At 37.0% G+C, this 288,358-nt stretch overlaps 1 protein-coding gene across 1 annotated transcript; it reads right to left on the minus strand.

Annotated features, from left to right (window-relative positions):
- Window positions 1–72,074: 72,074 nt before the first annotated feature.
- Cyyr1 (cysteine and tyrosine rich 1) lies at window positions 72,075–189,168 on the minus strand. The gene is made up of 4 exons (XM_026396169.2): window positions 188,756–189,168; window positions 183,657–183,759; window positions 88,091–88,248; window positions 72,075–76,279 (listed from the first exon to the last, which is right to left on the minus strand). Exons 1-4 carry the CDS (start codon window positions 188,826–188,828, stop codon window positions 76,146–76,148), a joined length of 468 nt encoding a protein of 155 aa, XP_026251954.1. The 5' UTR covers window positions 188,829–189,168; the 3' UTR covers window positions 72,075–76,145.
- Window positions 189,169–288,358: the final 99,190 nt, after the last annotated feature.

The following is a 288,358-nucleotide window of genomic DNA, read 5'->3' on the forward strand; positions in this document are numbered from 1 at the left end:
TATCTTATCTACAAAAGAGGGGGATTAATGAAATAGCATCCACTAATTTTGCCCAAGAGAGAGGATATTTGATGTTTTGTGGATAAAGAGAAACCTGATTTTTATCTGTTCTTAGACAAAATTATTATGCAGACTTGTTTCGTTTCACTTCATTATGGTCTCAGAATAACCTGTCTGATGCTGATATGTACTGTGAGATTGTTAATGTCCAACAGGGAATAGCACAAACCAGCTGTGTGTGCTAGGCTAGCTTCTGGATGTCAAGGGTATGCCCCGCTTTTCTGTAGTCTGCATAATTATTCTATCCACAATCCCAGTTGCTCATACGAGGACACTGCTGGGACCCTGATGTGTTGGGCTGAAACTTGTGCCCACTCCTAGGCAGTCTCTTTTACTGAGAGTAGGTGGTGGTGGCCTGTTTGCTACAGGCCAGCATGCTGCTGGGAAGGGATGGTGCCCTGTAACCCTGGGTGCTGGCCTCACAGCACAGCTGCCACCTCTATTCCATCTCACCAAGCTTCCTTGAAATAACAGCACAGGAGCCCTGGAATCATCTCTTGCTTCCCCTTGGGCCTGTTCTGACCACCATGGAACAGGCCTGTGCTTCTGCTACCCTGCCTGTGCAGCTGGGGTAAGTTGTCTGCAGCTCGCTGAATCCCCTCTTTTCAGCATGTGACCTTCTCCTCTGCCATTCTCTCAGTTCTGCATCCTAGCGAGTCTAAGTGGGAGGAAAAATGCCGAGGTTGAGTCAAAATTTCTCTCTTTGAGCCTCTTCCTAACTTTGTTCTGTTTCTGCATGACAGACCTTAAACTTTGTTATTAATTACATGCTTGCTGAATGAATAAATCATCTCAGATATACCAGAACTCAGTAACGTGTAGCTTTTTCCTTTTTTTAGAAACTTTAGAATATTAAAACAAGTGTGGTGTATACACACACACACACACACACACACACACATATTTAAAAAAAAGATTGAGGAGGGCTATGCAGCAGATATGATAGAAATAAATTAAGAAAATACAGTCCATGGTAGATAATCTTTCACTGGAGAATGAAACATGAAGGAGAATCAAGGCCTTTATGGTTGCCTAATTATTCTAACCTAATTTCCAACCCAAGGCAAAAATTTCCTCTGTCACTCTGACATAATTACACAGTTACCAGGACATGTTATAAAGCCTAATAAACAGTTAAATAATAAAAAGAATGCATGAAATAGGAAGAAATTGTGGCATTAGAATGATCCTTTGCAAAGGGAAAAAATATTTCCATCATTGTAAACAGGAACCCTGATATGCAAAAAGAATGAAAACCAAAAATAAATAAATAAATAAATACATAACACCAAATGAAGGACAAATGACTTGCTCAAGGTTGCCCGGGACCTCAGGGCAGGATGAGAGAGTAGATTACTTTCACGCTCTGTCTACCAGACCATGATGTCTCAGTAGCAGTCCACCTGCAGGCTATAGTCACCACATAGCACAGTTAGCACTGTGCTTACTGCAGAGACTTGAAGAGAGCAAAATCACCAGTTCAAAAGAGAGATTTATAGCCCTGCTTAATGAATCTGAGTACTTATTTTTGTAAGTACATCAATATCTTTAGTATAGAGAAACAGAATTAAATCTTGAAAGCCACCTCACTATTGTTCACTATAAATGTTTGGTTAGCGACAAGACAAGTCTAGCTCAAAAGGAAATGGAATATTTATGAACTTGTCATGGAAAAAAAAATCTGCAAGGTCGAGATTCACATTTGGACTACAGTGCAATAAAGGTGATCTTATGGATTATTTAAGGGAATGGTCTTGAGAACTGGTGACTGTGGTGATTCTGAGAATTACCTATATAAATAAAGTCAAGCAAAGGCCATTCTGTCTTTGCATAGAAAGAGTCATTTTAGTTTTTAGGAGGCTATCTAAGATGTACTAAAATGGAGATTATCACTTGCTTATTTTCTAAAGGCCATAATACAATACAACAAAACAGTCCAATTAAGAGTCGGGGATTCAAAGTGAGAAGAAACATTTAGAAACACACACACAGACTCCACAACATATATATTTTCTTACTTACAATATCATTTTGATAATAACATCCTTATTATTTTATAGAGGTTTAAGAAAGGTCAAAGCTAACTTCTATTATAATATAAAAGATTAGATCTATAAATGACAAGGTCATGCTAACTCTAGCATTCTACAGGGTTGAAGCAAAGTATATTTCAAGCACATCTTTTTTGCTTTATCAGAGCTTAATGATACACCTGATCCAATACAGGCCTTTGTTACACTTTCCAGCAAATTACATTCTGTCTGCCTTGAAATGATAACGCCATTCTCTATGAGGCCATTAGATTAATGGGAATCATGAGGTTTTGGTAACAATTGGATATCTGGGGCCAGGAGGAAATGAATAGTGGCAAGAATGACCTGTTCTTTAAGAAAACATGGCTTAGGTGGATATTTTCCTCCTGGTATGTCCTCCGAGTGCTTCTTCAGATAGGCCCTTACACTGCTGGCCAGAATCTGTTTATTTTGAGATGGGGTCTTGCTATGTTACCCAGGCTATTCTTGAACTAGTGATCCTCCTGCATCAGCCTCCTGAGTGGCTGGGATTATAGATCTGCTCTCACCATGGCTGGATGCTCTGGGTATTTTTAATTCAGTCTCTTAGCCCCATCACACCTGGTCCCCTTTTCTTGTTTTCTCATTCTTTTCTAGGAGATCTACAGAAAGAAGTGAAGAGAGTCAGATTTACGGATGCTCTGTAATATCTCCAGTCCAGGTGTGGACACGGAGCTCCACATGAGTCATTTGGCATTTCACTTCTGTGCATTCCCTATGCGTGATGAATGCATTCCCGAGACATGCCCAGGACAAACCAGCCTTCAACAGTGGTAAGATCTTCTCTTTGTTTGCAAACACATACCTTGTTGTGGCCTGCAGTACCCCACTGGCTCTTCCCCAGCTGTCAAACCCCTTCTAAACCAAGCTTCCCCTGCCTGTCAGGAGGGCCATCTTCTCTCACCCTGGTGCCTGCCACCCTGCCGAGTCTTTCCTCTCAACCAGCTGGTTTTGACTGTAGCAGAAATGTTGTTGACATAGCAGATGGTCTTGATATTTCTGAAAACCAGCAACATCTTTGCCATGTCCACCCCCACGCTCTTGGCTACTGTTTTTCTCCTTCAAGTGCTTTGGGTCATTTTTAACAAAATTGTATATTCTGATCATTTTTTCTTACATATCAGAACAGGAACAGTATTATACACAGATGCCCTTCTAGGATATAGACAAAGATGGGATATTAGGGCTCTTGCACAGAAAATTCAAAGGCGGAAATCAAGTTCACTTGGCATGATGGATGCCTTGATGAGTTAGAATGAGCAAGATTTGAGCAGATTTAGGGCATTGGAGGTATGAAGTTCTAGGCAGTAAGGTGCGGCTTCTGTATTGGGCTGGAAGAAAAAGTCTTATATTCATGGTGCTTGAATACCTTTAAAAAAACAGTATTCCATGGAGTAATGTTTACCCTTATTTAATACATGATGACTCCAGGGAAGGGTGGGTAGAACTGGGTTAGAGAATGTTCCTTAGCCGTGACTCCAAAGCAAAACCAGTGTGCAGTCACTCCTTGATGATCTGGGACCCAACCCAGCCATTCTGAAAAATTAACGCGGACTGATTTATTTCTTTTCTTGCTTACCCCATAAAGGCAGCAATATGAACAGTCTCTTAAAACTCATGAACAACTGTCCAAAAACCTCTGCTTCACTTGGGCTCTGTGAGTACAATATTGGGAAATGCTCATTCTTCCGGAAAGGACTACAGAGAGGGGAAGTCGCCACGAGTAAGAGATGGCCCACAAGGTTCAGCCAGCCTCTTGAGTCAGCATCCTTCCTCAGGCCTCCAGTGCTCCCAGCAGACAGTGTCCTTTGAGTTGGCTAATGAAGGACAGACGAGGACGCTGGCTCAGAATGTCACAGTTGAAACGGTTAACGAGATACACGTCCTTCCTTCCCTGGGTAGTAGTGATGATCACAATAACAGCTAACTGTTTAGCCAACTGAATCCTTTAAATGCCAGATACAAGGTCCTGAGGATGAGAACCCAGTGGAGCCTGGATAGAGGGGCTATGAGAAAAGGAGAGGAGGAAACTGGAGGTAGAAGCATGAGAGGTGCCAGGTAGGACAGCCGAATGAGGAACACCAGTTCAGGTGTTGGGCTCATGGTGAAATAGAATGAGAAGAAGACCCACATGGCACTTGAGAGAAGAGAGAGCTAACTCCATGGGTCATCATGAAACCAAACAGTGGAGGGGCACTGGGAACCCAGGCTAGTTCCAATTCCTGCCTGCTCTGTTGATAAGGTTAGTGGGCACTCTGAAGTAACACAGTGCTTGAATTAAAGGGTTCATTTCATGATGGAAAACAGCTTACTCACAAAGAATATTCTGCCAACCCTACCATCAATCTGGCTTATTATCTCCAAGCACAGAAGTGCAAGTATAATTAAGAGAACTGAGATAATGTGAAAAATATCTAACAACACAGTGGAATTGCTACCATGTCCATCAGAACAGGCACAGTAATAGAACTGGATTATTTGCTGGATCATCTGGAGGTCAGAAGGACACAGAACAGGGATGGTAGAGGAAGGGGTTGGGGATCATTCCCAGGGGATTAAAGGATTTCAGAATTTTCATAATCAGTCATTCCAAGCAAATACAACCCCTGAAGACATCCAGCATTCCTAAGTTATGTACGGAAATAGATTTTGTGTATAAGAGATTGAGACTATTTCAGATGCAGCTAATGAAGTTTATAGAGACAAGGAAAGACTCAACATCTTACTCCTTCTCACCTATGAAGCTCCCTCACTTCTATCAAACTACATCTCTTATCCAAATAAAATAAATCATAAAAAAGGATCCTCTCACATGTCTTCTCTTCCATAGAAGACAGTAACTTCAAGGAAAAAAATCACAAAGATTCGGCTGAGTTTGAATGCAGGTCACATTATATGCAGAAATGTGAAAGCATGGGTCCAGTTGACCTGGCCCTTCCAAATTAGCCTCTGAATGCTTACCATAAATACACATTCAGAACAGATGTTGAACCCAGCTGGGGATGCTGTAGTGATTTGTGATCCAGATTGTTGCAGGGAACTTTAGAGTCCTTGATGTGTTTGAGAGCAGAGCTAATTCTTCTAGAGTGCTTCAGGTTTCAAAGAACTATGGAAGCATTTGGTAAACAGGCACAGACTACATCTATGACTGTCCTTGAAAACAGCTCTCTGATTGGTTATCTAGTGACAGCATAACCTGACCCCCATTTCTGAAAAAACAGAAGGTGGTCACAATTTTATGAAAACATATCCCACACAGGCTCATGTAGCATAGCTCTGTGATATGCCTATGGATCTCAAAAAACCTACTTTTATTTCCTAATGTAAAATGTGTCTATTCATTCACTTATCACAAATAATCTTTTTAAAAAAAGTTTTAGGAACAAACTTTAGTGACCTTGTAAAAGAATAAAGAATTCCATATGAAAGTTTTAAAACTTGCTCTAGACCAGTATGTCAGCTGCAAAGAAAAAGAAAGAAAGAGAAAGAAAGAAAGAAAGAAAGAAAGAAAGAAAGAAAGAAAGAAAGAAAGTTTATGTATTTTCACAAAGAAATTCTCTTTGTATTGTGGGTGGTCCCTTTCCTACCTATCCTAAAGAATCATGGCTGACACCCTTTACTATACCATACATAAAAAGGAGTCATACAAAGTATAAAAAGTAAAGAAGGGGCCAAATGGTTGAAGTTTTAAATACCCTTTTTGTTAAAGGAGAAAGAATTGATGAGGTATTCACAGGGGAAGGAGAGGGGAGGAGCTTGACTACAAATGAAGGGTGTCTTACGATACAGGGAATATCTGAACTGCTTTCTGAAGAAGAGAGAAAAACCTGGTAGTAATGATGTTTTTCCTGGTTATTAGATGACATTTCTAGGAATAGAGTGTAAGACCATTTCATTTCTTTTTGGAAACAGCCCCTTTCCACCCTGGGAGTAGAAATACAGGAAGGTAGTGAGACCTTGACTTTGAGATTATTTCTTTAGCTCAACATGTCAAAGACCCACTCTTGGAGATGTCATTTTCTGGGCACCAATGGGATTAGAATAAAATGACATAACATGCCTTCTATAAAAAACTATATATGGACAGGTTGGATCAATCTCAAAATAACCTTGTGGTAAATCATACCTGTTAGGTAAAGGTAGATTCCAAAATTAGAAAAATAATGTTTTCCAGGCTTTCTGAGCTTTTATTTAATAATAGACAGCCCACCTGAGTTCTAAATTTATTTCTGAAAGCAATTAAGTTCCTGGAAGAGAAACGAGAGTACAAGGTGAGCATTTGCAAGGAAACATACACGGGTATTCCTTCATGGATCACAGTGAATGCCCTTCCACAACCTGAGTCCACTGTCATTTCAGATGGAATGAGTGTAAATGTAGGATTTCAGCCGGTCTTTAAAAACCATTGATTAATTAGGAAATAATTCCTAGAATGTGTTCTTAAAATTCATCTTTCGTGGACTAAATTTTTCGTGGACTTTGACATTAGATATCCACTTACAACCCTCCTTGGACTCCACCCAGAATACTTACATTGCATATTGCTGCAGAAGATCTAAGGAAATACATTGTGTCTGTTCTACCACTGCTTTTTCCCCTAGCTTTAGGTGGAATCCAGGCTTGGAAATTTCTGCTGCATGGATGTTAGCCTGGAAGAAAGCAGAAAGCATGAGCAATTTTAAATTCAAAGATTTTTTTTTTTTAGGTTTTATATAAAAAAAAATCAGCCCTCTAGAAGAGATGGAATTCCAGTGTTAGTGAAGAGTAGAGAGTGTGGCGGGTGGTGTCTAAAAGCAGAAAAAGAAGGGGAAGGGGGAGAAAGAACCTAACGTCTTACAGTATGGGAGAGTGAGAAATTCTTAGAAATAATGGCTCTGTGGTTTCCAGATACATCCCAATCACCAGGGGTTAGGTCAGTAGACACAAAGAGACATAATAATTGTACTCAGAAGTAGAATGAAAGATCAAAGACCTTAGAAACATCTTCTGAAGACAGTATCTTTGTTTTAGCCGTCTCTTCTCCTTACTTGTGCCTTATTCATACCTGGGTCTGCACAGATTACATATGTGCATGTGCCTGGTGGTAGAAGCTGGAGGGCCAGGCCAGGCATGGGGAAGAATTCCAATGAGAGGGGCCACAGAGTTGAACTAAGCAGTCTTAAAGCAATAAAGAGGTGATATTCCTTTATCCCAAAATGAATGATCTAAATTAATCTCAGCCACAGTTGATCATTAAAGATGATATATGAAGACTTAAACTTCCAAACTTGAATATAAAGTCTTCATATTTCAAATGGGAAATCCTTGATTTTCCAAGAAGATAAAGACATTAGGCTTATCATGTTTACCATCTAAAACATTACCTCATGTCAAATTGTGCACATAAAATATCTGTGACTTACCTTGCCAAATGAAGCCATTTATTGTTCAACACCTTCACCTCGACAAAGGTGAAGTGAAATGTTACTTTTTACTAAATCTCAAATGCACTGATTCACTTCACCAATATGTACAGCAAGTGATTACATGTCCAGCACTGACTCAGGGGTTGCAATATGATGATGAATGGCACACCTAGCTACCAACGCAGTTAGAGGCCTGTTACAAGGGACCCGCTTCACTCTTCAATTTTTCACTCTGTGGAACCACCCCTGTGCCTAACAGAGACCAGATAACCAGCAGTGTCTCATACTGGAATGTCAGAGTGGGATGGGGAGAAAAGATGACAGGTTTCTTGTGGACCTCAAACCCTGCCCCAGGGAACAAGTGAGCCCAGGAATGGTGTCCCTCCTGTCACTCCTGAAAATGCATTTCAACCTGGAGCAGATAATGTTTCCCTTTCCATATCACATCTTCAGATGCACATAATACATATAGTGAGTATGAGCACATGACAAAAATGACGACATTTCACAAAAGAAGTCTTTGTTTCAGTCAGTTTTTCCTGCTGTGACCAAAGACCCGACAAGAACAATTTTAGAGGAGGAAAAGTTTATTTAGGGGCTCACAATTTCAGAGGTCCATAGACAGCCAGCTTCATTCCTCAGGGCTTGAGCTGAAGCTGAACATTATGGCAGAAGATGGTGGTGGCTGGTGATGACCAGGAAGCAGAGAGAGACTCCACTCACCAGATACCAAATATATACCCCAAAGCCTAGCCCCCAATGACCCACCTCCTCCAGTCATACCTTCAGTTACCACTCAGTTAATCCTTATCAGGGGATTAATTCACTGATTGGGTTAAGGCTGTCACAACCCAACATTTCTCCTCTAAACATTTTTGCATTGTCTCACCCATGAGCTTTTGGGAGACACCTCACATCCAAATCATGACAGTCTTCATATTTCAAAAGGGGCCTGCAGATCTCTGCATATTATGACTTCAAGTAAATTTACATCCACTTGGCTTGCCATCTTCTAAATATGTTAGGCTGGTCTACATCCTTGTCAAACGTCTCTGTCCTCTTACACCTACATGGTTGTTTCCATTTACAAGGGCCTTCTACTCTTTTGTAGTCATTCAACAGTCTTTGTTGCACAGTCAGAAATGCCACGACCTGGGCCAGGTTGGGGAGTTGAGGATGAATGCTACCCTTCCTACTTTTGGTAAGCCCAGTACATTTTCTTGATTATATCAACACTTTTTTCAACTTCTTTCATTCAAGAGTTAAAGAAGGGGAGAAAGGACCTAAAGCCTTACAGTCTGGGAGAGTGAGAAATTTCTCAGAAATAATGGCTCTGTGGTTTCCAGATACATCCCAACCACCAGGGGTTAGGTCACTAGACACAAAGAGACATAATAATTGTAATCAGAAGTAGAATGTTCCCTGGTACAATCCCTAGAGATTTCTTGAAAAAAATATTTAGTAGTGATTCAGCAATATAGCATTAAGTGAGGTAAAGTTTATAGAGATCTTATAAGTAGTACCTTAAGCCAAGCTTTTGTCCTGAAGACTTGTTTACTGTGTAGCATTTATCTTCTGTTTCTAGATGTCTATAGCAGAAAAAATGACTCAGAGATTAAACATCAGTATTATTCTAAAAGCAATCATCTGCAAAATTTAGATTCTCTGTACAATGCCTGCCTCGAAAAATGAGAAATTCAGTCACACAATTGGTTTTTGAGTATTAAGAATATCAAAGAGCGTATTTGACTGACTTTCACAAAATTGACTATTTAGTCACTGGTGAATGATGTGCCCCTTAGGTAGGACAGCTTGGTAAATTGCTTCTGAAGCATTTTAGGACTCTTTCACCCTAATTTTCATCACAGTTTTATGACCGTCTAGGGAGCTACCAAATATTTTCCAGTATAGATAGTTCTATAGAAAAGGTTGATGATGTTCTTTGCTCTGCCCTCTCCAGAGTGGTATTTCAATTGCTTATTGAAGACAACTGGTCTTAAAAGTCCATTTCCATTTCTTTATAATCCATGGGTTTCTCACTTCTGTCCCAATCAGAGGTCAGAATATTTTCCTTCCATTCTTTGGCATTTTCATTCACCTATGGTCACCATTCAAAAGAACCCTAGAAACTGTCCACAGTAGGATAAAAACTTCTACAGGCGTTGTATCCCTGTGCCACACATGATGGATGCTCACACAGCATTCGTCTGGTTGTTGATCAATAAGTATTTGTGGAAGAAGTGAATGAAGAAAGATTCAATGACTGTGACCCAAGACCCAATCTACAATAATGAGGCTAGGCGTTCCTAAGTAATAAGACACCCGAGGAATCAACTTAAATTATTTTCACCAGATTTCAATTAAGAAAGAGTTTCAATTCCAATGTCAGGTCACTCGGGATATCCTATTGTTTCACCCAGAGTCCAGAAAGGAAGTAACATACTCAGAAGGACTGTAGAAGAGAGTTTAAGAAGGAAGTGTTTGCAAAGTAGATAGGGTTCAATGCAGGATTACATCAAAGAAAAGTGCGGTACCCATCAAAAGCAGCAATGCTGAGTGGGCGGGGGTAGGAGGCACTTGGTTCCACTTACTGGAACCTACAGGAGCTGGATGGAAAGGCTGCCCAACAGGAAATGCAGTAGCCTTGGATTATGATCAGAGCCAATTTGCAATGACCTGGCATGAGGGTGGCTATTGGATAAAAGACTTAGCTCAATTCTCCACTAATCTCTCAATTTCCTGGCAATTGTCTTTCATTGGCTGAACTTGAGACTAGAGGGCAAGGCCCCTGGTACAATCCCTAGAGGTTAAATTCCTGATCTCAGAGAAAGTTAGAGAAAGGTGGAGGGTGGGTATAGAGGGGCCAACAAAAATATCCAGATACCTTTTCTCTAAGGTGAGGTGGCTAATTGGTGGTCTCCACAGTATTGAAACTTTTCTTCTGATCTCTGTATCAGTAGAATGATCAGAGGGAATGAAAACATAGTGGAAAACATAAACTTCAACCATCAAAATCCAAGAGAAAGAAAAATAAGGCACTGCGATAGAAACGAAAGATAGAACTTCAGCGTTTTAGATTCCTAATGGTATACAGGAAGATAATCCAAACTAAACAGTATTGATCTCTCTCAAATTTGTTTGATTAAAGATCTAAAAATTGTCCATATGATATTTTGTCATGTATATTTAGAAAAAAAAATGTTTTCAACTTCTGTCTTTTGCAAAACATATTGGGCTCTTTAAAAGTGGAGTCTGGTTAGAGATTCTGAAAGTTAGTGCTTTCAGGAGAAATCTGTAAGAACATGAGGAAGGTAGGAGAGTGCAGGGGAGGAAACTGAACAAGATGTTGTTACAGCTGATGGGGATCCTCAGTTGAGTCCTGGGGCAGCTCAGGAGGATGAATGGTGCACAACATTGTCCTGCAAGAGGCCAGGCCCACGACTGGCACTCGGCTGCTACTTCCCCAGTGGTGGTAGGGGCTTGCCTCCCAGATAAGTCCAGCAAAGGAGCTTTCTGGAACTGAGGTCCATTATTCAGAAGAGGGTGCATCTGAAAACTACTCAAAACCAACACTTTAAACAACTGGGAGATCAGGACACCAGTCAAGTAGAGGGGGCAGGGGTCAGGCATAACGTCTACCAGATACCTCCAGGCAGGTAGGCAGAATCCTTGTGACACACAAATATGCTCAAGTTCTAATGGCAGACGCTGATGTCTTTGATCGCTTTAGAGAACACAGTAAATCATCTTGTCATTGAGAAAATCCTATAAAGCAATTAGGGAATTGGCAGAGACAAGGTTGATCTGAAAGAAAAATGTGAAGTAGAAGTTTGCTTGTGAGTTCGACAGCCTTTTCCAGCCTCCCATCAGAAGCCCTCTTCCTATCCTTCCCCTCTTTTTCTCCCTTGTAGCTCTTCCTTCTTATATATCCAGGGACTCTCCCAAGCCGCATTCTGCTATGGTTTAAATGTAATTTGAGTGTCCCCTGAAGGTCATATATAGAGGCTTATTCTCCAGGGTGGTGGAGCTGGGAGGTGCTGTAACCTTTAAAAGGTAGGGCCTGATGAGGGGTCATTAGATAATTGGGGGCACCTCTTCTAAGATGGTTGTGGGACCACCATCTCTTCTCCCCAGCCTGCTTCAGGTAGAGATGTGATGGTTGTTCATAGACATAGCTCTGCCATAATATGCTGGTCTCACAGGAGACCAAACCAAAAGGACCGTCCAGTTTTGGAATGTGTACCTCCAAAACTGAGCTAAATGAAACTTTTTTCTTTATAAAGTTAGCTGTTTGAAGTTTTTCATTGTCGTACCATGAAGCTAATTTGCATTCTTATTTGGCTTTACTATCACAAAGATAGTAAGATATTACCTGAAATGGAAACAGGTAAGATTTAATAAGGAATGACACAAAAATGCTTATGACATGCATACTTACCAACCAGTAGTAACAATCAGAATATACCATGGTTGGAGCTCCCCAGCTGGAGAGAACCTTTAAACTGCAGTCATTTAGGGATGGGGGTATTGCAGGAGGAAATGAGTCAGCCCAGGTGGAATAGTTGGGCACTGTGTTGGAGGATGCTCAGGGTATAGCTGATTTTCAACCTGTAGAAAATATTTCATTATGGCCCTGCCAGTTCCTATTGACAAAATATTAGCCTGAGAATGTTTCTTTTAATACATTTTTTTTGTTGTTATGGCTTTAAGTAAAACTCTAATAAACTGTGGCAGTTACTCAACTCACAAAAAAAAGTCAGAAACTCATAAAACTAGTCTCAGATACAATGATAATCAAAGCTGCAGTTGATTACCAAATCAAGATTCCCTTGAAACTTTGCTGGTACAAAACAAAAAAAAAAAAAGTAGAAGTTAAATAGGAACATGGAGACATGCTTATCATTACAAGTCATTTGTTTTTAATGCATCTTGACAGCAAGGTTGATAAGGACTCTCTAACAAGATATAACCTTGAAGCAAAGGAAGCGATAGGAAACCATCTTAGCTGGCATGTTAGTGGTCTATGCCTTTTCTATTCAAAACATTTTGTACCGTGGCACCTTACTGCACAGTACAGCTAATTTATTTTTTGGTATCATTTGTACAAGGTCTCCTAAAATCCGTCATAGTTGAGAACAGAGTCTAGACAGTTATTATGATACAATCAAAAAGGATGCTGGCAATAAATAAATAAATAAATAAATGGAAGGAGAGTGAATAGAAGTGCTGATTAAAATAACAGCACAGTTTATATGAAGGCTCTTTTAATTTGGCATTTTCCAAATTTCATTTTTTTTTTTGGAAGACATAAATCACACTAAAATCTTTTTGTCCTGCAGGTTGGCCTTATTTTATGGGTTTACAAAGAAGAAAAAGTTGCATTTATTTCTTCAAAGATATACTTCAGCAATCTAATTAAGTAAATATTGTGGCAGTGCATTTGAATAGTTTTCTTATCAGTGAGAAAAGAAAATGCTCTCTTTCCTTGAAGCCACACATTTGTGTCACTGTTGAGGAAGGGCAAGTCAACCATTGCTGAATGAATGGTTTTGTTAGGTCTATATCTGATTTGATGAAGTCAACTTTTTTTTTTTTTAAATAGGAACTAAAATTGTGAAAGGAACATTAATCCAGTCGCTGCACATCATCTTTCTTTTTAATTTTCTAGAAGAACTCTTATTTCAGCTGTACAGCCATCTGCTATTGCCTTTTGCCACCGAGGATGTAGATAGATAATTTCTCAGGGTGCAGTTAAAGGAATATGAAGAAACTAGTTCATGCTATAAAGGGATCTGAGAAAGCTAAACCGTAAATGATAACATCTGTGCAAGGTATGGAGCAAGGGAGGAGGGTGGAAGCATGAAAATTAGTCACACACTGTCAACACAGAAGTACAAGTTCCAGAAAGCAAGCTGAATGGGAAGATATTTTAAAAAACACACTGTCTCTGTCAAAGGATGCATAATTGGTCAGGTGCATTCATGTGGCATGAATAGGCTAAAGCAACTCACTCAATTCTGAAAAACACCCCAAACACAAAACAACAGAAAAATAACTCTCCCCCCGGGCAATCAAAAATCGAAACCAACCCAGGATGCAGGAAAAGACTAGTTAACATATTCTGATGGAGATTAGAAATGACTCAGTTTTTAACATGCAATCTCATTAAGTCCCAAGTGCCATGGAGGAACAAGTCATTGGCAGTGTGTGCTGCTGCTCATTTCCTGGAGGTGGGCTACCGTCCTTCATACCCGGAAAGTCACAAGTTTGGCTGAGTGTGAAGAGATTTAATTTCACTAAAAGCTTATAGTTGAGGTTTCATTCTCATATTCAACACAAAGGCTGCCTTCTAGAAGATTAATGTAACTTTTACATCCTCTTCAATTTGGCTCTAAAATGTCTCTTTCAATTACAATAATTCTCTGACTGATAACTTTTAACATTTCCGGATGGACTCTTTGAAGCTTTTATTCACACATCAGACTAATGTTAAGAAAGTTCTTCATTAGGTTTTTGCCTTGGTAGAAAATCTATGTGGTCTTTTTTTTTTTTCCTTCTCTTTTTCTTTGTGGTACTGAGGATTGGACCCAGAGCAAGGACTCACTGAGCTACATCCTCAGCCTTTCTTACTTTTAATTTTGAGACAGTCTGGAACTTGGAACCCTCCTGCCTCAGCCTCCAGAGTCATTGGTATTACAACTGTGTGTCACGGTTCTCTGCTATGCCATGAGTCTTAAGCATCTTATTTTCAGGGTTATTCCAACCTCAGTGCAGGACAATGTTTGGACCTCAAATACCAAGTTAAGGACATCCAGGACAGGAGTGTCCTCTCATGCTATTCTGTATTTCTGACTACCCCTCCTCTTCCTCATATCCTATCCCTCTTTCAGGGCTCAACTCTCATTTCTCCCTTTTAACAATCTCTGATCATTATTCCTTAACTCTACTGAACAATTGATAGCTACATTTTTGAAACTTCTTACCTACAGCAGGGCTGATGGGGGGATTCAAAGTCTGGCCTGCATCAGCATAACCTGGAGCCCTAAGGCAGATGACTGTCTGATTCAGTAGGTGTGGGTTGGAGACCAAGAATATGCCTTTTTAACATATTGCCCACCTGGGACCACATGTCCAGCATCTCTGCTGTAGAGAATACCATTTCCTCCTTTCCTGCTTTCCACATTCCCCTTCATCCATCAAGATTCCCCTTTACAGCCAGGTGCACTGGTGTGATTGTAATCCCAGCTGCAAGGGATGCTCAGGTAGGACGGGAATCACTTGAGCCCAGGAGTTGGAGCAACTTGAGCCTGGGCAATATAGTAAGACCCAGAAGAAGAGAAAATAAAAGGAAGGAAGGGAGGAAGAAGGAAGGAAGGAAGGAAGGATTGAATGAATGAATTAGATTAATTGATTCCCCTCTATGAAAGCTACCCTCCATGAAGGTTACCCCACTCAAAGTTAGGATTCCTTCAGTCTATATTATCACTTACAAATTAATGCAAGGTAACAAACTCAGACACCTAATAAGGCCAGACAACAAACACAGATGTGTTTGGTGAGATGAAAGACATATGAAATTATAAGTATGTCTCAGGGTCAGGCCATCCATGACCTACTCAATGGATCGCAAACCTATCCACAGAATATATTAACGGTTCAGAAAGTTCTACACTGTGAACAGGTTTGGCAAAGACAGGACAAGGCCACATGCAAACAAAATGGCTGAAGATCCCCCCTTTTGCCTTCTACTTTCCCTGTGACAACTCAAACCTCAACTGAACCTTCCTGCCTGCCTCACAGATAAAAGTTAATACGCTTGGCAGTCACAAAAAGTCCTTGACAGCCTCTATTCCAGACATGGCTCAGGTTCCCTCCACCCTCCTTGCACTCCTCCAGCCAGGTCCACATCCTGTAAGAAGCTCCGCCCAATTCCTCCTGACACCCTAAGAGGGCCTTTGTTCCTAGCTGTGTTTCTCCTGTGCCACAGCAAGTTCAGTAACATGAGCTGTTTGACTCCAGCTCTGTTCCTGGTGCTCTTTGGTGAGTGGGCTTTTCAAAGAGACAGTAGAATGAGGTGCCTGGCTCTAACAGGGGAGGGCATGCCCTTTAATGGCATTCAAAATAACCATGAAATTTATAATTGCAGAGGACAAATACCAGAGGCTGTGGGCACGTGGAGCCAGCAGCACGTCACCAGGTTGTGGTGTTACTCAAAGTTTAACACCAACTTTCTGGTTTTGAGTTCTCTAATTCTTGTCATATTTTTTCTCCCTTCTCTTGACTGTGTTAGTCAGCTTTCTGTTATCATAACAAAATACCTGAGATAATCCATTTATAGAAAGGAAAGGTTCATTTTGACTCATGGTCTCAGAGGTTTCCGTGGATGGTCAGTAATTCCCATTGCTTTGGGGCCTGTGGAGAGACAGCACATCATGGCAGGGAATGTGTGGTGGAACCAACTGCTCACTTCATCATAGGTGGGAAGCAAAAAGAAGGGAAAGTAAGGGGTCAGAGCCCCAATGTTCCCTTCTGTGGCACACCTCCAATGACATAACTTCCTCCCTACAGGCCTTGCCTCTTAAAAGTTCCCTCTTACCAAGAGCACATGGGCTTGGGAAAGACAGTCTTTTTAGACATGGGCTTTTGAGGGCCACTTATCCAAATCATAATATTTACACATTAATAGTTAGGTATATAAGTAGTGAAGTACATTAATAGGCATCAAATGTTTGCATTGTTCCTTGTGATTTACAAAACATATTTAATTTACATAACACATCTGGAAGATAGGTATAGAAGATACATTTGAAATATGAAGAAACTGATGCTCAGAGATGTAGCCAGGGTGACTAACCACACATCAAAAGTGTGACCAACCTCATACAGAAATTTAGTAAAAATATAAATTCTGGCTCTGAACTGAGTTTTTGGTGCTTTCTTGTTATGCCTTGCTATCTCAACCACCCAGGAGCATGCAGTGGAGCAAAAGATGTTCCCCTATGTTGTTGAAGGTTTTATGCTCCTTCCTATCTAGCCCACAATGTCCATGGTGTATATTTCTTTGGCATCTCCTATAACTATATCTAGTGTAATACTGACACAAAACAGACCCTGAATAAGGAGTTGCTGATTGACTGAAACGATAAACATTTCCCAGAAGACGACAAAGGGAAGACATTGTTTTAAAACAGAGGAACTTTTCTTGGTCTCACAATTGCAATGCCAGAGGCTATTGTTACTTTAATTCTTCAGGGTTCTTGGCATCAAAGCATTTTTCATGCTTAGCCTTTTTTTTTTTCTTTTCCTGCTTTGTTTTTTAAAAAGAATGAAAAGTTCGAACTTCAATTCCATACTAGTTTTCTGAAGCTTCCCGCATCTTTTGAAAATGTCAGTTGGGCATGTAGTAGTCCTTGTGATGACTGTCCAGATCATGGGGAAGGTGGTCAGCACCAGCTTCCACCTGCCAGTCCCTTCAGGGACTTCCAGAGCAACAGTGGGCTGCCCTGCTCACTCCTGGATTGGCCCACTCAGCAGTGAAGGTACAAAATCCCGGATATCTTGGCCCAACTGAGGTCACCTCTGACAGGGCAGCCTTAACTCAGAGCTGCCCAAGGAACTGTCAAGGCTTCCATTTTGTCACTGTTATGACTCAGCGTCTTCTGCCATGTCAAGCTTCCTTATCCTTCTTTTCTCAGCTGTTGAACCCAGGGGCTGTCCTAGTCAACATTCTTCACGTGGAACTCTGTCTTAGAGTCTGATTCCTGGGAACCCAGCCCAACAGACATGATCCATGAACAGTGAGGAGGAAGAAGTGTGCTATGTCGGTCCCCGTGAAGAAGATGTGCTCTGTGAACCATCCAGAGCGGCTGTTATGAGTAAGTACAAGGTGTTTGGCTGGAGCCTGTTAAAGCTGACTGCGTTACATGGAGAATGTGTGGATGTGTCTTGTGGCTGGCTTTCCTCGACCTCATACCTGCCTTCCTCAGGGTTCACTCATATCTGCGTCTTCTCCCCTCCAAGCTCAGTAGATGGTCCACAGGGTCGTGTAATGTTTTGGAAATCTCGCTGGTTCTTGCTCTACTCAATGGGGACATGTCCATCATGACAGCCTTCATATTTTTTCCTGACATTACTTCTGGTGGGTGTTCATGGCAAGACGTTTTTCATCCAAGCTCTAGTCTGGTTATAAGAATTTTAAGTGACCGCTGGTTAACACTGGAAATCTTCCCTTTTTCTCTGGAGTTAACAACACAGGTTTTCTTCTAATTAGCACTGTTTTGTCTAGGATGTGCACAGTGGCAAAGAAAGGGTTCTCTTTGCTGCTCTAAGTGTCCTGTCACTGAGATAAATTTCAGGGCACTCCTTGGCTCCAGGGTTTTCTCCGGAGTTTCCTCAACAGGACTAATTTGATATACTGCTTCAACAAATCCCATCAGCCTAGCCCGATGCGGAGCTGAGGGTGAAAATGGTTTATAGGGGCAATAACAACAGAAATGTCTTCTCTGCGACAGGCAAATAATTTCCTCTCTGCTCCAGTCCAATACTCTTTCCCTTAATCTTTTTAATGCTTCGGGAAGCTGCTGCTTTTGCCGTCCTTAAAGCCAGTTTTCTTCCTTGAAGGTTAATGTATTGAAAAGAGAGCAGACCCATTGTTTCTGCTCCTCAGGGCAGACACCCTGTATCTTTTAGTTTCATTTGTCACTATATTCAAATGGCTTAGTGTTGGCACTCAGGATTCACATTCCCTGGTGGTCCAGGTTAAGTTAAAGCCCCGGGTTTCCTCATGCAATGGTCCTTTGAGACGGACCTAGGTGGCTTCCTTGCTCTCTCCTTCCACCGAGGCAGGGCTGCTGATGACCCATGAGCCTCCTTACCTGATTCATCCCTGGATGCTTTCAGTCCTCCACATTCCCTTCCATTTTCCCAACATTCCTGCAGGCTTTGTCTCTTATCTGTCTTCCTACAGGGACTTTCCTTCTTTCCATCTTTCCTTGGACTTCCATGAAAGAGACCTCACCTGGGATTCTAGACCTCATTGTAGTCAGCTGACATCTTCCTCCCTCCTAAGAACCCCATGTGAAGGAAGGAGGTCCTGGAGCTCCAGGGGGTGAGCACTTCCCTGGATCTTCAGGGAAATCTATTTATATAGTTCCTCTGTTTACCTAATTTTTAGAAACTTCTTTTTCTTTTTAAAACAATTCCTGGATTTAATACAGAAAATGCGCCATGCTTGTTAAGCTTGCCTTACATTTTCTCAGCTGTCTTCTTGGAAGAAGATGAGTTGTGCAGTGGAAAAGGTCCAGGGCACCCTTAGATTGGATACCCTTTGCCTGCAACCAATTGCTCCCAAATTCCACAACTCTTTTTTTTTTTTCTGGTCATTTTGGTTGAACTTTTAATGAATGGGAATTTTTGGTAACTTCATGGTAATCACCCATGTGGTACATATAACATTAGAACATAAAAGTTTAGCTATAGAACACTATTATTACTATTTACAATTTTCCCTACTCTTTTAGCCTTCATCAAGCTGTTTGGTTTCATTCACAAATAGGGTATGTACTGTTGAGATTCTTGAATTAATCACCTTTCTAATGATCCTCTGTTTTAATTCCAATGCCCTCAAAGCCCAGAAGGAGTTTTCACAAGAAGATGGGGCTGGGAGTGGAATACCCCTGATCTCTTTCCAGGTTTACAATTGCAGCAGTGTGGCCCTGGTCTAGTCTCTGGCTTATCTGGGTCTTCGTTTATTTATGAACAAAGGAGGATTTTATACCTAATGACCCTTAGATTCCTTTCCAGCTCTCTCATTCTCTGGTCAACACTTCAAAGTTCTCCAATCGCATTGAACCTGATATTTTGAAAATCACGATGATTCCTTTTTTTTAGAACAGTTTTTCTACACTCTGGTTGGAGAAGTGCTTGAAGCAAGATCTCTCAACGGGTAATAAAAGAGAAATGGGGAGGACCTTGGGAGCCATCAGATAATTAAACGAATGAGCCTTTCATAGACTGTGAGTCTGCTATGCATGCTTGGAAAGGAAAAAATGAAAAACAAAGATTAAACTAAGTATTTGACAGGTTCCAACAGTGGAATAAGAATAAGAATTTACTATTGGTTCTATCCCTGTGATGTTCTCATTGTAAGTAATCCCTTCACTGCAAGTGACAACCTTGTCATCTGCACCCTGAGTCCTCCTCATATTCCTTTCTTAGTAACATGTCTATAGAACATACATGTACACACACAAGAATACATACATGTATACATACATGTACACACACAAGAATACATACATATATATATATATATATATATATACATGTACACACACAAGAATACATACATATATATATATACACACACACTGAATATATAATTTAGTTACAACATGAGAGATATTATATACACACATTCTATTATTTGTGTTACATATCTCTGTTTGGGCTGTTAAATTTTAAGAACAACATCCTGCTATTTTTTTTTTAGTTGGAAATAAAAGGTTTGTATGTATGGAATAGACAGTTAGGTCTTAAAGACATTAATTTTTCATATCACATTTTTCTTCCATTCTTGCTTCTAATCTGAATCTTGGCAATCCTTCTTTTTTTGAACCTCTGATAACTAATGGCATTTGTTCCTGTCTGTGTAATCTCTTTGAACCTCATAATCCAGTTGAGAATGCCTGTCTGACATATTGAGCAATAATTAATTCCCTTAATAGCTATTTCCGTGAGCGAGTCTTTCTTTCCCAGACATTCTCTATCAGTCTGGACATGATTCTTTCAGCAGCTGCCTGCCGCTTTCAGGTATTGCTCTTTGTACCTGATTTACTTCTGTTTGCTGTAGCACTCTGTGATTTCTACCTCACTCCTAGCCTTTAGTCCTCTATCCCCAATCCAATGCCTGTCTCTAGTTCAACTGTCCATATTCCTATGCCTTACAGATTTATTTATTTATTTAATTTTTTTTTAGTTGTTAATGGATCTTTTCATTTATTTATTTATTTATGTGGTGCCGAGGATCAAACCCAGGCCTCACACATGCCAGGCAAGTGCTCTGCCATTAAGCCTCACTCCAAACCCCACAGGTTTATTTTAATCAAAATTTTAATATTTCTAAATTTTTTATTTGTAGTAACATTATCTCTACCTAACACTGGAGCAAAGATATATACAGTAATATTTTGGACACAGATGTGTATATTCTGGGAAGAGATATTTCTTCCTATTCTCACTGTAAGGAAAAAATAAGCTTTTTGCCAGTGCCCAAGAACTATCTAAAAGAGAAAACATTTTAAAGACACATAGTTTAGGGCTAGAGAAGGTATAAATGGTGATCCCTTTCATATTCACTGGGAGTTTCATAAGCCACAGCTAGTGTGTGAAGCTAGATTTTGCACAGGAAAGTACTTTTTCCTGAATCCCTTACATGGTATCGTTGGTGTCTGTTTGCAAGGTCCTTGTCATGGTAGAGTATGAATTATTTGGAATCTTGCACCTGCACATGATGGAAACCAAGTCTGAGCTATGTTAAGAAGAGGTGGGCAGGAGAGGTTAAAAAGGAATCTCTTGCTATTAAAAGCCTAGGATTCAGGGACACCTGAAGTTAGGGTCAGCATACTCTCAGGACCTTCTCATTTTGTTAATTATATACATCTATTTTATTCCTCTTTCCCTAAAGACTTGCTTTCTCATTTCCTCATAAATGAAAAATTAATAAACAAGGATAGGTGTTTCCACAAATCAGGCCTTCCAAGAGAGGCTGAGACTCATTTCCAGATCCCAAAGTCCCACATGCAGAATGTTTTTTCCTCCTCTTATGTGAGGTCATCACCTGTAGACTTATCTCTGAGGTAGAGGTCATGGGAAAGGCACATTTGCACTTGAACCCTGGGACCTTTACTCTTTAGGTTTTCTTCCTCCCCTATCTGCACATCCTTTTTAGTCCCTGGTCTCCTCTGCCAAAGCCTCCTCATTTTCCTGGCTCTCCACACTGGAGGGTTTTGCATCTGGATCTCTTTTCTGTCTATACTCCCTTGCCACATAACGTCACCAGTCCTGTGGCTTCAAGTATCACTGAAATGCGGATGTGTGTCACTTTGATGCCTTAGGTCTTTTTCTGAATGACGTACTCGTATATTCAGCTGCACACCCAGGTGTATGACAGGAGGCAGGGAAGAAGAGCATAGACTCTGGAATCTTGCATGTCAACTTGACCAGCCAACTTGAATGATTGGTACAAATTCCTTACCTTCTCTGTGCTTCTTTATCCTCATCGGTACCATGGAGATAATAGAACCTACTCCAAAAGGTTATTGTATGAATTAAATAAATGAATGCATTCAGAACACTTAGCCTAGTGCCTTGCAGATAGGCATTACTATATAAATGTGTACTGTTATTATCTCTAGGCATCTCAAAGGTACCCAAACGTGAACTCAACATATATCTCTCATCTTCTTTATACCTTCAATCTACAGGGGTGATAGATTATTCAATACTTTCTAAGACAATTAGTTCTCCTCTCTTCTTAACCTTCAAATCTCTCCGTTATTTGTCTTGGATTTCCTGTTTCTTATTTCACTGAATAAAACTCCTCCTCCTGCAAGACTTTTTCAACTGAAGCCAGGTCAACTTTTTTTTTTTTCTCAGATAAAAAAATTAGTGGTGTCATAATTTTGCCCTTTAATCTGGTCCATTTTTCTCTGTAAAGGGTGGATCCAGTTGGCTCTACTGAAATCAGTACTTTCCGCCACCTTCAACATCCTGCTCCAAGATGTGTGCAGTCACCTCTGGCTTGGACATCAGTGAGTAGCTGATTTCCCTTGCTTTTCTCCATTCTTTGACCCATTGTGGCCCATTATTGTCTGTTTTCCTTAGTAAAGTGTCACCTCCATGAGAGCAGGGACACTGCCTGGTCTGAAGTAGGTTAAAAAAAAAAAAAGTCAGTTGAGAGACCCCCCTGATCTGTGAGTTTACTTCCAAGTCAGGCTCACGGCTTATCAACTTGAGTACTTCTTGTGAATAATGCACTGTCAGGAAAAGAGCAGGTACTCAAAATATGTTTATTTGCTGAATCCTGGAGTTACAAGGGAACAGTAAAAATAAAAGCGCAAATTCCTCTTCTAACTCATTGCACTGTAGTCATTCTGTTCCCCTCATGGTAGAGGCACCACAAAAAGCCAAAGGGCGCAAATCTCTCTAGAATTCATAAATGACCACTTGTGAAGATCTGTCGATCACAGTGGATAATAAAGGAGCAGGAAGCAGGGGTTCAACTGGGGGGTATGTTGTGCAGAAGCAGAGCTGCCCGGGAGAATGTGTGCAGGGAAATGAAGGCATGAACTCTACCTGGGAGGATATAACAATGTCTCCTGAGACAGGAGAATGGGTCTAGAAGCTTTCAGAGGAGAGGGAGAAATACCTGGGGATCTTCGTGGATGAGCAGCTTGTCTTCCCTCTCTTCGTCGATCTGATCTTACCTTCCTGCTCACTCCACTCTTTTTTTCTTCCTTTCCTTCCTCCTACTCACACTGAGTACTAAAGACTCAGTGTGTGCCAGGCATGGCGGGAAGTGAAGGCAGAAAAATCCTTGCTCCTGTGAAGTTTATGGTACTAGATTTGGGGAGAAGGGAATGCAGCCAACTAAGAAGCACTAATAGAACAGAGTGGTAGAAACTTTGATGTAGTGACACACCGAGGTAGGTAGCCCCAAGGTATTGTTTTCATACATGACGGAACCTCTAAATAAGACTCAGGGGAAAGAGGACAGTTTCCAGAAGATGGCAAGGTTTGATTTCAGTTTTACAAAATGAATAGTTAGCTCCTAACTGAAAGAGAGAGGAGAGAGAGAGAGAGAGAGAGAGAGAGAGAGAGAGAGAGAGAGAGATTTTACATAAAAGGTGATAGCAATGTGGGCTAGGCTGAGGGTGCACCAGGGTGTGTTTGGGGAGTCACAACTGTCCCATGTGTCTGGGGAAGAGATGGCTTGCAAGCGTGATGAAGGGATAGAGGTAAACCTAGATACACAAGTTATAATGTTCATGGAAGCTAAAATGAGAAGTCTGAACTTATTCTGGATGCCTGGGAAAGAAACGCTAAGATTTTAATCATAAAAGTAAAATAGCTAATCTGATTAATGCTGTAGTAAAATAACATTCATAAAGGAAGGGCTGCTCTATTTATTGAAGATTTATTGTGTGCTAGGCAGTGTTTCAAGAACTTCTGATATAGTATTTCATTTAATTCTTCTAAAAAGCCTCTGAAAAATGTACCATGATGTTCATCCCAGAGTTAAGGAAACTGAAACTTTGTAAATTTTCCTATGAGCATATGGTCAGAGTCCACAGACCTCTAACTGAAAATCCCCAGACTCTTCATTACCATTGTCCAAGTTAAGACTAGAATAAAGCTTGAAGAGGGAGAGAGGCACATTAGAGGTAGGGAGATAAGTTAACATGGTGTTTCACTAAAACTGGAGTGGAGTGATAAGAGCGTGAACTGAAATAAATGACGGCGAAGAGGATTTCCAGACAAATGAAGGGGGCAATTTATAAGGTGGCAGCTAAACTAGATACAGAAAAGAAGGTGAAGGAGTGTGCCTAGCATGGCTGAGAGGTGCATGGTCATGGTGACTGGGCTGGAGCTAGGAGGAGACAGAGGAGGATCAGTTGTGGGAGGGTCCAAGTGTGCTCTGTTTAGGGGCCTGAAGGACATGAGAAGTCAGATGCAGAGGACTGGAACCCAATACACAAGGTGTATGCTAACTGAGGTGACGGAGGGTGGCAGGATGGGGCCATGGGAAAAAATTTAGGGTGACACTGTGAAAGTGACTTTCTACAGGGTACTTTCCCACAGAAACAGTGGAAGGATTATGCTTATATAACAATGAAGTTGACAAACCTCAGAGACAGATTATTGACTTCTTGCTAATGATGCTAGCTACATCCTTTCAGCCTTATTCAGGCTTGCAGCCTGCACGAACCATTATCTCTGTAAACATAAAATAGGATTTTAGTTATTTCCATCCTCCCCTTTTCTGATTACCTTCTTTTCTTTCTACCAACTAAATCACAGGAACTTGGAAAGTAGAGGTTCTGATCTGAATTCTCCGCCAATGAACTATTTTTTTTTCTCCACTGAAGTATATTTCTCTTTTCAGTAAGTGAGTCTTAACTCCCCTCGCCACAAAGCTGCCAGAAGATTCTGAGCTGGGTTGGGGCCCGTTGGATGTAGTGCTGAGGAGTTATCAACAATGTCAACTGACTTTCTATTTCCATAATCCTTGATCCTTCCCTCAGAAGCAGGCTGGGTCTTTTATTTTGACTTTAGTTCTTTATGATTAAAAACTAAACAATGTGGTATTTTGAGTATTACAAGATAAGAACCAGAAAACAGCTTACTCCATTCTTACCTAGACTAAGTCAGGGTATAGGTATTTATCATCATGAAGAGGGACCATGGTGAACACTCTCTTTATCTTGTATTCAAAAGTGAAAACTTTAAGTTGGAGGTCCTTGGTTTCAGAAGCATTTGATTCCAGTGGGTGCAGGTAGGGAAGGAAGTGCTCACATTGGGGGAGATGGTTGAGAAGCTTCCTCAGATAATTGTTTTTATCTCAGGGAATAAGGATGCTGATGGATGTCCAGTCCCACATTGAATCTGTCCTTGGGTGACTGCATGTAGGCTCTAACATCTCCTGAGGGTATGTGAGGCACATCACAATGCCAGAGACTTCACTTGCAGGCAGTTAAAAAATGACTGACAACATTTGCTTGTTCTCTGGTGGATTATGCCAAGCCTTCTTGGAATTTATTGGGTAAGCAATACTTAGACCAGCTGGTCACCCCTGGCTGTGTAAAGTTTCAACAATTCTCTGATACCTGATGGTGGAAACTCCATAATAGTTCGAATTTGCCAAATATTGGACTGAAACTTGTAGCCAATCAATCAATAATAGTGCTTTGGAGCCTTAGCCCACTTTGAGACATGTGTGAGTGGCTGAGGTGAATTGTTTATTCTATGTTAGAATTGGTGCCATTGGCTCCTATTTTCCCAAGGCGCCAATGGCACCAACGTCTTTGGTTATTTGCATACATACTTGTACCACCCTTGCTAATTATGAAAAATGACAACTGAAATGTGTGTGATGCCTTCTGTTTATAATTTTCCCTCCACATTTTATCTTATTTGAACTCACAATGAGGTGAAGCAGAAAGTGATTATTACTGCTAATTTAGAGATGGGAGCAAACAATGCTCCGAATACTCTAGTGCTATAACTAAAATCATAAAACCAATAAATAAGAGGCCACAAGGGAATTTGATTTTTGGTCCCCCGTGGCTTTTCTCTGACTGCAGTTGCTCCTGTCCTGGGGTCAGGAATCTTTCAGAGTTTTAGCAGCCAGTGATATTAGTAGTCCTGCAGTTTGGAGTTCCAGGACAGAGAGAAATTGGAGGTTGGTGGAAAATGGGCTTCTTTACATTGGTCAGCCTCGAGGTCAAATGTAATAACTGAAGCCATAAATAGCTTTGCCATTCAGGGTATCTTGGGCCTCAAGGAATCAAAACTTCTTTACCCCTAACTGGGCTTGTATGAAATGTATTCTTAGTTTTCATGGAGCATCTTGTAAAGAGTCTAGAAAATTCTATTGTAATGTAAGACATAGAAAATTATTATTTTTTGCATGTATCACACAAAAGCATGTAAAGGAAGAATGAAAATAAAAATAACTGGAACGATAATCAATCCCAATAATTTTTTTTCTTCTGATTCAAACTTAACACTTTCGTAGGCCAGTCTTCTCAAGGTAAAGGGATTTTTAGAATGAACTAATCTTTTAACAGATGGTTATTAAAAGCAACATGTTGGTTGAGTCAATAATGGTACTACTTCCACATGATAAGTCACTATAGAACTTTTAAATTTGATGGTACTGAAACTATCTAATGAAAAAGAAACATATACAATATATTAGGTTAAAAAAGTATCCTATTAAGCATGTATGGGAATATGTGTGTGTATATACATGTGTAGCAAGAGAAGAAGAGAGAAAAGGGAAGGCAGGAACAGGACTGGGTGGATAGATGCAAAATTTTCATATCAGATGTGGGGTATGCTGGTTGGGTTATTTGGTGGTTTTAAGAATATGAAAAAAATATTGGGACCTCAACAAATGGTTTTGGTGAAACAATATCCACATACAAAGAAATGAAGTTGTACCCTTATCTTACATCATACACAGAAATTAACCCCAAATAGGTCAAAAAACCTATACAAAAGTCCAAGGAGTATAAAACTCTTAAAATAAAACACAGAGGAGACTGGGGGTATAGCTCCGTGGTACAAAACTGACCTAGTATGCTTGAGGCCCTGGAGGCATGATCTCCAGTACTGCAATAAACAAACCAAAGGACACAGAGAAAGAAAAGAAAACCAAGAGAAGAAGCTTGATGGCATTGTATTTTGGCTATGATCACAAAGCATAGGCAACAAAAATATAGATAGAAAAATTGGACTGCAGCAATAATGTTTAAAAAATCGTGTTTCAAAAAATACAATCAACATACTGAAAAGGCACCCTATAGGAAAATATTTGCAAATGTATCTAATAAGTGGTTAATGTTCAGAACCTAGAAGAACTACAACTCAGCAACAACATTCCAAATAGCTCAATTGAAAGAAAAGATATACAAATGACCAACCAGTATATGGAGATATATTTAACATTACTGATATTTAGGGAAGGGAAAATCAAAGGAGGTATCATCTCACACCTATTAGAATGGCTACTATCAAACAAAAACAAAAAACCCAAACGGGAAATAATATGTTAATAATGTTATGCACCATCAGTGGGACTGTAAAATGTTACAGTCACTATGGAAATCAGTATGTCAGTTCCTCAAAATATTAAAAGTAGAGACACCATATGATCCAATGATTTTACTGCTAGGCATATATCAAAATAATTGAAAGCAGAGTCTTAAGAAGATTTTTCACCCATCTTCATAGCTTCATCATGTACAATAGTCCTCAAATGGAAGCAACCCAAGTGTCCATTGACAGACAAATGGACAAAAACTTAGTATATACATACAAGAAAATGTTATTTAGCCTTGAAAAGGAAGGGAATTCTTGCACATGCTATGACATGCCTGAACCACGAGAACATTAGGCTGTGTGAAACATGCCAGTGAAGAAAGACAAAATACGTATGATCCACTTACATGTGGTAATAAAATTCATAAAGACAGAAAGTTGAATGGTGGCTTCTGGGAGTTGGAGGGGAATAAAATGGGAGTTGGTTAGTGGGTATGGAGTTTCTGTTTTTCAGGATGAAAAGGTTCTGGAAATTGGTTGTACAATGTAAAAATACTTAAAACTAATGTACTATATACTTAAACATGGCTAAGATGTTCACTTTTATGTTATGTACCTCATCCCAATAAAAATCTGAAAGAAGGGGCGGGAAGAAGAAAGTGGATTAGGCAGGGGAACTACCTGATGCGGAATGGACTATCTCAACTAAGCAATGGAGCTTCAGGGGCAGATTGCCCATTAGAGGCAGCTACATGGGGCAGAAATGGCTGGACCTCTGTGTACTTCAGCTTCTCATCACCTTCTTGAATTTGCTACCACGGCCTTACTCAGTCATCAGCTGGGATCCGTTCTGTATGAGCAGTACCTTGAAAGCTGAGACAGATGCCAAAGGAGTTAACAGCTGGAGCCTGTCAGGCACAGTTCTTGCAGCTGGGCAGCAAGTGCTTCTTCTTTCACAGCAAATCTGTGATAAATCTTCCTATCGGTTATATGAGAATAAGGGTGAGTCTTCCTTTCTTTTAGTTTACATTTGTGTGTATTTCATATTTTCAGGAATGAATCAGAAAAGAAGTTAAAAGTTGTTATTATACATGGCAACCAGTAATCTTAATTGCTGAGCAATTGGTCACTTATTAAATACCTATTTCAGATTTTTAAAAAGATTGCAGACTTCTGCCAAGGAAACACCTGACATTAAAATAAACCAAGGACTTATTAATCCTTCTGTGAAACTGAAAATAACAAAAGATATCAACTGCAGTCTCTGCTGCCATTGTGTTTGATACCCAGAAAAGCCCGGGACCAGACGGATTCACAGCGAAGTTCTACAAGACCTACAAAAAATAATTGATACCAATACTCCTCAAATTATTCCATAAAATAGAAAAGGAAGGAACCCTTCCAAATTCATTCTATGAAGCCAGTATCATCCTGATACCAAAACCAGGCAGAGACACATCAAGGGAAGAAAATTTCAGACTAATATCCCTGATGAACATTGATGCAAAAATTCTCAATAAAATTCTGTCAAATCACATACAAAAACATATTAAAAAACAGTCACCAAGATCAAGTGGGGTTCATTCCAGGGATGCAAGGCTGGCATATGAATTGGATTTCAACTTTAGATATTGCCTTCTCATTATTCTTTATCTCTGCCAGGGTATAAAAGACATGAATCATTGCAAAGATATTAAACACAAAACACCAACCTTGGAATCATTTGATCATCTGTTGAAACAATTTAATTTTCACTGTTTAAGACAGTGGTGAATATTTTCAAATCAGGCCAGAGTAGAAGCAGAAAGTTAGGTATCATTTTCCAACAATGATAATAAAAATTGTCAGATCCTCACATGAAAAAGACCATCTAAGAACCAGATACAAGTGAAATCATCAGAGTGATGGGTTTTTAACTTTAAATTATTTATGGGTTATGTACCTGGATCCTGGGTAGGTTCATGTCAAGAGGGCTTCATTCACAAAAGAATAAATAGTTTCCCAATTTCAATGAGGGAAAGATGAACTAAAGGAACAAGAAAATTATAGAGTGAATTACAGACCCAAAGTCTGAATGAGATGCAGGGCTATAGGCTTTTCTACAACACTCAGGAATAACTGCACTGAGATATTGGGAAATCATCCATGCAAAATTGCTTGAGTAAAAAATTACTTTCTCCTACAAATTCACAAAACAGAGGATCAATAAACTGCCAAGAGATAGAAAACACTGAGTAATCACATGTATCAAACTGAAGCTGATACTACTGAACACTTCTCAGACCTGGCTTTATGTCTAATTAAACAACTGAAATGATTTATGGACTATAACATGTACTTTAAAAGTAGAGTTTGAAGGGCATGTCTGTCTTTTTGAGACTTTGCCTGTTCAAATAGAAATCTTGAGTCTCCAATGGTGAGAGTCAATAAAATATCTAGATAAGACTTACCAGAGTTTGGACAAGAGTAAACTGATCAGACTCATTTACTAGAGCTTGCAAAATCCTCAAGCTTTCTTAATCTTGTAGGGGCTTGAGAGAGGTTATTGGTGTGTCTGGTTTTTTGTTTTTTTACGAATTCAAAAAATGTTTATTGCATGCTGACTACTTGCAACTAGGTACTATTTTAAGTATTTGTGGTGTAGCTGAGAATAAAACCAAGCAAAAATTCCTGTCCCTGGGAATTCTTTTTTCCAATAGGATAGACAGCCAATAAACCATACAAATTAATGAGTAAGTGGGTGAGTACTTACTCATTAATTTGTATGGTTTATTTGAAGCATAGTGAGTACCGTGAACTAGAATAGAGTAGGAAAGATATATGGGGAAAAGGGAGAGAGGAGAAGTGAAATTTCTAGTTGGTGAAAAGAAAGGGTCTCAATGAGAAGATGACATTGAAACAAAAACTTGTAAGAGGCAGAGAGTATGGGATGTACTAGAAAAGGAGTACATTACATGGGCAGAGGAAACAGCCAATGTGAAGACCCAGCATCACCAAGAGTGACATTTTCAAGTTAAATTTTTTGAAAAGTTGAAAAAAATGATTATTTATGAAGTTGTGGGTAGGTTGTAGGGAAAGACAGGGGCTTTGTGATATTCAGGAGACTGGGTCTATGAAGCACTATGTCATCACAAAATCTGAGTGAGTGACAGGTGGATGGTTTCGGGGACTTGGAGTCATAGACAGCTGTGTTGAGAGGAGCCATGACCTTGGGTGGAGGGGTGCAGCACCTGCACAAACACTTCAGGAAACAAGCACTGGAGTAAAGACCTCAACCTCCCTCCCATCCCTCCTCAGTCCTGCTGGGCTCCCCACTGTCTGAAATCACCTTGAAGGAGAAGGCCATGGAGACCATTGCAGTGCATCTTGGAGTTAACCTTTCCAGGACACAGCATTGCTGAGAAGGGTGGAGAGCTTACCTGGAGTGACGATCAGAAGATGTCTGGCACAAGCTTTGATGTGAAGAGCAGCATCAAGGATCTCACTGTGATTATGGAGGAGTCATGGAGTAGAGTCCCAGGAGATGAGGTCAGCTAAAAAGCAGACTACAAGCTCTATCAAGTCCTTGGCTCTTACCCTGAACATGAATCTATTGGAGAGTTGTGTGTGAGAAGGGGATATGAGCTGATGTACCTTACCAGTATCTCCCTGGCTGTCAAGTAAGAATAGACTGAAATGGGGCAAGCATGGGATTGTGAGGCCAGTGAGAGTGGTCTTGATTCCCTTGACTGGAATGAGGTACAAGGGAAAGAGAGAAATCAGAGAACTGAAGATGACCCCATGTGGGAAGGACAGAGCTGATTAGGAGTGACGATCAGAAGATGTCTGACACAAACTTTGATGTGAAGAGCAGCATCAAAGATCTCACTGTGATTATGGAGGAGTCATTGAGTAGAGTATCAGGAGATGCCATTGACTGATTTAGGAAGACTGGAGAAGGAGCACTTTTTTTTTTTTTTTTTTTTTTTTGGTGCCGGGGATAGAACCCAGGGGCATGTGCATGCAAGGCAAGCAAGCTACCAACTGAGCTATATGCCCAACCCAGGAGCATAAGTTTTGAGAAATGCGTAGCAATCAGTTTTGGATTTATTGAGTTTGAAGCCTATCTTAGGACCTGACAGCTGGCTTTATGAGTTTTGACTTTAGGAGGAAGATAATAGTAAATTATTATAATTATTTGTTGCCTCAGCATCCATTTTGAATGTGAGCTGGACTTTCTTATGCCAGAAGCAGGGCCTAGCCACCCTTCACAAATATTCCATTCTCCACTTCCTCTTCATTCCTCAACATGCAGATATCACTCTTATACAACTACCTCCTGATGACCATCTCTCTATGGGACATCTAGATACAACCTTTTTGACTTACTCCACCTACTCCACACCTATCTACTGGCTGCAGAAATAAGTGACCACCTCTCAGTGACAGCTTGATCCCAGGCAACTCATTCTGTTTGCTATGAAGCCCCACACTGGAACTCCCCATGGGAAGCCTAGTTGGGTAATTCCTTGGGCCACAATAATGGCTTTGGTCCAAAGGCCCTTCTGTCTCTCTTGTTCCCTACCCATTGATTGAATTTGCCTGTCCTAGATGGCTCACCACTTCCCACTGGCCCTGCCATCTAGGACAGGAACACTCAATCAATAGGTAGGGAGCAAGAGAGACAGAAGGGCCTTTGGACCAAAGCCTTTATTGTATCTAGATGTCCCATACAGAGATGTCCCAGAGTGTTTTATTCTAGAGTCTGGGGAGGATCTGATAATATACATTTTGTTTTTATTGGTGCATTATAATTAAACGTACAAGTTGGATCATTGAAAAATGCTCATAAATGCACATAACATAATTTGTTTGATTTCATTCCATAGTACCTCTTCTTTCTCTCCCATCTTTCCCTCCTACCAGCTACCCACATCCTCTTCCTCTACTCTCCTGGTCTCCCTAGCATTTTCATGAGATTTCATTTTTATTACTTTTTCCAGCTTGCACATAAGAGAGAAAACATATGACCCTTGACTGTCTGAGTCGGGATGATTTCAGTTAGCATGATGTTCTCCATTTCCATTCATTAACCCACAAATGACACAATTTTGTTCTTCTTTATGGTTGAATAAAACTCTATTGTGTTTATGTACCATATTTTTTTTTACCCATTCATCTGTAGATAGACACCTAGGTTGGTTATATTACTTAGCTATTTGTCATTTATGCTGCTATAAATATTGGTATGTATGAATCACTATAGTGTGCTGACTTTACTTCTTTTGGATTACAGACTGTTACAGCTGGGTCATAGGTGATTTCATTCTTAGTCTTTCAAGGAAGTTTTATACTGATTTTCCAGTGGTCGCACTAATTTGCAGCTCTACCAGCAATGTGTGACAACTTAAAGTGAATTAAACACCTAGGAAGTAGACTTAAAACCTTGCAATTGCTAGAAGAAAACAGTCAATACTCCAACATAAAAGTACAGGGGTTGACTTCCTTAGGAAGTCTTTTAAATTTCAGGAAATAAAATGATAATATAATGTGCATTTTATTATAGAAACATTTAGTTGCATAGATAAAAATTCAGACAGGAAGAGAGATGACTTTGTCCAGGGTTCAAGTTTTGCTAAAAGAGTGGAATGAAGTGAGGATAGAACAAGGGATTGGGGATGCTTTCAAGGAAAGATTTAAGACTGAAATGGAATTTAAATTTGATAAAGAGGAAAGCAGGAGGCTAGAAAACTGAGGGACAGTGAAAAAGGGGCAAGTTTGAGTGAAGGCTCAAGAAATGAGATAGCATCAGATTAAAGCGCTTCTGCACAGCAAACGATTCAGATCATGAAGGGAGAGCTTACAGAATCAGAGAAAATTCTGCCATCTACTCTTCTGACTGAATATACAAAGAACTCAAGAAACTTTATACCAAAGAACCAAAAAGCCTAATCAACAAAAGGGCAAATGAACTAGACAGATGTTTCTTAAAAGAAGGAATGCAAAGGATCAAAAATCTATGAAAAAATGATCAACATCTTTAGCAATCAGGGAAATGCAAATCAAAATGACAATAAGACTTTATCTCACTCAGTTTAGAGTGCAATCATCAGGAACAAATAATAAATGTTGGTGGGATGCAAGGAGAAAGAGAATTTGCATTCTTAATATCCTAGATGATGCTGATGCTGATGGTCTTGGGACTGTACTTTTAAGTATCATGGATGTTTAGTAATAGGAGGAAAGTTGTTGTATATGGGATCCATGGTGGTAGAGGAGTTAATGTAGTGGTGGTGGGAACTCAAGGAAGTTGCCTCCTGATTTGATTGTTTAAATATTTTCAGTGAAGGCAAAAGAAAGATCATAATTTGGGAATTAAGGGTGGGAAGCTGTTGAAGACTTGAGGAGAAAAGAGAAAGTGCCTTATAATCATTTAATAAATGAAAACATGTGTAATTGAGACTAAAAAATATAACGTACATTTTGGGTAGCAATAAGGACCCACTAGAGGTTAAAAGTCATGAATTTAAAATGAATGCAACCAGCATGTCTGTGCATTTTATCATAGCAACATTTCGTTGCATAGATGAAAGTTTAGACAGGTGGAGAGATGAATTTGTCCAGGTTCAAGTTTTGCTAAGAATGGTATGAAATGAGTTCAGAATGAGGGAAGGATTTAAGATCGAAGTGGAATTTAAATTTGATAAGGAGGAAAAGCAAGAGGCTAGAAGACTGAGGGGCAGTGGAAAGGGGAAAAGTTTGAGGGAAGGTTTTATTATGGCAGCAGCATTGTTGAATGTTAGAGAATAGAAATCCTAAAATTAAAATGAAGAAGGGTTTGCATTTAATTAGTATAACAAGGTATGGTTTATGACCATGGGAGCTTGTGGTTGATGGAGATGTTGAGATCAAGACTACAGGTAAGAGGAGTTAATGAGCCCAGAGTCCAGGATGTTGAAATCATCATTTATATGAGTAGTGAAATTACTAAAATTGAAGTTAAAAGTTGTTTTTGGAAAGAGAGTGACAATAAGTTGAGGGTTGAGGTTTTTGAAAATTGAGACATTAAAAACCTGGGTTTTTAGGCAGGATCTAGGGAGAATGGGCTGAGTGGCAACGAGTGAACTTTCCAACATCCCTTTAAAAGAACCACAGAGGAGTAGGAGCAGCATGCCCTTGGTGGGGGTGGGGTGGGGGGATACCCAGGCTTGAGTTAGACAGAGAGCCAATACAGTCCAGAGCAGAGGCTGATGTGCTTGACTGTTACTAACATGTGAGAGGGCACCATGGAAGAGCTGCCAGTTGGGGAGGGATTGGAATGGAGGCCAACCAGGGATACAGAATGTTATGAGGATTGGAATGCGAGACTGTTCAGCTGGGAATCTGAATTTCTTGGGGAAACTGATTTCAGTGGTGGCAGTGGCCATCATTCAATGACTCCTGGTGGCCTAAAGACAGCAAGTGATGTTGAGCCTGTGCATGTTGAGAACTGAAGAGGAGTAGGGGGCTTGGGACCACTGTCTACCTTCTGGGTAGGGCATAAAGGCTCAGGTGAGGTAGTCTTCTTCTGAGAGCTTGAGGCTCTCTCTGTTCTCCTATAGATATGATCTTAAATGTACAGAGAAATAATTTCTGACCCAGAGTGCACCAACAAAATTATTTTAATTCTAGGAAATGATTTTGGAAACGGAGACAGACTGTGAAAAGACTCAATCACAGAGGGAATGATGCAGCATTTTAGAAAGGACTCACTATTTCTGCTGTATGAAGCACAATGAGAGTCAATGGTGGGGCATTCCTGTTGATCTACCTAGCTCATAATTGGCTAATTTATTTTATTTATTTATTATTTTATTTATTTATTATTTAATTAATTTATTTATTTATGTATTCTATTTTTGAAGTGGCTTATTATCCAACTGCCCATATAGTTGCTTTGGCTTTGCACTAAACTGTGAATAGGGCCATCAAAATGTCTTTCAGACCCTCGATCTATAGGTAACCTCAGATATATACCTTTAAACCTTAACTTCTGTGGCACACAATGGAATCCAACAGTGTCTGTTGCCTGTTTCTGGTGGGCACAGTAATTGGTTAGGCTCTCTGGGAGATACAGGAAAACTCTTAGGATGCTTGGTAGCTTAAGCAAAATGAAATGTTGCTTTGCATTTCTCAGCATATATTTTTTCTTGCTGAACATTTCCAGATAGTATCAATAGTGCATTCTGAGCTTAAATTTATTTTATCATGGCCATTATTAAAATTTATAGTTTAAGAAAAGGCCTGTTCATTTAGAAATTTCCACCTATGAACATTGCATTGATTATAGGGCAGAACCAATTTTATAGTTGTGACTGAGAAAATCGAGAATATATAAACAAGCAGCACTTCCAGCTACTGCCGTATATCTCTGTTCTTTACAGCAAAACTCCTGGAAAATGATTTTATAGTTGATGTCTGCATTACCATTCATTTCGCTCTCACTGCACTTGCTCAGCTGTGCGTTTCCCTACGTGGAATATGAACCTGGGTAATGCTCTCTGGTTGTCCATTTTTAGCTTCCATCTTCATGTTCATATAATTAATATTTAGCCATTGTCTTGTTCTCTCAACACGCTAGACACAGTTGCTAATTTTTTCCGTCTTGAACTATTCCTTCTTTTGTCCTCTGGGATCCCACATCCTTCAGGTTTTCCTATTTCTCCACTGGCCATTTTTTTTTAAATCACACTCCTTTGCTGCCCCTCCTCCTTTTTTAGATCTGTGAAATATTGTTAAAAGACCAGGCTTCTATCTTAATTTTTAAGGGAAGGGCCATGTTGTTTTGCATAATGGCCATACTAATTTACAGTCCCACCAGAGTGCACCAGTGTTCTGTGCTGTCCACATCCTCGCCAGCTCTTGTTATATTCTATCTTTTTGATGGTGGTCATTATAACTGGGGCAAGGTGATATACCTCACTACGGTTTCGATTTGCATTTCCCTGATGACTAGTGATGCTGAGCACCTTTTCATATACCTGTCGGTCATTTGTATGTTTTTGGAGAAATGTCAATTCAGATCTTCTTCCCAGTAGTTAATTACACAGTAGAAAATAGCATGGTGGTTACTCGGGGAAGGGAGATGGGCAGATATTGGTCAAAGAATACCTAATTAAAATTTGATAGGAGGAATAAATTTCAGGAGCTCTCTTGTACAACAAGGTATCTGTAGTTAACGATGATGTATTGTGTTCTTGAAAAGTATAATGAAAGTGAATGTTGAGTACTCTCATCACAAAAATGATAACTCTATGAGGTAATGCATTTGTTAATTCGCTTGAGTTAACTATTGCACAAAACCACCGAATCATGGCAGTTCAAGGCATCATGCTGTACATGATAAAAAACATTAAATGTTGTCAGTTTAAAAAATATTTAATGAAAAAGAGACAAAAAAAGAGAAATTTAAAAGGCCAGGCCTTATTTTCTGGTCTTCTCTTCTAACCCACATTCATCCGATAGGTGCTCTCATCTAGTCCTGTGACTTTGAAATTATCCATACGGTGTGTGCTATGGTTTTTGTCTCCCCGGGGCCTACTGTGATTGAAGGCTTGGTCTACAGGGAGGTGACACTGGGAAGTGCTTTAAGAGGTGGGGACTTGTGGGAGGTTTTTAGGTTACTGGGGACATATTCTCAGAACGGATTGTGGGAGCCCTGTCTCTCTCTGAGTTATGGTGGTGCAATCTATTCTACACACAGACGCCTCCTCTGTCATGGGATGCAGAAAAGAGAGGAGGCCTTCACCAGAGCTGAGTGGATGAGGCACCATGTTATAGAACCTTCAAAACTGTGAGTTTAGTAAACCCATTACACCTCAGCTGCCTCACGCATTTCATTGTGGAAATACAAAGCGGAGAATACGTGATGTTTCCAGAATCTATTTCTATCTCAACCTCTCCCTGAACTCTAGACTCAAGTCCTCTTGGGCATCTCCCATTCACAGTGAGTGCCTCAGACTTAGCAGGCCCGTTCACTGGACACTGGTTTCTTCCTCTCATTCTCCCCATTTCAGTACCAGGTTGCTCAGCTCCAACCTTGAGAGTTCTGGTTCTTTTCCTTATCCTCAGGATTCACGAATAAATCTTTTGACTGTACTTCTGAAATATGTCCAAAGTCCAGGCACTTCTGAGCACCTCGTCATCACCACCCTTGTCAAAGCCATCACCCTGGACTACCACCAAGAACCTTATAACTTGTCTTCCACTCTTGTTCTCCTGGAGTCTAATTTACATACAGAAAACAAAGTGACCTTTTAGAAATGCCAATCAGATTATGTCCCTTCGTATCTCAGAAACTTCCAAAAGACTTTCTGTCCCATTTGCTCTAAAATATTAGAGAAAGCCCTTTATTTCTAATTCATTTTCTGTCATGCACTCCCTGTCTTAGGCATCCCATCACACGGTTCTCCTTCCTGCTCATCAAGCTTACTAAGTGTTATGTTCCTACCTGGATCTTTGCCCTCATTGTACCCTGCCGTTGCAATGCTTTCCCTCCACATGTACACAGGCTCATTTTTAAATTTTAACCAGGTCTTTGTGCAAATGTTTTCTACTTGAAGAAGACTTCCTAGAATATCTAATTTAAGTAGAAATTCTCCATTCCTCATTATTTATTCTCTTTCTATCACACTTCACTCTTCTTTATTGACTGACATTATATTACCTATTTATTTATTTTTGTTTCTTCCAATACAATGCAAGCTTCTGGGGGGTCAGTGATTTTATTTTGTTTCTCTGTTGTATATGGGGCATCTACAAAACCTGGAACTTAGGAAAATCACATGAAATTATTTCCAGGGAGGTGAGTCAAATTTGAATCACCTTGCAAGGAGAGTATTTACAATGGTAAATGTTTGATAGTTGGCTTCGAGTTGTTATTTTGTTTGAAGAATTATTACGATCTAAATGAATGTTTCTGATAAGGAAACAGAAAGAAAAATTAAAGCACTTTTATATTTTAAATCTTATGGTGGTGAGCCAGGCCTAGAATAAATACTTAAGAAAATTTTATTTAATAAATGAGTTAAATAAAGAACTGAGTACAAGTATGTGTGTGTGTGCACGCACATGTGTATACACACACACACACACACACACACACACACATGCCGCAGTCTGACTGGGCACAAAATCACGAGCCACTCACAGCCTTGTAGATTCAAACAGCAACTCTTTATTCCTGAACTCTCACCAGCACTCTACATGCACCTTCTGGGGAAAATCCACACCTTTACCGGGCTCTGCATCCCAAATACTCTCTGAATCCCGCCAGAACTCAAGGAGCAGGCGCCTGAGGCAGCAGGATATGCCCTATTCCCAGCAGTATCCACCTTAAACCTGGAACAGCCCTATTCCCAGCAGGATCCACACCCTAAACCTAGAACCACCCTGATCCGCCCTGGTCCTTGAGCAGGGTCACCTTTCTCAAACATTCATGCAATGTCACTGCAAATGACCTGGGTCCAAGGCAAGCCCATTTCCACAATGGAGAGTCCTCCCTCTAAGCAACATGGGGTAGGCTGACAAGGAAATTGCCATGCATCATTCCTACTTGGCTATGGCTCTCAGCACACACACACAAAGAAAAGACACTTCAAACAATATCTTTCTTGCAAGGATGATGCCTCTAATGTGATGTACTATTAAATGGGAAAAATAAAATTCATTGCACTTTGACTACTAGAAAGATGTGACATTCATTTACTAGGACTTCTCAAGTCTTTAAAGGCAAGGAACTTTTTGTAATTGAAAACAAAACTCAAGTGTATTTTAATTAACCAAAGATATGACCTCTTATAAATATATATAAAGTGTACTTTAAGAAACGTTTAAGACAAAAATTATCTGTATTTCAAATTTTCACATATCAACAGCACATAACAGAAATTTCTTGAAAAGTTACATATGCAAATGATTTCTAAACATAAGTGGTATGCTTAATTCAGTTGTGAAGTACTGTATTCTTCCACGTTTGCATTTTCATTCTATAAAGAAATTAGGGGAGGCATTGCGTAACATAAAATTCTGTTCTCCCTTTCTGTCGTGACAGGGTTCAACTCCCCTTTTTCCTCTGCATTTAATACACAACCTAACACCAGGAATTGAGAATGGACAGAAGAGGGGCTTGGAAGGGCTTGGTTCCAAGTTGTTGGGAATTGTCACATCTAGCTCACATTTTAATCCCTAAACATTTGTTCTTCAGCAAAGCACCCAATCTCTCTCTGGCTTCAAAAAGAGGATGTCATTTGACGTTTAAAATGGCCTTTTGCTCTGTAACTTGTTGGATTCCTGAGGTCCCAAGCCATTCATTCCAGAGAGATTTCCTCTCCAATATTGCACTTGACTGATAAGGTTGACGTGGCTTAAAATGATGTGGAATTCTAGATTTCAACTGGTATTTTCATTACCTCTTTGCATGACATTACCATAACTGTATTACTATGTGATTTTTGTTGTTGTTGTTGTTGTTATTGTAGTTGCTTTTTGTGGCGCTGGGAGTGGAAGTCAGTGATGTGTGTGCTAGGCAAGCCCTCTACCACTGAGTCACATTCCCAGCCCTATTTTCTTATGTTACCAAAAGAAAAAATAATGTCTATTTTTAACAGGAAATCACCCGGATTAGGTAAGATATAAGCAACACTCAAAAAGAGTTGATTACTTTCAAGTATAAGACTGTGTGGGACAATATTTTTTGTTATTGTTGAGTTTGAAATGAGTTTAATATAGTTAGGAAGAATTCAGTACAAAATAGAGTTTTAATATGCTCATAGAGGAACATATTAAGTTTTATCTTACACTAATATTCATTTTATAGATATCCAACTTTTCTAAAATTTACTTTATTAAAGCATGGTTTATATATAATATAATACACACATTTAAAATAGATGTTATATGGGTTCTGACAAGTGTATAATCGTATACTGTGGGTTCAATTACATGCCCCTCAAAAAGAGAGATTGGAATTCTAACTTCCAATATCTCAGAATGTGACCTCATTTGGAGAAAAGGCCTTTCTAGAGATAATCAAGTTAAAATGAGATCATTAGGGTGCTCCCTGACCCAATATAATTGGTAACCTTGTAAAAAGGGGAAGTTTGGGCCTAGAGACAGACATGGACAGGTGCCATGGAAGACTAGATTGATTTGCTTCCACGAGCTGAACAGCTACCAGCAGCTGGGAGGGCGGGGCATCAGATCTTTCTCTGAGGCCTTCGGAGGAAGAATGGGCAATGCCAACGAATTGGTCTTGGACTTCCATCCTCCAGAGCCATGACACAGTAAATTGCTGTTGTTTAGGCCCCTCCATTTGTGGCACTTTGTGATAGCAGCCTTAGGAAACTGGTATCTATGTAACTCTACTCTCTATGATATAGACTATTTCCATCACCTGGAAAATTCCCTTTTATCTCCTTATTCCAAGCAAATACAATCTGATTTCTATATCTACAGATTAGTTTTGACTATTCTCAAACTTTGCATAAATAGGAACCCATAGCATGTTCTCTTTTTTGGTCTGGTTTCTTTCACTCAATATACTAATTTTGAGATTCTTCCTTATTCTCGAGTAGGTCAGATAGTGTTTTTTGGCTTTCCTTTCCCCAAGTTGTTGCAGTGATTGATTGTACGTATGTTTGTCAACTTGTGCATTCTCTATTCCATTTTCCTGATTATTTTGAAGCACTATTTTAAATATTCTGGTAGTCCAAATATAACTTGAGAATAAATAATTAGTATGATATTCAAAATACATTATTACTGAAAATCAACTTCAGACTTAAAAGAAAGAAAATTTATCCAGTGAGCCAGTAAGCCATAACAAATTTGATATATCTCAATGCAGAGAGGGCAAATGATGTCTTCCAAGGGGTCATTCAATAGTGCCATTTTGCCTATTGTTCGAATTGAAATACTTGAAAAAATTGACATGTACTCCAATTCTGGAATAATGCCTTATTTTGCTTCATATTTCCCTATTCCTGTTATTTTTCCCAAATCACTCTACACAATGAGTTCTGTAATCCCTCCAGGCTGAAAGTGAGGCATCAAATATTTATGACAGGTTAAGCATGTAGCCCAGTGGGAGAGCACTTGTCTGGCATGCATAAGGCCCCAGGTTTGATACACACACACACACACACACACACACACACACACAATGTACGCTCACAGGACTTATCTTTAGCTCTCATCCTCCTTCCATGAAGATAATAATGGATCTTTTTTTTTAAAAAAAATAATTGATTTTTAAAAATTAAATGATAGTGGAATGCATTACAATTCATATTACACACTTAGAGCACAATTTTTCATATCTCTGTTTTTATATAAAGTGTGTTCACACCAATTCATGTCTTCATACATGTACTTTGAATAAAGATGCCCATCACATTCCACCATCATTGCTAACCTCCTGCCTACTCCCTTCCCCTCCCACCCCTCTGCTCTATCTAGAATTTGTCTATTCCTCCCATGCTCCCCCTCCCTACCCCACTATGAGTCAGTCACCTTATATCAGAGAAAACATTTGGCATTTGATTTTTTGGGATTGGCTAACTTCACTTAGCATTATCTTCTCCAACTCCATCCATTTACCTACAAATGCCATGATTTTATTCTCTTTTATTGCTGAGTAATATTCCATTATGTATAAAAACCACATTTTAAAAATCCATTCATCTTCTGAAGGGTATCTATGTTGGTTCCACAGTTTAGCTATTGTGAATTATGCTGCTATAACCACTGATGTGGCTATGTTCCTGTAGTATGCTGTTTTTAAGTCCTTTGGGTATAGACAGAGGAGAGGGATAGCTGGGTCAAATGGTCATTCCATTCCCAGATTTCCAAGGAATCTCCATACTGATTTCCATATTGGCTGCGTGAATTTGCAGTTCTACTAGCAGTGTGTGAGTGTACCTTTTCCCCACATCCTCCCCAACACTTATTGTTGTTCGTCTACCCCTCACACATCAGATAGAGCACTAATCTCTAGGGTATATAAAGAACTCAAAAAGCTAAGCACCAAAAAAAAAAAAAATAACCCAAACAATAAATGGGCCAGGGACCTGAACAGACACTTCTCAGAAGAGGATATACAATCAATCAACAAATATATGAAAAAATGTTCATAATCTCTAGCAATTAGAGAAATGCAAATCAAAACTACTCTAAGATATCATCTCACTCCAGTCAGAATGGCAGCTGTTATGAAGACAAATAATGACTCTTATATTCAAAAATTGCTATACAAATTCTTTAATAGGTGGCACCAGACCTTAGATATACTATGTGCTAATTTTTGTGTTTGGGAACACATTGTGCCCATTACAATTATGAAATTCTTCAACCTGTCCCTTAAACATACATACGCTAGTGATTTTTTCCTGTGCTATTTTAATTCATTTGGAATATTTTTTCCTCTGCTACCTATAGGTCTGTGCATGGATTTCCATTTCTTCTATAAAGCACTCCTTAGTAGTCCCCTCTGATAGTGACTATTCACATGGTCCACTGTACTAACCACTAGAAGCATAATGAGCACTCTAAATGTCTGTTGAGAGAGCATCATATTAGTATATTGTAATTTAGATTTGATATTTTTCTTCTGAACTTTAAGTTCCACAAGGACAATGCTAATTTCATATATAGTAGAAGAATTTTTTATGTGAATAGATGAACTTCAGAGTTCCAGCTACATGATCATTTTAAAATGATTTTCTAATGAGCTTTCATTTGAGAAAATCATGCACTGGTAAAATTTCCAAAGATCTATCCTGATTAGAGGGAAGAATGCTTATTATGTATAAGTGTGGATGTGATTTTCTTGGGATTGGAGGTAAGGCTGTACAGATTTTATGTCTATAAAACAGGGAGCCATTAGAGGGAGGTTTAATGCAGGACAGGGTGAATGAAAGCCTAAAAGAAGGAAGAAGTTGTAAAAATATTGTAAAAGTTTCGAGTATGAGGATTTAAATTAGAAAAGAAAAAAAAAAACAATAAGAAAGAGGAAGGCCAGAATGGAGACATTCAAGAGAGAGGTTTGGTGACCAGTTAGATAAAGGGATTTGGGAAGAAAGAGCTCCAAGACAACTTAGGGTTTAAAATTAGAATATTAATATTTCCAACTCGCCAGTTCTCCACCTCACTTTCCCCTCTCTCCTTTCCTTTCTGTAAGTGTAAAGAAGGTCATAGAACCAGAACAGTGGCTTCATGGTTTATCTTCATTTGTGGGAACTTAAAAAAAATGATACACACTGTCACTGCATTGGGTAGACATTTAAAATTAAGGTATATTTTAATAATGTTTCAATGTATAAGCAAGTGATTTTAATTCCTATACATAAGCACAAGAAGATACTTGGTGAAAAACCAGGTCTCTGAGACTATTATGGAGGAGGACAAAGTAAAATGTACCAGGTGGAAGGGGGATATGACAAGGGGGAGGGCCACTGGGAATGTTTTTGTGCAATCAAGCTGAACATACTCATATTCTGTTAACAAGTGCTGTGCAGACATTATCTAACCATTGCTCTTAATAAGTAGCATTTATGATGAGTCTGATGTTCCAAAATCCCTATTGGTTTCTCTATACTTCATTGCATTTTGGTAGGATTGCAAAGATGTTTAGTTTTGAAGAAACACATTTCCTGTTTGTTTACATAAAAAAATAAAGAGATTTGGAATTTTTTAAAATGTTCACAAAGAAGAGAGAATACACAGTATTTGTCTTTCTGTACCTGGCTTATTTCACACAATGTAATATCCGCCAGTTTCATCCATTTTGATGCAAATAACAGGTTTTAATTTTTATTGACAACTAAATAATATTCCATTATGTTCACCACATTTTCTAGTGCTCACTGTATGCATATGCTGAAATATCACTCAGAACCCTACTAACATGTAAAATTAATATATGTTAACAAAACCCAAAATAAATAGGGAAGAAATAAAATAAAATAGAAATACGATAGACATCAAAATATTACTCATACTATCTTTATATAATCATAATTATAATTTACCTTGTAGCACTGTATCATCTTTACATTTCACTTTTTTATTTGATGCTTATAATAAAAAGGCAACATTATTACATTAATTTTATAGATAAAAATTGAGCTTTCAACATTTAGGCAATGTCAAAGATTTTTATAATTTACGAACAGCACTTTTTCATCTTAATTCTTTGTTTAGAGTTCCTTATTCCGTGTGTGTGTGTGTGTGTGTGTGTGTGTGTGTGTTTGGCAGTTGATAGTGGGAATCATTAAGTGTTAATAGGAAGACACTTACTCTTTGCCACACCAGTTGCCCCTCTTGTGCTCCAACTCACACACTGTGAATTCCCTGGTAGTGGTGAGAGCTACTGAGCCAAGTATGTTCTGACCCATTTCTCCTCCCTCACACTCCGCAGGCTGCTGTGACCATCTCTTTTCTTTACTGTTCCTGATTGGGCTAGCTGTGGGGGTATCTGAGTTTGCTCTATGAATGGCTGTTTTGTCTCTGAGGTCGTTTCCCACACCTGATCCCTCTGGCATTTGGAAGGTGATGGTGGCAGTGAAAGACACACTAGGACAAGAAGTAGGCAGCATGTGACCTTGGTTAGAAGTCCCAGGAAGGGGAGGTTTTAGTGGAAAAGAAGAACAACGCATTCCCTCATGTCTTCAGGTTCTGCCTAGAACATTACTGTGTCACCTCCATGCCACATCTTTGGGTCCCAGTCTGATCTTGACTTGTGTGGACAGACCTCAGTTTTGCCCTGACTCAGCTGGATGCTGCTCTGTCATGGACTGTTCTCTCTGTCTCTCCCCTCTGTTCCAGAGTTCCCACCAACCATGTCTCTGCAGCAGTTCTAACTCCAACAGATGTTGGCCTCCTGCCCCATGACTACTCACCTCTGTCCCTCTATTTCTGTTCTAGCCCAGATTTCCCAATCTATGTGACATTTTTTTTATCCAACAGGTATCAAGTTCAGGGTATTTTTTCTCTTTTCAATGCAAGATTTCCTCCTGTTTGGGGGCAATTGGATTCCATCCTCTGAAGCTGTTCTTGGGGAAAGAGCCAGTGAATGACACTGGATATCATGCTTTTCCTCCTGTCTCCACATCTGATGGCAATTTTTTTAAAAATATTTTTTTAGTTGTAGACACAATACCTTTATTTTATTTATTTTTATGTGGTGCTCAGTATAGAACCCAGTGCCTCACATGTGTGAGATAAGCCCTACACCACTGAGCCACAACCCCAGACCATGACTGCTTTTTTTTAAATTGTTCTAATTAGTTGCACATGACAGTAGAATGCATTTTGACACATCACACATAAATGGTGTATAACTTCTCATTCTTCCAGTTGTATGTGATGTAGAATCACACTGCTTGTGTAATCATATATGCACACAGGGTAATAATGTCCGATTCATTTACAGTTCTTCCTACCCCCAAACCTCTCCCCTCCCTTCACTGCCCTCTGTCTAATTCAAAGTATCTCTATTTTGCCCTAGCCTCCCCCTTATTTTAAATTAATATCAGAGAAAACATTCAGTCTTTGGATTTCTGGGGTTGGCTTATTTTGGTTAGCATGATGTTCTCCAACTCTATCCATTTACTGGCAAATACCATAATTCATTCTTATTTAAAGCTGAGTGATATTCCGTTGTATATATACACCACATTTTCTTTATCCACTTCTATTGAAGGGCACCTAGGTTGGTTCCATAGCTTAGCTATTGTTAATTGAGCTGCTATAAACATTGAAGTGTCTGAGTCACTGTAGTAGGATGTTTTTAAGTCCTTTGGGTATGTATCAAGAAGTGGGATAACAGGATCAAACGGTGGTTCCATTACAGGTATTCTGAGGAATCTTCATATTGCTTTCCATAGTGGTTGCACAAATTTGCAGTCTCATCAGCAATGTATGAGTGTATCTTTCCCCCAGAATTCTCACCAATATTTATTGTTGTTTGTATTCTTAATAATTGTCATTCTGACTTGAGTGAGATCACATCTTAGAGTAGTTTTGCTTTACATTTCTTTAATTGCTAGAGATGTTGAACAAATTTTTTATATTTGTTGATCAATTGTATTTCTTCTTTTCTGAAGTATCTGTTCAGTTCCTTAACTCATTTATTGATTGGGTTATTTGCTTTTTTGTGTGTGTTAAGTTTTTGAGTTCTTTGTATATCTGGGAGATTAATTCTCTATCTGAGATGAGTGTGGCAAAGATTTTCTCCCATTCTGTAGGCTCTCTCTTCATGTTATTGATTGTTTCCTTTGCTGAGAAGAGGCTTTTTAGTTTGAATCCATCTTATTTATTGATTCCTGATTTTACTTCTTGTGCTTTAGGAGTCTTGTTAAGGGAGTCAGATCCTAAGCTGATATGGTGAAGATTTGGGCCTACTTTTTCTTCTATTAAGCATAGGATCTCTGTTCTAGTGCCTTAGTCTTTGATCTGCTTTGAGCTGAATTTCCTGTAGGGCGAGAGATAGGGGTTTAATTTCACTCTACTACATATGGATTTTTAGTTTTCCAGCTCCATTTGTTGAATAGGCAAAATGCTTTTGGTGCCTTTTTTTTTTTTTTTTTAGTATGAGATAACTGTATTTATGTGGGTTTGTCTTTGTGTTTTCTATTCAGTAAAATTGTTCTACATGTCTGTTTTGGTGCCAATACCATGCCTTTTTTGTTACTATGGCTCTGTAGGATAGAGTAAGTTCTTGTATTATGATATCTGCTGCTTCACTCTTGTGAAGGATTGCTTTGGCTATTCTGGGTCTCTTATTTTTCCAAATAGATTTCATGATTGCTTTTTTCTAGTTCTATGAAGAATGTCATAAGAGGAATTGCATTAAATCTGTATCACACTTTTGGTAGTATGGCCATTTTGACAATATTGATTATCTATCTAGGAGCATGGGAGATCTTTCTGTCTTATAAGATCTTCTTTAATTTCTTTCTTTAGGGTTCTGTAGTTTTCATCATAGAGGTCTTCAATCTCTTTTGTTAGGTTGATTCCCAAGTATTTTATTTTTTGAGGCTATTGTGAATGGTGTGTTTTTTTCTAATTTTTCTTTCAGTAGATTCATCACTGATGTATAGGAATGCATTTTACTTATGGCTGTTGATTTTATATCCTGCTACTTTGCTGAATTCATTTATTAGATCTAGAAGTTTTCTAGTGGAAATTTTTGGATCTCCTAAATATAGAATCATTTCATCAGCAAATAGTGATAGTTTGATTTTTTCTTTTCCTATTTGTATTCCTTTAATTTCCTTCGGTTAATTGCTTGGGTAGAGTTTCAACCACTATGTTAAATAGAAGTGGTGAGAGAGGGCACTAAGAATGGACAAGCTCCAAAAGGAAGTGTGAATTAGATTCAAACAATAATCTTGGATTATATACTCAGTGACAAGTGACAGCAGCTCTGATACCTACCCCAAATCCTCTAAAGATATCATTTGAGGCTGAAGCTTCTGGTTTCTCCTTAGTACATTAAAAATAATATAATCCATGGACATTAAAAATTGCATAAAATTGAATTGGCCATAAAACATTTTAAGAGGCTCAGGAGATTTAGCAATCTCATTCTCGTGCTGACTTCATCATTTCTGTGACTGCTCTAGTGACACTGAACACAGCTGATACCAGTGTGGGCGGGGTGCCAAGCCACCACCTCAGCACCATTTCCACCATAACAGGTTTCCGTAAAAAACTGAAGCCGAGAGAGTTGAAAATGAGAAGTGCTATGTTTAGGATGAGAGGTTCATATTCCAAAGAGTGGGAACTTGGCATTATTTGGGTGGGTGCCTCATGTCTGATGCCTCCAACAATGCCAGCTGGTGGGGAAATTCAGGAACAAAAGGAACCAGTGATGGTCGTAAAGGTGGCTGTTAGGAAAGTTATGATATTCAAAGGTTATGATATGCCCATCTCAGCTACCTATGAGCTCCCCTGGAGCCCCTTTTAGAAGTAGGTAGAGAATTGGTACAGTGAGTGGGGAGCCCAGTCTGGGAGATGTTTTACGGAAATTAAGGGAATAGGACCACTCATTCCCAGGTGGGAAGTTCAACTAATTGAAAAGGATTCTGGCCTTTATCAAGATATGCAAAGGACAGGTACATCCCCCATAGTGAGAATGGGGGAAGCTGTCAAGGCTGTAGGGAGTCATAGGAGGATTTCAGACCTAGTATAGGAATAAATTCTCTGTGGGCATGCAGCTGGCCAGGGGTCTCCAGGTCCATGAGATAGCAGCTGTTTTAGTTCCTTCTCTGAGACCTCTCTTGGTTGAGATGAAATCAGTAACTTGATGGAACTGAATTTCTTCATGAAAGGAGCTAATCACTGCAGGAGAAGAGAGATGCCTCAGGGAGTAACTGGGGTAATATTGTAATAAGACAGAGTGATAAACTGTCCCGGTTTGCCTGGACTAAAGGGCTTCCTGGGACATAGGACTTAGAGTTTTAAAACTGGAACAGTTCTGTGCAAATCAGGATGCACTGGTCATACTCTAAGGAAATATATTTGATGCTCTTGGTCAAATGTCTCTTTCCATTTTATTCAGCGTAAAATAGAAAAACCAACTAAACAAAAATAGCTCTGTTTATACAAAACATGAAAGGTAGAATTGATAGTAATCTGGATGAGAAGTAAATATTCACTGACTTCTTATTGATACATACACAATCACAGATTTTCAAGGTTTTGAATTGAGAAGGAAGTTAGGTGTCATTTAATCTCTCATTTATGTGAATGATAAAATTGAGAGTCAGGAAATTTTGATAAATAACTGAAATTTGAGTAGCTAACTAAGAGCATGGATTTTCTGAATTCAGATTCTTCTCCTGCATTTAATGATATTTTTGTTATCTCCAAATATTGTTTTCCTTTTTCTTCTGAAAAGAGATTTACCAAACATGGGTTGGTTCTTTTTTTCAGTTGGATTAAATTGGCCTTTTTCATAAGGTTATAGTAACATCTACTATCGAACTGTAAGGATGTCAAGGTATGATATCCTTACAGTTCTACTGCTAATGCATTATGGCATTAACACAGGAAAAGAGTATGGGATAGTGTTTGTTGTCACCCCATTCCTTAGGTAAGTTGAAATGAAGAACATCATGGATTCAAGGAGTCGAGCAGCTCTTCTTGACTGCTCGATGTCTCTTTGTGGTCCTTGCTGTAAATCTTTGGAATGGAAACTTGGCTCTGGAATCAGTCAATCTACTCTTTGCTCCCTGTTGTCATTTTGGTTACTGACTGGGCTGTAAGTCATGCTCAGGAGGAAAGGAAACAAGGCCCTGCACAGTGACCAAAGCTTCTGACCCTGAAAACTGTAACAAGAGAATTGCACACCTGCAGAGTCAGTGAAAATGACAAATAACTCTTTAAACTTCAAAGTTTAGGGGAGCAGATCGATTTCAACTGGAGGGTCAGCTTGTCATTTTTCATTCCATATATTGTCAGGTCCATGATGTCTAACATGCCCAGAGTAGCTCCTGGGGGATCATCTGCCACTGAGAGTCACAAATAGAAGGATGTTTTGAACAAGTCCATAGGTGAAATGTGCTCATAATTTAAAGGCGCTTTGGTTGAGTAATAGAGAAAAAAACATTTCAGATTTTACACTCCTTAAAATTTATGCTAGAAGACTATCCTTGAAAGAGTTCCTTGTTGTTTTCCTTGGAACCCTTTGAGATTAGATCAAGAATAAATTTGTTCTGGATTAAAAATTGAAAATACATATTCATCTTTTGGTACTTGAACATTACAAAATTACCAAATGACAGATTAAATAAATATATATTAACACAAATGACTTTGATTTTTTGTTTTTGTTGTTGTTGTTATTGTTTACATGACATCACAGATTTAATTTGGTTGAATTGACTGATTTCTTTGTCCAACACAATGCCCTGGCTATTTTGAAACTGAGAAGTTTTTTTTTTTTTTTTTAATGAAAATTCTTCCATCTGTTCCCAAGGGTGTATAAAGTATTTTGAATGGCAGGGAAATTAAAATAGTTGTTACCAGGGGCCAAAGACTACATATCTGGGATTAAAAATATGTTCTCACATACTAGAATCAAATTGTGGGAAGAGAAATTGATTTCAAAAAGTTAAATGGTCTGTCTCCAGAATTCCAAGTAATATGTACATTTTTTGTCTATCACCCCAAAGTTTACCTTATTTAGTATAGCAAATTTCTAGATAGTTCTAAAGGTCCCTTGGTGGTCAATAGATAATCTGTCATTTGAAGTTTTCTTTCTTTTTTTTTTTTTTAATTTGGATAATATCACCTCTATCATGGTCTTACATAAATGCCTAGCTCAGTGTTACGTAAGTGGTAATAACTAAGAGGTTCAGGCTTCAATAGATATAAGGCTTATTAAATACAAACTAAGTGAAATTCATTGCTTTGGCTATTTACTGTTTCACTTTAAATGGTCACCCTGGTTTTTCTCCACCCCTGGTATAAAAGACCTTGCACATACTTGTTGAAGACAATTAAAAATTAGCTTCATAAGATGATCAAATTTAGATAGTTAATATACTGGGAACTTAGAGATTGCTTTCTCAGACAGAGTGAAAGTTTATCTCTATAATATATCGTTTTCAATAAAGGTTCATTCCTTACATTAACAACACCAAGATTTATTACAAGGGAAAACCCAATACAGCACATCTTGTCAGATTAAGGAGCTCCTGAATCAACCTTCAGAAGATAAGTGGAGCTTCTGAGTGCACAGATGGCACTGCGTGGGGCACTGCCAGCAGGCAATCCTAATTATGCCTTCCTCTGGCATGTGACAATACTTCCCCTGAAATATTGTGGGCAGAAGCTCAGGACAGCAACCAATAGTGTGCTTTTCAGATAGGTATGTTGTATTGAGGCTCTTCTCTGCTATGTATAAAATTGCCTGGTTTTATAATTTTCTTTAATGTGATTCAAGTCAATTTTGTAATTTTATCAAGACTTAATCTTTATCTAATCAATAAAACATGAAAGGAAGTAAGAAAAACATATTCCATGATTTGGTGCAAATGAGCAGTATCTGTTTTCTGTGGGCAAAATAAGGATGAAATCTTCATATATTTTCCTATGCTACCCCACTGCATGAGAGGCAAGTGAAACCACCCTCTAGTTTCAGTTTTTTCTCTGTGTAAAAGTGGAAAAATTGTAGCCAATACTACTTTTTAGAAGGATATTGAAAAAAAAAAGCGAGAAAATTGCTTAACATAATATAAAACATTGTAACTACATTTTATACACAAAATGGTTCCCAGAAGTTTTTATTGTAAATCTAGATTATGTGAATAGAAAGCTAAATTCACTAAGTGAACTGGTTATTTGAAATTTCACTGATTGTTCTTCTTATAAAAACAGATTTGCATATCTCATGCTCGCTTAAAGCACAGCAGAGACTATCAATCAAGGAAACTTCTGTGTTTATAACCGACTTTATGAGGGTCTATCATTTCCACGTTTTGCCACGGGAGCCATTCTGCATCTTAGATGAACATAGTTCTCCAGTAAAACATGAAGCTGGAGATTGGGGGAACACTAGCTCCTTTGGCCAGGAAGTTGCCAGATCTGCAGTCCTAGTTGATCCTCCTGACTGGTGATCTAGCCGTAGCAGAGGTGAATCCTGTCATTCATTGCAGGATGGCTCAACCACTCTGACTACAGAGAACTTACTGGAATGTGTGTGTTTCTGTTATGTTCTGTAGAATTCCAGGATACTGCTGCATCTATAGTCCTGGTACGTTTTACTCAGTAGGATCTCAGGAAAAAATTTGGATTGTGACTAAATGAACATGCTCTCTCCAAACCAAACAAGGCAAAACAAACAAAAATCAACAAGGCTCATGGATGTGCACACTGTGGGGATGGGGAGTGAATCAAGTTTGTTTAGTACTGACTATTGGGCCTAAAACTATACCGGATTTCTTACACACAGTAATTCATGTGTGAAAAGAATATGGTCTGGGGGTCTTATAGAATTTACAAAGAGTTGATTTGATTCAAACCTCATGACAAGCAGAATTATTATAGTGAATATGGTAATAGACATAAATGTGAAGGCTTAAAGACCATGTTTACTGAAATTGCAGTTTTGAGCTGTATCCATTAATCTGACAACCTTACTCCAAAGAAGAAACATTCTATGCTCACCCATGTGGCAATTATACCACAGGACATTAATAATTGTGTTAGGAAAAAGGTTAAAAGCATCCCCATGGTTAGTGTCACCGCCATCATTGTGATCCCTTATATGGAAAAAATGGAAATGACCAGGGCAAACCTAATCCCTTGCAAGGTCTTCAAAAGCAGAGTTTTCTCTGACCGGAGCAGAAGGGGATGTCAGCAGGATGTGAAGCATAAGGTTTCATTATGCCATTGGCATCTCCGAGGACAGAGAAGGCCACATGGAAAGACCAGGTATCAACCCTTAGCAGCCAAGCGTGATCATCAGCTGACAGCCAGAAGGGAAAGGGGGATTCAGCCTCTGGTTGTCATGGAACTGTGTTCTTTAAACCACATGGATAAATGAATTCTTTCCCAAAGCCTTCAGATAAAGGCCAAGCCAAGTCAACATCTTGGTTTGAGCCTTATATGATACTAAGTGTAGGACCCAGTTGAGCCCACCTGTGAGCTCATACATGGGGATGTACTAAGCTGCTGAGCTTGTGATAATTATTTACACAGCATAGAAAACTGAAACAATGGGAAATAGATCTAGTTCTCATTTGGGGCAACATTATTGTTATGGTGTAAATTTGAGGTGCCTCCCAAAAGCTTATGTGTGGGACACTACATGCAAGAAAGTTTAGAGGTGAAATGATTGGATTATGAGAGCCTTAACCTAATAAGTACACTTGATTGAATTAACTGGGTGGTAACTCTAGACAGGTAGGGTGTGACTGGGGGAAGTGGGGCATTAGGTAAGTGCCTTTGGGGTTTATGTTTTGTCACTGGTGAGTGGAGCTGTCCCTGTGTTTCCTGATGCCATGTCCTGAGCAGCTTTCCTCCTCTATACCCTTTGGCCATGATATCCTACCACACCTCAGGCTAAGAGCAACAGAGTCAGCTGTGTATAGACCAAAACCTCTACAACCATGAACCAAATAAACCTCCTCTAAAATTGTTCTGGTCAGGTCTTTTGGTCAGAGCTGCAAAAAAGCTGACTAAAGCAATTATGTTGAACAAAACATCCAAGGGAAAATTAGGCCTTTAAGAAAATATTGGAAAGCCACCTTGTTTCAGGTTTGTGTCTCCTTGTAGAAATCATCTTTTGGTATTTCCTTCCTGAATAGAGACTACAGAAATTTTTGAGTCATCTTTTCAGTAACAGCTCAGCAGAACTGCCTTTCATGCTTGAATATGGAATGTTCTTGGGGAAGACTGAATAATCTGACTAGTCCTGTTGGTACAGGTCTTCAAATTTTCCTATTAGGTCATCTGTCGTAACTAGCAAATGATCTAGTCTCTCTCTTCACTTGTAGGAAATAATAGCAATGGCTCTGTTAAATTTCCTATCTGCAAATTACTGACATTCAAAAAAGGAAGAAAAAGGCAAACTCAAAAAAAAAAAATTCCAGACAATACATATATTCTCAGTAGCTGACTAATTGTGTTTTGTAGTCAAACTCTGATGTGGCACTAGAAGCAAATGGGGCCATTTTGAAAAGAAGTCTATCCAAATCAAAGAATTTTTCCTCTGAAATGATCACACAACTCCATCTGGATTCACTTGACTGTTCTTCTGGAACAAGACTTTTGAATAGAATAGCGTAGAAAACTGAAGTGGTGCTGTCAGTTAGTTTAGTAGTTTGATGTATGATATATACTTTCCCTCCACTTTTGATGTAGAAAGGATTTGAGGGTATCAGAAATAGGTTTCAACCAACAGTTTCCTATTCCAACATTTCCAACATGGGATGTTTTAAGTGTAGCCAAAATAATATAATAATTGCTTTCGAAAATACTAATGTTAAATCCTTTATAAATAGCATGCCTTATGGTAGATAATTGCTGACAAACTTGATTTTCTTAGGTAATTTCTCAAAGTGACAACTGTGCCATATGTAATGTAAGTTTCCTTTCTCTCCCCAATCTATATGACTGGAATCATCCTGAATACTAAGGCCTTCCTCATATTGTATAAGGTGTTCTAACATTAATACAGAATACTATTTTAAATTAAATTTCATTTATCTCTTAATAGTCATACATTCACAAAGTTCAAAATTCAAAAGTCATAAAAGAATATTCATTGAAAATTATCCTTCCTCCATGGCCTTTCATCACCCAGTTTTATTTCCTGGACATGACAGTGCCACTTGTTGCTTGGTTATCCTTCCAGGGATGTTATATGCTCCATATACAAAAATAGACATACATACATGTACACACACACACACACACACACACACACACACACACAAAGCCAGCCTGCCAAATCTGTGAGTTCTGCATTCATGGATTCAAACAACCACAGATCAAAAAATATTTGAGAAAAATATTTGTTTCTTTACTAAACCCGTACAGACTTTTTTTCTTATTGCGATTCCCTACATAATACAGTATAATAGCTATTGATGGGGCTGGAGTTGTAGCTCAGTGGTAGAGTGCTTGCCTAGCATGCGTGAGGCTCTGGTTTCGATTCTTAGCACTGCATATGAATCAATAAAATAAAGGTCTATGGACAACTAAAACATATTTAAAAATAACTATTTAATAGGTACACTGTATTGTGCATTATAAATAATCTAGAGATTGAAGTACACAGGAAGAAATGCATAGGTTATATGCAAATGCTGTGCCAATTTCCATAAGGGGATCTTCAGATCTTGGGATCTCTTAGGGGATTCTAGAACCAATCCCCTGAGGCTACTGAGGAATGACTCTGTAGGAATATCTGGGAAGACATGAAGTAAAAGTCTCAGAGTTGTCTGGTTTCCCACGTGGTATTAACTGCCCTGTGCTTCCAGGGGTAACACCTATTGAATGACTGAAAGGTTTCCACAGGTGCACCAGGTAGCAGCAGCAGTAGCAGGAACAGGGAAGCCTGAGAACATGAAATGGCAGGTGGGGAGTACACTAAAGGAAAGGTGCTGTGGGGCTACACCTGCTAAGAGGTGGTGGTGGAACAATGGCTGCAGTAACAAGGTTGAGCCAAGAGAACAGAAAACAAGCAACATCCATCAGGGAGACCATGTTGGTATGAGTCTGCACAGCTCATCAAGGTTGAATCGGGGAAGGTAACAGTTGTTACTGAAATCCTAGCATAGCATAGATCCAAATTTTAATGCATTTTTTTAAAATTCTAGAAGTAAACTCCTCTGGAAATTTTTACTTCTTGGACTGAATTTTCTTTTGGATAAAAATTGACCGTTTTAATAATTTTAAATGTTCATTCTGATGGCATTAAACACATTCACATTTTTGTGCAATTCAGTAGACTTTAGTAGAAGAAAAGAAAGACTGAAATGTTTACAGTTTTGCCAAGGTTAAAATTTGTTATTTTAAGCTTTTTTTCACTTAGATTCTATTGTATTAAAAGAGTATGACTGAAGGAGTTTGTGAATTTGTCTTCTGTGGATTCTATGCCATGGAAAATCACTGAAAGATGGTATTATGTCTGAATTCTAGAGCTGCATAAATGGCTGAAAAATTCCAGAAGCGAAACCAACTCAAAATGGCCATTACAAGCGGTTCTCAAGTTGCTATGTTTTTCCTTAACAATTGTTGACTTTGCAGTGGTGTGAAAATGACACACATCCATTAGAAATGATACTTAGAATTTTGAATTTGGGGGGTCTTTCAGGCTAATGATGGGCTATGGGATGCTTTGTAATGACAGTGGCAGTGAGTCATGGCTCCTAGTCAGCCATGCCATCACCAGTGTGAACACGTGGTACTCCTCCGTGGACTGCCTTGCTAAGCTCTGATGTTTGGCAGGTTAGGTATAAGACATTTTTAATATACAGTTATTTCAACTCAAAATGCATAACCCCATTGTAAGTAAGCTGAAGATCACTTGTGGTTTATTCTTTGTTTTGAAAAGCCCCATTTTTTAATATTATAATTATCAACAAATTAATTGTTCAAATTAATGTTTTTTTCTGTGACATTTCCATACATGCATGTATTGGGCTTTGATCATATCCCCCTTCCATTTTCCTACCTTTTCTACTTTCAAGCCATATTTTCTTTAAATTTCTACATATGAGAAAGAATATGCCTTATTTGTCTTCCTGTGTCTGACTTATTTCCCTTAACATTATGTCCTGGGAGAGACAAACACACAATGTTTGAACCACTGCCTATGGGAAAATACATTGGGAAACATTGATTTGGGGCATGTTTATGGATCCAGTCTCAATACAATTTACAAAAACATCCAAGCTATATGATGGGAATGAGGGCCCTATCATTGTTATAATATAGAAATAATTTTATACTGTTTTCTAGATATATGCTATTCTGAGTCCTCCAAATTCTTCTTTCACTCTGCCCTGGGTTATCTTCAGTTGCACCCATTTCTACCTCCAACGTATGCGGAGATTCAAGGATCAGGTTTGGATTAAGCCAAGTGCCTATAGGATTGCCTTATCTGTTAAATTTAATCTTTTATTTATTAATTTAATTATTTGTATTTCTTCTATTTTATTATCCCTCCTTTAAACAATTTGGAAGAAACTAGACCATTGCACCTGTATTCACAGTTGAGCCCTAAGCAGAAGTCATATTATTCTGTCTAGTTTGTTGTCCTGATGGACAAATACCGGTGTTTTCCTGCCCAGTACATAATCCATCTTCTAAAACAATAGCTCTCTTCACCACTGAACACATGATAAAGCATATCTGACTTGAGTTTAGTTTTTAGAAGGGTTTCTTTTGAAAATCAATGGGAAACTATCCAGAGAGGAATTGCAATGCAAACGTACAATATAAAAATAGCTCCAGCTGAGATGATAACAAAAGCTTTGTCAAATTGCACATAATGAAGTCAATGATAGACAGTGCTTGGAATCAGTTCTCATGATACTTAATTGATTCATTGACAAACTGCTCATGCTCTACCAAAGACTTAGAGATACTGGTAGCACTACCCTGTAGTACCATATATCTAAGTTTACAATCTTATTTGCAGGATTCTTGAGCATTTGAATTTTTTTTTTTTTTTTGCAGATTCCCTGGATTTCAAAGAAGTCTCTTGTTTTGTTTGAATTTGAAAAAGTGCACCCCTGTTTATGACTTTTTAAAAGACTTTTATTAAGAATTATTTACCAGCCAGGCATGGTGATGCACACCTGTAATCCCAGTGGTTAAGGAGGCTGAGGCAGGAGGATTGAGAGTTCAAAGCCAGCCTCAGCAATTTAGTAAGGGCTTAAGCAACTCAGTGAGATCTTATATCTAAATAAAATATTTAAAAAAGGGTTGAGGATGTGGCTCACTGTGTTCAATCCCTCATACAAAAAAAAAAGAATTTTTACCAATTTTCTAAAACTTCAAAAATTTAAATTTCCCCTTAAAATACATGAAAATTAATATTTTATTTGAATTTATCTAGCTTTAGAATTTTAAGTTAACTTCTGTTCATGATTTTAAAAAATCAAAGTACTATTTATCCAAAACATAATGCCAATTTTTTAACAGTTGTAGATGGCCACAATACCTTTATTTTTCTAAATTTATTTTTATGTGGTCCTAAGGATCGAACCCAGTGGCTCACACATACTAGGGAAGCACTCTACCACTAAGCTGCAACTCCAGCCCAACAATTTTTAAAAAAGAAATAATGAGCCCTTTTGTACAACAACCTAAAGATAAAAATATTTTAAAAACCTTTAAATCTATTTTCCTGGATAACAAAATTCTCAGATAAAATTTTTGTTAAACGTATATCACAATTCCTCTTGTTTTTCTGCTTTATGTAATGTGGACATAAAATTGTTTTTCATCTCTCAGTTGTGGTAGCTGACGAGAGTTTCATCAGGTGGATGAGCATTATGTGTAATTATGTTGATTTTATTTTATGTTATATTCAACGTTGCAATTATGATTAGCAGGCATACATCTCTGCTTATTTGTCCTATTATTTCTTGCAGATAATTTCCTCAGTGTGGAAACTTGGAGTTAAAGGATGATGCCCAGTTTGCATGTGGATGCCTGGTGCCAGGCTGCTCTCCAGGAAGAGCTGCCCATTGCCACTCTAATAGGTCCCCTGTGCACCCATCTCCCACTTCTTCACCAGACACGTACTTTTTAGAATAGTTTCCAATAGATTAAGAAGGCTGCCAAAATTCTGAAGTCTTGAATGGGATTAATTGGACTGTGATTATGTTTTCATAAGCAATGATTATATAATTCAGTGTTTTCCCAGATGAAAATTTTCCAGTTTAACCTGTAATATAAGGTTGTTAGAGAGTGTGGGAGAGATAACAGTGCATTAAATTCTGGTCACTGAAACATAATCCTGTCTTCACTTGTCTTGTGAGAACAGTGCCAACTCTGCAGCTGAACTAACTTTGGTTTAAGTTTCTCCTTTAGAAATTCTGATAAAGAGTATTGAAGGCATTGCATTATTTTTTATCAGCTTAGGTGATAAAGGAAAGCCTGAGCCTTGCTTTTTCAGATTTCTTCTGATGGAGTTATTTTTGAATCCTTTTTCTCCACTTTCTTTTTCGATGCCAGAGCCCAAGAGAAGCACAGTTTGGTTCTGATTTTGATGTTAGATGGTTTCCAGAAACTGGGCCAACAGCTCTCATTTAAAATATAATGACGGCAGCCAGACATATGGCCCTCTTCTCTGGTGGAGTGAGACCCTGCCTAGGACTGGATCTGAGCCAAATGACAGCTAATGACACACCGGACTTTAATTTTTTTCTGTTGTGGGCAGCTGCTGTGAATAAATTGCGGCAAAAGACAGATCAACACACACAGCTATTTCCCCATGGGAGAGTCTACCCCTTGTGACTTTCTCTCTTTCTACACTCTTTCTTTGCTTTCCTGAAAAGCCCAAAAGACAGAGATGATTTGCTTTTATTGCTAGCCTTTTGGGCATGATCTGACATTTTTCTTTAAGGGAGTGGGTAATGGAGTAAGATTGAACACTTAGGATATTCTGGCCTTGTATGAAATCTCTCCTTTTATTCATATAACTACATGAGATAGTATATTAGATTTCTCCAGCAAAGAACCAATAGGGTGGGCGCTTGTGTGTGTGTGTATGTGTGTGTGTGTTAATGAGTGTATAGTTTAAGGAATTGGCTTATGTGATTGTGGGGACTGGCAAGTCAAAAATCTGTAATGTGGTCCAGGAGGCTAAAAACTTGGGCAGGGTTTCTATATTTCAGTCTTGAGGTGAAATTGCTTCCTTCCTTAGGAATCCTCAGTCATTGCTTTTTAATATCTTCAACTGATTAGAAGAGGCCCACTTGTATTATGGAAGGTAATTTGTTTCACTTACAGTGAACTGGTTGTAAATGTCAATCATATCTACAAATACCTTCACATCAGCACATACATGAGTGTTTGACCAAATACCTGGACACCATAATTTAGCCAAAATGACACAAAATATTAAACATCATGGAGAAATCTAAGAAGTGCAGAAAAATTAATAATCTACACTAAGTGGCTTATGACTTACAGATGAGGAAACAGAGTCCTAGAGAAATTGTTTAACTTAAGCAAGATCCTGCAGCTTGTCAGGAGTGGAATCAAGATTCAAATCCATCTCTGACTGATGCCAAAGTCCACAATGAGCTCACTGCACAAACAGACACATTCTCACACGCACATGCTATGCAAGTTCTCCCCCTCACTCTCCTCTTGCCTTTTTTAGACAAATTCCTGGAAAATTCATGTCACACTAGAGGAAAAATGTCCCAGACCATCTTTTGTTATCACTGGCATTTGCCAGGGGAGGCTGTGCCATAGTGTGTGGGCAAATTGAGTCAGAAAGGAAAGGAAAGCAGTTGTCATGGGGAATAAATCAAAACCTTCCAATTTTGTTGGGGCCCCATTTTTAAAAAAGAATTCCACTGATTTTGGAAAAATAAAAATGTTCAGGGATTTGCATTTACGGCTGAGTCTAACATGTGCAGAGCATAAGGGAAAACTTATTAACCATGTCAATTTGTCATGATATTTCAAATTATTTGGGAGCAAGGATCAGCTTCCTTCTCAAGCACTTCAGCATTTTATAAAGAGCCTCCTTCCTCTCCCTTTTCCTTCCTTTCAGGAAAGTTAGAAGTTTCTGTTTTTCAATGGCTCTATGTTAAGAAATTGGGTGGTTCGGTAATTTCAATATGGGCTCAATTAGTTTTTATTGTGTATGTGTTGAAAAGATTCATGCCACTCAGAAATATCAAATGGGAAATTTAATAGGTCAGAAGTGATGAAATGGCACTGCTTCATTAAAATATAAATATTCAACCCATAACTTTCCTTGCTGTGGCTTAGTATTAGAAGGCAAACTTATTATTCCGGAGACAAAATGGTATTCCTTAAATTGTCTTTATATTTCATTTAAAATGTCCCCATTTCTTTGACTGATTTTATAGGGCTAAATTTTAGAGACAGCTGGAAAATACCACAAATTACTGACTCAAGGCAAAGGTAAATCTTATAATGAAAAACACTAGCTATTTTCAGATTCAAGGTTCTCTTTTACCTATTTTATGGAATTAAAAGCTTAAAATCTGGTAACTGTTATAGAAGACATTTGATTGTTTTGCAAATTTTATTTTATCATTGAATAATTGTAGGGTGAGCAGTGATTTATATTCATAAGCATATGTATTCTCTAGATTTGGTATCATATCGATCTATTACAGATTCTTAAATAATCACTGACCTCTATAGCAATTTACTAATTATTGATAGGACAGAGACTTAAAAATTCATGGTAGGCTATGTTACTAAGCATTTTGCTGCTGTGACCAAAGTGACCAGAACAACTTAGGAAAGGAAAATTATTTTTTTTTTCTTTTCTCACAGTTTCAGAGGTTTGGTCCATGGTTTTGGTCCTCTGTCACTCTGGCCCCACCTGAGGCAGAGCACCATGACAGAAGGACATGCAGAGGAAAGCTGGTCACCTTATGGCAGCCACCAAGCAGAGAGAGAACAAAGAGGAGCCTGGGGACAGGTTATAATTCCAGAGGGCAAACCTCCAGAAACCCACCTTCTAACCACACCCATTTGCTTACAGTTACCACCTAGGACAACAGTCCTTTCAAATTACTAATTCATCAAATGGATCAATCCACTATTTAGGTTATAGCTCTCATAATCCAATTATTTCACCTTTGAATATGCATGTAGTAATATAGCACATTTTGGTGGAACATCTCATATTCAAATCATAACATATACTAAAAATTCCTACTTTAAGAGTTGTAGACACTTCTCAAATTCATTTTAAGGGGAAAGGATAGTAGGAGGGACAATTGACCAAGCCAGTTTCCCCCTTTTCTGATTTGTAGTTCTTAACAATACCTGTAGAATGCGGTAGGAACGCAGCCTCCTGAGATAGAGACGTATGGTAGGAATAGCTCAGGTCTTGCTCTAGACCCTGCCTCAAACGGGAGGCTTTAGTGCAGTATATAACCTTGGGGTATAAAACTGAGGCACACCACTTTCCAGGGTCCTTCAGCCACAGTGCAAATGGGGCAGGTACAGCTCAGACTCCATCTACCCATAGCAACTTTTCTGAGCTTTGGGGGACTGTCAATAAATCCTAGGCTGCTGTCATCCCTTGGCCCCCATCTGTAAGTGATCAACCCACTTTCTGTAGCTTGTTGCATGTGATTGTGTTCTGCCTCATTGGACTCAGGGAAATTGGTTCCCAGTGCACAGTGGGCCTGCTGCACACAGTAAAATAATATTTTCCATTTTTAATTTTATATGAATACTAAATATCTCATGGATCACAAAAGCTTTAATAAATGAAAGTCCCGTATTACATTTCAGTTCTACAGAAAGCTGGTAAAAGTTCTGTAACAACATTCATACAAACCAGGGACTCATTCATCCACACTTTTATATTATCTGATGCAAACTGTTGTCCCTTTTTCCCCTTCCACAGAATGAATGGAATGAGCTGTGTGTCTTGGTGCAGTAGGATACAGATGGTTAACATCTGGAAGCATAGATAGATCCACACGAAGAACTGGTGCTCCAGTCCAGGGCACAACAAATAAGCTGGTAGAAAATTTCAGAGGTAAGACCTAAGGGATTTTGATTTCAGTGTTGGAGATCAAATTTGGGGCCTCCCATATGCTGGCCAAGTGTTTTCTCACAGAGCTACAACCTAGTCCTACCCAAGGACTTTTTTACAAATGGAGATGAAGTTTTGAGACCTGATCTTGTGCTGTGAAATTTTATTTCTGGTTGTTTCTTGTTGGCGGGCTAAGAAGAGCTGGCTAGAGCTTTGCCAGTATTCTCCAGGTACTGGAAGAAATGTTGAAGTAAAAAATATCTTTGGTAATATAACTCTCCATGCTGAAGCACTCTGCACTGTATTTCAGTACCACCTCTTTGCCAGCCAGTTCCAGCTGCTCCCTAACAACCCAGCTACTTATCCAGTCTCTTCGAGATCCATGGCACTGACCTCAAAATTCCAAAATGTCCTGTCTCTTCCATAGTCTAAAAATGCCCGTTAGGGATGTGTTGGATGAAGTCCTGTAAAGAAAAGCGGTGTATGTCATATTGGCCATCCATGTGCTGAAATCTCAGGTTACCTGTTTGCCTTAAATCAATATCTGTTTCACAGCTTCCTGGCAACCAGCAAGCTCCTCTGTGAGGATAAAGATACAGTTACATAAGCAGAAGCACTCTAGTACTTGAAGAGCAATATATTGTCATGTATACAAAGTGTCATACATTGTAACAAAGTGATATATATCAATGATTTTAGTTTTTGAAATAAACACATCATAGTAACATCATAAATCTATCCATACCTATATCTACCTGTTTACATATCTCTTCTGTCTCAACACCCTCTGGTGACTTTGCATTTCTTTCAGAATGAATTCCAAAATCCTCATTGTGACTTATAAGCCATTATATTTCCTGGGTATAGATTCTTGGGTGACCTGATCTCCATCCTCTCTTTGTTCATTCTGCTGGAGCTACAAAGGACTCCTTGCTCTTCCTTAAATAAGCGAAATCTCTTCCCACCCCAGGCTCTTGGCACTTGCTATTCCATTCTCCTGGCACACTCTTGCTCTCGGTATCTGTCTATTAGACTCACTCCTATGAGCATTGTGTTGAAAGTCTCCTGATCTTCCTATCAAGAACACAGCCTTTGGTTTTGCAAACCTATCATTCTTTCTCTTTTGACCTTCTTTATTTGTGTCAGAGCTTTTTCACAATTGATGTACTACTTGTTTACTTATTTTGATCCTTTTTCCACATTAGAATGAAACTCTAGGGAGTTTTTGTCATCTGGAGAATCCCCAGAACCTACGGCCATAATAACACATAGTAGGTGTTCAACTGATAGATGTTGATCGAATGAAGGAATATTAGCAAAAGTAGGCCTATGGGGTACTAGGAGACTTCTCTTTGTTTACTCAAGGATGATTTGTGTCTTGTACAAGTGTGAAATAGTTGAGCCATGTGACCAAACAACCAGCAAGTAAACTGTAGGTGCATAAACAATAGGTATGATAAAACCAAATGAAAACCATTAATACTGTCACATTAAAGTAATAAAAAATTCTCTGATTTCAAAGATAAATATTCTCAAAGAAAATTTTTTAGGTCGCATTAGCTATGAGCCTAACTTTAGTTAAAACAAAGAAAGACTGGGAATTTGTTAGTAGACCTGTCAACCTTATGTATATAGAAGATCTCATATCCTTCCTCCCTGTTGACTGGTGTGCGCACCAAGCCTGCTGCTTCCTTTGTCTATACCCAGCTGAGTCATTCATTCATAGGTCTGTTTTCTATTGCTATAACGAATGTCTGAGGCTGAGTACTATATAAGAGAAAGAGGCTTATTTGGCTTACAATTCTGGTGGCCAGAGGCAAATAGCATGGCACTGCTGGCCCCCTGGCTACCCCACAAGACAATGGAAGAGTGGAAAGGGGACTGGCTGCATGCAGAAGGGGATAAGCATGTGGAGGGGACACACATTGTAACTATCCACTCTTATGAGAACTAATGCTTTCTGTGAGATCATTCCAAGGGTGATGACTCCAATGACCTTATTACCTCCTAGTGGACCCCCAACTCTTAAAGGTTCCACCACCTTTTAACATTGCAATACTGAGGGCCAACCTTCCAGCATATGAACACTCCAAAGGTGCAGACAAACTGTATGCACACTTCAGCACTTTCCCTTCCACCATGTCACCTTTGAGATCATGGGTTCAAGCTTACTGACCTCTAAGTTTTCATGTGAATAGTTGTGTCTTCACAGCACTTCCTACAATTAAATTTGGTGAACAGATTTTGTATTGACCTTCATTTTTCATGTATAGTTATAAGGCTTAACTCACTTAAACTCGTGCTCAATGCATGTAAAAATCCAACGTTTTTATTCCCCGAGACATACTTCAAACCTGGTGACATGGGAACAGCTCTGCCTGATTGGATTTTGTCCTAATGAATGGAGACCATAAAAAGGACTTATGTCCAGTATCAATTATTCATACTCCAGCAACTTGTGCATCCACCAACTCACCTCTTCACCAACAATAAAATACAGCTTCTCTCTGAATAGACTGCAGGTGACTGTCAGATGAAAATATTTCCCGACTTGAACATTGGCTATTTGCATCTATCTCTGGAGGCAGTGGCATGTAGCCATTACCTGGGTAAAACATAGCTGTCAAAGCAGAACTGCAGCAAGAGGCCAAAACACTGCTGGAGATATCCTTGGTGCTTACCCACCATCTCACAAGTTTAAAGAAATGAAACGAGGTAGACTATTTCTTAATACTACTTTGTTCCCCAGATTGACACAGTCAGCTGGTGTATCTTAGGGTTATTAAGTATCAGAAACATTTCAAGAGTAAGGATGCCTCAGGTGATTTTTTATTTTTACCTTTCTGGTTGACTTTGAGATACCTTCAGGAAGCCAAATCTTGTGGGAAGGGTGGGCCTGGTGTATTGGGGCAGGACAGTTCCTTATTGTAGATGACCGTCTCCTACAGTGCACTGAGTACCAGTAGCATAACTTAGGTACCAACTGAAGTGCTACTGCAGTGTTTCAAACACCCCTGGTCTGGGTGCGAGGAGGAGTGGTACCAGCCTGTGTTGTGATTCTTGCCCGTTAGGAAAGGTAGCATGGAAAAGGGGGTGGGGAGATAGCTTCTTGTGATAATAGCTTTTTGTGATGATCACTTTGAACTAAAGAACTTTGGGGTTAAATCCACCTTTGCTCTCATAAGAGCACTTGTGCCACTACATTCTATACCCTAATTTGTAGATCTGTAAACACATTCAACAATTCATTCAACATATGCTTCTTTCTGAATGCTTGTACCAAGTGCTGGCTATAGAGTTATGCATTAAATAGACATATCTGGGCTATAAGGGATTTTAAAGTTAGTAGAGAAAAGGGACAGTACAGGAATAAGTAAAGAAATACATGTTTAATTTCAACTTGAGATAAGAGCTATGAAGACAATACTTGGGAAGTAGTGGTACAGAATAATGGACAGGATTGTTGGACTGCTACTTGAGTGGGAATATCAAGAAAGCCCCTTATTTAAGATTGAGCATAAGAATGAGAATGAGTCAGCTATGTTCCAGACAGGGATCAGCATCTACAAAAGCCCTGATCTTGGAAAGACTGGGACAGTAACAACCTGAATCAATAATTGTACAGAGAAGTTGCATTGTGTAGTGGATAACAGCAAAGATGCTAGGGTCCTACTGCTCAATGTCAACAATAGAACAATTACAATACACTGTAATAAAAGTTATGGGAATGTGGCCTCTCTCCTCTCAATGTTTCTTATTGTATTTTTAGCTTTTCCCTTAAAGGAAGCATTTTATGATTTCTCTTTGGCATGTCTCAAATGCCAGCATCACTACTTCTGTTCTTTGGTCCATTATTAAGTAAAAATAAGTGTCACTTGAACACAGGAACTGTGACACTGTTGCAGTCAACAGTCAATCTGAAAACTGAAATGGCTACTCAACAACTGACAGATGGGTGGCCTAGTGTAAGGCTGCTGGACAGAGGGATGACCGGTGGCCCCCTGGTGGGAGGAGGCAGCACAGTGAGTTTTCATCATGCTTCCCAGAGGAGTTTGATGTTATGAATTGTTTATTTATGGAATTTTTGATTAAATATTTTGACTGTATATAACTGAAACTATGCAAAGCAAAGCTACAGATAGACTATTGTGGTTGGACTAATGTCCCAATTTTTATTGCTCTCAGCCTAGCTTACCAGCACTCATGATTATCCTTGCAAAATTAGATAAAAGTTTACATCATTTTGAAGAGGTTCCCTTCTATTATCCCTTTTTGCCTAAATACTGATTCTTTCCGTCACAGAAAGGAAATATAAACCACTCACAGAAAATTCATAGTGATTTTTAACATGCAAATGAATGTCGATGCCGGATGTAATCTAAGGAAGTTATCTGCTGGGAACAGGTGCTGTTTCAGAGGTAAAAGAGCCCTTTCCCTCTCTGTCTTGTCCACTGTGTACCTAGGAACTGGAGCCTGTGGAGGCTAAAAGAAAAATGGCAACAGAAGGACAAGGTGGAAGATGTGAGCCTTAAGACTGTTCAAACCATCTGCTTGGAACTCAAACCAGGCAAAAGCATCCTCCATGACCAACCTGAAGGTTGTTACAGGTAGCACCTGCAAATAAAGGGCAGATCTGGGCTTTTTCTTTGCAGCATTAAAAGTTTATTCTTACTGATAGGAAAAAAAAAATGGACTACTGAGCATCACATTTACAACTTCTAATTCTGTAAAATGGGGACAATGATAGTACCTGCCACTATCATTGGGAGTTGGGAGAGAATCAAATGTAAATTAAACTCAGAGGGCCTCAAAACAGTGCTATGCACACAGACATGCAAAACTTGTTATTATTGCTGTTTAAGGTAATGCATGTCTAGGGATGATTCCACTGGGAATCAATCTTTTCACCGGGCTGTTGCTGCTCTTCAGAACTTGGATAAATGCACCACTGTGCTCCCTAGATATTTAACAACCACAGCTCAAAAGCTGGCTGCCATTTGGTACCCATTTTCAGCCAGTTTTGTTTTGTTTCATTTCAGAATATTCAGTAGTCGTTCAAGACACCCAGAAGAAATGGCACTAGAAAAGCTGTGGCATCTTATCATAGTAAAAACGCTTTTAGTGAATCTTTCGGACATTGCCCGTGACGTTAAAATTATATTAGAATCCATGGAAATGTGATTTGTAAGGCAAATCTTTTTATATAAAAAAGGAGCAGCTCCATTTTAATTTGGAGAATCGTGAAGTGCCTCTTCCATACGGGCTTTTTGGTTTGTTCCCACTGTATGAGTCAGTATGGATTAGCATGTGTATTTTAGAAATGGATGCAATTAAAACCGAGTTTAACACCCAAATTCACCAGTCTCTGGACTGACACAGATCATCAATGAAAAACTCCCAAATTCCAGCCCTTTGTCTAGTTCCTCCATCCACACCTTGGATTCTTGGATTTTAGCCCCCACTTAGAATGTTACTCACTATAATCTCATTTCCTCTCAACAATTTTTTTTTTTTCAGTGCAAGGGATTAAACCCAGGGTGGCATGCATGTTAGGCAAGCCCTCTCTCTACTGCAAAGCTATATCCCCAGTCTTCTGAACATTTCTAAATGTCAACTATTATTTGCTGACTACATAATCAGCCACTAGTTTCATGAGTCAAATATGTTAAGTACCCACCTGGACTACAAATATCGAAGAGACAGTCCCTGCTCTCAAAGAGCTTATAGTCTTAAGGGGGAGACAGTTGTTTAAACAAATCTGGGCCAAGGTTGTGAGGGGCGAAAAACAGGTGCAAAAAAATAAAAAAGGAAAGAGGTGGGAAACAATTCTCAAGGGAGAACTTAATAAAGTCCTCTCCCCAGAGTACAAGCCCTTTTGCTAGGTCTGTACAGATGAGGACAGCTTCTGTAGAATAAACTAGAGGCATATTTACCCCCAGAAAAGCTGGGAGGGGAATGAGCTTAACATGCCCTGCCCCATGGTGGGGAGTCTCACATGCTTTTTCACAAGCAAACTGGAAGCTGAATTCTGAATATCTAATCCTTCTAGACAAACCCAGAGAAAATGATCCACACCCTGTGTGATAAACAAGACATCAACTGTTAATAAGATACAAAAATGAGGAATCAGATCACTTGGTTGTCTTTGGATTTTAGTCAGTAAAAAAATAACTGATCTGTCTTTCAGGTCATGGAAACAGTGCTGGATCTCGTATTCATTTTATCATCCGCGGCCAAACGTGATTCAGAAAATGACGCCTCTGCCTCTTTCTCACACTTAGCAATGGCAGGTGGCACAAACTCCAAAATTACTCATGACTGGGTTAGAAGAGGAGAAGAGAAGCAGAAGAAAAGAGAGTCTGGGAACAATGTTTTGACCAATATTTCTTCATGAGTCCAGTGAAGCTGAACCTCTCTAACACATGTTTCTGCTGCTCCAAACATTTCCTTGGATATATTGTGTCTCCATTTTTAGCAAAGATATTCAGGATTAGGTTAGGTAGCAACTTGAGCCACTGAACACTCATCTGGAAACTTGTCTTGGAATTCTTTTCTCCGTGGAGATTAAATATCTTGGAACAAAGTTGAAACAAAGGTTAGAACCGGGACTGTGTGAACACTTGTCCATAAAGATATGTGGTATGTGGTGTATTTCCTTCTCTGCCAAATGTGATGTGCAGCTCATAAATGAAGTTTATGGGAAACACAAATCTGAGTGTCTCCTTTTGATATTCCTCGGGAATGCAGCCTTATCTAGTTAGTGTGGCCTTTGAATGCTGCCAGCACCAGTCCTCTTTCGTCAGTTCAATAAAAGCAATTTGATCACAGCCAGGCAGAGCCCTGGGACTCTTGCAGCTGCTGAGTTGGTTTGTTCTTGTTAGAGGGAAGGTATTATGTTTACACTGCTTAAACTCCAAACCATGGATTGAGGAGACTGTGATGAAATCGGGCTCTGGTATGCTGACTGGAAGATAGCTCCTGGAGCTCTTTGACTTTTAGTTTCTGCTCCCTTGTGTTATTAATCTCCCTTATGCCCTGATTCTAAGGAACCAATATGGCAAAAGTGGTGGGATGTCACTTCCAAGATTAGGTTTTTAAAGTCTGGGATGCCTGTCTTGCTAGCACTGTCTTTTATGAGGATTTTCTCACTGTATGTCTCTTCTTGTTGGCTCAATTGCTCTGGGGAAGCAAATTGCCATGTTTTGAGATGCCCCATGGAGAGGTCCATATGGCAGGAAATAGAAGGTGGCCTCAGGCTAATCGCCAATGAAGAGTTGAAAAGGGTCTTTAGTCCAAAAGCCTTCAAGGAACTGAATCTCATCAACAAGTCTGCATGGGACTGTAACCTGGGAGAGTCCCTGAGATCCTGAGAAGCTATTTCCAGGGTTCAGCTCTATAGAAACTGAGAAAGTAAATATTGTTTCAAGCCACAGAGTTTTGAGGGACTTTGTTTCATAGCCATGAGTAATAACAACTGATTACAGAAGTAATAAGGCTTCGGGTGGGGCACAAATATTGGAAAAAGAATACATATATACATTTGCATCTGAGTCACCAACTCAAATGGTCTTTGTGACAGATGTCTTACATATATTGTCTATAATAATTGCAACAACCTGGCAAGGGTAGTGTTGTTCACATATTTTGGAAGAAGTAGATATTCTGGAAATCCAGTTACTTGACTCAGAACATATGGTTAGAAGACTAGAATGATGAGAGAGACCAGTCTCCTGCTCTCAAGTCTGGCTCTTTCCTTTACATTTAGAGATAAGAGGAGGGGGCAGAGTTGGGGGGCAATCAGAATCACCTGCAGATCTTTTCAAAGTTACTGATGTCACTCTCCTTCTCTAGAGGTACTGACGTTGTGAAGTGAAATATATCATAGTGAGGTTTACAGGAAAAACACTGACCTTACACAAGTTCAGCCTTACCCTTTGCAGCTGGGATAAGTGAGTAGAAAGTAAATTTTGCTCATTCCTAGAAGTTTCTGATGGAGAATTTGGTAGCCTTTAGAAGCCTACTTAGAGAAGTGATCTCGTGACTTTGGTGTTCTGGTCTTAGGTTGTTTGATGAAGTTAAAAAACAACAGTGCCCAGAGTTGCTATTTGATGGTTTGTATATATCATCCAATGAGTGCTAAACCCTACCTCACCTACAGCCAGGAGTTAGCAAAATGAATTTGGCTAAACAAGCACAAGTTGGGAATGAAAGGGATATGTGGTGAGTTTTACTTCATTTAGTGTAAGAACAAGATTATTAACAAACAAACAAACAAAAAACCAGAAGGGAACATTGTAGGACTGCACCTCAGGAAGGTGAGTGTTGTCCTGTACTCTCCCATGATGGCTGTGAGAGCTGAAAAGAATGTCTGACTAGCTCCAGCAGCAACTCCAAGGTCTCTCTTCTATCATGAGTCCTTTAGCCCTTGCAATGGCTTTCCCAGTCTAGCCCTAGAGAGAGGAGAGATGGTCACTTCCAGCCAAATACAGCACATTTGAATTATTTATTAAGTGCTTTACATGGAGTGAAAGGGCTTCTGTGGGCAGGACTTGTAGAACATAAGAGGTCCTCATGCAGGTCATACCTTGCTTTCATGTCAATGACTTCTTATGTTACTAGAGGACATCACAAACAACTGACAAAGTCCATAGGTTCTGCTGGAGGAGATGATTGGAGAGGCTTCTTCTTCTTCTACACCTTCCTGCTACCTCATTGATTTTTTTTCCTCTTGGGATACTGGGGATGTCCAGGGTCTTGCATCTTCTAAGCCAGCTCTGCCACTGAGCCACACCACAGCACTACCTTGTTTCATTTTACATAGGCTTTTCTGGGCACCATTAACCAATATGGTAGTCACCAGCCACATGAGACTAGGCATCAATTGCAATGGGGTTAGTGGGACTAAAGAAGAGAATTTTTTTTTGGGGGGGGTATGTATATGTGTGCTAGGGATGGAACCCAGGAACTCAGGCATGCTAGGCAAGTGCTTTACCACTGAGCTACATCTGCAGCCCAGGAAATGAAATTTTCACCCAATTTACATTCAATTAATTTTAATTTATATGATTATATGTAGTTGGCAACTACTGTGTTGGATAGCACAGTTCTAGAGGCTGTTCTCATTATACTGATTTTTCACTAATTTATTTTTAGTTCATGTTTGTAGAACATTTTCCAAAAGTCAGGCACTATGCTTATAATTTTGCATATATTCATACAATTTTCACAAAACCTGATGAGGCCCATAATATTACTTACATTTTCCAGAGCAGAAAGTTGAATCTTAGAGAGATGAAGTCAACTGCTTCAAATCACAGAAGCAGGAGATAGGATTAAAATAGTCTGTCTGGCTCTAACCTTCATTTCCTATACAGAACAATGAGACTGAGTAGGAATGGGGCGGGTGTGAGTGTGTTAAAAAAAACGGACTCAAGACAACTAAAATATAATCTTTGTTATAGTGGGTTCTTTTATTTTATTGCTTATTGTAAACAGTTTGGCCACAGAAAATATGTTAGTTTGTAAATCACCATAATTTAAAGCTTTCACATCACTTTCTGTTTCCCCTTGAAGTTGCATCGTCTGTGAAAATAATCATTGAAGTTCAAAAGTCTATGATGTGCACAATTGTGATACTGTTACACTAAACACAAGTAGTAAAAATACTCATCTATTGTAGGAATATAGGTTTGTATCCCTTAAGGAGGGCATAAATACAGGAGAGATGGAATGGAATGAAAGGGCTTCTGTGGGCGGAACTTGTAGAACATAAGATGTAGCCAATCAACACCTGTTAATGGCAGAGATGATGAAAATCAATTTCCAATGGTCTTTCCTTTGCATGTTTTCTTCAGGAATGTACAGTGCATTTGCAATCAACATTCTCAAAATTGTGGAGACCCTGGCACATTCAGTTTCATAGCTGCAGTGTAATTGGATCTGATCACACTTGCAGAGGAAAAAATAAAATTAAATCATATGTGCTGTTAACATTGTGCTAAATACTATAGTGAGTCAGGGAATCTTTCAATAGAATAGACTGGAACTCTTGAATACTGTCATGTTCATGAGTAAGAAAATCAACTGTGCCTAAAAATCAGGCAAGTGATTTCAAACAAATCTAGTCTTTAGACCTCACAAGCAGGCTAATTAGGCCAGATCAATGTATTTCTAGTATAGATATTTGAATGTATATTATATAACCAGTTTCCTAACTATAAGTGCAGATACTATAATTTATACCTTAAGGAATTTCCTTTGATCATTTTATTTAGCAAAATTCTTAACAACATTTTAGGATTTCACCAAACGATGGTGATGATAGTGGATTAAGCATTTTAGGTTTAATTCTATAATGACACAAAAGTCCTATCATCTATCCCCAAAGTTCAGTATACAATTTTAAATATATGAAAGGATCCATATAAAATATAAATGTTAAGGTCACTTCCAGCCAAATATGGCACATTTGAATTATTTATTAAGTGCTTTTACATCTAAAGGTAGGCACTTCATAAAATTTACATTTTGGTAAAAGGCAACCATGTGATGTCAATATCTTATCCTTTTTCATTTGCTATATAACTTTTTCAAGAGAATAGATAACCATAGTTTTACAAAAGAGGAATATAAATTTGTCTCAGTTACATTTAAATGGACTCCCACAGAAGGCAAACCAAATTGTATTTTTCCCTTTTCTTTTTGTTAATCTATTGTATGTTTTCATGGTTAAGTTCTAAGATTTTACTGATATAAAATCTATAGGAATATTTGCCTTCTTATCTTTTACTTTAAAGTGAAGCTTTTATTGCCTGTAGAACTTGATACAATTTCTCCTTCATCAATGGAAAACCCTCATAAATCCACTGACCAGTCAGATGATTTTTTAGGAGGTGGCAGCTGACATTGAAGAGTGTTTGGCTTGTAGCAACTGTGTTTTAACTCTCAAAGTAAATAAGTAAGAATCAATTGTTGCTTTTATTTTTAGAACCATAGAAACTCACTTGCATTAAAAAAAATGAGCAGAACTTTTGGGTGTCCAATGGGCTTATTTACCATTTGATTTAGGTACCCTTTCTAGGTCATATATTAGGTTCGTTTTGAAGTCTTCATAACAGGAAGCTTTACAAAATAGTTTTGTCCATAAGAAAGCTCTAAATGCTGTTTTTAAATAGAGGGATACCTTGGAGATATTGTGGGTTCAGCTCTAGACTACCACAATAAAATGAATAGCATAATAAAGTGAGTCACAATTTTTTGGCTTCCCAGTGACTATTAAAGTTAGGTTCACATTATACTGAGTCTAAGTGTGCAATAACATTATGTCTGAAAAAAAACTTTATTGCTAAAAATGATAAGGATCATCTCAGTCAGCATTCGATCATAATATTTTTGCTGGTGGAGGGTCTTTAATTCAACTTTGGTGGCTGCTGACTGATCAAAGTGGTGTTTAATAAAGGATGGGGAGGAGGTTTCAATTTCTTAAAATCAGGCAAAAGTAGAGTCTGACACACAGATTGACTTTTTCATGAAAGATTTCTCTGTAGCATATAATGTTGTTTGATAGCATTTTATCTACATTAGAACTTTTTTCAAAATTACAGTATATCGTCTCAAACACTGATGCTAATTTGTCAACTAATTTTTTGTACTATTCTAAATCCCTTGTGTTTATTTCAACAATGGCACAGCATCTTTACCAGGAGTTGATTCTACCTCTGTAAACTATAATTTTTTAAAAAGTATTTCTTTTCTGAGTAATAGATCTCAATAGCAGGCTTAAAATATTCAGTAACCCATGTTGTAAATAGGCTTTCTTGTTCCATGAATAGAGCACAAGAACAGTATATTCAGTATAACTTGCAGGAATTCAGGATTTTTAGAATGGCAAATGAGCATTGGCTTCCATTTAGAGTTACCAGCCGTATTAGTCCCTTAAAAAAATTGAATCATCCTGTTCTTTGAAGCTCTGAGGTCAGACTTTGACTTCTCCATAGCTCTGAAAGTCCTGGATGGTATCTTCTTTCAATATAAGGCTGTTTCATTGACATTGAAAACATGTCGTTTAAAAAACTAAAAGTAAAATCTGTTTAGCCTTTTCATGAATTACCTGAGCTAGGTGTTCTAGAGAACTTGCTGCAGCTTCTTCTATATAGGCACTTGCTTCGCTTGTGCTGTCTTGTTATAGAGATGGTTTCTTTCCTTAAACCTCATGTACTGAGCTCTGCTAACTTCTAACTATTCTTCTGCAGCTCGCTCAACTCTCTTGGCCTTTATCAAATTGATGAGAGGATTAGGCTTTGGCTTAAAAAAATGTTGTGGCTGGTTTGATCTTCTATCCAGAAAGTTTTACCCACTAAAACGTCCTACATACCAGCAATCAGGCTACTTCTCTTTCTTGTCTTCACTGAAGTAACACTTTCAATTTCCTTCAAAATTTGTTTTTTTATATTCACAACTTGGTTTACTACTGCAAGAGGCTGAGTTTTCAGCTGTCTCTGCATTCTACATGCCTCTCATTGAGCTTGGTTATTTCTAGTGCATGATTTAAAAGGAGAGATCTATGACTCCTTTCAGTTAAACACATAGGGTTATTCATTGACAAAATTTCAACTTTTTTTTTATATCTTAGGGAATAGGAAGTCCCAATGGGGACAGTCAGTTGGTAGTGCAGTTGGAACATTCACAATATTTACCCTTTCTTAAGCTCCTTGCCCTACTTGGGCACAGTTTGTTTGTAGCATATCAAAACAACTGCTATATTAACATCAAAGATCACTGATCACAGATCACCATAACAGATACAATGATAAAGAAAAAGGTTTGGGATATTGTAATATCTCAAAATGTGAGACAGAGACAAGAAGTGACTGTATACTCCTGGAAAAATGGTGCTGATGAACTTACTCAATGCAGGCTTGCCATAAACCCCCATTCTGTAAAAAAATGCATTTTTTTGTGAAGCACAGTAAAGAAAAGTGCAATAAAATGAGGTATGCCTGTACTAAAAACCAAAGTCCCCTCTGGTAATTTCCATCCAGTGCCTCAAACAGTGCCAGGCACATACTAGGCCTCAGACACTCAATATACGTATATTAATAAAAGAAAGAAGGAGCAACTCTGGTTCTGACTTTAAAGCTACATAGAATAAAGCTGTTGGCTTATGTAGTCCGGGCCGTTCTCCTGTTCTACTGCAGTCTTCTCTTTTACAGGATCCATACTGAAACTGCCTTCATCTAGTCTTTAAACATCAGTTATGAGAAGTTCTCTCAATCTCATTCCTCTTCTTTGAATGTGCTTAAGTGGATCAGATCCCTTAAAACGTGATTCTGAAGAACCATGCATAATAATCCACATGGGGTCAGCTCTGATCAGGGTGGGAACCCTGTGCCTCTTAGCACAGACAGTCCACCAGAAATAGTATCTGACCCATAAAAGTATTCCTTAGAGCAACCCTTTCCTGTTTGTTTAGGTAATAGAGGCATTTCAATCTAGGCAAGATCATTGATTGACACATATTCTGTTCCAGGAGAAACATTATTTCCGTGAATGTCCAGGATAAGGAGGGGGTGGAGAATGCTGTGCTGAGGCCTGTGGAGTTGGGGAGTATGGAGGAGGCAAGTCTGCACAGTATTCCATCTCGTGGTCGTAACCATAGGGGGGTGGTGGCACTGAAAAAGAAAAGGAAGAGACCATCAGGCATTTGGAGAGTATTCAAGAGTTGTACTTGGACCACTGGACTGGATACTTTGAAAGGGAGCATAATTTTGGTCTGAAAAAGATTTTTTTATTTCAGGTCAAAAATACGTACTGTGAAAGGATAAGTGTTGTGAAATGTGGCAAATGGATGGAGGTGTTTAGAATTGGAGGCATAGGGAGAGATCCTGGGAAGTATGATGCTGAGGAGCAAAGAGAGAAAAAGATGAGGAACAATTCAAGTTTGACCCAAAGCAAAGAAGCAGGAGAGAGCACTGTTGTTTAAGCAAGATGTCTGTGGAGGGGAAATAGGGAAAGACATTGTGGAGTGTGGCTACATTATCATGGCAGGCTCTGAGTGTCTTTATGGTGTGCACTGCAGAGTTGTCAGAGATGATTTTTAATATATTAGTGAATATGCTTTGGGAAAAGGATTCCTTTTTGGGGGGGGATTAGGGGTACCAGGGATTGAACTCAGGGGCATTCAACCACTGAGCCACGTCTCCAGCCCTATTTCTTGTATTTTCTTTTAGAGACAGGGTCTCACTGATTTGCTTAGTGCCTTGCTTTTGCTGTGGCTGGCTTTGAACTTGTAATACTCTTGCCTCTGTCTCCGAAGCTGCTGGGATTATAGGCATGCACCACTGTGCCTGGCAGGAAGACAATGCTTTAAGCAACATGGACTCAGGAAAACTGAAGAAACGGTGAACTGATTTAGGAGCATAACTAAGAGATGTTTTAGTCAGCTTTTTCCACTGCTGTGACTAAAAGACCCATGCAAAACAACTGTAGAGGAGGAAAAGTTTATTTGAGGGCTCATAGTTTCAGAGGTCTCAGTCCATAGACATCAGACTGTGTTCTTCAGGGCTCAAGGTGATGTTCTTCAGAACATCATAGTGAAAGAGGGATGCAATTCACATCATGATCAGGAAGCTGAGAGAGACTCCACTTGACAGATACAAAAACATACCCCCAAAGCATGCTCCCAATGACCTACCTCCTCCAGCCGCACCCTACCCACCTTCAGCTACCACTCAGTTAATCTCTACAAGGGGATTAATTCATGGATTGGGTTAAGGCTCTCATAACCCAATCAGTTCTCTTCTAAACCTTCTTGCATTGTCCCACACATGAGATCTTGGGGGACCCCTCATAGTCAAACAATAATAAGGGATTCATGATGATGAGGAGAAAACATTCATATATGCCCTGATGAGCCAAGCATTTTGAGTACTTAGGTGATTAGGGGATGCCTGGGTATGTGGAAAAAGGGATGACAATGAGAAAGAAGATGCAAAGGTATGATTGCTCCATTGATCTATCAATCTATCTCCTCTATATGACAAGCAGGTTTCGGATTGATGAATTTAATTTTCTAAATATTTGAAAAAATTGTCTTGAATTTACTTTATTTATATGTCAGTGTGTTTTAAAGTCACACTTAAAACACTTTATGATGACTACGTATGGATGTCTATTTTGTAGTGATCTCAATCCTGTCTCCAAGATCAGAAGAGAGACTCCCCTTTAAGCTGAATTTCATCCAGCTCTTTGAGGAATTAATCACTCTGCAACAGCTGAGCAACCCCTCAGCAGCCATTCTGAAGGTATGGCAGAAGCTGAATCATCCTCAGGATCCTGGCTGTGTTTGGAAATCAACATGCCTTAATTGGTTACTGTGAATCCAGCCTCAATCTCAAGATCTGTGTCATGATAATGCAAATGAATGGCTAAGCCTTAAACATTAGAATGCAACTATCTATATAAATATATTTCTAAGTGTCTTCTAAATTGTGCTCCTTCTACTAAGAACTTAGCCATGTTCTGCTAAACAGGGATAGACAAACATGGGGCCTCAACTGCTAGGGTCCTGCCAAGTATGTTTCCTTTTGGATTGCTCTGGCTTGCCTCTTTGTCAAGTGCTTGATAATGGAACCATTTACAAACCTCCTGAGAGTCGAAGGATATGATGATGCGGAACTGAGTCACCTACAGAAAGGGAAAGAAGGAGCCAGAGAACTAAGTGAGATGTTCCTGAGGGCGGTCGCTAAGTCCCTGGTGGACACTGAGCAGGTTGAGGGCTTTCCGCAGAGGATGCAACTCTGTAAAAAAATCGATGAGGGCGTTTTCAGTCTCTAACACTCCTTCAGCCTGCACTACTCTAAGCTGTGTTTTCTACAACACTGTGGGATAACTGCACACTTTCCCTCTGGACTTTACGACTTGTTGGCTGCATGAAGTCTTAAGAGGACTTAGATAAAAAATGTTTATGAAAAACTTTATCCAAATCAAAGAAGGGAATACTATAGTCTTCATGTAAAGTCCAATTTGACCCCCATTCCACAGCTTCCTGTAACAGTAAAACTGTACATTGAGGATTTTCCCCTTCCTGCTTAAGGAACATACTGTGACTTATCCTGCCAATTGACTCTACACCAGTCCATGTCTTGGACTCCTGGTGTGTGTGGCTGTATCCATAACAAAGTGTCTGCACTGGGCCATCTGCATATAAACTGCTGGATGATGTTTTAGTGAGATATCCTTAGTGTTTCCACAGCTGCATGTTGAACATGAACATCTCAGGTATGAAACAGTGTTCTTTTATACATAACCTCAGAATTTTGATAAAGCAGTAACATAATATTGAATATTGCATTTTTATCATAACTGTTGCTAGAAAATATTTTCCAATGATACTTGTATACTGGTGGACTTTGTTATCTTTCTTACTGATAATAAGTTCTATTAGGAAGTAAACTTTTCAAGGTATCAATCAATTATAGACTTCTTGATTAACCCTCAGAGGTTTTGTTCTTTTTTATACCTGAAATAATCTTTGAAAAAAAATGTGTGGACGCAGTGGAGAGCCTTTTAAACTCTTTCAAAACCAATATATAATTCTTTGCTATATGTTGGGTAACTTATGCCATGTCAGATGTAGTTGTCTATAACATAAAAAAAAAATAATGGAGGAACACTATAAAATTCAGAGGAGGAATTTAGTATGTTCACCCACTCAGACCACTATTTTTAAAATAGATGCCTGGTGTCATCAAAACTATTCAACATTATTATATCTTATTTGTTTTCAAAATAAATCTAAAGTGAGTTATTCTGTAAAGCAACATTTTCTTTTTTGTGTTTTTATCACTGTATTATAATTACACATAATACTGAGGTTCACTGTGACATATTCATGTACACACATAATTTACTCTAATCTATTCCCAGTATGTCTTCTTTTCCCTCTCCACCTCTCTCCCCCAGTTCCCCTTTCTCTACTCTTCAGTCTCTGCTTTCTTTATTTACATGTATACATTTTTACATTGGTGAAAGTTATATATAAAAGTGGGATTAGTGTGGTATATTCATACATGGATATAGCATAGAGCCTTTCTTCCTCCTTCCTCCTTGGTCTCCTTCTCTCCTCTACTGAAGTCTCTTCTATTTTCATGAGATCCATCCCTGCCTTTTAATACCTTTTTACTTTCTAGCTTCTGCGTAGATGAGAGAACAAATATAAGATCCTTGCCTTTCTGAGTCTGGCTTATTTCACTTAGCACTGTGTTCTAAACCAGTTGCATCTGTTTACCCACAAAGGAGTTTAGAACATTTGTAAGTGGAAGAAAATCATCCATGATTTTGTCATCTCAATTTGACAATTAAATCTTTACATATTATCTTCCAGTTGCTTATGTATATTTATATCTTTGCAGTCACATACAATGCCAAATGTTTTTCCACTTTGCATCATATCTTTTTCATTCTGCTACATATTCTTCACAGACTTATTGCTATGGTTGCATAAGATTCTACTGATCATTCAGTTATTTTGAGGTTAAAATTCTTATTATTATAAATATGTGTGAGATGGCTATCTTCTTGCACAGAGACTTTTTCGAATGATTTCTTTAGAATAAAATTCCAGAAATTGACTAAATTGCCCAAAATAACATAAATTTTATTGTTCAAAACATACTATGATATTATTTTCAAAAGGAATTGTTTCAATTTAATGAAAGAAAAAATATAGCTCTTTATTTTACTTTGTCAGTTCTTTGATAATAGCTAGGGTTTACATTATTTTACATTAGGTTTTCTGTTTTCATACCATGTGAAATTTTTGTTCTGCACTGATAACTTACAAATTGAGCTCAATTAGAGTTAAGGTATAATTAAGGTAAAAAAAAAAACATACAAAACAACATACAAAATTACATGCTTTTTCTTTTAGGGATAATTTGTAAAAATAGTTTATTTCATTATGCAATTTGTACCACATTAGTATACTAAAATTTAAAGCTTGTATATAACAAAATGTGCCTTTTCATCTTCATTATTCTCTGTTTTTACAAGCATATCGTTAGTTTTCTTTTTCAGATATCTGATATATAATTATTTTGAGTTTATCCATTTGTGTTTATATGCTTAATGCTGCTTTACATTTGTTATTTTGCTATATGTTTTTGCATCAAAGTTTACTTTTTCTAAGTTTTTAAGTTTTGTGTAAACCAAATTATCTAAATGTGGCCTTATCAAATAACCCTCAACTTTCACATTGTTTTGCTGTGTACTTTAGAATATGTACAATTCTAATATAATGTTGTGTTCCAAGAGTTAGGCTTTCTTAATATCAAAAATACCTAATTTAAACTACTACTGATTTTAAATGGTTCTAATGTTTGGTGGACTGCAAATCTCATCTTATTTTTAAAGACAATTTTTACTTTTTTATTGCTAGGTGCAGATCTCTTCTTCCACTCTTCCAGAACCCCTATTCACAATTCACCTGAGCCCTGCCCAGAGCAGAGGACTTAAACAGAAGCCCACAAAGCTCCTGCCAGACGACTAGGGTCCCTGCTCAGCCACACAAATAGTACTACCTGTTTCTCTTCCACAATGACTAAGATACTAAGAGATATTAGAACCCATTGTTCCCCTTCCTCTCAGAGGACATCAAGACAAATCCTACCATATTTTACATCCCTCTGTTACCATGACAAGGACAATCTCCCAGAATAGGTTTCATTGTAAACTTAACCCAGGAAGCTTCTGCACATCTAATCTGATTGATTTTCCAAAGCTCCTCCACCCACTTGACTGTGCTCAGTGGAAAACAAAGCCTGTCACGACAAAAGTTCCGCGTGTCCCTGTCCCTTCCTTCACCACTCCAGCTCAGAACATGAGGAAGTTCTTTTATGATTGTGTCTGTTTCTCTGGGAAATAAGATGTGATGAAAAGACAACTGCTGAGAGTGAGAAAGGCCCTAAATAGATTTTTTTTTAGGTTTGAGAAGGGACAAGATTGCATGAGACAGTTCTCTCGGGGATGGAAGCGAACATCCAAAACACCTTTCTACTCTAACTGAAATCTGATTTTCCACAGCAGGGTGGTTTCCTTTGCAGCACTGTCAAATTGGAACTGTTATATTTCTCCCACATCCCACAATCTATAGGGTCAGAACTTGCTCAGAGTATCTGTGGTCTTCCTATCTATTGTCTATTTTCCCTCTTTAAAAATCCGAGCTCTTTTGTAACACATATGCCACCAGATTATACTACTTTCTGTTTCTTTTTATTGATGTCTCTGGCCCTTCTTGCCCCAAACCCCTATTCATTGGAGACTTAGAATCTGGTCCACCTATTTTTTCCTTCCTCTCATCTATTACCATTTTTCTGTCAGTTGAACATCCATGTAAGACCGCCTTTCAGTCCCCTGACATTTTTACCTTCCATTGTTTTCCTCATTCATGTCATCATCAATGATGGCGCTATTTTGTAAATCTCAGTTTACAGATCTGACCGGTACCCTTTATCTTCTTAGAATGTCCATTCCACCACATCTGGGATTTCATGTTTGTAGGTGGCAATTTAAAAAAAAATCAGTTTAAATATATGTCATCTCTTTGCCATCTTCATAAAGTTCTTCTTCATTCAGCTTAGATCTAGGCTTCATCACTAAGATGGTTCCTTTGCCTCTATGGTCAATGACCTTATCTCTTTTTCCCCCCTAGCCCTGATGAAACCCAACATTTTGGTTGCCCTTCATTTTTTATCCAGGAGCTTAATGTGCCTAGAAACAAAGTTCAATCATGCTAACTGATCTCACTTTAAATAAATGATCATTTTCTTAAGTGTGGCGACCCTTGGTATTGCTTGGAAATCATATATACCTTTAGGCATTTTTCACACCCCATTTTCTGAGATGAGTTTCATGTTTTCTTCTTTGTATTTTACCCTTTGGAGGGAAAATTCTTTCTCATTTTACTGAAAAAAATAGGCACCAGCAGAAGTGAAGATCCTCATACTCTGATCCCCCCATCTACAGCTGACCTCATCCATGCACTACCTGCCCCCTGTTAAGGCACTCTCTGATTCCATCCAAGGCTACCCAGTCCACTGTGTGTTAAATCCTATTCCACATACTCATGGACCCCGATTTTCAATAATCCCCTCTACCTTCAGTGTTTATCAGTTTCCTCCTTGACCTTTTCCATCAGTGTATTTGCTAGAGGAACCAGACACCAGGATCTGGATTAACTAATGGAAAGCAAAAAACCTCTGACTTCATGTCCATCCCACTTTTCTTGACCCATCATATGGCAGGACACTTGAACTTGTTATCTCTGCTTCATCCTACAATACCTTCAGGAATTTATCTGCAGTACTGATTCTATAAGTATAATTAATACAATTGAAGAGAAAGCTTTTTCACTTCATGTTTGGGTTCTCTGAAGCAGGTTACTGGAACAGCTTGCCTGGGTGAAGACAACCACATTCCTTCCATCTGTTTTGTTTTCCTCCAGTAGGAGTTGTGTCTTCAAGTTCACAGTCACAACTTTATTACAGAGAACCCCTCCAGTATGGATTTTCATGTATTAAAAAGGTCTCACAGGAGCTGAACTTTTTTTTTTTTCATATTAAGTACAAACACAGACATTTTCTTCAGTATAAATTTCTGGTCTTGAAAGAGGTTTGGTGAGTACTCAGAAGTCTTCCTGTGTTTAGTGCATGTACTAAGTAAGGTTGCTTTTGTTTCTGAATGCAGTGAGGCATTTGGAGCGTTGATCCCCAATGAAGTATTTTCAAGAGATATTAAAGATTACAGGCCAGTTGCTTTACAAAATGTAAAAGAAAACGAAATAACTAAAACGAATGCTTTCTAACAGGAGCTAGGAGAATGTGATACAATTGCACTAACACTGCTAAAGATCAAACCACAGAATGTTCCAGTAGACTGGATGAACAATTGAAGTCAGAGTCCCTAGTCCTCAGCTGGCAGTACCCCAGTTAACTAGTCAAACAGAACAGGTTTGTGATTTAGAATTCCTGCCTGGCCAATGAATTTACCCTGAAAACAGCTTTCTCTAGTAATCTCCTATGAAATCTCTCCTGCACTTGCCTTACAGGATACTCTTAAGGGCTGACCTGACTCTGTGTACCTGAATTGTGATTTTTGTTTTCAAATAAATGCTATTTATTTTAGTCTCTGGGTCAATGACAACTTGGGTTTGTCAGATATCTTTCATGCTAACGATCAGGCTGTGAATGCCCAGAAAGAACACTACAAACAGCTACTGTATAACATCCATCTGTCCCTCTATGGTGCTCTTAATTTTGATAATCTGGCCAAGATGTATCTGAATAGTTACTCTTTTTCCTCTTATTAACTGAGAAAAAACATCCACTAGACATTAAACTAGACATCCCCTAAACATTAAGCACTGCAAATATCTTGCTCCTTGGCAACATTCTCCTCTAGTGTTAGTGACTATTGATGAAGATTTTGGTCCAAATCTTATGTTGATTTTAAAGGGGTAATTTTCCCCCCAATTCTACAGTTTCCTTCTATGTTTATCCTTGTGTATTATTCTGTTAGGAAGAGACCCTGCCTACTTCTCCAATATCTATCCATCTACCATTTCTCTCTCCCAGGAGACTCAATACTGTACTTCAAACCTCCATTTTCTTGATGGGATTAAAATCGCTTGCTTTCTTTTCTGTTTGCATTTGATTTTTATATCTGCCAATTTTGTTACGGCTTCACTGTATTATTTTCTTTTATATGTGTATCAGCCCAACCTACTTTTCGAAAAAGGGTTAAGATGATCATTTTTCTTTGTTTACTCTCTAGTTTTCTTTGAAAAGAGTGAAAATGTACAACTCAACACTTATCTTCACACTAAATATTTTAAAAATAATTTCAACTAAAGAGGACTCCTGTTTATTCTACCCAATACAGCTGAAAAGTTTAATTTGGGAAGGTCATTCTCCAAGAAAGGGTTAGAAGTGACAGCAGAATGACATTCTCTTCTCCCTGTACAAAGCAGTAATATTTGCTGCAGGGTTCCCACTAAGTACTTTCACCATGGGACAAGACATCATTCTTTAAGTGATGTTCTTCTCATTTATCTGGTTTCTAGGCTGTGGGACTAGACAACACAATAAGTTGGGTTGTTATCTCAATTTTCACAGGGTTAATTAATTAATGTGGGTAAAAGTCTTGTATTTCCACACATGAAAGATTTTGAAAAGCAGTCAATACCATTATGTGTGGTTTCCTGATCCTTTAAGTAAAAGCTTAATTAGTGACTTTGAGAAGGAAATGAGAAGTAATCAAGCACATTAGGCTTTTGAAGATCTAGGCTATTTTTGCAAGAAAAACACTTCCAGCATGTTCTGTTTCCAGAACAATGCATTTATTGGAATTGCAACATACTGCTGTGACCTGCCACTATGTAAGGAGCCACTGTAGAGTTAAACAGGATTCTAGGTGCAAAACAGAAACTGCACACCTAAAAAAATATGACCTCACTTTAAAATAGTGATGTTTTCTGGTTCGATACAAGATTTGTATTGGAAGAAAGATAAAATAAAATATAAAATATTTTATAAAAGTATATTTATTTGATTTAAAATTGAATATAAACTTTTTCTTTTGGTCAAGCAAATGTGTATGTAGAGTAATACTTTTGGAGCACTTCTCCCTGCCTTCTCTCCAGTTAATGTCTCTACTTGATTTTCCTGTGTTCTGTTCTTGGGTTATGATTTGATTCAGGGGGAAAAATGGGGAGATGTGAAGAATAACAAACGGTTTCATCTCTTCTTCTCCTTTTATCCTAGTCCCAACATCTTTACCTTCTTGACAAGTTGGGAATATTTTAAATCACAAATTGTTCTCGGTTATGGTTTGGATATGAAGTTCCCCAAAGACTCATGCGTCGAAGGCTTACCCAATGTAGTAATGTTCAGATGTAGAGCCTTGGAAGAATGATTGAATCCTGAGGACTCTGACCTTATTAGTGGATCAATACATTGATAACTGACTGAAATACTTAGAAGTAGTGGAAACCACAGGCAGGTGGAGCATGGTAGGAGGAGGTAGGTCACTGGGAGCATGTCCTTGGGGACTTGCCCCTGGCCCTTTCCTTCCTCTGCATCTTGGCTGCCATGAGCTGAGTAACTTTCCTCCACCATGGCCTTCCTCCCTGTTTCTGCCTTGAAGGCAGCTGACCATGGATTGAAATATCTGGAACCATGAGCCAAAAGAAATCTTTCTTCCTCCAGTTTTTTTTTTTTTTTCCTCAAGTATCTGTCACATTGACAAGAGCTGACTAGCATACTTCTGAAGGGAGTAAAAGCTACATGGACCAGGGTGAAACTTAAGGTCAATTCCATAGGTATTGATCTAAGATTAAATCAGGTCTTGTCATGCGGTGGGTTTTTCATCTTCAAGCTGTTTGCTGGATACCCACTATGTGCTAAGCCCAGAATTAGATCATTGAAATAGAGAGGTGAATGACATGCTGACAATAAATATCATATCCATTATTAGATAAACTATATGCATCTTAGAATATCAAAAGAACCCTGAAAACAAGAGTAACATAAAGGAGGACTAGGATGCTGTGGGGGTGGGACACATTAGGATCTTAGGAGGGGGATTAAGTCAGGCTCCATTAGGACATGATCTTTGACCAAAAAGTTGAAGGAAGTGAGGGAGGCAGTGACCTTGGTAAAACTCTGAGATGGGAGTATGCCCTGTGTTCAGGGAACAGCAAGAAACAAAGTGCACTAGAGCCAGAGTGGGAAGGGAGAAAGGAGAAATAAATGAGCCTTAAGAAATAGTGGGAAAACAAAGAAAGAAAGAAAGGAAGAACAAAAAGGAGAAAGGGCCAATTAATAAGGTATCTTGAAGGCCCCAATAAAGAAATGGCTTTTTACATTGGGATAAATTCCTCTAGGGGACGTGGGGAGACACTGGAAGATTGTGAGCACAGGAGTGTGTGACATCTAAGTAAAAAGTCTTGCGTTGGTTACTTTGTTGAAAATAGATCCCAGGGGGCCCAGGGAGGATGCTGGGAGACCTGCCAGAACTTTAAGGCAGTGACAGAGGTGAGGGCTGACAGTGCTGTTCCCACTAGGGAAGTAACAGTTTCTGCTTCTCGCTGCAGGAAGGAGTCAGATACTGAATATATTTTGAAACTACAGCTGCAACATTTTCCTGGTAGACTTCATGTAAGGAAAGAGAGGAATCAAGGGTGACTTCAAGGTTTTCAGTCTTAAATAAAGGGCTAGAGTTGCCATCCGCTGAAATGGAGGAAGTTGTGGCTAGAAGGGATTTGGGGAGAAGATCAGAAAAATTGCTTTAAATATGTCACAGTTGGCATGCTTATTAGGCACACAAGTGGGGATGTCCAATACGCCCTGGGATAAAATGAATCTGAAATTCAGAGCAGAGGTTTGGATTGGAGATATTATATAACTTTGGGGAAACATTAGCATATAAGCTGTACTTTCATTGCAAAGTCAAATGGTACAGTTAAAGTACGCGTGGAAGAAGATGCAGAGCCCCAAGACACTGCAACACAAAGATAGGAGGGAAGAGGAAGAACTGGCAAAGAGGAACTGGAGAAGTCATCATTCCCACATTCATCTGAAACTTGCTCCCTCAAATGAATAGAGAAAAGATTAAAAAAGGAAGAAAGAATTATAGGATTGATGCATAGGGTAGACTATATTTTAAAGGCACCCTGTTTCTTTATTATAGGGACTTAGAGAGGACTTAAGGGTGGAGGGGACATTATTTTCTAAGAGTGTGTCAAAGTAAGAATTCACTTGCCTTTTATATGCCAAGTAGTATATATGCAGATTGACAATGAAAGCACTATTGGAATCTCTAGTGCAAAACGCAGGATTTTGTTTATGGAATCACACGTACTCGATAAATTTATATGTGGAGTTTCTAGCAGATTTTCAACAAATACTTGTCAAATTATTAATATATTACCTTTGCTCTTTGTTGAGAATTTTTGTGAAAGCTCTTCTTTTAGTATAATGAGGACACATGAAAACTTTTAAAAATAATTTTTCTCAAGATGTATATGCTATTGAATCAGATACCAGTTTACCAAGACATGCTTTCTCTGTAATTATCTGTCAGGCTCAGTGGTAGGTAGATGGTGTGTGTGAATTGTCTATTTATCTTCATTCTGGCTGACTGGCAATTGTAGTCAATGAGAGATCCATTGAAAATATGAACACCCTCAAATACAAAATGGATTTTCTTACTTGGGTCTAAATAATCTCTATTCAAAGCTAGAGCTTCAAACTACATTTACTTAGAAATACCCTAGAAATCTGAGATTATTTCAGATAGAGTCTTTAATGTTTTTGTTTTTGTTTTTTTTTTTGTTTGTTTGTTTTTTTTTTTTTTACTTTCCAAGGATTTGAGCCTAACAAAGAAAATTGGACTCCTCTCCTTCAGGAGAAGGCAGTTTTTCTCACCAGGGTAGGAGGAGATGGCGTTGATGTGGGTGGTTCTGATGACACCCACCCGGGTGCCCCGGTTGTTTTTCATGCACATGCAGACGCATATGGCAATTCCAGCAATGACCCCCATGATGAACACGATTCCAAAGACGATGCCAGCAATTGCAGTGCCCCTAAAAGGACAAACAAAAGCACCTTCATTAAAAAGGACTTCAAGGATTCTTTAGTCGTTCAAATACGGCTCCATGGCTATAGGACAAGTGCTTCTTTACAGATATTCTGATGGACAACTTTTTAAAAGAGAATTCCTTGAGCCAGTCAAGCAAACAATCTGTATTTCAAAAGGTAAGGATAAGTTATAAACTTTTAGGGAATCCGCTTCTAGCACAGTTGACCAATCCGTCATTCTGGTGCTGGTTTTAAGAGTGGATGTATTTAGACAACACACAATTCTCTGTGTATGCAATCTGAAAAGATCATTAAAAACCCATCCTGCTGTGTACCTAAGCAGCAAAGAATCTGGTCTATTGAGAACAGTAGGTATGTGTTTAATGAAGACAATCTGATAAATGACATGATACCAAACATGATTTAATATTTATTCTTAATTCAAATTCTTCAGAGGATTTTTTTAACTACAGAATGAAAAATAAGCCAAACACCATATTGGTTAATATTCAAAAGTATAACAAACAAGCATTCCCATTAAAATCAGGAACAACTTAAGCATAACTTCTATTCCTACTCATGCTAATAGTTTTCTCCAAAAAGTTTTAGCTCATGCAGCGAAACCATAAATATAAAAAAAATGCATGAGATAAAACATTATCATTCTTTGTGGATAATTTGGAGGCAACTATATTCATCTACTAATTTGAAAAGTAATGAAAAAATCTATCAAAATGAAAATTTTGACTAGTCAGTATCATTTCGAACAATGTTCCCTAAGGAAAAACAGCACATGTGTGTACAAATAATAACAAGGATACTCATCAACATGATTGTGGTGAAATGTTCACAGAACATGGTTAATTTAGTAATAATATGATGAACGAAAAAGCAAGTTTTAACAGTATTTACAGAATAACTGCAAAGAGGTAAAACTATATTTCTAAATATCAATCATTTAAATAGAGATATAGCAGTTACTTTATAAATAGGGGGAAATAAAGGAATTGTCCACACTGACCTGCATTAGTGGTCTTCAGATCAAGCTTCTGGACCCCATTCCTGCTATTTCTTGCTGAACTGCTCTGTAGAACCACTTTCTTTTATTTATTTATTTAATCTGTTCTAATTAGTTATACACAACAGCAGAATGCATTTCAACTCACTTGTACACAAACGGAGCACAACTTCTCATTTCCCTGGTTGTACATGATGTAGAGTCACACAATTCGTACAATCATACATGTACATAGGATAATAATGTCCGTCTCATTCCACCATCCTTCCCAGTCTGACAGCCCCTCCCCTGCCTTCCCTGCCCTCTGCCCAATCCAAAGTTGTGGAACAACATTCTTAAAGACAGATTCAAACAGAGGCAGTCCTTCAGGTCTTTGCATGCTGGTAAGCTCTTCTCATTAAAAAAAAAAAAAAAAGCATCCTATTTTGGGTTTGTGAATGCAGTCTTGTTTGTCATTCTCTGAGGTACTTATATTCACTGAAACTTGCCTTAATTTTTCTGTTTCCTCTAGCCTGTGTTCCTTTTCATTGATTGTTCATTTTGACCCCTTTGATGTTTGTTTTCCTCAAATGTCTGGGGATCTTTGAATCCCCTCTGCTGTGGTTTACTTCTGGTTTAAATGTGTACCCAGGGGCTCATGTGCTGGGAGCACGGTCACTAGTGTTGTGATGTTAGGAAGTGGTGACATCTTTAAGAGGTTGGGAGGTCACTGGACAGGTGTCCTTGTAAACAGTTAACATGATTCTCCAATTGCTCTCTCTCTTTCTGTCTTGTCATGTGATGGCTCCCTCTCAACATGCTCCATCACGATGCCATCTGCCATGATGTGACATAGTCACAGGAAACTTTGCCAGAGGTGTTTGGACTTTCAGACTCCAAAAGTACAAGCTAAACAAACCAATTTTTAAAAAAGTTACCCAGCTTTAGGTATTTCATTATAGTAATTGAAAACAGACAAATATAGAAATACACCTTCTTCTTCTTCTTTTTTTCCCCCAAGGCTGAGGACTGAACTCAGGGCCTTGTGTTGCTAGACAAGTTCTCTGCCGCTGAGCTAAATCCCCAACCCCTAAATACATTTTCTTATATATATAGGCTTTAAATAGGTGCTTGTTATTTCAGCGCTCATGACCAGATTTGATAGGTGACCTCCACAGATAAAGACCATCTGAGGTCAGTTTTCCTATACCTTTTCCTGTGGGATGTTCATTTTCCTCCATGAAAAGATTCTCTAATATCAAACTTGGATATCATGCATCTGACTTCCAGTATCCTAAACCTTGAACTTTTGCTGGAAAGAAAATAAACTTTCACAAAATCCTCATGCTTTTACCTCAGAGACCCTGTCTCTCACAATACCATGACTGCTGGCTTTTGGATTTAAGAGTATAATCTCTGAACCCAGATAACCTGCATTCCAACTCGGGAAACCTGAGAAAGCTTCTCAGCTTCTCTATAACTCAGTTTCCTCATTTATAGAATGATAATTTGGATCCAATCTGTAGAATTTCTTGTCACGATCTTTGTGCTTGTGGATTTCTGTGCTTGGTAAGAAAGATTTTTTTCTATTCTCAGTGCTCCCTAGACATCTATTTTATACTTCTTTTTAAAAATATTTTTTATTTGTCAATGGACCTTTATTGTATCTATTTCTATGTGGTGCTGAGAATTAAATCCAGTGCCTTACACAGGCTAGGCAAGCACTCTTTGACTGAGCTACAACCCCAGCCCTATTTTATACTTTTTAAAGATACCCATAATCTCCCACTGCAAATTATTGGAGCCAATCACATTTCACATGTTGAGGACTTTCAGATTTTGAAATACAATATGCTGTGTCTTCTATGATACTCGCACAAGCAGCTGGGTAGCATCCTGAGCATATTTATGTTTCTATAATGAAGGTAGGAATATTAACACTCATGGATTAAAGATGGATTCAAAGAGAAGTAGTCTTTCGTGTCTTTGCATGCCTGTAATCTGTTTAAAAAAATAGTGTCACAGATTACAAAGAGATGGCCAAAAAGTCCAACGATTGTTCTAGTCTGATGTTGCCACCAATAGACCCTGACCTGCAATTCTGAGATCTTCAAAAGCTCGTGACAAGTGAAAGTACAGATAAGGGACTGTGAACCTGTATTTGTACTTTCCACAAGGTATTTTCTGAGATTTTTCCCTACTCACTTAAAAAAAAATAGAATACCATTGAAGATTTCAATAAACTCCTTTAAGATAATTCTACAGGCGTTTTCACTTTGCTAGTAAATTATGAAAGCAGAATATAAGACATATTTGGAGGTGTTGCTATTGGTAATTAAAGAATGTCAGAATCTAGTAATTTATTACATAAATCTTCTAAGAAAATGAGATTTATCAAAGGAGATAATTTAAAATAAGAAGATGAAACATTATCAGGAAACCTTTTTTATTGTAATTTCATATCTAAATAAGATTAAATTGGAGGGCTGAATTTATGTTCCAGAAATAATCAATGGCCCAATTATTCAGGCATAGAGTTTTCAAAGTATGTGTTCCAGAAGCTTTTAAGATATCCAGTTGGGGAATATTTATATTAATTAATTTCTTTTTTAAATAGAAGAAAGTAGAATATTAGTCACATTTGTTTCCCTGTTGACAGCTGCTGCAAAAGTGTCTGCTCTTAAGGTCAATAATGAAGTCACAACTCATATGTTAAAGCAGTTTTTTGATTAAATCATGATATTGGTGTCCTTGATCCTTTGATACCCATTAGCAATTGTAAATTAGAGTTTAACACATGGCAAGTATAGAATTTATAGCATTATTTACTCTGTTATCAATTGAAAGAAACAATGGGAAAAAACCCAGGAATCTTCTGTATATAAACAACTTGATTTAGCTAACTGTTGGAAAGAGAAACTATTAACTTGAGAAATTTAGCATCCTGAAAACACTTTAGGGAATGTATTTTTTTTTTTAAGAATGCTTTGCAGGATTTGCATGTTTCCTGCCTTTGAAAGCTTACTTTGGAATAATTTTAAATTCACAGGAAGTCATAAGAATAGAACAGAGAGGTCTGCTGTATCCTTCACCCAATTTCCCCCAAAGGTTACATCTTAACTATAGTACAGCATGAATGGGAAAACCCACATTGGTGTAAAGAGTAAGTCCAATTCTATGTCATTTGAACATATGCTTATGTTCTTATGATCATTACAGCTAGCAAGGTACCAAACTATTCCATCATAAAATACCTCCCTTGGGCACCTACTTCATGGTCACGTCCACTCCTCCTTTCCATTCTCAGTACCCCTTGGTAGCACTGATTTGCTTTCCACCTGTCATTTCAAGAATGTTATATATATGGAATCACATGATACGTGACCCCTAAGGCAGCTAGTTTTCACTTAGCACAATGCTCTGGGAATCCACTCTAGGTTTTAGGTGTGAATTACAGTTGGCTCCTGGATAAGTAGGATTCCATGGTATGGATATCACACCATTTGTTTAATTATTACTTATTGTAGCACCATTTGGTTATTTCAAGTTTTAAGTTTGGCAAATAAATCTGGTGTATACAATCATGTACAGGTCTCTCTCTGGCTATAAATATTCATTTCTCAACAATAAATGTTCAGGAGTATGATTGTTAGGAGGTATATTATTTATGTTTGATTTCCAGAGAAAATGCCAAACTGTTTTCCTCAGAGTACCTGTACCATTTCATGTTTATACCAGCAATGAATGAGATCCATGTTTTCTTCATCTGTGGTAATTTCCCTGCATCCTTGGTATTGCCATTATAAGTGCCATTAATTTTTAATTTTAACTGTTTTGATGGTGATATATCTCAATATACAATCTCCTCCTCCTCCTCCTCCTCCTTCTAAAAGTAGTACTGGGGATTAAACCCAGAGGGGCTCTTCCATTGAGCTACATTCCAAGAACTTTGAAAAAATTTTGGATATAGGGTCTTGCTTAAATTTCTGATCCTTCTGTCTCAGTGCTTTACTTAGCTTTTGAGTTGTTCTTGTCAGCAAGAACAATTAGAGGAGGAAAAGTTTATTTTGGCTCATGGCTTCAGAGCTGCATTCTATGGTTGGCCCAATCTGTAGCTCTAGGCCTGAGGGGAGACAGAACATGATGACAGAAGGGCGTGGCAGAGGAAAACAGCACAGGACGTGGCAGAAAGAGTGCCCTCCGAGACCTACTTCTTCTAGCCACACTCCACCTGTTTACAGTTGTTGTCTAGTTAATCCCTACCAGTGGATTAATCCATTGATTAGGTCATCTCTCTCATAATCTAATGATTTCATCTCTGAACATTATTACATTGTTTCACAAATGAGCTTTTGGGGGACACCTCATATCTAAACCATAACACTCAGTGCCTGCTCTTAAACTCAATAAATGAAGTTGCAACTCATACATTAAAGGAGGTTTATTGATTAAATCATGATTTTGGTGTCCTTGATCCTTTGACACCTATTTGAAATTGTAAATTAGAGTTTTAACACTTGGCAAGTATAGAACTTATAACATTATTTACTGCGTTATCAATTAAAAGAAATAATGAAAAAACAGTAATCTTCCTGTATATAAACAATTTTATTTAACTGTTGGAAAGAGAAACTATTAACTTGAGAAATTTGGCACCTTTAAAACATTTTAGGGAATGCATCTGAACATATCTAAACCCTAACAACTCAGCCTCTCAAGTTGCTGGGTTTACAGGTGTGCACCATCACACTTGGCTTCATCGTCGTCTTAATTTGCATTTCCTTAATGGCTAGTGAAGTTGAACATCTTTCCATGAGCTTATTTGACATTTCTATATCTTCCTCAATGAAATGGCTCTTCTTTTTTTCCCCCCTTTATGTGGGTTGGTTATTTCACTGTTGAAATTTTGTAAAGACTTATTAAATTATAGATAAAAGTCCTTTATCAGATAGGTGGTTTGCAAATATTTCCCCCACTCCATAGCATTTTGTTGTTGTTGATCTCTCAACAGGGAGAGAATAAAATAACTTTAATGAAGCCTTCCCATTGTTTCTTTCATGGAATGTGCTTTTGGTGTCATGTCTAAAAACTCTTTGCAGAGTCAAAGAGTTTTTAGACTCTTTGCAGGTCTTCTTACGTTTCCTCTAAAGGATTTATGTATAGCTTTACATTTGATATTGAAGCTTTTTATCCATTTGGTTTAATTTTTGAATAAGGTGTCAGGTTTAGGATTTTATTTATTATTTATTGCCATGGATTGCCAATGGACTGAAAACACTGACCTTCCTCCATTGGCGTGCTTTCGTCCCTTTGTCCAAATCAGTTGGCCATGCCTGTCTGGGACTATTTCTAGGTTCAGCGCAGTTCTGCTGTTGCATAGGTGTTTTGACAGTGTTGAGATTCCGTTGGTTGGTGAAGTTGTTCAGTTCTTCTGTATCCTTTGCTGATTCTTCTTTGAGATGTTCTATCAATTATCGAGGTGGATGTTGAAGTCCTTAGATATGATTGTGGGTTTGCATTTTTCTCCATTCAGTCCTGATTTTGTTTTCTTGCGTAGCTGCTGGTGGTCTTGGAGTGGGGCTATATTGAGTTCTGCCTGTAGTGTTTGACCACAGTCAAACGGTTATGTCTAAAAGTTTTCTTTCTAGGTTGCCTCTTTCTGAATTTGGCTGGAGAAAGCAATCTTTTTATTGGGGCTTTTATGATCTGAACCCACTGGCGTTTTGTATTTCCAGGTGAAAACTCAGGGAACTCACAGTTGTGTTCTGTGGTCCACCAGGTTCCTAATTGTTCTGTCTTTTTACTCTTTACTCTTCAGAATCTTCTGATTAGGGCTTATTGAAAAATAAAATATTATAATAAAAAAGGTATTGTCTAAAATTGCAAAGTGATTTTTTTAAAAACCCAAGTAATATATAAATACCTTTATAGAAAAGATAAATACATGATAAATGTCTTTAAATGTCAGCTTTTAATACTGCTTAGGTTTTTAGTGTGAAAGCAATTGCCTACATATATTTAGTGATTCTGGACCTTTTTCTATGCATACAAATAAACTATTCAACCACATTTATTTAAGCCAAAATGGAACTATCACCTGCAGAACTCTGTAATAGAAATGTCACCCTTTCTTAAAACCATATCAACTGTAAACATGGATCAAACCTGAAGTTACATTTCCTCTCTCTTGGGAGAATAAATAAATATAACTTATTTTTAGTTTTGTTAATTATTTTTATTTGAACTGTTGATTTTCTGTCCCATAAAGCATAATTTAGTTAAAAACACAGAATGAGAACATTCTATTTTCAGGATAACTGCCATAACACCTTTCATGAAATTACAAATTTCAAAAGTAATTATATCTCATTATTTTAGTAATTTTGAGTGAGTTTAGTACTAAATAAAAACATTTAGCTTTCTTATTTGTATGACAATCAATAGATAAAACCCCAAGGTATTTATTATGTTTCAGATGTGAGGTGTCCCCCAAAAGTTCATAGGTAAGAAAGCTCAGAGGTGAAATGATGGGTGCATGAGAGCCTTAACCTAATCAGTGAACCCACTTGAATGGATTAACTGGGTGGTAAGATAGGTGAGTAGTGTGTGGCTGGAGGAGGTGGTGTCACTAGTTTGTGGGTATAGGTATATATTTTGTCCCTGGTGAATGAAGTTTCTCTTTCTGCTTCCTGGTGCTTTCCTTAGCCACACACTTCCTCCATGATGTTCTGACTCACCTGAGACCCCAAGGAATGAGATAAGCCATCTAAAAATAAAGACCTCGGAAACCAGGAGCCCCAATTAAAAACGTTTCCTCTTTGACTTGTTCTTGTCCGGTATTTTGGTCACAACAGCATGACCGAAACCATGCTACGATCAGGTTATTCTTTGTAATCATTCATTGTAATTATTCTAAATGAATGCATTCTTGGTTGATTTAGTGAAAGAGCAGACAGACAAAGGCCATGGGTGAAATGAGACCCACTAGTTGTTTTCATAAATAGTGTTTTGTTAGGACAAAGCCACACCCTTTCCTTATGTGTTGTCTGGCTGCTTAGGTGCTACAAAGTGAAAGTTGGATAGTTGTGACGGAGACCACATGCCTACAAGCTTCAATATTTACTGATTCCTGACTTAATTCTCCCAAATATCTTAATGTTGATTTTCCCTAGGTGAAGTTTTTGAAAAAGTTATGCCACTAAAGATATTGTAAGAAAGCAAAGTTGTGGCATAAGTGGGGCAATTTGTACTGACAATTGAACACCCTATGGTATTGGGATGCTCTTTTCATTCTTTTATTTAGAAACTCAGAGGAGTTGCAAAAGTTTGAATATTCTTTTTGATTAACCCTATTAATATTAGTTACTCTACTACATTTCTGATGCTATCTTAACACAAAAATCATTTATGTTTCATGGAACAAATGAATAAATAAATAAAAAGTATTTGAAACCTTCAAGCTCCCCTCCCCTCTGTACATCTCTTCTGTTTATAATAAATCAGTGATAAAAAAAATAAGTGTGAATAATAAACGACAATAAAAAATAAGGATCTTGTGTTTCCTGTTTCTGGCACACAGCTCCTAAAACCGTTGGAATCTCTGGAGTGCTGAGTGTTTTTTCTCAAGCTGATGAAAAGCCTGATTGCTGGGAGCTCCTACAAGGGACTTGTCACCAGCAAGACTGAGGTATGATTCAATAGTTGGAATTTTCGGCTCTACCAACTGAGCTTCAGGAAGGGAAGGAGGATTTGGGGTTAAATTTATCACCAATGACTGGTGATTTTAATCACACATGCTGTTTTACTCAGCTTTTTCACTGTGGAGACTAAAAGACCTGACCAGAAAAATTTTAGGGGAGGAGAAGTTTATTTAGGGGTTCACAGTTGTGGAGGTTCCAGTCCATAAGAGGCTGGTTCCATTCTTTAGGGCTCAAAGTGAGGTGGGACATAATGGTGGAAGAGTGTGGCAGAGAGAAGCAGCTCACATGATCGGGAATCAGAGGTAGGGAGAGGGGAGGAGAGAGAGAGAGAGAGAGAGAGAGAGAGAGAGAGAGAGAGAGAGAGAGAGAGAGGAGAGAGAGATCCACTTACCAGATACAAATGTAAACCCCAAATCCATGCCCCTGATGCCCACCTCCTCAAGCCACACCTACTTGCCTTCAGTTACCACTCAGTTAGTCCCTAACCAGATATTAATTCCAGAGATTAACTCACTGGTTGAGTTAGGACTCTCGCAACCCAATCATTTCTCTGTTAACCTTCTTGCATTGTCTCACACATGAGCTTTAGGGGCACCTCACATCCAAACCATAACATATGCCTACTTAACGAAGTCTATACAACAACGATACACATACCGATGGCTTTCAGCGTGTGGAACACCTTGAGGTGTGGGGCAGTGGTGTGCTGGACAGGGCATGGAAGCCTGAAAGCGTCAAGCTCTCCTCCCTCAACACCTTGATCGGTGCATCTTTTTTGCTTCTAATAGAACAATAACAGCAAAGTGCTTTCCTGAGTCCTATGAGTAGTTCTTGCAAGTGACCACCCTTGAGGGATCTCTTTGGCTCTCTAACCAAGTTGCATACATAGAAATGAGGGTATCTGATATTCAGAGACCTGCAAGTTATGTCTGGTGTTTGCAGTGAGCACCTGTGGGAATGAGCTCTCAAACTTGTGAAGTCTGAAGCTAATTCCACATAATTAATGTCAGAATTAAATTAAATGATAAAGGACAGATATTGTTATCAAAATTGGCTCATGTTAAGGGAAAAAAAATCTTTAAAGATGCATGTAAGTATCAAGTTCCTATTGTTCAGCTTCATAGGTCGATGTTGACTAATGGATGATAATGAAAGAAATTGGAACAAAATTATGGTCTAAAAATTTGCAACAGTGAGATTTTGCAATCTAGACATTAAATGTATTTGTAGTGGCTCTAACAATAATATAAAACTGTCTTTTATATCAAGGCTCAATGATAATTTAATTCATTCCATTAATAGCTTTTATGTGTAGAAAAGATTCTAATAATGTTGCATTGTTAGAATGATACTGACAACACAATTCTAGGTTCATCATTATTATATAGCAACCTCACACAGACATCTTGACATGATTTTACTATTAAATAATATTTAAGAAAAATAGTAAATGTGAGAAAAATTCTAGGGAAATATTTCTGTTCTCTGACATGATTCAATTTACAAATGCATTTTAGCAATAAGCATAATAAAAGAATTTATGAACATTTTACATAATTATTTAGTAACATCACTCACAAAATATAGAAAAATAAAAAAGGCCATAGAAATATTTGATGCCCACATAAAAAGTATGCAAACTGTAGAACATTTTTGCTTATAGAAACTTTTTATATGGACATAAAAGGTTTTTAAGAAGTACATAGCAAAAGGTAAATTTTTAAAAGGGAGAGCTTTCTGGAAAAATGACCACAATTTTGAAAGAATAAATTTGAAATGAGTTAATTTCCTATTATAATGTACAAATAAATTAAACATGAAAAAAATTAAATTTATTTATTAAAGAAGGAAATGTAAAATCATTCTATTTCTTTATCAAAATCCGTATGTGATGAATTAGAGCAATGACAAAAATCCTATTTCAACAATATACAAAAGAAGAATAAAACTTAGAAAAAATTGCCCATTGGACTACTACAGTAGTATTTGCTTAATAATCTGTGTCTGTTGTGTCAATGTATTACAATATTGTCATACCCTTCAAAACCAATACTTTATAATATTTTGGGGAATTTGTAAGAAATATAGTTCAGTAAAATTTTGACTTACTTAAGTTTAAAATAATGCATTTTCTTGCCACGTGCTTTAACAAATCATTACAGATTAGTCAGAATGGAAAAACAAACTTAATGGAGTATAGTTTTCAATATTATTTACCTCTACAACTTCCACTAATAATCATAGGTCCTCAGAATTCCAACTTGCTCACTATATCTAGTAACATGCACATCTCCATATATTAAATAAAACTATAATTCCAAACGGTTAAATTGTTATAAAATATTTTTACTAATCCATGTGCATAATATTTATGGAGAGTAGGAGAACCAACCTATTTGATTTTCCCAATAAGCTTATATTAATTGCAAAAAGAATCCCTGTGACACACACATTTCCAAAGATACTAGTAGAGTAAGAAAATAATGACTCTGAATGGATAAATTTATCTGGTTTACTGAATCAAGCCCTGTGGAAGAGAGAGTTGTCTACTTCAATTTCTGTCTTCTGCAATTTCCTTGATAAAAGAAATCTTGAATATCAGCTGAACACACGGCTACCTGAAATAAATGTTTTGATCTAGGCATCCTTCAAGATATATTTTTTTAATGTGATGAAATTCGGAAAATAAGTTGTAGGTAAAACATTTTGTGTCCATTAATTAAGAAACCCACTTAAGAGATGGCTTGAATTGGATTTTTTTGTTCCAACTTCTTCATTTTACCCTCTATTCTGCTTTCTGAAATAAAAAATGCAGTGACCATGTCTCCATGTTGGCCCAAGAGACAAAGGCCATATCCTAGGGACAGAGAAAGTATGAATTTGATAGAATCTGCTTCTCCAGTAGCTACTTAGAAATGCTATAGCAGTTGCTTATCTCTGAATTTCTTTTACCTGAGAGAATTAGTTTTAATTTTAATCCATTAAAATCACCATTACTTTGAGTGTGTGTGTGGCTCTGTATGTGTGTATGATATGCTGCCTGACCTAATCTGATTAAATACAACTCCCTTTTCAAGGTTATTATACAATCTCAGCTACTGGAAACAAAATGAAATATTTAATGTGTAAACAGAATTTTTATGGAATATACAGATACTCGGAAACCTGTATAAAGATTCCACACCACCACCATCACCCCGCATATCAGTAGCAAGAGGACAAGAGATTACATTCAAATTCTGTTAAATTGTAATCTTTCATCTTACATTTTATGTAGAACTAGATTTTATGACTCAGTGAGGACCTTCAAGAAATAATCTACATTGCTTAGACATCAAAGAAGACATCAAAATGAAAATAAAAATGGTCTTGAATGTGTTGTGAAATGTAGGGTGATCTATACAATAATACTTTTATCACTAGATCTCAATGTAAATGCTTTGATTGATGAAGAGAGCAAGAATAATTCAGGACAAAAAGGATCCTTTGAGAGTTAGTTGTTTTGCCCTTATCTTCACTGATCATATTTTCTGAAAAAGTGCTCAGCTCCAATCTGATTTTGTGCCAATATAGATTCAATGGAGATTAAGTGTGTGTGGTTAAACAACAGTAATACTGAAAATGCCAATTAAACATTCTTTTCCAGCTTACTACATAGAGATATAAATACATATACATATGTGTATATTCGTGTGTGTGTATATATATATGCACATATCTATCATCTAATCTATCTATATGTACAGGGATAGAGAGGGAGGAGGGGAGGAGGAGGAGGAGGAGGAGGAGGAGGAGGAGGAGGAGGAGAGAGAGACAGAGAGAGACAGAGGGAGAGAGAGAGAGAGAGAGAAACAACACATATATTATATATTTCAGGGAATCCTCACTCAGAAGCATATTTTCTAAAACAAAAAGCCATTTATGAAATATATTCTATCAAATGCATTACTCTGATATGTGTATGCACACACATTTATCCTCTATCATATTTTCCTTTAAAGGACTAAGGATATAGCTCAGTGGTAAAGTTCCTCTGGGTTCAATCCCCATACGAAGGGAAAAAAAAATTCTTTTTAAGACAGGGTCTAACTATGTTACTGAGGATCTTGTTAAGTTGCTGAGAAGGCTAGTGTCAAAATTGTGATCTTTCTGCATCGGCCTCACAAGCTGAGTGTGTGATACTGCACCTGGCGCCTTATTATATATCCTTGATGTGTTATAAATACTGTGTGCAAACTGTTTTAGCCAGTTTTTTCATTGCTGTGACCAATAGACCAACAAGAACAAATTTAGAGGAGAAAAAGTTTATTTTGAGGTTCAAGGTTTCAAAGATCTCAGTCCATAGACAGGCTGTTAGCTTCCTTGGAGTGCCTGTGAGGCTGAACCTCATGGCGAAAGAGTGTCGTAAAGGATAGCATCTGGGAATAGCACTCAGGAAGCAGAAAGAGAGATTTGCTTTCCAAGGGTGAAATATAAACTCAATGGCATGTCCCTAATGACCCGCCTCATCCAGCCACAACCTTCCTACCTATAGTTACCATCCAGTTAATCTCTATCAGTGAACTAACACTGATTAAGTTAATATTTTCATAACCCAATAATTTCACCTCTAAATTTTCTTGAATTATCTCACACATGAGCCTTTGGGGGACACTACACATCTAAACCAAAACAGAAACCAAATGTCATTTGATTAGCTGTCAGTGTAGCTCCAAAATGATACAACAAAACATACTATATATCAAAATCTAAATGCAATGGTTCATAGCTATGGAAGTTTCTAGAAACTTTTCAAGTTATATTTTTCATTTTCTACATGAAAGTGTTTCATTTAACTATTTAACAGCAATATTTAAAAAGGTGGTACTGACCCACAACTGAGTATATTTAATTTTCCAGTCATGATTCTCAGGGGGTTTGATTTATTCCTCAGCCATTATGTCTACAATTATTCCAAATGGCTGTTACTAGATAGCAACATCTGTCACATACTGGCACTGTTCTGGGTCCTGGGGTATGAAGTTGAGAAATATATAATATATGAAAAAAATTTTAAAGTCATATGTCATATAGCAAACAAGGACAGAGATTATGAGGGTCAACTATCTCTAGGCCTAGAAGACGAAGACTGGAGAACAATGAAAGAGTTGGTCACACTCAGCAAAAGAGAAATTTTTTTTCTAACAATAAAACCTAATGAAGATAGCAAACTAAAGGGAGTAGTTGTGATTTCTCAATCTTATTAATTATATCTAACAGTTTTTGACCTGGAAGGTGTTTTGTGAAATTGAATCCAACCCACATGTTTTGCAGGTATAAAAACCAAATATGCGAGAGGATTAAAAAAAGTACTTGTGAAAGATCTTGTGTCTAGTTTTGTGGTAGGTTTAAGGACAGAACTTGGCAGTCCTAAATTGTTACCACAGAGCTGTCTAGGTGGCAGTGGACTGTCTTGCTTTTACTCTTTACAATATTCATGGTATTATGGTTTGGATGTGTGGTGTCCTCCCCTCAAAAAGCTCATTTGTGAAACAATGCAAGTTTTAGAGAAGAAAATAGTTAATTAATTCAGTGAATCAGTCCCCTGATAGGGAGCAACTGATGGTGCATAGGGAATGGCTAGAAGAGATGGGGCATATCTTTGGGGTATATATTTAATGAGCTGAGCTTAGTATCTCTTTGCTTTCTCATCACCATGTGGGCTGCATCCCTCCACCACACTCTTCCGCCATGTTGTTTTGCCTCACCTCAAGCCCTGAGGAATGGAGCTAGCTGTCTATGAACTGAGACCTCTGAAATCATGAGCCATGAAATAAACTCTTCCTCCTCTACAATTGTTCTGTTCAGGTCTTTTGGTCACAGTGGTGAAAAAAGCTGACTAAAACACATAGAATCTCATCATTGAGCCCAGTTCTCTACAAAGCACTAGGCATGTAAAGATGAAAGGAAGTCTAGTTGGGAATTGGAGAGACTAGAGTAAAAGTGATTTTTGATATGCTTGGAAATTGATGCTCAGAGATCTGGTGACTAATTGAATGGGGAAGTGAGAAGCAGTCATGCAGAATGCCCTACATGGCAAACAATATAATCTGTAAACTGTGTTGACATGAAAAGACAAGATTTAAATAAGTGGAGTCACTGCATATGAGTTCTTCTGCCTTCCACTTTTGAACCCTAAAACATTCTTCTGGATATAACCCTGTCATTCCTATTATATCAGCATAGGGTATCCTTCTGAAGTAAGGTTTGCTGAAACTTCCCACTGAGCTAATCACTTTAACTTGCTTATGATGATTACTTTAGACCAGACTTTCTATGCCTTTTTATCAAACAAATAAAAAAAAATCACAAACCAATTTTTGACAGAGACTACAAAGATTTCTATTGAAAGTTCACTTCTTTCTGAGATGAAGTCCTGAAAGCATATTAGACGCAAGAAATTGGATCTTATTATAAAAATTCAGACCTAATCTGCTTTTCTTCCCACTTATTCAAGGATGCAGTTTCAAATACATAGAGAGGCTCACAGTATTTGACCTGGCAGAGCAGCTACCTTTCAGGTCCAAAAATTTAAAGGTTGATGTTGGAGTTTGTAAACCTTTCCAGATTAGCTGCTAAAGCAGGCAACAGATCCTGATGGTATAAAAAGAACCCTGGCAGTGAGCTCCTGTGCCAGCCCAGTATTTTTTTTCTGTGGTTCTGCTGACTGCCTGACTATACATTACAAGCTGGCTTGCTCTCCTCTTCCTGGTCCCTGGTGAGTCCCATCCTCTGCCAAGACAAGCACATGATTGATAACTGTCAGTTGGGGACATCTTGTGTTCTAGACCTGCCAGCCATTTGCCTGGTTTTGACATTAGTTATCCATACCTAACTCTCATGAGCCCGAGGCTGTCTAGACCTGGCAGCTGCTGCCTGGTCACACCTCTCAGAAGGTCTTACTTGCAACTTCACCTGTGCCAGACTGATGTGATTGATTAGAGCTGTCACATTTGATCTTTCTCTTAGGATCTCACCTCTTGCTCAGTAAAGTCATTCACAAGCAATTCATTTTCATCAGAGCAGCAATATCATTCTCTCTTGGTTTAAATGACTGCTGCTAAGAGCTCCAAATAGTTACTACATTTGTGCCTTACCATTATCTATCAGAGAAAAAATAATTTCAATCTCCTCTCATTCCAGCAAATATAATCCCAGAGAAGGAATGTGATTGGCCCAGATGGGAATGGTAACAAACCAATGGTTTTGGTACTATGAGTAGTACAGCTTAGGTTACATGCCTGTCCCTAAATCTTCCAGGTGTAACCAATGGGGGACATAAAGGTAGCTGGTTCAAGAGAGGAAGTAGGAGTTGGCAAACAAAGAAATAGATGTTCGAACACCTGTAAACTTATATAGTTGGCATTGATATAATTCTAGGTCCACGTCTTCATCTATAGGTATAATCTGGAATTATAAGGAAAGAAGGACAGATAGGGACAAATGCCCCAAATCTAAGATCTATTTGCCCTTCACGCAAACATATAAGTGACACTAAAATGTCAGAAAGATAACCTTGGGCAAGTTTGCAGGTTTGATACCATGAGGATTTCTATGACCATACATTTTGGCAGACCCTTACTTAAAAAAAAATAGTTTAATCTAGAGATTGGTGAGAATAGTAAATTATGCAACACCAAGCATTTAAAAATATCTCCTCTGTCCTAAATATAGTGTTGAAGGTTTAAGAAAACAGAGACTGGGAATGACAGGTGTATATATACATGCCATTCATAGTAGAGTAAGGCATTAAGAGCAAATGGGGAAGCACAGACTAGTTCTATGAGACCAAAGAGGACGGTACCTAATCCAGACATGTTAGTGTGTGAGGGCATGTTTTAGTGTGTGGTGAGTAGAGGTTGGTGTGTTAAGGAAAGAGATTGTATTGCATATGTTATGCCTGAGCATGGATTACTGAAGGAGGTAACTTGTCTGACTCTTAAAAACTACAGAACCCTAAAGAGAGAAATAGAAGAAGATCTCAGAAGATGGAAAAATGTACCCTGTTCATGGATAGGCAGAACTAACATCATCAAAATGACGATATTACCCAAAGTTCTCTACAGGTTTAATGCGATGCCAATCAAAATCCCAACGGCATTTCTTGAAGAAACAGATAAAGCAATCATGAAATTCATATGGAAAAACAAAAGACCCAGAATAGCAAAAGCAATTCTAAGCAGGAAGTGTGAATCTGGAGGTATAGCGATACCAGAGTTCAAACTGTATTACAAAGCAATAGTAACAAAAACAGCATGGTACTGGTACCAAAACAGGCGGGTGGACCAATGGTACAGAATAGAGGATACAGAGACTAATCCACAAAGTTACAACTATCTTATATTTGATAAAGGGGCTAAAAACATGCAATGGAGGAAGGATAGCATCTTCAACAAATGGTGCTGGGAAAATTGGAAATCCATATGCAACAAAATGAAATTGAATCCCTTTCTCTCACCAGCCACAAAAGTTAACTCAAAATGGATCAAGGAGCTAGATATCAAACCAGAGACACTGCGTCTGATAGAAGAAAAAGTTGGCTACGATCTACATACTGTGGGGTCGGGCTCCAAATTCCTTAATAGGACTCCCATAGCCCAAGAGTTAACAACAAGAATAAACAAATGGGACTTACTTAAACTAAAAAGTTTTTTCTCAGCAAGAGAAACAATAAAAGAGGAAAATAGAGAGCCTACATCCTGGGAACAAATTTTTACCCCCCACACATCAGATAGAGCCCTAATTTCCAGAATGTACAAAGAACTCAAAAAATTAAATAATAAGATAACAAATAATCCAATCAACAAATGGGCCAAGGACCTGAACAGACATTTCTCAGAGGAGGACATACAATCAATCAACAAGTACATGAAAAAGTGCTCACCATCATTAGCAATCAGAGAAATGCAAATCAAAACCACCCTAAGATACCATCTCACTCCAGTAAGATTGGCAGCCATTATGAAGTCAAACAACAATAAGTGTTGGCGAGGATGTGGGGAAAAGGGTACACTTGTACACTGCTGGTGGGACTGCAAAATGGTGAGGCCAATTTGGAAAGCAGTATGGAGATTCCTGGGAAAGCTGGGAATGGATGCACCATTTCACCCAGCTATCGCCCTTCTCGGACTATTCCCTGAGGACCTTAAAAGAGCGCACTATAGGGATACGGCCACATCAATGATTATAGCGGCACAATTCACAATAGCTAGACTGTGGAACCAACCTAGATGCCCTTCAATAGATGAATGGATAAAAAAATGTGGCATCTATATACAATGGAGTATTATGCAGCAATAAGAAATGACAAAATCATAGAATTTGCAGGGAAATGGATGGCATTAGAACAGATTATGCTAAGAGAAGCTAGCCAAGCCCTAAAAAACAAATGCCAAATGTCTCCTTTGATATAAAGAGAGCAACTAAGAACAAAACAGGAAGGAAGAGCATGAGGAAAAGACTAACTGTAAACAAAGATGAATGGGGGGAGAGAAAGGGAGAGAGAAGGGAAAGGATTTGCAAATGGTAGGAGACCTTCAATGATACACAAAAGTATAAGAGGTTATGATGGGCAAGGGGGAGGGGGGAAAAAAAGGGAGAGAATTGAACAACAGCTGAGGAGGCAGAGAGGGAAGGTGGGAGGGGAGGGGAGGGGGGATAGTAGGGGTTAGGAAAGGTAGCAGATTAAGACAGTCACTAATATGCCATTATGTAAAAATGTGAGTATGTAACAGATGTGATTCTGCTATCTGTATTTGGGGTAGAAATGGGAGTTCAAAACCCAATAGAGTCAAATGTATGAAAGATGATTTATCAAGAGCTCTGTAATGTTTGGAACAATCAATAAAAAAAAGAAGATACAGAATTAAAGAGAATTGATAGCAGGAGTACATTTTGTACTAAAAGAACAATTTATAAGTGTCATAGGAATTTAATATGTCATGATGTGTTTAAGAAGCCATGAAAAGTCGAGAGTTGCTGGAATAAAAAGAAGGGAGGTAAGGTTGCAGAATAAGCAGGGGTGTGGGCAGATTGGGAAGGTCTTCAATGACACTCTAAAGAGCTTGGAGTTTTTACTGGAGTTCATGGGAAGTGGGAAGCAAGTGAAAAGCTGTCAGCATGGATCAGTCTAAGAGTAATGTGGAGAGTGGATTTGATGGTTTCAGACTATATGCAGGAAGCCCTATTAAAAGATCACTGTAATTATCTGAGTAAAAGATGGCACAAGACTCAAAGTGACAGTGGAAGTGTGTCAGGGAAGAAGGTGGGAAGAAGGGAATTCAGGAATAACATAGAAAACCAATTTTCATCAGTGTCTTGAAGTCACCAAGTTTCAACTCCTCAAGGACTATTAGAACTATGCCATCAACAGTCACCTGAAGTTTTTGAATAACTCCAGTATTTAAAAGTCACTAAGTCTGGAGGCCATGCATGTGTGTGACTTTGAGGATGAATTTAAACTATCAGACCTCCATCTCTCTTCCAAAAAAGAGAAGTCTCAGAGGGGACACTCTGACTCTTTATAAGAAAGAAGGTAAGGATCAGATCCAGCCAGGTAGAGAGGGCAGGACATAAACTGTGCTTACGATGCCTTTGTTAGTGATGCCTCCTGGCCCGCCTGGAACCCAGTGTGTTTTCCAACATGAACATTTTTATGAAAAGCTTGTCTAGTTTTTAATACTGCATTCCATAAACTTTGGGGATAATGAACACACAGAGATAGGAGGTTGGCTTTATTCATATAAGCAACAAACTTTTAATTGTCCTCCAAAACTCTTATACTTAAGCCTCTCTAAAACATAAGTTAAAAAATAATAGTTTTTGAGTTATTCTTAGATTGATTCATGCAGTCTGATCTTCTCACCGAGGTCTTTGTACAGTTAGAATCTAATTAGATTAGATAATGCTTGAGCTTCCCTTCAGCTTCCTAGCACCACAACTAATTAGCAGGAATTCTACCTTGGTAATACAGTTGCTGCTGGTCAATAAAGGAAAGCTAAGCAAAGGTGGAACTCTTAGCCTAATGAACTTAGAAAAAAGACTGGAAGTAAGTTAAATTTTAGTGTGATTATTAATTACAGTCCAATGAGAATAAAAATTCTATATGAATATTGACTAGTTGTAACTGAAGCTGAATTTATTCACACAATTGTCTTTTCCAGTATCACCTTCAATTCTGAAAGGAAGAGAAAATATCTCTTTCCAATAATTCTTATCTCATTTATTGTCAATACAAGCAGCAATCTTGTCTGTGGAGAGACAATAATCACCAAGGCAATAATGAATATTTTATATAAGTAATTATAACTGCATATACCTATTCATATTATCTAGTCCACTCTAAACTAATGACTTGGAAATATATAGTTTTATCTTAAAAGTCCTGGCAAAATAGACTAAATAATTACAAAATAACTGATGTAGAAAATACATCATTTTACATGACTTTGTAAAATAAAGTAGTCAGGATATGTTAAGCAGCCTTCACTAGTTTGCTGATTCCACAACATGTACATGTATTAAGAGATTGCATTTATTCCATAAGTATATACAGTTTTTCAATTAAAAAAGAAATAAAATTTTTAAAATGGGGATTCTGTACCTTTTTTTGGAGCAGAACACTTTATAGCATTCTTTGAAATTCTCACAGACCAGGGAGCATCTTACTTTTACAGCCACACAACTGAAAGGGAAGGGATTTATTCCTGATTTGAACCATCAGAGAGATGGTTCTTATATCACAGTTTGGTCTAGATGTATGTCTCAGAAATCAGGCAAAGTTCATCTTGCTCCTTGTATTGGGACATGAAGCAGGGAGGAGTAGCCTGAGAAATAATAGCTTTCCTACTAGGGGGCAAGAAAATTAGTCAATATAAACTCTGCAGACTGACTGTCAATAGAGAACACTATAAACTACAGTTATTCAAGTACCTTATACTGCTGGTGTAGACAGGCAGAGTGAAGCACATTAGTCTGAGCTGTTCTTACCAACTGATGATTCTTGTGTTGAAATTAATGCAGATTAGGCAGAAAGATGTGGATCTAATAAGGAGAAACTCAGCAACAGGGAATAAGGAATAATCTTTGGTTTCAGAGATCCACCTTAATAAGGGGAGCAGTAGACTTCAGGCAGAAATGGGTAAGGATCACCAAGCATCCACATGCCTCTTTACATTTCCCACTTTCTCATATCTCTTAGAATGACCTTGCAACTAATGCTCCCCTATGGATACTAATGGAAGGTATATGTCACTTCCTGTCAACATCAGTTAGCATCAATGCCTCTTCTTCAACTACCTGTACTCTCCTGTCTGCCCACATGACTGGAAGTAAACGGTTCTTTAGAGATGAGAGAGCCTACCATACGGAAGTAGAGTGAGTTACCATGTCATGAATTGAGGGAGAGTCGCACCGCTGAGATGGTGCTGTAATCAAGAAATGAAAGTGTATTGGGTTAAGCCACTGAGATGCTAGGGTTTGTTTGTTTCTGCAGCTTCGGCTTTATCATTAAGAGAATAGATGTGAATTCAGCAATCCACATCCCGTGTTTAAATCTAGTTTCCACTAATAATAAGCTCTGTGGCTTGACCTCTTTGAGATTCAGATTTTGATGTAAGAATCTTGTTATCGGGACAGACTGCTGGAAGGGGTCAACTCAAGAAACAAAATAGAAATGCAGTGGTAAACTCTTCCAAGGATTCTGGGGTGGCCACTAAGATTCCCCAGATATATAGCCGCATGGGCCTGCACAGGCACCTGACATTGTTCAAAATATAAGAGCTAATCCCATTTTCTCTGAGTGAAGGCTGTGGTCCTCAAGTCTGGCTCCACATTGGATTTAAAAAAAATCATAAAAGAAGGATTATGCCTGGGTCCCAACCCAAATCAATTAAATCAGAGTCTCTGGTGGTGACAGACAGGCATTGTGATATTTTACAGTTACCCTGGTCTTGTTACTATACAACCAGTGTTGGGAATTACTGAATTGGTGCAACTAGAGGCTAAGATTTCCACAATGATATCTAAAGCTGCTTAAGAGTTGTCTCAGTAGGGCTGGGGATGTGGCTCAAGTGGTAGTGCACTCGCCTGGCATGCGTGCGGCCCGGGTTTGATCCTCAGCACCACATACAGACAAAGATGCTGTGTCCGCCAAATACTGAAAAATAAATATTAAAGTTCTCTCTCTCTCTCCCTCTTTCTCACTCTCTCTCACTCTTTCTTTAAAAAAAAAAAAAAAAGAGTTGTCTCAGTAGAAATAGGTTCAGAGTCCAAGGCAAAGAAACATCAAATGGACTCAAATGTATGAAACTGGAAAATGAAGTGATTTTAGTAGCAATTTCTCAACAACAAAAAAGAGTGATTTAATTTAAAACACTTTTTTTACAGAGATTACAAAGAAGAAAAATGGTTATGAATATTATTATTATTATTATTATTATTATTATTATTTTCTCTTCAGTCCTCATTTTATTTCATTTTCTCTTGTTTTTTTTTTTTGGGGGGGGCCTCAGGAATTGAACCCAGGGGTGCTTTACCACTGAGCCACATCTCCAGTCCTTTTGTGTTTTTTTTTTTTTTAATTTTGAGATAAGATCTCAAAATTTAAGTTGCTTATAGGGCCTCTAAATTGTGGAGGCTGGCTTTGAGCTTGCTAGCCTCCTGCCTTAGCTTTCTGAACCACTGGGATTAATTCATATTCTTACTCTACTGGATACATGTAAATTATAGGAAGAAATGACTGATGTTAAGTGAATATTCAACATGGAAAACCATTTTTGTGGAGAGGAGTTGCTAGGAATTCAACCAGGGCCTCAAGCAAGGTAAGCACACACTTTACACACTGAGCAACAACCCTAAACCCTAAAACATAGGAAACTTTTAATTAAGCCTGGTAAATATACAAAGCTACTAAAACATTAACACAATGTTACAGAAATAAAGACATTGAATAATTGCCGGCAATCTTTTCTGTTCATAGATTGTCATTAAAATATATGTTTGATTGTAGAAAAATTGACTGATCAGTGTTTCCTAGAAAAGGAAAACATCTAGCCCACCAACCTAGACATTTCCCAAAAATTTGTTCAGACTCATCTTGTATCCAATTCCATATTCCACTGTTGACTAATCCACAATCAGCAAGGAAGGATCAATTTCCTCCTACATGTGAATGAACCATAATGAAAAGATATATACTGATTTTCTTTAGTCATTTATGGTTGTCACTCATAAATTATCCCTGTTTCTTAAATCACTAAGTGGTAGTGGGAAGAAAAATTTAAAAATATCTTTTGGTAATGAAAGATATTTATTGGACAGTAATGTATCAATTATTTGGTAACCAAGGAGCACATGACTGAGTTACTCAAAGTTGTAACAGTGCCAAAGATTTTATTTATTTATTTTTACTTGAAATCAAAGTAAAAATTCTTAATAGTTTTCACTAGTCCCCCCAAATACTCTCATATTTGGTCATATTTAATCTGCAAAGGGGCCCTTTCATACTAATGTACCCTTTAGCAGAAAATCCATTTCATAAAAATTCCAGGGAACAACACCAATAACTTACTTGATAGAGTTGGTTTTGGATTATGCCAATCAATTCACCAGTTCGTGATTTCAAAGATTGTTTCATCAATCTTGTATCTCTCAAGTCAAAGAACATAAAATAAATCCTTTAACAAGAATCTGGATTTGATTCTATAAGAAAGACGAGGTCATTTTTTAAAAGCAAATCAACTCGCAAGAGTGCCAGAAGTGTGGCTCCAAAGAAAAATGGTCACAGGAGACTTCAGTCCAGAAATCTGTAACTGCTTTTCCCTTCTGCTACTAGCAGATAGTGTGTGTCTTATGTATTCCCTGAGGGAGGTTCTAAAACTCTATCGAGCTAGAAAAAAAAATGCAGTTTGGTTTTTTACCATTTTAAGTTATTAAAATGCCATGAACTCTAGTGAGGTGTGGGTCATGTCCACCTGGTCTACCTGAGAAGGACATACTGCCTCCTACTATAATATCATAATAATATAAAATGAATAATTTCTTTTTGGGGAACCAATCAAATTAGAATCTAAGCCCCAGTCATGTGGTAAAATGCCTGAAGAATACACATTGTTTTCTGCATTGTAAGACAAGTAAATAATTCCTCCCTTCAGCAGAGCCAGGTGCAAATATTGATTTTTATGCTTTCCATTGAATTAAAGACCCTAAGTGGAGTCTCAAACCAAATCCATGTATTTCACTTGTATCATATATTTTTATTTGCTTTGAAATTTCAAGCTGCTAACTTTGTTGTCAACGCTACGTAATATCCATCCTTTATATTTGGCAAGTTCTTGAAGACAACGTTTACCTACTATGGATGTTTTTTAGGGACTGGGGTTAAAATAGTGACCAACTTCATACATTTACCTACTATGGATGTTTTTTTAGGTACTGGGGACAAAATAGTGACCTAGAACATATGCCATTTAACCTCTGCCAGGGAAAAATAGTTGGACCACAGATATCTGATGTTCAAAATAATATTTTCAGGAAGTGGTCATGAAAATGGGCTTTGAAAGGTGAGTCAGTCAAGGAAGAAAAGAAAAACTATTTGGGAAGAGGAAATTTGTAGAAAGGTGAGAGAGCACAGGCCTTTTTTAAGAGGGAAAAGTTCAATAAAGAAAGTACTATGTGAAGTTTTGATGGTAGAAAGGTGTTTGACTCATGGTCACACAGAAACTAACTCATGAAAGGCCGCAGGTCAGTGAAGCCTGTAATGTAAGGGGCAGGTGGTAGGAAGGAAGCCGTCTTGCAGGAGGACACAAGTAGAAGGGAAAATTGATTAGAAGAGGAAAGAATGGAGACAGGGATACCAGTATAGAGGCTTCTATATAACAGAAGAGAAAAAGCACTGTGGTGCCTAGTGGCTGAATGGTGGTCAACAGAAGACATGTCCATGTCCTGATTCCCAGAACTTATGAACTATATTGTTTTTGGAAAGGGTCTTTACAGATGTAGTTAAATTAAGGATTTTGAAATATAGACTTCATTCTAGATTATCTAGGTAGGCACTGAATCCTGTGACAAGTGTCCTTAAAAGAGACATCAGGGGGATGTTGCAGACGAAAATTGGAGAAGGCAAAGCGACTGTGGAGGCAGAGTCTCAGCATGAGCCAAGGAGTAGCAACTGTACCAGAAAGTGCAAAAGGCTAGGAGGGCTTCATGCTTAGGGACTCCAGAGGGAATATTGCTCTGCCTGACACCTTGCTCCCAGATTTCTGGTCCCGGGAATTTCAAGAGACGTTTGTTTTAAGCTAGTATTTTAAACATTTCTTGCTTTAAGCTAGTGTTTTTGGTAATTTGTCATGCTAGCTGTGTGTAAATAAAACAAGCAAGGTAGCAGAAAGACCTAGAAGGAGGGAGAGAATCTGGTGCACTCTGAACAGGTCCAGAAGAGCAAGATCTAACAGAATCTATGAGTGAGAAGCTGGAAATGAGGCTAAATAGGCAAGCAGGTTATGTTTGTGAAAAGCTCTGGGTCTGAATGCACACGCCAGAAGACCAGTGAGTAGATTAAACTGGTTGGAGGAGGATCATGTTTTGGACAATGGGAAGAAAAATTGGAAGGGGGAAAAATGAATAGAATGCAATATTTTCTACAGTAGAATACAAGGAGAGGGACAACAAGCCTGGGTAGGGGAGGGATTTATCCCCTGCTCCAAATCGAGCAAGGCCTTAGTCACCTTGGGCTGCTATAATACCAAGGTGAGTTGGTTAAACAGTAGACATTTATTTCCTATGGTTTTGGAGGCTAGAAAGCCCCAGGTCAAGATGCTGGCAGATTTGCTTCTTGGTGAGGATCTGCTTCCTGTGTGCAGACGGCTGCCTTTTTATCGCATCCTCACATGTCAGAGAGAGGAAGCTCTGGTTTCTCTTGTAGATGGGCATTGATCACATTATGGGGTTCAACTCCCATGATCTCACTTAAACCTTATTCCCTCTCAAAGCCTCCACCATCCTGATAACATCATCTTGTGAAGAAGAGCTCCAACATGTGCATTTTGTGGGGACCCAAACCTTCAGTTCCTAGAAGGCAAGGGATTTGACTCTCTGTAGCAGGTGTGGGACATGTGGTTCAGAGCCAGCCTAGAGCTGTTCTGGGTCCTGAGAGATCCACCTGGAAGGGCAGTAGGGCTATACCAGAAGAGTTGTCCATGTGGAGTGAATAATGGAAGGACAGTAGGGGAAAGAGGAAGGAAGAGATAGTGGCCCCTTGCAGTAGGTGTCAACAAGGCCAGCGGAGGAGATTCTGTAAGTTTTGGAGGCTGCTATCCAGGCATTCTAATAGCTTGGAAAACTACCTAACGGGAGTTGAACAAGAACTTTTGTTTGCCACCGACTTCTCTTTTCCCTCGGATAGGTCAGGTAGTGGAGGACCAGCACTGGTAGTGGACGAAGAGAACTGCTGGGTAGAAGTGGGTGGGAATAGAGGGCAAGTGCCCATAGCCCTGTCCCCAAAGTCAGGTGGTCCACCAACTGCTGGCTTCTGCTGGTAGATGGGGAGAAGTCTTGCATAAAATCTGGAATGTTTACTGATGCCTTAGGAGAGATATTGAAAATTTCTGAAATACATTGATTTGGGGCTTAAGAGACTTACGGACTGTGAGAAAAAAAAGTCATAGATTTACCACATTTTCAGCCATCAGAAGGTGAAAAGTTTCTGTAAACAATGGGATAGAGCTGAGCTTTGCTTATCAATCAAGCATCTTGGTTGTTCAATATGTGTTCAGACATTGAAAGAAAAGGATGTACATTTCCTTTAAGCAATACCAGTGAGGGACATCTTTCTTTGGAACAAAATCGAGAAGATTCCAAAGACTTCTTCTACCTGGATGCTTTCTTTATTCCCTGGTGCTAAAATTAGGATGCACAAATGAAGGTATGAGATGCATTGGTTGATTTTGTCATTCCTAATTCTTAGAGAAGATTTTATACAGAACTTTCTGAGTATCACATATAGATTCCACTTGTTCTCCCTAGCCAAGGGAGGTCTGCAACAAGGTAAATACAAAAGACCCAGGATTGAGAGGTGGAATTGAAAAGGCTTTTCCACTCTGCTCACGTGGGCTCTCTGCCCTTGGTTCACCACTTAATCTTTTGGTCTCATTTTCTTCATCTGTGCAGTGGAGATAATGGGTCCCAATTTCATCTTATGTTATCTCGATGGAAGGATCCCTACTGTCAGACTGAATGAAAATCTGACCAGTAATACCCACTTATCTACCTCTCTGAAGTATTGTAAGAATTAATGACAGTCTGAAAAGTGTATTGAAGATGCAGAATGAGAGAGGGAGGGAAGGGAGGGGGAGTGAGAGAAGTGATGAGTATTATTTAAAGTGTCAAAGGATAAGTATATTTTAATGAATGTGGAAAAACATACAGCAAAGGATCTTGCCTTGTGCCTCAAAGCTGCAGAGTAGTAAAGAATATGTAAGACACTTGAGGAGAAAAACAAAAGCAATAATGAAACCTGTCTGAGACATTAATAGTGAATTATCCTTTGCCTACTGAAAATTTCATCCTCCAATTTTAAGATAAAGCACTGATTGGTACACCCAGACTTTAGTGAATAAAATAATGTGTCTTGAAAATTTAGAATCATCAATATAGAAAGGCAAAGGATTAAAGACAGAGACATTCAGAAATAGAATCAAGACAAAGGGTTCTCTGTTCACTTGCTGTGTATGTGCTTGATAAGTTGGTAAGTGCTTTTCTTTCTTTTTGACTTGAAAGGAGGATATAAAAGCTGCTTGCTTAGGAGGATAGTCAAGGGACACAGGAAATGAACAGTATATTTGACAAAAAGAGTAACTAATAATTACTTAGGCTAGTTACATTTTTACATTTATAGAGCAACAAAAGAATACATTATTTATAAATTTAAATAATTGTAAAGGTAAAGTCACTGTGTCCTTCCTATGAACTAATTATTTCAAGCTACGAACTCTCCAGAATAAAATTACTTTGGCCCTTACAATCTCTTTTGGTCTCGGAGATGGACAGTCTCCCTTTCTTCCTTTAAAGTATTCCAATTCCCTGTAAATCTAAAACAATTGTCCATGTCTTGCTATATATTGAATTTCAAATATGTTTTATATTTCTTATTGTTTGCCTCTATGTTGTAGTACAGTGAGCTATAGACAATGTCAAAGAAAATTTATTTTTCTTAAGTCATTTTAAAAAACGTGTGATAGAGATGGTTTTCTGTTTGTCTAGATTAATATGTTTGATGATGATTTATTTTTCTTCTTAATCCTTATTCTTCTTACTCCTTATTTTTGCCAAGATGTTTATATTCCACCTTGCAGATGTAGTTGAACATTGTTTTTGGCAGATTTTATTTTTTTAAATTTGTTTATTTATTTATTTATTTATTTATTTATTTATTTATTTATCTCCTGTGACCAAAAGACCTGACAAGAACAAGTTCAGAGGAAGAGAAGTTTATTTTGGGCCTCACGGTTTCAGAGGGATCAGTCCATAGATGGACAACTCCATTCCTTGGGGCTTGAGGTGAGGCAATGTATCAGAGTGGAAGAGGGTGGTGGAAGGAAGTAGCTGAGAACATGGCACTGGGAAGCAGAACAAGAGACTCCCCTCACTAGAGACAAAATATATGCCCCCAAGGCACACCCTCAGTGACCCACCTCCTCCAGGCACACCCCACCTGCCTGCAGTTGTCACCCAGGTAACTCCTATCAGGAGATTAAGGCATTGATTAGGTTAAGGCTCTCATAACCCAATCATTTTACCTCTAAGCTTTCTTGAATTGTATCCCTTGTGAGTTTTTTGGGGACACCTAATATCTAACCCATAAAAAAATTGTATTTCTTGTTGTTAAAGTTAACCTGTTTTATACTTGATTTTGAAGAATGTGAGAGGAAAAAAAAAGAAAGTGGATGGAACGTACAGTAGGCTTCATGCTATTTTTTTTTCTGGTTTTCAGAAGGCTCACTTTTAGAGAATCCATGCAAAAATATCAGTCTGTAGGGGCTGGGGTTGTGGCTTGGTGGTAGAACACTTGTCTGGCATGTATGAGGCCCTGGGTTTCTCAGCACCACGTATAAATAAATAAATAAATAAATAAATAAATAATCCATCAATGACTAAAAAATTTTTTTAAAAAATCAGATTCTATTAAAACAATGTCAATTTCAGTAGAGGAATTTCATCAACATTAAAAGTACTTGAAGGGGGCTGAAGTTGTGGCTCATTGGTAAAGTGCTTGCCTAGCATGTGTGAGGAACTGGGGTCGAATCTCATCACCACTTATAAATAAACAAATACAAGTCCATCAACATTTAAAACAAATTTTTTAAAGTATTTGAAGGTATTGTTTTAAAGAAGCAAATATGTGGGAACTTCATTTATCTCATTAAAGTGAGGTTGTTGGTGAGGGGATTTGGAATCTGTTCTTGAGTGGGGGACTGATTTTCATTTTAAATCCTGCATTCTTTGATCATTCATTTCATTCTTGAAAAAGAAAGCAGTAATTTAGATATATGATCAAAGAAGATAAATGAAATTTCTACCTGAACATTTCATTTCTCTATGCCATTGAGTATTGTATTTTATTGGTAAAAGTTAAAATAGTATTAAGCAGATAACTAAAAATCCCTACTTCAGTTTAAGAAACAATTATGGGTTGAAAAATTCCCCTTCAACTCTTCTAAGTTCATAGAACACACGTGCATGCATGCACACTCACACACTCATACACACATGCCATGTATGAAATTCTTCCATTTTTTTTTCTAAATTGACTGCCTCATCTTATTTCTGTTCACTTTTGTGTCCTTAGCAGTATCTTCCTGGAAACCTGGTTGCCAGGAGACCATTCTTGAAGAACATCCACTGCTGTGGCCTCTTGGAAAATTAGGACGTCTAATGAGGAGCTGACAGACATCATCAATTTGCTCCTGAGAAAGTAATAGCTTTTTTTAAAAGTCACAATAAAATACTTTTCTGGATAATACCTATTTTGGTAACCATAACAATAAAGAACGGGATGCAAAGGAGAAAACAATCTAAATTGTACAATTGTATAAATCTAAATTGTCTAAATCCATGCAAGAGGAAGCTGGGATAAAAATAAATCTATAAAACCTGCACTTTCACTTATAGAATTTTTCTGATTATTTATTTATTCTGATTTTTAAAAAATTTCTCTAAAAGTCTCTATCACTTATAATTTTAGTTCTGTTATTGGTCTATTATTGTTCTCTTTAGCTCATGATGATTTTGAATCAGCAAATTCCATGAAATAGCATTAAGGACAACTGTAAAAAAAAAAAAAAAGTGAGTGAGCAGGGAGACAATATGAGTTGCATATTGACTTTGGGCATTCTGAGTAGGGTCCAAGAGTCCAGCCCATTTTAATGGTAACTACATAACTCACTGTATTATGACAAAACAGTGATCAGCAAAAGACCTCAAGAACAGGTGAGTGTGTTGCAGAATGTGTATTATAGATAAGAAGTGAGGAATATAAACAGATGTCTTTTTCAGTTTTGAAAAAATAGTTAAAATAGTTTAAAAATGTTTATGCTCAAAGAAAAAAAAATTGTTTAATCTGTAAAATTCATGTGAATTAAAATCCAGCACAGAGATGAAATTAGAAGGAAAACATGTTCTTGGCTAAATTTTTATAGTTTTGATTCTATTAATTATTACTGTGCTTTTCAATGTGATGGCTCATGGTCACCAAGGTATGACAAAGTATTTAGAATTAATATAATCTTCACATTTTTTTATTCCCAAACATGTAAAGAGCAATTAAAAGCCTAAGTTACAAATAAAGATACGCTTTTATGTGAGAGTTTGAGTGTTGCTAGGAGATGCTACAGTCTGGAGAGCTTAAGATTAAATTTTGATAACCAAAATTTCTGTCCTGTTTCAGGGTGACCACGCATTGGCTGCCCAACCTCACAAGATTTGGGCTTTTTTTTGTAAGAAAAATGCAAATACTTAATGAACTTTATTTATAAGATTGTTTTGAGAATTAAATGAGAGTATGTCTGTAACCAGAGTACCAGGAACATCGTTAAGCACTTAATACACATTAGCCATTATCATTATCATTATTATCAAGTTACATTAAACCAATATGATCATAAAGTTCTGAGACAGGGTTTATGAGAGCAGTCTCAGAGCCACACAGCTAATCATGAACTGCTGTTAAGAAAATGAAAGGGAGTTATTGTCTATTTAATACCATACAAAGAGGACTTTCTGAAGAAAGTAGGTTATCATAAAAAAAACAAACAAGAAAGGGTTTTTAGTAGTTGTCATAAGCACAGGAGAGAATTTTGATATAAAATTGTGTTGAGAAACTGTTTGTTCTTGAGAGATGTATAAAATCTAGGTCTTGCCCCAGTTCTACATTCTCTCTGTTTTGTTTAACCTTTAGTGAGACATATTTAATTTCAGCATATAAATATTAAATTTGTTGCTTGATAGGTTTATGGTTTTTTTTATATGCCCATGGAACCATGACCAATTCAACATATAGATCATAGTTCTTGAGAGGTCCCCTTGGGTCTGTTCACAGTCAACTCACTACCCCGTTTCCACTTTCTACCCATTTCTGTGGATTATACAAGGCTTCAGATTCTCTTCTTCATCTGGAAAAATGATCTTGAGAAATCTGAAGCCCTCATTTTCTTCTCTAGTGAGACATAAATCCTCACCCATGAATTCGACTTTACTTATATTCTAGGTCACCTTGGTTCTAGTTACCTTACAATAAGCATGTCCCTAATCCTAACTCATCTGCACTGTGACATTCTTCTGACATTTAGGGGCTTTCTCTCAACTGCAATGTTACTGAAGTTTCACTCTTTTTTATTCATAAGCCCTATAAATTTCACCATATTTTTAACCATCCTTGTGTTGTTTTCTCTAAAGCATCTTGGGCCAAAGATAGTAAATAAGAAGACAGAGAAAATATGCTTTAAGAAGACATAAAGGTGAATTGTAGGGGCAGCTACACTCTCAATCTCAACCTTTGGAAGAAGGTGTCTTGGTTCCAGTTTCAGTTAAGTCAGGATGTAAGAGCAGAAGCTACTCAGTGTCCCTGGATCCCTCTCCATGTCCTGCCACTATCCACGTCTTCTGTGCCCTTTGTTTTCTCCTGGATTCCTGACCTACATGCTCATGCTGTGAATCCTTCCACTCTAGAAAGAGAAACAGACTCAAAGGTGCATGGACCTCTGCAGGGTTTCTACCCAATCTAGGTGGGTATCCACTTGCTAAAATGACCCTGGACCCCTCATTTGACCATTTATTCACTGGTTGTTCTACAAGAAAGGAAAACCCCCAGTGACCCGAAAATACAGATTTATAACTGATAACAGAGAAATCAGAATCATTCCTAATATCTTTTTCATGACACTATCAGTAAGGTGTGGGTTCAGTTGTTTCCCATGCACTGCATGAAAATACAAGCAGTGTAATAAAATGCAACTTTGGAAAAAAAAAATCAAAGAGTAGCTATGAAAATCCTCAGCCCCCAGGTTGCTATGATTTCCTCTTGAAATGTTCAAGGGTTCATTTTACTTTCAGCTTTCAAATTCACACTCAAATTTGACACATGAGACATATGTCTCAATTCCTTATGGCACGAACCCTGTGAAAACAGGGTACTCAGCCACCAGTTAGAAGAGCATGTCATTGCAGTATTCAACTCAGCAGGCCTTATGTTGACTAGAGAGGGTTTCAAGTTGATGAGGCAGAACCAGCAATGTCCCGTCTCAGAACATATGCTACTCTGTAATAAGAAAAAAACAAAACAAAACAAAAAAAACAAATACAAATACTGAACAACATTATATAACTGAACTGTAATCTCTCAAGAAAACGGAGTATCCCTGTGTTTCTCATAATTTGACCATGAGTTTTAGAATGGCTGCTCTCTTAAATGAAATCTATCCTTATACAAATATCGAAAATTGGATCTCCACATGAAGCAAGAAACAGGAGCTGATTTTCTCCTTGATATAGATGACCAGGTGAGCCTTTACAGAAACAGCAATCAGTTCATAACAACTGCTGTGAGACAGAGAAGGATGACAAAGATAAAATCCTAGGGCAATAAAATGACCGTATAACAAACAAATAAAAACAAATACAGAACCCGTCCTGAGGAAGAACAAATTCCATGTGAAAAGTCTGTTTATTTTCAAGTTACCAAGCTAACTGCTGGAAGAAATGGCCATATTTTCCTTCATGAACACAGAATGGATATTGCCCTACAGTTGTGATATCTCCTTAATTACGTTAACACCAGGCTTTTAGCCAGAACAGTTTTTAGAGTTCCACAAAGATCGAATGCCATATATCCATCTTTATTTTAGGGGTTTGGAATACAAAGAGTTGTCCTAGGGGCCTGACAGACATAAGCTCAAAGTCACCCCTAAAGAAAAGTTATCTATGAGAAGCCCTGAAGGTAAGGTCAGGGAAAACTTCACAAATGATATGACATCTACACAGAGGCTGAAAGCAATAGGAATTTGCCAGTTAGACAAGGTGAGAAAATATTCCAGTGGAGGGCATGACATCTGGAAAGTCACAGATGGGTGAAGTAGCTGATAGTGAATGGAAAGCAGCAAACAGCTTTGTTTGGCTGAAGCAAATGTTGTGATCTTGAAGCAGCAGGAGATGTGGCTGAAAATGCAGGCAGAAACAGGATCATTAGGGAATCTTTAAGCCCACACAGAGAGAGGGAATCATATAACCTGACCTGTACTTTAAAATGACACTTTCTGGACCATTGTGCAATGCGAAGCCCCATAAGTGGCTGTGTGAGCTACACAAGAGAGAAAATGAGAGCTAAATTCGAGGTTGTGTGGGGTTGTAGGAAAGGTGGGTTTTAGAGAAAGAACTCTTACAAATTGCTAGGGTTTCTGACTTCATCCACTGTGGTAAGGGGTATTTTCTGAACTGAAGAAAGGAATATAATGGGCACAAATTCTGGAGTAAGTAAAGACAAGTAAGTGAAAATGATTTTATTCTTTGAAGATGCTGAACCAAAGCTATCTTTTGGATATTGAGGTGGAAATAACAAAGTAAACTATTTGTGAGATCAATGTATGCACTCTGTCATCACCTAGGATAGATACTGTTATTGCACAAAATAGTTTCATATGCTATGAAATTATAGCCAGCTATTTGTGATTTACACTGGAGGGTCTTGAGAATAAAGACTCTTGCAAAGATCTCTTTAAGAGCTTGATGGCAAGCATTTGAAGTCAGGGAATGGCAGTCTAGGGTACCAGGAACCTCAGATAGAACCCCGATTATTATCAATATAATGTAAACTCTGAGCTCATGCCACCATCACTGGTTTGCTGAGAATCACTCATAGATCAAAAGAACACCTGATCAAAGGCAGAATTATTATATTGCAACAATACTGTCCATTGTAAGTAATTGTTCAGTGCCATAAATATGCTTTTAGAAAACAATTCTTTAAAAATATAAATCCAATCATGTCACTACATTGCAGCATACTTTACAGGGGTTTCTGTTTTACTTAGACCAGGAACAAAGTTCCTAAAAGACTTACATGTCCTTCCATGATATGCCTCATTCTCCTTATCTCGCTGTCCTCAGTTCTCTTGGCTTTCCCCCTCTCAATCACAGAATTTCAGCTCCTCTGGCCTAGTTGCTGCTCCTAAAATAACAGATGCTTGACAATTCCCTTTTGCATAGAATATGCTTTCTGTAAATGTCTGCCTAACTTTAAGTGGTTGGTCGAATATTACCTTTTAAGTGAGTTCTTCATTGACCACCCAATTTAAAATCATGGCACCTAAACCATATCCACTCCCTGTCATTTTCTTCTGTTTTATTTTCACCATAGAACCAAAGAGCAGTTGCTAGTCTTCCTTTAAATATTATAACTGGAGATAATGGTATACTGGGGGATGGTAGTTGTATAGTGCTAAGAGTAGCTATAGAAAAAATCTAGATGAGTTGCACTAGAAAATACATATATGGTGGAATAGACTGAGTTTATGCTGCTGTCACAATGGCTTGATAAATTAACTGAAAAAGTTCATTTCTTCCTCAAAGTATGATTAACTCAAGTGATTCTCCAGGAAAGCTCTCCTCCATGCAGTGATTCAGGGATTCAGGATCATTCCATTTTATGAACCCACCATCTCATCATATAGCTTCGTGATTGCCACCAGAAGGAAAAAGAAAGTGTTGAAAGATCCTATAAAGGCTATTATCTAACTCAGGCCAGAAGTGGTGCATATCTTTTCTGCTCATGGTCTAATAGTCAGAACTATTTCCATGGAAAGGGAGGAAGTACAGCTATTGTTGAGCAGTTCTAGCTCTACCACAACAGCCACATTTGGAATGATCTTCTTGAAAGATAGCAATTTTACAAATCTATGGGGTATTGTGTGATACTTCAGTACATATATATATATATATATATCACATGTGATCTGATCATATGACATAGGACATCACTGTCATATCCATCACATCAGACATTCATTGTTTAATAATTTCTTTGTGTTAAGAACATTCAAAATCCTCTCAGCTAGCTATGTTGAAATATTTAATTTATTGTTGCTCAACCATTGTCATCTTACCATGCTGTATAGTATTAGAAATTCCCACTCCTACTCAACAGTATACTTGTGTACCTGTTACCTTTCTCTTGCCATCTCCCCTCCCCCAGGGTCTTCCCAAGTTCTGGTAAAGACTGTTCTACTCTACTTCTGAGTCAACATTTTAGTCTCCACATAAGTAAGAACATGCAGTATTTGTCTATGTCTATTTTATTTTACTTAATATATTGTCATTCAGTTCCTTCCATGTTCCTATAAGTGATAGAGTTTTATTCTTTTTCTAGATGAATAATATTTTCCTCTATTTTCTTTATCTTTTCTTTACCCATTTTTCCATTGATGGACTCATTGGTTGATTCTATATCTTGACTATTGTGAAAAATGTTTCATGGGAGTATGCATATCTCTTTGACATACTGATTTCATTTCCTTTGGATATTTACCCAGGAGTGGGATTGCTGGATCATTTGAGTTTTATTTTTAGTTTTTTGAGGAACCTCTATACTGTTTTCCATAGTAACTACAGTCATCTACATTTCCATTAAGAGTATATGAGAGCTTCCCTTTTTCCACATCCTTGCCACATTTGTTTGTTGTCATTGATAATGGTTGTGATTGGCATTGAAATAATCTTCTTAACCTTCAGCATGAGACAATGCAGAGAGCACTGAAGTAGAACTCAGCAGAGCTGTGCATAATATCTGGCTGAGCCAACCACTACCGTCATGGGCTGAGTCAGGTATCTGCTCTGTGATTCTGTTTTCAAATGCATGAGATGAGGGAAACAACACATACCCTGCTTATAACAGAAAGGCTTGCAAGTCACCAATACAAGTCTGCACACAGAATTTTCAAAGGTAGGCTACCATTCAAGTGCTAGTATACAAATAGTACAGTATGATCATAGAACACTGATCAGATAGGAGAAAACGAATCATGCTCTTTTGGGACGTAAATATTGGTAAAGTTATCCTATTATCAGAGCCATAGAGAATGTCCCATTTGTGGACCTGCTGGCTTAACAGTTGATGAGGTAAGGATCTGATAATGCACTAGCATTGGGCTTATTTTCTATGTATTGAGCAGGAAGAAAATGCCAAGGAAATTCAGATATACAGTAAATATTAAAGAGTACCAAAATCATGTGCTTACAGACTATGAAGACATTTTTCTCATCATTTCCTTCATTGAATTCAACATTGGCAGATTGCGTTGAATCTTAGGCTCTGTTGCTGGGAGACCCTTCCTGAATGGGTAATTTTGCAGTACTGTCAATCACTGTTCCAAGGATTTATGCATATTTAGCATTGACCAAATACCAGCTATTTAAAGTCCTAATAGGATCTATTTAAGGATATGTCAAAATCTTTTAAAAACATTAGTTTGTACAGATTTGGAAAATTGATCAGTACATTTCCCGTCAAACCTCAAAAAGATACTGAATTTATACATAATCATTTTGTTAGTCACCTTAAAGTTGCTGATGATAATAAAATGTTAATGTTAATAATGGCAATAATGCTGTTCTGACAGTTTTCTCAATGTGAAAGTCTTAAAAATAGCAACTTAATTTTTAAAATACCTTTAATGCAAAGTGCTCAATTTTGTGCCTCTATTAAAATTTGGTTTTGATCTTCTAGAAAATTCAGAGTTATTTTATGATATCAGGGTAGAGGGAGGACAAGCTTCCTGCTCCCATTACCTGCCAAATGAACCATTTGTCCCTATGAAGAACTTTTATGAAGAACTTTTCAGCAATTTCCTGTAGCATGCCATTGATTACCTGGGAGAAAGGTCATTCCATTCATTTGTGTCTATATCTGATGCAAAGTATCTCACCCTGGAACTCCACTTGTTACTAGATTAGAAGATGCTTCTTGTGCTAATGACTGTATTGTGCACACACATACCAAACATTGGAAACATCTTTATGATTATTTAAAGATCACAGATTGAGATTAAAGTATTAGCAATCATAATGGGGTCAGTATTAGACCAACCAGCATATAAAAAGTAATATGTGAATCTTCTAATTGAGGCTTGTGTAATTTTCCTGCCCACTCATTGGCCTACATAGCTCTACTGTGATGAACCAAAGAATAGGGACTGAGTCAGACCAGACAACAAATACATATCCAAAGCCATGTGCTGGAAGGCAGGCGGGTTATCAACAAGAAGACAAATCATTCTACAACAGAAGTTCCCTGAACCAACAATCTGAGACATGCCCAAATGCTGGCTTATCATGGAGGGTAAGGGAAAGCATAGTGGATTTTATATGCTGTTTTGTATGATGGTGTGATAAAACTGATCGGGTTACTGCAATGTGACTGCCTTTTTGTTTTATTTTGCAGACAACTTATACTACTGCTTTCACTCAAGGGTTTGAGTTACTCCTCCTCACTCCCAACACAATTATAACCTTGAGAAATTTTTTCTTCTCTTTGGACACTTCTGCTATTCTCTTTAATGAGAGATACTCGGTGAGCTGATCATAGTGCCAAGTTGAAAGCACAATGTGTAGAAAATCTAGAGTAAAAAGTATAGAATAATAGGTGTATAAAAATAGAACAATAAGTATTGGCGAGGATGTGGGGGGAAAGGCACACTCATACATTGCTGAAGGGACTGCAAAATGGTGCAGCCAATATGGAAAACATTATGGAGAATCCTTAGAAAATTGGGAATGGAACCACCATTTGACCCAGCTATCCCACTCCTTGGTTTATACCCAAAGGATTTAAAAACAACATACTACAGACACACAGTCACATCAATGTATATAGCAGCATAATTCACAATAGCTAAACTGTGGAACCATCATTGATGCCCTTCAGTAGATGAATAGATAAAGAAAATAGACATCATCAAACTGCAGTCTGTGTGTATGTTTATATATATATATATATATATATATATATATATATATATATATATAAACACACACACACAATGGAATATCATTCAGCAATAAAAGAGAATAAAATCATGGCATTTGCAGGTAAATGGATGAAGCTGGAGAATATAATGCTACGTGAAATTAGCCAATCCCCAAAAAACAAACTGTGAATGATTTCTCTGATTTAAGGATGCTGATCCATAATATGCTGCAGGGAGTGGGGGATGGGAGGATCAAATGAACTCTAGATAGGGCAAAGGGGAAAAAGAGAGGAAGGAGAAGGGAGGGGGCATATGAATAGAAAAGATGGTGGAATGCAATGGTCATCATTATCCTAAGTACATGGATGATGACAGAAGGATGTGACTCTACAGAAGGATGTGACATGTACACATGTATGTGTACAACCAGAGATATGAAAAATTGTGCTCTATATGTGTCATATGAATTGTAATGCATCCTGTTGTCATATATAACAAATTAAAATTTTAAAAAGTTAGAAAGCTCAGCTCAATTGCCACTTTCTACAAGACAGCTCAGAAATGTGTCAAAAATATCACACATACACAAGGGGATTCCTTTATTTTATTTTATTTTTTTTAGATCAGATCCCTTTCTCACACAGCTTTTTCTACTAGTCTATTTCTTATATGTCATTAGGTCACGTTTACTTTAATGAGCAGCACCAATAGCTTTCCACCAAGGTCCATGTGTCTAACAACTCCAGGGTGTCATCAATATTAAGTCTAGGAGTATCATTCATATTAGGGGTCATCAAACTACAGTCTGAAGGCTAAATCTGGTCTTTTGGTCTTTTGCATGATTTTGAATAGTCTATTACCTAAGAACATAATTTTTTTTCCTTTTACATTTTTAAGTGGTTAAAAAAAGTCACAATATTTTGTAAAGCTTAAACTTTAGTGTCCATAAATAAAACTTTATTGGAATGCATCCATAGTCATTTTTTTTCGCACATTGTCCACTATGACTTCTGAGCTACAAAGGCAGACTTGAGTGGCTACAACATAGACCACATGGCTTCCAAATCTGAAAATATTTGATATTTGGCCAGATAAAACACAAAAGCTTGCCAATTCCCAGTATGTATGAATGGACCTCCTGGAGTTGGCTGTACATAAACTGTGCAGCTGTATACCATGGTCCTGTTCTCAAATATCCACCATATTAAGTGCTTCTCCATTCCCAGCCTTTTAAGGTATTCTGTACTCAGGACCCAGACTACATTCTTTCTACCTTCCTACCCAGTGCTTACTTACTCTTCGCTTGGTGTGGCTTAACTACCCATGTCTGTTTACATAGCTTCTCTGTCCTAGCCATGTCTCTTTTATTTCTGTTAAAATCTGACACTGAGATCCAGAATCAAATGTCACTGTCAGCATGGCAGTTCAGAAGTGTGTCAAGCTCGTGTGATTTCTTGCTGCTGGGAATTCACCCAGTGCTGCGTATTTCTCTGACATACTTCCCATATCTGGCCTGTGCTGTCCTTAGTCATGCATTCATGTATTATATGATCCTTGAGTATAAGGACTGTCTCAGTCGTCTTTGTACCCTTAAGAATGCTGCAGATGGGGCAGGCCTGGTACAGATCCCTTAGTACACGCACAATCCCATATGTAGATGCAGAGTCCTAAGGAAATTCCAGTGGGGTAGCAAAAGACTCAAGTTGGTGTTCTAATAAAGCTGCTGTGGGAGGGCTCAGTTCCAGGCAAATCAATTGAGTTTTGAGTCAGCAGCTCAGGACCCAATCCAGAATTAAACCAGGCGGGCCCTGAACATCAAAATCTTAACCAGACCAGTTTGAATGTCAACAGACCAATAGAAAGAGGATAAAGTGGAGGCTGTGGCTAGATCCTGAGGATTGGGGCCCTATGGAGGTGACTGGGCATAAAGACTGGAGTGAGGATCAGCTCTTACCTTCACTGCTTAGGTATCACAGCTGTTATCTATCATATGCCAGTATCTGAATGGTAGCCTATATTTGGAAATTCTATTGACAAACTTTTATAATTGTGACTGCAAACCCCTCTGATATAAATGGGATTTGTTTTATTTCCCTCTTTTTTTGTTTTGTTTTGTTTTGTTTTTTTTTGGTTTTAAACACAAGCCAAAGATGATACCTTTCTTGATCTCATTAGGGAAGTGATTGGTTCAACCAGATCTTCTGCCCAATCCTGCCTATTCAGAGATGAGAAACCACACTCAAGCTCAGGAATAAACCACTGCAGTGCAGTGATCTGAACCGAGTCCCAAATATGGAGTAACTACTCTTAATTCAGTTGTGATGTAACCCAGGGTCTACAGAGTAGAGAAACCTACAAAGAAGTAGGACATATTGTGGACACATAAAGTGGACATATTGTGGGCAAAAACAAGGATCACAGAAGAAAGAACCAAGCCAAGAGAGGAGTGGGCCAGAGTGTGAGGGGCTAACTGAACTTGAGCACTGACCCTTTGTGAGGTCCTGTGATAAGGCTGTCCCATTGACATGCACAGTAGCTCTACAAGGAAACCACATTATCCCCACTTTCAGATGAGGAAATTGAGGCTTAGAGGGATGGTAAGTATGGAACTGAGATCCAAAGGCAGGCCTAAATGAATCCAAACCAATTTTCCCACATAACCCCTATGATTATATCACATTTCTTCAACAGATATTATTGAAAGAATAATGAAGATAGAAAGGTTATAAATGGACAAGCTTTTTACAATTCCATATGGTCTGCATGGTAGTATGAAACTTTATCTGTGCTGTGTGTGTGTGTGTACATTTTCAGTACTGGAGATTGAACTCAAGTGTGTTCTACCATTGAGCTAAATCCCTGACCCTATTTAAAAAAATTTATTTTGCAAGGGGGAGTCTAACTAATTCACCCAGGCTGGCCTACAGTAACTTGCCACTCTCCTGCCTCAGACTCCTGAGTAGCTGTGATTACAGGCGTGTGATAGCATACCCTGCCACTTTGCCCACGGTCTCTTTAGGTTTTCCTTTTAAGTTAGATGGCTTGTGTCTCTACTATTGCTGGCCACAGAACTAAAAGCTCACACATATTCTGTGACCCAAGTGCCAGAAGGCACATGATATGACTTAAGAACATACTGTTTGCTCTGGGAAGTTGCTTTAGATTTCTGACTGTCAAATCCTTCTACAAAGTAGTCCAAACTTCCTTTCCAGTATAGTTTTATTTTGTTCAGTTCTCCAGGGTTACTTTTGCCAATCAACCTTTGTACATCTTGTCCCTCCATGAGCAGTGCTACCTCCTCTGATCTCTGTTTTCAGAAACAATCTTTTTCTATTCTTACAGCATCTTTTTCTACACTATTTATGTGGTACTATAGTTGATTGGAAATAATACTTGTGCATGTACTGTAAACTTCAAGAAGTACATTACAAACAGTATATACTCATATTTTTTTCTTTCTTTTCTTTCTTTCTTTCTTTTTTTTTTTTTTTTTTTTGGTGTTGGGTATTGAACCCAAGGCCTTGCACATACTAGGCAAGTGCTCTACCACTGAGCCACAGCTCCAGCCTGGTACTCATATTTTTATCTTCCACAGTGCCTTATAGTGTCACCTATACACTAAAAGTGTTTAAGATATTTTATAAGTACTAAAAAATAATGTATACATAAAATTTAACTTTTTTAGCTTCCACTATATGGACAATTTCCCCCTCTAAAGTTTATTTACAAATTTACCTTCTTTTTTTTTCTGACTAGGTTCTTTTTAATTAATGCAAATCTTTCTGATTACCAGAATTCTTCAGAATGAAGCAATTGTAAGAAATAGTAGAAGCTGAAATAATTGAGGCAGACTGTGGTACCTTTCTTTATACCTCTTGGAAAGCTAATGTGAAGATCTGAGTCAAAAACCACTTTTCACTGTCAATAGCATATGTAGGGTTAGTGGCAGACAATCTGATTTTCAAAGTCTTCAATGAAATACTATGCTGATTTGCACTGGAGAACAAGCGTCCTTCCAAGAAGTTCTATTCAAATCCCTGCATAATTTCTTTTACTACATACAGTGTTTTGACAGAGAGTTTACAAGGCTCCATGAAAGCCAGTTTGAACTGGAGGGCAGAATGAATTTAGGACATTTTGAAGAATATTAAAAGAGGCTTACTTTCCCATCTTATAAATATTAACGTTCTTATTAGTAGATGACCAATGGATGCTAAATTATAAAAGAATAAATCTTGAGTTTTCAGTGACCACAAGAATATTTTCCTCCACTAAAGTTAAAAATATAAATACATTCTTCTGAAAATTGCAATTTAAAAATATTAATGGCACAATATCAAACTCCAGGATTCTGCTAGATAATAAATTCCCTAGTTTTGATAGATCTACAGAGGCCTCCCAAAATGTAATAAATTTTTAATTATCTACTTAACTAGGCAATAGTAGCTATGTATATTATGCATGATAATAGTCAAATTTATAGTCACACCCTCTACGATGTGTTCTATGTTTAAGGAAATATTTGCTTCAAAATTCTTTGCTTAATTTAATATTAAAATTTGTCTACAAGCTAGCCAGTAATGAAGGGATTCTAGGGAATAAGAAAAATAATGATTAGCCAGAATTTAAGAATTCACTGGGACAATCTACCCAATAACAATTTTGACTACAATCAAGGTTAAAAAAAAAAATAATGTGCCTACCAAGAAAGTGAATTATCACGGAGGAAACAGAACAGGCTTATATTAAGAATATCCAAGCCTGTTCCTTCTAGAATCTATTTTTTACTTTTCACATTATTATACATGGTTTTAATATGGTATTACTTCTAATCTTTTAAGTACCTTGTCAGATAAACCTAATTATTTCCCAGCAATGACTTGCAACTGAAAGAAAAATGCAGAAGAAAATGTTTTCATCCATCTAGAGATATTTTCTTTTTTGTCAAAAAAGAAAAGACTGATGAGGAATCAGACATACTAACTTTCTTGGATGGGGAGGAGAATCTCAATATTTGAGGTGCTGGGACAATTCTCCATTATATCTCTAGGAGACTCCAGATGATCTGCACACAGGCAGAGATAGGTGTTTTGGGGGAACCCAACACTTGCTTATGACCTGAAAATATGTTAGTGCTCATCTCATGCGGCCCTGAGGCCCACGCTTATTGACTGATGCACAGCCATAATGAAGACCTTGGATCTTTCTAAGGAAGGAACTGATTTCCAATGAGTGTGGGGCCACTCCCTAAGCCTTGGAGGAGGCAGTGTCTGTGTTATGGAAGAAGAAAGGAGAAACTACACATCTGCAAACACCTGAAATTCCAAACTTAGACTCTTGACATGGTTGTCCAGGACACTGACTTGAACCTGCTACTTTTACCTCTCCAGTGGTGAGATGCAGAAATTGTACTACTTTGTTCTTTATAACTCCATACTTTTTGGTGCTTCTAAGTTTGTGCTTCTAAGCTTTTTAAAACACCTGACAAAACCTTCAATTAATTTTGATCCGAGTTCCTCATCAATTGAGCGCCTTAAGAAAGAAACAGTGCCCAGGATCAGAATGTCACTCTGAGTTCACAAATTGGACAGTAATTTACATTTTCAAAGCGTCCCTGAAACCTTGGTGGCAGATGTCTTTTCTCCCAAGGTAGAATAGCTTTGGCAAATCAGCCCTGCTTCTTCATTCCAGTATGTTTGTTTCCAGAGTAAAATGTTTGTGACTTTTTAACACAGTTGCTAAGGTTAGAGGGTTGGCGGGTTTGTTTTTGGAAAACCAGAGCAAATTTTCTTTTTTACTTTTTGTATTCTCATAGTAAATTAATAAGAAAATCTTAGGATGTGAAGCCAATCCATCTATTCATTTGATTCGACAAGTATTTACCAGGAGCATACTGTGTGCCTAGTACTATTTTAGATGTTTGGAATTATGTCATTGAGTAAAATATTCATCCATGAACAAATTCCATTCTGGCGGGGTAGAGGAACAGGCATCATACATGAACAAACTCCACAGGGAATAACAAAATTAGCCATCAGAATAAGGAGGAACAGGGACAGGGATAGGAGTAAACTGAGGAACAGAAAACTTGAAGGTGGTGGTGGAGTTGGCCAAGCAGACATCTGGCCCAGAGCATTCTGTTCCAGGCAGATGGCCCTGGAAGAGCAGGAGTCTGGGGGAATGCTTGACATATTTAAGAAAGGAGGTCAATGTGGCTCAAGCAAAGTCCACACAGGAAACAAGGGCAGTTGAGGACACAGGTTAAAGGCAGGTCGCAAAGTGACTAGTAATCAGTTTAAGGACTTTGGCTTTTACTCTTCTGGAAAATGGGGAGCTACTGAAAGATTCTGATCCAAGAATGACATGTTCCAACCTCACGTTTTTGAAAGAATCACTGATTGCTGGATTGAGAAGAGACTGACCATAGTGAGGGTAAAGTTATGGAGATGAATTAGTAGGCAATGCAGTAATTTAGGTAAAACATATTTTAATTTTATTTTTTGGTACTGGGGATTGAACCCAAGGTCCCTTAACCAATGAGACATATCCCCACCTCCTTTTATATTTTATTTAAGAGACAGGGTCTCATTGAGTTGCTTGAGGCCTTGCTAAATTGCGAGGCTGTCTTTGGACTTGTGATTCTCCTGCTTCAGCCTCCTGAACTGCTGGGATTATAGGTATGCACCATCACACCCAGCAATAAAACATATTTTTAAAGCATGAAATCCACAACCTTGGTTTTCCCATGAGCTAAATTATCAAACTAACAGCCCAGAGTGAAACTGTTTCATATGTACACTAAAAACAAATCAAAACAAACAAACAAAAAAAACCTAGTTAAATAAATATAGCACTGCAAATAAGCTTTCACTGGAGATATGCTTAAGTATTTATTTACTTATTTTGTCTGGATGGACACTGAGCTCAATAACATATTCCAATAAAAACTGTCTGGATGGACGCTGAATTTTCTTCTTCTTCTCCTTCTCTTTCTTCTTCTTTATGAGATACTAGAGATTGAACTCAGGGTTGATCTTTCTTCCACTGAGCTATAAACAATGTATGTATACAGGGCATTTGTAATTCTTAGTTTTTAGCCATTTTATTTCTCAAAAAGTTCACTCTGATATTCAACACAATTCAGCATAATTAAAACTCTGAACTTGAATCCAGTAGATTATCCAAATTTGCTATTCCTGAGTTTAACCTCAAAATTTCAAATACCTTCCATTGATATTTTGGCCACTTCAGTGGCAGTTGATGTTGCAAAAAGCAGGAAAATATATTTGGCCTGTACATATAAAATCCTAATCTCCCCTTTCCTTAGCAGAAAAAGCTATAAGGCATTCTAAAATACAGTACATTGTCCTGGAGAAATAAAGACTTAATTAGTTTAGGCAGTTCTTTTGGCTTTTGAGGCCTGGAAGCAGAGGGTGCTTGGTTATCATCTCTCAGTTAACAACTGAGTAGTGCCCTTCTCTTTGTGTCTCCTCTCTTTCTTAAATAGCCACTCTATATTCTTTGTGTAATTTTAAAAATTTTGTCAATTTAACAGATTGCGTCATCAAACAAAGGGTCCCTTAACAAATAGCATGTACTCCTCACACAGAAGAAACTGCCATGAGCATTTTGTCTCTTTGCCTCAGATATTTTCTTTCTTTAGGAAAACAAAATCATTCCAGATAAAGAATATGATTGTCATAGTCCCCTCACGTTCTTATTTCCTTCTTTTTTCTCCATGATAACTGTTGGTATGAACATGGACTCTAGCTCAGCCATATTTTAGACTCTCTTAATGATACACAAATATATGGAAAATACACATATGTAAATTTTTATCTGATAATAAAGTGTTTTGTTATAAAAATCTTATATATGTATATTTTTCTACAAGTTTCTATTTTATTTAAACCTGTTTCTTCTTAATCACAGTATTGTATTCTATTTAATTATTGCCATGACATATCTTTTTTCTTCTTGATGAACACTTTTAATGAATGTTTTGTCTATTTACACTATTTTCCTCCTTAAAATAATAATGTCCTGAAGGGTATCTTTGAATGCCCTCTTCACCATGTGTCAGAAGTTCTGATATATGTTCCTATTAGTAAGAGGTGCAAAAAAAATGTTTTTATGATTTCCTTCCTTGTACTTTCTTTGGGATTCTATTTCTGTATTCAGGCCTCCTGAGATGAATGCTTAACTTGATTATTTTCAGTCTTTTAAGATTATGCATTTTCCTCTAAGTAATCTATTTGAATTTCATAAAATTTGATTCAGTACTTTTGATGCTATATAAGAGAGTTTAATTCAAATCATTTTGTCATTCCCATTAAGATTTTTTCCTTTATTCCACAAATTACTTAACAATAATTTTTTTCCTTTTCTTTTTTCCAGTTTCTAAATTCAGGTTGTTGTATTCTAACTGTATGTGTATGTATGAAATTTAATTGCATCTTGGATGATCTGTCTGACATCATTTCTTGGTATCTGCTTAATTTTCTTTGTAGTCATACTCTGTTAATGTCCCAGGAATTAATGAATGAAATGTGAATTTTCTAATTTTTGGTGCAGAGTTTTTGACTGACATTCTAATCTTCTAGATTCTTACTCATTGTTTGTTTAAAAGATCTTTCACTTTCTTAGAGAAGTGTGTTAAAAATCTCCCATTATCATTTTAAGGCATTATCAACTTTCATTTTGTATAATTCCAGAATATATTGTTAATTGTGCAGGGTTAGAATTGTGTATTTTTATTATAATCAATGGACTGACAGGTTGTTATTTTCTTACATAAGTAATAATCATCTTTATAAAATAGTGCTGATGGGAAAAGACCAAAATGAGTTTGGGGAGATGAGATTAGGGGATAATTCTATAAAATGGGCCTACTGTGCTGGCCCCCACATGCTTTATTTTCCAAAAAAGTAATTTACCTGCAGCCCTGCCTGGCTTAAGTAAACAGGATATGTCACATTCCTCAGCAAAACTGCTGAGGAATATGACATATTATATTATCTGCAGAAGAAATGTAGGCCCTGAGTGCCAATGATAAGAACACAAGCCACCCTGAAGGTGACGGACTTTTGTGATCTTTACACAGACCAGATCCCAGAACTCCAGGAGATAAGGATAATTTCTTCTAACCCTAAAATCTATAAGAACAGGTTCTAATTAGAATCAGTTAGCATGGTTCAGGATGACTGAGAGTTGTCATGTCTCGGGGACTTGAAAGTCTGATGTCATCCTGCTGTCAGTTAAAAGTCAAGAGGAATACCTGGGTGGGAATCTCTGGAATCTTCCCTGGGACCCCGGTAAAACTAGTGAGCAGGAGACGCTTAAGCCATGAATCTCCTCTCTGAGAGGAAACACTCTTTCCCTTGTGAATGTCCCTTTACCCCTTTCCTATTCCTTCTAAAGAACTCATGCCCATTACTCTGAATGGCGTGTCTGAAATCCGTCTGGCCTCATCGCAAGAATTGGGATAAAGGGGCATTTTTGTGCTGCTTCAGTTTCATGGAAGGCCCAGGCCCTGCAACAGACTTCTTGTTTTCAATTTTGCTTACTAGTGCTTTTTAATTTGAAGATTTTAAAAGAGGTAATAAATGGGTAACTGGCCTGAAAATTCTAGAACATTTCCTCTGTCATCTCCTTTCTAATGCCCTGTGTGATTTCCCAGTACCATGTTCCAATTCACTTAATCTCTTTAGAGATCTTATTGCATTGCAATTTTTAAAAATCTCAATGCCATATTTTTCACTTTCAGAATTTCAAATGCCTTATCCTCACCCTCCTCATTCTTAATAACCTGTTTTTTCATTTCTGCCTGTTTTCTGGGTTGTACTTTCATATCTTTTAGTGAATTTCTTCCTTTATGTCTTTGGGAATATTAAAATATTTATTTTGAGCTGATTATCACTGTCTATCACATCATTCCATTGCAGTCCTATTAAGCATCTCTGACAGCCAGGTGATCTGACCTCAGCCCCACAGCAGTTCACAAGTTAATTCTAGCCATGAGTCTGGCTCCATTCCAACCATGTGGGCCTCCCCATGAGCCCAGGACTTTAGAGCTGAACTCCAGCTATCCCTGCCTGCCTGTCTCCTAGGGCTTCAACACGGACAAACACCTATGTATTTCTGTTTTTTCTTTTTTTAATTTTGTTTATTTATTTTTGTCCCTGGAGTTATTTATGTTAAGTTTTTCATTAAAAAGATGTTATTCTTATGTGTATGTGGGATACTTAATAAGTGAATTTATTAGCACATGTTAAATTAAAGTTTATCTGTTTTCTGAAGAGATTCATTTGTTAATTAGAAGTATACTTGGCTTTCTGACCCTCCCAAACCACTACAATCATTGCTTACGGGCAAATCATTTTTACTGGGCTATCTCTGATGGTAGTTCCCATTAATTAAAAAGTTCTTACTTTTTTCTTTTTAACCTCCTTGTAAGCCATCCCCCATTTACTAATCAACTGTTTAGCAACACATTTTAAACCTGATATTTGTAAGGTAGAATTTACTTTCTTTCATGTTAAGATCACTACAAACATTTGAATTATTTGATAAATATGTGTCTTCCATACTAACAATAGTTTTTAAGTATTTCAATTGAAAATAATGAATTTTAAAAACACCTCAAGGATTCCAGGAACACATGTTTCCATGTTGGTATCCTGGTGTAAGATTCAGAAAACTTGCTACAATCTCAGATCCACTCTTCATTAGCTAAGTGTCTGAGAACAGCATATAAGCTTCTTCATTTACTTAATTCTTGGTTTTAATTTTTTTCCATCTTTAAAGTTGTATAATAATTCCTGTCCTTACTTCAGGGTCCTAGGTATCAAAGGAAGCAAGACAGTTAAAGGCATTTTGAAATTCAGGAATCCCCATAGAAATATATCACATGCCCTCCAGGCATTATGGCCTTGCTCCTTCTCACTCTGCCTGAGAGAAGATTTGCCTGTCCTTGCATAATAAAGGAAGCTGAGTTTATGTCAATCATTTGTAATGAATTAGAAAATAAAGTAAGTTGACCCTAAAGGTGAAGACACTCTGGCTTCATTTTTTTTCCCTCCAAATATATGAATACATTCATACCACGAGTGATCAGAGGTCAGGGAAGGGCTACCCTCACATACCTATTCTGCACAGGAAACATCTAAGAAAGGCATTTGAACATTTGGAGCAAATTAGAGAGCAAAGGCTGCCAGTTTCTCTCTTTTTTTTCCCCCTGCGCAGTGCAAAATGTTATAAAAATAAGTAGTCTTATCAATAAACTAGGACTTGGGGTTTAGAAATAAACAAGCATAATTTCTAAAATACTATCACCACTTCCTTCTCCAGTTTTTTTTTTTGGGGGGGGGCAGAGGGAACAGGGATGAAGTTGGGTAAACTTGATATATTTCACTTATGCAAAATAATCAACTTACATAACCAAAGTAAATCCAGATCACTTTTATTTTTACATAATGAATGTCCTAGAAACCTCCAGGGTTAGAACACTAACCAGGAAAGAATGTCTGATAGGTTAATTTTTATATTCCCTCTGAATATAATCTGAATATAATCTGTTATTATATGGATAATTACTGATGAACAGATCTGTTTTCATCATCAAGTAGAAATGGCCTATGTTGGCATGGATATAAGCCATTTTATAGCTGCTTTTGTATATTTCTTTTATTTTGCATGAATATGACCAGATGATTCACACATAAAGAAATCTCTGTTCCTCCTGAAAAGTGCTGTTTTACAAAAGTGCACTGCTGCCAGATTCAAAGCTAAATTCAGGTTTGAGGTATCCAAATTTTTTATAGGTCCCAGGAGAATATTTTGTTCAAATAATACCACAGCTCAGTGATCATCAGGTCTTTTCTCCTGTTGAGTATCTAGAAATATATACATTCCACCAAGTAAGAGAAATTGATGGTGAAGGCATCATTATTACATTATTGAAAGCTCAAAGAAGTAATCGCTTTATAAGAAAAAAAAACACATGGAAATTTCAAGAAACAAACCACTGTGTTCTATAGATAAAGAGCAAAGGAAAAATATAGCAAAACCTAAAGTGAGTAGAAATCCAGAGATTTTTCTGGTAGAAATCTGGTCAACTCTCAAACAAAACCAGCCAATACTAGGGAAAAATTATTTTTACAGAATAGAAATATAAATATTTGTTTTACATAAAAATATTATCAAAATTTTGTTAATAACTAAATTTCTGCTTTTCACTCAAAAGGTTTGCATCTAAAATATTTTTTCTTTCTGGGCTGGGGATGTGGCTCAAGCGCTGACCCGCACATCTGGCATGCGCAGGGCACTGGGTTCGATCCTCAACACCACATAAAAATAATAAAAAAAAAGATATTGTGTCCACCTAAAATAAAAAACTAAAAAATAAAATATTCAAAAAGTATTTTTTCTTTCTTTTAGAATTTCTGTGTAAAAATATTTTCTAGAACTTTATTAATGCAATTTTGGAAGGAAATTAAAAATAAGGGAAAAAATGAAAGTAAAAAATCTAAGATTCAGTCGCAACTATTGAGATGGCACCATTATTCCTACTCAGAAACCATTTCCTGATCTGAAATCAATTTGATTTAATTTTACCATAGAGCTTGGTTACTAATTATACATGGCCATTAGAGAGCTCAACCTATAAGGAACATGCAAGTGGATACCTTATAAATCTTTCAATAAAGTTTTTCTCAGGCAGGAGGGCAAACACCATAAAGTTTTGTTGGTTTAGTTTTATTTCATACAACCATAGTCCATCATTAGCAGCAAACAAAAGGTCATAGGTAAAATTAAAATAAATTTGAGTCATTCCCAATAATTATAAGTGCCTCACCATGGCTAGTACACAGATACTTTACATACAGCACTTATTTCTCACAACAATCCAAAGTTGTGCATTAATGCTATCTAGCATATAAAGAGAGTATGGCTCAGAGGCATTTTTCAACTCGCCTAAGGTTACTTAGTAAGTAGCAAAGGCTGAAATTTGAAAAGTACTCTGTTTAGTCCAAAGTCCATTGTATCAGATCAAATTTTCATACATATATTCCTTTTGCATATTTTTTTAGAAAATGAATGAGGATTTTCATGAAATAACTGAGCTACTGATAGACTGGATATAAATAACTTGTTATAAATTGAGTCCCATATTAACATATAATAGAGATATTCGCTGTTTAATGAATATTATGCATTACATCAGTAAATATTCAATTTCATGAAGAAAAGAGGTAGTCTCAATTTTTAGTTAACTTTGGATACAAATGTGTACAGCAAGATTTTTCAGGATCCAGTAGCAGTCATTAGCATGGTTTAGGAGAAAGTCCCTGTTGCAAATTTGGAGACTGGCTAAACGCAGTAGCATGTCTCAGAAAACAGGTCATGAAGGCACAGGTGAGTATGGTTTCTTACAGCCAAGGACAATATCATCAGTTCCTATTTCAGTTAATCTGAAATTAATGGCTGTAGGTGGTGTTGTTTTTGACAGAGGTCAGTGTGGTTCATTGCTATTAAATTTTATCTTATTAAGCACTTAGAAGTTTGTTAGAATGATTGACGGGCAGAGGTATATTCAGAAAGGTTAAGAAGTTAGCCCTTAGACCTTTGGTAATAGTAGTTGATCTTCAAAAGTTCTTTTCTTGACAAATTAATGTTATTGCTGCCTGTGTTAGTCAAGTTTTTGCTGCTGTGACCAAAATACATGAGAAGAACAACTTAGAGGAGGAAAAGATTATTTGGGGCTCATGGTTTCAGGTGTCAGTCCATGGTCAGTGGACTCCAATGGTCTGGGCCCAAGGTGAAGTAGAACATCAGGGCAGAAGAACATGGTAGAGGAAATCTGCTCAGTTCCAAACAGCCAGAAACCAGAGAGGGAGAGCAATGATCCAGGGACAACATAATCCAGGTGTATGTCCCCAGTGATCTACTTCCTCTATTGACACCCTACCTTCCTACAGTTTTAACTCAGTTCAGTGGTCTTTTCAAATTTATTAATCCATCAAATAAAAAAATGAATCGATTAGGTTACAGCTTTCAAAATCTAATCATTTCAGCTCTGAATATTCTTGCATTAACACAGGAGCTTTCTGGGAGGCATCTCATATATAGCCCATAATATTATCCATCCTACTTTCACTAGTGACAATGATGAACTATGATGAAACACATATATCAACAGTATATATGTGTTACTGACATATATTAAGTACTGGTAAGTAACAGTACAAATATGGTGATGCAATAAACCATTTTTCCATGGGACAGTAGAACCAACCCAAGCTACAAGACTCGGGATGTACTGTGAAGCCTGAATTTGTCAGTCTATTTGCTCATATTTGTGTATTATGAAAGACACTAGAGTTGAGAAGCTGCTTAGTGAAGTCAAGCTGCTCACAAGCTGCTTGAATAATTATTTTGCCCATAATGAAATTATTTTCAAATGGAGAAATTTGTTGATCTCTAAAATTCTGAGTATCCTGTTATTTTGGCCATAACACTGGCACACATTAATGAAAAAAAAATTAGCTAGTGTTTGAATCAGAGTTCTCTAGTACCATCATACATAACTCAGGATTATGGAGTTTGAGGTGTCCCACAGTCTGCCAGGCACAAACTGGAGAACAGGGAATTCCAGTGGTATGATTCAGTCTGACAGAAGGTCTGAGAGCCAGGATTGGAGCTGGGTGGTTAGGGGTGTGTGGCTGCTGATTGGTGTAAGTTCTGGAGCTCAAAGTTTAGAAAATTCAAAATATGAAAATACAAGAGCAGAAGATGATTTTGTTCAAACAGAAAGCGTGATTTTGCCTCTCGTCACCTTTTTTTATTCTAGCAGGGTCCTCAACATATTGGAGGATCCCCACCCACAGATGAGGCTGATCTTTAGTGTAAGGATTCAAATGTTAAACTCTCAGAAATATCCTCACAGACACTTCATAAAAAATGTCCTATCACTGAGTATTCCTTAGGACAGTCAAGTTGACACAAAATTAACCATGCAACCAGGCTGTTGCTGTTGCCATTGCTGTTGGTGGTGATGGTGCTTGTGTTCAATGCTTGGTGTTGGTCCTGAGAGTGAAAACACTTTCTTAAGAGTGAAGGTCAGAAAAATACTAGTTTACATACTAACCAACTAAAGCCATTTATTATTTCATGGCAATATGCCTAGAAGCTTTTGTTAAGAACTTAGAATTCACATATTTTTAAGATTGAGTCAAATGATATAAAATTTAGTATGAAAGTCTAATTGCACCACAGACAAGGAGCTCCAAGTACACACAGCATGTCACACACCACTATTTTTCTTACTATTTCATAGCACTTCTTTCAAATCAGTTTAAGTAATTTGTCTACTAGGATCTTAAAACCAAATTTGCAATATACTATGTCAATATTTACTAATGTGGCTGTAATATATATTCTTATTTGTCTGCTTACCTAATTTCTCCATTAGAACCCTTTGAGGACCTAAATGATGTCAAACTTTGTGGGAATCTGGTGGTTTCTTTACACATTAAGGGCTTAATACAGAACTAATGTTAAAGGAGTGGATTAAAGAATGAGTTGTTCCTTACTCGCATCCCCAGACTCAGTATCAGGAGGTAGTGGCCACGCACTGCATCTCTGTTCTGTGTTAATGTGATAGATATTTTCTTCTTGCCCCTCAGGATCTATGTACAGTTCTCCATCTTCATCAGTAATCAGTGACTGACTGTGTCAACAGATCAAGCTGCTCAATGACTTCTGTTTGGGTTTGGCCAGTGGAAGCCTGGTGTTGGAGAATGGAGGTGGAGGGGAAAATGGGAAGGAGACGTGTAGTCCGCCAGCTCCTCTTCAGTCCACTGCTGCTAGCTGGCTGCCTTGTTCTCTAGATAGTCATCATTTCTGTGGATGGCCCCTTTCATATAGCTGCTCTTAGAAACTGCTCATTCTCCTTTCTTCTCTGGCTCAGGCACCCTAATGGCTCTCCACTGTTGATATCCCAGAATGCGGCACCATGTTTTGTTGGTTTCTGTAATCCCTGCCTGCACCTTTTAAAAAAAGTCCTCTTACTAAACTCCTTTCAATTTCTAGACTAAATGTGCTATTTGTATGACAGACTGATAGGGCCAGGTACCATACCTGTGTCTCACAACGGTTTTACATAATTAATGTTACTCCTTGCATCTGCAAGGCAAATATGGCTCCTCATTTTACAGGGGAACTGTGATGCCCACCTGGAATGTCTATTTTTGTTTTACTTTGCTTTATTATTCTATTCTATTTATTTTAGTCATGAATTTTTGTTTTCCACAAGTTATTGGAAATTTGTCTTCTGACACCACAACTGCTAGAACAAGGTGAAATGGAGACAGTCTGGCCCAAAGTGAATGTATCCATTGGATCAAAGAATAAGTCAGTTTAAGAAGGCTCTGTTGAATTAGGGCAAAAAGGGAGGGAGGCTTATGAAAGGAAGGATGGAAGAACTTAGTGCAGAATAATTTTGCTATTATCAGGAACTGTACTACTGAAGTTCTGCTCTCTCTATTCATTTGGGTGGAGGGAAGAAAGTGTGTGAGATTTTTGCTAGTACCTAATCCATGGTTATGAAGTCAATGATTTCCAAATCAAGTTTTATTACAGTACCCTCAGAAAACCAGAGAGCTCTCTAACTTCATTTTTTCATACACAATGTCTGCATTCTTAGCTCTTCCCCTTGCCTGTGCTGCCAGAATGCAGTGGTGGTCACTGTCTGAGCCCCACCCTCCAAACGTTGCTTCAGTTTCTCCTCCAATCTCAAGAGTCAACTGAACTCTGAGACCTCTGCAGGAAGATGTTCATAACTTCCCTATCCACAGGGTTCAGTGAGTTTGTACGTCTCCTGTGTCACTTAAGCATTAAGTTGCCAGAGACACATGAAAAAGAGGGCAGATGCATCACATTGTTGAAAGCTGCATGCAGGTGGTGAGCCCTACTTCTCCATGAGATGCCTTATTGTGCTTTTAACAAATGGGTATATGTATAGTCTGTGCGAATGAACAAAGAGTGCACATTATCAAAGGAAGGCAATGTCAAATGACAACATTTCAAAATCAGGGATGGCAGCAACTTAAGACTTTTTTTTTTAGAAGGTATAAGTCAGTTGCTTTAGTCCATTTTAAACACCATTTCCTCCAAACTTCAGAGGTTTTCATGTCAGAAAAGCATGGCAGGAGTCACTCTAATGTGATTATAAAGGGCCTGAAGCTTAGCTTTTAAAATTCAATACTTAAGTAGAAAGAAAATGATAACTCTTTCCTTTTGATTTTTATTCACTATTTTTATAACACTGGCAGCCCTGAGACACCGGAATGAAAATGTATATGCTTTGTGATGTGTCTTGGGTACCACTGCATCACAGTCCTTTAACAGGGTCTGCTTTGATCTGTGCCTTGATCTTTATTTCTGCATTTCCCCAAACTACGTCATTTCTGTATTCTCTAGACGTATCCTCAGCTTTCTGGATGCTTCGTTTGCTTGTTCATTCATTCAATAAATATCCTTTGAGCATCTGCTGTGAGCCAGCCCAGATAGAGATTCTGCACTCACGGAGATTGCAGTCAAGCAAAAGAGCCAAGAATGTGTCACCATAAATACTGGGAAGCTGTGAAGCAAAAATATATTGTAGGAGCCTAAAACAAGGAGCCTTCCCCAAAAGGTAGATTCAGAGAAGTTTCCTAGGGAAACAATGAAGGAGGAGCATGTGACTGAGGTGTATAAGTCGATCAGTTATTTGAAGGGGTTAAGAGAAGGTCCAGGGAAGAGTTTATCAGAGAGAAAGGATGGCACCTTCAGGGGCTCAGAGATTCTGTGATTCTGAAATGAGGTATGGATACGTGCCATGTTTGACTGAAAACCACTGGATGCAAATTATTTTATTTATCAGGTTAGGGTCAGACATGAAGGGATTCCAGTTTGTTTTTTCTAGTCTATTCTTTTGTGTAGCAATTCCCTTTGGCTTATACTTAGTCTGTTTTCTGTTGGCATAACAAAATACCGGAGACCATGCAATTTATAAAGAATAGAAGTTTCTTTAGCTCATGGTTCTGGAGGCTGGGAAGTCCAAGATGACTCTGGCATCTGCTCAGCATCTGCAGAGGGTCTTCTTGCTACATCATAACGTGGCAAAAGGCGTCACAGAGTAAGACAGAACAGGCATGCTAATTCAGTTCTCTCCTTTTTATAAAGCCATTAATGCCATCATGGGAGTTCCACCCTCATGGCCTCATGTAATTTTTTTTTTAATTTGTTATGATTGTAGATGGACAGAATGCCTTTATTTTGTTTATTTTTATGTGGTGCTAAGGATCAAACCCAGTGCCTCACACATGCTAGGCAAGCACTCTACCACTAAGCTACAGCACTAGCCTCTGATCTAATCTTAATCACTTCTAAAAGGCCCATCTCCAAATACCATTGACATATGAATTTGGAGATTGACTTTCAAACACATGAACTTTTGTGGGACATATTCGAATCATAGCAGTTCATAGCTCAGGACACATAAACAAACACAGGGAAGTAGAAGAGAGAGATTCTGGTTCTCATTGTGACACAAATGACCTCAAGCTCTTAGTGAGTGATCCAAGCAAAGTTTACCTTCTGCTTGAACTTTATGTCCAACTTGGGTTGGACCAAGTTTACCTACTGCTTGATCTTTATGTCCAACTTGGGTTGGCAGAAAGGAGACTTTGTCCTTAATTAGCATTCTGCAATTTGGGCTGGCAGAGGCTTCACTGTGACAAAGAAGAGGATGTGCCAAACTGAACCATTGTAGGGGCTTCTCTCTAGAAGTGGTGCACAGTTCACTGGCCAAAGCAAGTGAAAGCTGATGCCTAACCTCAAGCTACAGCGAAGTGGAGGAATCCTGCATGAGACTAGTGAGTTGAAAGTTAGAAATGCTTGGTGAATGTCTGTGCTCCCCCAGATTCATCCACTGAAACCTGACCCCAGTGTGACAATATTATGAGGTGGGCATTTTGGGGAATGATTAGGTCATGAGAGATGAACTTTCAAGACTGTGATTAATGTGCTTCTAAAAGAGACCCCAGAGAGCTGCCCTGCCCTGTCCACCACATAAGAACATGTGGAGAAGTCCTTGTCTTTGAGAAAGCAGGCCATCCCCAGACACGGAGGCTGCCAGTACTTTGAATCTGGCCTTCCCAGCTTCCATAACTGTGAGGAATAGATTTCTGTTGAAATTTCTTATGAATTTATAAGTTATCTGGTTTATGGTATTTTTTTGTAGTAGCCAGAATGGACCAGGATGATGAGCAGCAGCAGTGACCAGCACAGAGACAAATCACTAGTGCCCTACCAGCAACTAATTCATTTTCAAACCATCCATTATTTTCAAGCATCTGTTCCCAACTACAGGTGAATGGGAGTGGCTAGTGGCATTGCAGTGGTGTTGTAATGTGCAAACATGGAAGTTAGAAGTTGTTTACTAAGATGCACAATGTTTTGTAAGTGGAAAATAATTATATTGGATAAAATACCATTTCCGTCTCTTTGAACTTTTCCTCTGCTTTCTAGAAATAATTACCTTGAAGAGTAACTTTGTCTTGAATATTGTTTTCCATTTGTCTCCTGTACATTTACTGAAGCTATCTTTTTAATTTCCAAGAGCTCCTTGTTACTCTTTTGCTTTGTATGTATCAGACTGGTCTCATTTCATGGAAGCAATATAGTCTGTTATTTCTGACAGGATATTAATCATGATGCTTCTTTGGTGTATTTATTTTTCCACCTTATTCTCCTCCCCTCTTGTTCATTGTTGCTTTGTTTTGTTCTGTCTCTACCTTTCATGGCAGAGGCTTTTCTCAAATGTCAGGTTTTCCTTTGATACCAAATTATATTTTAAAATGAGGCTCAAAAGAACCTGATTTGGTAAAATGACACTAAGATTCTATCTTATTCCAATCAGAATGGCAATTATCAAGAGTACAAGCAACAATAAATGTTGGTGAGCATGTGAGGGAAAAGGTACACTCATACATTGCTGGTGGGACTGCAAATTGGTGCAACCACCATGGAAAGCAGTAAGAAGATTTCTCAGAAAACATGGAATAGAACCATCATTTGATCCAGTTATCCCACTGCTCGATTTATATCCAAAGGACTTAAAATCAGCATACTACAGTGATGCAGCCACATCAATGCTTATAGTAGCTCAATTCACAATAGCTAAACTATGGAACCAACCTAGGTGCCCTTCAACAGATGAATGGATAAAAAAAATGCAGTATATAATCACAATGGAATGTGACTCAGCCTTAAAGAAGAATGAAATTATGGCGTTTGCTGGTAAATGGATAGAGGTGGAAAATATTATGCTAAACGAAATAAGCAATCCCAGTGAACCAAAGCTGAATGTTCTCCCTGATATGCAGATGCTAATTCAGAGTAAGGGCAGGGGGCTAGGAAAGAATAGAGATACTTTGTATTAGACAGACAGGAGTGAAGGGAGGAGAGAAATGATAGTCAAATGAATCAGACATTATTACCCTATGTACGTATATGATCACATGACCGGTATAACTCTACATCATATACAAACAGAAAAATGAGAAGTCATACTCCATGTATGTATGATGGGTCAAAATGCGTTCTACTGTCATGTCTAATAAATTAGAACAAATTTTAAAAACCCTGATTTGGAAGGCTGACTGTAACTTACCAACATTTGACTCTCACTGTAGGTTTGCTACTGTGTGATCATTATTGTGATTAAGACGAATCTAAATGCCCACAGTTCAGAGGCTCTTGGATATTTTAATGCCATGCAACCTGGTGATGTCTATGGTTATAGTTTGGATATGAGGTGACTCCCAAAGCTCTGATTAATGTAGAAATATTCACAGGTAAAATGATTATGAGAGCTGTAACCTAATAAGTACATTCGGGTTTGAAGGAGTAGATGGTAACCATAGGCCATTGGGATGTGGTTGGGGGAGGTGGGTCATTGAGGGTGTGTCCTGGACGGGCTGTTCTTCCTATGGCCTCTTTCCCTCTCTCAGCTTCCTACTTGCCATGAAGAGAGCAGTTTTCCACCCTCACACCCATTCTCCCATGATATTCTGCCTTACTTGGGTCCAGACCAATGGAGTTGGGCTTTTATGGACTGAGATCTCTGATACTGTGAGCCATAATAAACTTCTACTCTAAATTGTTCTTGTCAGGTATTTGGGTTACAACAACACAAAAACTGACTAAAACGTCTATGAACCTATTTCAGAATTATCTCTCCAGATCGCTATAATTTTGAAATAATGGTGAGTGTAAATGCTATTTTGAGATCCATGCAATGAGTCATCTTATCAGAAAATAACTTATTGCTATTGGTCACAAAGTCACAGGTATGATTAGAGTATGATGATTTGCTGTCTACATTCAGAAATGGAAGAAATGTTCACTTTCAGAAGTGAGTCAAAATGGAGATGAATCCTCATTCTCACTCAAGCTCAGACCCTCTGTTTAAACATTCTTGCTGTAGGTCTTTATTTCTGTGTAGATTGATTTTTTTTCCAGGAAGCAGTTCACCAATCTCTAACCTTAAACTTTAAACCCAGCTTCTAGCAATTCGCAAGACATGCAAAGAATAAATCTCTCTTCAGTGGAAAGATTGTCCCATAATCCTTGGATTTCAGCACAGTAACTCACCTTTCCATCTCAAACACATTTGTTTTCTCCAAATTCAGGGCCTGTCTGATGAATCCTCTCCAATGACTGACTTTTGGTTTTCTCTTCATGCAGCACAGTTGGAGGGGAACATGGGAAGTCTAACTTGTCTTTTAAATATGTTCCATCCACACTCAAGTTTTTTATCCCCATTTTTGGTACAACTGTCTTGAAAGCACTACTTGTTTCCAGGTCCAGCAGATTATAGTATTTTGCGTGGAAATGACTAGCTTTGGGGGGGTTTCTGCCTCATTCAGTTTTCTGCATTCTCTAGACTACAGCAGTTACCAGCGTTTAAATTATTTTCCAGAATTCAAACTATTACCTCTTTTTGTCCTTGTGAGTTTTAAAAAATGTCATTGCTTTGTGAAGATTCAGAAGGAATTACAGAGAGACATTTGCATTCAATCTATGATATTTAACCAGAAGCATTGGTGCATTCCTAAGTAGCATTTTATTATGTCTGGAATTCACATCCTCTCTCCCAGCTTCATAATAGCATATCACTTCTTTCTAATTCAATATGAAAGTAAGTGGGAAAACAAGGTTGATACGTAATGCCACTTTAGGAAGACATCTATTCTGCATTGTAAAGTAATCATTTATTTAAAGAACTTTCCTTGGACTCTTCCCAGATGCCTTTGGCATCTCTTTTCAGAACATAAGACTGAGTTCATGGATGGGGCAATATCTTCTGTGGGAATGGTAGAAGGGAGTATTTCCTATTGGTATAATCCCACTACAGATAACAACCATAGATTATTGACAAATGTAAAAGCAACTTCCTGAAGTCACCAGAAATAAAGCAAAAGCAGACATAAATAGGAAGTGAGTCAAAACTGGGAAGAAGGGAATGGAAAGAAATGAGTTTCCAATGGATGAAGCTTTTGTCCTAAGGGCATGCTCCAGTCAGAAGAAAGATAACCCTGGTTTACACAGAAGCCCGGGTAGCACAGTGGCTTTAAAAACCAGAGGAGAGAGTTCAGGAAGACAAAGCAGATGGTTAAAGAGGGAGAAATCAGAGAAAACCAAAAAAAGGTGGGCATCACATTTTGCCTATAAATCTTGGGAAAAATATCAGGAAAACTTTAGAATTGTGTTGGCCTGGAATAAACTCCCAGCAGCCCAACTTAGGTTCAAAGAACTAAACAGAGTTTTGAACTTCACAAGAAACACAAACTGAATTTGAGTCCTCTCAAATTAAATACCTGATAAATCATATGAAGAAAAAACATCAACAAGGAGAATGACAAAGTCCAATCTCTACAGGATATTTTTTAAGCAATGTCTAGTATATAATTCTAAGTTACTAGATACATGGTCAAGAGGAAAGTCAATTTAAAATAAAATCCTGAAATTACCATGATACTGCTAGAATTAGTAACAAGAATTTTGATGGAGATATTATAACTATGCTCAAGGAACCAAAGGAAATATGTTTGTGATGAGTGGATAAATAGGAAATCTCAGCAGAGAAATGGTACTCATAAAAGTGTACAAAATAGAATATGAATTAAATGACCAATAAAATATATAAAACAGAAGAAAAAAATTCATTGAATGGGCTTATTAGCTTATTGGAGATGGAAGGAGTACTTGTGCCTTGAAGATATTTCAATCAAAAATCACACAGAGTGGGAAAAAAAGAGAACAAAAAGAGAAAAAGATGGATCATAGTACTTTGTGGGATTTTATCAAAAGGTCAAATGCATGTGGAGTTTTAGAGAAAATGAGAGACAGGATGAGGAAGAACTCAACATTTGAAGAAAGAATATTTTAAAAATCCTATATTTTACAGACCCCTTTCCAATTTTAGGTATCCTATGTAATATAGAGCAAAAAAACAACAAAAACAAACAAAAATCACACTTTACTTGCCCTAAGTTCCAGAAACTTTGAAAATGATAAAAACAAAAGATAAGAAAATCTCAAAGGCATTCAGAGAACAAAGATTATTTATATGAGAGCAAAAGTATAAATTACCCCTACATTTTCAGCAGAAAAGTAGAGGCCAGAAAATAGTGGCATGATAGCTTTAAAAAATGTGAAATGAAAGCAAAAAAACCACCAACCCAGAATTCTATATGGATCAAGAATAACTTCTGGAAATAAATGTGAAATAGGGGCATTTTCAGATTAACAAAAACAATGATGACTTTTTATCAGTAGACCTTCCCTAAAAGTAAAGCTAACAGAAATCCTTGAAGCAGAAGGGAAACGATGTCGAGTGAAAATTCAGATCTTAACTTCTTTGAAATACTGAAGACTGTTTAAAATAAAAATGACAGCATGTGCAATAAATGCCAAAGCCACAGCATAAATTACAGGGGCTAAAAGACAAGATTGCAAATTTATTGCATTTCATGAGAAGCGTTACAATATTAGCTTTCAATATGCTGAAAAATTAAAGGTACATATTGTAATCTGTAGAACACCTCTGAAATAATAATACAAAGACGGAAGCTAAAAAGCCAATACATAAATGAAAATGGAATCCTGAAAGCAATTTCAATTAACACAAAGTGGTAGGAGAGGCGCAACAAGGGAACATAAAACAAACGAGGTGGACAAAAGAAATAGCAAACTGACAGAACTAAATCCAAGCACATCAGTAATTACACTGATTGGGAATGAAATACTTCAGTTAAGAGACAGGGATAGTCAGAATAACTTTATAAAGCACAAATTATCTGCTGTCTAGAGGAGTGGAGCTTTGAATACAAAACTTAAGGTAGATGCACTCTGAATGCAGACTTAGTTAAAGGCTGGGAAGACACTATTGCATTCCGCAGCACAAACAGTATGAGAAGGTGGGCATGACATGTGTGTGTGTGTGTGTGTGTGTGTGTGTGTGTGTGTGTGTGTGAGAGAGAGAGAGAGAGAGAGAGAGAGAGAGAGAGAGAGAGAGATTGATTTTCCCAGGAATGCAAGGCTGGTTTAAAAATTGAAAATCAACTCCTTGAATCACTTTTCAAGAGAACAAAACATGAGCATTTCCATAGCTGTAAAAAGAATTTAATGAAATTCAACCTCCATTCCTTAATAAACTCACAGCAAATCAGGAACAGAAGAGAATTTCCTCAATCTGATAAAAAGGATCCGCAGGAAGAAGTATGGTTAATGTCACACTTTACTTGCCCCTAAGTTCTAGCACAAGGCAAAGATGTTTTCTCTAACGATTCTATTCAATATTTTTCAGGGAATTAAGGTTAACAACAACAACAACAAAAATACATATCAAAAAGAAGAACTAAAACTCTATTGTCAGATTATGAGTTATATATATATATATATATATATATATATTTACATTTTTTAACATGGAAAATTCTAAACAATGTAAAAAATATTTACTAGAATTACTAAGTAAATTTAGCAAGGTTCTTGTATTGACAATAAATGACCAATAATTGCATTTTTATGCTCTTGCAGCAATCAGAAAATACTTAAAACAATCTTCTCTATTATAGTGCTCAGAAACATCTGTACCCCATTAATATGTATAATTTTTATGTATCACTTAAAATTTTAAAAATTAATTGATAAATAAACAAAAAATTTTAAAAAGAAAGAAATTGCTATTAGGAAAAATTTAACCAAATCTGATGTATCTTTATTTCCAAAATGAGCAGCAAAATGCCTAACAAATAACACACTGAACACATTTTATTGAATAATCAAAGAACATTTGTTTGGTATACAAGAGGTTTTAATTACTCTTTATAAAATGGAAACTGTTTTCTCCCTCACCTATTTTTCCAGGTTTATGTGCACTAGGGATCAAAACATGGCACCTCCTGTCAGGGATCTGTACTCCTTGGTTTCTGCACCTGGACCTGAGCTACTTTTGCATCCCCTGACAGAATATGTAATAATGTTGCAAACAATCACCTGCTCACACACCACTGGCTGAAAGTCAGTCACATAGTCACATTCACATGTGTGGTGGGCTGAGAGAGGCAGTCAGTCTTTATCATGGGAAGCCATGGTATTCTATTGAAGTTCAATTGCTACTGAATTACAGAGATTGGATATTAGGAGACAGCTAATCATCCCCGACACAAATGCTGTCTGTTATGTACAGTCAAGATGAATTTTAATTGCAATATTTTACTGTTCTTAAAGCTAAAACACTTTGAAATCATCCATGAGTTTAGAGCTTACTTCTACTATCCCACCTATCAGAACATAGAGAAAGCTCTACTCAGTTACTATTTTTATTTAACTGAATTATAGACAAATAATTACTTTCTTCTTCATCAAAATCCTCAAATATGGACTTAAAAACTCAGTGCTCAATGCAGAGTATTTAGAAAACCCCAAACTTAACACTGACCAGGATTTATGAATCATGTGTTAAAACAGAAATTGTAGAATAAGATTTATGCCTGATCAAACTATAGATTTTCACATACTGACTCATAAGTCAGTCACTGGAATTCCAAGGGCAATAAAATGATTTATAAATCAAAGCATGTTTAGGATTTATTAGATGAATGCCTACCATAAGAATGCCATGTTTATAAATCTATTTTCTGACTTATAAAACTAAATTTCATTAACCCTTGGCAGGCAGAATCCATCTCTAATGACACCCTGGATGGGCAGACATGCTGGTGAAACTTGGGATACACAGATCAATGAAAATGCCACAAGGAAAGATAATTTTATTCACATCATTTAATATTACCTAAATAAATTTTAAAGAATAAATTTATTATAAAATATCTATATTTTAATGTTCTAGAGATATAGGTTTAAATACTTAAAGAATAAGATAAATGACTATTTCATTATGAAATGACACATAAGAGAGCATTTGAATAAACATCAAAAATATCTTAAGAGTAGGTTAAATGTTTCAGAACATATTAAAAATCATTTCTCTATTATACGTTCAGGTCTGTGTCAAATTCTTGGGAAATATTTTTAATTTTACATTAAAAAGAAATTTAAGTATAAATATAAAATATTCAAGCCATTTTGAACTGTCTTATTTTTCAGGTTCACCTTTCTCTCGTGTCATGGTGTTCAGGTCTGGATTTGCCTCCCTCCTGGTGGCGCTGCACCCTTCGAAAGCTTCCAGGGCTGACTCCCTCACTTTGCTCTGTTATGTTCAAAAGTCACCTCCTCAGTACCTCCTATGGGGTCACCTCCTCAGCAACTTCTACGGGGTCCCAAATATGCAGTGTGAAGCACACCCCACCATTCTCTGTCCTTTAGTCTGCTTCCTTTTCTTTTTTTTTTCCTTTTTTTTCATAGAAAGGTAATAATGAACAAGTTGAAGGTTTGATTCCAAGATGGCTGAATTAATGAAGTGATGTGGCGAGCAAACAGGGCACACTGGTTGACATGACACGTATGACTATCGAAGACAGTTTACATTATTCACCTCTCAATAATGAAAGATTAAACAGATCATTTAAATGAGCAGAAAATTATATATTTTCTTGGGTAGGATGTAGGCTTCACTATTCAGTCTAGGTTTCAGAGATTTCTTTAAAAAAAAAAAAAAAGAAAAAGCCTGGAAGAAATGTCTTGCGCCTTTTTAAAATAAAATATAAGTTCAATAACTGCTTCAGGAAATCACCTATTTGCTTAGTTCTTAATTTCCAGAAATAGCTGGGGTAACATTTCTTTGAGCTTTAATACTCTTGAGATTTTCTTAAAATTCAGTTTTTAACAAATGAAAGAGAAATTGTGATAATACTTTAAATAAATCTTTCTATTATTTAACTGGCTTGGTTATTTATACACACACATGCACACACACATATCCCTCGTTGTCCATCCTAATATCCAACAACTGTAGTGATAATATTAATTATTGGATATCATATTATCTATTTGCTATAACAGGTGAATCTATTATTACATGGCATATCCCTTCCTGCAAAAACTAGAACACCTAACTTCTGCAAATACCATGAATAAAAAAAATAATAGAACTTATGGGAAAAACAGGTTCAAGGTAGAATAAGTAAAATCTGTGCAACTTCCTAATCAAAGCCAGCTGTGGATCTATTTTCTCAAGTTTAAACCTTATAAAATCTGGGGGCCTGTCTTTAAGGATATCAATACATTAGATTAACTGCTCAACACAGTCAGTGATATACATTCCTATGTGTTTTAGTACATTTTTTGGCTGCAAATTTTTTGATCCTCTGTTCATGTGACAACCACCTTGCAATATCTTTTTCCAAACTGGTAAGAGAAAACTAGTATAATATTCTACTAGCATGAGGGATTAAAACTTGCTTTTGGCTATTCCTGGTTTAAGTCTTTTTTTTTTTTTTTAGGTTCACAGAATGTTAGTGGCAGTGTGTAAAATTGAGGACTGTTATCAAATTTGATAAAACTTGTATTAGGTCTCTTTCATATACAAGAGGTAATACTGTATTTTAAAGAATTTTCCGCAGACTCTCTCCTGACTCCTATATTTCAAACTTTGTTTCTCCATCACTATCTATGAGTTCTACTCTGCATAGCTGTAGGACACACTTTACTCACCTGATCATGTTCTCCTTCCTTTCAAAATGCTGAGTAAGTTCTACAGTGGGTTGCTTGGTCATTCTTGGGAGCTTTCTTATCTAGGAATGGCCAGCAACAACTTAACTATACATACACATGATTTATCACCCACAAAAATACATCCTAAAGTAAAAGATGCATCCACAGTTCCAGCAGTATCCCCCAAAGTGGTGCAGCTATTCCATACCATTAGAGAGAGACGATATCAAAATGGAAAAAGATTATGATCTTGACAATTAAACTACCTTCTCAAGTGCTGTAAAAATTCATGACCATACAATTGCACCCTCTGAGATGCAAGAAAGGGGCCTGCTATACGTGGGACATTGCTTGTCCCACAAAGATTTAACTGCTAGAAGTTTGGTCACCAATGTGCCAGTGTTGGAGGGTTGGAGTCTTTAAAAGATGGTGATTAGGTCTTTAAGAGAGATTAATGTTTCCCTCCTTGGGAGTGAGGCAGGTCTCATGGATTTAATTAGTATCTTATTATAGCAGTACACATCATACTAAGACTGAGACCAGGCTGAGGTAGAGGGGACACCTGAAGAGAAAGCTTCCCCCATGCCACCAGAGATTTCACTCTGCTTAGAGTATTATAGCAACAACAATGGGTACCTTAGGAAACAGCTGGCCCAGCCCTGGCAGGAAGTTAATGCAGCCCAAGTCTGTCTCAGAGGACATGAAAAAGGTGAAGAAACTGTCCAGTAGAAAGGTCAACTTGCCAGCATTAAGACATGAAAGATTGAAGTGGCCCTGGGACATAGGGGAATGGCATGTCTAGAAGTAAAGAGCTGAATATGGATGATGGTGGAGTTTTCTGGTTTGAAAGCCCTAGAGCCACCACTCCTTTTAAAGTTTTCTTTAAAAAAATTAGAGTTTTGGTTTCATATTATTTTCTTTTCTCTTCCAAAATTCTCTTACACATTTCATGAAACAGTATTTTTCTTTTAATAAGTCTCCATTGAAATTAATTATTTTAGTATTTTCATCACCAAATTTAATTATCAACATCCTTAACTTTTTGTTCCTCATGTTCTTCACCAGTCTCTGGTGAACTTTGTCCTTTCTGCTCAAAGTTATAATTTTATTTGCATTTTATTTTTTGGTTCTTCTTGCCAAGGAAAGATCATGTTTAAATAAATATAAGTTATCAGTTATGGCAATATCCACTCCTGATTTATTCATCATGGATGTATTAATTGACATAATGGAAGCATACACTGGTAGCAATAATTACCGAGAAACAGTTCCAAGTGGTTCATAGGTTTTCACTCTTTTTGTCCATATAGCAACCAACGAGGCAGATTGTAATGTCATCTCTATTTCATAGCCCATTCATGGTAGAGGTAGAAACTTTGCAAATTTGACTATTTGGGGACTCACTGAGATAACACTTATCTCGCCTTCCTGTTTAATTACTTTGACCAAACGTAAGAGAATCTTTATAATATTTTATGTTTAATACTCCTGATACATATTTACAAGAGTAATTTTAAATAACCCTTAACATAGGTCTAGGTAAGGGTAAGGAAGTTAAAATTCACTAAATGACTTTAATTATGTAGGTTAATTTGATAACTAAAGAGGGTAATAAAAGTCTGAAAAAGAAAAGCTTTTTGGTATGTTTTATTCAGCCTAGTGTGGTCCAAGGACTATTTACTCAAGAATGGGGGTGGAAAAAAAGCTTTTCTTTCTCCATTTTGCACCTTTTCAACCTGAATTCCTAGGTCAGGTCCTGAGAAAATGTATTTTTAGCAAGCACTTCTCCGTGATTCCATGCATGCTAAAGTTTGAGAACCTCTAATTTAAATGCTATGAAATCTCTACTTCTGCTGAACAGACAATAATTAAGGTCTGATGTTTACAAATGCAAGACATTTAAAAGCTTGAATGTGATTTAAGAAATAAAGTATATTTTTTGTTTCTGGTATGCAAATGCAAGTTTAAAAGTGCTATTTGAAACAAATAGATGCAGTACAGGAAAAAAAAAACCTACAAGATTTTGCAGATTTTTAAATCAGACCATTGATTAATTGAAACACCTGGGGGTTGGACTTCCTAATAGCATAATCTGAAAAGTAAAACAGGTTTTACTGGCTTCAGATAAATCATTTCAGGATAAGCTCTTTTCCCTTATGAACCACCTTCTCCCTGCACCCAGAAAGGAATGAATCTCTGGGTCTCTGCAGTTGTGTGTGAGCTCTCCCTTCTCATAAATATTTATATTACAAGGCGAAAACCAGGATCATTCTTTTAAAAAGTTTAATGAATTTTTAAAAATGTATGAACATAGTTGGGGAAGGCTGCCAGTGATTAAAGAGTTTTGGTTTCATATTATTTTCTTTTCTCTTCCCAAATTCTCTTACACATTTCATGAAACAGTATTTTTCTCTTAATAACTCTCCATTGAAATTAATTATTTTAGTATTTTCATCACCAAATTTAATTATCAACATCCTTAACTTTTTGTTCCTCATGTCTTTGTCTTTATTCCATGTCATCTACGGAGTTTCTCACTATACAGCATGAGAAATTAGAATTTCTGCCATCACTGAATGGCTTTTTGGTGCATGAGGGAAAATACCACAGAGCGGGCCAACTCGTCAAAAATCTCAATTCCTAAGAGTGGTGTCCACACAGGTACAAACTATCAGGGATTGTCAAATTTTGAACCGTTTTAGAACAGACTGGCATAAATCTAACTTTTCATGGTATTATTTGCAATCTGCCAGCAGAACACTTAAGTAAAATTAAAGAAGAAAGAGAAATACAAACAATTTCACTCATATAAGTCGACATACTTGTATTGTTCTCTTTCTCCTGAAGGTGAGTTTCAATACAGTAGTTTTCTTGTTTACTCTTTATTATATCAAATATCAAAATTTTGATTTTTTTCTTCTGATTTATTCTTTGACTAAACAAGTTTGTCATGGTTTTATTAAACATTTGTTCCAAAATGCATAGAGGGCCATCCAGTATCCTCGTGAAGAGTGGTTAGTTCAGCCACTTGTTCTATATCTTATTTATAATATATTTAAGATATTTTAACATGTGCTACCGAAACAGGCGACATATTTTCTTTTTCTTTGTCTATCAATTGTTATAGTGCCACCTATTTTTCCCCTCATACCAATACAAGATGAAGTGTGCTTTATGTTTTAAGAGACCTTATAATAAGCATTTCACTGCCAACTGAGAGTGACATTTTGGTTAAGTGGGGAAAAAAAGTGTTATTAGATCTTCTTTAAAGTAGATTAAAATGTCTACAAATAATTTAAATGATTTGCTTCAAGGCCTCTAAATGGCAGAGCTAGTTTGAAGCTTGATCCTTTTCTAGCTCAGGGTTTCTCAGCCTTATCACTACTGACTTTGGAAGCTAGCTACTTCTTTGAGGTGAAAGATCAGCCCAAATTTTGTAGGATATTTAACAGCATCTCTGGCCTCTACTCTCTAGATGCCAGTACCTCTCTTCTTAGATATAAAAAGTCATCTCAAGACATTTCCAGATGCCCATAGTGGAGCAAAATCACCTCTGACTGAGAACCACTGGTCTAGATATTGAGGTTTTTAAGATTCTCTTTAGTTCATGGTGACCTAAATAATATTTTATCACTTTGATTAAAAGTCAACAGTTACATCTTGTCTTTCCCAAAGCATACTTAATGGGAAATTTTCTCCCTTACCTTAGTGTCTTTATATTTTTAAAATAGATTGTTTTAACCAGTAGTTGCCCTACTGTGATAAAGAACCTAAAGTAATTTCTTCAAAAAAATTTCTATTTCTATAATTTCTTGAAGACATCCCAGTGGATCATTTTGGGGTGGGGAGACTATTGGGGATTTAACCTAGGGGCACTTTACTTCTGGGCTACATCCCCATACCTTTCCATTTTTTATTTTGAGACAGGATCTCCCTATGTTGCTTATGGCTTCACTAAGTTGCTGAAGATGGACCTGAACTTGAGATCCTCCTCTCTCAGCCTCCCTAGCCACTGGGATTACAGACTTGTGCTACTGTGCATGGCTGAATCATTTTTACATTCCTGGTTGAACACAATTTGGACACCACTCTTCTATTATGTAGTTCCAGCTGTTCAGCATATACAAGCAGCACGTGTTAAGGCATCCAACTATTTTAAGCATCTGCTGTAACACAAGCATGAAATTAAGTGCTGTTTTCATTTAGACTTTACAAGAATTTTGCAAGTTGCTACTATGATCTCCTCTTAACTTAAATAGATAATCAAAGAAGTCAATAAATTTGTCTAAATTTACTAGCTAATATGGAGCAAGGAGACAAACCTGGTTTTCCTTGTCTCCATAGCTCTTTCTCTTTGGATTATATAACCAACAACTGTTTTATTTAATAGTTTGTATCTTCCATATGGCTGTTTGTCAAACTCTGAACTCTCATAGGACTGGGTATCATATTAGGAAGGAGAGACACTAAAGATGTGAGTATAATAGACATCTGCATTCAAGAATTTAGTCAAGGAGATATTCTAAAAATATTTTTTTTAAAAAAAGAGGTAAATACTGCTAGAATTGTGAGAATAAATTGCTATAAGGAATCAAAAAAAATAATTACATGATTATTTATTGGTTGGATGGGCAATTGATAAATGAGGAAGAATTTATATAAAATTCAAAAAATTGATATGCAATTTGTATTTTTCTGTATTTTATGACTATCAATATATCATATTTTAGAGATAATATATTATAAAGAATACCTCAGATATTTCAGTCATTTGTAACACTGGTAATTTGTGACTTTTCTTTCTTTCTTTTTTTTCTTTGTCAGTCCTGTTGGAGGTTTGTCAATTTCATTGATGTTTTCAAAGAATAAGCTTTGGTTTCATTATTTTTGTCTGTTGGATCTCCCTGCTTTGGGTTTATCTTGCCCTTCTTTTGTGGTTTCTAAAAATAGAAACCAAATGCTGATTTAAAACTTTTCATAATATAATTTAATGCTCTAAATTTTTCTTTGGACACTGCTGTTGCTTCATTGCTTATTTCTTATGTTGAATTTTCACTTTTGTTCAAAGTATTTTTAAATTTGCCTGAACACTTCCTCTTGAGAGTGGGTTATTTTTGTCTCCTGTTTTGTGTTCAGGTGTTTGTGAATTCCTCTCCTTTCTTTTTGTTTCTGGTTTCCAGCATGATTCCATTATTGTAAAGATAACATATTTCACTAATTTCCGTGTGGCTGTTCTGTGACCCTGGTTGTGGTCTGACTTAATGAATGTTCCATGAAAGCGCTTGAGAAGGTCACCTTTTGCTTGAGAGGAGCATTTCAGACATTTCAATCACAATCCACTGAATGACGGAATCTCTGGGGTCTTCTGAATCTTTGCTGATTTTCCCTTAACCACTTCTTTCAATCCTGTCTTTTGAGAGAGAAGTCTCCCATAATTATGGACTTATCTATTACCCCTTTCAGTTCTTCCTGTTGCTGCTTCAGGAACCTTCTCTCTCTTGTTAAGTGTATACACATCCAGGATTGTTACATCTCTATCATTAACGGACCCGTGTATCACTCTGTTGCGTCAGTCTTTATCTCCGGTAATATTCAGAACTTTATCTTACATCACTTGGGCCACTCCAGCTTTCTTTCAGTTCATGGTGGCATGGCACAGCATTCCCCATCCTTTTACTTTTAATTCACCTATATCAGTAGATTTGGGTCAGTGTCAAAAATGTCTATTCTCTGTCCTTTAACTGGTCCAGTTAGACTATTAATGTAATTATTGATATGTTTGAATTTAGATCTGTCATTTTTTTATTTGCTGTTTATCCCACCTGTTTTCACTCCTTTGATCCTCTTTTCCAGTTTTTGCTCTGGTTATATGAACATTTATATTTATTAATATTCCATTTTAATTTGTCTACTGTCAATTTGACTACACTGCTCTGTAGATTTTTATTGTTTTTTTTTTAAATTGGATTCTGTGGGGAATTGCAGAATATATACTTATCATTGCTTTGAACTGATTTTATATCACTTTAGTTACAATATAGAAACTTCACTATCTTCTAAATCTCTCAACACATCCCTTTGGTGCTAGAGAGGCATCAACGATTACATTGATGCCCTTTGAAAGCAGTATCATGCAGTATTTTTTACTTCAGCTGCCAAATGCATCTTAAAGAACCGAAGAGGAGAAAAATCATCTACATTATACTTACCCAGATGTATACCAATTCTCTTATTTCCTTTTTGATATTCCACGTTTCATTCTGGTATCATTTGCTTTCTTTCTTAAGAACTTTCTTTAGCAATCCTTTTAGATCAGGTCAGCTAGTTTCATATTTTCTTAATCTGAGAATGTCTATGTTTAATTCCTATTTCTGAAGGATATTTTCACTGAATATGTAGGTCGGGATTGATAGTTCTATTCTTCCAGCACTTAAAAAACAGGATTTCTAATGATAAATATGAAGTCATGCAAGTCCTACCTCCTCCATAGGTAATATGCTGTTTTTCTCCAGCTGCTTTGTTAGGGTCTGTAAACAAGTCAAGATGGCGCCTGGCATTTTGCCAGGGGGAGTGATTTGTGAAGTAACACCAGCGAGCCATTAAGTGTGGAGATTCCTTATTGGTTGACTGCTGTATCTAGTTTATGTTAATTAAGATAACCTGTGTGGAATGTATATATACCCCTCCTGTGCTACAATAAACGGCTCCCACTCCTGCTGTATCAATGTACACATGTTCCTCGTCACCCCCAGGTTAGTTTGCTGCAGCCGGACTGTGGCACTGCTTGAGGATTTCTTTTCTCTGGTTTTTACCAGTTTAACTATAATGTATTTAGACATAGATTTCTTGGTTCATCCTTGTGGAACTTGTGGGGCTTCTTGACTCTGTAGTTATCTATTTCACCAAATTCTGTGAGTGCCATACTTTTTTTTTTTTTACCTTTTGTTAGAGGGGAACATATCCAGGGCACTCTACCAATGAGAGACATCCTCAGTCCTTTGTTTATTTTATTTTCAAGACAGAGTCTCATATGTTCCTGAGGGTCTTGTTAAGTTGCTGAAGCCAGCTAGAACCTGCAATCCTCCTGCTTCAAGTTTCCCAAGTCTCTGGGATTACAGGTGTGTGCCCCATACCTGGATTTAGCACCATGTGCTTCCTCCTCTCCTCTGGGACTCTGATGACAATGAATTCCAGGCCTCATCTATGTTCATGTCAGTCATTGCTATAATGACATTTGGCTTTTGTTTTGTTTTGTTTTTTAGTTCTGGGGATCAAACCCAAGGGCACGATAGGGAAACATTCTACCAATCACCCACATCAACAACCATTATTATTTTTTTCAGTATTTTTTCCTTTTTTTTTGATAATTCACTGACCAGATAATTTCTAGTGATTTGTCTTAAAATTCACTTATTCTTTACTCTGACATCAACATTCTCCCTTGGAGCCCATATAGAGAATTTTTTTAAACCTTAGTTACTGTATATTTTTTGCTATTGTTCTAAAATTTCATATTGTCTTATCTTTTTTTGAAATATTGGCTTTTTCACTAACTTCCAGTAATATTTGCCATTACTCCATGGATCATTTTTACAATAACTTCTTTGAAGTCTCTACTAGGTAATTGCAACATCTGTCACCCGACTGTTGTCAGTGAGACTAACACCTTACTTGTGAGTTAAAATTTCCTTGATTCTTTTTATGCTGAGTATATTAAATTGCAATCTGGACTTTTTAATTCTTTAAGAGACTTAAGTTTTGTTGAAGCTTATGGAGAATTTTGATATTTTCATTTTAGAAGGCAATCAATTAGATTCAATTAAAGACAATAAGTCCCAACCAGACTTCTGTGGGTTGTGGTTTCAATGTAAATTCCATTTTCAAAACCTTTGTAGTCCTGTTCAGATGGGCCCCCTGTGTAACCACTCAATTGCTGCTGTGGGATCTTTGTGGCTGTCTCACCTGTATTTAGTTCTCAATCTGTGGTGGGCTTTTGAGGGTCAGATCCATGCATGTACAACTGGAGGTAAGCCCAGGAATTCACAAGCAACTATAGCAGCCCCTTTCCTGAGTTTTCCATCTCTACAATCTCTACAGCACCTGTTAGTTCCCTGGGGCAACCCTTTCTGGTTCTCTGGCCAGAAGGTTGGGCTTTATTTACCCTACTGTATACCTATGTCAACAAATGGGCTCCTATCCATGGTGGAGTGGTAGGAGGATAGAAAGAAAAGAAAAAGCAGTGGGATTCATCCCATCTGTTAGTACTACAAAAGTAAAATATCAGAGAATGCCTACCAGGGTCTTGAAGCATGAAGAAGAGCCTTTGCTTACTTTACTGAAATTAGAGAGCTCCTCCAGTAGCTCAACTCTGGCCTTAATGCCCTCCAATGTGTTTTGTGCTGCTTAGTCCATGGTGGGGTAAAGAAAGGAAAACACTTAAGCAAGTCAAGGCTGGTTAGGCAGTACTGTACAGATTCTGCTCTCCATCTTCCTACCATTCACTTTGCACAGCCCTGAGTAGCTGCTTCCTTCATCCTGCGCAGAAGGAAAACAACCCTTCCAGTTCACAAACACTAAGCAAAACATAGAGCTCCTCTGACGGTTGGCTGTGTAACACCAACAAGCTGAATGAAAGGAAAGTCCCTTTGGAACCCATAGACCTCTTTTGGTCCCTGCTTTGATCAATGACTTTTTATTTGGCGTCACCATCTGGCATTTATCTGCTACCCCTGAAAATATGTTCAGACTGGAGATGGTTGCCAATGTAGGTTATGTGCAATAACGTCAGAGGCAAGTCGTGGCCCCTTTTCTTGTAAATTTAAAAGCACTGACTTGCACTGAGAGAACTGCTGATAGAGTTTTTAAAGAGCCTAATCAGGGCAATTCTAACCGATCACATAAAAAAGGCATACGTCTATCTAGAGAGCACCGTGATCACTACTGAAATGACCAGCAGTTAGAACATTTGTTGTGAGCACAAATTATTCCCAGATGCGCCAGGCATATGCAAAATAAATATTTCCGAAAAGTTGTGCATAAAATAAATTTCTAAAAGGGATCTCATTGGAATTTTATAATGAAACTATAAAGCAAATCATTACCTCCAGATCGCTGGTATTACATATGTGGTTCTTCATAAATCAGGTTTATGTACTTTCATTTAGACTTGTCTCTGTTTCTCAGTTGTTTTCTCTAACTCACGGGTCGGCCTAGGGCAGCACGACAGATTTGTAGACTTAATGCACCTGACTTTTCAGGGTGTATTATGCTTTTGGCAATTGCCGGGCAGCAGGACACCAGACTTAATTAGCTGCTTTTGCAGTTATCAGACTGCAATCACATTTGATTAAGAGGGCCATTTGTTTCAGGAAAGGCTGAGAGTGCTCTCTAGGGGGGAGGGAAGGGGTGTTCAAGTTCAGCAGGTGGCATTCTCCTGTTGAGGAAGTCCAGAGGGCCAGGGACTGTGCCTCTCACCAGAAGTGGCAATCTTTCCAGACTTTTCAAATGACCTTGGAGAAGTTGCTTTCCTCCTGTGTTTCCACTTTTCCCCAATTCCAGATGTTTTCAAAGCCGAGTGTTTTTGTCAATGACAGAAAAATTTTGAAAAGCCAGGGCTAGGAGCTTTTATGCACGAATAAATCCATTGGCCCAATTATGAGAAGGAGGAAAGTTGTTTGTAATATTTTCTTTTGACACATTAGCAAACTGAGGTTCAGTGATATAAGAAAAATTAAGTTTACATAGCATAAAAGAGAAACCACAAACCTGATTTTTCTGAATCTCAACCTTTGTGGCTTTTCTTTTACAACTTCCTGTTGATAAAAGTACTATTAATTAAGAATAGAATCAAAGATTTGCTTCCTGTTTGATTCTACCTGGCAAAGGGTGAGGTCTATCTACTTAATGTAAAGATGGATATTATCTGAGATAACCTCAAAGTAGAGCCTTCAGCTTTTTTTTTTTTTGATAAATGTATATTCTAACTGTTCACAATTGCTAAAAGATGGAGTCAACACAGGTGTCCATCAATGGACGAATGGATAGAGAAAATGTGGCATATGTACAAAATGGAATATTATTCAGCCTTGGCAAAGAATAAAATCCTGTTATTCACAGCAGAATGGATGGAACTATGAACATCATATTAAGTGAAATAAACCAGATACAGAAAGAATAAGTACTGCATGTTCTCTTTCATACTTGAAAGTTAAATGAAATTAAATTTAGAATACTCATTTAACTAGAGATTGGGAAGTGGGATGGGGATATGAATAAAAGAAGGCTAGATTTGATAATTTACATTATATGCATGCAAAATGTCACAATGAATCCCAGTAACATGTACAATTAATGTTCATAAAAATCTAATTTAAAAAGACCCCTCAATTCAATTTCTATATGTGATATTTTGGAGGCTAATCTTGTGTGATATCAGGTGTTTGTAGAGGGAGAAATGCTGTGTTAACAGTATAGAGTTAGTTATTTGCAACCAACTCTATACTGTTAATACAGCATTTTTCTCCTTCTACAAATACCAGATATAACACAAGATCAGCCTTCAAAAAAGATAAGGTAGCACTTATCTTTTACAAAATGCAGCAGAGAGAAATAGTTCATCTTGCCTTTTGGCAGTGTGAATGCATACAGAAATACATTTGAAGTAATGTGCAGGGTTTTTCCTCTATTTCTTGTCTGGCTTATGCAAAAGTACAAAACAATTTTCTCTTTACCTGTAAGGTCTTTTTTTCTTCTTCCTCATTCCATAGCAATGATATAGAAACTAGAGATGGTGTTTGTCCTTGAGTCACAGAGAGTTGGTATGGGTTAAACAGCTAAGGCTTTTACCTGTGGCACTTTTGAGTGAAATCCTATTAGACTTTATGAGGTGATCATCGCCCTCTGCAATCTTCATTAGTTATGGGTGTGTTCAGCCTAACATTCTGCAGTTGGGAGATGGCTGGCAGACATGGTGCTCTGGGCTGCAGCTGCCTGCCAGAATCCTCCCAATATAAGGGAGGAAAAATCACTGAGTGTATGCAAATTTCCTTCCTCAATTTTTATCAATAATAAAATTTCCCTCCTCAATTTTGTCAGTAATACACATTATCTCTAAAAATTATAGAAGTGAATAGAGTTCCATGGGAGCCTGTTGCCTTAATGGTCATAGGCTGGCAGATCACACTGCCCTCATTGATAGAGATCAGTCACTGGGAAACATGACAAGAAGTTAAATCATGATCATCAAATTGGCATTTCAATTCTAGTCCCTCTCGTCTGGTTTTAAGTTATCATAAACAGTGTGATTAGAAAGTGACAACTGACTCCATCACACCTTTTCTTCTGCAATGACATCTAATCTGTATTCCATGAAGACAGTCTCTGAAACCAATAACATATTCATATTGTGATTTGACTTGTCTCAACAAATATTTATCCAGATGATGAATATTAATTAAGACCCTGCAAAATCTCAGGCTTTTCATGTTTAAATGCAGGATTGACCTGCCTGTAAATGATCTGCCGTTGGATCTTTCAGACCAATAGACCCTGTAGCTTGGATGGTGAGTTGGCAAAGGGGCTCCCTTGTCCTCTCAGGTGTGGAACATAAACAGGAGAGGACAGACCCACAACTTAGAACCTTGGATAAATGGATAACAATAACATGGCCTAGAAAGGATACTGTCTTAGCAGCATCTAGGAAGGAATTTAGTCCAGATACTAAAGGAAAGAAAAGACTATCCCCAATCATGGTATGGGTCTTCCTAACAATAGCAATCTTCTTTCAGCCCATCTTGAAACCTCCTTCAGATTATCAGGAGTCAGTGGGTAAAGCAGAAAGTACATCTACGTTTAAATGCTAGCCCACTCCATCACATCTGAGTGCAACTGCATGATCACTTAACTCTAAGCCCAAACCTCATCATTTTGACAGACAGAAATAATAATACCTAGGCCATAAGTGCTATTCCAAAGAATAAAAAAAAAACATATTCTAAGCATTTGGGATGGAGAAAAAATCATTAAGTAGATAGTAGTGCTCTACATTCTAAGAATCTCTACCATCACCAAACACACATTCTCTTATAAAATAATAACTGTGATTTGTATCTAATGAAAAGAACCCCTAAAACCTGGAATATGTGACCAGATATGAAGTGATCTGCTTCAGCCACAGATTAAATATAGATGGACCATCACCTAATCTGCTTTTTTAGGGTACCATATGCAATTCAGAATGAACTGAAATTCAATGAATCCTACCTATATTTTATGCAATATTAAGCACAAAAACAAATAAAACAAAATAGGGACATTTTTCCACACCACTATGGTAGGTGTATTCAGATCAGCTTTGATAGAGGTGAAGGAGGCTGAAATGGCCTCCAAATGTGAAAAAGGAAGACATCACTGCATGCTACTGAATGTCCCTGGAGCTCCATCATTGGCTTGCTGTTTTTTTTCTTTTGCCTGTCTTCAGAACAGCTTATTCATATCCCCATACCTTTTCTACCAGCAGCTTTAGGATCCTCACTTCCAAGTCTCTACGTGCTTCTCTGTGTTCTTTACTCAGCTTCAGACTAGTGCATTCCACCAGTGAAGGCTCACAGACATTGATGTATAGTCTACCAGCCTCCCCCCATATGCTCAAAACAGAATCCATTCCCGTCTCCGAACCTCCTGCATATCCTCCATTAGTTCTCAGCATGTGATCCACCCAATCATCCCAAACAGAAACTTCAGAAATTACTCGGACTTGTTCTTTTCACATCTCAGTACACATGTCCCAGTCTCTTCTATCATTTCATCCTGTAGCACAAGACACTGTCAAATGGCACCACGATGGTAAGCACCAGGATGATCTGGGAGTCATTAGAAGTGCAGCATTTCAGGCCCCACCTAAGCCTACCAAGTGAGAATCTGTATATGAACAAGGTGTCCAGGTGATCACATGACAGCCATCATCCAAATTTTTTCATTTCTTTATTCTCTTTTTAATTACAAGGATTATCAAATTATGCATTACAAACATAGAAGCTCCACAACAATGATGTTATGAAGTTTTATACACACACACACACACACACACACATATATATGTATATATCTCCAAATAAACCCATGGTAAATAAAAAAAAATCACAAGTTGAAGATTTTTCTAATACACCTCACCAACAGAACATTAAAGTCTAGCATAATCTACCTTAAATATACTCAGGACACTTATATTAGTCTGGAGTCAAGTGACGTCATTGAGTACAAATACTATTTTATAACAAAGTGGTGACCATCTCATGTATTCTCATAGATGAGCATTTTGTAGGCAATATGGGATGGAAAACCACACAACACAATATCCTCAAATGCTGGAAACGAAGTACACCGTGGAGTGTCAATAGGTTCCACTTGGGATGGCATGGCTGATCAGAGGGGGTACTTGTTGCCACAGTCCAGCATCATGAGAGTTTTGTATTACATATTACTGGCTTGGGAATGTTCAAAATTCAAAATTTGAAGTACTATTTCTTTTCATGTATTTTTTGATGGTATTGTGGATTAAATCCAGGTGTTCTCTACTCCCGAGCTACATCCCCTGACCTTTTTATTTTGAGACAATGTCTTGCTAAAGTGCTGAGGCTGAACTGGAACTTCTGATCCTCCTGCCTTAGCCTCCATAGGTGAATTAGAGAGATGAGTCAGGGTACTGGCCCAAAGTACTATTTCTAGTGACTGCATACTGCTTTCACATCATCATAAAGTAAAATCATAAGTGGAACCACCATTAAGTCAGAAACCATATAAATACCTACATACCTAACCAGATTTATTACATGTTAACAATTTGTAATATTTGATTCAGTTGTTCAATTTTTTAAGTAATGAAATATTACACAATTTAAGACTGTGTGGCCTTATGCTTCTCCCTGTGGTGACTAATTTGTCCCAGTTTGCCCAGGGCCATCTGTGCCTGATGAAGTCCTTCATCCCTGGACACCCCTCAAGTCCTGGGCAATCTAAAATTCACGTGCACCCCATCTCTCCTTCATACATTTGCACATTCACCATGTGCACATTTCCATAAATAATACACAGAATTATGTTACATGCTGTGCACATTCATCTTTAATTCACTCTTTTTTTACACAGCATTACAGTTTCAAGATTTACTATAATGATATGTTAATTTACACTGATTTATTTTAATCACCTACCTCTTCCATGGAACAAATATATCGTAATTTATTTATCCACACTCTTCTGGTAGATATTTACGTTGCTTCCAGTATTTTGTTATTCTAAATAATATGTCAACAAATGTTACAAATGTCTCCTCCTGCATGCCTGAAAATTTCTAGGAAAGATATAATGAAGAACTATTGCTAAGTTCTAAGGGTTGCCATCTTCAGCTTTACTAGATGGGGTCAAATTGCTCTCCAGGTATTTTTAAGGGTTTATGTTCTCCTTTTGGCAGTGTGGGGACCCTCTTAGCTTTGACCACCTTGCTTGGTGTTATCAGAATTATGGAATGTGGACAGCCCCCTGATGGGTGTGAGAAGGCATTTCATTGTTTTTAATGGCTTCCCATGCTTCAGGTAGCTATGCGGTACCTCTTCTGTATGTTTATGGCCTTAACTTCAGTATTCTGCCCTATGAGGTTTTTTTTTTTTTTTAATATATGAATTGCACATTTTCCTATTGAGTATTCTGGAAACCAATCTTATGTGAATCATAAGAATTACCAGTATCTTCTCTGAGTGGGGATTTTTTTCTCTTATTTCTATCTAGGAATTCAGTTGCCCTATATATTCAGCATTAAAAAAAAATAGATACAATTCACATACCAAGATCCAACATGGCGGCGGGCGGAGAGGCAGCGTTTTCAATACCCCCCCAGTGATGGGGTCATAAAGACGCATAGATAACGCTTAGATTCTACCAACGGAGAATCTCCTAGCAAAATTCCACTGAAGAGAGACCGGCCTGGAGCTACTAGGATTTATTGAAGCAACAGATTGCCCCAGATGAGCGAATCCCTGCCAGGAGACGGAGAGGTCCAGATCCGCCAGCCACAGTCTGCACGCCGCGGCGCGGCTGCCGGCCAGTCCGCTGAGCCAACGTGACTGGGTCCCGCTAGCCTCCGAGACGCAGCTTGGCAGGAAGAAGTCTTTAGCCAAGCCTTCATGAAATAGCGAGCTGGGAACTGAAGCCAACCAGGGACGGACCAGTCCCACCCCTCCCTTCGGACACTCTGGCAAGGAGCCTGGGGCCCGCCATAGCAGAGAGGTGACGTCATCGAAGTTCGGCCGACGGAATTCCTTCCCAGCGGAATCCACTTTAGCAGGTGTGTGACTCCCTCCCCATCCAGATACAAGCAGCCAGGAAACTTCATGGACCTCTCAGGGGTCGTGTCTGTAGGGAAGCAGAGGGGATCCCCGACCTCCAACCCCCATATCACCAGCAGTGACTCCCAAGGTCTTAGCCGTCAGTTTACCACAGCACTGGGGCTTAAATGGGACACGCGGTGGGGCTGCAAGTGTAACTAGATCTCTGGGGAACCACTTCTGGTGAACAGGACCTGGCTGGCTGGCTGACAGAAGGAAGCGGGGGAAGGGCTGGAGAAGTGAAACAGCTCTGGACTGACAAGTCTGAGAGACTCCCAGGAGATGCCTTACAGGGATTGCTAGGGGCAGGTAGAGAACAGAAGCTCCACTCGGAGGGCACAGCTCCGCCTACTGGAAGAGAAGAAAATGGATCTCTAAGACTTCAATATTTTTTTCCTTCTTTTCTGTTTCTTTCTCCCCTTTTCCTTCTCTCTTTCTTTCCCGTTTCAAGTTTTATTGTTCTTTTCATTCTCCTCTAATCTATCTATCTCTCCTTCTTTCTTTTTAAGAGTACCTTCATTCCCCTACCCCCCAACTTTCATCTCAAGCATTACGTCTTCCATTACATGTAATTGTCTAAATGCAAATAGGTGAATGTCTTGAGGCTGTCTATAGGGCTCCCAAGTACCTAGCTACTACCAACACCCTGATCCAATTGCCTGTTAGTATCTACCTTCAGTAGAGCAATCTTCTAAAGTAGCCAAGACATACTAACCCTCGTACCATCATAGCACCTAACCTAAACATATAGTCCTAAGAACAAACAACAAATCACTATATGCATACAGAACCTGGAAGCCTTTTATGAATTGAATGAATCAGCTTTAAAGTACAATAAAGCCCAACATTTCTAGAAATAATCTCCCACCACAAAGGAGAGACAACAGAGATATACAAAGCCAAAACAAATGTATAGGAGAAAGCAGTTACAAAGCAGTCAAACAGAACTGGAAAGTAACGAGAACAACATGAAAAAAACAAGGGAAAAAAGGTCTACAAACAATGCAGGACAACTTAAATCTACAGGAGGACCTAGAAGCATCAGAAACATAGACAGGGAAAGAAATCAAGGCATACCTAACTCAGATGGAATGGAATATTAGAGAAGACATGAGACAGCAAGTCCAAGCATTAAAAGTATATTTTGAAAACGAACTAATCAAATAAATTCAAACTGCAAAGAACGAGCTTTACCAGGAGATAGAGATTAAAAAAAAAAAAAAACAGTAATCCTAGAAATGCAAGAAACCATAAACCAGATTAAAAACTCTAACGAGAATATTACAAATAGACTAGATCAAGTAGAAATCAGAACATCAGATAATGAAAACAAAGTTTATCAACTTGAAAAGAATATAGTCAACACAGAAAAGATGCTTAAATCTCACGAGCAATCTATCCAAGAGATATGGGATCTCATTAAAAAAACAAATTTGAGAGTCATTGGGATAGAAGAAGGCACAGAGGTTCAAACCAAAGGAATGGACAACTTATTAAATGAAATAATCCTAGAAAACTTCCCAGAGATGAAAGATGGAATGGATTGCCAAATCCTGGAAGCCTACAGGACCCCAAACATCCAAAACAGTAATAGACCAACTCCAAGACATATAATTATGAAGATGGCCAACATACAGAACAAGGAGAGAATATTAAAAGCTACGAGAGAAAGGAGTCAGATTACATTCAGGGGTAAACCAATTAGGTTAACGACTGATTTTTCATCACAGACTTTGAAAGCGAGAAGATCCTGGAACAACGTATTTCAAATGCTGAAAAATAATGGATTCCAACCAAGAATACTGTATCCAGCAAAATTAAGCTTAAGATTTGATAATGAAATTAAAATCTTTCACGATAAACAAAAGCTAAAAGAATTTGAAGCCAAAAAACCAGCACTGCAAAGCATTTTGAGCAAAATACTACAAGAAGAGGAATTGAAAAATAGTGCCCAAAACTAACAGTGGGAGGTATCTCAGTAAAGGGGGAGAAAAATAACCAAAGAGGAAAAAACTAGCCAAACTAAAATAAATAAACATGACTGGAAGTACTAACCATATTTCAATTGTAACCTTAAATGTTAATGGCTTAAATTCACCAATCAAGAGACATAGGCTAGAAACCTGGATTAAAAAAACAAATCCAACAATATGCTGCCTTCAGGAGACTCATATGATAGGAAAAGACATACACAGCCTGAAGGTGAAAGGTTGGGAAAAATCATACCACTCACATGGCCCTCGGAAGCAAGCAGGAGTGGCCATAATCATATCAAATAAAATCAACTTCAAACCTAAGTTAATCAAAAGGGATAAAGAAGGGCACTATATACTGTTAAAAGGAACCATCCACCATCAAGACATAACAATTATCAATTTGTATGCACCAAACAATGGTGCTACAACATTCATAAAACAAACCCTCCTCAAGTTCAAGAGTCAAATAGACCACAACACAATAATTATGGAGGACTTCAACACACCACTCTTGCCATTGGACAGATCCTCTAGACAAAAGCTGAACAAAGAAACTATAAAACTCAATAATGCAATCAATAACCTAGACTTAACCGACATATATAGAATATATCAACCATCATCAAGTGGATACAGGTTCTTCTCAGCAGCACATGGATCCTACTCAAAGATAGACCATATATTATTCCATAGGGCGACTCTCAGTAAATATAAAGGTGTGGAGATAATACCATGCACCATATCTGATCATAATGGAATGAAACTGGAAATCAATGATAAAAGAAGGAAGGAAAAATCCTACATCACATGGAAAATGAACAATATGTTACTGAATGATCAATGGGTTACAGAAGACATAAAGGAGGAGATAAAAAAATTCTTAGAGACAAATGACAATACAGACACAACATACCTGAATCTATGGGACACAATGAAAGCAGTTTTAAGAGGGAAATTCATTTCTTGGAGTTCTTTCCTCAAAAAAAAAGAAAAAACCAACAAATAAATGAACTCACACTACACCTCAAAAACCTAGAAAAGGAAGAGCAAAACAACAGCAAATGTAGCAGAAGGCAAGAAATAATTAAAATTAGAGCAGAAATCAACAAAATTGAAACAAAAAAAACATTGAAAAACCTAAAAGTTGGTTCTTTGAAAAAATAAATAAGATTGACAGGCCCTTAGCCATGCTAACGAAGAGAAGAAGAGAGAGAACTCAAATTACTAACATACGGGATGAAAAAGGCAATATCACAACAGACACTACAGAAATACAGAAGATAATTAGAAAGTATTTTGAAACCCTATATTCCAATAAAATAGAAGATAATGAAGATATCGATAAATTTCTTAAGTCATACGATCTGCCCAGATTGAGTCAGGAAGACACACAATTTAAACAGACCAATAACAAAAGAAGAAATAGAAGAAGCCATCAAGAGACTACCAACCAAAAAAAGCCCTAGACCTGATGGGTATACAGCGGAGTTCTACAAAACCTTCAAAGAAGAATTAATACCAATACTTTTCAAGCTATTTCAAGAAATAGAAAAAGAAGGAGCTCTTCCAAATTCATTCTATGAGGCCAACATCACCCTGATTCCGAAACCAGACAAAGACACTTCAAAGAAAGAAAACTACAGACCAATATCTTTAATGAACTTGGATGCAAAAATTATCAATAAAATCCTGGCGAATCGAATACAAAAGCATATCAAATAAATTGTACATCATGATCAAGTAGGATTCATCCCTAGGATGCAAGGCTGGTTCAATATACGGAAATCAATAAATGTAATCCACCACATCAATAGACTTAAAGAGAAGAACCATATGATCATCTCGATAGATGCAGAAAAAGCATTCAACAAAGTACAGCATCTCTTTATGTTCAAAACACTAGAAAAACTATGGATAAAAGGAACTTACCTCAACATGGTAAAAGCTATATATGCTAAACCTCAGGCTAGCATCATCCTAAATGGAGAAAAACTGAAGGCATTCCCTCTAAAATCTGGAACAAGACAGGGATGCCCTCTATCACCACTTCTATTCAATTTAGTTCTTGAAATACTAGCCAGAGCAATTAGACAGACAAAATAAATTAAAGGCATAAAAATAGAAAAAGAAGAACTTAAATTATCGCTATTTGCGGATGACATGATAATATATTTAACAGACCCAAGAGGGTCTACAAAGAAACTGCTAGAGTTAATAAATGAATTCAGCAAAGTGGCAGGATATAAAATCAACATGCATAAATCAAAGGCATTCCTGTATATCAGCAACAAAACTTCTGAAATGGAAATGAGGAAAACCACTCCATTCACAATATCCTCAAAGAAAATAAGATACTTGGGAATCAACCTAACAAAAGAGGTGAAAGATTTATACAATGAAAACTACAGAACCCTAAGGAGAGAGATAGAAGAAGATCTTAGAAGATGGAAAAATGTACCCTTTTCATGGATAGGCAGAACTAACATCATCAAAATGGCGATATTACCCAAAGTTCTCTACAGGTTTAATGCGATGCCAATCAAAATCCCAAAGGCATTTCTTGTAGAAATAGATAAAGCAATCATGAAATTCATATGGAAAAACAAAAGACCCAGAATAGCAAAAGCAATTCTAAGCAGGAAGTGTGAATCTGGAGGTATAGCGATACCAGAGTTCAAACTGTACTACAAAGCAATAGTAACAAAAACAGCATGGTACTGGTACCAAAACAGGCGGGTGGACCAATGGTACAGAATAGAGGACACAGAAAACAATCCACAAAAGTACAACTTTCTTATATTTGATAAAGGGGCAAAAAGCATGCAATGGAGGAAGGATAGCATCTTCAACAAATGGTGTTGGGAAAACTGGAAATCCATATGCAACAAAATGAAACTGAATCCCTTTCTCTCGCCATGCACAAAAGTTAACTCAAAATGGATCAAGGACATAGATATCAAATCAGAGACACTGCATCTAATAGAAGAAAAAGTTGGCTACAATCTACATACTGTGGGGTTGGGCTCCAAATTCCTTAATAGGACACCCATAGCCCAAGAGTTAATAACAAGAATAAACAAATGGGACTTACTTAAACTAAAAAGTTTTTTCTCAGCAAGAGAAACAATAAGAGAGGTATATAGAGAACCTACATCCTGGGAACAAATTTTTACTCCTCACACTTCAGATAGAGCCCTAATATCCAGAATATACAAAGAACTCAAAAAATTAAACAATAAGATAACAAATAACCCAATCAACAAATGGGCCAAGGACCTGAACAGACACTTCACAGAGGAGGACATACAATCAATCAACAAGTACATGAAAAAATTCTCACCATCGCTAGCAGTCAGAGAAATGCAAATCAAAACCACCCTAAGATACCATCTCACTCCAGTAAGATTGGCAGCCATTATGAAGTCAAACAACAACAAGTGCTGGCGAGGATGTGGGGAAAAGGGTACACTTGTACACTGCTGGTGGGACTGCAAATTAGTGAGGCCAATTTGGAAAGCAGTATGGAGATTCCTGGGAAAGCTGGGAATGGATCCACCATTTCACCCAGCTATCGCCCTTCTCGGACTATTCCCTGAGGATCTTAAAAGAGCGTACTACAGGGATACTGCCACATCAATGATCATAGCGGCACAATTCACAATAGCTAGACTGTGGAACCAACCCAGATGCCCTTCATTAGATGAATGGATAAAAAAATGTGGCATCTATACACAGTATTACACAGCACTAAAAAATGACAAAATCATAGAATTTGCAGGGAAATGGATGGCATTAGAACAGATTATGCTAAGAGAAGCTAGCCAATCCTTAAAAAACAAATGCCAAATGTCTCCTTTGATATAAAGAGAGCAGCTAAGAACAGAACAGGGAGGAAGAGCATGAGGAAAAGATTAACATTAAACAGAGAGGAGTGGGGGGAGAGAAAGGGAGAGAGAAGGGAAAGCATATGGAAATGGTGGGAGACCCTCAATGTTACACAAAATTACATATAAGAGGTTGTGAGGGGAAAGGGGGGAAACAAGGGAGAGAATTGAACAACAGCAGATGAGGTAGAGAGGGAAGATGGGAGGGGAGGGGAGGGGGGATAGTAGGGGATAGGAAAGGTAGCAGAATACAGCAGTCACTATTATGGCATTATGTAAAAATTGTGAATGTGTAACTGATGTGATTCTGCAATTTGTATTTGGGGTAAAAATGGGAGTTCATAACCCACTTGAATCATATGTATGAAAGATGATATGTCATGAGCTTTGTAATGTTTTGAACGACCAATAAAAAAAAATAATTCACATACCATAAAACTCAACAGCTTAAAGTGTACAGCTCAATGATTTTTAGTATATCTCTACTTTTACTATTTGTGCTTTTTATTTATTCATTTTTTAGAAACCTTTCTATCCAGACACTATAATGCCATTCTTTCTTTTTTTGTTTGCTTTAAAAACTGTTTTTCTGATATTATACATAAAAACATAAAAATTACACATATTAATTGGGTATTGTGATGTTTCATACATGTATACATTTTATAGTACATATAGGTTAAACATCTCTACACAGATAATTATTATTTTCATAGGGTGAAAACACTCTAAATTCTCTGTTTCAACTTTTAAAAACATAAAGCACATATTATAATATTCCCCTTTTTAAATATTATAGATAGTTGATTTTTGAATTTATGTAATTAGTTCGATAGGAATGGATTTTGGATGCAGAGAAATGGACTAATCTAGTTTAATGTTTATTCAAAGGGTAGCTAATACTTTTAGCATCATTTATATAATAACCCATCCACCTCCATTGATTTCTAATGCTATTTGTGTTACCTATCAAGCTCCCCCATGTGTAAGTCATCTGTAAGCTCTGTATTATTTTTGGTTTTTCTGTGATCCTGTATGGCACAATTTATTTTCTATAACTTTATAATAAACCTTACTAAGAGGCATGTCTTCTTATCTTGCTCTTTTTCATAGCTATCCTCACTTTTCTGGGCCCTTTACTATCTCACATAAGTTTTAAGCCTAGTCTTTCAAAGTTGATAAAAAAATATCCTGTGGATTTTGATTGAATTACATGGAATTTGCAGATAGTTTAGGAGTAAGTGACATATCCCAGCACTGACATCATTACATCATTCCTATCCATAATTCATATGTACTTCTCAATGTCTTTAGATTTCTCTTCATACCTTGAAATTTTTATGTATTTGGATTATTACATAAATGACAAGCATATATTATCAGGTTTCTTATGTTGTATTTATGTATATATATATATGCATGTATATTATATACAGTGCACACACAGAGTACATTTTCTAATCAACATTGTTAGCATATGGCGATAAACAAATTTTTGTGCACTGGCCTTGTAACCTGTCATCACAGTGAACTCTATGATTAGTTTTATAAGCTGAAGAGTATTGACAATCATATCATTTGTAAGTAACAGCAATTTAGTCTCTTCCTTCCCAATTCCTTTTACCTGTCTTTACATGTGTCCTGTTGATTGCACCCGCCAGGGTTTTCAGTACTATGATGAACAGCAGTGGTGAGAGACACTAGCTGGTCCTACTGCTACCTTGAAAGAGAAGGGTTTCACTGTCCTACCACAGAGCATAGTGTTCAAGGTTAAGTGGGGTTTTATTTTTTGTTCTGTTTTTTAAAGATATCTCTTAGGTTAAAACATTTTATATATATATATTCTGAGTTTCCTAAGTGTTTTATTCTGACTGATGAATTTTATCAATTGTTTTTCTATCCAAGTTGGATCTTAAAATTACTCTCCTCCTAGAAGACTTTACAGGTCCTCATGGTGAAGTTAAAGATCCTCCTCATGGGTTCAGCTGCATACTGTGTTTTCCACAGGAGTTAGGCAATTAGGATACACTATAAATCTGATGGAGAGAAGCTTTAGATGCAACACATTGTTATTTGTTCTTACTGAAAATAACCTATAAGACTCGATTTTGTGTCTCCTTAGAACCACCAACCTTCTTCCTTTTGTTTGTGGTTGAGGTGTTGGTGATCAAACCCAGGGCCTTGCATATGCCAGACTAGTGCTTTACCACTGAGCTACATCCCCAGCCCCTGACCTTGTTCTTATATCAAACCTGTTATTGCACATTTTAAATCAAGTTTGTATTTTGTAAACATCATATTAGTTACTTATCTTTGTGCCATTATTAAAACAACAACCAAGAAAAAAAAATCCCACAAACTTTGATTCACTCAGTATGTACTCTTCAGAGTTTCTTCCCCATGTCTAAAACTAAAATTATTTTAATTTAAATGATGTCTTTAATGAATGCCTAAGCTCTGTTAAAATGCATTGTTTCTGTCAGTGTTTTAGTACCCTCCTGTGTTTAATTCAGAACACTCAGTTAATGATCATAGGACTCAAGTGTCATTTGAAAATATGAAACCTTTATCTTTTATTCCAGCTTTGCTTTCATGCACAGCCTGGCTCTAAAATCACAGTTGTGATATTTATTAGTTGTCTTTGCAAAACTGTGGGTAATACATCTTTCACATTTCATTGAAAAGAAAAGAAACTTAATCCCACCAGGATCTCCATTATTAGTTCTTCCTCTTGATTTTTTTCCCCCCATGGGGATTTTTATGATGACCAGATGGTGCTCTGAAGAATCTTTAGACAGATCAGCATTTCACAATGGCAAATTAGAAAAGCTAAAATCTATTTTTGAGTTAGTGAATTAAAACCTATATCTTTTCATCTGGCTCACTCTGTCCAAAACAGTCAAATTCTAGTTCATATTTAAAATTATTCAATTATTCTCTTATTCACATGGCAGAATACTTTAATTTATAGGACAGTCCTGTTTTATTTTGTCCCATTATATAACAGTAATTAGCCACTCAGATGCACCGTTTCTTCCCCTGACTTCTACCAATTTTAAAAAGTATTTCATACACTATGTCTTTACTGGGGATCCACACTCCAGGAAATATCAATTAAATTCCATCAGCAGCAAAAATGTAAATGTCCTTTTCATATTCATCACAGAGTATTTCATCTTTCATGGAGAAGAGTTGCTGAATGAATGTTTGAGGATCAATCTGGTGGTAAATTGTTTATTTCTCAACTTGGCCCAAATTCTAATTTTTAAGCATACCAAATTCTTCTAAATGTTCAAGTAATTGTCCTCCTGGTCAACAATCTCTTAAATTTAAGAAAAAATTACAAGGTTGCACATTTGTCATATAAAATCTTCCAAATAATCTAACACCTCAAAAGTTTACATTCTAAACTTTTCATCTATGGAGTAAATAAAAGCTTGGAGCCTGCTCACCTTTATGTAGGGTTCTAAGTGGTGTCTAGGGATGCATGCTTCCTGCATAAACCAGATGGCTAGTTTTATCAGAAAAAGACTGAATTATTTCTTTGGAATTTTGGTAGGAATGGCCAATAAAAGTATGTTGGTAAGAACCTACTTTATATAGAGTTAAGAAAAATTGTGCTGTAAATGGGTAATAATGAGTGTAATGCATTCCACTATTGTCATGTATGTAAAAATAAATTAATTAACTTTTAAAAAAGAATCTAACTTGTATCTGACCCAGTTATTCCCATGTTATAGTCAGATTTTAACCTCCCCCTTTAACTAAGCTGAATAACATGGGTTTTTCCCAACTTATCACTTCCTTCCTTCTATCTATGCCTTTGTATATAGGAGCCTCTCTGTCTGGAATACACTTCCCTTTTTTCACTGTGCATCTATACAAATTCCTACTCTTCCTTCAAAACTCTGATCAAATGCCTTTCCTGAGGCTTCTCTAAACATTTCATTCTAAATACACACACACACACACACACACACACACACATATACATACACACTCACACTCAGACACATACACACAAGCAGGCTGGGCTGTTTTCTCTCTGGTCCTTCAATAACACTTCATGGATTACCTCAAAAATTATTTGGCTACATTATCTTATTAGATTTCAAGGTCTTAGAAGTCAAGATGTATCATTTATTCATCTTTGGACCCCAGGACCTTGTCCAGCTCTGCCCCGGTAATAGGCACTCTATGTGCATTTATAAATAATTAACTGATTAAATAACATATGCCAATGAGTGTAAAAATTATTCTTAAATTCTGGAAGATAACATTATTCTCCTATATAGAAGTCAGTATCTGTGACTGGAAGGACCAAAAGTAGGTATTCTATTTTTTAAGTTTTGAAAGATTTTCAGGAGACAGAAGTAAATTTTGAAAGGTTTTCAGGAGACAGAAGTAAATTTAAAAATTCCTCAGGGAAATAAGAAACAAACTTGAGGTGTGGGTCCTGAATTTACTTGCCCAATGTAACTCATGTTTGGTATAGAAAATATCCTAAAAGAAGGGGGAAACTGAGTAAAAGAAAACTTTTCAACTAAAAAATAATGGAAGTCGGCTCCTATAATTTCTTTAAAAGTGAATCTTAATTATTAGTTTGCAAAAGAGTGAAATCAGATGAAGTAAACAAAATCAAGGGCTGAATATCTCTCAACTCTGATACTAGGTTGGCTTCCCGGTGGCCTCAGCAAGAAGAGTCATGTGAACCAAACTTTACCAACTTAGGAACAGTCCAAAATATGTCAAAGTATATTCTCTACTGTTTTTTAGCTCATTTTAAACTTATCCAATATTTTTACTTTGAAAATAAATGAAAAATAAAGTGAATTATAAAATTACTCATTTAAAATATCTAACATTTTATTGTACATTGCTTTTTTTCTTAATTACTTTTATGATAACCACAAAAATTTAACTTTCTGTTAAGATCATTAAACTGATTTTTTTTTTTTTTTTTTTTTTGGCCAGGAATTTGGTCTGGATGCTTGAAAGAGGAAGAGCATACTTTCTGAGTTCCAAAATGGCAATATTTGAAAATATTGTGCATGAAAGAGACTCTTGGAAGTATTCTTAGAATTGATTATTTTCTAACTACTGCACCTCTCCCACCCTCCCACAACTTAAAAAAATAAAATAAAGCTTTGGGTGGAGTTAAGAACTCTTTTCAAATGTTAAACAATAACTGGAAATCCTGAAAATGCATTCTTTTTTATCCAGTAGGGAAAAACACTTTAAAGTCTCTCTCTCTCTCTTTCTTTTTTTGGCTAGAAATTGTTTAGCAAGGGATACAGTCAATGGCTTCTATTTTGAACAGAAAGTTCAATTTTAACTGCCTGAAATATAATGCCATCTGTGTTTATTTTCCTTTCCAAAACACAATTATTTTTTTTCCCTAAACATAATGAGTACATGGTCCTAATAACCCAAATAAATACATGAATGCAACTAATGATTTACTGTAATCAAAAGGTGAAATTAGTTAGAGCCTGCATCATCAGAGTATGGATTTGATTGCAAATGTAAATCACACATAAAGCACATTTGTAAATTTAAATTTTAAAAATATTCTGATTAATAAGTAATTACATGTTCTATGCATATTTACCAGAGTGCAAGTAGCTATAAGGTGAGAAACAGGGGCACTATGCACACCACAGTGTAATTAGTGGACAGAGAGATGAGCCAGGAGACAAAACTAAACAATCCCAGAATCTCTGAACCTAAGTCCCCAAATCTGTATTATCTGCTGGCTTCACCTGAAACAGTACCATCTGGCATGTGGAGATTACTCAAAAATAAATTTCTAATTTATTAATAAGTTATTTTAAATTACTTTAAATTCTAAAAATATACAACTGTAAACAGCAACTGATAAATTCATGTGAAAATCATTCTGACAGTTTTCTAAGGTAGAAGATGTGCTTAACTCTCTTTTCCTACCAAATCTTCCATGAGGGAAAATTCAAATATTCATTTAGAGTTTATTTGCATTTCAAAGAATACTTAAATTGCATATATTATTTTTATTTCGATCTGACATTCGTGCATGGTCTTCAAAAGTATCTGAAAGTATGACTTTTTTTTAAAGCCATATTCAAAAGAATATGATCCCCAGTGTTGGTTCTAGAAAGTTTCTGTGGTGCCAGGTTTTCTATTTTCAGGAAATGGAGGATGTGTTATAAGCCTGCTCAATGACACATCCCTAAAATAGCTGGGCAAGGTGACTTAGCGCCTAATATTTCCCATTTCCACTTGGTCTTCAAAGGGCACGAGTTAAGCAGACTGGGAACATTATTCACTTGAAAAGCAAAACAAGAGGTCGGCAGCCAGACCACTGCTACCATCTGAAAGCCATGGGGATTTTGACTCAAGAAAATTTTTAACTTCTAATTCTCTACCTTCTTTATCTCAGTTAACGTGCAGAGGACTGACACACACTCTTCCAAAAGCTCAATCCTGAAGGCAGGTCCTGGTTTCTCATTTCCCTTTGTTTGGAAGCAGCTCTAAAATACATTCTTAACTTGTTATGGTGAAATACTTAACACATCCTGCAGGTACCTGTTTTCATAATGTGTGTGGATGTGTTTGTGTGTGTGCATATGTGTGTGGTTTGTTTTTACACTATTCACTCATATCTTATCTTGGCCTCTAAACTTTGTTCCTGAAACTGTTTTCTGAGTATTATGTAGAGAATTGATATTTTGTATCTCAACAGCTTTTTATTCATAATCTCTCTTTCCCCTGATATCTACTGGATGCATTAGACAAATTAATACCTGGATGGCAAAATAAACCTGCCATAATTAAATAACAAATGTTGATTTATAAATCCTTCATCACAGCAGATGAAAACATATCATGGACAACATTTAAACTACATAAGATCTACTTAAAACATTATTTAGTACACATAATTAAGAAACAAAGCAATCTTTTTTTTTTTTTTTTTTTTTTGGTGGTGCTGGGGATTGAACCCAGGGACTCCTGCATGTGAGGCAAGCACTACTACCAACTGAGCTTTATCTCCAACCCTAAAACTATCATTTTTAACTCTTTTCTAATTTCAATTTATACTAACTTGTCCATTTTGTCAAATAATACAAAATACTAGGTAATGATGAATGATTAATATCTCCAGTAAAGATTTTATGCTAATAACCAATTGTATTATGTTTCTCATCTACCATTTTGAGGCAGCTTTACAATAAAATGTACCAACTGTAAATGGATAGTTCCAAGCACTGACTTATGTATAGTCATTTAATATACCACAGCATGGTGTGAAACATCCCCATCACACCAAAAGTTCCCACATGGGCCAGGTGTGGTGTGCATACTTGGAATTCCAGCAATTTGGGAGGCTGAGGCAGGAGGTTGGCAAGTTAAAGACCAGCCTCAGCAACTTAGGTAGACCCTATCTCAAAATAAAAAATAAAGTAAAATAAAAAGGGCTGGGTAGAAAGCTCAGTGGTGGAGTGCACCTGTGTTTAATCACCAGTTCCACAAAAAAATTAATAAATTTAAAAGATTTTTTTTAAAGGGCTGGGATGTAACTCAGTGGTAAAATGCACCTGGGTTCAATCCCCAGTATCAAAATAAGCAACTGATCTTAACTTTTTTAAGCCGTATCTTTAATTTAGTACGCTTGAAAACATAACCCAACAACATCAATATTGCCAAATGTGAGCAGTACTCACGAGAGAATGTTCCCAATGTAGGCATAGTAGGAGCAGCAGTAGGGCGTGGTCCCATCGCAGCAATAGGATCTGCAGTCTTTGCCACACTGAGCAAGGCAATCCTCTAAACAACAGAAACCACAAAAGCAGTTAGGGTTGTGAAATCAAATTCATATCTTAGTAGGTCAACAATCACTTTTTCAGTACACTTGTATCTTCACGGTCATGCTGTGAATCCCATAACATGTGCAAGAGTCTAAACTAGCCTTTCTTAATAGTCACACTCCGGGCTATTAAAGGCCAAGACCATTCTTGAATCTCCTGCACTAAGCACAATCATTGGTAGGGGGTGTTGATTTACTGAGATAATGAAGGGAGAAATTAATGAATGAGCCAACTAATCAGCCATTCCATTTGTCAACAGAGTTCTTACGTTTTTAATTGATGGTTTTCTGATTTTAGGATGTTACATTCTCATCCTCAATTAATGGAAAGTGTTTCTGAAAGGGGTCACACCAAAAGAGTGACAATTTAAAACCAATGTATGACTGACATGACAATGCATTATATGTTTTTCCTTTAACACCTATTTTTACCCTCATAATTACAGTTTGCATACATACAGCAAAACACAAATGAGATGGAAGGTGATGAGTTAGTTAGACAAAGAGTTCACTCAGATAATTAATTTGTGAATAATTAATAGTTTAATATCACAGGGAAGAACTCATAAGTTTTGAAACATCAAGTATAAAGTGGAAAAGGGTGTTTGGGGATTAAAAGAATATGTGGGAGTCAACAAAACTAAATTGCTACTTTTTCAATGTATTCTTCAATAAGTAAAATTTATATCAGAAATATTGAGTACAAATCGCACTAGCTTTTGAAATTCTTTATTCTACCAAAGTGATTTATATCCAACAGTTTAAGATTATCACTGAGTTATAACCAGTAAAATATAATGGATGTGTGAATTTCAGGTATATGATTAGAAAAACATTAAATACTCTGATAATTTAAGTTATGTGTTCAAGAATCAAGAAATGAGTCATTTTCAACTCAATCCTTGAAGATAACATTATTATATAAATTATACAAAATTTTTGTGTTCCTAAGAGTTATAACATTTAAAGTATAAAGCATTATATTTTTGTCTACACATCCCTGTATTCATTTATCTAGAAAAGAAAGTTTAGACTGGTTTTAAACCCCTCTTTGCTAAAATAGTTCTTTACAAAGGGACGTGTTCAGGTCTCAAAGCTCATCTGCCTTCATTAATAATGCATGAATTTTGTAGAACAAGTAAGAAAGTTCATATTATCTTTCCCTCAATTTTATTTCTACATTACAGATTAATAATTATGAACCTTGAGGTTTTCAGTAACTCTACTGAAATCCACTCTTAAATTTCAAAGAAAGAAACACAGTATTATTTATATCCAAGGGAGAAGCTCATGTATTAACCATCACTATTTTTTGCAAAGGATGTCACACATTCTTAAGAATATTTTTTGTCATTGTAGATGGACATAATGCCTTTATTTTATTTGTTTATTTTTATGTGGTGCTAAAGATTGAACCCAGTGCCTCACACAAGCTAGGCAAGCACTCTGCCACTGAGCTACAGCTCCAGTCCCCATGGATACCACACTTTTCGAGACTACTTATTTTATAATTTTCTCCATGAGTTTTCTGTAGCTCTCATTTTTAGGCCTGTTCAATTTGTTGAAAATTTTAGACTTGTCAATTATCGCTGGACTTAGCAGGAATACATTGCTTCATGTTCTTTAAAACCACTAAAATCAAGAGACAGCCAAGTCCTCACTATTTTGTCAGAGGAAGATACCAATATGTAAGAAAATTCACAGGTGCCTTTTGAATAATGCCCAGAGCAGTGAAACCCTCTAAAATTCTCCATGAATATCAAAGATTCAATTACTAACATTGCACTCCAATTACTACTATCATAAGAACATGGTGTTATCAATATATTTTGATCCAACATTACAGGAAACCAAGCCCAAAATCTTGTAGCCAAGAAACTGGACTATACCTGCAGTAAACATCTAGATCATGTCACACATTGTCCATTATTTTTATGGCATTTTCCAGTACTCTTGTCTATTTCCCAGAATTAAGCTACTACTGAAAAGGGCAAATACAGTCACAATCATGACCTTGCGTAACTGAGTTTTCAATCATACCTTAAAGCTCATTTTGTGATGTTAATTGCTTTCTCTGGCTGATTGTGAGGATAATTTTATGAAGATCCGACTCTGGACTGTACAGGGTCATTTTCTCACTTGTGAGAGAATGGAATACTCCAATTGTCCTTGGAAGATAAATAATATCACTTCTAATATCCAAGTTAATATCCCTGAAAATTAGCCAGTTCAAACTTTCTTCAAAGGTTTTTTAATTAAAGGCATGATGTGGAAGAAGGTTCCCCTACTCACCCTGCACCCCTCCTTAAGGAATGTGCAGTACAGGAAAAGCCATATCTGGCTTGAAGCACTTGCTTGCAAATGGCATTTGCAAGCTATAGCTAAGGACAAGAGAGGAAGGAAAGGGAGGGGATAGAAGGCACTGGCTGTGGCCCAGAAGGTAAAACCTTGACCAAATCCTGTCTTTGTAGCCTGCTGTGGGAGTTGGACAATAATATAAACACTACAGTGGGTATCTTTCCAAAGGTGACCTGAGGGTAAACCATGATAATTCAGGTATAGAAACCTTGCTGTTATTTGCAAAACCACATGGAATATGGATTTTTTTTTTTTGGAGGAGGGGGGAGGAGACACCAAGGATAAAACTCAGGGGCACTTGACCACTGAGCCACATCCCCAGTCCTATTTTGTATTTTATTTAGAGATGGGGTCTCACTGAGTTGCTTAGTGTCTCTCCATTGGTGAGGCTGGCTTTGAACTCGAGACCTTCCTGCCTCAGCCTCCCGAGCCTCTGGGATTACAGGTGTGCGCCACCATGCCGGCCTTGGAAGGTGGAGTTCAATGCATTCATTTTGCAGAAAATAATTCAGAAGATAAGTGGTTTGTCTACTTTGGTTTTTGTCCCAAGAAACTGGTAATTTACCACACTGTTTGAATATTTTTCTTTCTGTGGTTTTCTGGCATCTAGCCCCAACAGACACTTCCAATTTTATATCTTAGTTCTAACCAAATGGAATTATCCATCATTGAACATATCCAGTTCATTGTTTATGCCTTTGTTCCCACTATATGCCCTAACCCATCTCCTTTTGTCTGGGGTTTCTCTATTCTTTGAAGATCTTGCCCAGAAAAAATTCAGAGCATGACCTGTGCTTATTTTCCAATAAATAGGGCAAGCTTAAAAAGGCATTGAAATAAGAATTTCAGGAATCATCACCAAAGAACTCATTAACTAAATATTTCTTATGAAAGACAACCTAGTACCAGCTTGCAATTACTTCGTAGTTTACTAGGTAGATTGAGAATCAGAGAAACAGAAGGAGTGACAGCTATCCATAGGAAGCGACCTTGCAGCCGGCCAGCCTTGCTGGTTTCCTGAGTCCTGGGGAACTGGAGACCTAGCATTGAGAAAAGTAGAGGAAGAGGACAGGGGTGCAAAGTAGAAACTTTCAGTCCACCAAGGGCATAAAATACACACAAGAATAAGAAAAACCTGGTTCAGTGAAGTGGCTGAGTAAGGGCAAGCAAGGATTAAGCAAATTTCATGTGTTTATTATTTTCGTATTTTTATTTTCTTTTGATAAGCAGAGGAGGAGAAAGAATCATCATTGCTTCCAATGAACTAATAAAGAGATTTTTAAATAAAACTAACATGAGTGCAATTGATACTCCATCAAATATGGAAAGCCTCATAGGATTTAAATAAAATGAATATTGCAATCAGATTAAAATGTTAGATTCATAGAAGTAGACTTTTCTACTTCTATGAATTTCTATATTAGAAAGTCAGCATTTCCCCTACAATAAAACAAGTTTTGCATTTTAATAAACAGATCAAAAATTTCTATTAAAGTTATTCTGACTCCTTTCTGTCAAAGTTGGATAAGGAATTCAATTCCCTTGGTTCTCAGGTAACAAAGTAGAAGAGCATCTTCATTCCAATGACAGAATTTTTTAAATCTTAAAAGGTAAATTGCAATGTTATTCATACACTTAGCATTTCAAGGTCATGGGTAAGACTGTGATTTTTGTCATAGGAACTTAGAGACATGAAAACATTTTACAAAGAACTTGCTTTTTGCTGGCACAGTTTTGTGAACCAAACAGATGCAAGGACCACATATGTAATTAACTTTCTACTTGAATAACCAATGAAAGGCCATTTAGGGCTCTGTATCAATCACAAAACAAGAAAACCCACTTTGCTTCATTAATTATTTGCAATTCTCACTAAGAGTAAATGGAAGGAGGAAAATGAGATGCTCTTCACGTACAAGTGCTTAACCACATCAAAGAAAACAGATTAGACTCTGGGTGAATTCGTGCCTCTCAAAAATTGTATGTTTAAGTCAGAGCATTCAATTGTCTAGCTTTCAATACTTGTGACTCTCCTAAAGAGCAAAAGCAAAAGTGTAAGGCTTTTTATTTCTAACAGAAAAAAAAAAAAAAACCGAAATATTTAGAAAGTGGGAGATAGAAGGGGCCATGAGTTACCCATAACAAAATGGGAAATTCACCAAATTCCACTATTTTTAAATTTAGCAGTACTTCTTTGCTTCAGATGCTTTTTTGAAAGTGATTTCCCATTACCCCTTAGTCCCCGCCATCGCCCCAGATTTCCCTTGAATCCTTGATACATTTTGTCCTGCTTAGAGTGAAATCCCCTAAGTACCGGCATGTGGATTCCAAGTTGCTTGGCAGAGAGAAAAAAAGAGGGGGAAAAAAGCAAACTAGAAAAGTTAAAGAAAAAAAAAAAAAATCAAAAATACAAAAACAAAAGGCCGAGCAGAGGGCTCAAGCGAGCTGGTTCCTGCTGTCGCCTGGCGGGGACTCCACCAGCTCTGCTGGCTACAAAGGTCCTTTTCTGTCCTGCCCAGCCGGCGTCTGCCCAGACGGCGACCTGACCACAGTCCCTAGACCCCTGACCTTCTCCCGCCGCCTGACCTTCTCACTGACCTGCGTACACAAAAAGCAGGACCAACTTCGGAAGCAAGACCCCTGGATGCCCGGGCAGCCTCAGGGCGTCCATCCAAGCCGGTGGCCCGAGACTGCGCGCCAGGACGGACAGACGGACGGACGGTGTGGACCGAGGCTGGAGTTCCAGGAGCGCGCGGTACCGGAGGGCGCGGGAGGATGGAGTGCGGTCAGACGGAGAGAGCAGTGCTCCTGAGAGCCCGGCCGAGCGGGGACCTGGCCATGGCCCGGCCAACCTCCGAGGAGAGCTTGTCCGCGCGTGGCACCACGTGAGAGGTGCTGGCTCCGGGCTGGGGCGCGGCGGCGAGGACCCGACGCGCTGGGGGCTGAGGACTCTTTGTCCCTCCCCACTGCACTTGAGGAAGGCGGCCGTTCTGGCGTCAGGGCCACCCAGGCTCACATTTCATCTCCGCGGGTGGCACTAACAGGGGGCAGAGGGCGGGGTGGCGCGACTCCTCCCCACGATGCTGTCTGTGCTTCCTTCTGTAGAGTGACTGACGACACGGCCTGGTCCTGAAGGAACTTTTTCTAACCCTCTGCCTGGGCTGTTGCTATGGTGTTTGACCAGCTCCTTTTCCTCTCTGCCCTCTAGCACTATTCTGTCCTTCATAAGCAATAGATAAAGAACATTACATTTTTTATCTCTAAACAAATGAAGAGAATTTTTCAGGGTTGAAGCTAATTGTACAAAGAATGAGAGTAAAGAAAATCCAGAATTGGAAAGTACAGAGACTGTCTGGTATCTTTGCTGAAAGCTGATAAAATGTTTTATTTATTAAATACACAATGAAAGCATGCCAGTCGAGCAAGGGAAAGCAAAACAAAACAAGAATGTACACACTCATCACAATTGTTGAACGATATTCTGGAGTTACTGGCCTATGCAATTAGAAAAGAGAAAGGAAAAAAAAATTTTTTTTTCCTGGATTGGAAGCAAAATTATTATCAAATGAGATGGATATGTGAAAATCAAAGGGAACCAACTCTAAAGCTCTCATCTAAAAAAATAAATTTTTCTTTCTTGCAAATAAAAATTATCAAAGGCTCAGTGTTATGAAGAAAGGAGGAAAAATGGGGGAACAAGTAGAGATACTTCTCTTAGCTAACAGATATTAAGGCTCCCTAAACTATTCTATAAATTTGAGAACAAAACTATCTCGATAAAAACAATACCAACATGTTTCTTTTTTTTTTCCCCAAGCCAATTTGATCTTAAAGTTTGTGTGGAAAGTAAACATGTAAAAAAATTATATATATGTATATATATATATATATATATATATATATGAAGAATGAATGGGACTAGCTTCAGCAGATATTGAATATCTATGTATTATAATATCACAATAATTAAAACAGTTTAGATTAGCCATTGAGATACATAGGCTCAATGGCAGAGAATAAAGAAACTAACCACATACAACAATTCAATTTATGATAAAACAGTGTAATAGCAGGGGAAATGACTTTACTTTGTTACTCAATAAATTAAGTTGGTACATGCATAGGCGTTTTGGAGCTTTATCTTCTTCCATTAAAGTCAATTCCACAATGAATTAAATATTTAAGCTTTTTACACATGCTGACAAGAAAATTTTAGATAAAATAAATAATAACATTCAAGGAATTATGAAACAGGAGAGTCTTTTCTAAAAATTCCCCAAATTCAGAAACCATAAAAGACAATATTGACCAATTTGACTAAATAAGAATTAAGAATTTCTTTTTTTTTTTTTTTAGAGAGAGAGAGAGAGAGAGAGAATTTTTAGTATTTATTTTTTAGTTCTCGGCGGACACAACATCTTTGTTGGTATGTGGTGCTGAGGATCAAACCCAGGCCGCACGCACGCCAGGCGAGCGCGCTACCGCTGAGCCACATCTCCAGCCCAGAATTAAGACTTTCTGTATGTGACTCCTTAAGCATTTGACTGGTAAAAATATTTGCAATGCATACAATGAACACATCTGATCTTTTACTACTTAAGGAGCTTAAAATCAATAAGAAAAAGTACAACAATCCATTGAAAACCAAGAAGCAAAAGAAAAATCAACAATAGAAACTTAAATTTAACAGACCTTCTATTAAAATGTGTTTGTGTGTGCGTGTGTGTGTGTGTGTGTGCGTGCACGCATGCACTTTTGTTAATTATGAGCAAAAGCTCACATGTGAGACAGTGAAAGAAGGTTTAGAGATGAAATGAGAACCTTAACCCAATCAGTGAATTAATTCCCTGTTAAGGATTAACTCAGTGGTAACTGGAAGCAGGTAGGGTGTGGCTGGAGGAGGTGGGGTTTACCTTTTGTCCTGGTGAGGAGAGCTCTCTTTCTGTGCTCCCTGGTCTTCGTGTTCTGAGCCACTTCCCTCTGCCACACTCTTCTGCCATGATATTCTGCCTCACCTTGAGCCCTGAGGAATGGAATCGACCATCTATGGAGTGAGACCTCTGAAACTGTGAGCCCCCAAATAAACTTTTTCTCTTCTAATTGTTCTTGTCAGGTCTTTTGGTCACAGTGGCAAAAAAAAGCTGACTCAAACAGAAATTGGTACGGAGAAATGGGGGCATTGCTTTGACTAACCTGATCATGTAGCTCAGAAGCTTTCTGAAGTTTGTGGGAGGAATTTTGAAAAGTTCAGACAAGCAAGCTTGAAAAGGTTTAGTTCTGGTAGGAGCTCAGAAGACCAGAATGCTGATGGGACTGTGGATACTCAATGGTGGGCTTGTGGGCTGTCAGAGGAAAAGGAAGACAACTATTGATAACTTGACCAGGGGGCATTCATGTTATGTTCTAACTAAGAAGCTGTCTACATTCTACCCAAGTCCTAAGACTTTGTTAGGCTGAATTTAAAGGTGAGGTGTTTCTTAATCAGGTGGAAGAAATGTCTAGGCAGCATAGCATTCAGAAAGCAGCATGGATATTACTGGCAGCTTTCAGCAAGTTTATTATGATAATCAGGAACAGAAAGATTTGAAAAATTTGCAGTTCCCACCAGAAAACTGTGAGTAAAACTAGGACGATGGAATATGTGGTTGTTATAGACATTATAACCACTAACAAATCTCCAAAAACTTTGCAGAGAGACAATTAGAAAGATTAGATCTTGGCAAGATCACACCAATCTCAGGCTCAAGGGAAAAAAAGTAAAAATTCCTTTGAGATAAGTAGGGCACCTGCTTGCACAGGGTGGCCTAGGAAGTTGCTTCCCCATCCTCAGTCACCCAGGTACTGAAAGACTACTGCAGCTGTGGTCAATGGAAGCTTGGCTCTTGCTCAAGATTGCATCAGGCCTTGGTGACAACCACGTGGTACTGGTTCTACAGTAAGACAGAATGATGGGATTAAAGGGTCATGGAGGCTTCCACCATGATTTCAAAGGAAGGCCTAGGAGGCCAGGCAGTGTTCCAGGGTCAGAGTCCCTGCAGGCTGCTCCTAGAGGGTGATGCATGGAGTTGTGAGGAGAAAACCAAAGCTGCAGTGGAGATCCCCAAGATTAAGAAATGCCAATAATGTGGAACACCTGCTGAGGAAAGTTTCAGAAATTGAGCAGAGATGTCTCCACAGAGAGGCCACGTGGGCTGCAACCAGCCAAGCTGTAGAGATGGAACTGCACAAGCCCTCTGGAAACATCATAATGCTTTGTGCCCAAGATGCTGGATGTGGAGCTGTAGGACTTATTTGCCCACTGGATTTTGGACTTGCTTTGGTCCCATTCCTTCTTTCAAAGCCCATATTTCTCCCTTGTGGAATAGAAATTTTTACTCTGTGCCTTTATATTAGGATGTATGTAACTTAATTTTGAGTTTTTACAAGAGTTCACACAGTGAGTTTGCCTTGAATCTCAGAGGAGACTTTGGACTTGGACTCTCCGACAATGCTAAAACTCCTAAGATTATGGCAACTCTTGGAAATGGACTATATGTACTTTGCATTGTGAGATGGACATGAACTTTTTTGGGATCAAGGGGTAGAACGTTATAGTTTATATATGAGGTGTCTAGCAAAAGCTCATGTGTGAAACAATGTAAGAAAGCTTAGAGATGAATGATAGGGTTATAAGAGTCTTAATCTAATCAGTACATTAATCACCTGATAGAGTTAACTTGCTGGTAACCATGGGCAAGTAGGGTGTGGCTGGAGGAGGTAGGTCCCTAGGAGCATGGGTTTGCAACTTACATTTTGTATGGGTGAGAAGAGATTTCTCTCACTCTGCTTATTAGTGGTCATGTCCTGAACTGCTTTTCTCCACCACAATTTTTGGCCATGATGTTCTGCCTCACCTTGAGCCCTGAGGAATGGAGTTGGCTGTCTATGGACCTCTGAAACCATACGCCCCCAAATAAATGTTTCCTCCTCTAATTGTTTTTGTCAGGTCTTTTAATCATAGCAGCAAAAAAGATAGCTAAAACAGTGTGTCATTCTTATTTCTAATAAATAAATAAAAGTAGAAAACAAATTGATACTGAGACTTCACTTTTCATATAAAAAAGCCAACCAAATAAAATAGAATATTAACTTTTAAGGAGATGAGTGTTGAAACACACATCCACATTGCTGATATATATATATATATATAATATATATATATATTATATATATATTATATATATATATATACACACACATATATAATTCAAATATGTATACATTTTAGTGAGTTCTTCTCTAATTTTTTCCCTATAAATCTATGACCACATTACTGTAAGAGGATGGGCCAGCATCACTATCAAGTAAATGAATCCTAAGCTCCCTACTGTGTATTATACCCTCATGAAGGCCCAATCTAGCACTTAGTCCAAAAGAAGCCCAATCCATTCCTTCTTTACTCTCAACCCCAACACCCAACCTGTCACCATGTTCCAGTGGTTGGACTCTTAAACATCATTCAAATGCATTCTAATTTTATCTTCTATTTCTCTCCTCTCTAGACTCTTTTTATAGTCTCCATTAAATCAGCCTCCGTGCTCCAGACATATTTGCCAGATTAAAGCTAGAATATTTCTTCTTAAACTACAAATTACATCCATTCTTCTGGTTAAACATCATGATTTCCTGTTGCTCTTAGATCAACTTTCAATCATCTAATTCATATTATCTTTTTTTTCAGTTGTAGATGGGCACAAAATCTTTATTTATTTACTTATTTGTTTTTATGTGGTGCTGAGGATTAAACCCAGGGTCTCACACCTGCGAGGCAAGTGCTTTACCACTTAGCTACAGCCCCAGCCCTAATTCATATTTTCCAAGAAACTTCATCACTAGGTCCTGCCACTCTTAGCCTAATGTTAACCTTCTACCACTATGGAGTATAATATCTAAATAACTGGAAAGATGTTTAGAACCTGGAGAAAAATTCAAATAAGCAAAGACTTAAAAAAAAGTATAAGATACAGGTGCATACCACTGTTGGTAGAGCTGAGGAATGGTGTCAAGTTCTTTGAAATGGAAAGATGACTTGCTTTTGGGGGTTGAGATTGGATACAGACTCCAAGGTGAGGACAGGCCACTGAAAATGACATGGAACTTTTCCTGCCTGCTTGTTGCACAGAGATTTAGAAGAGGCTGATTTCTGCCGCTGATGCCAGTAGGAAGTGGCAGTGTTTGTCAGTCACTTCTCTTAGCTTACTTTTGAGAGCAGAGGTCTCTCTCATATGACTCCACAGATGGGGCATGTGAACTTGGACTGGTTCAGTGCTGACTGAACAAGAAATTGCACCTTGAAGTACTCAGAGTCTCAGATAAGTCAACTCAACAGATTTACAAAGGTAAACAAAGATACCAAACCACTTAAGGATATGTGGCAGTTTAAAGAAAGGACTTGAAGGATAAATAAAAGGAAACACACACACACACACACACACACACACACACACACACACACACACACATACACACACGAAATGGGAAGCCTTACAGAGTCTAAGAAAGTTTCTGAAAATTAATATTTGGTTTGATATTTCTAAAATTCACAGAGAAAAATAATAAAATCATCACAAATATTTTTAAAAAGAGCTTAGATAATCATATTAAATAAAGAGTGCTTTCATAATAAGAAAAAATATAAAGAAATAGAAACCATGAGTAAAATATAAGAAATTGTAAAAACACATTGAGGAGATCAAATATGGAAATAAATGTAGGCTAGAAGCAACTTTAGGAGGAAAAAGAAAAGAATTCATCAAAGAAATAATTTTTTTTAAATTATGGGCTATAATGATATTTGAATGTTCATATTTAAAATGCTGAGTTCTAAAGAGAATTTTTGAAAAAAAGTCTGTATATAGAAATATACATATATACATATATTTTAGCAATTATAAATTTAAAAACTATAAATTTCCATATGTAATTAAATTTTTTGCTTCAAAAAGAAAGAACATCAGATAAATATAATAAGATATCTCATTTGCAACCCTGAAATGTAAAAGAGAGTGAAAATATTTTAAACATTTGAAAGATGAAGACTACAGTTTAGGAATCCCATTTCCTAATCAGTTTCCATGTTTATGTGAGTCCATGAAGATCAATGTTTATAACAGTATTTATTAGAATTTTAAAACACAGAAAAAGAACATGTCCAGCTGAGGTAGAATAGTTAAGTAAATTAGGATACATATATATTATGGATTAATATTCAATACTTTAAAATTAGGAGAAATCCTTATAACTTATATAGTTATAATATATAGTTTACAGAAAAATAAGATTCAAAAATATTTTAATAATGAGAAGATGCTTATCAATGAAAGGTGAGTGTGTTCTTTTATTAAACTTTATTTCTTGACCTTCCTCTTAGGTGTCTTGTTCTTTTTTTAAAAAAAAGCCTTAGTCTATGCTTACTTTTACTGTTTGATGTTTAAAATTAAATGCAGGATAATTAAGATCTAATCTGATAATTCCAATGATGATCTTCTATATAAAGTCTTGGGAGAAAATTAAGTAGGCAGAGTGGCTGCTTCACAGTGTTGATTAGATGTCACATCTTTGATGAGGTCTAGTCTGACCACACTTTCAAAGACCCCATCTAGCCTCTCCTGTTCCCTATGACTGACCTCTCACACTGTGCATGTTCTGTTTTTTTCTCTTTGACATGGCATATTTTATAGTCTGCCCTACCGTATAATTTATTATGTTTATTGTAGGATGTTTAACATGTGCATGTGGGTATATGTTTTCTGTCCCAAATAAGAACTTCTTTTCTTTCCCTAGTAATGGAGTCCTGCTCTACCACTGGCTGGGTTTCAGTCTACAGCTGGTGAGAATGAATATTGAGGACCTTCCTCCTTCTGATGGGTGTATGTATGTCTCCATGAGAGATTATACTGATGCTGAATTGATAGAACTGGGAACAAGTTTAGGCAGAAAGCCAGGGAAGATGGAGCAGAAGGGTTGCTGTGGCTTTGGGATACTAGTACTGGAGGCATAGTCCCATCAGAGAGGGAACTGAATAACATGTACTTTCAGCTGTTAATGAGGACCATGCCATCTTTTTTATCGTCCTGCTTTTTACTTCTTATAAAAATGCTTGCCCAATGTGAGGAAGTTAACCATGGCACCCCTCAGATGGAAGAACTCCAAGACCTCCTAGACGACTTAAAAATGAAGACCATTTATATAGCCAACCACACTGGTCCTGACAATGAACCATTCACAGCAGGAATGAAGGACAGTTCTCCAAATCCTTCAGAGCAATAGTATAGAGCTCTGGTCTCAGTCCTGAGCCCTTTAGGGGGTCTTCCTCTTCTGTGAGCAGCGTAGGCTGTAGCTGGTAAGGGAGAAACTAAAAAGATTAGGAAGCAAAGAATACAGTGTGGACCAAAGAAATGTAACAGAGAGGGCAAAGGAAACACAAGAGGTCTAATTAAAAAAAAAAAAAAAAAAAAAAAAAAGAAAAAGAAAAAGAAAAAGACAATAGCAAGATGCCTTCACAGGAGAAGGGCAACAATGGACTTTCAGTGTTCTTCCCTAAAGATATTTATGGAACCCAACTATATGTCATGGGACGATGGTGGCAAATCTAGCCTGGTGAGCAAAACCTGACACAGTATGAATGTTGCATTATATTGATGATATGATGTTAACTTCTGAGTATTTTCTTCACCTAGAGAGGTCAACTCAAACTGTGGTGGTGCATCTCTAAGAGAGAGGATGGACCATCTACTTCTCCACATTACAAGGACCTGGGCTGTCTGCCAAGTACTCAGGGCTATCTGGTTGGAAATTGCTATTAAAGAAAAAGTCCAAGTTTTCCCAACTCCCAAAGAATCACCGAGTTTCTTGGGAATTTTATGATATTTTTGTCCCTCCAAAGGAAAACCTGATGATACTTGGAACTAAAACATCTTGAGGCCTTTTCTCAAGAAAATAGAGCTGCAGAGCAATGATAAGAATCGGGCATGCCAGCCCAGGAACAGCTCCATGCATTCGATGCCTCTAGCTGCCATGATGGGTTTAAGGGGATCCTGCGGCAAGGGCAGGGCAATAAATAAATGCCCTTAGGTCCCTGATCACATTTATGAAAGGAGGCAAAGATATAGAAAGACATTTGGAAACAACAGCTTGGTTTGGAACTGTGCATGGTTTATATGGCAGCACAGAGCCATATTCTTCTGCCAGGCTCAGGAAACAGATGACCTAACTGAAGTTAAATGACTGAAAATACGCCAGCTGAGGATGTAACTGCCTGGCTATACAGAAAGACAGGTCATGAAGAAATAAAGCTCCATGGCCCATAGCAAAAAATGGGGACTCCCATGAAGATAACCCGATATTGTATGTGCATGTGTTTTTTACTGTGTCTGTTTCATGCAGCAGCCATGGCTAATGCTTCACGTGATGAGATGAATAGCCCGAGGGAGGCAACATCACCACAGTGGCAGGTGGACTTCTCTGGACCCTTGGCCCCATCAGAGGCTGCAAGTTTGCCCTCACATGTGCAGACACACACTGGACTGCTACTACGGGCACATGTTTGCAGAAGGGCCATGATTGCTATTTCCTAATTTTCCTAATTTACTGCTTAGTTCTTAAATAAATGTTACATTTTGCAATATTATTCCATCATCATATTGGAGAATATTTAATGATATAGGAAAATGGTCATAGAATCTTTAGGGAGGAAGCCAAGCTATGTTTACTATAGGATCCTAATTTAATGAATCAATACATCTTTACTTTTGATTGCTTCTTATGTTTTCAAATATTTGCAATAAACATGTGCTGTGCTATAATGATTAAAAACTAGATTTAAAGTAAGATCTTTTAGTCTGATTATGCCAATTAGAGTAGATGTTTCCTAATGACTAATGTTATGTGAAAGCTTTCAAACGCATTTGTAGATCAAATGATTTCACCTCTGATAAATTTTAATTCCAGCCATAGTAATGAAACTTTAAGACCAATATTCATTGATGAGCATTTATTAGCATATCATGTGTAACTGGGTGTTGTGTTTGTATTATGGTTATGTCTTTGGATGATGTATATATCTACACTATAAATGCTTGAAGATGATTGAAAAAGCTATGGATCACATAGGACAGATGAGCAGTTTTAACCATTGGTTTCATTTAGCATGGAAAAGTTAGGACATTTTTCACACAATGTTTGTGTCAGTTTCCTAATTTCATAGATGGGGAAATTAAGGCCAAAGTACCACATCAATTAGAGGGAGGCAGGATCCCATGCAGAGAAGTCACAGAGATTTTGCAATGATATGATAGATTGTTCCCTGAGTTTGATGACAATCCTCTTCTGATTTCTCCTGACTCTGAATCCTCTCTTCAAATAATTTATTTCTTCATGTAGTCATGCAGATCAGTGTAACTTCTTATGACTAGTTATCCATTAGTAAATACAACAAAACCTTTTTTTGTGTATGTAAGGCCTCTGCTTCATCTTCATTAAAAGATGTACAGATGCCAAGAAAAGAAAATGCCCATACAAAAGAAAAACAAAACAAAACAAAACAAAAATACATAAAACCAGAAGAAAGCAAGAAGAAAAAAAAAAGGATGGTTGAAGCATTGCATTCAGAATACAGAAAGAATACTGAATAGCCTATTATATACCAAGACCATTTCTACTTATTCTTTGAATGTTTGAATTAAGACTCTCAACATCCCAGTGAGATGGATACTGTTTCTACAGTCCCTATTGTGTGAGCAAGGTGTTGAGACTCAGAGCAGGGAGTAAATTTGCCCAAGGTCACATAGCAAAAGAGAATGCTTTGAGCATGTAACTCCTGAGCAGCAGAGATTCCACTCTTAACCATCAAATCTAAACCATCAAAAAAAAATATCTTTGGTTTAGATGAAGTTAAAAATTCTCACTTTGGCTATATCAAAAACAGAAAATAAAGCACTTGCTAATGAGCTTTCTCAACAGTAATTATATCAGCATCAAAAAAGCTCTAGTGAGGCACCTTGTCTTTGCAAGACCTAGGAATAAGCATGGGAAATAAAGTTTAGAGAAATAACATTCAAGGTTTTGTAAAAGATTAATTTGATAAAAGCTCAAAGTTCTATCGATTTCAGAATTTTTCTCATACAATTTTATGTCGCACAAAAATAATCTGCTATTAACAATGTGTTTTTAATTACATTTTGGAAAATGTCCACATAACATCTCATTTAATCATCCTAAAATTCTAAGATGTGCTATATTATTAATAGTAGGTTATAGTTTAGAAGTGTGGTGCTGAAAGTTTAGCATGCATCAAAGTCACTACATACCAAATATGCTAAACTAGAAACCACTATATCCTAATCCCCATTCAGAATGTCAAGGTGAGCACCTGACAATTTGCATTTGTCACAAGTTCCTAAAGGCAGATACCATTGCCTAAGCACCACAACAAAATGTTGGTTCTAAAAATTCTGATTTAGAGAATATTGCCCCTTATATAAACCTAGTTTTATGAAAAAGAACAAAGTTTTAATTTTTATTATAATTATATAATAATTATGCATATTTGTGGAGTATAGTGTTTTTGGTACATGTGTACATTGTGAAATAATCAAATCAGAGTAATAACATCATCACCTCAAAGATTTATTATTTATTCATGGTGAAAACATTCAAAATTCTCTCTCATAACTATTTTGAATACATAACATTAAGTGTACAATATTGTTGCCTATGGTCACTCCACCACAATAGAACATCTCTTCTGTCCAACTTTACCTTTGTACCTGCGTTTGTCAGCAAACAAACAAAAATATCCAACCAGAACAACTTAGAAGAGGGAAAATTTATTTTGGCTTCCAGTTTCAGAGTTTCAGTCCAGGTCAGCCAACTCCATTACTCTGGCCAGGGATGAGACAGACTATCATGGCAGAAAGGTGCTCAGTTCATGGTGGCAAGAAGCAGAGAGAGAGGAAGATAAGCTATAGTCCCCAAGGGAAGTCCCCAGGGACCCACCTCCTCCAGATCTTCCCTTTCTGCCTGCAGTTACCACCCAGTACAGGAGGACTTTCAGATTATTAACCCATCAAATGGATCCACCCACTGATTAGGTTACTGCTCTCATCATATAATCATTTCCCCTCTGAACACTTCTGTATGGCCTGTCACATGACCTTATTAGGGAACACCTCCTACACAAACCATAACAATACCCTCCTGATGGATGTTTCCTAATTCACCTTCCTAACCTCAGCTTCAGCCGCTGGTAACCACTCTCTACTTCTAGGGGATATACTTTTTTAGATTCCACATCTGAGTGAGATCCTGTGCTATTGGCCTTTCTGTGCCTGGCTTATTTCACTTAGTATAATGTCCTTTGGGTTCACCATGTTACCACAAATGACAAGATTTCATGCTTTTTAATGCATGGATAGGATCCCATTGTGTGTGTATATGTGTGTCTCAGTGTCTAATTTAGTGTACAATTCTCACCATGGTTTTACTATTAATAGCGCTCAAAGTCACACTCTAAATGTATTCTTTCTCTATTCCTGTGCATATGTTATTGTTGAACCATTAAAAAAAGCTGTGCATATTATAGCTCTTTCCTCTTAAATATTTCAGTGTGTATGTTTGTCTGTGAGAAATTTCCAACATACAGTTGCTAGTTTTTCTTTTCCTAATAATATAAAATCTATGGAGATATATCAATTCATGCAAGTACCCCGATCCTCATGAAATCTTCTTTTTCCATATTTAACGTGCATTAATGGTTTTTGCTTGAATGATTTTTATTGTGGTGGCTATAAGATGATTTTGTTTTGTACTTCATACTCTCTCTATGTATACTACTTGAAGCTTGACATTCAAAACAAGAATGCCTTCTTCCTTGTTTATTGATTGATTGATTATAGATGTGATCTTATGAAGTCCTATTTTTTCAAGGGTAGATATATATACTCCATATTCAGCCATTGGAGTCCCTTCGAGTTGATGTCTATTTTTTGTGACAACACCACAGTGGTTTCAGGCACTTCCTAACTATCTGGCATAAAAGTGTTCCAGGTTCATATCGATCTTCCATGCTCCAGCCCTGGACTCAGTTCTTTGAGGAGACCTGGCTTTCTTTAATAGATAATGTTATAGAAGATACTCTCAACACTAGCTGGGTTTGTTACTACTGGATTGCCTTTGCTTCCTGCCCCTTCACATGGACAGAGCTAGAAAATAAAAACATGTTTTCATAGATGTATATACATGCACACACACGTGCACATTTATACATACATGAACATCATAGAAATCTGAGTTCACACTGATACCTCTAATTCCAATCCATCACCATAGGGGCTCTTCCTTAATTTCTCTCAATCCATAACTGTGACTCTTAAATATTAATACATTCAAAATTGTTTCAGAATTGTTTTATTAACAACTCTCTAAATAAATATACTTGACCTAGTACTCTCCCTTCCCTAACTTTAGTACAGTTAAAATGCCCTTGGGTTCATTTATTTCAGCTTGCTTTCAGTTTTACTGCTTTGAGGTTCTTACTGTTTGTTTTTCTTTTCTTATCCTTGTTGATTTAATTTGTTTTATGAACATGTAGAATATTAGAAAGCTTCTAAAAGTAAAGAACATGCAGGGCACAGTGACACATGCCTGTAATCCCAGCCATTTGGGAGGCTGAGGCAGGAGAATGGTGAGCTCAAGACAGCCTCAGCAACTCAAGGAGGCTCTAAGCAACTTAAGGAGACCCTGCCTCTAAATAAATAAATAAATAAATAAATAAAAATAAAAAATAAAAAGGTGTGTGTGGGAGGGTACTGGGGATGTAGAGGCTCATTGGTTAAGTGCCCCTGGGCTTGATTCCTGGTACCCCTGGTACGAAAAGAAAAGAAAAGAAAAGAAAAGAAAGAAAGAAAGAAAGAAAGAAAGAAAGAAAGAAAGAAAGAAAGAAAGATAGACATAGAGAGAAAACATGCAGAAAGATATATTCAGAGAGTTGTCAATCTTGCCATATATACCACTACAGTCTCCCTACACCTTGAAAATAATCAGCTTCATCATGTGCTAGTTTATCTCTCATGTTTCTTTCTTTTTTAAAATATCTTTATTTTATTTATTTTTATGTGGTGCTGAGGATCAAACCCAGGGCCTTGCGCATGCTAGGTGAGTACTCTACCACTGAGCCACAACCCCAGCCCCTCTTTTTTTATAGGTCACTTTTTAGAAGTTTCTTTTTCTTTGAGGTGGTATAAGCAAAAAAAAAAAAAAATCTGAAACTGTCTTACACATTATAAGGGAATTGTGGAATTAAGAAGAACAAGGAAGAAATTTTCCCTTTCCATCATACAAAGAGGGAAGTATTGTTTATATTCTTTTGCATTTTTCACTGAAGCATTGTGTACATTTTTTTTTGCATTTTCATCTAGGCAATCTTCTCATATTAGTTCAGAATTATTGTATTCATCCATTTTTTTATTGCTTCAAAGCGTAAAATTGAATGGGTTCTTTCTTTTTGTTATTTGTTTGGATATTAAATTATTTTCCAATGTTTGCAATTCCAAATGATGCTGGAATTAATAACCTTTAAAATATGTTTATCTTTAAGATAAATTTACAAGAGTTGGATTCCTGGGTTGAAGGGTAAATGCATAGGCAATTTTGTGGAACATTGACACATTAATCTCTAGGAGACTGTGACATTTTGCATTCCCACTAGTATGTATCCACCATGACTTTGCCTACATAATATATTGCCAAAGTCTTTGATTTTCTTTCTTCCTCTCCCTCCCTCCTTTCCTTCCTTCCTTCCTTCCTTCCTTCCTTCCTTCCTTCCTTCCTTCCTTCCTCTTTCTTTTCTTGTTTGATATGAGAGGTAGTATTTCTTATGTTTCTCTTATTGTGGTGAAATTTAATATCTTTTCTCAGGGCTATTTTTTAAAAATCTTTTTTGAGTTATTTATTCATAACTTACCTATTTGTCCATAGGATTTGGGGGAGTTTCCTTAAATAATTCTTTCTATATTATGGATATCAAATCCTTTACAAGTGATATATATATTTCAGTATGTTCTCCCAGTTTGTCATTTTTCTTTGTTTGCTTATGGTGTTTTTGCCATACAAATAATTTTAATGTTTAAGAAGTAAAATTTATTGGTGTAGTTTTTTAAAATTTATTTTTGATATCTGAATTTTGGATTATTTTGCTTCTCCCAGGTTATAGAAGAATTTATTATCAATAATGATACTTGTACATATTCATTTTATACAATTAAATCTCTCTGATATTGGATGCAAATTTAGTATAGTAGCAGGATATAAAGTTTGCATGTAACAATCAATAGCATTTAGGCCTCCAAATCATAACTGATTAGAAGACAAGGTGTTGGTTTTGTCAGCAAGTAGCATATCAGATGCTTGCCTTGTTTCCTGGTTCAATGTCTGATGCCTTAGTATTAATAGAGACAGAAACACATCAAATGGATGGTATCTCATTTGTGCTTGTAGCACATAGAGTGCTATGGAAAGACTAGCAGAATACCTCTGTCTACTGAAAAAGTAAAGTGAAATTAAATATTCAGTGATAAATATAAATGCAAATACTGATCATATTATGAAAATTTTATCTTCTTGGCAATAAAATTCCACCTTACTAAAAGAAATAGTGAGAGAAATACTTCATTTAATTACAGCCAGGCTTTCTCAATCTATGTTGTTTTAAAATGATACATCAATTTACATTTTGAAAAAGGAAAAATATTACTCCCACTATGGTTTTCTTCTTTGGCGAGATGGGTTGTATTATCACTTGGCTTTTTGCATAATTCCACCTTGAAGCATACTATCTATATGATTTTATCTTCTTCTCTTCAGTTAACATTGCATCCCAAGCATTTTCCACATTTGTAGTCTTGATAATCATTATATCAGCAGCTGCTTAGGCTTCCATATGGTTGTTCTGGCATATTTTATTTGCCCTGTCTTTATTGTTGCAATATCCTCTAGTCTTTCAGTTTCCATTCTTGTTCATTTTTAAACAGGTTTTCAGATAGTAGCTGTGTAATCTCTTAAAAATAAAAATATGTCCCAATCCTCCACTGATTGAAACTTTGCATATTCTTTTTGGATTTTGAACACAATTCAAACTCTTTACCAAGACTGAATGTCTTGAACAATTTAGTTTCCATCTACCTTTCTGACTTTGTTCCCCAGTAGATCTGACCACAGAATCCTGGAAAATTCTTAGAATTTCTGGTCATTTCCTTGCTACCAGTTATCCCATTTCTCTCTAGGGGTCCTCTCCCCAAACCCTAAGATTACACCCAACTCACTTTCTCAGAGATGGCTTTCTCACTTGCTCTCCTTCATTCTCAATCAAAGCACTACTTTGATTTAAAATACCTTCCAGAAAATTCTGATGCATATTAAAATTGAGAACCACTGGTTTAGAAAATTGGTGTCCAGTAAAAATAGGTGCACTACATGTGTAATTTCAAATTTTTCATATCCATGCTAAAAATGTTAAACTGAATTGAAATTAATTTAATAATATATTTTATTTGCCTTGACCCATTCAAAATTTTATTTCAACATATAATATAAACAATCATCAATGATATATTTTAAATGCTTATTAACACAGTCTAAAATATCCTTTATTCATTATACAATTGCAACTGATTTAATTTGTGAGCTAAATTTTCATCAGATAGTCTATATTTAGATTTTATGTACAGTTAAGAAAGTAGATTTCCATACCAAATTGCTTTAAACATACTTAAGAGTATTTAAGAGAATTAAAGGAAGTATTTCAAGTTACATTTTAAAATTCAATGGACATTATTATTCAAAGTACATGTATAAAGACATGAATTGGTATGAATATACTTTGTATACAACAAGAGATATGAAAAATTGTGCTCTATATGTGTAATAAGAATAGTAATGCATTCTGCTGTCATATATAATTAAAAATATTTTTTAAAATAAATAAAAATGGAAATTTTTAATTCATAAATTGTGCTGGCTATATTTTCAGTATTCAATAGATGCACATATTTAGTAATGACCATGTTGAAGAATACAAATCTAGGAAATATCCAGAGTATGCTATGAAGTTGCTCAATTGAAGACTTTACATCTTTGTTACCAAATACCACTATAGGAATCCCTGCTACTGCTTCCAATCTAACTTTGCAATGCCACTCATGCTTATAAGACATAGACTCTGCATGTGTATCCATGTTTCCAGCATTATCTTCTGTATTCAGTGTCTTACTAGCACCATCAAAATACACATCAAGAATCAAATCATGAACTGGAGTTATAGTTGCAAGAAAGTCCATTGTTGTTTCTGACATCTTCCTTGGGAAGGCAATCCTCCTTAGATGGCAAACTTGCAAAGAAGGAACAAAACAACAAAACAAGAGAAAACAAAAGATACTAGGCAATAAGAAGTGTATGGCAAATATCCACTGAAAAAGCATACCACGAGCTCTCAAAGGCAGGGACTGGATCTACCCTGTTCACAGCTGTTTTATTAAGAACTTTAAACATGGCTTGGTTGATAGCTGTGTGCAATGATTTTTGGTTGAATAAGTGACTTTATGATTCACACCAGGGAAAGTGAACTAAGAAATCTAAAGCATATGTTCTTTTCACTGTCTAGGGAAAATCATTTTCAATCTCATGCTGTTGTGTGGAAGACATACAGTTATCTGTTTGCTTTTAACCTCTGCTACTGCCAGGACTAGTTTTCTGATTTCTTTCAGGGATTTCTCTGGAAAACAAATTAAAAATGGAACATGAACGATAACAGAGCTGAGGGGAGAGTGACCTTGAGTGCACAGCCAAGGTTGATTCAGTTGGTGATTTCATGGGATATGTCAGTCAGGTGGCTCACTTACCCATACTCTAGATGAAGCGGACTTGAATGCAGTCGTACAAGAGGAAGTACAAAGGGGAACTGCAGGTGTTTTGGTAGCAAATGACCTTTTCCTCTCACTGTCTTGTTGATTATATTAGGAAAAGGGCATCTGATACAAGACTAGCTAATCTCTAGTCCAGCAAGTGATTATTAGCATTACTTGGGGAAAAAAAGAGGTGGGAGTAAATGTGGCCAATCAGAGGATAACACTTGGAAATTCAAATTAGGAAACGGCAAAATAATAAATCAGGTAGCAATGGGACCTAAATAGACCTAAATATGCAGGAAAGAGCACAAAGTTTTAATGAGCCATTTTAAAGAGGAATGAGCAATAAACAGAACCAAGAAAGTAGAGAAAGAGTTAATTTGGATGCATATATATGGATGCATAAATATACAAAAACATATATGTACACACACACACGCACACCACTGACTTTTTTTTTCCTGGAGTCTATTTTCTAGATTTTCATATAGGAAACTCTTAATTACATCCTTGTATTGTATTTTGGGTTTTGAGTCAGATGTCACCTGTTTAATGATTTTTGTCTTGATTTCTAAGTCTAATCTTGCCCTCTTTCCCTGCCACACTTTTTTTCTAATACACTACAATCTAGTTTTCTACATAGCACTGATCACCAGTTAATTTAAATATTGATTGGCTTACTATTTAATACCAATTGCTCATGCATGAATATAAATGCCATGAATTTAAAGCCTAAATATCTCATATATTATTTGTACAATGCCCCCAATGGTATCAGATGGACAGTAAATGAGAAAAAAAATCATTAAAAGAATATGATAAAATCTCTGGGCAAGTTGGAGCAAAACTGTAAACCCAGTGGCTCAGGAAGCTGAGGCAGAAGTATCACAAGTTCAAAGCCAGTCTTAGCAACTGAATGAGGCACTTAGCAATTTAGTAAGACCCTGTCTCTAATAAAATGTTTTAAAAGGACTATGGATGTGGTTCATTGGTTCAACACCCCTAAAAAAATAAATAAAAAGTTAAATGGAAATTTACATAATTTAAGTATGACAGCTGTAATGAAAGATTAGTAGGTAAAAACACTGCAGGGTCAGAGAATACTGAAACTTTTAGTGAAAATGGTGTGAAGTCCAAGAATCTGACTTCTGAGTTCCCTAGATTTGTCTTGAATCCTTTCATCCCCCATATTTCTTGGTGTATAATTTCATTGACTGAGCAAAGACACCCCAAACAGCTGTGGCAGTATTTGTATTGCACTGGTCAGACATTAGAAGTACTAGTTAAAATCGAGGAGAGGAGCAGAGAAGTTTTGAAAAAAAAAAAGAATTGGTTAAAACTGTTTAGTAATTCAGGGCCTAAAGTATTAGGCTATGTGTTGATGCAAGGTTTTCCAAATTATATTATTGTTGATTGAATTAAAGGGCAAACAATCTCTGTAGTGTATACTACACCTCTAACTCTGTCAATAGTACTCCAATTTCTCTCTAAATCTGTGGTTCTCAATCATGAGACATTTGGGAATATCTGGAGATATTCCAATTGTCATAACTTGGACAGGGGAGGAGAGGTAGAGACCAGAGATGGTGCTAAATACCCTTTAATACACAGACAGCTCCCTATAACAATTTTGTTGTCCCAAATGTCAGTAGTACTGAGGTTGAGTGTATCAATATCTAATCTGTCTAAACTGTCATTTTTCTTATGAAGATTATGTAGCATAAGATACAGAATTTGACCACAACTCAAAGTTTTCCTGCAATGTATTATGGAGTTGGGAGATGTCATTAATCCTCGAATATACTATGAGGTGAATGTCCTTTCTGAAATTCATGATGAAAATTGATCCTCAATGCAATGGTATTAAAATGTGAGAACTTTAAGTTGTATGAATGTCCTATAAAATGTCTAGAGAGAACTAGCTACATAAAGACATAAAGTTTGTCCTTTTAGAGGAAGTGGCATTCAAGGTGCTCTCTTGGAGGTAGAAATGGCCCTGTCCAGACATTGAACCTTGTATTATCTTCACCTTAGGCTTCTTGGCATCTGGAACTCTGAGAAGTAAATGTATGTTCCTGATCAATTTCTTAGTCTCAGGTATTTCATTAACTAATACAGGATACTTTCCATTAACTGAGCTGGTTGACTACATGCATACTCACTCTCCCAAACTTCCCTTAGCAAGAATTAATAATTTGAAAGGTATTAGTCCATAAAGTCAAAGAGAAATGGAGAGAAAACATGTATTGACAAGAGATTTCTGCAAATTTTGAAAGACAGCAAGGCAGTCAAGGAAAAGCATCTAGTCTGGCAGACAAAATTATCTCAAACTACATTCCTACAAAAGGTATTACAATTGCAATGCTCAGAACTTGGAAGGAGCAGGCAAAATGGAAGGCAGCAGAGTAGTTAACAGGGCTGAAATTAGATGGGCTTTTTAAAGTGAATGTATTGAAGTGGGTGGATGCCAAACCTCTGCAACCATGAAATGCTCATTGCTGTGCTTCCTTTCTCCTTTCCTTTACCTCTATTCCTCACTCTTCCTACCTCCAGGAACAAACAGTTTGTGTTCACCTTCTGGACAGCTTGAACAAGAGAGTTTCTATAACCAGTGCTCCCATGCATGATGACACCCATATAAATTAGGAGGTAGTAGTATGAGATGCCGACATTAGAGTTTTATTAGCCCAGCTGAACCATGGTGAGTTCAAATTCATTCTAAACATGGTAGAAACTTTTTGAGGGTTTCCAGAAGAAGAATGTGAGGATTTGATTTACATCTTAAAAATATTTACTATGCTGTATGAAAAATGCATTATAGAGAGACAGTGGGATAAGCAAGAAGAAAATTTAGTAGACTATTTTTGTATTCCATAGCGATTCTGTGGTACCAGATTAAAGGAGAGAAACAGGTGATTCGGCTCTCATTGTGGACAGTGGAACAGCAGAAATAGTGGGATATTGGTAAGGTGTCAGGGTGAGAAAGCAACAAAGATGACTTTTAAGTTGTTAAATTGAAAAAAAAAGGCAAATGTGGGATGCCAAATTTTCTACTGAGATGAAGAAAGGCAGAGAAAGAAAAGTTTGGAAGTGAGGATAAGTTTTGTACATATTGAGATGTCTCTTCTGCTAATCAAGTGGAGATGCCAAGTAGACAATTGAGAAATATTTCAGGATTAACATCGGAGATATAAATTTGGGAGGCTTCAGTATATAGTTGGTCTTTTGGGTTGAATTTTTGTCCTTCCAAAAGAATATATTAAATGCCTAATCTCTGGTACTACAGAATGTGATCTTATTTGGAATTATGATGGTGCTGCTGATAGAGTTAGTTAAGATGAGCTCCTACTGGAGAAGGGTGGGCCTTAATCTGGTATGGCTAGTGTCATCATAAAGAGGAGAGAAACAAAGATACGAGTGGAGAACTCCATGTGATGGTCGAGACAGAGACTGAATTATTGCATCTTTAATCCAAGGAAAGCCAATTTCCAACAAACAACAAGGAACCAGGAAAAGTCAAGGAAAGCTCCTCCCCTATAAGTCTCAGAAGGAGCATGAGCCTGCCACCACCTTGATTTTTGAACTTCTATACTCCAGAACTGTGATGCCATGCATTTCTGTTGATGTAAGCTGCCTAATTTGTGGTATTAGGCTACGGTGGCCCTAGGAAACAAACACAGATGATATTTAAATATTTGAGGAGAAAATATATACCAAAAGTAAGGCCCAAAACTGAGCCACAGATGAGGTGTTCCAATTGGGAGATTTTGTGGAGTTGGCAAAGATACTAAGTGGTTGCTGATTCCAGTGATACCTATGTGCTCTCTACCAGGGACCAACTTGATATCTCGCCTAAGTCCTCTGGGCATTTTGATAATGGTTTCACCTGATGCTGTCTTTGTGCTTATGCCTTTTTTAGTACAGAGCTTCCTCATCAAGAGTAAAGACAGAGGGACAGGAAACTTATGAGATACTGCTTTTACTACCACCTTGTAAAGGAGTTTACAGATTTATCTAATTGTTGATAATAAATAATGGTGCCAGGATATTAAACATGATTAGAAGACTTCAGAATTTTTTCTGTTTCCATTGCCAACTCTTGTGCCCATTCTGAGGTAGGGGGCACCTTTACAAATTAACATGATGTTGTTCTACTCTGGTGAATTGTGACATCGGCTAGGATGTAGGTTTCATATCATAGATATGATGACGACCCTACCTTCAATAGGAGATTTTATCCAAGCTGACAAGGAGGAAATCTTGCTTTCCATCTACTGAAAATAATGCCTTTGGTCTATAATTATCAGGCAAATATATAAGCTTTCTCTAATTACATCCTCCCTTGATCGATCATTTATTTATTTATTTTGGTACCCAGGATTGAACTTAGGGGTGTGTAAGCCCTGGGCCACATTTCCAGTCTTCTTATTTTTTAACTTGAAATCGGGTTTCACTCAGTTTCTTAGGGCTTCACTAAATTGCTGAGACTGGTCTTGAACTTGTGATCCTTCTGTCTTAGTCTCCTGAGCCACTGGGATTACAGGCATGCGCTACCATACCTGGCCCTCTTGATTATTAATTATATATCATATACTTCAATGCAGGTTTACCATCTTCCCTTTGTGCTCACACTTTCTATATCCTAAATCAAGCTTGCAATCTTTGCTTCCATTTTTACAAGTTAATTCAGAGAGATAGAGAAGATTATTTACAAATCACTAAGGAGTTAATTGTGAAACTAAAATAAATATAATTTTTATCCTGCCAGTTTCCCCATCTTAGCAGAGATTTCAGTTTTAGTTTAGAATCTTTTTCCAGATCTCTACTCCTAAACCAAGATCAGTTTTTCCTTTTATTCAAGGTTAATCTGACTCCTTGCCTTTTTCTATCTCCTAATTGTTATGCACCTAAGAGATTTTTTCCCCGCACATATACCTATTATTCTGCATTTTGGCAGATCTTTCTCTCTGCTCTGGCTCTTTTCCTCAGTATGTAAACATGACTGCAGATGTTATAAACTGAGAAGCTATGTCGTCTCTTTGGTAATTTTAACTGTTGTGTATAAGTTTTTGGCAAAGCTATGTGTCTACAGATTTTGTTGCTTCTTTGAGAGATGTGTTTCTGTTTTATGAATATATTTGTAATACAGTCTGCTTATATACTGTAATGTATTCTTGGAGATTGTATGTGTTCTTGCTTGAGCAGCTGTTTTCTGGAATGAGGATCTCAAATGAATTGGACTTCAAGAAAGAGATATAGCCACAATCTAAAACTTGCATTGGAAGGAAATCAAAAAAGAAGGGCATTTCATTTCATGCAGTATGGGCTTTTAGGGGGACTCTTGATTTCTTATTCTTGTCTAAAACCAAATAACCTAGACACTGGGAAGTGGTCTTATTCAGGGATATTATGTTCAGATATAATTGTTCTGACTGGGTCGGGAAAAAAAAAAGCCACATCCCTGTAATGGTAAGATCTCTTAAGGGAGAAGTATTTCTTCAGTTCATCAATTTCCCTGTGGAAAGAGGGTGAAGCTCGTGGTAGGATGAAAGAAGGACTTTCCTTCAGCTGGAGTCTTGGGACAGTGGAGATTAGTCTCAGAGGTATGATGGTAGTCGGGACATTTTTGAGAGATTGGTAGGCACTTACTTCCATGTCCCATGATAAAGGTAGGGTAATCATCAGGTCTGTGATATATAACATGTGTTGTACTGAATGCTGTTAAGGAGTGTCCATATATTTTATGACTGGAAACACTCTATGAATCCTGAAAATGGGGACTCAGACCATCTACAGACAGCAGAGATGGACGTTTTCTCTCTGTGTTGTAACTTCACTGAATCTACATTAAGGCATTGAAAGATTCAGCCTGATCTTGGCTCTGCGGCTTGGGATACAGTCAAACCTGCTTAGTATGGTGGCAGCCATCATGGACATCAGTCCAGGAAGGGTCGCCGTGGCGAAGTGTCAATCTTATGAAGAAACAGCCAGGGCCAACTACGTAAGCCCACTGCACGAGAAAGGCTCATGGGAATCTCATGGATTGGAAGATTATCAAGTCTCTAGGTGGGTGGGGATGTACTCCGAGTCATGCCATTGGAGGGCATTCCCAGACACGTTGCAGACTGGTAAACATAGCACTGTCTCAGTAATTCTTCATCTCTCCTCCTCACAAGAAATCATGTCTCTTTCTTCTTCTATACCAGAGAATACACACATACACACACAAAACAAAGAAAAACAAAACAAAACAGAAGCAGGTGGTTTTTTTTTGTTTTTTGTTTTGTGTGTGTGTGTGTGACCCATTATAAATGAAGGATTTGCCAAAAGAACTGTAGGAAAAAGAATACCTAATTAAAAATTAAATCAAAGGAACTCTAAGTGGCAAGTTGGATGTTTGAGATAACAAGTTTCAGATAAGTTTTTTTTTTTTTAACCAGAAAATAAAGCAGAACAAATTATTTATCAGTACAGGGTAATGGGAAAGCCATGAGAGTAGACATTGAATATCAGGATTGTGGGTCAGCATAATATTCATTAACAGTGGGTTCCTTCAACAATCACTTTACCACTTTGAGCGTCTATTTCTTTGATATTGCAATGCATAGACTTATACGTCTATGTCATAATAAGAATAGAATGAGCCAGACATGGAGGCACATGCTTGTAAACCCAGCAGCCAGGGAGGCTGAGGCAGGAGGATTGAGAGTTCAAGGCCAGCCTCAGTAAAGGTGAAGCACTAAGCAGCTCAGTGAGACCCTGTCTCTAAATAAAATACAAAATAGTGCTGGGGATATGGCTCAGTGGTTGAGTGCTGAGTGCCCCTGAGTTCAATCCCATTGCCTCCCCCACCCCCCCAAAAACAATAGAATGAAAAAATGTGTACAAAATATATAGTTTACATACCTAAGGTATACTTTCTACTATTTAATGATCTCATATATATCTTTCAACCATGTTTCCCTGACTCCATGAAAATTTCATACATGACTGAATATCTACAATATTAATAATGATTGCAGGCCATTTGGAAGACTGGAGACTAGAACAATAATATTTTCAGTTATGCATTTATTGTTTTCAAATCCAAAGCTAAAAGTTTATGAGATCAGTATTATTATCCTGTAGAACATAAGTCAAGTAATAAGCATTGCCATGAACCAGAATAAGAATTTTCAGCTTGCCAATTTCTCTGGCTCCATATATCTTTATTTGATTTTCTTAAACACATTATAATAAAATGGTATGAAGTGATATGTCTTCCAAAATATAGAACTTTTCAGAGCCAAAAGTATTTGTATGGGCAGAGTTTACAAAGACAGAAAAATGGCTGTCTGCATTAGTCTACTGGAGCTAATCTCCACAAAACACCACCAGCTGATTGGATTAAACAATAGAAATTTATTGTCACACAGTTCTGGAAGCTGGAAGTCCAAGATCATGAGGTTGGCAGATCTGGAACATACTGAGGCTTCTCTCCACGGTTTGCAGATAATCCCCTTCTCACTTTGTCCTCCTGTGGTCTTTCCTCTGTGCACACACATCCCTAGTATCTCTCTCTCTCTCTCTCTTCTTAGAAGGACACAAGCCATACTGAATTCAGATCCCACCTGTATGACTCCATTTAATCTTAATTATCTCTTTAGAACACTGTGTAGACAATGAGACACAATAGAGATTAGGGATTCAACATGTGTTTTTTTTTGTTTTGCTTTTTTTGGGGGGTAGGGCACAGTTTATTCCCTAATAATATCAAAAGGTATTTCTTAAAATTGAAAAAAAAACAAGAAAAAAATAAAAAAATAGTAAAATCTGAAGTATATTAGCAATGCATAAAAAAAAGTCAGAACCTCAATGCTAGCTAATGGTAATGAAAAGAACAATTAGCCATTTCATTAAATTTCCTGTGGGGTACAGTTTAATTAAAGAAAATTATTAAAATAAAAATTACTTTATGTTTCAATAGCACATATGGTGCATTGATTATGATTGATCTCCCTAGTATGTAAGTGTAATTCATGACATTGAAATATGGGCTATAAAAAATATTGCTTCACAGTACAGTAGGGTTACTACAGCGTAGAATAATTGATTATATATTTTATATTATAAAGAAGTAGAAGAGAGGAATTCAAAGCTACCAATCCAAAGAAATGACAAGTGTTTAACAAGACAGAAATGCTAATTACCCTGATTTGATCATTATATGTTGACACAGTTATTAAATCATCATACTGAATTCCAAAATATATACAATTATGTATCAGTTAAAAAGCATTGTTTTTTTGTTATAACCAAGGTCCAAGATTTCATGTGAACCCACATAAAAAGAATCAATAAAAGTATATTAACTTAATTTTACTTGAAAAATTGTATAACATCTTTTTCCATAAGATACTTCATGCTTACTTTGATTTGTATAGCATGTAAAGAATTGGCTTCCAAAGGAAGATGTCTGAGAGAAGAAAATAGAATGCTTTCTCTATTTCTATTATGGTTATATTTTATTTCCATGGTAGTTTGAACATTTCACCTACTGATATAAAAATACCCCCAAAGAAAAAAGTGATAGAGATAGAGATGGGGAGGAGGATAGGGAGAGATTGGTTATTCTTCTCTGGACATAAGCTGATTTGGAATGAAACATTTTGGAAAGGGTACATTTTAGAATGTGATCCTGCAACCTGTACACTTGGAAAAATAATAAATTATACCCCATTTGATTCAAATGTATGATATGTCAAGATCATTGTATTGTCATGAGCAACTAACAAAAAAATGAAGAAATCCTTGTGAGAATAAGAGATTACAGCTCATATTCAGAGGCTGATTACTTCTGGCAACTCATAAGACCCCAGTGAAGACCTTCTTTGAACAAACGACCATTACTGTGAACTGTAAACATTTTGACCTCTTAGGTTTTTTGTTCATTTGTTTGTTTGTCAGTAATAAAGATTCACAAGAAACCCATGGTGCAATATTAATGTATGGGGATTCACATCTTTAATCCATCAACTAATAAGTCAAGAATAATGTATTTTACAGGCATTGCTGACTATACTCTTGATTTCTGCCAGCATTCTAGGAAACAAAGCTGGTTTACATGATACCATTAATCTAAACCACTGAAGTTTTCTGTGACTATGTCACTGTGACTTTTGTTCAATAATTGAAATTGGAATAAATATTCCCCGAATGATCATCATGATTCCTAAAACCATTAATTGTTAGTGATTCTTAAAATGGGTGGAATTTTATTATCTTATCTTGGGCTTCCATTAAAAATTAAACTGTTAACATTTTTGTGTAGGTTTGTGCTTGCCACATTTACCAGGTATTTGTCTTAGTGGCTACTACATTTTAAAGTACACTCCCTACTTTTAGATTGTTCTCCCACTCTCCATAGGCAAGTGAACAGGGAGTTAGAACTAATTTTAATATTACACAAAGAAAAACATAATTAATAATATGTGTAAAAATTTTAAAAGTTAAAATCCTCATAATGCAGTTCAAAACTAAATAGAAAATGATTTTTTAATAATATGCTCAATTGAGTCATGTGCCATGGCTTCCCAAGAGAGATGCCTGTTAAAATCCAAATACTAACCTTAGTACTTCATTATTACACCATGGGGTGGTATAAAAGGAGGAAAAGTTATTTGTCTCCCTCTTCCCCTCTTTCCTTCTTGTCTGAGTCTGAGAATGGAGTATGGGAAGAATAGAGCCCACCATACTAGTCCAACATTTGCTTCTCGTTTCAAGGATGTACTCAGTGCTGAGGCGCTGGCATAGAGAAGGATCTATTAAAAAAACTGTATTTTATAGGGAATGTCAATCATTCCTTCTGCTTTGAAGCCCAATCTTCCCACCACAGTTCCTCAGCTTTTTTTGTAGTTCTGCAGGGGCAATTGCTTTGCTTTATGAGCTACAGGTAGCTTTCCGCTTTCTCTGGCCAGCTAAATCCATGATCAATCATCCGTCTGTTTTCTAGCTTCTAAGTTTCTGCTGACCTGTCTTCTTGTCTCTTTTGCTCTCTTTATCCTTGGAGGATTATGGCTTTCCCTTTCTTATTCTTCACTGTCATTTTGGTTATATTCCTGCAGGCAGCATGGAAAAGGTACCTGAGTGATCTGCAACTCTTAAGAAGATGCCCCCGAACAGTGTTTTCAATGAAGGGGAAATTGGGTTTTGCTCTTTGCATTTCTCTCTACAGTTTTTGTCCTTTATTTCCATCTCACTTATGCCTTGAAAGGACGTATGAGGTTCTCAACTAGCTGTCAATTCTTACCCAAGAAGGCACTGGTTGATAGCGGATTAAAGAGGTAGCCTAAGTAGGAAAGTTGTGTGTATTTTTAAATACACCAGAAAGAATCCATTCTCTTTGAACAAAGCAAAATGACACAGAAGCAGATGAAGGAATAGTGGAATTTCTCTCAATGAAAACCTAAAAGACTGAAAATATTTCAAGACTACCAAGGAATGATAAATCTTGACTGAAATTTGAGGATGTGCCTAGTGCTTAAAGATACAAGATCACCTCCACGTGACCAGATTAATCTGGATCAATTCAGGCAAACAAGCAGCTTTTCTGGAGGTTCACACAGTTCATGTGATATTAACCCAAAGATTCCCACTGTAGATAAACAGTCAAGTGAATTTTTTAAAAAAAATCATATAAAGGAGCACACTCCCCCTTACCCCAAAGTCAATAATCTTATACAGGGTCTACTTTTTCATTAACTTAGGTGACATTTCTAAATAGCAATTATACTCTAAGGGTTTGGAGGGAAAACCCTTCTCAAAATTTCTAAGTGTCAGTTCACACTTATGAAAACATACATTTTTAAAAGCACTTCAGCTGAGAACATAAAGACAGGTTTAGTTAATAACCTCATAGCTAATAGTGTGAGATTTCTGAGAAAAATTACTAAAGCCACTTTCTTGAATTGCTATTTGAGTTAAACATATAGCTCTGGTAACTAGGGAGAACCTGAGCCAACATAAGAAGCAAGGTCTTTAATGTGTTCATAAATCCTTGGATGATAATTCTTGAGTGTATTATTTCTTCATAAAGTAGACAGAAAATGAAATGAACCCTCAAATCCCAAGAAAAAAATAAGCAGTAATTAAAAATCTATTATTAAACAGTGGGAATGCAGAATTTATTTTTATGGCTCTGTGGCAATAATGTGTTTTTTAAAGCTATATATGTTACAATATTTACAATATTGAAGATTTACAATATTACAATATTATATGCTGAACTAGTCAGTTCAGCATACAGAACATCTCCAAATGAAAATTTTAGACATTTTATCTGATATTAAATCTTTAGCAAAAAGCTGACATAGTAATATCCTTAAGATCTCCCTGGGAAAATCATACTGTTAGGTTTTCTTTCTTTTTTTCTTTGAAAGGAAACTACTTGGTTTAAATCCTCTTTCTTTTAGGTAAGAGCAATGGTCAAAGATAAAGCTTGTAGAGAGGTCTTGTTCTCCACCTTTGTTGTGATTTTGCTTGTTTATTGTTTCATTGGCACACTGTAGTTATACATAATGGCGGTATTCGTTGTGATATATTTGTATATGCACAAAGCATAAGGTGGTCAATTTCATTCCCTAGTTCTTTGTCTTTGTGCTGACTCTGCCCTGTTCTTGTCAGCCTCCACCTGCCCTCCCTTTGAGTCCTAGCACCATAACTTCAATCAAGTTGTAGAGTTTCCATGGAGAGATTTTTGAAGTTGGTGTAGAATTGCCAAATAATCTGTTATGATCAAGACCCTGTGAGATGGTTTGAGAATTAATGGTGAAGATATGATAACCAGGTTCTTGGACCAGATGTTAATGCAGCAATTGGGGGAATGACACAACTTCTCCTGAGGATTATCAGAACAGACCAAAAAAAAAAAATAGCAAACAGACAATATCCCTATTTGGGACCAAAGAAGAGGAGGAAGGCCAGGTATACAAGGAGACCCAGTGGCTGTAGAGAAGCAAAATGCTGTGCTGACGCTGTAACCCTATAAGAATGGCTCCAATGCTAGCTGCACTGCGCTGTGTATTATGGTTAATTTTGGACCAACAAAGGACAAATGCAGCAGCAAATCAATTGTATTAGCAGAATAGTGTCCTGCATGTATAGTTTGAGTACCGATTTCAAACCCATGGCTGCATTTTTTTCCCACAATGCTGAAGGATTTTTATTCTTTGCTCTGAGTAAAACTGAGTTGTATTTTCTCTGAAAGCGGCATTTGGGGCTTTTCCTCTTTTTGTAAAGTGATTTCTGTGTAGTTTATTGTCCAGTTGCCTGTAGTGAGCTTTCTGAAGTTGACATTAAATAAAACAACTTGCAAAAAGTTTTCTGAAATGGAATTAACACCATACTATCTGCATGCTTAGAAAAAATCTTCCTTGAGTCAAGCTGTGCTACTGGTGTTGATTGGCCTGGGTGCAGGAGGGCTTCCTTAATTGGACCTGAAGATTGTTTGCTTTTGAATTTTTAATATTCTCAGGTTTGAATACACTGCCAAAGGACTCAGTACCCAGTTTGTGTGTGTGTGTGTGTGTATGTATATGTGTATGTGTTGAATAGTCTGTTAACTTTTCAATGAAAAAAGACACAGTTCCAAAAAAAAAAAAAAAAGAAACAAGACAAATGATTGCATATCAAATACATTCTTTCATGACTGTAAGTGGCTAGAGTGCTAAGCTAAAGATAATGAGACAAAAATAAAAATTTTAATTTAATCACAGAATTTCCAATATTATTTGAGATTTAAATTTTATCATATTCTCTTTCTTTCTTCCTTTCTTCCCTTCTTTCTTCCTTCCTTCCTTTCTCTCTCTCTCTCTCTCTCTCTCTCTCTCTCTCTCTCTCTCTCTTTCTTTCTTTCTTTCTTTTGTGGGGGTACCGAGTATTGAACACAGGGGTGCTTAACCATTGAGTCATATCCTCAGCCCGTTTTTTTGTATTTTATTTTGAGACAGGGTCTTGCTGAGTTGCTTAGGGCCTTGTTAAATTGCTGAAGCTGGCTTTGAATTTGTGATCTTCCTATTTCAATCTCCTGAGCTACTGAGATTACAGGAGTGTGCCATGGCACCTGGTCACAGTGTGCTTCTTAATCTATCTTCAGGAAGGAAACACAAAAGAGGGCTGAATCTTGAATGGGGTTAGGGAAATCCTGCAATATTAACCTCTGTTCTCAGGAAATTTAGAAACATTTTGGGGTGCTTTACACTCAATTTATCCTCCTGCTGATCAAAGTCCTAGATTGAGTGTTTCCAAAAATTCAATGGTGGGGAGGAGGGGAGGCGATGCCTAGAACTTGGAAGTAAATGCATGGAAACTTCTCCACCTGGTTTATTCACTCTTCTCATGTATGGAATCTTGCAGAGCAATGTATCCTTAGCTCTTTCCACTATTTTCTGGGTACTAAGAAACTGCCCTCTTGTAATCCTCTCCTTATCTAAACAAGTCCATACATTTTTATATCTTTTGTTATCAGCTCAGCTGTTAACCTGTGCTTTGTTGACTTCTTTCTATCAAGGACATCACCATTTCCTTATAACAATACTCTGATTTTGATCACCCAAGGCACATTATCAGAAATAGTTCTGTTTTCCAGAAGGATAAAGACTTAGCCTCTGAAATGTAGGAATTAACAAACAGACTCTTAGATTAACATGGGAACCTATGAAGATCCTCCTCTTTTATACTTTCTTCCTAGTATTTTTAAAAATTTCTATGCATAAGTTTGAGCATTGGGAAAGTTCCATATCATTTTAGGTCATGAGTGACTTCCAGTGCCAGATCTTTCTAGTCCCTTGAGGAAGTCTTCTGTGACACTTCTCTGTTTTTCCACAGTGAAGTTCCAGGGATGGCTCGTGACAGTCAGTTGTATGCATTTCTTCACAGATTTTCATTCATCCAACGCAAGTGGGTAGCATAAATCAACCAAGGTGGGAGTGTTCCAATATCACTGGAATTGACAGTCACAATACACATCTGGGCTTGTATTTCCCTCCTTTCCCTGAGCAGGTTATACATTTGCCAGCCTGCCTGCTATTGTTTCTAATTGTCTACATGTTCAAATACATTCTCATCTGTTTAAATGCTATGTTATAGCATAAAAAGTCTATAGGATCAAAATGTTTCTTCATAGCAATTTCTCTAGACCTAAAATATGGCACATTTTCTTCATTCATGATTTTAACACATTTAGCTATCTGCAATGTTGATTCACAAAATTGGAGTCTCAAACTTCAGCTGATTTAGTATCTTCCAGATATTCCAGCTTAAACTCTTTTGATTTTATATACTTTCTAAAGGATCCTTTTAGGAATTGAATCTGTGTTCACTTCTGAGTGGTTTAGTCAGAGAATAAAATGTATTACAATTGTAAAATATTTCAGATATAATACAAAAACAAGAGAAAGTAAAATGACTCCTCACATATTCACAGCCAAGCTTCCAGGAAATTAATCCAGACTTCCACATCTACCTTCCATTTCTGCATAGGTTACTATTACCCTCCATATACTGTTTATCATTTCTATATGTTTCTTGATATCTATTTTATACATGTGCTAGTCTTTCACTGTTTTCAACGTTTGAATAAATGTTATTATATTTTTTTGAGCTTGCTTTTTTGTTTTTCTCAGTATCATATCTGTGAGAATTATCCATGCAGATACAAGTGACCCATGTGTAGTTATTCTCATTGCTACATAACGTTCAATTGAAGGACCTATCACAATTTATCTGTTCTTCTTTTGAGAAGACGTTTATGCTATTTTGACTTTTGCTTTTATAAAAAATGTTTCTGTGACCATTTTTGTATTCATACTTATGTCTGAAAATGTTTCAGAACATATAACTAAGGGTAGTATTACTGGGTGATGGAAAATGCACCTCTGCAACTTCTTAAATATTACCAAATTTTTTCCAAAGTAATTATAATAATTTATAATTTATCTAGTAGTATGAAAGAGTTCTTGTTGGTCTATACTCTCCCTAAAGTGCATAAAAATATGTTTGGTTGATATGGTAGATATAAAATTAATCAAGTGTGTTTAATTAAAAACCTATTAGATCCATGTTATTAAAAATAATGGAGGAGGAGAAAACTCCAATGAATCTCAGCAAGAGGACAAACAAAAAATTGTACATGAACACAATAGAATACCACCTAGACATAAAACAGGAATGAAGTCCTGATACATGAAAAATATGGATAAATAATAAAATAGAGATAAAAAACATTAGAATGACCAGCTCCATTAATTGTGAGGAATTGTTCGACAAGGGTAAAAAGGAACATGTGTGTTAATACAAATGGAAATGGTCTATACAGTTTGAACATTGGGTATTGCTTGCAGGAGTATATATATTTGTTAAAATTCATTAAAGTGTGCAGTTGAAGATCTGTAAATTTTATTAAAATATTAATTATATATTTGAAAACAGAGATCTGGAAAAAGATGACATTTAAGGGATCAAAGAAAACACAGTAGAAATATCCATTGCTTTTCCTACTCCCGAATAAAGAAAAAGACTCCTTTATTGGTTAACTCACTTGTGGGATTGCCTTTTTATTTATTGTTATTTTTAAAATATGTGTTTATCAGCACAACTGAAGCAATTGAAAGATTTAGGAGTAAGGAATTTGGGTAGCTGGATTCAAAGAAAAGTGAAGTTGGTAACAACTCTCTAGCCATGTTGTACACAATACTGAAGAGAGGCACAGATAAAGATGTTTCAACACATTGGACTCAGAGTTAACAATATAGTCTCTCTTTAATTCTTTCCAAAAGAGTAGTATAAGTTTAAATTGCCTCTCAGTCTCTCTTGATAATGTACTGGTTTTTCACCTAATTGTATTCTCTGTCTTGATGTAGACCAGGAAACAGTGTCTCATGGTATTACATGTTAAACATTATATGTTTTTTTCCTATTCCTAAGAGACATTAAACAAATTTCAGCTTTTTTCAAATAATAACTGACATCCACTGGTTAATTTCTTATAAATGAATTACACAAGAAAAGTAGATTTAAAAATAATTAAATAAATATATTGATATGCTTTACTGGAAGTGAAATGTATGTAGAATATCGAGTCCTGTAGTATTAAAAAACCATGGAAAGGCAGCTTTTACAATAGGCTATTGAGGAATCTTGAAATTGTTTTTTTTTATCATTTTGTGTTTTGTTTTTAGATTGAATAAGCACAGAAACCATTTGAGGTTGTTATTTCAACCATGCTTTGTAAACATATCTGCTACTATGTACTTTGGATGTTTAGTGATCATTATTTCTGAAAAGGCCAAAGTCAAATTTGGGGCATTCCATTGTTGTGCTTTGTCTTTGTGTCAAATTTAAAAGAAGCATTTAAAAATACTAGTTGAGAATTTGATTAGTTACATCTAGTAAAGATTACTCTGAAGGAAAATATCAGATTGTTTTTCTTCATGTGCTTCTCTTTGTCTTTAGTTCAACATCCTTTTTCCTATGCCTTCTGCTGTTAATGACTGTCTCACCTTGAACCCATATCCTACAGCATATAAGATTATACAGAATATATTTATACATACACACACGTTCTCTCTCTCTCTCTCTCTCTCTCTCTCACACACACACACACACACACACAAACATATTATATATATATACATATATATGTGTGTGTATATATATTATATATATTAATATAATATAATATAATTATATATATATATATTAATTCTATAGGATTATATATAACTAAAATTAAAAGTCACTTAGAATGAAGGTTTCATGCCCCTGACAACTTCCACTATGTCTCATGAGGTACACTGAGTCATGAATCCATAGCCATCTCTTGGGTCGCAGAGCACTCCCTGGACCTCCACCAGCTCACATTCCATTCTACTGGAAGAAAAATTTTATAGATTTTGTTTTGTGAATTTATTAACAGTAGAGAAATAGAAATGTCTGCCATGAACTCTCTGGAATGCTCTTGGTCATTCACAAATCACTGGTTGCAAAACAGCCCATCTAGTTTCTCTGCTTAATCTTGGGCAAGATAATGAAATTATTTCTTTAAATAACATGCTCCACACCCAAAATTCCTAAGGTATTATGACAGAACAATGGGCAAAGATCATGACATGGTAGTTGTAATTCAAATGAATATATTTTCCAATTGATCAACAGGAATATCAACTCATGAATATTAGATAAATGAGTGAACAAAACAATTCATAATTTAATGCACCTCTAAGTATTTATAAAAAAGAATTGGAAACTTGATCTTATAGACATAGTTGTACTCTGCAAGCACATATTCATTGCAACATTATTCACAATAGCTAAGAGATAGAAGCAACCTAAATGCACATAGATAAAAGGATAAAGAAAACATAGTGCAAAAATATAATGCAATGTTGTTCAGCCTTAAAAAATATAGCAAAGTGTCATATGCTACAACATGGATGAATCTTGGGGACATTATGCTACATGAAATAAGCCAGTCACAGAAGGACAAATACTGCATAGTTCCACTCATAGGAAACTTCAAAAGTAGTCAAATTCATAGAAGCAGAAAGTAAAATAGTAGTTGCAAGAGGCTGGGGGAAGGAAGATGAACTGTGTAAAGGGTATAGAGGCTCGGTAATATGAGATGAAATATGAGGTTCAGCAATATGAGATCTAGGGATCTGTGGTATAGGAATGCACATTTAATTAATAATACTGCAATGTACATTAAATTTTAACTCAGTAAGGTATATTTTATGCTAAATTTTTTTTACCAAAATAAAAATGCTAAATACATGTAATATGATTTCATGTACATTATTTGCAGGTACTTCTTGATAGGAGTTTCGATAGCTTTGAGGAAACAGAACAGTCCTTCAGTATGGATAAGCTTCATAGATTTTAGGATTTCAAGCAAGAAGGGAATATCTCAGGACAGGCTCCCCCAGAAAGGTGACTCTGAAGTCACCTTCAGCATTTGGAAAGCTTCCATGGGGAATATTTTGGGGATTAACACTCAGAGGAGAGCAAAATAAGCAGAAATAGGCAGAGGGAGGAGTGGGCTCTTTTGCTGCCACAACCAGACCTCCACCAACTGTAGTTGTCCCTGGGGGGCCTGCAGAGTTGGGCAGAACAGGGCTGATGGGTCTGGGCCTCCCTGCCCTTATCTCTACAAGTCACAGGGTGGCAGAAGATCCTGAAAAGGAGATGTGATGTTGAGAAAGATGGCTGTTTTTATTCAGTGGAGGGTAATCTCATGGAAGGTTGTGGGGAGCTGGAATTTGGGATTGGGGCAGGGAGACTCAGCATTGAAGAAGGAGATTATCAGCAGGAAGGAGAATCCATGAGCCAAACCAGAGGGTGTTAAAAGAAATGAACACTGAAACGACAGCCTAGTTAGAGGTTCAAAAGGGTTGTAGAAAGTGAGATAGGCAAGAGGGAGATGGACACATTCGAGGGAGGTAGTAACATTGCCCTTAAGAAGAAGGAAAGATGTGAATTAGAATCTAAAAGATGCTTCTGATTCTGAAAATAAATTTGCTCAAGAGATTTTATGTGGTGTGTGTCACAGTATTCTGAAATGTGATTATCAAAAAGTGATTCATCTGAATGTATTTTGATATATCACAAAACAATTTATTATTATTATTGAAGCAAATGTCATTTTATATGAAAATCTATTATGTTGGTATAAATTTACATTTGTAAAACTGCAACTGAATATTTTCTAATGTCATCATAATTATCAATCTTCCTCATGTATATTTTACTAGTATATCACAGGATCTTAATGAAAAAAATTTATTTACCTTCTAAACTCCTTTAGGAGGTCATGATGACAATTATATATCCTTCCTGCTCATACATAATACATGAATTCTACAGAAGTAGGTTATTGAAGTATTCCACTTATCTCCTGCATCACCTTTTCAGCTGATGTGTAGTGAGGACAAATTTAATATACAGATGTTTTCTTCCACTTTTATGCCCCAGTTGTAAATCTAGGTTGCGTATACATAAAAGGAATTTAATGGAGTTACTGAATTTCAAAATAAACAGTATACTAGATCTGGATTCTCGTCCTTTCTTTGTCATTAACTTTGTGTGGGACCTTGGTCAAGGAGTTTTATATCTCCCAGTCTCATTCATTATTTGTAATGTGCAGTTTTGGATAGCTTGATATATAATGACATCTTTGTAAGAAATTGAAACTGGGACAAAACAGCCTATTGAGCCCCTGCTTCATTGTTGAATATATCTTAAGTTTTCTGTCTATTCACATTTTTTTTCATTTAAAAATAAAGGAAAATGAATCCTATTCATTCTGGCTTAACATAGAATAGTTCTCCTTAGCTGCAGGAGATATGTGCCAAGATCTCCAGTGGTTGTCTACAGCTGTGGATAGTCAAGAATCAATATATATAGACTATGTTTTGTCCTGCATGCAGCTTTGCTACAGAATACCAGAGTCAATCTGTTCTTCATGTTTTATGTCTTGGTACCTCCTTTGCATCACTTCTCTTGGACTTGGGTGCAGTTGCTAAGTAAAATAAGGGTGACCTGAAAAAAAAGCATTCAGATATGGTGACATCGGCATGATCCTCAGGATGGCTAATTAGTGACTTAGGATTGGGTAGTACATGTTACAGAGCTGGGGACCTTCTGGAAAACTGAGGCAGTGCAAAGACCCCCTCTTCTCATCCCAGTTCTTGTAATCAATTCAGAAAGATTTCAGACGTGTCTTTCAGAATAACAGGCAGGAGTTTATTGAAGAGATAAGAAAAGACAAAGGAGACACTCTCAGGGAAGAAAGTGAGTCATCTCAGAGAAGAGAGGGACCATGTGCTTTTCCTGCACTCCAGTTTTATTGGGGCTCCCAGAGAAGTTTCCAGAGAGTCCTGCCCAGGTCACCCTATTGACTTTTGACTGACAGCAGGGTGATAGGCTTTCAAGTCCCCGTTGCCATGACAACCCTCTGTCACCTTGGCTCATGTTGACTGGTTCTAATTGGACTCTTAATCATGGTTACGAGGAATTATCCTTATTTTTCCTAATCTGGTCTGTGAAAAGGAACACAAATGTCTTTTCTTTCAAAATAACTTGGGTTCCTCTTGTTAGTGTTATTTCCTGCCTGCCTTTCCTTGCAGATAACTACCTGTTGGTAGTTTTCTGAGGAACGTGAGGAATCCTGTCCACTTAGGCCAGGCAGGGCTTCAGGTAAATTGCTTTTTAGCCAAGAAAACATGAGGGGGTCAGCACAGTGGGCCCAGTTTATATAATTATTCTCTTTATCTTGCTTTCTTACCATCCTCATCTGTCTGTCCCCTAAAACACAGAATGTGCACGCAAAACAAAGGGAGATTTGTGTCCTGGAAAGGAAAGGGTGAGATGCTGTGAGATTTCATCATGCTACTCAGAATGGTGAACAGTTAAAATTTCTGAATTATTTATTTTTAGAATTTTCCATTTAATATTTTCAGACAATGGTCGATCACAAGTAATTAAAGCCCAGAAAAACTATACCACAGAAAAAGGTGGACTACTGTACCCAAGTGGTTTTCATGTGCAACTAAATTTAAAGCATGACACATTCACTTCATTTCACAAATTTAATTCCATTTTAAAACTACAGAAGGATAATTATGAACACATATAAACATGCTGTATAATAATTTCATTAGCTTCCATAATTAATTAAAAAAATTCTAAAAACCTTCTATTGCCTCTTAAATCAAGAACAACTTAAAATCCTTTTCATGTTCCCCATCCTATCTCACAAGACAGCTCCCATGTTTGCATGGGGATAAGGGGTGAAGTTCAGATTCATGTATGAATTGTGTGTGTTCTCAGGATTCTTGTGGGTCTCTTGTCTAGCTGGTCACAGACACTACCACTGTTCTAGAAGTTGTACAGCATATCATGGTCTAAATTTCCTCCTCTGTTGAAATTTCTGGTGAAACTTCTTTTAAGTTTCCACTTTGTGTATGTAAACCCTATCCTGGAGCTATGACTTGAAGCTGTTTATTGATGGTCTTAGACACTACGTGGGCATCTCTTCCACAGTTCCCAAGAATAGAGAGTCTAGAGGACTCTTGTTTCCTATCTCTGCCTAGGATCTTTCTGGTTGTTTTTCAATTAATTTTTCCCCACTACATAAGTCTAAAAAAGGATGTCTGGTTCTCTGTGTATTCTTCCTCACTCTTTCTCCATCCCCTCCTAGAGCCTAGAAGATTTTGCATTTCCTTTTCCATCTGATGGACTACTAAAGCATGTGGTTCATCTTCTCAAAAACTAAAGAAAAGTTGCTGCATCCTGGGTAAAGGAGAAGGAAGAATGCTGGACTGGCCCTTTAAATCTAGTGCCAACGTAGAGCAAGTGGAGGGTGCTGCTTTGACCCACTTCCTGGTGATCCCTTGGGCTGCGGGGCTTGTGTGGTCCAGAGAGCCTTTTCCAGCAGGCCCTGCAGGGCGAGCAGCTTTGCCATTTGGACCTTTTGAAGCAGTAGAATCAATTTTGCTTGAACTTTCTGTAAGTGGATTGGATTGTTCTATGGCTCCTCTAGCAAATCCCAGTTGGAGATTGACCATGAGGCCTCAGGGGCAGCGTGTTTCAAACTGTGTGTTGTGACCCATTAGTGAGTTGTGAAATCCATTTAACAGGTCTTGAGCAGCATTTTAAAAATATGAAAGGGAAAAGAATACAATGAAAAATATCAGAGTACATAGCTTGAAGTAAGAGCAACACTTATTAGAACTCTTTTTTTATTATTATTCAGGATTTTCTGAAAGTCTTGTCCTGACTTACAAATTAAAATGCATTTCTTACAGAGCCCTGAGGCCACATATTTTGATCACCACTTCTCTAGGATATTTGAGCAAAGTTGTGCCTGCTTGGGTAAATAATCTGTATCCTTTTAGAAAACAGATCTTGGCTTGGTACTAGGAACTGGAAGAGAGATACCAGGTCCCATTGGTAATACCAAAGGGATGATACTTCTCAACTTGAACTGGGTGTCATCTGACTCACCAAATGATAAAGTAGAGCCTGGCTAGTATCATTATATCATTGAATGAAAGTGGCATTTGTGGAATCAGGCACAGACCAGTCCAAAGCACACAAGTAAGTAATGGGGATAGGTTGGTCCCACTCCCAGAATGCATCCTGCCGGATAAACTACCACCTGTCCCATGCCTATGTAGACTCACATGGAAGCTCTCTTTGATCCTTCACTGAAGAAAAAATGAATACATCCCAGTTTATGGGTGGTTTCTCCCAAAGTTCTAAAGTGACTGTGAGTAAAAACATAGCACTACAGCCCCAACCGCCGTGATTCTGAAGGCCAGTGGACAGAGTTTGCCACTGGGTTGTCATTTTTTGCCTAGAAAAAAAATTAACTGCACCAAGATGAGTCTTATTGCTTTGATCTGGCTGTTTGGTCTGGGATTTGATAATCAGGGACAAAGAAGTTTGGGGAAGATGACTGAGATGAGCCTAGAGCATGAGGTAATTTGTTTCAGGTGGATGCTCCCTTCTGAAGAGATGAGTCTTAACAATTCGGAGGAAGGATGACCTGTTCTGTGGACACTAGTCTGCCTCACTACCCAACACCCGCAACACTGGCTCAGTGGTGTTAGAAGCAGCCAGTGCTACCTGTAAGAATGTCTGGGTTTAACATTCCTCCTTATCAAGGCTTATCTGACCAATCTGCCTCCAGGATAAACCAAACCCGAGTCTTCATGGAAGACAGTAGTGGTTGCTTAATACCTAGGAAGTAAAGATCTGCCCTGTCTTCCTGCTTTTGCTTGTGTGTCACAGTATAATACGAATCTCAAGATTGTGGCAGCCATTTAGCCACCTGGAGAAGAGAGTCAAGTGAGTCACAGGAGAGTTAGGCCCAGAGCTCTGTCCTTTTTAGAGGACTGAATTAGCCAACCCTGATGTTTTGGTCAGCTTTATCAGTACTGTGACTTAAAGACCCAACCAGAATAATTAATTATAGAGGAGAAAAAATATATTTAAGGGCTCTCAGTTTCACAGGTCTCAGTTCATATACAGCCAGCTCCATCATGGCCGAAGAGTATGGCAGAGGGAAGCAATTCACATCATAATCAGTAAGCAGAGAGACAGAGACTCCACTAGCCAGGTACAAGTGTGTACTAAAGCCACGCCCACCAATGCCCACCTCCTCCAGCCACACCCCACCACTTCAGTTACCACTCAGTCAATCCCCTCAGGGATTAATTAATTCACTGATTAAGTCAAGGCGACCACCCATCATTTTTTTCTCCAGATCTTCTTGCACACCCAAACCATAATACCTGGATTGTTGTGACTTGAGAAGATAAATGTATGAACTCATTTTTTATTGAGAATACTAGTCTCCTGTGGTAATTATAACAAGCGATTATAAACTTGATGGCTTAAAGCATCCTGTGGTTATTCTTCTATAGTTCTGGAGGTCAGAATTAAAAAATCAGTTTCATAGGGTTGAAATCAAGGTGTGGGCAGAGTTGTGCTTCCTCCAGGTGCTGTAGGGGAGAATCTGAGTCCTTGCCTTTTCTAGATCCTAGAGCTACATTTCTTCCATCCCTGGGCTTATAGTCGCTTCCTCCACCTTCAAAGTCGACAGTTCAGTGTCTTTCAGTCTCTCTCTGCTTCATCACATTGCATTTGGTCCCTGTAGCCACATCTTCCTCTGTCTCCCCTTGATAATTATAGCTTGGTACCACTTGAATAATCCATCATAATGGATCATGTCAAAATCCTAAACTTGATTGCATCTTTGAAGTCTCTTTTTTTTTTCATTGTAAATTTACATTCACAGGTCCCAGAGGTTAGGGCCTGAATATCTTTGGAGCCAATACTAAGCCTACCGTATTGACAGCTCACTCTAGTGTGGACTTGTACAGGATTCCATGAGAAGTTTCTTAATCCTTTCCAAGGGCAGGCATCCAGCCATCCGCCCACTAGTATCCATCTATTATAGGTTCACAACCTCAACACCTTCACAGTAAAAACCAACTTTCAAACACATGAACATTTGAGGGACAGACACTTCCAAACCATATTCTTGCAAATGAAACCTTTCTAAATGAAACTCCCTCCAACAAGGAAACATACAAGTAGGGTGGTGGGGTACCAGCAATTGTTCAGGATCCAGGTTGATTACTTTGAACTTTTTCAATCATGGAAAGTAGTAAGTTGTTCTTCCTTGCTTATGATCTCATCTTTGAATTTTGATTTTCTACTCCTTCTCAACATGCAACAAATGCTTTCATCCTTCAACTTATTGGATATTGGAAAGCTTCATCATTTTACAGTACACAATATTGATTTTGATCAGATAACTCATTTTATAGTTAAAAAAAGAAAGGAAGGAACATAAGGGACTTATTAGGCTTATCATGCCTCCTGATAGTTATAAGTTTCTGCTCTTCCAGAATATAGAAAAACACTAGTGTGACCTAGTTACAGCCCAGCTGGTAGTTAGTATATTTGTTGCAGGACACAGTATGACCAGAAGCTGCTGATTCTCCCATTCCCAGAATGGATTAATTCTGAGAGCAGGAGGTAGAAGTGAATGTGGAAGTTGTCATATTTACACATGCATACAAAATGCCCTTTTTAATTTCTCAAATCTGAAATATTTTTGTTTAGGGACTTTAGGGACAAAGGTATATAAATATTTTCATTAGGGGACAAAAATGGCTTCAAATGGACCCTGGCCATCTCAGGCTTTTCAGCTACTAGATGAATACCCACCAAAAGAAAGAGGGAAAGAGAGAGAATAGAGAAAGAAGTTGTGAAGAGTGGAGCAGATGGTGCTGGAGGCACTGTTAGAGATTGTGCCTGGAACCCTGGATATGAGAACCTCATGAAATGACATAGTAAATGTATGTTGTCATCCCCATAAAGTAATTATCCAAATGGGACTTGGTGGGGGAGTGAACTGCTCACTTCCTTTGAACCTGGCAGGACCTCACCGTGGTCAGACAGAACACTGTGAACAGATGTCCAGTAAAATCCTGGGGATGCTCAAGAGGTCCTGATTCCTGAACATCCTCCAGCCTAGTATCCGCTTCTATCTTTCCTGAGCGTTTATCTTTTGAATTTATCATCCCAAATTTCCTACCAAAAAAAACCCCAAAAACCCTTTTCTGCACACAGTACAATATTACTGCAGGGCATGTTCTTATTGTTCAGTTCCCATGATATAAAAATCACTTCAACTTAAAAGCATTTTTCCTAAACTGTATTGAAAAGACTTCTGAAATAACATGTGGAAGTAAATTCTCCTCAAACCCACTAGTGTGGAACTATTTCATGCTAAGTCATTGAATATAAGACTTCTACACACCAGGTATAGTTCAGAGGATCTCAGCCTTTACAGGGACATGAATTGTTTTGACTATACTGCGAAGCCTGTGGCACCTTGCTCGGTACAATGTTAAGTTCACAAAACAAAACAAACAAGAAACCACCACCAACAGCAACCACCACAACAAAAATAGGATCACCAAAGAAACCAATAATATAGAAATGCTATCATTAAAAATAACAAGCATTCAAGTTTTTGAAATAGTAATACATGCATGTTTTTATTAATACACAAAATATTTTTTAGCAGCAGTCTGAGGTTGGTTGTAATTTTGGTTTAGTTTTAAGCATAAGTGATATTTTGCAACTGTAATTACTTACTAGAATAAGATGAAAGTATCAGCAATTCCATGATGACACAGCACAGTTGTTGTTGTGCTAATGTATTTTGTTAACAACATTTTTTTTATTAGTTGCTCAAGACAATACAAGGATCTTGACATATCATACATTTGAATCAAATAGGGTATGAATTCTCATTTTTCCATGTGTACAGATTGCAGGATCACATTGGTTATACATCCATGTGTATACATACAGCAATCCTAGTGTCAATTGTATTCTTGTAAGGGAAAGAAATGCTACTTATTCATATAAGGGCTGATGAAAACAAAAGTTTGTATTTTTTTTACACCCAGCTTTAAAGACCACTGAATTCTATATAGAAGTTTAGGGATGCTAGAATATTCTGAGAGGTATCTGCAGGAAGTTTTTCATACAGATACTACCATGAAAACAACTATTAAGGTTTTTGTATTTTAATATTATTGATTTGAGAGATAGCCTTCTTATATATATTTAAAGATATATAACTTATCCACTTATCTGCTTTGTTTCAACAAACTTTACTTTTCTGGATTTTGAAATTTTTCTGTTTCTGAAGTTCATCTTTCAATTATAGTAGTACAGTTCTCTTTTCTTTCTTTTGTTTAATTATTTCCAGTCTAAGAAAGATTTTTTTTCTTTTTTTCTTCTGCCGGGTAAAAAATGGCTCATACTGTTCATCTAGAGATTATACATTTAACTGAATTTTTGGTCCATAATACATGTGCCAGTCAAACATAAATATGAGCTTTAACTAGAGATCACTTTTTTTTATAATGATATTGTCTACTGGTTCTATCAGAGTCAAATTCATTCATGAAATTACATTATATATAAATTTTATTCTATAGCCTTTTGTAGAAAATTTGAGAATAATTTATGAGATTTCACAGTGACTCAAATCCATCATATATTATACATGACATCATGTCATGAACAAATCATATCTTATGCATGATAAATTTATCCTTCTAGTCCTCTGGAATTAACAACATGAAACCAAAGAGAAGGCACACATGAAACCTAACTAAACATAGAGATGCAGTGATTATATAGGGATCCTTAGAGGGATGTTCTGCTGGTAGGCTGAAGAGAGTGAAGTTGAATGAGAAAAGTTTTTGGCAGATATGAGATTGGCACTGTTGTTCAAACGAGACGGATGCAAGATGGTGGCAGGAGGAAGAAAGGTCTTTCTCATGAAATGGAGTTCAGTGGGAGGCTCAGATGGGCAGATGAAAGAGTGAGAAATGTGTACAGAGGAGGACTGACAAGGAATTAGGCTGGTATTGATGGGGTTTGGATAATAAAAGTGATAGATATTGGAAAAAAAGGATAAAGTGAGAAATCTGAGATTAAACAAATACAATGAGTTTCTAATACAATAAAAATTTTTATTTTATTCAATTATGTAAAAAAATAAGAAAGTGCTTATAGGCTTTTAAATAGCAAACATAAGAAAAATAAAACCCAAATTATTAATTGACTAAATATTCTGTAACCCTATGTTGGTAAAATTAGACTACAAGGATATAGACTATTTTCATTCAATGTATGTATTAAGATAAATAACATTTTATTTCTTTTAATCCTTTCATATACTAGGAAGTATTGCCACGTGCAATTGTTCCATATTCAATAAAGATAACATCAAAGTAAATAATGATATATTTGTTTATCTTATTTTTATAATTTTTAAAGCTGGCTTGTCAATAGAAAATATTTACTCAAATGGCTCTATGTGTATTTGGAATTTTTAGTCATCTGTCAATTTGGCTGTATTTCATTAGTGTTGGCTATTTCTTTATCTCAAACTTTTCTCATCAACAAAGTGTTCTTTGTAGACAGGTAAATGTGACTCTTCTAAGGAAGTGTGTATCATAACCTTAAAAGCTTTATTTCATGTCCAGAAGTTATCCAGTTGGTATTATACATTTTAATAAAATGTATGAAAGCCAATTTCTATAGTTTTGTACTATTTTCTTTTAGATGCATTAATTCCATTTTTATCAAGTCAGTAGCAGAAATAAAAATAGTGCTGAAGCACCTCTTAAGATCTATGTCGTGTATATACTCAAACTTCATATGTCTGTATTTTTGATCATTGCAATTGACACAAATTAACTTTATATATTTTTTATTTAGAATGGACATATTATGAAAGAATTACTTGTTCAACAGATAGCATAAAACAGTTTCATTAGTATCATTCCGGTTTGCCTCATGAATAGCATAACTGGTTTAAAAAATTCTGAAAAATTTCTCCCCTCACCTAATTATGCATTTAGTCAATGACCATGAAAGCTCCAGGGAGGCTCATTCTAACCCAGTAGGCAAACAGGCATTCATTCAAGATGGTATTGTACCAGTTTATTGAATGAAAACTTATTTTAAAATTGTTTTTTTAAATTAAAATGCACTTATATAGTTGTAATACTCTCATCTTAAAAATGCAGGTGGAACTAAAATGAAAAAGATTTTACATAGTGTTTGAGTACTAAGAAAAGAAAATTTAAACATAAGTAAAAAAATTTTACTTTTTCTAGTCAGATCCTTTAAATAAACAAGCAAATAATTTTAAAAAAATGGTGCCAACTGCCCTTCCATTTCTTCTTCCACCATATTCTTTTATAAAGAAAGGAAAAGCATCAATTTTTAAAGCAATACTATCTAGAGTGGTGATATAAATAGATATTTATCAGCAAAAATCATTAAAATTATAACCACTCTCTTTCTAAATTTAATCCTTAAAGAAAACAGAAAAATGGAAAGATGTAAAAATGTTTGCTGAGCTTTTAATCTTACAAACTGGATTTTATTTGATGCTTAAAGGAACTCCTTGTTGAATTTCCACAGTCAGGTTTGAATAGCTAACTTCCCACATCTCAGAGTGAGGGTTAATATTTCTAATTTCAGGAATAGTTTCTGTAAGATTTATCTTAAATTTTTCTAACACAGTTTAGTTCTATAAGAAACTTGGTTAACAGTATTATTCCACTTAAATATGAAGCCATCTTTTATGTCCATAAAGCTCCTTTTGAATGCAATTGGACCTGTGTGAGGGCAGACAATAAATGGGATATGGGGTAAAATGATAATCTGACCTTCTGCTTTTCCATTAAAAAATAAAATAAAATGCAGCATTTCTGGGCCTTGTGAAAATGATGTTGCTATGGTGACTGCCTTTATGAATCCCAATGAAACTGATGTTAGCAACGTGCTTCCAATTTTGACTGCCGGTGAGTTAAGGCTGCTTCTATATCCAGATCTTTGTACTCATTGTTGAATATGCATCTCCAAGGCACAGAGTGGCATGTAAATCTGTAGGAAGACATCTTTTCTGAAAAGAAAGTAGAAAATAAGGAGTTAAGGTATTGGCACTGTCCAGGAAAGACACACATTTATGCATTGTATGGTGAATATTCATAAAGATATCCTTCTTCACTTTTTCTGCACATTGGGGAAAAGAAGAAAGAACATAAGAAGTTAGAAAATTATTTTGGGGTGTTTCTAATAGCTTTCTTTATGGAAATCCTGCATAAGTAATATTTAAACATGTTAATTTGATCTTCAGTAACTTTCAAGAAACATAGAATACACAAAATAAGATTTTTTTTCAGTAAATTTTTTTTAAAATTTATGACAATAACAGATGTCCTTTTCTATGTTTCTGTATACAAACACCAACTTCTCTTTCCAAATGTTACTTCAATCCCAGTTGTACTATTCAGGAAGATGATGGCAAAACTCAAACCTACTCAAACCAAATCAAAAGGAAAACATGTTTCTTAAATGTAAAGATACTAATGGCCAAGCTGAGAAAAGGTAAAATAGCTTTCCTTAATTAGGAGTTTTAATATAGTTTTGTTGTACTTTAATTTGCAAAGTGTTAATTTCTGATGTAATGTCCCTTTTAAAGATGATGGTTTGATTAGTATCAAAATATCACTTGGAACTTTTCTCCTGAGCACCTCACATTATCTTGGATATATTTCATAGAATGGTGGCACATTATGGGAATAATTTACTTCCTTATGTATGCTTTTCCCAGACTAGGGGTCATTGGGGTCCTGGGGCCATGTTTTATATTCTTTTGTTCCCAGGATATATGTGCATAGTGCCTGGCAAAAGGAAGGCACTTAATCTTTGTTGACAAACATGAGAAACCTGCTAAAGATTTGGTGAATTCTTCCCACTCTATTTTTTAAAAGTCCTTTAAAAATGTCTGTTTCTAATGGTCAGTTGAGTGTATGCCTTAAACTTTAAGTTATTTCCTTATCTGTAGAATTAATTTGTATAACATGTGGGACCATACTAAGGACTGGACAAGTAGGTATTAATTGGGAAAGCATCTCACTTAAGTTTTACTTCAATAAGAAATTTAAAATAGTTTTTTAAAAAAATCATGCCAGGAGTACTGAAAATATCTCCCCTTTTTAAAAAATGTGGTATTGAATATGGTCTGAGAAGTGGATATCAGAGGACATATCGGTACTGCTTGTGTTCTGAGAAGTCAAAATGACTTCAGGAAATCCTTTATAAAAATGGGGGCAAATATATATAGTTTTAGATGAAACTTCACTAACTATAAGGTTATGGATTGATTAGCATTCCTCTTCTGCCGATTTAGAAGAGGACTCCTCTGCTTCTCTTTTCTGTTTTTGCTTCATCCACTTCTATGTGCTGTTTCTTCTCTGCAAGTGTGTCCCCAGAGTTCTGTTCGGACCCCTTTCTTTTTAAACTCTGAAATTTCTCTGTAGGTACTGTGTCCAAGATATGTTGATGATCTGAAAATCTGCTATCCGGATTCTCCCATGGCTCCTACAACTTCCCTCATCTTCTTTGCCCTGGTCTTTTCCAGTCTCTCTCTCTCTCTCTCTCTCTCTCTCTCTCTCTCTCTCTCTCTCTCTCTCTCTCTCTCTCCCTTCCTCCTTCCCTCCCCACCCCTTTCTGTCTCATCTCTACTCAGGATCTATGCATAGGAAACCATCATCCATCTGGATCATACCAGCATGAAACCCAAGAATCATTTTTATCTTTATCCTTCTCTCTTAACCTGTACAACCAAGTCCTTTGAAATTCAGCTCCTCAAACATTTCTGGAATCTTGCCCTTACTCACCATCCCTCTTCTTGAGACTCCCATTGTCCCTTGCCTGCACTTTTATAAAAGCTTCTTAATTGTTCTCCCATTTTCTAGACTTGACCTTTTTGATCCATCTACCAACCAGAAAAAAAGCTATCCAAAATAAATCTGACCTTTAAAAATAATCCATCTAAGGATGCTCATTTTCTGCCCATTTATATAAGGTCCCTATCCCTGGGCCCTTGCTCCTCTCAAGAGCTGCTTTTTCTTAATCCGGGCTTGACATTTTACTCCTTGCAGTTGTTATCCAACTAAAGAATTTATATTCTGGGACACGTATGCTTTGTCTGTTCTCTCTGCCTGCAAGGTCCTTTTCAATTAAAAAAAAATAGATCTGATCTGTTTTAATTCATCTTTCAGTTCTCAAGTTAGCTATTACCTTCCTTCTGAAATCTTCCATTTATCATTTTTGGATTTAGTTTTCCTACTCTTGGGAAATCCTATAGCTTATTATTAATTCTATTACATTGCAGTTATGTCTGTGTGTTTCTTTTCAGCTGGACATTGAACTTCTTGAGGACCCAAACAATTTCTTATTCACCATTCATATCTACTGCCTAAGACATAAAGTTAAGTAATTGTTATTAAACTAAACAGGGTTTAAGAAAAGGAAAAAAAATGTTTACTAATTATTATCATGAATTAGTTCTTTGTGCAAGCACTGATAAAAAGACTTCCATATTTTTGGTGTGTAATACCGCTTGCCACTCTGCTAGATGCTGCACACGGATGATAAACTTCTATGCCACCCATGAACCCAGGAAAGATCATCATCTTTCTACCATTATAGAGCTGAGGGGGATAAAAGTGGATGATATTATATACCTAACAAGGGAGAGTTTGGAATTATTCTTGGATAAAATAGAGGTAAAATCTTGCTATCACAACTTAAAATAGGGTAAGGAAATTGTGTGTTTAAGTTTTAAAATAAAGTAGACAACTTCTAGGAGAGGGGCGTGTGTGTGTGTGTGTGTGTGTGTGTGTGTGTGTGTGTGTTGTCATAGTGGTTCTTCTTCCTTTATTTACCTAAGTTCAAAAATGAAAATGCATTGCCCTTGCTTCAAAGGTGAACTCTCAAGTACCTCATAATGTGTAAAAGAATGTTCGACAGGAATCATACAAAATACCAAGTTATATTAGCATGTGCTTCCATGGTCAAGAAAATAACTTCTACATGACTATTTATGCTCCTGTGGAAGTTTGCTGTAATGGTCTTGGAAAAAGGAACTTTTATGCTTATTAAAGTTCCAGACTAAAAATATCTCTGGCACTTTGGGAACTTGGAAACCTTAGGAAAGAAGAGACTGCACCAATTATTCTGCTCATTCAGTCTTAAATAAATATTTTAATTTCTTAATGTCTATTAGTAGGATGAAGTATGATAGAAAAAAATAGTCATTATTTTATATGCTACACTTTTGAAAAACATTTTGAAAAGCATCATGGACTTACCTACTGAAATTACAGACTTTTACTGTAATGCATTTTTTAAAAATAAATTTTGTATTTACAGCCTACACAATTGTGCTACTACACATAACATCATGCAGAAACATTACAGAAAAAACAGAAATGCTAATGACATGGAAGTAATTCAGGTCAATGTTAAAATATTAGCCATAAGCATTCAACCATGTACTGAATTTTGTTAATCTTCTATGCTTGCAGACCTCAATTTTTCACTTCAAAATAAAATTGAAAAGTAGAATGTAGGCATGTGAAATTTTTCTTTCTGCCTCAGTCACAAGGTAAGTTACTAGTCGAATAAAGTTTGCTAATGCTGCCCATTTGGTCCCTCTATATTCTATAGTGGTGGCTTAGAATCAAAATTCTTTATCTCATGAAACTCTAACTTTGGAAAGGTCACTATTAACTTTTTGAGAATGGAAATGCATTTTGTCAATGCCGCAGTCTGGCTGGGCACCAAATAACTGAGCCACCACAAAAGCCTTGTAGATTCAAACAGCAACTCTTTATTCCTGAACTCTCACCCACACTCTACACGCACGTTCTGGGAAAAATACACTGCCTCTACCCAGCTCCTGCTCCGTGCACCAATTCTCTCAGAACTCCGAGAGAACTCAACCAAATACTCTCAGAATCCGGAGAGAACTCAAAGGGAACTCAAGGAGCGGGCGCCTGAGGCAGCAGGATACGCCCTATTCCCAGCAGGATCCACCCTAAACCTGGAGCCACCCTAATCCAGCAGGATCCACCCTAAACCTGGAGCCACCCTAATCCCTGAGCAGGGTCACCTTACAAACCAAAACTCTCAAACATTCATGCAATGTCACTGCAAATGTCCCAGGTCCAAGGCAAGCTCATTTCCACAATGGAGAGTCCTTCCTCTAAGCAACATTGGGTAGGCTGACAAGGAAATTGCCATGCGTCATTCCTACTTGGCTATGGCTCTCGCAAGTTACTAGTCAAATAAAGTTGGCTAGTGCTACCCATTTGGTCCCTCTATATTCTATAGTGGTGGCATAGAATCAAAATTCTTTATCTCATGAAACTCTAACTTTGGAAAGGTCACTATTAACTTTTTGAGAATGGAAATACATTTTGTCAATTATCCATGTTGATATGTAAAGTTTTAGTTCATTTTTTCTGCTGCTTTTTTATATTACTTTGTTCTTTGAACATATTCCAATTTCTTTATTCATTTCTCTACTCATAAAATATCAATTTTTATTTGCTTTTGTCTGCTGGATAAAAGTATGAAATGAACAATCTTGTAATCTTGTATGTGTTACAGTTCTTCTAGAAGTAGAATAGTTTGATCATAAGGTAAGGAATACTCATGTCAATAATACAAGATATTGTTAAATTGTTTTTTATATTATCTAAAACTATTGGCACTCCCATCAATGGTGTATAAGAATTGTGCCACAGTTTTTTTTTTAAGGTAATGGACAGATATTTTTATTCTAAATTTGGCTTATCTAATCAGGTTAAATATTATCATTGTACTCAAATAAGTATTTCTTATTTGAATTAGGATTTAAATAAGAATTCTTAAATTCTTATAGTAATTGAATTGAAATAAGTATTTCTTACATGAAGTAGATCATATTTTCACATTTTATGATTATACTATTTAGAATTTGTTTTCAAATCCACTACCTGTACTTCTATTGGATTGTTTTTATGGTTCCTATTCTATATTCAAACATTTTTATCAATTAAATGCACTGCAGAGATCATATTTACGCCCAGTGTTTGCAGTTTAACTTTTTAATGATACCATTTGATATACTGAAATTCTCAGTTTTGATGCAGTCTAACCTATCCCTTTATGGTTTATAATTTGTTATTTCCTTTTGAAATAAAAACCTACCCATACCTTGCTTTAAGTATGCATTTTTTATATTTTCTGTTAAAATGTTTCATATCTTCTTGTATCACTTTATGTCTTAACAAATTTGAAGGGGTGGGTGTGTGTGTGTGTGTGTGTGTGTGTGTGTGTGTGCGCGCGCACACACAGAGTCTTATGGACTCTCATGCATTTGAAAAGTTTCAGAGATTTTTTTTTTCCCCATTGGAACAATCAATTTTCCTGGCATCATTACTGATGGGTTCCATCATTTCCTCCTTATTTTTACATTTAACATTACTTCTAGTTTATATCAAGTTACAACGTTTATTTTGTTTTTTAAAGTTATCTCTATTTTGTGAAATTTGTTTATTTATTTATTCTTTTGTCAGCATTGTATTGTATTTATTATAAACTTTCATCATGAACCTTGATATGCATTTGTAACAGCCCCTCCACTAGTCAAGATTACAATTTTTTCCAAATGCCTTTAATATATATGACCCTTTCTTCTCCTGAATGTATTTTTTAAATCAATTGATTAACCTCATCTAAAATCCTATTTGAATTTTTTAGTAATTGTATTCATTTTATTCACAATTGAATTGACATCTTCATGATATTCATCTTATTCATGACTGCATGTTTTCATTTGATTTATAAAGTTCTAAAAATGTTTTAAATAAAGTTTTATAGTATTTTCCTTGAAGTTCTTCTATACATAGTTTTGTAGATTTTTGTATAATTAATCCTAGAAGCTTTATCTTATTTATTGTAATTATTAAAACATTATTCTTTTAAATAAAATTTTCTATGAATTAACATTTATTAGAAAAACACATAATTTTTATGTTAGATTCTTATTTTCAGAAAACTCATTGATTCTTACTTCTAATAATTTTTCTGTTTATCTTAGATTTTCTATGTACATAATCTTATTATTCTTGAGGTTGATTTCCTCACATCTAATCCTCATTTCTTCATCTTGTCTTACTGCTCTAGCTAACAATGATAGAATATAATCTATAAACAATAGACTGTTGTAAGTGTTCAATAATATTGGACAATTTTATTTTTCTAAGATATTGCAATTCATTTGTTTTCAAATACATTGAGCAGAGAACATTGGAAAAATGGTAGAATAGCAGGATCCTGATTTTTTTCTTCTCTCACAGATGCAACTGTTTATTTGCACATAAACAGCTATGTACAAATCAATTTCCTCTGAGAGAAATCCAGAAACTAATTAAGACTTCTGCATACTATGCAACTGAGAAAATATCAAAATGGATAAAAAAGCTGTGACACATTCACACCATAAACCTCACCCCAACACAGCACCTTACAAGGTTGGGGTTGAGGTTACCTTCAAAGCTTAACCACTCTCTGAACAGTTAAGAGTTTGGACCACATTTGTAGCATCCAAAATTTCTCAGTTTCCTTTTTGAGAGTCTGGTTCCTAAACCATCTAACTTGGGGAACTGATATGGCTTGGCAGTGGTGAGAACCCTGGAATCACAAAATCAAGAAGTGATTTTTATCAGCAAACAAACAAACAAGCAAACAAAAAAACAGGCTCCCAGTTTCTCACTGGAAATGGTTTGATTGTATAACTAACATATGGACTTTCTTGATTTGTGCCATGGGTTGAGAGTTTAATTAGTTTGCATCTGAAAGCTGATGGACTTGGTAATTTTCCTGACAGAGGATTTTTAGGAGAAGGAACAGAATGAATGGAATGATTGTTTCAAGGTACTGAAAGCATAAAAAAACTGCCAACCAAAAATAATATACCCAGCAAAGTTATCCTTCAAAAAATGGAAGGACATCCTCAGACAAACAAAAGTTGGGGGAATTTATCTCCATTAGACCTGACTTATGAGAAATGCTAAAGGGAGTATTTCTAGTTAAATGAAAAGACACAAAAGAACAAGAAACAGCATAAGAAAGTAGGAAACTCAAAAATAAAAGGAAATACATAGACTAATATTTGCAATAAAGAATCTTATAATGCTATAAAACATTGACAATGATTCACTTTTGCTTATACTACAAAAGACAAAAGTATTTTACAAACCATAACTAGATTTTGTTAAAACATGAATAATGCAAAATGATAAAGCAAATAATGTGGGTTGGAAAAATGGTAAAACTAGAGCTTTTATATGTGAGTGAAGTTGTTATTAAAGTGGACAATAATAAAAGGTAGTTTAACTATAATACAAGACTACACTAAAAGTTAGTTTATATAACCACAAAGAAAATACCTGTAGAAGTTACTGAAAGTAGAAAGGAATAAAAACTCTTTTAAAAAACAACTACACAGAAAACATCAAAGAAAAAGAGGGGCAAATGAACTATATAACAAATTGAAAATAGTATCCTTCTCTATAAGTAATTATTTTAAATGCAAATAAATTAAACTTCCCAATAAAAAAGACACAGAATTACTGAATGGATTAACAGACTCAAGATCCCATTGTAGGCAGTCTACTGAAAAAGCCACTTTAGATCTAAGAACACATATAGCATGAAAGAAAAGGGTTAAAAAAGACGTTCCATGCAAACAGCAACCCAAAGACAGCAGGAATAGCTATACTCACATAAAACAAGGTCTGCTATAAGTTAAAATCTGTCTCTAGAGGCAAATAAGGTTTGCCTCTTATTGCATAGTAATAAAATGGTCAGTTCAACTGGAATACTTAACAATTTAAAAAATCAGTATATATATTTAAATGATATTTATTATATTTATACATGCATATATATATATATCTAAAAATAGTACACTTAAATATATGAGACAAATATTGCTTAATATGAAAGAAGAAGTTGATAACAATACAACAATAGCATGACACTTTGATAACCCTACTTTTAACAATGGGTAGAACTTCTAGTCAGAAAATCAATAAATAATGAACTTACATAATACTACAGACTGAATGGATCTAACAGACATACATCAAACATTCCACAAAACTATAAAGGAATACATATTCTTCTCCAGGGCACATGTAACTCTTTCCACTATAGATCAAATGTTAAGGTCAGAAAACAAATATTAACAAAATTAAGACAATTGAAATCATACTAAGTATCATTTCTGAGAACAATGGAACAAAACTAGAAGTGAAAAATAGCGTGAAAATGGGAAATTCACAAATATGTGGAAACCAAATGGCACACTTTTGAACAATAATTAGATCAAATAAGACATCAAATAAAAACTTTAAAAATACCTCAAGAAAAAGAGAAATTTAAAAAAAAACAAGTTGTAAGAATTCATGGGATTATTCTTTGACAAATACATACATTTAATTTTTAAAAGTCTCTTTGCTTTCCCAGGCCTTGTGAGGTTATCAGGTTTTGTCTTCCACATGCTTCCAACAGGATCTACTGCCTTAGCACAAGCCCAAAGTAATAGGGTTGAAACCTCCAAAATTATGAGTCAAAATGAAAACTTTCTCCTTTCAAATGTATTTATGTCAGATATTTATTATAGCAATGTAAAACTGATTAACCCAGAAAATTGGTACTGAGAATTAGGGTCATTGCTCTGACTATATCTGATGATATGGTTCAAAAGTCTTTGGGAATGGTTTGCATGAGGTATTTGGAAAAGTTGGGAGAAGTGGGCTAGAGAAATATAAAATTCTATAAGTAGGGCTTAATGGACAAGTCTAGTTGTGTTTCAGAAAACCAGAATGCTGATAGAAATATGGACAGTGCAGGTTATGCTCATGAGGTTTCAAATGGGAATAAGGACTGTTCAGAATTAGGCTAGAGGGCCATAAGTATAATATTCTGGCAAAGAACTTTACATTTTGTCCATTCCCTGAGACATTATGGGTGATAGTGTTAAAAAAAATGACAGACGTGTCTCAGCCATTGTGAGGGAAGCAGTTTTTCTCTTGCACATGCTTCCACCAGGATAGCCATGTGCTGCTGCCACATCTTTGGAGCACATATGCCACTCTGCACCCTGGATGCTGGATATGGAGCTATAGACCCAATGCTTGCCCTATTGAGTTTGGGTTTAGCTTTGGTCTCTTTCCTCCTTGATACATTCCTATTCCTTCCTTTTTGAATGGGAATGTTTACCCTGTGCCATTATATGTTGGAAGGATGTAACTTTTTAAAATTTATTTTATTTAAATATTATTTTCATTTTAATAGGGTCTCACAATTTAAAAAGTTTGCCTTGAATTTTAGAGGAGACTTTGGACCTAAACTTTTTTAATCATACTAAAACTGTTAAGACTCTGGGGATTCTTGGAGATGGGCTGAATATACTTTTCAATGTGCAATGGATTTGAGTCTTTGGGGGACAGGGGAAGAATATTATGGTTTAGATCTTAGAAGACATGAAAAGTCCATATGCCAAAGTCTTAAATGCCAGCCTGTGGTACTACTGGAAGATGGTAGAACCTTTAGGAGGTGGAACCTAGAAAAAGAACTTAGGTAATTTGGGGGTAAAATGGTTTGAAGATGAGGTGTTTCTCAAAAGCCCCTGCTAATGTGGGAATACTCAGAGGTGAAATGATAGGATTATGACAGCTATAAGCTAATCCAGTCCGTCCTAGTTTGGACTAACTAGGGGTAACTATAGGCAGGTGGGGCAAGGCTGGAGGACCTGAGGTGGGTCACTGGAGACATTCCCGGAATGGATTAATCTTCCCTGTGGCTCTTTCTCTTCCCTTTGGGCCTCATGACCACTGGGAATGGATAGTGCCCCTTTCTAGACTTTTCCTCCATGATAGTCTGCCACACTCAGGGCCCAGTGCAGTGAAGTCAGCCTACCATGGGCTAACTTTCTGAAACCATGAGCCAAGATAAACTTTTCCTTCTCTCTATTATTCTTGCTGGATATTTTCATCACAGTGATGAAAAAAATGAATAACATGGGGGGCATGGCCTTGAAGGTGATATGGGGACCCCAGCCCCTTTTCATCTCTCTCTTGGCTTCCTGGCTGCCATAAGGAAAACACATTTCCTCTACTACCCACTCCCACCATGATGGACTACTTCATTCTTGCCAGAGTCCCAAAGCAGCAGGGCCAAGTGGCCATGGATTGCAAACTTCAAAACTGGGAGCCAGAATGAACTTTTTTCTCATTTTAAGTTGATTTATCTCAGGTATTTGGTACAGTGACAAAAAAAAAAAAAGTGCAGACGTGATGCATTGTTCTCTATAATTATGTACTATTAGAAGTGCTGGGTTAAATTCTTATTTAAATTTTTTGGTTTCTATTCATGAAGGATATTGGTCTTCAGTTATCTTTTATTTGCCTGATGTTGGTATTAGAGTAATGCTAGCTTCATAAAATGAATAGGGAAGTGTGCTTCCTCTTCAGTTTTCTGGAGAGTTTGTGCAGAATTGGTATTGTCTCTTCATTAAATGTTTGATAAAATTCACCACTGAAGCCATCCAGGACTGGAATTTGATTCTAGGAAGGTTTTAACTCAAAAATTTGATTTCTCTATTGGGTTTAAGGATATTCATATTATCCATTTTTATGAGTTTTTATAGCTTTGCCTTTTAAGAAAATATTCCATCTCATTTTAGTCACCTATTTTACTGGCATATCATTCACAATATTTCCTGATTATCATTTTATCTGTAGAATTTGTCGTAATGTCACATCTCTTTCCTTGTATTGGTAATTCGTGTCTTCCACTCTTTTTCCTTGCTGAGTCTGCATAGAGATTTGTCAATTTTATTGATATTCTCAAAGAATCAGTATTTGGTTTCATTAATTTTTATTCTACTTTTCTGGGTTCTATTTCATTTATTTCTAATCTAATCTTTATTATTTTCTTTTTTCTATTAACTTTAAACTTAATTTTCTCTTCTTTTTCTAGGTAGAAGCTGAGGTCCTCATTTTGAGATCTTCTCTCACTTTTATTCATTTCTAATGCCAAGTATCCAGCACTCTAAATTTGTTTAAAATTCTGCTTTAGTGGCAATTACATAACTTGTGATTTGTTGTATTGTAGTTTTTGTTTGGTTCAAAACACTTTCTGATTTACCTTTTATTTATTTATTTTTGACCTGTAGATTATTTATGATTGTGTTGTAGAGCTTTTCTGCTGATGAATTCTAATTTTCCATTCTATAATAACAATTCTTTCATGGCGTAGAGACATACTTTATATGACTTGAATCCTTTTTAAATTTTTGAGACTGTTTTATGACTCTGAATATGATATATCTGACTAACAGGGCTGTGCACATTTGACAACAATGGATTTATAGAAGAGTATAAAATTTCCAATATAATTGTGGGTCTATTTGCAGTTGTAACACTCAGCTTCTTGTTGTGAAGCTCTACAATTGTTTGTGTGCCTATCATTGTTATTTTATCATGATAAATTAACCACTTTATCATCATGAAATAATCTTCATTTATGGTACTGCTTTTTTTGTTTTGTTTTGTTTTGTTTTAATTTGAAAACTACTTCAGGTATCTTTTGATTATGGTAGCTTGTTATACCTTTTTTCCATCTTTTTTCTTTGAACCCATGTGTACTTTTAGATCGAGTGTGTTTCTTATAAGCAGTATCCATATATTTGGATCTTGTTTTTTTTTTTTAAATCTAATCTGACAGCGCCTGCTTTTTTAATAAGCATGTTCACATCATTAATGTTTGATGGTTATTGATATAATTAGATTTAAAGTACTAACTTTGCATTCATTTTCTGTTTGTTCCATCTTATTCATATTTCCCCCTTTCTGCCTATTTTTTGATCAACCGAATATTGTTATGATTCTATCTGTTCCTTTTGTCATCTTATTAGCTCTAACTCTTTGTTTTGTTGCATTAGTACTTACTTTCAGGGTTTTTCAATTACACTTGAAACTCACCATAATCTCCTTCCAAGTAGTATCATACCACTTCATATAAAGTATAAGAACTTTGCAATGGTGTCCTTATATTTCCTCAGTCCTTGCTTCTATGTTATTATTTTGATATATTTATTCATAAATACATTATAAATCACATAGTACTTTTTATTATGATTGCAGTCTCCACATTTAGTTTTAGCGCTCTGTGTTTTACTCTAGACTGAAGTTGTTACTTGTATTTTTCAAGTCTCATATATGTTCCTGACATTCTTGTCTGCTTAATATAGCAACCATTGAAAAAGAATATCTCCCAATATGATAGATTTGTTTAGCTTTTCCCTGTAGTTTTGTGATTATTTCCTGCTTTTTTTTTTCTTTGAGGCTGTTATTTCATACATGCATGTACCTTCCATCTTTACATGTTATTCCAAACATAGAAGTTAGAATTTTTGCTGTTATTGTTTGGCAACAGAATTAAACTTGTTATTACTGTGTTGGGACTCCCTTTATCTATGGTTATGTTCTTGTTTCTTTTTGCCTCAATGCTTATTTTGTTATTAAAGTAGTGGAAAGAAAACCAACTTTTGAAGAAGGGACCTTTTTGAAATAGTTTCTAATTTCAAATTATATGAGCAAGAATGCAAACAGGGGCTAAGTTCAATCTTTTATAAAAACCTGCTTCCACAGGAATTACCCCATTCCTTCTAGGCCAGGCCTATTCCTATGAGATTGTTTTTAATCCAACCATGAAAGTGATGTCCCAAGACTTAATTACTTTCCACTAGGCCTTACATCTTAAAGGTTCCAGCACTTTAACACTAACAATTGATGGACCAAGCCTCCAACAATTAACCTTGGTGAGGAAGTATAGCATTATAAAAAATGACCTACATATTCAATGGAGCCCCTAACAAAATTCCAATGACATTTTTCAAAGAAATAGAAAAAACTTCTAAATTTATTATGGAAATATAAAAGACCCAACATAGACAAAATAATTCTGAGAATGAAGAACAAAGCTACAGGCATCATAGTTCCTCATTTCAAATTATATTACAAAACTTAATACTCAAAACAGTATGATACGGGCATAAAACAGACATAGAAATAAATGTCCCTTCCGTCAACAGTTCTGGGAAAACTGGATATCTACATGCAATATATATATATATCTACATGCAATATATATATATAGGATCCTTATTCTACACCACACACAAAATCAGATCAAGGTGTGTTAAAGATCTGTACATAAGGTCAGAACCCATGAAACTCTTAGAAGAAAACAGAAAGGAAAATCTCCTTGATGTTGGCTTTGACAATGATCTTTTGGGCATCGAATCAAATGCTCAGGAAACAAAAACAAAAATATTTGTGATATTACATTAAACTAGAAAACTTTTGCACAAAGGAAACAATTACGAAAACAAAAAGCTGCATATAAATTGTGAGAAAATATTTGCAACCCATCTATTTGATAAGGGGTTAATTTAATATGGCAAAAATACACAAGAAATTCATGTAACTCAGTGATGAGTAAGAAGAACACATAGGTCTCCTGAAGAGACCTTTTTCCAAAGAAGATATACATACCAATGGCTAATAGCAGTATGAAAAGGTGTTCAATAATACTATAATGAGATGTCATTTCATACTATTAGGATAGTAATTATCAGAAAGATAGCAACTATGTCAAGGATGAGAAGGAAAATGAACCCTTGTACACTGTAGATTGGTACAGTCATTATGGAAAACAGTATGGAGTCTCTCCAAAAATTTAAAAAACAAAAACAAAAACAAAAAAAACATTAACAACCATATCATAAAACAGTATATACAAAGGAAATGAAATCAGCATGTCAAAGATTTATCAGCACTCCTATATTTATTACTGCCTTATTCACAAAACCAATGTATGGAAGCAAGCCAAATGTTTGATGATGAATGAATAGATAAAGAAATTGAGATTCCATTATTCACAATAGCACAGATAAGACATTCTGCTAAGTGAAATAAACCAGGCAGAGAAAGACTAATGATATTGCATGATCTTACTTACACACGGAGTCTAAAATGTTGACATCATAGAGACAGTGAATATAACTGTGATTCCCAGGGGCAAGGAGGGTTGGGGAAAGGCAAATATTGGTCAAAGGTGTTTATTTATTTATTTATTTATTTATTTATTTATTTTTGTACTGAGAATTGAACTCAGGGGCACTCAACCACTGAGTCACATCCCCAGCTCTATTTTGTATTTTATTTAGACACAGGGTCTCACTGAATTGTTTAGTGCCTCACTTTTGCTGAGGCTGGCTTTGAACTCATGGTCCTCCTGCCTCAGCCTCTCAAGCCACTGGGATTATAGGCTTGTGCCACTGTGCCTGGCTTTATGTCTAGAGATTTCACGCACAGCATGAGAACTATATTTGACATTATGTCAAATACTAGAAATTTTCTAAGAAGTATATTTCAGGTGCTGTTAACACATACAGAAACAAAGTAACTCTATGAGATGAATATGTTAAGTTGGTTAACTATAGTAATTATTTCACTATGTATATTCATAAAATGTCATGTTGTACAATATTCACATATATAAAAAATAAATTAGTTTTCAAATTTATGGGTATAATGTTATTCTATGTATTGGCTCAATGAAGTTTATCCCTTCCTTTACCTATTTTTATGGTGTAAAACTCATATTTCCAATTTGGGGAAGTAAGTGTTAAAATTGTAACATATATTTAGCTTAAAAATGTCAAATTTATTATCATCTTTACCTTTTTACTCAACAATTCAAGCACCTATATTGTACTTTAACATGAAAAGCATTCTCCCTTTAGTGAAGCTACTTTCTCTCTTTATTATATTGCCATTTTCATCTCTAATTTTTGTGACCTTCGTCTTTGAAGTCAAACTATACAAAGTGGTGGTGGTGGTATTATATTCTAGTTGTATTCAGATTGGGCCTAAGACAAATGCAATAAACACACACATTAAATATAAAAACATAAACTCACATAAACCTTTTTTAAAAAAGCAAATTAAACTCACATAAACTGAAGAAAATACAAGTTATTGATATTGAGATCGGAAGGAAACAATAGATAAAATAGGGAAAATAAATCACTTGTTAAAAATCTAATATCCACAGTAAGAAAATAACAAGATTATGTATTTTTATGATGATTATCTCCTAGCTTGCAGGAGTAGGAGATCCTTATAAATAACTCTCCCAGACAAAGAGAAAAAGGAAGGCTGCCTAATTCCTTCATGTAATTAGCATGACCTTGGTTTCTTCTTTTCCTAGAATCTACATTTTAAATAACTATTGATCTGCTTCTATGTACATTAATTTGAAGATGGTTTCTATAAAGAATAGATTTATAAATTTGATGACTTCAAAATTTTAACAAGATAAAAAAATATTTAAAAGCATACATGAAAGCAGCAAAATAGAGAAATTCTTTGCATCAGAGAAATGGTGAAATTTATTAACTCACTAGAATTCCTAGAAATAACTACTAAAAAGTCAATTCCTTCATAAATTCTAGAAGAATATAATCAAGCAGAACAAGAAAGAGACTTACAATGCCCATTATAATAATAAAGATGATCAACTCACAATTTTTTAAAGTGGACATTTTAAAATGATTTACCATTCCTTAGCTATTAGAGTGGAAAGATTAAAGTGGTTTATGTTTCCCAGTGTTGTCAAGGAGGAGGGAACGAAGTGGGCATAAAATGGTTGAGCCTTTTTGTAACACAATTCTTCAATATCTTTCAGCATATTTGATTATGGTATTTGATTCAATTTTTTTTATTTATAGAAAATTAATTTTTTGTATTAGTGGAGACTGAAACCAGGACTGTTTTACCAATCATCTATATCCCCCAGCCCTTTTTATTTTTATTTTAAGACAAGGTATCCCTAAATACTGAGGATGGCCTCAGTCTCCCCAATTACTGGGATTACAAACATGTGCCACCACAACTGACCAGAAAATGAAGGCAAATGCATACAAAATATTCATCAATCATTAAATAAAATATTTACAAATGAAGTATTTGAAAAGGGAACACTTACTATCAAGGACTAAGTTGTTTCCCACTAATAGGGAACAAATAAATACTTTATGGTATAGCATACTAATCAAATAAAGATAATCATAAAACAGAATGAGATAAATCATAAGTGATTTTGCAAAAACATTATTGGAAAATACAAATCTACTTTTAATCTCTCCCTATAACACACTGGTATATTTTGTTTAAGGGAGTAAAAATATACACTCAAGTGTAAAGAGTAGTTCTTACTCAGACATGGAGTAAGGAATATAGGCAAAGAGTCACTTCATCACACTTTTTAACATAGCTCTACATTTTGATTTTTGTGGATAGAATAAATGACTTCTCTAATTACAAGTTTTAAAACTGTAGCTGTGTGAAGGATTAAGGGGAATCATGAGCGGATTACTAAATCTGTTCTGAGCATCAGTTGTAGGAGATCAGACTAGTTTTCTGGGTGCTGGAGAAAGATCTAAAGTTTTTTGAGGAAGAGAGTGATTTGCTCAGCTTTGTGTTGTTACTGTTCAGAGAGACAGATGCTGCTCTGGGAGCATCAGAGTTGTGGAGATGGGCTAGGAGATTTTTAAACAGTACAGGGGGAAATGAAAGATGTATCTAAACTAGGTGACAACTTTGGGAATAGACATCATGGAAGGAATGCAGGAAGGTGTGGAGAGTATGGTTGTTAAGAAGAGACCACTGGTTGAATGACACTTGAGCCACCCAAGTGCTTTAGAAATGGACCCAGTGAAACCAGAGAAAGTCAGAAAAACTTCCATGAGATTTATTTTTGCTGTCTATAATACAGGGCTTTTAAGAAGGTTTTATTTGTGTATTTTTCCTTTTTTTAAAAAAAATAATAACTGTTGATAGACCTTTGTTTTACTTATTTATTTATATGTGGTGCTGAGAATCAAACCTAGTGCCTCACATATGCTTAAGCAAGTGTTCAACCACTGAGCTACAACCCCAGGCCTTGTGTATTTTTCTTTAATCATAAGAACTCAGTAAGCATGACTCATATTTTTCTTTTCATAAATGCGTTTTCTCTTGATATCTACTTTCAGAAGATGTCTATCTTTTAGGAATTGTTACCAGAGCAATATGAGGGTTTTGTAGAACTTTTAATATCATGAAATAGAAGCAAGGGATAAGAATGCTTTTTCATTTTATCTGAGGTTGATAGGGTTGAAATAATTACCTTACTCTAGTTTTGTATACAAGCCACATATAAACAAGTCTCTTAGAATAACAAGAATAAGATAACAAAAAGATAAAATAGAAGTTCCTTTTTTCCATTTAAGTTTATTAAGCATTCAGTTTATAGAAAGTCAGCGTACCAGTTAAATTAACAGTTCTTATCTTGTGATTTTAGTCTAGCCCAAAGAAAGCAGTTTTATTTTGGATGGGTGCTCTCCAAAGAAAAGCTAGTTTTGTTCATATTTGTTAATTTCCCTGTAGGGTCTTTTAACAGAGATTAAAGGATAAAAGACTTGTTTTTGGAAAAAATAAAAGGAAAATAAAATCTCTCATGATACAATTGATCCAGAATTATTTCTTTAGTTCTACACACACACACACACACACACACACACACATACATACACACACAACACATACCAGAATAAAATAAAGGATAGAAAAAATCTGTCCTGTCAAAAACCAGAAATTGTTAACTAAAATTTAAAGTAAGAACACAAAAAAATCCATACAGTGCATCACTTATTTTTCAAAATTAAAGGGATGCCATAGATTTGAAAAGCAAAGAGAGACATATTTCAGATAATTTCTTTTAGTCATTTTTCTCTCAGCTTTATTAAAATATAAAAACAAATAGTTATATACAGATATTGATGTAGCTATAGATCTCACCAGGGTTTACTAGAGTGGAGGGTATACATCTTGGATTTGCTGGGTTGGCCTGGACCCTGGGTTATGTATATCTAGGGACATAGGAACTGGCTTAGGAAGTCAGTCTGGTACTGGGTCAGGCCTGGAGCCTGGGTCCCTAAGTCTGGTCCTGGAGCCTTGGTTCATGGGAGCCAGCCTGGCACTGGGACCGCTTGGGGTAGAGCCTGGATCCTGGGTCCACTGGAACATGGGGTCATAGGGGCTGGCCTAGACACTGAGGCTGCAGAACCTTTCTATATGTTGGGCATCAGCAAGGAGCCTGTCATCAGGGGTGCCAATCAACTTCCATCACCACAGGTAGGTTTGGCCTATTGAACCTCATAAAAATGAATATTCTCCAAAAAAAAAAAAACAACATGTATTCTTCAGTGAATATGTTTTGGAAAAATCAAGGTTTTGGACATTCATTTATGTTGCTGAATGTATTATTACTCATGTTTTTGTATCAATAAGCATGATTTTATTATATGAATAGAATACCATTCAGTCATTCTCTCTCATTTTTTTAAGAGGAAAGAGAAAATTTATTATGAGGAAGGACAAAACTCCATAGAGTTTTGTCTTTATGTTAAGTCAGATGAGAAGACAATTAAATGTTTTAAGCGGGAGGAAGATAACCAGATTTGTTCTATTTTATAAAAAGTCATTCCAGCTGCAGTATGGAGGACTGATTGATGAGGGCAGCAGTGCATATGGATAGGTCAGTTGGGAGGCTATTGTAATAGGACAGATGAGAGAGAACGGTACTCAGGTCATGGTGGTGGTGGAGATGGACAGAAATTAAATTAGACTCCAGAAATATTTAGGACGTGTCAGGTGGTAGATTGGATGTGAAAGTTGAGAGAGAAATAGCAAGGAAGATGCCTGGGTTTCTAGCTTGTGTAACTGAGTGAATTCATTGTAGAGAAGCTGGAGTAGGGTCATGTTTGGAAGAGAATTGAACTCAGGTTTAGACACATTGATTTTAAGATGATTTTGAGACAGACAAGATGTCAAACAGGCAGTTGAATGTATGAATCTGGGACTGGGAGTTTAAAGTTATAAATCATTGAGAAGCAGTGGAGGGGAAGAGTCACCAAATAATCTACATTATTTTAGTAATTAAAAGTTGTTAAAAAAGATACTTCTGGGCTGGGGATGTGGCTCAAGCCGTAACGCGCTCACCTGGCATGCTTGGGCCCTGGCTTAGTTCCTCAGCACCACATAAAAATAAAAAGATGTTGTGTCCACAGAAAACTGAAAATTAAATATAAAAAATTCCCTCTGTCTCTTTCTCTCTCTCTTTCTCTCTCAGTCATTCTCTTTTGATAAGCATTTTAGATTACTCCTTGTTAGAGACTATTATACACAACTTTGCTGTATTCTGGTGTGAATGCACACACACACACACACACACACACACACACTCACACATGCTCTCTCTCTCTCATATACACACACATACACACATGATGATTTTTGTGAGTCTATAACCTGAAGGAAGTAGAGAGGAAATGGGAAATATGGGTGACTGGAGCATGTGGCATGGCAGCAGGAAATGTTATCCCTCCTACTTAGGCAATCCTGAGGCTCTGACTTCTCCCTTCTTAGTGCAAGGGACAAGAACGAAGGACACGTGGAAACTTGGGGAGGTGCAGGATGTGTTTACCACCCTGACTATGGTAATGGTTCACTGAGACTTGTGTATGTCCAAACTCATCAGACTGTGCATATTAAATATGTAGTTATTTTATATATCGGGGATCTCAATAAAGATGTTAAAAAGAGCCTTTCCTAGCCCAGGATTTTATGTGGCTGTATAGACACATACATAAATAAAACTAAACAACCAGATAATCACAAATATAAAAAAGGTAACGCATGCTGCCAGATGAGGTCCTGCTGCCACAGGCTCTGCTTGCCATGGCCACATGTGCCCTCCAAACCGTCCCCTTCAAGCCACTTTGATTCACACTGTGGAAGAAACCCCCAGATATTCTCTTCCACTGGACTGTCAGCCCCCTCTTCCCCAGATCCCTCTCCTCCAGGGGTCAGGAAGTCTCTGCAGTAACTAGTCCTGTTGTTTCTCCTTTCCTTTGTTGGGAAAGGGAGGTATTAGTTGGGTCTGGAGTAAATCGCTTGTTCTTAAACCCATTTGGATTATTTCAATTACAAATTCTACTAATTTCATACTAAGTGCTCTTGGTACACTTCTGCCATCTTGGAAACTGGTACCAATTTTCTCTCTTATGTCTTACTTTTTTAAAATATATTTTATTCAGGTTCTTGGAGGAAAGAGTTGAATGCCAGCACTCTGTCCATGGTCTTACCCAGATGTAATGTTTACTCAGAGTTCTTTTAAGTAGTATTTGGAAATTTAGAATTCAGCCATTAATATTTTCTTTTTTTTTTAAAGAGAGAGAGAGAGAGAGAGAGAGAGAGAGAGAGAGAGAGAGAGAATTTTTAATATTTATTTCTTAGTTCTCGGCAGACACAACATCTATGTTGGTATGTGGTGCTGAGGATCGAACCCGGGCCGCACGCATGCCAGGCGAGCACGCTACCACTTGAGCCACATCCCCAGCCCAGCCATTAATATTTTCAAATTAAAAAGAATGTAGGCAAAAGAGAGCCACTAAGTAGATTTTATGTGATTCCAATTTCTTTTTTTTTAAAGAGAGAGTGAGAGAGTGAGAGAGGAGAGAGAGAGAGAGAGAGAGAATTTTTAATATTTATTTTTTTTTAGTTCTCGGCGAACACAACATCTTTGTTGGTATGTGGTACTGAGGACCGAACCCGGGCCGCACGCATGCCAGGCGGGCTCTCTACCGCTTGAGCCACATCCCCAGCCCTGATTCCAATTTCAAAAGTAATATTCTTGCTCCCAAATGCCACCTGGTGACAGATTCCCAACTGAACCTGGGCAATGCACTTAAGAAGGGGTTTCATAAAGTCTCTTTTTTTGCTATGAGATATTTTGCAAGTGGCGTTTGATATTACTTTGTGCTCTTAGACCTTAGAAAGTTGACAAGAATTTTTACAAGGAAAGATGGAAAAGGTTTCAACTCAGGAATTCTGTTTTTTATTGGGTATAATGCACAAAAGAATGAAGAATCATACTTTATGTATGTAGATAATTAGAAAAATAGGCAAAACTTAGATACTGGAAAATAATCTCCAAAATGAACCTGCTTTTTTCCATTAATCTATTTTGTATTCTAACATTCATTTTAGGGCCAAATAAGGTTAGTATGAGTATTGGAAATCTTGACATTGTTCCAATACTCCAAGGAACCTCACAAATCCTGTTTCTCTCCAACCTTTGCCACCGTCTTCTGAGAGATTCTAGGTTTACAAAGGCCTCTTTTAATCATTTTTTTTTTCCAAATTGACCAACATGAGCTTATGTCCTCAGGTTCACTCAGTATTTTATGGTCTTTCAAAATGCACAAGGGGCTTTACTCAGGGCACAAGAGTCCACTATTGAGTCACTTCCAGTGGTAGCTACTGTCTTCTATAGCAGTTGAAACTGTAGCCACTGTCCAAAGCCAAGGTCAAAGAGATGTCAAATTGTAGTGATGTCCAGCATGAGTTGGTGCTATGGATGGTGCTAATAATGAGCCATTAGCCGTGCTTGGGATAATGGGATTTCCTTCTGTCCTTCTGTCAGTCAGCTTTTCATCACTGTGAAAAAATACCTAACAAGACCAACTTCAAGGAAGAAAAGTTCATATTTGTCTCATGGCTTCAGAATTTCAGTCTATGGTTGGCCAGATGCATGGCTCTGGGCCTGAGGAGAAGCAGAACATCATGGTAGAAGGGTGTGGCAGAGGAAAGCTGCTCAGCTCATGGCAGCCACTATGTGGAGAGCCAGGAGCCAGGGATAAGAAATATACCCAAGGGCATGCCCCCAGAGACCTGCTGCCTCCAGCTATGCCCAGCTTGCCTACAGTTGCTATCCACTGATCCATCCAAATTATTACTCATGAATGGATTAATCTATGGATGAGGTTGCAGCTCTCATTATCCCCTAAAAGCCCCACCAAAGAACCTTCCTGCCTTCGACACATGAGCTTTTCAGGGATGTGAGATATACAAACCATGACATCATCCCGGAAGTCTGCCAGCATACTAGCACCATTTTTTCAAAGTAGGAGAGTGTCTTCATGTTCACATTGTAGAGTCAGTGCTGCTCCCAAAGAGGACAGCTTTATACCTCTGTGAGTGTGTGTTTGAGTGTTTACTCAGTTTTTACTTTGATCCCATTTCTTTTAGGGCTTGGCTAGGTATTGGAGGGATGAGGCACTGGGCCAGAGGAAAATGTAAATTAGAATTATCTGTGACATGTGTAACCTTAAGTTAGATTGCTATTCCCTAGACTCCACTGATCCTCTGATGGTCTCATTCACTAGTCTACCAGGACGACTGAAATCTACTTAAATTCTATTAGTATCTACAGTTTAGACTCAAGCTATTGATGAGTCCGTCCTGTTATAGGCACATTTTTAAAAATTAAGATTCTGTTCCATCTTCCAGGGGTGCAGACTATAGAACTCATTTTCAGCCATTGAAATTTAAAAAGTTTCGTTTCTTGGGCCCAGACTTGAACTCTTATTTCAGATTCTGGGGATTGTTTGAAGAGAATTCACTCTGTTGTATACAGCATTATGTAATTGCTGGAACACAAGGCATGCGTTTGTTGAACATTTTTTTTTTCTTGGTACTGGGGATTGAAACCAAGGGTGCTCTACCACTGAGTTGCATTCATATCCTTTTATTTTATTTCATTTTTTATTTTGAGACAGGCTCTCCCTAAGTTGCTCAAGCAGGTCTCAAACTTGCAATCCTGCCTCAGCCTCCTGAGTAGCTGGAATTACAGGTGTGCTCACCACACTGAATGCATTTGTTGAGCTTTAATAGTTACTGTCACACAGTTTTCCCGAGTGGTGATACCAATGTGCATTTCTACCATAGGGAGTGGTAATTTCTGTTGCTATACATCCCAGTCAACACTTGGTATTGTTAATCTTTTTTTTTCTCCTTTTGGTGAGCATAGTGTGTACAAACATGCAAGATCTTGATGTCCTTTACAATTTTTGTATTATTATTTTTAAAGTTTTTTAAAAATGTGTTTCAGATATAAATTCTTTGGTAGTTGTAGATATTAGGAATGTCTGTGCAATTTTTTGATTTGTATTTTTGCTCTTTTAGTAATAGCTTTTAGACATGTGTTCTCCATTTTACTGTAGTGCATTTTTATTAAAACTTTATAGTTAATGCTACTTTAGGAAGAAATCTTGTCAATCTCAAAGTCAAAAAATATTTTCCTCTGTTTTAATCAGAAAGTTTATTTTTTTTCCCTTCACCTTGGGCCTACAATCCCCCTGATACTCATTGTAGTAAGGAGTAAGGAATATTTCCTTCCATGTAGACACTCAATTGACCCAACATAATTTATTATATTTTTGCAAATGTTCTTTAGTTTTGCCTTTGTCATATTCAAGCATGCATGTATGTGTGGAACTCCTAGATCCTCTATTTTAATTCTTAAATTTGTATTCCATTGTGTCAGAATCTCATGTCTCTCTAGTACAGTTTTAAAAATCTTGAGAACTAGGAGTGCAAGTGTCCCACCCCAGCTCTATTATCCTTTTCTCTTCAAATCTTCCTTGGCTACTTTTAGTTGAGTTCGATACACTCTTTAGAATCAGCTTGTCATTTTCACACACAAAAAAATCCTGTTTGGATTTTGATTGGAGATGTTACTGAGTTATTAGTCATTCGGTGATAGTTGCGATGTATCAAAATATTCTATAGTGATAATATAGAGTGATTTTTATAAATTCCATTATTAATTACTTTATTATATTTTATTTTCAACATAAACAATAATTAACATGGTCATTAGTAAAAGTCACTCGCCTTCTTCATATTTGAAGAATTTTTGTTTGAAAAAATTTCTTTTGCTTAATTCAAATATGTCATTTATTTGTTGTTTGTCTTTTCTGTTGTTGATTTTAATAAATCATCTATGAATCTCATTAGCTGTTTTAATGTCAGGATGCCTATGCCCCCAACCATAACTCTTTTGGTTGAAGATAACAGGGATTAAAATCAGGGGCACTCAAACACTGAGGCACATCCCCAGCCTTAATTTGTATTTTATTTAGAGACAGGGTCGGTCTCACTCAGTTGCTTAGTGCCTCACCATTGCTGAGCCTGGCTTTGAACTCCTGATCCTCCTATTTCAGCCTCCCAAACCAATGCAATTATAGGCATGCACCACTGTACCCAGCTCCAATGGCTGCTTTTTAAAATTTATCATATACTTTCATTTCCTGCCCTTTTAAAATGAGATATGTAGGGGCCATTTTCTTTATATTTATTCTATTTGGGGTTCATATACCTTCTTGAAAGTGTGATTTGATGCAGATTGTGGATCTTGGAATATTCTTAGCTATTATCTCTGCTCTACTTTTTCTTTTCTCTTCTTCCACATTTAGTTGACCTTTTGTTTCATTCTCTTTATGTTCTCTTTATGTGTGTGTATTTCATTCCTTTTCTCTCTCTCTCTGTCTGTGCTTCAGTATCTCTCTCTTGTCTCTCTCTCTCTCTCTCTCTCCCCCCTCCCTCCCTCCCAGTATATTTCAGGCCTTGGGAATGTATAATTTAAATTAAATTTTCTATTGACCTCCTAAATTCAGTCACTATGCTTTTTATTTCTCTGATTTATTTTAGTCATTTATAGTTTTCTGAAATTGTTCATGGTGTCTATTAATAATTTTTTTGGATACAGAATGTTAATTTGATATGTTGGCTATTTAAAATAACCTGTAGTACATAATAAAATCATGCATTATTTTAAAAGTCACACCTGATAATCTTTGAAGTCTCTCATAGCTTTGATCCTATTTTTTTCTTGGTTCTCTAAAATATTTTGTCTCTTTATCAACAGATATTGCAGATATTGTGCATAATTTGAGTCTCTGAATTACTAATTCCCTCTAGAGAGGATTTGATTTTGTTATTGGAGGCTATTCAACTATTGGTTGATAACTCCAATCAATATAACTGTAGATGGAACAGTCCTTACAAGTGCTGGTCTATTTCTGGTTCACCTTAACTCCCAGCCTATGGCCCTTTGGCATTCCAGCTGAAAATCTTAAATGTTTACTTGGTCCCTTTGGGATCCTAACTTTGTTATCCTCATTCCTGTGAGGTTGAAAAAATTTCTTCCCCACATCTCATTCTTTGATGTGCCATTTTCACAAAAGCAAATGCTTGAGAAGCAGCAGAGCAGTATGCATCAGGTTCAGCCCATGCTCCACAAGTCTTTGCAGGTTGGTGGTGCTCTAAAATCTTCCAAGCACACATGCTCTATCTCAGTCTTCAGTTTTCCTCATGTTTCTCAGAGAAAGTGTTGACCTGAATCAAAGTGGTCCGGTATTGCTTGGAGAGAATGTGAAATGTTCATCTTGTTGCATTCAAGATCTGTGTTAGCACACAGATGACAAACATAAACATGAAAATATTGAAAAAAATGTGTGGTGATATGGTATGTTTTAGATTTTTAAAAAATGTAAGCCATACACTAAATAACATTTCACAAATACTAAGAATCAGATTTCATTCATATCCATCACCCACAAAAGAGGTACAATGAAAGAACAGATGAGAAAAAAACTGAGAAAGAGGCTGTAGTCCACTGTTCTGATGATAAATATATTATAAATAATATTATGAAGATTTTATGACTAAGTACTATTAATGGCAACAATTAAGAAGATGATTTTTGAATTTTTGTATGTAACTATGCTATGGAGATAATTCAGATGAAATTCTGAACTTTTTAATAAAGGTGCAAATAACAAAAGTAAATAATGAACCCATAACCTTTTCCCCCAAAAAAACGGGTGTATAAAGTCAATATATATTCTGTCCACTGATTGGAATTCCTTTTTTCTTTTTAAAATTTATTTATTTTTTATTGGTTTTATTTTTTAAATACATGAAGCGGAATGTATCACAATTCTTATTATACACATAAAACAATTTGTCATATTTCTGTTTGTACATAAAGTATGTTCAAACCTATTCATGTCTTCATACATGTACTTTGGATAATGATGGTCATCACATTCCTTACTGACTGGAATTTCTATGTATATAGAAAATTATAAAAGTTGAGACTCTATGTCCATAAAGTTTACTTTATATTTCATTTGGCCAGTTAAGATGTGGAAAAATACAAAACTATTTTTAAAAGCTACCAGAAAAAGTCAAGTTCAAAAAGGGTGATACTGCAATCATTTGAGTAATTAGATTATCTGAAATAAAGCATGTACCTGGAGAGCTGGATATTTATGAGTTTACTAGTTTATGGCTGGTTTATGGCTAGTTACTCAAAAACTCCAGAACCATGAATTTAATCGACATCTTGTCATTTGGTGACAAGTATTTGTATATTGTACCAGTTGTTATGAAGTATCTAGAAAGAAAAATTTATGCTAGCTTATTTTACTACAAACAATAATTACTAAGCCAAAAGATGCATTATCACCAAATTTAATATGTTATTTATGATCAAAGATATGCAGACAAATGGGAACTGACTTCCTACCTTGAATATGAGAGAAATACCTACTCTTTGTTTCTCTCTGTTGTCCATTACTTCTGAGACCTAGTAAGCAGTGATAATAGTGATAATAAAAAACAGTAGGCTGGGGACAGTTCAGCAATAAATTTTCCAGTCATGGTCCTGCAAAAGTGAAAGCAAATGACAAACACCCAGCACCCTGTATTCATATCTGTCTTCTGTGAAAATTGTGGTTTATAGACAGGCAGCTGACTATACTGTTTTGTCACCACATTATTCAAAAGTATAATGGTGAAGCTGATTGACTCCAGCACTGGCCTGCTTGTTATTACTCTGCTTTTAGGGTTGTTGTTATCCTTGACCAGGTGGCATTTAGGTCTACCACATTCTTAGCTCTGCCCTTTTGTAGAAGCCAACTCCAATGCTAGATGGAGTACCAAAGTATTCCTGTAGAGAAAATGTGGGAACTGGCTAGTTACTCAGAAACTCCAGAACCTCCAACAAGTGTAAAGAGGACTGATGAATTGCACTGGGTGGGCTCCTCGACAGCTGATTTGCACAAAGGATGCCATGGGGTATGGGAAAATAATGTGGTCTACTTGTGGCAAGCGTGCTGAGAATAAAAATACACTAATAATGTAGTCTCGGGATGGCAGAGCAGGAAATAAGACGGAAGTTAAATGAGGGTATCTTTCTTGGTCTTTTAATGCACATTTAGTAAAGCATGTTAAAGAATTGCTTTCTGTGGGGGAAACCTGCTTCTCAATAGGGTCTTAAAAGCTTTTATAAGACAATATAGGGATATTGTATTGATGTTTAACTATAATGGGACATTAGTAAAAGTTTGTTTTTCTTATAAAAAACAAAACATATTTAAGAAAGAGATAGAAGGAAAAAAAAGTAAAAATAACCCACCATCCCAGAAATATTGAACTATTCTTCCACATTAGTGTATTTGCGATTTTTGTATACACAATTTTTGTATATTATTTTCAAGTATATTCATTTAATGAGAACTTACATTATTATAATCTGATTTTTTTGTTGATTACTTAGCAACATGTTGTGAATATTTTCTCACTTTCATGAAACCATTCTAAAGTAGTCATTTGTTTGCTGTGTATTATTTGATTGTATTGATGGATCATATTTATCTAACCATTCCCCTGGTCAAGCATTGAAACATTTTCTTCCTTCTCTTTTATTTTCTAGCTTATTTTGTGTATAAACCACCTTACAATGAAAATCTTATTAGCTACACATGCGACTATATGATTATCCCTTTATGTTAAATAACTAGAGATGTAAATGATGGATGAAAGGGTATGATGTAGAGATCAGCCAAACTCAATAAAGTACCATCAAAAAGCATCTTTGTTCTTTCCACCCTTATTCCTTCAAATTTTACTGTGACTAGATATTTTGTTCTACAAGTGAACAAAACCTTGGGCAGATTTCATGATTTGTCATAACACTCTTAGATTAAAAGCAGATATTAGTCCAATGTGAATAAACAAATGGTCTGAAACCTAGATAAAGAAATTACTGGAATTGTCATGTTCATAAGCTCCTTCCTTTGTGAAAAAAAAAATTTAAGGAGAACTTTCACATGTTCATAATCAACTTGTTTGAGAGGATGCTTTAGAAGACTTTAGAAAGTTCTCTCTACAAGGCTGAGTAGAGTTTATTCCAGGTCCATAAGTATAGTTTAAAAAAAAATCAATCAACATAATTTCCTACAGTATTGAACAAAAGTAAAGCTCTTATGATTGTATTGATTGATACAGAAAAAGCATTTGGTTAAACTCAACATTAATCTATGATTAAAGCAAACCAAAAGAAACTTTCTGAAAATAAGAAATAGGAAGGAGTTTCCTTAATCTGAAAAGAATATCAAGTGATGTATAGCCTGCATAAGATGCACTTTCCTGTATAGCCTACAGGGAAAGTATATGCAATAATGAAATATTAAAAATATCCACTCAAGATCAATAATCTGATGATCATGCTAACTTTTTAAATTTAATATCTTAATTCAGTTACCAGTCGGTAAGATAAAAGAAAAAGAAAAAGCCTAGGAAAAGTTAAGGGGAAATAAAGGTGCCTATTTGTGTAGATTAAGATGATTATGTATATAGCAGTTCTAAAATAATCTAAAAACCCTGTGCTAATAGTGAATTAAACAATGTTACTATGTAAAAGTGATAAGCAAAAATAATACTACAGTTATACACAAGAAACAATAGGTAGAAGAGACAAAAAACACTTAAAATAATATTTTAAAAATCAGATATCTGGGAGTAAATCTAAATAATAATGCAGAAAATCTTTATTAAGAGATGAAGAACTAACTGAAGAAATTAAGTAATACCAACATAAATGGAAAAATATTTCATAAGAAACAGGAAACTTTATTATTATAAAATGTTTTTTTTAATTTTATTTTTTTTATTGGTTGTTCACAACATTACAAAGCTCTTGACATATCATATTTCATACATTAGATTGAAGTGGGTTATGAACTCCCAATTTTACCCCAAATGCAGATTGCAGAATCACGTCGGTTACACATCCACAATTTTACATAATGCCCAATTAGTAATTGTTGTATTCTGCTACCTTTCCTATCCCCTACTATCCCCCCTCCCCTCCCCTCCCATCTTCTCTCTCTACCCCATCTACTGTAATTCATTTCTCTCCTTGTTTATTTTCCCATTCCCCTCACAACCTCTTACATGTAATTTTGTATAGCAATGAGGGTCTCCCTTCATTTCCATGCAATTTCCCTTTTCTCTCCCTTTCCCTCCCATCTCATGTCTCTGTTTAATGTTAATCTTTTCTTCCTGCTCTTCCTCCCTGCTCTGTTCATAGTTGTTCTCATTATATCAAATAAGATATTTGGAATTAGTTTTTTAGGGATTGACTAGCTTCACTAAGCATAATCTCCTCTAGTGCCATCCATTTCCCTGCAAATTCTATGATTTTGTCATTTTTTATTGCTGCATAGTACTCCATTGTGTATAGATGCCACATTTTTTTTTATCCATTCATCTATTGAAGGGCATCTGAGTTGGTTCCACAGTCTAGCTATTGTGAATTGTGCTGCTATGAACATCGATGTGGCAGCATCCCTGTAGCATGCTCTTTTAAGGTCTTCAGGGAATAGTCCAAGAAGGGCAATAGCAGGGTCAAATGGTGGTTCCATTCCCAGCTTTCCCAGGAATCTCCAAACTGCTTTCCAAATTGGCCGAACCAATTTGCAGTCCCACCAGCAATGTACAAGAGTACCCTTTTCTCCACATCCTCGCCAGCACTTGTTGTTGTTTGACTTCATAGTGGCTGCCAATCTTACTGGAGTGAGATGGTATCTTAGGGTGGTTTTGATTTGCATTTCTCTGACTGCTAGAGATGGTGAGCATTTTTTCATGTACTTGTTGATTGATTGTATATCCTCCTCTGAGAAGTGTCTGTTCAGGTCCTTGGCCCATTTGTTGATTGGGTAATTTGTTATCTTATTGTCTAATTTTTTGAGTTCTTTGTATACTCTGGATATTAGGGCTCTATCTGAAGTGTGAGGAGTAAAAATTTATTCCCAGGATATAGGCTCCCTATTTACCTCTCTTATTGTTTCTCTTGCTGAGAAAAAACTTTTTAGTTTAAGTAAGTCCCATTTGTTGATTCTTGTTATTAACTCTTGTACTATGGGTGTCCTATTAAGGAATTTGGAGCCCGACCGCACAGTATGTAGATCGTAGCCAACTTTTTAGTCTATCAGACGCTGAGTCTCTGATTTGATACCTAGCTCCTTGATCCATTTTGAGTTAACTTTTGTGCAAGGCGAGAGAAAGGGATTCAGTTTCATTTTGTTGCATGTGGATTTCCAGTTTCCCCAACACCATTTGTTGAAGATGCTATCCTTCCTCCATTGCATGCTTTTAGCCCCTTTATCAAATATAAGATAGTTGTAACTTTGTGGGTTAGTCTCTGTGTCCTCTATTCTATACCATTGGTCCATCCGCCTGTTTTGGTACCAGTATCATGCTGTTTTTGTCACTATTGCTCTGTAATATAGTTTGAAATCTGGTATTGCTATACCGCCTGATTCACACTTCCTGCTTAGAATTGCTTTTGCTATTCTGGGTCTTTTATTTTTCCATATGAATTTCATGATTGCTTTATCTATTTCTACAAGAAATGCAGTTGGGATTTTGATTGCATTGCATTAAACCTATAGAGAACTTTTGGTAATATTGCCATTTTGATAATGTTAGTTCTGCCTATCCATGAACAGGGTATATTTTTCCATCTTCTAAGATCTTCTTCTTCTTCTCTCTTTAGGGTTCTGTAGTTTTCATTGTATAAATCTTTCACCTCTTTTGTTAGGTTGATTCCCAAGTATTTTATTTTTTTGGAGGATATTGTGAATGGAGTGTTTTTCCTCATTTCCGTTTCAGAAGTTTTGTCGCTGATATACAGAAATGCCTTTGATTTATGCATGTTGATTTTATATCCTGCCACTTTGCTGAATTCATTTATTAGTTCTAGTAGTTTCTTTGTAGACCCTTTTGGGTCTTCTAGGTATAGATTCATGTCATCTGCAAATAGTGATAATTTAAGTTCTTCTTTTCCTATTTTTATGCCTTTAATTTCTTTCGTCTGTCTAATTGCTCTGGCCAGTGTTTCGAGAACTATATTGAATAGAAGTGGTGATAGAGGGCATCCCTGTCTTGTTCCAGATTTTAGAGGGAATGCCTTCAACTTTTGTCCATTCAGAATGATGCTAGCCTGAGGCTTAGCATAGATAGCTTTTACAATATCAACGTAAGTTCCTGTTATCCCTAGTTTTTCAAGTGTTTTGAACATAAAGGGATGCTGTACTTTGTTGAATGCTTTCTCTGCGTCTATCGAGATGATCATATGGTTCTTATCTTTAAGTCTATTGATGTGGTGAATAACATTTATTGATTTCCGTATATTGGACCAGCCTTGCATTCCAGGGATGAATCCTACTTGATCATGGTGCACAATTTTTTTGATGTGTTTTTGTATTCGATTCGCCAGAATTTTATTGAGGATTTTTGCATCTAGGTTCATTAGAGATATTGGTCTGTAGTTTTCTTTCTTTGAGGTGTCTTTGTCTGGTTTCGGAAGCAGGGTGATGTTGGCCTCATAGAATGAATTTGGAAGAGCTCCCTCTTTTTCTATTTCCTGAAATAGCTTGAAAAGTATTGGTATTAATTCTTCTTTAAAGGTTTTGTAAAACTCCGCTGTATACCCATCCGGTCCTGGGCTTTTCTTGGTTGGTAGTCTTTTGATTGCTTCTTCTATTTCATCCATTGATATTGGTCTGTTCAAATTTTGTGTATCCTCCTGACTCAGTCTGGGCAAATCATATGACTTGAGAAATTTATCGATGTCTTCACTATCTTCTATTTTATTGGAATATAAGTTTTCAAAATAATTTCTAATTGTCTTCTGTATTTCTGTAGCATCTGTTGTGATATTGCCTTTTTCATCCCATATGTCAGTAATTTGAGTTCTCTCTCTTCTTCTCTTCATTAGCATGGCCAAAGGTCTGTCGATCTTATTTATTTTTTTGAAGAACCAACTTTTAGTTTTGTTAATTTTTTCAATAGTTTCTTTTATTTCAATTTCATTGATTTCTGCTCTGATTTTAATTATTTCTTGCCTTCTGCTACATTTGCTGTTGTTTTTCTCTTCCTTTTCTAGGGCTTTGAGATGAAGTGTGAGCTCATTTATTTGTTGGTTTTTTTCTTTTTTTGAGGAATGACCACAAGGTGATGAATTTTCCTCTTAAAACTGCTTTCATTGTGTCCCATAGATTCCGATATGTTGTGTCTGTATTTTCATTTATCTCTAAGAATTTTTTTATTTCCTCCTTTATGTCTTCTGTAACCCACTGATCATTCAGTAACATATTGTTCATTTTCCATGTGATGTAGGATTTTTCCTTCCTTCTTTTATCATTGATTTCCAGTTTCATTCCATTATGATCAGATAAAATGCATGGTATTATCTCCACCCCTTTATATTTACTGAGGGTTGCCCTATGGCATAATATATGGTCTATTTTTGAGAAGGATCCATGTGCTGCTGAGAAAAAAGTATATCCATTTGATGATGGTTGATATATTCTATAAATGTCAGTTAAGTCTAGGTTATTGATTGTGGTATTGAGTTCTATAGTTTCTTTATTCAACTTTTGTTTGGAGGATCTGTCCAATGGTGAGAGAGGTGTGTTGAAGTCACCCATAATTATTGTGTTGTGGTCTATTTGATTCTTGAACTTGAGGAGAATTTGTTTTATGAATGTCGCAGCACCATTATTTGGTGCATAAATATTGATAATTGTTATGTCTTGTTGGTGAATGGTTCCTTTTAACAGTATATAATGTCCTTCTTTATCCCTTTTGATTAACTTAGTCTTGAAGTCGATTTTATTCAATATGAGTACGGCCACCCCTGCTTGCTTACGAGGACCATGTGCGTGGTATATTTTTTCCCATCCTTTCACCTTCAGCCTGTGTATGTCTTTTCCAATCAGATGTGTCTCCTGGAGGCAGCATATTGTTGGATTTGTTTTTTTAATCCATGATACCAGCCTATGTCGCTTTATTGGAGAGTTTAAGCCATTAACATTCAGAGTTACTATTGATATATGGTTTGTACTTCCATCCATGTTTGATTATTTATCCTTTTTTTAAAAAAAATTTAGTTTGTTTCTCCATGATTATCTTTCCCCTCGCCCTCTGTCTTTACCAAGGCACTTCCCTCTGATGGTTTTGGTTATTGTTTTTCATTTCTTCCTCGTGTAGTGTTTTACTCAAAATGCTTTGCAATGCTGGTTTTCTGGCTGCAAATTCTTTTAACTTTTGTTTATCATGAAAGATTTTAATTCGTTGTCATACCTGAAGCTTAATTTTGCTGGATACAGAATTCTTGGTTGGCATCCATTGTCTTTCAGTGTTTGAAATACGTTGTTTCAGGATCTTCTTGCTTTCAGCGTCTGTGATGAAAAATCTGTTGTTAACCTTATTGGTTTACCCCGAATGTAATCTGTCTCCTTTCTCTTGTAGCTTTTAATATTTTCTCTTTGTTCTGTATATTGGATATCTTCATAACAATGTGTCTTGGCGTTGGTCTACTGTGATTTTGTGTGCTCGGTGTCCTGTATGCATCTTCAATTTGTATATCTCTTTCCTTTTTTATTTCTGGAAAGTTTTCTGTAATTATTTCATTCAGCAGGTTACTCATTCCCTTGGTTTGAATCTCTGTACCTTCTTCTATCCCGATGACTCGTAAGTTTGGTATTTTTATGTTATCCCATAACTCTTGGATGTTTTTCTCGTGATTTTTTTTACCAGCCTTTCTGAGTTGGCTACACTCTTTTCAAGATGATATATTTTGTCTTCATTATCTGACGTTCTGGCTTCTACTTGCTCCACTCTGTTAGTGATACTCTCAATTGAGTTTTTAATTTGGTTTCTCGTTTCCTTCATTTCTAGAATTATTGTTTGATTATTTTTAATAATCTCTATCTCCTGATAAAGATGCTTAACTTCTTCTTTTATCTGTTTATGTAATTCATTCTCAATGTGTTCTTTCGCTGCTTGAATTTGCTGTCTCGTATCCTCTTTAAGGTTCCATTCCATCTGTCTAAGGTGTTCCTTGAGTTCTTTATATGACAATTTTTCTGATGACTCTAGGTCCTCCTGAATATTTAGGCTGTCCTGCATTGTTTGTACTCCTTTTCTTCCTTGCTTTTTGAAGCTGCTCATGTTACTTCTTGTTCTGTTTGACTGCCGAGTTACTGTTTACTCCTATAAATTTATTTGATGCTTGGGAGGAAAGGTATTAGAAGGGAAGAGAAGAAGTCACTAAAGAGAATGAGAATAAGCAGGTATAATTCAAGGAAGGGGGGATAAGATAATTGAAAAGAAATGAAAAGACATAAGAAAAAATAGGAAAAAAATTTTTAAAAATTGTATAAAAAAATTAAAATTAAAATTGGAAGAAAAAAATTTAAAAAAATTGTAAAAAAAAATTAAAAAACAAGAAAGAAAAATGAAAATGAAAGAAAAACCCAAATCAAAAAAAAAAGATAAAAGAAAAAAAAACTAATAAATGCAGTCTTAGAGTTTGATTAACTTCTCTTCCAGTAGGATGCACTGTGCCCACCAGGCCAAGTTTCTCCGGTCAATACTCGGGAACCAGTCACTGTGCAGCAGCTCCTCCTCCCAGACTGGGCAAGTCTCCAATTCTGAGTGCCTAGGGCCACCTCTTGTGTCTAGTCACTTCCCCACTTTTCCTCTAGCCAGGCCCCTCTCACGAGTGCCGCTCACCACAATACTGGGTACACGCCAGGTCTGCTGCTCCCAGGAGCCCTGTTTTTATGAACGACTGGGCACACTCTCCCAGTTTGCCATTCCCTCAGACCCTAAGTTTGTAGAGCTTGGGTCTGAGAATCCTCAGCGAATTTTACTTGCCCTCCGGTAGCCACACCCCCGGTAGCTGGTGCAAGAGACCTCAGCTGTCAGCACTGGTGGGAGCAGTAGTTCCGCACTGTGGGTCCCGCGCCACCTCTAATTCCCTCGGTCTGGCTACCGCGCTCATGGGAGAGCTGGGAGGGGCCCTTAAGGTTTCCCCAATGTGTGGAGAGGGAAGGCTAGGGGATTACACACCTGTAGCCGCAGGTTTCAATGAAGTTATCTTCTCCGCCGCAGTCTGATGACGTCAGTTCTCTGCCATGGTGGTATCTCTTGCAAATGGCTACAGTTCGTTTCCCTTTGCCGGGTGACCAATGCAACAGGTGGGTTCTTACTGCCTCTCCCAAGCCCCGTTTCAAACCTGTGGCCACTACCTATGAAGGTTTGGTTGGCATTACCTTCGTAGGATCAGAAGGGCTGACCAGTTGTTTCAGCCGGATGGATTAGTGCTGAGTCACAGTTGTTTGTCTGCGGGAAACAGGTGAAAGGGAGCTTGAATTCAGCCGATCCGGGCTCAGTGTGTGTTCTGAGAGGCCCAGACTGTTCGCCCCAGGTCCACGTCAGGTCAGCATTGCCTAGTGATCCTGAGCAAACAGATTTAGGCTGTTCAGGACTCCCTATGCCTGCACAGCTGAAGAGGTCAGAGACTTGATCTCTCTGTGCCTGCCGCCATGTTGGATAAAAATTTTAATTATTTTCATACTAATCTTAAATCCAATGAGAATACAATAAAATACCATTAGAATTTATTGACTTATTTATATAAAAAAGCAAGAAGTTGAATTTAAAATGAAGTAGGAAATGCAAAATGCCAAGAATAGATGAAGCAATCTTTGTTTTAGTCAGCTTTGTGTCACTGTGACCAAAATACTCAATAAGAGAAACTTTGAGGAGGGAATAAAAGTTTATTTGGGGCTCACAGTTACATATCTGAGCTGTCTACAGAAAGCCAACTCCATTGCTTTGGGCTCAAGGTTAGGCAGAACATCATGGAAGAGGGTATTATAGAGGAGTGTTGCTTCATTTATAGAAGCCAGGAAGGAGGGGAGGGGAGTGGAAGGGAGGAGTCACAAAAAAGATGCACCCTTTCAGTGCACACCCCCAGTGACTCATCTCCCCCAATCACATCCCACCTGCCCACAGTTACCTACAGTCTGTCAAGCTAAGGTGAATTTGTTAGTTTATAGCTTTTCCAATCCAATAACTTTACAAACATTCCTGAATTAACACAGATTTTGGGAGGGATACCTTATATCCAAGCCACAATATTCCTTGGTTCCCAAGGCTCATGTCCATCTAACAATACAAAATGCATTTAGTTTGCCCTCAGGAGTCCCATAGCTTTAACAGTTTCAACATTGCCCAAAAACCCAAGTGCAAAGTCTCATCTGAGACTCAAGGCAAACTCTTGGTTTTCAGCCCCAGTGAAGATCAAAATCAAGTTATATATATCAAATGTACAATAGCACAGAGTTGACATTTCCATTGCAAATGGTAGGCACAGGAGCATAGAAAGATGGGATGGGCCCAAACAAGACCCAAACCCAGCCAGGCAAAAGGGTCCTATAACTCCACATACAGCATCTAGGAAACATGGTGGAGCAATGTGCTCTCCAAAGGGTTTACAACTTTGCCCTTTTGGCCTCGATGGTTGCAGTACACATGGGCTCTCTTTTAGCCTGGCCCTCTCAACAGCCAGCAGTTCTTTTTTGGCAAATAGTCCATGTTACTGCAATTTATTAATTGCTGAGCTCTCCATTCTGGCTTTGGCATCACCTTCACAGTTTCATGTATTGCCCAGTCAGAGACAGCCCAGAGGGCTTCTGACTCTACTACACTTTGCCCGACTTCCCAGGCCTTCCTTGAGATCTCAGTGGAGTCAACCACAGCCCTGCATCACCAGCATTTTGCATTCCTGGAGAATCAACCTCACATGAATGATGTCAAGATCTGTTGCCAGCTCACACAACACTTGGACCCTGTGGGATAATGGCTGCAGTAACTTCTCAGGGCCTGCATGGCTTAGCATGGTGGTGAAACAACTTCTTGAGGCCACCTGGGCAAGCAGGGTCCCCTGATGATTCCTTCTTAAAGAAATTTTCCCTTCTACATCCTTGAGATTCTGAGATTCCCTCAAGCCATTTTTCTTATTGTCTCTGTGAAAAGTACTTAGCAACTCTTTAGTGGCTGTAGTCTGTCCAACAACCACATCTCTTTCTTAGTTCGAGTTTTACAGGCACTTCTCTGGACCAACTGCAATTTTTTTTTCCTTTATTTGTTCTAATTAGTTATATATAACAGTAGAATTCATTTTTGCACATCATACATAAATGGAGTATAACTAAACTGCAAGTTTTTTAAACCTTTATCTTGGCTTTCTGTCTCAAATTTTCACAGTAAACCTGGCTAAAAGTTACTAGGAATATACATGACCCTCACTGAATTCTTTGCTGCCTTGAAATTTTCTTCACTAAGTTAATCCATCACCGTTACATGTAGCCTCACACAAAATCTCTGCACATGGACAAAATGTAGACAAATTCTTTGCCAGAATATAATCATGATAAATGGTCTTTAGGCCAATTCCCAATAGAGTCTTCATTTCCCTCTGAAACCTCATGATCACAGTCCTTGTTTCTGTTGGCATTCTGGTATTCTGAGCTCCCACCAGAATCACCCTTTAAGCTCTGCTTACAATGTTCTCAAACATTTCCAGTTTTCATTTCTAAGCCTTTTCAAATTCCTCCTACAAATCAGCTCCTGAGATTTCGGATCTACATGGACAGATTAGTCACAGAAATGACCCCCTCTTGGTACCAATTTCTGTTTTAATCAGCTTTGCATTGCTGTGTCCGAATAAAAACAACTCAGTTGAGGAAAAGTCTATTTGGGGCTCATGATTTCAGAGGTTTTAGTCCATGGTCAGCTTAGTTCATTGCTCTGAGTGCAAAGTCAAGTGGAACATCACAGTGGAATGGCATGGTGAGGGAGTACTGCTTCATAAGGCAACCAGGAAGCAGGCAGGGGGGAAGTGGCCATCCTTCCAGGGCACTTCCTCAGTAACCCATTCCCTTCAGCTATACGCCACCTGTCCACAGTTACCACCCAGTCAATTCATTCAAACTAGGATGGACTGATTATGTTATATCTCATTCAATCCAATCACTTTACCTCTGAACGTTTCTGTATTAACCCAAGAGATTTTGGGGACACTTCATAGCCAAACCATAATGAATACCATTATACTTTATGTATTTACATATTTATTTCAAAATAAAGATTTTGAATTTAAAATAAATGTAGAATATTTTTTTAAAAAGTTGAAATTCTGGAATGTCCTCCCAATGCTCAGGAGTTAGCCAATGCAGCAATGTTCCGAGGTGGAAAGTTTGGTTCTTGAGGGCTCTGTTCTCAAAAGATCTCAAAAGTGGATTGTTCCATTTGATGGAATAATAATTTGAATGGACTACAGCAAGGGGGTGAAAATTACAGATAGGCCAGGCATGGCTGGGCGAAGTAGATCACTGGGAGCATGGCTTTGGGGACTATATCTGTCCCTGACTCCTTCCTGTTCCTCACTCTCAACTTCTTCCATGTCCTGAGCTCAGCAACTTTCTTCCATGACCCTTCCACCATGATATTCTGTTTTACCAGACACCCAGAGCAATGCATCCCATTGACTCCTCTGAGACCACGAGCCCAGATAAATCTTTTCTTCCTCTAAGTAGTTCTTTTAATTTATTTTGGTCACAGTGATGTAAAACTGACCAATACAGCTATCCTTCCAGATTTTTACAGTGGGAGTATAATCAAAACAATGTGAAGAAGAATTACGAGTCCTAAAATGAACTGGTTTATATGTAGTCACATTTGAACTGGTTTATATGTAGTCACATTATTTGTAATAGGAAATGTGGCAGTTCATTGATAAAAGGAAGGTGCCAATACCTTGTCCTGTGCCATTTAGATATTCATGGAAAACTTTAACTTGATCTCTAACTCACTACACATGCAGAATATTTTCAAAATGATTTGCAAATCCAATTCTTAAAAGCAAAACAATAAAGATATTAGGTGAAAGCCTTAATGATTATTATTTTGCTATAAATAAGACAAATACACTAATTATAAAATATACTAACCTATTGACAAATGGTTTATTAAAATGTATGGGAAGTGTTCTGTTATGCTCATGGTAGAGCAATATGATAGAGGAACTTTTCCTCCAATCATAATCAATTAGGATGATGGAAAAATCGAAGATTTTCAGATATTAGAAAATAGATCACCCAGAACTGTGATCTATGAAGCAAGAGAAATAAAAGGGGAGAGTTCCAGGAATCCCCAGGCCGCCCGTAATGAAACACTTTCTGGAGCATGGGAAGGGTTGGATAGTCCTCCTGATTTGAAGAGCTTAGGTCTAGTTTGGAAGAAAGGGGAAGCCTCAATTTGCATGGATTAGTACCAGGATTAGTAAAGAGTGCATGTAGAAAGAGGTCTAGAAATCTATGAGAGATAATGTTTGCTGTGTTGTGGAATACCATGCTACATATGTGTAGTGCGACATACTATGAGATTGAGAAAAGAACAACCAGGAAAATGTAATACAAATAATCCCCATAACTCACAAAGGACTGGAAGACTTTTTAATGTGTCAAACAGATAAAGAGAATACCTCTGAAAATACTTAGGCCATTCAGTGAGGAACACAGAAAGGCTTTGACTCAATGATGTGCCCAACCGGAGAAGAAAGGCTCTCCCTTAGACTACCATAACAAAGCTTAAAACAAGTTTTGGATTGGACAACAGGTGAAAAGGTAAAGAGAGTGGGAATATGTCCTATAGTGTTGTATTGTATAGCAGAGTGACTATAGCTAACAATAACCTATTGTATATTTCAAAATAGCTAGAAGAGAGGACTTTGAATGTTCCAACCAGTAAGAAATGGTGTTTCAAATCGTGTGTACCCTACTTACTCAAAATTATATATTGTACACATGTATCAAAATATCACACTGTACCCAGTAAATGTGCACAATTTTACATGTCAGTCAAAAATAAAAATTTTAAAAATTAATTAAAAAACAAGCATTAAAAAAAGATCAAGTTACTCTGCAGTTGGAACAAAGACAGAAGAAAGGTTAACACATTTGAAAGGGACACTGCAAAACTGAGCACTCAGTAGCATAAATTCACCATGTCTAACATAAGTGCACATTTAAAAAATGCAGAGAAGAAATAAAAACGTACCCAATAACAGGAGAAAAAAAATCAAGCAATAGAAAAAGACATAAATGGCAAAGATAATGGATTTAATAGATAAGAACATTAAGAGAGCTTTTATGAACCTGCTCAATCAATGTGTTCAGGTATTTAAGAGAAAAATGACCACAGTAAGAATGAGAACAGAAAATAAGACAAAGAACATATAATACAAAGAACAGAAACAACTCATAGGATAGGTTTAAAACAAAATAGACCTTGCAGATACTTACCTAAACTTGTAAATTTGAAGTACAAACACACACAAACAAACACAGGCTCAGTCACAAAAACATGCACCAAGGTTATCTTGGCTCAGTTTGCACTTCTGTAAATTACATGTTTTACTAATTCTTTCACATATCAGTGTTCATGTCTTCCTTTGTGAATTTTTAGGTGAAAAAACATATTTATGCTAGCTGGGTCTGAATCCTTTATGATAAACAGCCATTTCTGCAGTCAGAATATAGACCATTGGTTAGATGAAAGTAGGAGCAGACAGAACAAGAGTTTTTTCTTACTTGTTGGTATGACTTCAGACGGTAATTTGAATCTTTGATGAGATTGCTATTTCAGGTTATCACTTTACTATTTTTAACACACCATCCTGATTAGGAAGGCTACTCTAAAGTTGAAAACAGAGATGAGACAGATAATTTTCTGTGCCTGTTTTAGGGACATTGCTTTAATGTGACTTCTCTTTGTTGACATAAAAGAGAACACTTTGACAGAACACACTTGGTTCCTAAGGGGATATTTTAAACAGATTTTTGAGAAGGAGAGTTATAAGGTTAACTAAGTTGTTAACTTAGTTAACAACATAATTTGTTTCTCAAGTTGGAAGAAACCACTCCAACATAGCATTAAAGTCAGATCTTCTTTATGCAATCTATTATATGTTTTTGTGTATTGAATTGTCTCCTCCAAATCCATTTTGAAGTCCTTATCCCCAGCACCTCAGAATGTAACCTGATTTAGAAATGGGGTCATTGCAGATTTTTTAGGTAAGTTAGGATGAGGTCACACTGGAATAGGAGATGCACCTAATCCAATATGACTGCTGTCCTTATAAAAAGGAGAAATCTGGACACACACGTGGAGAATGCCCTTGAAATATGAAAGCAGAGATCAAGATGCTGTACTATCTATCAATCAAGGAAAGGCAGATTGCATGGAAACTCCTAGAGTCTAGGGGTGAAGAATAGAATAGATCCTCCTTCACAGCTCTCAAAGGCATCAACTCTCTTGACACCTTGACCTTGGTCTTCCAGCCTTCAGAAATGCAAAAAAAATTGTAAGTTTCTGTTGTTTAAGTCACCCAGTTTGTGGTGCTGGAGTATGTTTGACAGGGAAGTTTTAGAAATTTATACACATGTAAAACAAAACAAAAGACAAGACTATCATTTGAAAAGTCCCCAGAAACAAACTGATTCAATAGCAGAAAATGCTAACATTATGTATAGCACAGGTAAAACTAATATGTATGCTAAGGTGTATATTGATGAAAAGGATAAGTTGCTACAAAAGAGAAAAATCCTTACTTTGAAAAAAATTGGGTCATGGTTGCATCTTAAACCAGTTTAAATTACTTTTGTTTGGCATGTTTCTTTAAATGAAGAGAGCTTTTAAAATACAGTGTTGAGATATAAATGATGCTCACTAGGAGAAAAAATGAAGTATGGAAATACAGTTTATCATTAATTGGGTTTCACTTAGTGTCTTATATTCTGCTGGCTCCAAACAGCAAGCTACCACATTCCAAACTGTTTAAATTTAGCTCAAAATATCTTTAAATAATAGCAAGAGGAGCTGTGTAATTCAATTTTTTTTCTTTGAGCTTCTCTAGTCTTTAAGACTAATGGAATCAGTTGGTGGGTTATTATTAAAATGCCTTTCAATTTGAGACATTTCCAAGTAAGTTATTCAGAATACCTACTGTTATTCTTTTACCATTTGTACTTTATGGGTCAGTGACTAAAATGTAGGATGCTCTGTAAGTCACAGTGACTTCAATATAAAAGATGTTAAGCAAGCATAATTGCATACCAAGCAAATCTTTATCTTAATTAGCTGTAGAACACGAAATATTCACTTTTGCACCTAAAAAAATAATAATGACGCTGTGTACTTAGGTATAGCCTTTATTGCACCACCCAATACAGATTTGTTTCCATTGTTAACAGGTAGTAAAATTTTAAAGGAGAAAACACACCCTTTTCCTCTATGCAGTATATTCTGCAGAAGAGTGAAGCACTTAAATTTCCATCAGAACAGGTCTTAGCTGCTGTGAAAAATTCCATATTGAAGCTTAAAATTTAAGGCTGCAATTTTCAAATGGTAATTGTTAGGAGCAATTCATCTTTTCAGGCACAAAATGATGATCCGGCATGTGTCTCCTGCATCGTTCCCCCTCAAAACTGACTGACACTACTACATTTTTTTTTGTTTTGTTTTCCTATCTGAGCAGGCATTTTTCCTCATAGTGAAATTGAGAAGATTTTTTGAATTTCTACTGAATATTTCCATATCATTTTAACTCTGTGAGTCTGTGTCACAGTGAAACTACAAAGTATACCACAGAGCTTTTCTAAATGAATTCATTTGACAGAAGAGATTTGCTGCTGACCTTGCTTCTCTTGGACTTGGCAGCAATCCTATTACCTTGAGCATGGCTGTTAAGACAGAATTCTGTATTATTTGTCCAAATCCAGCATATTATTGCATGTGGATACACGACTGTTTTTGCACTTTCAAAAGTGCTGATGGAAACTCACACAAGATGAAAGTCTAACACCAATGATGGGTTATTTCTGTGACTGTAAGAACTGACTGGCTTATTTGCCATATTGGAGATACAAAGATTGTTTCAGAAACTGATGTAAGGGCATAATGATAAATTCCACAAGTTGAATCCCATGAGACTATTTGTAGCATTTCACTTTTGGATTGTCATATTCTAGAGTTCAAATGTGTCTGATGTGCCTGTCATGGTGACCCATATCATTACATTTTCAGGTGTGGAACCTAAGCTGAATGTTTTCCATTTGTTCCTTCCTGATCCACTTACCACCTTCTCCATGCCCCAGGATGCTGCTACATTCTAGATTCCCTGGTGTGCTCTGAATGGATTCTCCATACAGTATCCTTTTCCATTTTCAGTCACTGCTTCCTGCTCTTCCCCAACTGAGTTAGAAGTAATAGCTTTTTGCCATTGCTGGACTCAGGTTCAATATTATCCTTTTTGTTTCCTTATACCCTGTCTACACCTTCATAAGTCACCACTTTATTAAACTTTATTTTTCAAAGTCCTCAGTTGAGTGGACCATCATTTTCTAACAGGACCTGACTGACACAGCAACGAGACCTCTTATTTGGATTTGTGTTGATAAAGCTGAAACTTTCAAGTCAGTAGATATGTACTATACTAGTATAAACCCAAATGTCCATGATAATGAAGAAGCAGGAGTGTGACTGCATGACTTGAAGATACTTGGTTTCTAAATCCTTGAGTCACTGATGATTAGAGACAGGAATTAGTCTAATATTGTTTATGTCTTTTCTAATTAGCAGAGATTCATCTTAAGAATTGAATGATAAGCTAACATCATGTTTAAATTTCTGTGAACTCTTTCATAGTAGAATAGAATTTAAAAAGATGGCTTGTCATGTAAGTTTGAAATAATTTCCTGGGTTTTAAAATGGGGAATAAGAAGGATGTGTGTGTGTGTGTGTGTGTGTGTTTGCAGCATAGGCAAAAGGATTATATGACTGCCAGATGCTTATATGGAAGTATAAATAACCATTCTAGATACATGCAGATATATGCTATTTATATTTGACATCTTGACCAAAATGTTCTCTAGTTCCCAGTGCTATGAAAAGAGATCGGACAATCTGAGCACAAGGGTAAAAAGGTATAAGGATCACCTCTTCCTAATTCCTTAGTAAAAAACGAACTTGCTAGATCAAAAGGAAAATACATAATCCAAAAGAATGTGGAAAAGTTTTCAAAAAAAGTAAAGCAGAATCAAGAGCATTAACAAGAATAATAAATAGAAAAATATGATTCTTATGAAAATGGCTATATGTTCTATACCATGCTATGTAAGGTCCAGTTAAAACTTGTTTTTTTCATGAAGAGGGTGGATAATTTCAGGGATGCTTAAACCCAATACTGAATGGAACAATAAGGGCGATTGGGTAGGTGGGAGAATGCTAATTCTGGTTTCTCAAGGAAGAAAGGACTATGGTTATTGATAATATTCTGAATATGATGAAAAAGCAGGCAACCGTAATTGATAGATGGCCCATCTCAATGACTTAACAAACCCATTGACATGTCTCATATCTACTGATTTATGTGGAAACAGGTTCTATTACTATAGTGAACTAGAAAAAAAATATTAAGGAACTTGAAGTCTTAGGCAAATAACTGAAGACTGAGACCATAAGGGATCTTTTACTTTATGTCTTTTGGGGGGAAAAATTCTGTAAGATTGATATAAAAAACAGAATTTAATTTTCAGGTCAGTGATTTCTGACTCCAACATGAGCATCCTTTGAATGCAGTAGCATCTCTTGATGACTGGCAAGCATGTATGTGACAAGAAATGCACTTACCTGACTGAAATGGCTTTGAAAATGAAATGTGAGAGAAAAATAAACAACATATTTATTTATTAAATATTATATTTAAATATAAATATTAAATATAAACAACATATTATTTATTAAAAATAATAAAAGTAGCCAAATATAAATATGGATCCTGAAATTATCCACCCTCTTCATGAATAAACAAGATTTACCTCGACCTTACATAGCATGGTAGAGAACATATAACTATTTTCATAAGAATCATATTTTTCCACTTACTTATTCTTGATAATGCTCTTGCAAGACAAGAGCTAAGACATAAGAGAGCATCAGTATAGCAGACTTGCATCAACCTTTTGGTGGAACTGTAATGGTGAGCTTCTGATGGGCAAAAGGTTTTTAGCTTTCATTGGCCAGTAATATTTTCACAATCAAAAACTAGAAACTCTATATTATACTAGTGAGCCTGACTTGAAATAGTAAAGCAGTATCTCACTTTCTGAAGTTTGTTAATTATTTTTTTGGAGGCAAAATAGAATATATTGAAAGAACATTTCAAGACACTAGGTAGAATTTAAGTGAATAATTCAAGCTTAATTCTGAAGTCATTAAGTGACTGTTATCTGTCACCATTGGTTTGATCAGTAATTTTTCAGACTCTTGGTGTCTTTTATATCTGAAGTACTCCTATATATATCAAACTTATTGCCTGAAAAGGAGAGAATTTCAGGCTTCGGTAGGAAAATGATATTGTGGGGCAGCAATTTTACTACTTATTGTTCTTTTTTTTTTTTGAAATTATCCCTAAATATATTGGTATAATTAGAGTAAGGCTTGAGTTTGATCGTGCTTGCCTTCTAAGTTATGTTATTACAAAAGATCTATTTATAATTTTGCAAAACTATCATAAAAAATGTTATACTTAATTAGTTTCTTCTGAGTTTCTGATAGACATTTGGTTGGGAAAAGAGCAATGGTACCAAGCTGATTTTATTTACAACTTATTTCTTTGGAGAGGTGTCATTTTCTTAAAAAAAAAAAATCATCAATTTTGTGAAAACACCTGACTGCTGTCTTGAGCAACATGTTTGGTTTAATTTCACGGCTACTATGTTCCATTTACCCAATGATCCAGTTTCCTGATCCATGCTGATGGTAGCAGGTGTCTTCCTTTGCCTGTTGAAATCTCAGATCTTTATTTGTACCAAAGATGGTTTCTTTAGCCAATAGAAACATCTTTCAGCCTATATTTTTTCATTGTCTCTCATCATGACTTCAGCTTATTTTCCCCAAATTCCTCTTCTTTTGTATTCATGTGCTTAATATTAATAATTTTATTGTGTGATGTCTATTTTTATAAGCCTACATAAATCCTTTCTGACCAAGCTGGTATGTAAATAAGTTAGAAAAATAGTTGACAGATAGATAGATAGGCAGATAGATAGACAGATGACAGATAGGTGAATAAATGGATATATAGAATCTAGTCTATTTTAAATAGCACAACTCCAAAGTATAGTGCACTGGAAAGCCTGCTGGGCAGTCTTCAGAAGAACTGAAGTTGGCTTCCTGTACTCCCTTAACTGGGCTTGAAATTTTGGAAAAATCCTTACATTATTTTTTTTCTAAACCACAATGATTTATTTTTTTAATATGGTGAGTGATTGGCTAACATTTAAAATCCATTCCAATTTTAATAGTATATGGGGATGAAAAATACCACCAGTCAAACTTGCTGAAGCATGGCCTGCTGGCTACTAACAGCTCAAAGCTGCACCCCTCTGAGAGTTGCCCTAGGTTGATAGAAGCCACTTCCTGTTTCTGAACAATGCCTGGGAGGTTAGACAATCTCCCATGGGGCAGCAGCTGGCAAAGACAGACACACACAATGGACCAAAAAATAAAGCCAGCCTCCTTGCATTTAAAAGAAGTAAGCCTGTGGTGTCCTTCCTGGGGAAGAGATTTCATTGTCTCAGGGTGAGGTTGGATGCAGCTGCACCATTTTCTAGATTGCTGGGCCTGGATGACTACAAACAACATTTCCCATACAACCTTGCCTGCTGTATTCCTGTGAAATTTGGCCAGCCAGAGGTACTGCTGGCTAGTTAGAAGGGGAAGGGAGAAAAGAAGTATTTATCTGTATACTCTAACTGCACAAAGGGATCAGTGCATCTGAGGACTCCACCAGTCTCAGTAGCAAGAGAGCTTCTAGTAGATTAGTATCAGGTACAGGCTGACAGGCTTGAACAATACCCTGCATTCAGGTCAATTCTCTTTGTTTTCCATTTTTTGCTTTTCTAATATTTTTCCATGTTTTTTGATCTTCTAGTCTTCTAAACACCATCGCAAACACTTTCTTTCTTTCTTTTTAATGAAACAGTTTCTTATATTAAATCCCCACTGTTGGAGATCCCTAGAGTGTTTTTCTCTTGTCCATACTGGATCCTAACCAATAAATAGCTAATATTTATTAGTTACTAAAGTAGCTAAGACATAGAGCATATAGTCCTTACTACAAACCAGGAACTTTACAAAAGTTAACTCACTTCATCCTCAACCTATGAGGCACAATTGTTTTATAAATGAGGAAACTGAGGCACGAGAAGTTGAATTACATGCCTAAGGTCACATGGCTACTTAGTGGAAAAATGGAACTCTGAATGTTGGGCAGTTGGGTATCACTAAGTATTGGGATACGGTACATTCTTTTTGAATGCCAACTTCCTAGTGTGCACCCAACCTTCCTTTAACTTTCATAAGCATGTGCACATCATAGAGTATTTTTATTTTGTGAGATTTACTGTACTGGCTTTGATGCATTCAAGGTCTCTTGATTTCCCAAAGATAACAGCATCAACTCATTTATAAGGACAGATCACTCATGACCTAATCACCCATTGAGTGTCCCACACTTCAACACGGTTACAATGCAAATAAATTTCAACCTGAATTTAGAAAGGACATTCAAATATAGCAATATGATATCAACATAGTGTATGTCCTTCCACTGCCCCTCATCCTCATCATCCTCATCCTCAACCTCATCATCCTCATCCTCATCCTCATCATTTTCCTCCTTCTTCTCCTTCTCCTTCCTCCTTCCCCTCCTCCACTGATGCTGTTGCTGCTGCTTCCTCCTCCTCTTCCCTTTCTTTCTATCCTTCTTGGATTCAGTTTGGCTTCAAATCCCAAACAGCATGTTACTGGACTGAGAATTAAGGAGTTATTCATTCTCAAAATTATATAGGCCAAAAGAAGCCTACTTCTTTTATACAGATACAATGAAATAAAATAATGCTGGAAATGTTTAAGGATTATATAAAATCACTTCCCTTGGTGTTAATTTTTTTTTCAAAAATTGATGCTCTGAAGGAAAAAATGTTAAATTACAGCCAGTATTACTAGCTTTTGTAATCAATTGGTTTTTCAATTTTATGTCAATTTTTTTTCACTTTTTTCATTGATGCATTATAGTTGTACAGAATAATGGGATTTGTTGTTACATACTCTTACACATACACAATATAACTATATAATTAGCCAATATCACCCCTCAGCAATTTCCTGCACCCTCCACACCATTCCTTAGTCCTTTTCCTCTACTGATCACCCTTGGATTTTCATGAGATCCACCCCCACCTTTATTTTTTCCCTCTCTTTCTTTTTATATGAGAGAAAATATATGATCCTTGACCATCTGAGTTTTACTTATTTCACTTAACAAAATGGTCCCTAGTTTTATACATTCTCCTGCAAATGATTATGTCAATCTTTAAATTTATTTCTTATAATACACATTTTTCTTCCTGAAATGTAATCAGTTTTTATATCACCAAGGACTTACTCTCTTTTAAACAATAATGAAGAGAATAAGTTTATTGAGCTTCTAATATCCTATATAGTGTATATTAAACCATATTTACCTATGTGATAATTAGTGATGGAGATTATATTAGCATTGACAGTCTTTAAATAAGTAAATGGTTACATTTCTAACTCCACTTACTAACTAGAAAAATTATTTAAACTTTTTATTCTTCAGTTTTTTCCTCTGAAAAATGAATTAAATAATAGGATTATTTCATAGAGTTGCTATGATGATTAATCAAGAAGAAACAAGTTATATACTTGCATATTTAAGATATTTGTATTAGCAATAGATGTGTGACTTCACCTGGTTTCTGCTACTATAACAGAATACCACAGACTGAGTAATTTATAAATGATAACAGTTTATTTGGCTCATGGTTCTGGGGACACAAGAGCCTGTCATGGCATCTCATGAGGGCCTCATCATAACATGGCAAAAGGGGGACTGAACACTTGCAAATCAGAGAAAGAAAGGTCAGTCCCATTCACAAGTGCACTTTCATGATAATTAACCCACTCCACTATAACAGCATTAAACCATTCAAGTGGAAAAAGACCTCATCACCTAGTCACTTCTTACAGCTCCCACCTCTTAATACTGTTACATTACAATGGAAATTACCTTTCAACATGGGTTTTTGAACATTCAGAACAAAGCCATGAGATCCCCTTTCCCTTTTTTTCTTTCTCCTTCTTCCCTTCCTTCTTTTCCTTATTTCTTATTTCTTCTTTGTTTCTCTGTTTCTTTTCTGTCTTTTCTTCTCTTTCTTTCTGTCTCCTTTTTTTCCTCCCTCCCTTCCTCTCTTCCTTCCATCTTTTTCTCTTTTTAAGATTTGGATAAGAAGTTTTCATGTGCAACTGGATAGTATAAGTGAGAACTTATTAAAATAAGTTAATTATTCTGGTTCTCTTATTTTTCCAAATGAATTTAATTATTGATTTTTCTATTTCTCTAAGGAATAATGATTGGATTTTCGTTGGAATCACACTGAATCTATATAGTGCTTTGGGGGAGTATGGCCATTTTGACAATATTAATTTTGCCTATCCAAGAGCAAGGTAGATCTTTCCATCTTCTAAGGTCGTCTTTGCTTCTTTCTTTAGTGTTCTGTAGTTTCCATTGCACAGCTCTTTCACCTCTTATGTTCTTATGTTGATTCACAAGTATTTTCTTTTTTTTAAGCTATGCAAATGGGGTAGTTTTTCTAATTTCTATTTCAGAAGATTCATCACTGATGTTTAGAAAAACATTTGATTTATGGATATATTGATTTCATATCCGGCTACTTTGCTGAATTCATTTATTAATTCAACAAATTTTCTGGTGGAGTTTTTGGGATCCTCTAAGTGTAGAATCATGTCATCAGCAAATAATGATAGTTTGAGTTCTTCTTTTCCTATTTGTACCCTTTTAATTTCTTTCATTTGTCTAATTGCTCTGGTTAGAGTTTCAAAGACTATGTTGAATAGAAGTGGTGAAAGAGGGAATCCCTGTCTTGTTCCAATTTTTCTCCATTTAGAATGATGTTGGGGCCACTCCCCCAGTGCGTGCAAGCTAGGTGAACCTGCAAACCATGGGCAGGTCAGGTCCAGCAACCAGCGGAGTCACAGAACAGCAGGGAACGCGGACAGGACCCACCAGTAGGACAGGGCTGGCGACCTGCTGAGGGGCAGGCCCGTCCCCTCCCCCAGTGTCTGCAAGGTAGGCGGGACTGTGACCAACGGCAGATGGGGCCGAGCGGCCAGCTGAGGGGCGGAACCGCCCCACCCCCCAGTGCCTGCAAGCTAGGCGAACCTGCAACCCATCGGGAGGTTAGGCCCAGCAACCTGCAGAGTGACAGAGGTGCCCCTCGCGCCGGCTGGGTAGGCGGACCTTTGACCGACCAGCAGAGCAGACCTAGGGCCTGCCAGCGTGGTAGACGGATCACACAAACTGGAGGAGGATCACAGCCACTACCTGCCCTGCAAGGGTGTTTTTTCAACTATACAAGAGCAATATAAATAAATAGAGGGAAAATTTCAAAAACACAACAGTTTCACCAAGCAGAAAGAAACGCCAGCAGTATCAAAAGACAAGGAAAGAAAGGACCACAGGCAATACAGGTCAACTCAACTTTAGAAGAGGTAATAGGTGCAACAGATGGAATGTCAGATAGAGAGGTCAGGATATACATGCTTCAGATGATCTGGAGTCTCAAGGAAGACATGAGACAGCAAAATCAGACAATGAAAGATCACATTGACAAACAAATCCAGGAAGTAAAAGATCAATTTCACAGGGAGATAGAGGTAATAAAGAACAAACAAATAGAAATCCTAGAAATGCAGGAAACAATAAACCAACTTAAAAACTCAATTGAGAATACTACCAGCAGAGTAGATCACTTAGAAGAGAGAACATCAGACAATGAAGACAAAATATTTCAACTGGAAAAGAACATAGACAGCTCAGCAAGTCTGCTAAGAAACCATGAGCAGAACATCCAAGAATTATGGGACAACATCAAAAGACCAAATTTAAGAGTCATTGGGATACAGGAAGGCACAGAGCTCCATACCAAAGGGATAAACAGTCTATCCAGTGAAATAATACGCGAAAACTTCCCAGACTTGAAGAATGAGACAGATTCCCAAATCCTAGAAGCCTACAGGACGCCGAATGTGCAAAATCATAAGAGATCCACACCTAGACACATTATAATGAAGATGTCCAACATACAGAATAAGGAGAGAATTTTAAAAGTTGCAAGAGAAAGAAAGCAGATTACATTTAGGGGTAAACCAATCAGGATAACAGCTGATCTCTCAACACAGACTCTGAAAGCTAGAAGATCCTGGAATAACATATTTCAAACACTGAAAGAAAATGGGTTCCAACCAAGAATCGTGTATCCGGCGAAATTAAGCTTCAGGATAGAAGATGAAATTAAAACCTTCCACGATAAACAAAAGTTAAAAGAATTCGCAGCTAGAAAACCATCTCTTCAAAAAATCCTTGGCAAAACATTACAGGAAGAGGAAATGGAAAATAACATTGAAAACCAACAATGGGAGATAGGACAGTAAAGGGGGGAAAGTAGTCAAAGAGGATAACAAATCAGGGTTAGTAACATCAATAAACAAATATGGCTAGAAGAACAAACCATATCTCAATAATAACCCTAAATGTTAATGGCTTAAACTCACCAATTAAGAGACACAGGCTAGTAGAATGGATCACAAAACAAGACCCAACAATATGCTGTCTACAGGAGACGCATCTGATAGGAAAAGATATTCATAGACTGAAGGTGAAAGGTTGGGAAAAATCATACCACTCATATGGACTGCGGAAACAAGCAGGAGTGTCCATACTCATATCTAATAAAATAGATTTCAAGCCAAAGTTAATCAAAAGGGACAAAGAAGGACACTTCATACTGCTCAAGGGAACCATACACCAACAAGACATAACAATCATAAATATATATGCCCCAAATAATGGTGCAGCTGTGTTCATCAAGCAAACTCTTCTCAAGTTCAAGAGTCTAATAGACCACCATACAATAATCATGGGAGACTTCAACACACCTCTCTCACCACTGGACAGATCTTCCAAACAAAAGTTAAATAAGGAAACTATAGAACTCAATAACACAATTAACAACCTACACTTAATTGACATATATAGACTATACCACCCAACATCAAGTAGTTACACTTTTTTCTCAGCAGCACATGGAACCTTCTCAAAAATAGACCATATATTATGTCACAGGGCAACGCTTAGACAATATAAAGGGATAGAGATAATACCATGCATCTTATCTGATCATAATGGAATGAAACTGAAAATCAATGATAAAAGAAGGAAGGAAAAATCAAGCATCACTTGGAGAATGAACAATAGGTTGCTGAGTGATCAATGGGTTTTAGAAGACATGAAGGAGGAAATTAAAAACTTCCTGGAGTTAAATGAAAACACAGACACAACATATCGGAATCTATGGGACACATTGAAAGCAGTTCTAAGAGGAAAATTCATTGCTTGGAGTTCATTCCTCAAAAAAAGAAAAAAACAACAAATAAATGATCTCATACTTCATCTCAAAATCCTAGAAAAAGAAGAGCAAAACAACAGCAAAAGAAGTAGAAGGCAAGAAATAATTAAAATCAGAGCTGAAATTAATGAAATTGAAACAAAAGAAACAATTGAAAAAATTGACAAAACTAAAAGCTGGTTCTTTGAAAAAATAAATAAAATTGACAGACCCTTAGCCATGCTAACGAAGAGAAGAAGAGAGAGAACCCAAATTACTAGCATACGGGATGAAAAAGGCAATATCACAACAGACACTTCAGAAATACAGAAGATAATCAGAAATTATTTTTAATCCTTATACTCCAATAAAATAGTAGATAGTGAAGGCATAGATAAATTCCTTAAGTCTTATGATCTGCCCAGATTGAGTCAG

The sequence above is a fragment of the Urocitellus parryii genome, chromosome 2 (genome assembly GCF_045843805.1).
Source record: "Urocitellus parryii isolate mUroPar1 chromosome 2, mUroPar1.hap1, whole genome shotgun sequence".
Classification (NCBI taxonomy): Eukaryota; Metazoa; Chordata; class Mammalia; order Rodentia; family Sciuridae; genus Urocitellus; species Urocitellus parryii.

Bases quoted from the DNA above. Each gene is read 5' to 3' on its own strand.
- Cyyr1 (XM_026396169.2), bottom strand. From the start codon at position 188,828: ATGGACGCCCTGAGGCTGCCCGGGCATCCAGGGGTCTTGCTTCCGAAG. The intron at 183,760-188,755 runs GTCAGTGAGAAG...TCTGTTGTTTAG, and splicing joins CCTGCTTTTTGTGTACGCAG to AGGATTGCCTTGCTCAGTGT. The intron at 76,280-88,090 runs GTGAGAAAAACT...TTTCTTTTTCAG, and splicing joins CGCCATCTCCTCCTACCCTG to TGCCACCACCCCCCTATGGT.